This window comes from Camelus ferus, chromosome 8, assembly GCF_009834535.1.
Source record: "Camelus ferus isolate YT-003-E chromosome 8, BCGSAC_Cfer_1.0, whole genome shotgun sequence".
Classification (NCBI taxonomy): Eukaryota; Metazoa; Chordata; class Mammalia; order Artiodactyla; family Camelidae; genus Camelus; species Camelus ferus.
The window spans coordinates 56,740,286-57,011,075 of record NC_045703.1 but is presented as its reverse complement, the minus strand read 5'-3'; the positions used below and the strand labels follow the sequence as shown (position 1 = coordinate 57,011,075).

At 36.9% G+C, this 270,790-nt stretch overlaps 3 protein-coding genes across 13 annotated transcripts; all 3 read left to right on the top strand.

Moving 5' to 3' along the window:
* Positions 1-28,072: 28,072 nt before the first annotated feature.
* SHPRH (SNF2 histone linker PHD RING helicase) lies at positions 28,073-114,916 on the top strand. 9 transcript variants are annotated; one of them, XR_004322045.1, is made up of 31 exons: positions 28,100-28,307; positions 35,305-35,970; positions 38,240-38,369; positions 40,256-40,474; positions 42,927-43,005; positions 43,674-43,824; positions 45,019-45,127; positions 45,748-46,004; positions 47,481-48,134; positions 49,422-49,673; positions 50,494-50,572; positions 53,597-53,760; positions 53,873-54,129; positions 55,166-55,287; positions 59,112-59,200; positions 61,210-61,302; positions 63,811-63,918; positions 65,156-65,298; positions 68,360-68,533; positions 68,834-68,896; positions 69,907-70,132; positions 71,863-72,006; positions 73,093-73,194; positions 75,707-75,778; positions 77,341-77,529; positions 87,611-87,703; positions 88,396-88,482; positions 89,250-89,428; positions 93,464-93,544; positions 99,233-99,354; positions 114,427-114,916. XR_004322045.1 is itself a non-coding variant. In XM_014555545.2 (30 exons), the coding sequence occupies exons 2-30, from the start codon at positions 35,332-35,334 to the stop codon at positions 94,920-94,922; spliced, it is 5,052 nt and encodes a 1,683-aa protein (XP_014411031.2). In that variant the 5' UTR covers positions 28,073-28,212; positions 35,305-35,331; the 3' UTR covers positions 94,923-96,834. The 9 variants fall into 9 exon arrangements, 8 of the variants coding, with proteins under 8 accessions (XP_014411031.2, XP_032340996.1, XP_014411030.2 ...); XM_014555545.2 differs by lacking the exons at positions 99,233-99,354; positions 114,427-114,916 and adding an exon at positions 94,826-96,834 and having other exon boundaries at positions 28,073-28,212; XM_032485105.1 differs by lacking the exon at positions 114,427-114,916 and having other exon boundaries at positions 99,233-102,102.
* A 25,455-nt stretch (positions 114,917-140,371) lies between these two features.
* Positions 140,372-159,406, top strand: FBXO30 (F-box protein 30). Of its 3 annotated transcripts, XM_032485098.1 has the most exons (4): positions 140,450-140,584; positions 146,474-146,678; positions 148,606-150,652; positions 154,446-159,406. In XM_032485098.1, exons 3-4 carry the CDS (start codon positions 148,622-148,624, stop codon positions 154,647-154,649), a joined length of 2,235 nt encoding a protein of 744 aa, XP_032340989.1. In that variant the 5' UTR covers positions 140,450-140,584; positions 146,474-146,678; positions 148,606-148,621; the 3' UTR covers positions 154,650-159,406. The 3 variants fall into 3 exon arrangements, with proteins under 3 accessions (XP_032340990.1, XP_032340989.1, XP_032340988.1); XM_032485099.1 differs by lacking the exon at positions 146,474-146,678 and having other exon boundaries at positions 140,372-140,462; XM_032485097.1 differs by lacking the exon at positions 146,474-146,678 and having other exon boundaries at positions 140,452-140,584.
* A 30,718-nt stretch (positions 159,407-190,124) lies between these two features.
* Positions 190,125-270,258, top strand: EPM2A (EPM2A glucan phosphatase, laforin). Its single transcript, XM_032485100.1, is given in 5 exon segments — positions 190,125-190,670; positions 222,755-222,929; positions 260,249-260,490; positions 267,883-268,052; positions 268,054-270,258. Coding segments are annotated over 5 exon segments (996 nt in total). The 5' UTR covers positions 190,125-190,369; the 3' UTR covers positions 268,162-270,258.
* The last annotated feature ends 532 nt before the right edge of the window (positions 270,259-270,790 follow it).

Below are 270,790 nucleotides of genomic sequence, written 5' to 3'. Positions count from 1 at the left end.
CAAAATCCTGATAATTGTGCAATTAAGATCTGTACATTTTACTATATGAAAGTTTTATCAATAAAATTACTTAATTAAAAAAGAAATTATTGCAAGTAATTAAAGTGAGAGAGAATGCTGAACCAAACTAAGGGACTGGCAGTGGTGATGGATAAAATGACAAAAATTAGAGGAATAGCTGGGGAGAGGATGCTGCGAAGATTGAGCAAGAAAAAGAAGTCAAAATGGATCCCCACCTTAGACTTCAGTGCAGTTTAGCAGATAATGGTGTCATTGACTGAAACAGAAAATGCAGGACAAAGAAAGACTGTGGAGTAGGGGCAGATGATGAGTTTCATTTGAGACTCATTAAAGTGTCTGGGACATTCCAGGGGAAATGCCCCCATAAGCAGTTACATATAGAAGTATAGGGGTAAAAACGAGATATGTAAAAAGAAATATCTGTGGAGACACCTGGCATAAATTAAATCACATAATTTGATAGAATGACCCACAGAATACCCAGAATAAGAAAACAATACCAGTTATGGCAAAAGTAGAGAAATTGGAGCCCACAAAAGTGATGAAGGAGAAATAGCAGAAACAGACAAAAAATAAGAAACATAAGGTCCAAGAACCAGGGAGAAAGAGTCCTTCAAGAAGAAGAGAGTAGCCAAGAGCACTAAGAACTGAGGAGAGAGGTGAAAAAGCAAAGGACCAAAAATAGTTCCTAGGATTTACCAAAAAGTAGCTCAGTAGTGATATTTCCAAAGCAGTTTTATGAGAAAGAATTACATCAGATTGTAGAAAATCTGTGAGTGAGGAAACAGAAAATGAGTCGTATAACTTTTTTCAAATGTCTGGATAACTTTACATTTATTTACCAATAGCTGCCAATAGGATAACAAGAATAACTGCACACACACACACACACACACACACACAGAATTCTGCACACAAATGATAATTACTGTTTGAGATTTAGAATTATAATTTTGTAAATGCCCAAAGATGAAGAATTTCATTCTAAGAAAAAAAAAAGTGCCAGTATTATTTGCATTTACCTACAAGATTACCAAGAAATGCAGAACCTTTCTAAATTCAAATTTAAGGTCAAATTACAGATATAAATTCAGAAGGAAAAAAAAAACAAGCAAATGGTTCCCTACTATAAACTTTAACTACAGAAGAAGACTACCTGGAGGAAATATATTACATAAACATATATATATATATATATTCATATTCATATTCTACTGTATGTAAAAGGAAGAAAAGCAGCATATTTGACAACTTAAAAGTATTTGCAGTCAGATTAGACTTATATTTGAATCCCAGATCCATACCTTATTCATTGTGGAACCATAAGAAAGTAACATCTTTAAATTCCAGTCTCCTCTTTAAGAAAATGGGATAATCATACTTATACTGGTAGAAATTGTTTTTAAAATTATATGAAAGTGCTTAGTGGACTGACTAACTGTTTTCAATGTAAATAATAGAGATTTATTACTATCATTATCATTATTATTATAAGGACAAATAGGATAAATTCTCTGTTTATAAGAAAATTCACTTTGAAGCTAGGGAAGATAACATCTGGTTCAAAGGTTCTATTATTTGAATATGAGTAATTCACTAAAGTTCAACATTTTCAACAATGGAAAGAATTATTTTGTAGGCTTAATAATAAAGCTATTTTCCATACTTAAATAAGATTCTTTAACCCTTTTAGATATATTGGATTTAAACTAATATATAAACCCTTTGCATGGCCAAACCAGCCAATCCAGTTCACCAGAGAAATACTTAACAATCCTGATAACCCTGTGCTGTACAATGCATATAGTTGGGAACAGTTCTAGTGATTCCAGTATTAGAGCCCAGTAAACCATATTGCCTAGTTTGGCCATTTATCAGGCCAGATTGGAACTTTGAAGCTTATTGCCAAGTTCTTAAAGATTGAAATATAAGAATTTCTTTTAAGTTTTCTGTATTTGTTGGAATTAATCATTTTCCTGCTTAAACCTTACTTTTCCTATCCTACAAGTAATGATATGCCTGTAGATTTGTCAATTGCTTGAACACTTAGGAAACTTATAGAGTCTCAATTTTTCAAGCTCTATGACATAGAAACCTGGTATTTTAAAAAGGGTTATAGAAGTTGCAAAAGCTAATTATGTGGTAGCAATAATGACAATAACAGTTGTTTGTGGTGACAGTGATGATAACAATAGTAGCATAAAAGAGCTCAAGTACAGGTTCTAAGAAACTCCAAGTGGGCTGAAAGAAGAGAACCCATCTCAGAGGAAGAGCACCCAGGGAAGTATAAGAAAACATGAAAGGATAATATGTTAAAGAAGTTAAGAAAGAAGAGTTCTTCAAGAAGGAGGAATGGATAAATTAAGTGGAATACTGTTAAAGCACACAAATTAAGATTAGACACAAAAGTGTCCCCTCTATTTAGCAATATGGAGGAAATTGGTGGCCCTAGTAAGAGCAATTTTGGTCAAGTGTTGGGAGCAGAAGACAGACTGAAGTGGTCTGAAGAGTTAATTAGATATAGACTATCCCAAGAGAATTTACAGATTAATTTTAGGATTAATAAGAGAGTTCTGCACAAGTGCTAGATATAAAACTAATGTACCAAAACTAACTTCATTCCTAGCTACTAACCAGTTACAGAAAAAAATTTAGTTAAAACTGCTATTTAGAAAAAAGGCAAACTGAACATATTACTTTTGATCCCTCAGTATATCTCATTAAAATGACAATTAAGAAAATTTTAAGTCACAAATCTGTAAGGCAATGAAAATAGAAAATTACAGAAAAAAAAAGTAAGCTAAAAAGGTGTATAGAAGAAAGGCAACTGATTGAGAAGATTCAAGCAAGCTGAATTCTAGGTTGGCAATGAGAAAACCCACAAGTAATTTTCACTTATACCACAAAACCCACATTCAAAAATTAGAGGCACCATCTACCTCTAAAAGTAGAGATGAGGGTGAGGCTAAAAATAAGAGAACTGGTTGTAAGTTTAAGAAGCAGATAAGTCTTCAGACTCCCTTTTTCTCTCCACTAACCAAGTAACTGCCCCTCCTTCCTCACCTTGCAGGGGATGAGCAGAGGAATAGAGGTATGAATGATGAGAATCACTCCCCTGCTCTCTTCCCCTACTCAACTCTGAAAATTGGCGTCCAGGTTTATGCCTTCTGTGCAGGAGACTGGAAAATGCTTCTTTGGGTAATTTTTAGTGATAGATCCAAAAGAACCCTATATTTAGGGTCCACAAGAAAGAAGACAAGTCAACATACCCTGCAATACACAGGTGAGTATCAAATGATCATCAAAGCTTCTGATCAGCTTTTTACTGGATGAAAAAAGCACTAACTAGCAGTAGGCTTATAGGCCATTTATCTATTATTTGAGTACCACTCTGCCTGGTTGAGTATTTTTCACCAACAATGCCCAACTATGGGAAGCAAACATACAGAAAGTGGTTGCACTGGTTTCACCAGGCTTGAGATCTGGCCAAGTGGGTGAGAGAATGCCAGGCACTATTCTAAAAATTCTAAGCATTTTATGTGTATTAACCCATTTACTATTCATAATAATCCTATGAAGCTAATATCATCATTCTTGTCCTCATTTTATAGATAAGGACACAGAGGCATAGAGAGATTAAATAATTTTCCCTGGTCATACAGTTAATAAGTGTCATAGCTAGTATTTAACTCAAGGCTCTCTGGCTCCTTAATTCATGCTTTTATCTGCTATATTTATGCTATTTTCAAGAAATTGAGGTTGGGGTGGGGAGGGTATAGCTCAGTGGTAGAGCATGTGCTTAGCATGCACAAGATCCCAGGTTAAATCCCCAGTACTTCCATCAAAAAAATAAATCAATAATCCAAATTACCCCCAAAAAAAATTTTTAAAAAGAAATTGAGGATGGAGGAACCTTGTTGATCACAGATTCAGAGTTCTAAAATGTGTATTAGAAAAGTTTGGGAGGGTCAGGGTCAAGTCTGGACCAATGTAAATCATATTCACATCAGTAAGAAGATAAGAATTTGGAAAGCTTGCACTCTTGGCAGAAGGTGACCATATGTCTGGTTTGCCCTGGACAGACCCAGTTTATGCCTCTTGTAGATTAATTAATGCCTTTAAATAATGCCAGTATTTTCTGTGGCCCCAGGACTACAAGGTAAAGCCCAACTTCCTTTCTCTCCTGGTAAATGGAGGCAGTCAAATGCAGTACGTACAGCTGTGACTGGAACAACGAACAAGCATAATTCATCTTTAGAAAGAATTAGTTAACATAAGGAAACAAGGCTCATGCCCTCTGACAAAACTTTACTTCTGCTAGTTCAACTCTAGCAGACCTCAAATGTCATAAAATATTCACATTTTAAATATTGATTAGGATTAGGTCAAATTCAAAAGTGATCTTTCATTTTTTGAGGGAAAATTGGTATAGAATATGTTTCAGGTGTACAACATCATGGTTTGACATCTGTTTTCATTACAAAGTGATCATCATCAAAAGCCTAGTTACCATCCATCACCATACATACACTTGACCCCCTTCACCCTTTTCACCTACCCTCAACCCCCTTCTCCTCTGGTAACTACTAACCTGTTCTCTATGTCTATGTTTGTTTTTGGTTTACTATGTTTGTTCATTTTTTTGTGTTTGGGTTTTTTTGTTTGTTTTTGAGTCACCATATAAGTGAAGTCATATGGTTCTTGTCTTTCATATTCTGATTTATTTCACTTAACATAATACTCCCAAGAACCACCCATGTTGTATCAAATGGCAAGATTTCATTTTCTGTTATGGCTGAATAGTGTTCCATGTGTGTATATCTACATCTTCTTTATCCATTCACCCATCTATGGACACTTAGGTTTCCGTATCTTGGCTATTATAAATAATGCTATGAACATTGGGGTGCGTATTTCTTTCCAAATTTGTGTTGTTTTTGTATTCTTCACGTAATACCCAGAAGTGAAATAACTGGATTTTAGTTTTATTCTTAGAGCAATTTCCAGACTGTTTTCCATAGTGGCTCTACTGATTTTCTTAAAGAAAATCTATAATAGTTACCCCTACATTCTTCCCTGACAATTACTCTGAATAAAATTAACTCTTCTCATGTTCCTGAAGCAATTCATAGTTTAGATGAAAATCGTTCTCTTCCAGCAGGGAACAATGCAAGCAAATGTAACAAGGACATTAAAGGGGATATAGAAATTTTCTAGGCCTTGATTCCCAAACCAGGTCCTGCAACAATTAAGAATGTCTTCAATTATCTTTTGAAGATTATGGTAGGTCAGTGTACAGGAAATTGATTTATTAATTAATCAATAGATTAATCTATCAATTGATATTTCCACAAAGAAATAAGAAAATATAGATGTCAGTATAGTTACATAGGTAAATATGGTAATTCATTAAGTAAATAAATAATTTAAACACCATAGGAGAGTGAGATTAAATGAAGTGAAATACACTGTAACTTCAAAAATGAAGTTACCAGTCACAATTCAATATGAGATATCTCAGTACCTGTGTAGGGAGAGCTGTGATGTATATAGCACACTTGTAAATCTTATTTATTTATTTATTTATTTAGGGTGGGGGGGTAATTATATTTACTTATTTATTTATTCTTAGAAGAGGTACTGGGGATTGAACCCAGGACCTCATGCATGCTAAGCACGCACTCTACCACTTGAGCTATCTACCTGCCCCCCTTGTGAATCTTATTTAGTCCTAACAATTTATTCCCAACATTTTATACATCTGGGAGCTGGATTTCATAAAGGTATTATCTTCTTCAAAGAATCATAAGGTTCTTTAAATTATAAAGAGTTCAATCTTCCATGAGACTTTAAAGGACACAACAACATATTTCTAGGAAGCAGTTATCTCCAGCCTGACTCACACCCCACAGTTAATATTCACTCATCAATGCATCTCTCCACTATCCTTATGAATGTTACTCTTACTATTATCCCTTTATCTCAGGTCTGTCTTTTCCCTGCCATGCCAATCTCATCCATCCCAGAAGACCCAGCTCTGGTCTCCTTTTTGGAGGCCTTCAGAAAACATTGATCTGTATTAATTGCTGCCTTTTCTGACCTCTTATGAACTGTCACTTATATTTACACCAAGAAATATCTTTATTGTACATGTCTTACATGATCAAGAGGAAAGACTACATGATTCTTGAATTTAAGAATCAGGTCAAATTCTTGTAACCTATGGTACACTTCCAGGCACGTAATAGAGTCTCAGTGAAAATGTGCTATATTGAAAAACAGTGGAAGAGGTAATTTTGAGAACACAGGAGAAAAGATCTAAATCTGGAATACAAGGGATTTCTAGGTTTCCTTCTGGCTTAAGCAGATGAAGTGCTTTTAAGTGCTTCCCAAATTAAGGAGCTTTCATAGGGATCCCTAATTCTTCTTCAAAACAATACTCAGCTTCACTGTGAAGCTGTGTTCTCAACTTCTGACTCCAGTTCAGCTAGTGACTTCACTTTTAGCCTTGACTCTGTAACTATAATGACGATTCTATTTCTTATCTCTCTGTGGGGATAATTACCTTGTAAGTGATTTGATGAGTCAAAGTTTTAATAGCACTTTGAAGAAGAGCCTATATAAAGGTGCATCTCCATTGATGCAAATAATGTGCAAACAACATGTTTTGTTGACTTTAAACTTGGCTTTCCTAACATGTGGATACACAGTGGATATATCATTAGTTGACTGATATATTAGCATTTCACCACAACAAAAATACTGAAGACAGACAATGTGGGGGAAAAGTACAGTTTGAGCTATTATACAAAAAGAAAACTAATTTTAGAGCTGGCTACAAACAATACGTTGGTTATGCATATTAGAGTTGAGTTCATCTTTTCTATAATAAAGTTCATGTATTTTATATTCATCTATTTTTAAAATGTCAATATGTACACCTTAAATGATCAGTAACTACTATTACAAAATATTTTCTGGAGAAAATTTAGTTCCTAAGATAGATTCATTATTAAAACATTAAAAATTCATCTCTTAAAGCTAAAAATGTGCATACCATGGAAGTATCAATGGAAATTATTTCACACATCCCTGTAAGATTATCTCCAGTTTTGATCCAGAAATAAAAGAAAGGATGTAAATCTTTAAAGTCCTTTTAAACATCATCAGTGTTAATGGTGTAGTAATTTTCTTTAAGAATCTAAAAGATATTATTCTCCAGATTTAATCACAAAAACAGAATGACATGAAAGAAATCACCAAAAGAAACAATACACCTTAAAATTTGAGAGCGGGGAAAAGCTTTAGTCCTACTTTCATATTACACTGATGAGCAAGCTGAGGACCAAAGTGGTAACTGACTGAGTTTTAAGTGACAGAACCAAATGTAGAATATTAACAACCTGACTCCAAGCAATGTTGGAAATGAGGTCTGATTGAGAATTACCATATAAGCCAAAGTTAGAAGATTTCAAACAAATTAAAACAATTTTGGATGAGATTTCTATAACAACAATTTGGAGACTGGAAGAGATAGAGAGAAGCCTGGATGGAAGCTGAGAGATTTTAAAACAGAGGTTAGTAAACTAGCTTTTCTGTAAAGGACCAGGTTGTAAATATTGCAGGCTGAATAATATGTTATCTCTACCACAACTACTCAACTGTGCCACTGTAGTGTGAAAGGAGATACTGACAATAGGCAAATGAATGAGTGTGGAGGTATTCTAATAAATATTTGTGCACACTGAAATTTAATTTCACATAAATTTCACAAGCTATTAAATAGTATTCTTTTGATTTTAAAAAACATTTTAAATAATAAAACCATTTGTAGACGTGATGCCAGCAAAAATGGTGGAATATTTAACTCCAAGTGATCATCCCTCCACAGAAACACCAAAAAGTATTGTAAAAACTGTCAAAATCAATCTTGTCTGAAGAACAATCAAAGATTTATAGCAATCAAATGAATACTGAAACAAGAGAAAAAAGGAAACTTTAAGTGGTAGGAAAGTCTTATGGTACTTACACTTGCCCTTGCCCCATCCGCCCCCACCCCACCCCCCAGCTTGGAATGATACTGAAGATAGAAGTTTACTTTCCCACTGTGGGACACTGGTTCCTGATTTGTGAAAGAGCAGAGAAGATCTTGTTCTCAAAGAACTGTGTTTGTCCATTTTGACCTTTCTGAGGGCTCCCTGAAGGGATAATTCAAGGTGCTCACCTTTGTTTCACCTAACTCAGAATTCTCTCAGGTAGAAAAGTTGCTATGCAGAAAGAATTCTTTGAAAACACTGTAAGGCAAATAAATAACCCACTGCCTGGGAAGAAAAGCAGGGGGAGTTCTTTGGAAAATTAGAGCATTGAAAAGCACCATTTAAACAGGAACATATACAAAGCCACATGCATGATCAGGGCAGGATGCAGGCTTAGAAAAAAAATCTGAGAAGACTATGCTTTCCCCTCTGAATGATCTCTATGCTTAGCACAAGCAGGAAGTGAAGGCTAAGGCAGAGTTGTAAACAGCCTGGCTGAGTGGAAGGAGTGCCACCAACAAAGACAGAGCAAATCTGTGAAAACCAGAAGGCTTTCTTTCCTTTCTTTTTCTTTTTCTTTTCTCTTGGTTCTGACATTAAAGGCAAACTCTATCAAAACATTACCTGAATGCTAGCTGAACATCTCAGAGACCACCCTAACAGAGTACAGAAGTTACAAAAATAATTTAGAAAAGTAATTAAACAAACAACTACATCCACAGCAAATTACAAATGCCAATCCTGAGGCAGGGAAGAATATTGAGTTCCAGAGGTACCACATTATAATACTTAAAATGTCCAGTTTGCAACAAAAATATCAAAGTATGCAAAAAATGAAGTATGGTTTAATCACAGAAAGAATTAACCAAACTATCCCTGAGAAGCACAGACGTTGGACTTACTATATTGTTGCATGTTCTTGTAAGTTTCTTACATTGTACATGAAGTGCTGCAATATTATTTGAAGGTAGATTGTGATAAGGTAAAGATGCAGATTATAAATCTTAGAACAACCATTTCAAATTTTTAAGAGTGGAGTAACTAACATGCCAAAGTAAAGTGGAATCATAAAAAAAAATTAGTATCAATCTAAAATAAGGCAGAAGAAAGCAGATTGTGAAATATTAAGAACAGTTAAACTCGAAATGGGCTGAAAACTTTCATTTTAAAATAGAGCCTCATGTCTTACAAATATTGACTCAGTAAGAGAAAAAGAAGCAAACTTAATGTGATAACATTGTCATAGTTTTGGTAGTAAACAGATACTGCCATAAGTAACTATGAACTTATTGGAGGATATAATTACTGGGGTAAAAGCTTATTTCAATAAGAATATCAAATATATACTTTTCCAATGTATTGTTTCAGTTTTTGCTTGGAAAAGAACAAAAGCAATTTGTAAACAGCACTGAGACCCAGGCTGTCATATACAGGGCCTAGGCATAATTAATCACTAATTAGAAAAAAGCATGAGGCTAAAATAATCTCTCATAAACAAAAGAACTCTAAATCCAGGAAAAGGCAGAGATAAAGAAACGTTTTTAAAAGGCAGAGAGGACAGAAACAGAATTTAAATCAAGGTCCTTGATAGAAAAGCAATATTTAATTAACTAGCCATGAGAAAAGCATAGACTTTAAAGCTAATAGGGGATTACACTACTGCCTGCATGTTATATTTCTTCTCAATCTTTTTTGTTTGTTTGTTTGTATCTCCATTCATTTTTCATGGAAAGGAAATGTAGAACAGATGAATGATTATGCATTCTGGATTTAGGCAGATCTGTTTTTGGATCCTGGATTTCCTGCTTATTTACTAGGTAACTAGGTGAACTTGAGAAAGTTACTTAATCTTTCTCAGCCTTCACTTCTTTAATATTAATATACAAATAATAACAGCATGGAATCATTTTGAAGATTAATGAGATGTGAATGAACAGTGCCTAAGACTGCCTCTCATGAAGAAGACACTCAATATGTGATTGCTACTACTACTAGAGAAAACAGTTTAAAATTATGTTGTTATTCCTATGGTTACATTTTATAGAAAGCAATGATTCGGTTGAAGTATCTTTTTAAATATAAACAATCATATACGGAATGTCTAAGCTGTAGACTATATGCGGCCTTTAACAAAGACCTGAAGAGGGTCTAACCAAATGGTAACCAATCCTTCTATACTCCCAAAATGGATGCAAAGAATTGAAATGTTTCATTTACAGCAATGCAAAATTATGCTGTTGAATTCATATAATTTAGGCAAAACCAGGTAAATCTAATGGTTTATTTAGCTTAAGTGGTCTTACCTTAGATAAACAAAACTTCCATTAGACTTTTTTTAAAAAATATTCCATTTTCTGGTAGACCATGTAGTGATCTCTAAGGAACGTCTGGTGCTGTCAGTACTCCAACTCAGGATCCACTGCTCTAAACAACCCTAAGGACCATACTTTGCAAAATTAAATCATTTTAGTGTTAATTGATTGATAATACTAGAAATCCAAATCACCTAAGTGATACATTTCCTTTTCATTACTTTGGGGATTTCTATTCAAAAATAAGTAAAGATTCCAAATTTTAAAATGCAAGAAAGGTAGACAAAGAATGTGATTATTTATCACCACAAATGACAAATACTATTTGATTAAATCCATAAGATGACATCCAGCAGTGGATCATGGTTAAAGAGTCAGAGACTATTTGATTAAGAAGGTAAATTTTGAGCCTGCTTTTAAAGGAGAAAATGAACATGACTAGTAAAAAGATAAAAGATACAAGTAAAAAATATATAAGACCCGTTTTTTCTGTTTATCCTGTTTTTTAGGATTTCCAAATCAGAAATTTTACTTAGTCCTGGTAGCCTGCTCCAGGGTATATAACAAAAAGAGGGTGAAAATCTCTAAGGTATAAAGGAGGTGCAGTTAGCTTACTATTTCCCCTTGTGCCTGTAATTTTGTTCTACTTTGTTTTTGCCAATTACAGATTTCAACATAGAAACAGCCTGCTAAAGAAAATAGCTTCTGGATATATGTTGTTCTTAATGACTGGTTACTAAGTATTTTCAGATCTTAATTTTGGGTCAGGTCTTTATTGTAATTATTGATTTCACTTTGAAGCTTAAAAATAAAAGAGTTGCTGTGCACTCAAATATCCATCCTGTATCCAAGTTATTAAAAGTCATGTCATTTTATAAGTCATGTTATAAAGCATTCTAATAATATTGCTCAGTGTCTCTATTTTAATGGGAAGTGCTTAAATTTTGTCTCAGATGTAATAAGGCATAATACCAGAAAGTTCAGGAGTCAGTCCATTGAATGAGTAAAAGCAATATACGCATCTTTCCTTTCATTCACTCAACAAATATTTATTAAAGGTCAAAACACACACACACACACACACACATACACACACACACCAAACTTTCTTGCAGTGATCAATGACTGTCAATGTGTTTTCATTTCTATGTTGAGCTTAAAGGACTAGAAATAACAAACAAGTGAGTATTTCACTCTGAATAAAAGCCAGTTGAGCTTCAGTCCTTTCCAAATCAGACTAAATATTATACTAACAGCACACATTATTCCCTTTCAAGAAAAGAAACTGCAATGGAAATGTCAATTTACTTGTTTGTCTTAAGTGATACACCTATTTTTTGTAATCAAAATGATTATTTTTATTCTATTTCATCCAAATTTTCATTTTTTATAGAACCATAGAAAACTCTTCATTGACTCTTCAGCAAGGCCGATATTGAGGACATTGTTGTCTTAGTTCACAGAGCTCTTTTGAGACAGTCATGTGACTTTTCTTTCTGGTCTTACTGTTAGTGATGACCATATTGTTAAGCATCTACTTAACTTCTATTCTATATTATTTTGCCTTGAATCACATATTAAAATATGTTTCTGCTTTGCATTGGCTTCTAGAAAACTCATAAGTTAAATCTGTGGTTGGCGGGGGAGAGTACAGCTCAAGTGGTAGAGCGCGTGCTTAGCATGCATGAGGTCCTGGGTTCAATCCCTAGTCCCCCTCTAAAAATAAATAAATAAATACTATATAAACCTAATTACCTCCTCCCACTAAAAAATAAATAAACTTCACTAATAAAAAAAAGAAGTAAATCTGTGGTTGACTGATAGCAAGTAAATAAGGAAAATATATGCTCTGTAAGAATAATACTCACTCCATGAGTAGAATTCTTGGAGTGTATTTGTATAAAACTGATATCCTATTAACTGTACCAATTCTCCACACAGTTATATTCCTTGACTCCTGGCTTTTAACATTGACCTTCATTTGGTTCAAATATTTGCTGTCCTTTATATTAACTTAAACTTATGTTAAAGTTTTCTATTTTCTGTTTTAAGCTCATAGTTAATAATAAATTAATTTGCACATAATTCTATGCTTATATAAACACACACAAACACATTACAGCACAGATATGACCATACCCATGTACTTGACATACAAACACAAGAACATATCTATGAGCTTAGTTTATTGGGGAGGTCACTGAGTTTTAAAGATGAAATAGTTGTTTTTGCTTTTGTTTTCCAAAAACCTATACCAACTCTCTCCCATTGTACTTCCTTTTCTCCTGAGGAACTATTATCTCACTATCATATCTAGATATTATAATTTATTAGCCATTTTAGTTATAAGAACAGTCTGAATCCAGTTTTTTTAGATTTAGTCTTGTTCATTTAAAATGTTTAATTCCATATCTGATTCAAAGACCTTCTTATACCCTCATTCTAACCCAAGCTACAATTATCACTCTAGAGGTTGAGATTTGGGACTGGGATATTTGCTTTTCCCACATCTCTCATTTCTCTTGGCCTCTTCACTGTGCGGATTCCTCCATTATTGAGCATACCTAAATAAGTTGGGAAGTCGGACCAGATAAAATAGGGTCACTGCTTAGGACATGAGTCTAAAATGCATTTCTCAATTCTACTTTACCACGGGCTTGTTGGAAGCATGCATGATCACTGATGATATGGTTCTTGGATGACTATTCTGCTATTATGCCTTACATATGTAGCTTGCACAGAAACCCAAGGGGAGAGGGGAGAAGAGATAATCTGGATATTATTGGGTCTGCAGCTGAAATATTAACTAGCACCAAAATATATCACTATTAACGTCTAACAACTATGCCTCACATAACTATTCAGAATCTTCAGGCACAGGGGTCAACAGAACCATGCTACATGATAAGCATCTATGTTAAGAGAGCAGAGAAAAAGTAGATAATGTGACAAGTAGTTTTAATTAGTTCACTTGGTCACTTATGTCTATACAACCAAATGATTTGGGAATTCAGAGGCAGGTGTGCCTGGATATGAGGAAACTAAATGTCAGTTCCCTTCCTGCAGTCCTCACAATCTTCTTGAGGAGAGGGAGAGGAGGGAACAGCCTTTCTTCACAAACACTACATTCTTCCAAATCCCACTTAAAATGACTTCCCTTTTTAATGCCTACAAGTGACAGGACAGGTGGGTGCATCAGGGCTTCTTCTTGGAACTGGTACATCTCAGCAAGTCCTAAAGGATGATGGTCAGCCCCAAATGCTGGTAGGTATAGACTGTAATAGGTGTAATACTTTTTGTTTTTATTGACAGCTTTGAAAACAGCATGAAACATCTGATTCTGCATCTTGTCAAGTCTTCCCTAACAGAATCTTAGGTGTATTCAGGTAAAGGGCTAAGATTCCTTTATCTCAGAGAAGGTAAGTCTTTGCTAGCCCTAGAAAATTACTCATAATTAATAAAAACTAGTCACTGAAATCCCATTTTCTTCATTAGATATTTCCCCCATATTCCTTGGAGCTGGAGGTGGCCAAGTGAGAAAAATTGTCCTCAATGAGACATAAGAGAAAGTCTGCTAGGAAGCTTTGGGGAAATTTTTTGTTCCCATATAAAAATACAGACCTTGCAAGAACAAATCTTTATGTCCCTTCCCCTCTACCAAGGATACTGGTCGTGTGGGTTTGGTGCCTGCAGCTACTGCAGCCAACTTGAGACTATGACTGGAAGGCCACTGAAAGCACAGAGATGCTAACAAAGTGAAATGTTATCTGTGAGCTGCTATATCCAATCTGTAATCACCTTCTTCCAGATTTCTTTATTATTTAAGCTGCAATCCATCAGGAATTCTTTTAATTACATATAAAATCCTTCCTACCTGATAAAATTAATGCTTTAAAAATGCACAGCTAAATTATTAATGGCTATGCATTTTTCATTAAAAAGTTCTATTTACCTCCAGATAACCTCCCAGATATTAGGACATGCAAATACACTCTATCTTGATGACAATCTCTCTACCAGTATGAGAGGCTAAATATTGCTTTCTGGAATAATTACTCATTGGTCTTATTATCTTCAATAGCTGTGATTTCAAGGGATTAGGAATAAAGAACAATTTTTCTTAAAAAAAAACCTGAACAATTCACATCAAATTAATGAGCATCTAGTTCCAGAGTTGGAGCTATAGAGTCAATAAAAAATGAAATAAAGTTCTAAGGAGTGTCACAAATAGAAAAATCAGACTAACCTTCAGACTTAAAGAAACATATCACACTGAAAGAATCTCATAATTTGAACATCTGTCTTGGCAGAGATATAGATGCTTAAACTTGGGAGAAATTGCTACGTGGCTTTAATTTCTATTATTTGCTGAACAGGTAATTTCAATAAAGTCTTTTAAAATAGCTTACAAGAACAGTTTTATATCATGCATATTTTTGCAAGAAAAAGCTTTCTAAAAATTAAATGTGAAGAGAACAATAGAGTTGTAATTTCATTACATTAATGATATATTTTCCCTTTGTAATGTAATGTTCATGTTATTTCCCATATTCTATTTATCTAAATATTAACTAACATCTTTCTAGAAAACTACGCATCTTTTAATTCCAGATTTAGAGACAGAGTAGCATATTCTTATATCCTGAAATCTAACTATTTTATATTTAATCTTCTTTTCACAACACGTTTCAGTTACAAAATCATGTTTATTTAATTTTATTAAACTGATTAAATGTGATAGATAACCATAGGTAGAATGTACAAATACAGAGAATTTACTCCTTCTCTTTCTGCCCAAGGGAGCTATCCTGGTCCTTTAGTTGCTTCATAGTCTAGTCTAGTTACTACAGCTAAAAGTAAATGGTTATTCTCTGGTAGGAGATTTGATTTTTCAGGAAGAAATAAAATGTTTGTTTATGCAGGTTCAAGCAGCTTTGTTTCTCACAAGTTATGTAAGACAGATATTCCTGATGCTACTATTCTCAGGCTAAATTTGCTAATATTTCAAAATCAAACTTAGTTTGGGATTTTCTTCTGTTACCACTATGGAGTCAGTGAGCTGTGGATCACAGACTTATAGTGCACATTCCAAAAGAAGGGCCCTAGTCTTTCAGTATATCTGTTCTCATTGCTTACATGGTATTTTCCCTGTTGTATTCTCAATACATAAACTACACAAATCTGGGCATAACTTGAAAAGTAAACTGACTTTTCTGTTTCTTAACTGGCGTCTTAACCAAACAAACACAATATTCTCTGATTAAAATGTTTGAAAAGAAACAGATACAGATGAAATTGCTACTTAAGCAATGCTCATTTTTAAATGGCTTCTCTACTTCATCTCTGGAACAATTCTTTCTATTTTACATAGCCCCAGCCCATAAATCATTAACTCAACTGGCCACTCTTACAGAAGCACCTGAATGTAATGGATTTTGCACGGTCACTACTTATCATAAGCATATACCTTCTTTCCCTGTCCTTTAAGACTCTACTTTCCCTGGCGAATCTCATACTACTCTAGCTGACAATAATTTCATCGGGAGGGCTCCTGAGCCATTTCCATATGTATTACAGCCTCCTAAAAATAAAGTAAATATATTTTTTAAACTCTAAACTGCTATATAAATATAAGCGCCATTGTCTTAACCTGTTCGGGCTGCTTTAGTGAAATACTAGAGACTGGGTATTTTATAAAGAACAGAAATTTATTTCTCAGAGTTCTGGGGGCTGGAAGTCTGAAATCAGGGTGGCAGCACATTCAGGTGAGGGCCCTCTTCTAGGTTACAAACTTATTTTTGCATCCTCACACAGTAGGAGCAGTGAGAGACTTAAGTGGAGCCTCTTTCATAAGGGCAGTAACTCCATTCAGGTGGTCTGTACCCCTGTGACCCAATCCCATCCCAAAGGCCTCATCTCGTAATACCATCACCTTGGCTGTTAGGTTTCAACATATGAATTGAGAGGGGCACATAGACATTCAGACCATCACAGCCATTGTTGGAGTTATTGTTAAATCAAAAACAATAGGTATTTACTGAGTGCCTATTACATGCCAGGCACTTTTCTAAGTGACTATAATCAATTAGTGAACTACACACACACACACAAAAATCTCTGATTTCTTTCTACCATGAAGAAATAAAATAAATATTAAACATGATAAACAAAGTAAATTACATGTCACAAGTGCTCTGGTAAAAATAAGAACTGCAGAGTAAGGTACAGACTTGTAAATTGGAGACCAGAAAGTAGGATTTAATTTTAAATGGGATAGTAAGGTCTATTGAGAACATTTAAACAAATATTTGAAGGAGGTGAGGGAATGAGCCTTGAAGATATATACGAATGTTCCAAGCAGAAGTAGCATCAAATGCCTTGAGGTTTGAGGGTTCTTGGTGTGACTGAAGACACAAAAGGATATCTTTCTGGCTGAAACAATGTGAATGAGGAGAAAGCAGTAGGGAATGAGGTCAGAAAACAAATGGGGAACAGTCTATACAGAACCTTGCAGCTATTGTAAGGAATTTGGTTTTTATTCTGCATGAAATGGGGAGCCATTAAACAGTTTTGAGCAGAGAAGTGATATGATCTTACCGTATTTAGTAAGATTACTCTGACTACTTTGAGAAGAATATTCTGTAGGCAGGCAAGTATGGGGGCACTGAGAATAGTTAGGAGGCCGGTGCAATAACACAGACAAAAGATGATGGCGGCTGGATTAGCCCAGGCTGGCGGCAACAGAGACAGCGAGAAGGAGCCGGCCTCTGGGCAGAGTCGACAGACTTACTGAGTAGAGTCAATAAAATTTCCTGAAGGAATGGATATGGGGTGGAATTTTTTTAAAAAATGAATCATAGATGACTCTGAGTTTGGACTTGACAAGGAGTTCTTGAAAGGACAGTTTTGTCACTAACTGTTACTATCAGTAGCATTTAAAAGTTGCCTCATTACGATAGTCTTGAACAAATTTTGTCTACTGTTTCTTAGCTAGCTTCTCATCTTAAACAACATAACCAGTAAGGGTGAATCCTATACATGGAAAAGGTGTCTATGTGGCATGATTTCCAAGTACAAGGAAAAATCCAAAATCCCCCACCTTTGGTTTATGTCTGGAATCTAAATTGTTTTAACTTTTCTTGAAGATTTTAAATACTATTACAACACAAATGACCCCAAAAACAGATGTGATTTAAGTTATCAATTAACAAGTATGTTTACATGTTTGTATGCAAGAGTGGTCAAAGATATATAGAAGGATGGAGCTGGAAAGGGCCTTCTCAGCTGTTACAACTTAAAAAGAAGTAACCTGGAAGTCACAGAAATTGACTTGTCTAGGATCCCAAAACTCATTGGGGCAAGATGAGTCTAAAATCAAGGTCTCCTGGTTCCTAGTTCAGTGCTTATATTGGATAGATACCTATTTGGGAAGACAGTGGTGCTAAAGGGGGAATGGACATCAAACACAAGGCCAAGAATTATTATAAGGCGTACATCTTGAACACATACAATGTTTATATGTCAACTACACCTCAGTAAAGTCATTTAAAATAAGCAAAATAAGCAAATAACAAATAAATAAATAAAAATTTCTCCATTGGCCCCAGATTCTTCTTCACCTCCTCCTGCATCTCTCTCCACTCACAACCATCTCCTAGAAAGAAAATCTATACTGGATGACCACTTCTCTTCACCTCTTATTCACTCTTCATCCTACTGCAAGCAAGTGCTCCCTCACCGCTACTTCATCTCCTCAAGCAAAAGTCACTAATGACCTCCTGAAAGACCCATGGGATTTTTTTAGTTTTATACATACTTGATTTCTCTCTAGTATTTAAGTGCTGACTGTTCCCCACCGATATTAAAACTCTTTGTAACTTGGTTTGTATGGCTTTTTGCTTTCTGGGTGTCCCATTTTACCACTCAGCCCACGTAGTCGCAGTCTCCTTTTCAGCTCTGTCTCCTATCCATGCTCTTTAAGTGGTAGTGCTCCCCAGCGGCCTATTCTTGGTCTTCATCTCTTCCTGCTTTACAGGCTGTCTCTGAGTGAGTTTGTCCTTTCCCCTGACTTCATGTACCACCTATATGCTCACTTCCATCTCCAGGTCAGACTTTTTCTCTAGCCCCATTCTCATTCAGTCATTCATTTAACTATTCAACTTGTCTAAATCAAGTGCCCTTTTTGTGCATACTTATCCACAGGCATCTGAAATTTAGCAAGACCCAAACTGAAATCACATTTTTCTCCAAACTCCACCTGCTGCTGTCCTCCTTAGCTCTATAGAAGGCACTGCCAGACTCACAGACTGCGCCCTCCTCTCCCCTCCTCCTGACACAGCCATAGTCCAAGTCTTTGCCGTATCTGAGCTCACCAGCTGCAACAATGTTCTAATGGTCTCTCTGTCTCCAGAGTCTTCCCATCCATTCCATCCCCCATAGTGTATTGAGACTTATCTATGACATAAATCTGGCCATATAATTTCCCTGACTAATTTCATCCTATGCCCCCCCACATAGATAATGTGCTAAATTCCAAATGCCTTATCAAGGTATGCAATGTTCCCATAATCAAACTCTCGTCTACTCCCCCACTTTATTCCACTTCTTGCTCTTCCCCCACTGCTTCTTCACGTTCCCCCTTCATTGTGCCTAAGTCCAACAGTCTGCAGTTTCTTCAGATAATCCAGTCTGCTTCACCTCTCCAGGACTTCATACTCAAGAGGCTCTTTTAACTAAGGATACCTTATGTTCTTGTCTACCTGGAACATAGCCATTAATCCTTCAACACTCAATTATCTAACACTCAATTATCCTCAGCAGTTTCTAATCATCGCAATAGTTTTTCATTTGCTCATTTGTGCCCTAACATTAATCAGCACTCTATCATAGCACATACAAAAGTTCACTACACTATTTTTAACACATCTGCCTTTTACTAGACAGTGAGAAAAACTGACAAGGACTCTACCTCATTCAATTTTATATTCCCACAATTTGTAAAGTGTTTGACATAATTATGTACAATATTTACTGAACAGAATTATCAAATGTAAAGTAAAAAAAATCCTGCATATGTGATATCTTTATCCAAAGAAATAAATATCTACTTACATACTTTCAAGTACCAAAGCAGTTATGTGGGGATATTTTAGATATGGAGGAGTGGGGATCTGGTTTCTATTTCCTTTAAGTTATTCTCATATAGCCAGTGCTTCTGCTATGGTTCCCTAGGGTACATCTGCCTCATGGACTGCATACATTTTCCTTTGCATCATATAGCAATAAGGTAGTAGAGAAGTCAACTCTGTACAGAATTTAGCCTATATTTTTACCTCTTCTGTGCACTATTTAAAACTCATTCAAACTAGCAAAGCTTCCTATAACTTTTAGGCAGTGTCTCTACCAAGCCATAGCCTTTTCTTTCAAAATACAGGTGATGATCATTTTCCTATGAGACTTGATCCTACAATAGGAAGGCACTCATATTTCTCCAAGAAATGGAAGGATGTTAAATTATAAGGAGAAGTTCAGACTATGTTAGGAAGTCTGTCTAAGTTGATACCTGCCACAAATGATTTTAATATACCAGTTTAAAAACAAAACCACTCTGAAATACCAGAGACCCATGTGACATAAGAGCACTGAAAAATTTTTTTGTGAATTCCATGTAGTTATATTTATCTCTAATTAGAAAATAAACAGTATGGTACATAAAATCTAAAAACAAGGGTTATTTACATTTACAAACATATTTTTCCATCATTCATTTCAGTATTTTGAATTTTGTAATGACTATATAGCCAGCAGTCACTACAAAAATATTGCATTACATCTCCTTTAAGTTTGCATCATAAAACAAATGAGGATGATGAAAAAATTAACTAAAACTGGCTCCTTAGGGCAGAGGAACTTCAATAAATATGAAGACTTTTCCAAATACCCATCTGTATTCAAAATGACTGAAAACACACATTCATAAATATTCTATTTTACATAAGAACATGCCGCTTTTGTAATCAGGGTAATAATCACTGATGATTTGAATTTATTTTAAATGCTTGATTAAATATTTCATTTCTGCCAATATATCCATTATTTATTACCCTCCTTAATGATACAAATTTATGCTTTTGAGGCTGATGTTCACATCACATTTAACTGGAAAAAACTGAACAAATATTCTGCACAGGAGAAAACATTAAAGCAACAGGATTCCTTCACTGGTTTCTGGTAGAACAGGTAAAATTCCTCCCACCCCTCGTCAAACAAAATACAGAAAATCCACATTTGTTAAAAATAGTTGAGGCAGGTAAAGCATCTTAGCTATTGTCACATTGTTTGACTAAGAACTTCTTCTACATGGATAATTACCTTTAAAAGGATCAAAGTACAATGAGATATATAATACCTATATGATTACAAGTGAATCATTTTTGATAAAAGCAGTTCAAATTATTGAAATTTCTCAATTACTATTTTTTTCGACTTCATTAAGGTAATGACAAATATAACTTGTATATATTTAAGGCATGCAACTTGATGGTTTAATGTACCCATAAATTGTGACATGAATACTACAATCAAGTTAATTAACAAATCCATCACCTCAGATGGTTACTATATTTTTTGTAGTGAGAACACTTACGATCAACTCTCCTAGCAAACTGGAGGTATGTAACACAATATTACTAACTATGGTCACATGCTGTACATTAACTCTCCAGAACTTATTCACCTGCATAACTGAATGTGTGTACCCTTTGAACAACATCCCCCCATTTCTCCCGTCCTCCAGCCCCTGGAAAATACCTTTCTACTTTCTGCTTTTATGAGTTCAAATGTTTTAGATTCCATATATAAATTAGATCATGCAGTAATTTGTCTTTCCATGTCTGACTTATTTCAGTTAGTACAATGTCCTTCAGGTTCAACTGTTGTTGCAAATGGCAGGATTTTCTTCTCTTTTAAAGTTGATATTAACCCCCTACCAGTTATAAGGTTTGCAGACTTTTTCCCATTATGTAGGTTGCTTTTACACTCTATTGATTGGTTCCTTTGCTGTGCAGAAACTCTTTAGTTTGATGCAATCTCGTCCAAAAAGACAAATCTCATTGTCTGTTTTTGCTTTTGTTCCTATGCTTTTGGTGACATATCCAAAAAAATCATTGCCCAGACTAATGTCAAGAAGTTTTTCCCCCTATGTTTTAATATAGTAGTTTTGAAGTTTCAGGTATTATGTTTACTCCTATAATCCGTTTTGAGTTGATTTTTATATATGGTGTGAGAGAAGAATCCAATTTCATTCTTCTCCATGTGGATAACTAGTTTTCCCAAAAACATTCATTGAAAAGACTATCCTTTTCATTACGTGTAATTAGCACCCCTGTCAAAGATCAGCTGACTGTAGATGTGTGGATTTATTTCTGGGCTCTCTATTCTACAACGCTGGACTATACATCTTTTTTTATGTCAGTACCATTCTGTTTTGATAGAGCTTTGTAATATAGTTTGAAATCAGGACTTGTGATGCCTCTAGCTTTGTTTTTTCTTCTCAAGGTTCTTTTGGCTATTCTGGGTCTTTTTAGTTTCCACAGGAATTTTAGGATTGTTTTTACTATTTCTGTAGAGAATTTCATTAGGATTTTGATACAGGTTGCTTTGAATCTACAGACGTTTTTGGTGGTATGGACATTTTAACTATGTGAATTCTTCCAATCCATGAACACAAGGTGTCTTTCCATTTATCAGCGTTTTTAATTTCCTTCATCAATGTTTCATAATTTTCAGTGTATAATTATTTTGCCTTTTGTTAAATTTATTCCTAAGTATTTTATTATTATGTTGCTATTGTGAATGGAATTGTTTCCTTAATTTCCTTGTGAATGGAATTGTTTCCTTAATTTCCTTTTTGAATAGTTTGTTGTTTGTGTATAGAAACATGATTGATTTTTCTAAGTTGATTTTGTACCCTTCAACTTTACTGAATTCATTTATTAGTTCTAACTGATTTTGTTGATTGAGTCTTTAGAGTTTTCTACATATGTAATTATATCATCTGCAAATAGAATTTTACTTCTTCCTTTCCAATCTGAATGCCTTTATTTCTCTTTTCCTATTTCTCTAGTTAGGACTTCTAGTACTATGTTAAATAGAAATGGTGAGAGTGGGCATTATTGCCTTGTACCAAAACTTCTAGGGAAAGTTTTCAGTTTATCCTTATTGAATATGATGTTAGCTGTGGGCTTTTCATATGTGGACTTTGTTGTCTTGTGGTAAGTTCCTTCTATACCTATTTTCTTGAGAGCTTTCATCATTAATAGATGTCGAACTTTGTTAAATGATTTTTCTGAATCTATTGAGATTATTATTATATAATTATATATTTACATTTTATAGTATTATTATATATTATTGTTAGGTTGTTTATTTGAGATTTTTCTTTTTGATGTAGGTATGTATTGCTATGAACTTCCCTCTAAGAACTTCTCTGGCTTCACCCCATAAATATTAGTATGTTGTATTTCCATTTTCATTTGTCTCAAGGTATTTTTTGTTATTTCTCTTTTCTCTTCTTCATTGACTCAGTGGCTGTTAAGTAGCATGTTGCTTAACCTTCACATAATCATACATTTTCCAGTTTTGTTCTTGTAATTGATTTTAGTTTTATACCTTTGTGGTGGTAAAATATGCTTGATTTGATTTCAATCTTCTTAAATTTATTAAGACTTGCTTTGTGACCTAACATAGTCATGGATAATGTTTCATGTGCATTTTAGAACAATGTGTATTCTGTTGCTTTTCAATGGAGTGTTCTCTGTATATATGTTAAGTTCATCAGAAGTAATGTGTCATTTAAGGCTGATATTTCCTTAATGATATTCTGACTGGATGACCTATCCTTTGATGTAAATTATTGTATTGCTGTCAATTTCTACTATTATTACATTGCTATCTATTTCTCCCTTTACATCTGTTAATATATGCTTTATATATTCAGGTGTTCCTATGTTGAGTGCATAAATATTGTCAAATGTTAAATCCCCTTTTAGATCGATCCCTTTATTATTATGTAGTGCCCTTGTCTTTTTTTATACTCTTGGTTTAAAGTCTGTTTTGTCTAATAAAAATATAGGTACCCCAGCTTTCTTTTGGTTTCCACTTGTATAGAATACTGTTTTCTATTCCTTCATTTTCAGTCTGTTTCCTTATATCTGAAGTGAGTCTCCAGTAGGCAGCAAACAGATGGGTCTTGTTTTTTACCCATTAAGCCACTCTGTGTCTTTTGACTGAGGAATGTAGCCCATTTATATTTAATTACTTATAGGTATTTATTTATTGCCACTTTCTGAATTGTTTTCTGACTGTTTTGTAGTTCCCCTCTGTTGCTTTCTTCTTTTCTTGCTCTCTTCCTTTGTAATTTGATGACTTTCTTTAGTGGTATGTTTAGATTCTTTCCTCTTTATCTTTTATGTATCTACTATAGGTTTTTGCTTTGTGGTTATCATGAGGTTTACATATAACAACTTACATCTATAACAGTCTATATTAAGTTGATAAGAACTTAAAGTAGATCACATTCTAAACCTCTACATTTTTGCTCTCTCCCTCATCAGGTTTTATGTTTTTGATGTCACACCGTACATATTTTTATCTTGTGTATCTTTTAACTAATTATTGTAGTCTTTTTCAGCTGTGTCTCTTGCAAATATTTTCTCCCAGACTGTGTCTTGTCTTCTAATTCTCTTAATACTGTCTTTTGCAGAGAAGATTATTTTAATTTTAATGAAGTCCAGCTTATCAATTATTTCTTTCATGGATCATGCCTTTGGAATAGTATCTAAAAGTACATCATCATCATACCCAAGGCCATTAGGTTTTCTCCTATGTTACCTTCTAGGTGTTATACAGTTTTGCATTTTACATTTAGATCTGTGATCCATTTTAAGTTAATTCTTGTGAACGTAATATTGGTATTTTTAAAGTACAAAATGGTTTTCCAGGATTGGTGTCCCAGTTTTTAACATTATGGCTATAGGAAATAAGGATTTGATTTACATGAGCTCACTTTTTAACCATCCAGAAATCAATTAGTTCATAAGCTGGAGATCGTTTGCTCAATTAAATTCCAAATATCTGTCTTCAAATTGGTTTCACTAGAGTTATCTGGGATGGTTGGATGGATTTGGTTCATTTTTTAAAAATTAGTTCTCAAGCACAAATGTTAGCACCTATATAGATATAGATATAGTTTTTTTAAGTTTCTTCTGTATAGCACAGGGAACTATGTTCAATATCTTGCAACAACCTTTAATGAAAAAGAATATGAAAATAAATATATGTATGTATATGCATGACTGGGACATTGTGCTGTACACCAGAAACTGACACATTATAATTGATGATACTTCAATTAAAAAAAATAATTAACTCTGCAAAGCTAATAGTCCAGGGTGTGGGTTATGGACATAACTGATCATTATATATACTATTGTGTGGTACTTAAGATGTTTAAGTTTATTTAAGGGCCAAAGAAGAATTCAGGAATTTAACAGGGTTTAAAGGGAGTGAAACTCATATCTAGTTTTGCCATTGTCCCCAAAATTGACCTAAACAATACAGCAATGCTACAGTCTGAGCACAGTGTTGTCCTTCTAGGGGACTGAAGCTTTGAAAAGGTTCTTTTATCCTCTGGCAAACATCGTTTCATGCTAACACTACTATGACTAAGCTTCCTTGAGATTTTAGATTCATTCTGAAAGTGCTACATCACTATTTTTCACTTTAAAATGACACATGATAGTGACCTTTGAAATACTCAAAAAATATTTCACTTGTATTTTTCTCAAAATTGCACAATAAATATTACTTAAATCATAAGCATCAAGAGATTCATCTACAATATTCTTATTCCTTAGTGCTCAGAGGCCATATTGACAAAATTGCTTGGAAAAAAAAATATGCCACTAGAAAAAGTAACAACTGGGAATGGAGGTGAGGAGGGACTGAGAAGGGTACCAAGGATACAGATTATGTTATCTTCATTGATAAATGCTGAATATAATCTTACATCTTTCCTTACTCAACAGACTCAGCTTCAACTTTCTCCTTGCATTTACCTAATTTACAAGCATTGCTTTATTAACACCCAAAACAAGTACTTACAAAGTAATGATGAATTCCCTTCTCCTTATGTCATAAATTCATGTCTGATGCAGCATTTTGTGTACAGATTACAAATTTTGCTTTACAAATTATGGCAGGCAGAGTTCTCTCAGTTTGCAGATTAGCTGGCAGCAGGGGAGACAGAACAAGCTCTGGACTTTGAAATAAATTCAACCTGCAAATCACCAAGGAAAAGTTAAACTGAAAGTTAACAGTTAAGCCTATCCATGGCTAGCCTGAGTAAAAACTGTGATGTTGTAAAAATGAAGATTTGTGTTCAAGTCACACACCTCCTGCCCCCACCACCATATGATGGTCATGCTACATCAAAGCATGCCCAGTCCCTCTGAAGCTGTTTCTTGTTTGTTTGAGCTAGTACACACTCACTTCAGCACAGCTGATCACCCCTGCCAGCACCTTCATTTTTCCCTGGCCAACCTAGGAAGTTTGTTGAAAATATGTTATTTTTACTTTATAGACAACATGGCTTAGTAGTAAGAGGCAAAAGCCTAGACAGAGGAGTCAAGAGGAGTTCTAGATCCTCTTGTTCTCTTAGGTAAACTGTGGCAAATCACCAAATTTCTCTGAGTCTCAGATTCCTCTTCTATAAAATGAAAAATTTAAGCATCTCACATTATCACTCTAAGAATCAAGTGGAGAAATGAACATGAAAGGGCTTTGCAAAATATGAAGTTCTACTCATAATTTATTTGTTTGCTGTTTCTGCCCCAAAAGGGAGCTAAATTTGCATCTACTCATTTACTCCCTCTCAACCAGTTCTCCTTGAGAACAACTTATAACATTCATTTCTAAAATAGATGATCTAAGTTGGGGTATGCCTAGAATAAAGCTACTGTCCGCAAAAGGAACTGGGTCTACAGCTTCTGCCTAGTGAGACTACACAAGGAAGCAAGTGGTCTGACTGTGGTCACATTTATACTTTCAAGCAGTTGAACTTTATTAACACTGAGTGGTTCCCCGACTGGTTTATGTCCAATCAATTGATTCCCACTTGTGGAATGGTATTAGATCACTGGCATCTAATGGGTAGATGCACAGTGTTGCCAGGGGTGAACAGCTGTTCACAACTGGAAGCTTCCAGAAAGATAAGAAGCAAAAATGAGACTTACTGTCTGAAATTAGCTCTAGTGACTCTAATACTGAAAAATATTACTCCATAGAACTTTTCAAAGACTATATGGGGCACTTTGCAAATACAGGATTGAATTTACCATTGGACAATTCAAGGCAAAAAATCTTGTTTAATTGTAAGCACATGATAACTGTATAGAATTCCACCTCTGTAGTTGAAATTACATCTCCAGACACACAACTGGAGCTGTAGTTTAATATTTTGTACAGATAATAATTATGTCTATAGAGATTAATTACACTAATCAAAATGAACAAAGATGAAATAATGATGTGCTTATTTTAAAATATTTCTGCCTGGCACCAGCTGGAGTCAGTCAAATTATAAGCTTAATTTTCTGCTCCAACGGTGAGAAATGACACAACTATCAAAGATCACGTTTTACAGCACAATTTACGTTTAAACACGGAGTTTCAAGTAACATTTCCAAAAGACAGGTTCCATTACGTCTTGTACTTAGTAAAATGACTGGTTCGCCAATGGAGAGGAAGTCTGCATGCCCACTGCTCCAGCGTTAGCACTACTTTTTCCAACTTGCCTCATGAAGCCTTAGATAAGGTAACTGATTTCCACTGAATTCCAGGTGTTTTAGATTACGCGCAGAGCTTCTTTTAGGCTACTTTAGTGGTATGTCACGAAGTTCTGTACTAAGAATATGGCCCACGTTGGACTCTCAAACAACGGACGTTCCCTTAGGTAAGAACTTACTTTGGTGCTTCTGTGGTCACACAGGCCAAGACGCCCCTCCACAGCAAAATGCTGAGTTGATACTAGGAACTCAATCACTGAGTGCCGGATGTTTTCCGAAGGCTATTTTTCAGGCTTTTGTCCCTGAAGCCTCAGTATTCCAGTTATTTAGGTGTAAGCCTACCTCCAAGAGAAAGAGGCTACCACTCAGTGAAGATTGGGGAAAAAAATTAATTAGGATATTGGAAAGCCAGCTTCAGCACAAATACATGTACTTGTCCCCTCATGTTTTAATATTCACTCACAGTTCCCTGGCAAGTCTTGTAAAATAACTTTTTTTGAGGGAGACAAGCTTCTTCCGTAACTAATTAGAGGCTGCTTTCAGCAAGCAATTAAAAAGGTATGTTGGCAGAATTCTCTTCTGGCTTTTTAACTAAAGCCACAAATTTTAAAACTATCACTCGCTTCAAGCGAAGCTCATTCTCTTCAGCCGAGACCCTCACGCGCTTCAATCCAGAAACCCCGCTCTCTTCTAAATCCGCTTAGAGTCCCGCCTCCCCTTTAGAGGTTCCAGCCAATCCCGTGTTCTCTAGTGGCTTGACGTAGCGCTCTCGCGATACTCCAACTGTAGCCATCCTCGGTCTCTAACCTTGTGGACTTGCGCAGAAGCTACTCCTGAAGCCATTGCGGGAGAAAGGGGGCGGGCTCCCCGACGTGCGCGTTCACCTTGACCCCACGTTCCAGCGCGCGCCCGGCACCCCGGAGCTGTGGTTTCTGGGCCCCCGGGAACCTCAGCACAAACCAGCACAGACCGCGCGTGCCCACCTCAGGCGGATGTTCGGTGGGTGGCGAGTGCGTGCCCGGGACCTGCGGGGACATTAGAGGACCCCGGGCCTTGGTGCAAAGAGGCTCTAGGGGTTTGGAGAACGAGTCTAGGTAGGCGCTTGGGGGATGGAGGGTCAGGGGTCAGAGGTCAGGGACGGAAGACGTCTCTGGACGGAGACGGAGATCCCAGGGAGGGAGGGCTCGGTTGTTCTGGAGCCCGGGAAACTACAGGGCTGAGAGGGAGCAGCAGCGCGAGTTTCCTCGACCCTTCCCCATCCCAGACCTGCGGGCCTCTGGACCGCCGCGGCTCCCCTGGGACGAAGTGGGGCCGTGGAAAAGGTGCCTGTGCTTCTCGCGGGGGGCTCGGGCCTGCGGTGTTTTTTTCGAGTCCGAGGGGCTACCTCGGTAGTCGCGCTCCTCCGCCTCGCGGTGGCTTGTTCGCCCGGCCTGCGTCGAGCGATCGGTGCTGACAGCCCTGTTCTGACTCCTCGAACCGCTTTTGAGTCTTTCGGCAGAAAACCGAGTGGGTATCACCATTCGCCGCCGATATACCCCTCGAGGCTGAAACTGGGCAGCTACCTAGCTTTTTGGTGTGTGGGGTTGTGATATAGTGAAAGGGGAGACCGAGGCTTCTAAGTTAGTCTGAAAGTTCTCAGTTACCTTTGGAGTCAGACTAATTACATTCGCTTTCAAAACCACCCTTGCACGTTGTGCATGTTGGCTCGGTGGTAGTTGCTAGTTTTCTGAACCAAGATATGTTTTCTGATGATTCACGGTCGCTGTCAGATAAACAGTATTATTAAATAATGACCATTAAGCTTGTGCCGTTTTCCTAAATGACTTGATAGTGGCCATGAGGTAGAAATCCTAGATGTTTGATATTTTCCTACTTTAAAAAAATTGAGGCTGTAACTGAACAAAAAATAATTTTAAAGTTGTTACAGCTATTTTAAATTATTCAGTTGTATAATAGCAAGAATGATGAAACTCCCGTGAATCGAAGTGATCCATAACATCTGTACTGGCACCAAAAAGACTAGTTGCTTTATGATCAGTAATCATACTGGAAGCAGGTTAGTAGTGAGCAGCAGTTCCTATAATTGCATAACCTGGCACTTCCTAGAGTTTACAAGATCCACTTAGCCAATAAGGTGGCAGTTGAGAATAAAATAGTACAGAAGATGCCATTTATATATATTCTCTTCTTGCCCAGGCTAAAGAACTGTTCTTGCAGAGTTACTAAAACAAATTTTTTACTCAGAGTTCAGGCTAGAAAGATTTGGGGAAAAGAGAATCTGCTGCTGAAAAATCTTAAGAGGCGTTTTCTAAGAATATGCAACTAACATATATTTTAAAGTTCAACAGGTGAAAATACTCTCAGCCTGCTGGAGTTACCACTTTGGCAGAAGATTGTGGTAATGCTAGGTCACAGAACTTTTCAGTCATCAGTAATTATTGGGCTTCACTTGCTTAAGACTTGCCTTGGACAGCAATATCTCAAATGTATACTTCTTGTTGCCCTGGATAGCCTAGACCCAGGGCTTCCGTGGATTTGTTGTAATTGAAGATTTTTCTGTATCTTTTAAATGAAGAGATAATAATTTGGAGGGGAAAAAAATCTGAACTAATTTTAGTGAATTTGTTGTACTGTCATAGTAACTTAACATTTTATATTTATTTTTCTAGCAGTCTATCTCTGTCTTCTGTTAAAGATACCGGTCGGTCAGTTTTCTCAGTCTCATTCAGGGCCAGAAATATTAAGTAGTAGTTTTACACTGCCTATAGTCTTTTAGAATGTGGTTAAGAGAGACTTGTCCAAAAGGAAATTTGAGCAAAGTACTGTACGGTCCTTTAAAAGAGAAAGGATATTCAGGGAGTTAGAGATCTTTGTTTCACGTTATTTTGCGTATCATTTACATCCTGGCACTGACGTGGCCTTAGGATTTCAATGCTGAATAAGATACTGTTCCTGCCCAATGTTCAAGTAGCTCAGAGTTAAACAGTTCAGAACATTTTATCAGTTGGGATCAAGGAGGAGAGGCCCTTAACTCAGCATACCTGTTCATAAAAGGTTTTGAGGGAAGATTAGGACAGTGATAGGCAGAAAAATGTGAAAGGGCTTTTCAGGCAACAGGCTATTTACATTTAAATGTGGGACAGTAAAAGTGTGGTCCACAGAGAAAACTGCATATAATCATGTTATACCTAAACACTGATATTTAAAGGGGGAGGAAAAAGAAGCTGGACCATAATAGGTGGGATTCATGTGGTATGAGGAAAACAAGGAGAAGGATTTAGAATTGGAATATGATTAGAGATATATGGAATTTTACCAGTACTTGACTCATTAGCTGCCAGCTAACATTATGGTTTTAAGTAGCTTTGATCAATTAATATCTTCTTTGGTTCAAGAGTTATCCCTAGATAGAGATCTCTTAGACAAAGAGTCACCCGAAACAGGATGATGGGGCCTGGGTAACTGAGGTGGGGCGAGAGGTAGATCGTAAATGTTTGCTCGGTAGAGAACTGGACAAAAGGAGAGCCTTGCTAGAAATCCTGGTATTTATTTTTCTTCAACTTATCGTAACTGGTAAATACTTTGAGGCTATAATATTAGAAGAATCAAGTTGGAAGCAAACATCTGAAAGAATGTGCAAATTGTAGTGGTATATATAATTTAAAAGATATTGAATGAGTCTTATCAGAGAAAATAAAGCATTGAAGGAACGTATTCTGGTTCAATAATATCTCTTTTACAAATTGTAAGGGAAAGGGCATATATTAACCTCTGTTCACAATTGATTGGCTAGAACTGGTTATGGGACTATTACAGATGCAGCACCAGCTGAGGAGACATTTCCCATCTATTCTATACTTTGGAAGGAAAGAACTGGATTTTATTAGGCAGCTGACTATCCGCAAGGTTTCTCAGACTTGACCACACACTGAAATCAGCTAGGGAGCCTAAAAAATAACAGAGGTAGTGGCCTGGGCCCTGCCCCAGAGATTATCGTTTAATTGGCTGGGGTAGCTACCAGGGCATCATGATTTTTAAAAAGTTCCGCCAGGTGATTCTAAAGCACAGTCAAGTTTGAAACACATTGCTCTCTAGTCCCCCATCCTGCCACTTTAACGTTTGGTTATTATTCATAGTGTTCTCAGGGTGATGATAATAGCAACTACCACTTACTGAATATATGCTAAATTTCTGTTGCTGTGCTCCTGTACTTACACAGAGAAGCTAGGTAATTAGCCCGGCACCACACAGTAAATGCCAAAGCTAGAATTAGAATCTAGAAGTTCAAAGCCCACATTCTCTCCTGTAAGCCACATTGCTTTGCACATGCGAGACTCTATAGTCAGTCGCTTTTTGGGCTTTTAGAGTTAATGATTCCATAACTTCCATTTTATTAATATTACTGTGGTTGGCGTGACAGATTGTGTAACTGACCCAATGCCCTACCTCATATCCACACTCTTTGCCATGAGCAGTTTCACCCCTAAAGAAGTGTAGTATATGTACCCATTTCTTGGCTTTGAGTTCATCCATGTGACTTGCTTTGGCCCACAGAACCCTTGTGGTTTTCCTATGACCAGACACTTCAAAAAGTAGTTATATGATTGGATTTACACTCTTCCACCTCAGTCACTGGTGAACATTCCTGGGTTATTTTGCTGGTTCCAGGAGAAGGATGAGAACCACGTTAAGCAGAACCAAACTGCTTCTCCAGAAACCTAGCCTAGATCAGCCAACCCTCAGCTAACCTGTATCTCAAGGCATTGAGTTCGGGTACTTTATTATACAGCATGTTTATGGCAATAGCTAACTGATAAACTGGTGTAGCCTAATTTCAGTAGAGTGACCCAATTCCAATATTCCAGGCTGTGCTTGGAGAAGAGCTCGACAGAGATAAACACTTAGGTTATTAGGGACTTCCTATATTATTCTGATCTCTTATCCAAAATAATAGAGGAGATAAGATGCTTGGAAAGTAGTTAACTATAGTCAGAGGTTGATTATAGACCACCACCTGGATATTCATAAACCAAGAACTGGTTAAGGGAATGGAATTCTCATGATTGACTTAAACCAGCACTGTTTGATAGACGTTTTGGAATTATGAGCATGTTCTATATTTATACTGTCCAGTACAGTAGCCACTACTCATATATGGCTTTTGAGTGCTTGAGTGTCACAGTTAGAGAGAATGAAGAGCTAAGTTTAAAAATTTTTTTAACTTAAATAGCCACATGCAGCTTGTGGCAACCTTACTGTACTGCACAACTCCCTTGGGGCTACAGAGGAAACCATTCTCCTTTTAAGTAACAAGTCCACCAAGTTCCTAAGTAAGAAATGTTCTGTCAACAAGGAAATGAGGTAGATTTTAGGTAGATAAGTAATGTTACTTCAGTTTCTTTTATGGTTATTGTTCTATTCAGATTTTCTATTTATTGGGCCAATTTTATTCACCTACATTTTGTTAGTAAATTACATATTATATCTAGATTTTCAAGTTTATTAGAATAAAGCTATTCATAATATTCTCTTGCAATTTTTAAATCCCTGCATCAGCTTTTTGTTTTTGCTTCTTAAATTAGTTTTATTAAGGTATAATTTTGTATAATAAAATTCAACAATTTTACATATACAGTTTGATGGATTTTGTCAAATATGTACAATTGTATGATCACCAGTAGAACACTTCTTTCACCCCAAAACTTTCCTTCCTGCTTCTTTGCTGTCAGTTACCTCTTACCACTTCCTGGCCCCTGGTAACCACTAATCTGCTTTCTATCACTAGAATTTTACCTTTTCTAGAATTTCACACAAATGGAATCATGCAGTGTGTAGTCTTTCACATCTGGCTTCCTTTACTTAGTATAATGTGTTAAAAATTCATCCATGTTGTTGTGTGTATCAGTAGTTTGTCATGGAGTTCCATTTGTTTATCCATTCATCAGGTGATGGACATTTGGGTTGTTTCCAGTTTTAGGCTTCTATTAATAAAACTACTATTAACAAATTCAAGTTTAAGTCTTTTTTACCATTCTTGTTTTTTTTTTTAATTTATCTTAAATACCTATGGTAAATACCTATGAGTGGAATTACTAGGCTGTGCAGAAAGTGTATATTTAATTTTTTAAGAAATTGACAGACATTTCCTGTTGGAATGTTTAAGAGTTCAGATTCAGTTGTTCTGCATCCTCAGTCTTTTAAATTTTCACCATTCTAGTGGATATATAGTTTCTCATTGTGATTTATGGATTGAATTTGCAGTGTGTTAATGACGTGATGGTGAAGATATTTTTGTGTGCTTGTTTGCCAGTTACAGATCATCTTTGGTGAAATGACTTCAGAATTTTTGTCCATTTTTTAATAAGATTGTCTTACCATTGGTTTGCAAGAGTTATTTATATATTCCACATAGAAGTCTTTGATCAGATATTTGTTTTACTAATATTGTCTCCCATCTGCAGCTTCCCCTTTCATTTCCATAACAATGTTTTGAAGAGCCAAAGTATTTAATTTCACTAAAGCCTAATTTATCATTTTCTTATAGCCTCTGTTTTTTGTGTCCTATTTAAATTTTTTTTTTTTTGCCTAGTCCAGTGTCACTTAGATTTTCTCCTCTTTCCTTTCTGAAGTTTTTATAGTTTTAGCTTTTATATTTCAGTTCATGATCCATATCGAGTTAATTTTTATATGTGATAGGAGGTAAAAATTAAGGTTCATTTTTTTTGCATATAGATATCTATTTTTTTTAAAAGGATAGTCTTTCTTCATTGATTACGTTTGAATTCCTTCAAAAATCAGTTAACCGTGCATATATGGGGCTATTACAGGGCACTTTATTTTCTTCCATTGGACCATATGTCTTTATGTATATCATTGCCACAGTTTTTGATTACTGTTCATCTAAGTCCTGGGGTCAGTGTTAATTCTCCCAACTTTATTCTTCTTTTTCAAAATTGTTTTGACTCTTCTAGATCTTGGGAATCAACTTGTCAGTTTCTACAAAAACAGCCTGTTGGGATTTTGAATGGGATTACTTTGACTCTGTAGATCAATATCAAGGAATTGACATTTTGGCATCTTGAGTCTTCCAGCCCACAAACACAGTACACAGTGTGTATATCTCTATGATTATACTACTCTGCTCTTTTCTCTCTTTTTATGTAGACTTGCCAATTTTCAGAATAAAAAGAGTAAAATTTTTTAAAAAGCAGTTATCTTTTTTAAAAATGTAAAAATGAGAATAAGTCTATTATATTACCATACTTTTTTCATTCATAATGTTTTCTATTCCTTTCTGTAGCTTCAAATTTCCATCTAATATTATTTTCCTTCTGTGTGAGGACTTCTTTAACATTTCTTGTACTGTGGGTCTACAAGTGAATTCTCTTGGCTTTTGTTTGTCATTTTTTTATCTTCATTTTTTAAAACTACAGTCAGCCCTCCACAGCTGCAGATTCTGCAACCACAGATTCAACCAACCACAGGTCAAAAATACTCAGTAATACAGTTTGCTTTTCTAAAATTGCTAATCAGTTTTTTTAATAGCCATCTTTTTTGTATTATGACTTCCTGCTTCTATTTCATGAAAACGATATATCTCCCTGAGGATGTGATGGTGTTGATTGTTTTGTAAAGTTCTTAAACCTTTAGGATTATAAAGCAATTGAAATTATGTAGTGGTGATATGAGTTTAAATGTTTTTTTTTTTGTGGGGTTTTTTTTGATATGAATTTAAATGTTACTGAAACTTTTCAAATAAGCATTTCCAGGCTGTTTGAGAGATTTACCTTACTGTCTTACTGTTCATTAAGAATATTTTTAGGATTTATTTTAAACAACAAATTATCTATATTAAATTTATCTATAAAAGACCAAGAAGACCGTTGGAATTTATATGATACATGAGATTATAGTCAATGTGTTCCATAGCTGTATTTGACTTACTAAAAAAAATTATATGTTGCTTTATGTATCTCTCTGTACCTTTTATGTTATCCGTAGGATTATTACCATATGCTGAACTTCTCATCTGAGAATACTTTAATACTAAAATCATCTCTTGGAATGCCTACTGTTGTGTTTGTCTTCTAGAGTTCACATTAACAAGAAAACTTGAAAATGAGCAGCCGACGGAAACGTGCTCCTCCAGTGAAGATAGACGAGGAAAAGCAACAGCAGCTTTGCTGGAATATGCATGAGGACAGAAGGAATGAACCTCTCACCTTGACTGATGATGAGCACCCCTGCCCAGGTTTGGACTCCTCCTCTGCTCATTGCATCATCCTAGATGACGGTATAAAGGAAGAAGAGGCTCACAGAGATAAGAAGAGGTGTTCAGAGGCAGTGAGCATCTCAAAATCAATTGATAAACAAGAGACTGGTGGCATTTCTTCCCCTTTGTCTATAAAGCTGAATATTGTCATTTCTCCCTATCACGTTGATGATTCTTGGAAAGCGTTTCTAGGAGAATTTACTCTTCAACTTCTTGCTGGTCAGAGTTTAACTGAAAATTTTTCTGAAAAGAGTTTTACACTGATGAGTTCAGAGTCAAGCAATCAGTTCCTGATGTGTATTCATTCAGAAAGTGAAGATACAGAGAAACAAAAAAGAGGACTCACTGAGCCAATCCGCATTTGTGACAAGGGTGCTCAAGTGGAATCATCCTTTAGTGGTGAAATGTTAGAAGATTTGGGGTGGCTGCAGAAGAAGAAAAGAATAAAACTTTACCAAAAGCCCGAAGGAAATCACATCGTCAAGGTACTCAATTTCTGTGGTGGTGTTTAAGGTTCTTCTGGCATTAGACAGCCCATTTTGAAATTAACTTAGAAGGAAGGCTTGAAAAGCCAGCAATAAGCTTCTGATTATTAAATGTCAACATATACTTTATTTAGGTCATTCAGTAACTATTAAAAAATATATATTATAGCTAATTATTTCCAGGCTGTACTTTTTCAAGATCTTCCTGATTTGTCCATTCCAGCCCTACTCTCAGTGACTTGTTTTGGTTCTTGTTATCTCTTTCTCTTCCTGTAGCAATTTTTTAAGTCCTGCCTACCATTTCAACTCTGTCATGTCCTTTGTCTCTGGGGTGGTATTATATGAATGCAAATGGAATTCTGTTCTTTACCTCCTACAGAATTAACTATAATATGGCATGGAAGTCTCTCCTTTGATAGACCTTTGTCTCCTTCAGCCTCACCTCTTCCTTTATCATTCTGTTTTTTATATTCAGAAACTACACATTGATTTGTTTCCTGCAGATACCCTGCTGTCTTTCTGTATCTTTCCTTTTGCTCTCTCACTTCCCTCCACCTGGGTTGTTCCCTTCCCCTTCAGTCCTAACTCCTGGTCATTAAGAGTTTACTTCATCTAGGGAGATCATCCCTTAAACTCCATGGATGATGTTACATGCCCTTCCCCTATAATATCTGACATTTATGCTTATTTTTGCCTTGGTCACTTGTATACTTAGATTTTAGATCTTTCCTCCCCACTAGACTATGAAATTTTTTATCTTTATAGCCCAGTAAAGTACCAGGTACTAAACAGATTTTCAGTAAATGAATGAATAAATGTGTAATTCATTTCAGGCTCTGCTATTAGCTAGCTGAATAATTTTATGTGAATCATTTAAATGCTTTAATTTCAGCTTCTTTCTGTTTGAAATGTAAATAATACTCATTCTTTTTACTTCATACAATTGTGTTGAGAATCAGGTAAAATAACAAATAAATGTACTTGGTAAACTGTGAAGCAGGTTAATAGGCCTTCATGCTAAAACTGGAAAAGAAATTCTAAAATGTTAAATGCAACTTTGTTCAGTTGAGACCTGTGTGTTACACATTTCTCACATTAAAAAGCAATTATGATGATAGCCTTATTTATAATTTCAGCATTGACAGAAAGAAAGGAAAAAATTTAGAAACATTAGATTGTAATTAATTCCTTCCTGTACATTCTAACTGTGCAACCAAGCATCCCCTCTGTTTGCTAACTGTGAGTGCCAAAAATCGTGGCTCAGTGATAACAAGTATGTAGAAATTCATGGCTCGTATGCCTGTGTTCTATCCATTTCTTCCACACACCAAGTCCTGATCTATTTTGTCTTTCCTGATCCCGATTTTTATGAATATTTAAACACTTATTGCTGCTATAGCATGCCATCTCTAGGTAAACACAAGGCAGAATACAAATAATAATGAAAACGAACCTTTGCCACTTATTCCTGTATAACACTAGTTGATTCTTGTTCTTAAGGGAAGGAATATGAGAATCTCAGTAATTAGGGAATCAGGGCCAGGATAATATAGAGAAATGAAAAAAAACTGTGTTTATTGATTATCTATCTTTAGGAAGTCTTAAAATTGTACTCAGTAGGCTATCTCATACAGGCTTATCTTCATTTTGCAAATGAGAACATTTGGGTCAAAATCAGTCAATCATTTTGTTTGTTCATTTAGCTCTTAAAATATCAATGCCAGTATTAAAATTCAAGTATTTCGACTGCAAAAGTTCATACTACACTGTTTCACCAGAATTAAGCTATATAACCTTAATAAAGTTCTGTTTTCCTGTACATTTTAGTGTTTGATCTAGTAATAGGGATTCCCAAACTAACTGCGCTTAAGAGTCCTGTCATGTGCATCAGAATCTTCTGGGGGAATCTGCATTTGTAACCAACTTCACTGATAATTCTGATGATCATCCAGTTGGGAAATCATTGATTTGGGAGGCAGAATTGGTGTTCTCATCACATTCTCCCAGGTTCGTTTCCAGTTAGGGAAATATTTTTTTCTAGCTACTTCAGTGGTGCTTCACATATATTAGGCACTGCATTTATAGAAAGAATTTTTTATTGAAAGCAAAAATATCTAAGGACAATTTGGTAGATGTATATTTAGTGTTTGTGAGGTAAATACTGTGAATACATTTAAAAATGATGATGATAAAAAATGTTTTCCTTATATCCTCATAAAAATGATGTAGTACAATCAAAGCAATTTTTATGTTGATCAATTCTTTGTAGGTTGGAATTTATCTTTTGGAAGGTGGCCTAGCGAAACTAGATTTTCTGAGTGATGCAAATTCAAGAATGAAAAAGTTCAATCAGCTCATGAAGAGAGTGATGGAAAAGTTATACAATTTTGTCATTCCAGGTAATTTTTAAAATAAACTTTAAAATTTCTATTACTAAGGAGTTGTGGGTTTTCCCCCAATTCCCATACATAACAACCAGAAAAACAGCTAATAAAACCATAATAAAATTAAATAACCTCCATAAAATTACTTATGACAAAATAATACATATCTGAAATGACCCCAGTACTATAATTTTCCTCTTTATTTTATTGACTTAATAATGTACTTAGCTTATAGTAAGTACTCAAGAAATGTTTGTGAAGTCAGTAGGCAGAATTTAAAGGGATCTGAGCTGATTGGAATTTTTGCATTATTCCTGTGCTTTTATTTTGTCATGGCCAGATAATCTTGGCTGGCCTTTATTCCACCTCTCCTTTGCAGTCTGGCAAATAATCTCAAGAGCCTGCTCCCCATAAAGACCAGTTAGCTTTACTACTATTTCTTGGCAAGACGCTGCATCCTTGGTCAGGACTGCAGTTTCAGAGTTGTCTGCCATTGGTTCTCAAGGGAGAGGTGTGGATGGCTTGATGCAGCCCATCAACAAACGCTATTGGAAAAACGGCTCAAATTCTCCAAGTCCTGCTCATGGTGGGTGAGCCTTACTTCAGGTGCAAATTATAGAACATTTTTATACTGGAATATTTGGGAAATCAGTTTCTAAGTTTGTTTATTGAGTTATTTCTGCAGTACATTCTTTGCAAAGCTTCATAATAATAATAGTAAATGCATGTTAAAGACTTAAGGAAAATCACTGGTTTCAGAATTGGAAGGAATGCTTTTAAGTACATCTCGAGTTTTATAAGAATTCCATTATTCTGCCTATTAAAAGTAATACAATTTGAACTTTTCAAAGGAAAACTTCAAAGGGTTTCAAAAGAAAACTTCAAATTTAGTTATTAATACTAGATTATACACCTATAGTAACAGTCTGAAATAACCAGGCATGTATAACTATACATTAATTGTAAAGTTTTGAAAATCTTACATGGCATAATCTTATATGGCATATTTTTAATTGAAAAAAGTAAATTATGTATTTTGTGGTAGTCTTCATTTTAGAGCATATGAAGTATGTCCTATAAATATGTATAGACCTATTTGAAACCATTCAGAAATAAACCATTGGCTAAAGGGGGTTTGTAAATGGGTTCAAGAGTTTGAAAACGTTTTTCTTTTTATAATAGGTGTGATTCTTCTTCCACAGGGCAATTGTACCCAACAAATGAATCTGAAATTCTTACAAATTTTTATTGATGGCTTAAGCCCTTAATATTCTGATTGGCTGCTGCTACTACCAGATACCTATGCTTTTTAGTGTAAGAAATAAAATGAGAAGCCTTGTGTTATTAGATACAGAAAATTTTGTCTGCATATGGATTTTATGTTAACATGTAAAAGTGAAATAAATTATCCTTTTATAAACTGCAAAAGATAATCACATTCAGTTCCTCAGATGATTGGTAAATATCTACAATGGATAAAATAAATGCCAGCTGCTCTGAGGAGCTGTAAAAACAAAAGACAGCCTTTGCTGTCAAAGAGCATTTCAGTTCAGTGGAGAAGGGATGAATACGCACAAATGATTGTGCTACCAGACAGACTGCAATGTATTGCTATATCCAAAGTATGATACTATTTCGTGAACACAGGAGAATACTAATTCTGACCAGGGAAAACAGAAGAAAATGCCATAGAAAAAGAATCAGTTGAATTATCATAAAGAAAGGATGGATGGGTAGATTTTTGATCAGTGAAGAATTAATGATAGGGCCTTCCAGTCAGAAAGCACACTAAGCAAGGCCCCAGAGTTGGGAGAGTACATGGTGTATTCTTGGAGTAAGAATTGCTTGTAGTCATAATGTGGATCACGTTGTTTTGAGTACATTTGTTATTGGATGTACAGATGTGTTGGAAGAGGATGAGGAAGATTCAGAGAGTGAGCCAGAGGGACAGGACATTGATGAGCTCTATCACTTTGTGAAACGAACGCATCAGCAAGAAACACAGTCCATCCACGTGGATGTCCAGCATCCTGCACTGACTCCTGTGTTGAGACCATACCAAAGAGAGGCTGTCAATTGGATGCTACAACAAGAGCGTTTTAGAAGTACTCCTGCTAATGGCAAGTATAAGATGCTTAAAGAAAGGCAAATTGATCAGAGGGTTTATATGAGAGTGGGAAGTTGATCAGCAAATAAATCATATTGATAAGATAGGATAGAATGGGTATTACTATGAGCAAAATTATTTTCTAAGAAATCTTTCAAATTTGAAATGTACAGAAGTTCATTGGTGAGTTTCCTCATCCATAAAAGTTTAAACTGGTTTTTCCTGCCAAAGTAAAGACTACCTTGATTGGAATTTTTAAAAGCCAAGAAATTTTTTACATACCTTTCCAATTAAGAATTGCTTTTTGGAACCTGACCAAATGGGAATGTTGCTAATATCTGTAAGAGGCTTCACAATTTAATGATGAATTTTAGGGGCAGAAAGCAAATTTACAAAAGTAAGGGACATTTATGCCACAAAATAAATAATGAAATGAAATGTCATCTAGTAAGTGTTTTCATAAGATACTAGATTTATGGGTCACTTCTTTTTCACTGTCTTTAAAGAGTTGGGCACAAGGTGAGATTTTTTCACGATTCTAGGAAATGAAGTGTTGGCTATTTCTCATTCTTCCTATATAGGTTTATTTTAATTAATGATGAGTAGCTCTTATTTCTCCCACTTTTTTATCCAACAAACTTCATTTTTTAAAACTTTTTATTTTGGAAAATAAATACCAGTTCATAGCCAATATTATTTCTTCTTTCTCCTCCTCCCATGTTCTGAATTATTTTGAAGTAATAATATTGTATTATTTTATCTCAATATTTCAGTTTATTTTGTTGAAAGATAAAGGTTCTTTTAAATAAATATAGGTACATATAATAGGTTTTAAAAACCCAATAATTCCTTAATATCACCAAATCTCTCTCTCTTCCTCCCTTCTCCCCTTTCTCTGTTTCTCTCTCTCTTATAGTTTGTCCAGATCTGAAACCAAATAACATCCATATATTGGAATTAGTTGCTATCTCTTACTGTTATTTTAGTCCACAGTTTTTAAATCCTCTCCTGTTTTTTTCTTTATATTTGTTTAAGAAATTGCTAGTGCTACAGAGTTTCCCATAGACTGGGTTATTTTTTCTCCAAAATGAAAAAAATTTTTTAACCATGTAAGTTGACTGATATATAACTTATATAAAGTAAAATGCATAGATCTTAAGGGCACTGTTTGATAAGTTTTGATAAATCTGTTCATCTTTGTAACTAGCAACTCAATTAACACATAGAATCAGACATTCCCAAAAGTAGCCACTAGTCACACATGCTTTTGGAGACTTGAAATGTGGCTGTCCAAATTGTGTGCTATAAGTTTAAAATACATACCAGATTTCAAGTAGTACCCAAAAACAAAGAAAGTGAACTATCTCACTAATAACTTTTATATTGATTACATATTGCTAACATTTTAATTATATTGTGCTAAATAAAAACAACTATTAAAATTAGTTTTTCCTGTTTCTTTTAATATTTCTATCATACAGTGCTGACAAAATATTTCCATCACCCCCTCAAGTTTCATCATTCCCCAGTCAATTCTGCTTCAACCCCTTTGGGAAGCAACCACAGTCACCATAAATTAGTTTTGCCTGTTTTTGAAAAACAAAATACGTATTTGAAAATACATATGCTTGGAGTGGGTAGAGGGAGCTGGCTTCTTTCAACATAATGTCTTTGAGATTCATCCATGCTGCATGTATCAGTAATTCATTCTTTTTTGTCCAGACTGGATTTGTTGATTAAATCTAATGTGTAATTTCATAATTTTTCTGTTCCCTATGGTTTGCATAAATTGAATCTCTTTATCTTTTAATTTTTTTCATTTTCTAAAACATATATGTCTGTATTCCTACTTCATTTTTAATCCCTAAAGAAGGTAAGAAAAAATGACTTGTTGTTTCATGGTGGGTAGAGAACATACTTCCAACTTAGCAGTTGATTTAAACAACTTAAAATATTAAGGGAAAGGATAGTGAAAGATTCTGGTTGAAATACACTCAGTACTTCAGTGTTACAGTTCTAGATATTCTTTCCTCAGTTGAACCTTTCCTCCCACTTAGGCCCATATAAAAGGTTAGGTCTGATTTAAGTTAATGCATTAGCCCAGTATCAGGTATCTGTTGCAGTATTTAAAGAATTCAGGTAACTTTTTGAAGGATTTACAAAAGATAAGCATCTTCCCTTTATTTGGTAAGACTTGGTTATATGTATTAGTTTTCTTTTCCTCTTAATCGTCTGTCATTTTCTATACTTTTTCCATCTTATCACTTGTTTATATTTGTGCCCAAAGCAAAGGAAGCCAAAGAATAATACCTGAAGAAAAAGATGAAAGGGAGCTTAGCCTCTTCCCCATGTGTATGTGGTTTCCCAGGGTATCCTAACTGCCAACTTATTTTTATTTTAATGTGGTTATCTGGCAGAAAGGAAAACAAACCAAAACTTGTTCTTACGGGTATATTTTTCTTTAGAAAATGCCCTGCACTTTCTATGGCGAGAAGTTGTTACATCGGAGGGTTTGAAACTCTACTACAATCCATATACAGGCTGGTAAGGCAAAACTTTATTTATGGGCTTGATATTAAAAATAAATGTTACAAAAACATCTGTATGAGATTAGTAGCATATGTCTTCAGCCTTGGAAATGCCTCAAGAAGGAATAATGAGTTAAAGTCTTTCAAGATACTTTTATAAATAGGATAGACATGGAATTGATAGCACTTGTCATTTTTCAATGAATAAATGCAGTAAAATAGACTTAAGATGCTGATGTTTAAAGAGGTTATAATTTTAAGTAAAAATGTCATTTTATTATGAGCCAGTTTTTATATTTTTTATTTAATTTGTTAATTTCTATTATAAAATAGTTTTAGGAATCATTAAATATAGTTAATGAATCAGTAGTTCTTGCCATTCTTATTTTTTTATTCACAGGCTCATAAAGGTCACAGAAAGAAGGCAGACATGCTTCCTTTTGTTTATAGAAGAGAAAAAATGATGACAGTACCAATTCTGTTTCTGCAGGCTTTTGTTGTCAGCTCAGGCAGTTTTTTGGTTATCACAGTTCTTGTATTCATGATCTAGGGATTATAATTATTGCACCCTAAAATACAGTTTTAAAAAACTTAGACTTTTATGCACTTCTTCCAGTTCTCTTTAGGAACAGTATAATTTTTATTTGCATTCCTACAATGTATTTTTCTTGTTTTTCCCTTTAGCATCATCCGGGAGTACCCAAATGCTGGGCCACAGTTGCTTGGTGGAATCTTAGCAGATGAAATGGGTCTTGGGAAGACGGTGGAGGTTTTGGCTCTGATTCTGACGCATACTCGACAAGATGTCAAACAAGATGCTCTCACTCTTCCTGAGGTAGGAGGAGTACTGTAGGGCTTGGGAGAGCGGGGACATATGTTCTCAAAGAGCGTCATATGTCGAGCATTTGCTTGGCACTAATGTCAACTTTCAGTTTACTCTGCAGCTAATGATTTATATTAGTTGTTAGTTAACTTCAAGTAGGGACAGAAAACGGGATGTTCATAGCCTGGCAGGGTTTTTTAAAGTGATATTGGCCAACTAGGAAGGAAATACACTCTCTCCTTTTATTTGGCAGAAAATTCCCTTAGGAAAATTCTGTTACTTCCTCAAATGTTTTGTCACTACTACAGATCTCCCTATTACTACTAAATATTTTTGAGAGCTATTTTTCAAAAATTATATGAGTCTCAGATGTGTAAATCTTAGAGTCAAATAATTAGAATTTTGTTAAAGGACAAATAGCTTAGTAATTAGATTGCCAGATGAAACAAACTCCTAAGTCCTTGTTCCAAAGTACATAATTGTGTTTAAAAATACAAATTTTAGAGTTTATAAGGGGAAAAAAAAGCTCCACCGAGACAAATATAGCTTGTAGCTCATATTTTCCAATAATGGAATCTGATATCAACACATTAAATCCTCTCAAAATGAGGCCACTAGTTAAAGGCATAACTATAATTACCTGTAGGGCCCACCATGCTCACAGCTTCAGTGGTTGTGTGATCTTTTGATAGGGTAAAGCTTGCAAAATTAGCCTTTCAGATTTGACTAGGGGATAAGGTAGGGAATGTCTCTTTCCTTTGTAGAAAAATAAGTTGGAGTAGAGGGTTGTTTTTTTGTTTGTTTGTTTGTTTGTTTTAACTGGAGTAGAGTTTTAACTATCAGTAACTTCCTTTTGGGATTTTCTACTCATTAGATAGGTTAGTTTTAAGTTATTTTGATTGTTATTGCAAATTCATTGGGTTAATACCATTTTAAACAAGGCTCAAAAAGTTAATTTCAGAAATTCCACATTTAAAATTTAGGTAATTTAAGATAATGTGCACAGTTTTTAAAAGTGATGGCTAGCTGTAAACCCTGAAATAAAAAATAAAGTTTGTATGTATGACTAGCATATTTAGCCCTTTCTTTCATAATTTTTTACAACTCTTTTTACATCTCCTTAATAGAAGGAGGGTCAATTTTAATAAGCAGCTCAGAATACTGAAAGCAAAACACTGTGTGACTACTGAATGTTGTTTATATCAGGGAAAAGTGGTGAATTATTTCATTCCATCACATTATTCTGGAGAAAATGTAAAAAACACAGAAACCCAGAATATGGAATTTGAACCAAAAGAAAAAGTTCAGTGCCCCCGTAAGTATGAAATCTCTTGAAGATAAACCTTTTACAGTGATCTTTGTTCTAGTTCTTGTAGTCCTTATCTAGAGATACCTTGTAATTGTTACGAATAATTGTGTTTACAGTTGTTTATACTTTGCATAAATGAGTTCAATTATGAGGCATGTATCTTAACAGCAGTAAAGATTTATTCTTTGATTTGACTTGATCCAGGTAGTTTTTTTGCTTAATTTGTTATATTAAATTTCTTTAGCTTACAGTTTAAACCAGGCTTTGTTTATTCTTAAGTGTACCTACTTCAAATTCTGCTAGCAAATGAAGGTTTCCCTTACTAATGGTAGCATATATGTAGATAGTTGCGAGTTTTTTTAATATATGATTTTAAATGGTAGTTGATTTGTAAGATTAGCATATCAGTGTAATTCTTCATTAAATTATTTCCACTACAGTAATTTATTCTTAATGTGTTGAGATAAATTTTCATTATAAGTTCTTCAAAATGATGATACACAGACAGCATATCTTTAATAAATCTTTGATTTATTTTTTTCTTAGTTCTCAGTGCACATTAAGATAACTGATTTTTGTTTTCTTTTTATTGTATTGACTGAGTTAGCATGTCCTTTTACATTTAGCTACACGTGTGATGATCCTGACAGCTGTGAAAGAAATGAATGGGAAAAAAGGAGTTTCCATTCTTTCCATCTATAAGTATGTCAGTTCTATATATAGATATGATGTACAGCGGAACAGGAGTCTTCTGAAACGGATGCTGAAATGTTTGATTTTTGAAGGTCTTGTGAAACAGATCAAAGGCCACGGTTTTTCTGGTACTTTTACATTGGGGAAGAATTACAAGGAAGAGAATATGTATGATAAAACAAAAAAGCAGGTAACAGCATTTATTAAGTAGCCTTATGTGATGACTTACAGAATAAGTTGACAGATAATAGAATAAGTTGACCTTGACACTGAAGCTCTTACAGTCTGACTTAAAAAAAAAAAAATTTAGGAAAAGCACTTACAGCTGTGACTTACGTTTTCTACTTCCTGAATGTAAGTTCCATCAGAGTAGAAACTTAATTTGGTTACCATTAAGCCTGTAGAAGAGTACTTGGCACATATCAAGTACTCAGTAAATATTTATTGAATGAATTGTAAAATTAGTTCATTAAGCATATTATAGTTTAAAACAACTTCTCTTATTCTTATGCTGTTGTCAGCAGTTAAAAAGCATATTCCATACTTTAGAAATACTGATACCTTACATTTGCATAGCTCTTTATATACAGTTTGAATCTTTTATATAGATTCTCATTTTTCCCATGTCATCATCTTATAAAATCTTTATATTTTGTTATAAAACTGCTTCTTTTGGGACAATAACTTCAATTTGCTTTTTTAAAAAAATAGTTACAAATTTGCAGACATAAATCAAGAAAAGACTAATGACAACAAGTCAGAGTGTGGCATTACCAGCTTAGCTAATGTGAAAGAAATGGCAGGTGAAAAAGCTCACTTTCTGGAGTAGGGAGTCTCCAACATTTTCTCCCCAGCTAGGGTAGAAGACTGCAATGAACTTCTGTGCTTTTAGTAATTCTTCTGCTACCAAAAAAAAGAAAATCTCCTTCAGTTAATGCCAGTCACTCCTCTGTTCAACTTAGGCTGTGACATCACTTCTAAGAAGCTATTCCTGGCACCTACCTCCCATCACAGCCTCTTTCTGTTATACACCCCTCTTATGCATTCCTATAGCATCATTTTACTTTTTACTGTTCTCTCTTTTCCAACAGACCCCTCTGAGACCAGGAGCTAAATATTCCTCATATTTGTATCCCCAGCATCTAATGTGATGCCTGGCGTAGAATTGGCATTCAGTAGATAATTGCACGAGGGGACACAGGTAGAAAGAAGAAAGAAAGAAGGAATTTATTTGCTAATTGCAGTAACTAGTAGATTAATTTTTAATTTATTTAAATGCTTTATTTTGATACATGGTATTTTTATAATTGCCCTAGTTTGTATACTTATGTATTATAAACTATCAATCTTTTATTGATCTAGGTAGACTGTAAATTATAAGAGGTTGATACCAAGATTAGTAGCTCCCTCTGTCTTTCTAATTTATCTTTCTAATCTAGTCACTCCAAATCTTAATTATACAGCAGTAGAACTTTCTTTTGCTTTTGGGCCTGCAGACCATACGGAGGGGAGCTCTGAAAGAGGGCAGTTTGAAAGCCACTGATCAGGAGTGGTTCTCCTCAGAGGAAGGGTAACAAAGATTAGCTGTTAGATTTTTATGTAGAGCATATGAAGTTGGGCATTTAATTTCAGATATATCACTCTGTTGAAATAATATTTTTCATAGGCAGTGGGGAGTCCAAGGAAAATTCAGAAAGAATCCAGAAAATCAGGGAGCAAGGACACGGATTCTGAATACTTGCCCTCAAACACCTCTGATGATGATGATGATCCTTACTATTATTACTATAAGACCAGGAGAAGTCGTAATAAATTGAGGAAAAAGCCTGTTCCATCCACAAAGAAGGAAAAAAATCAGCTTAACATCAATCTCAACTCACAAGATCACTGTCTAGCTACTGGTGACTCTGGAATTACTGATGTTACCACACCTGAATGTATCTTTGAAGTCAAACAAGAACATACAGCAAAGGACCAAGTTGAATCTCTAAATCCTGCTGGTGGTGACATGCCACATTCTAATACCATGAGTCCCTATGACTTATCCGATTACCGCTTTGAGTGCATATGTGGTGAGCTTGACCAGGTAGACCGTAAGCCTCGCGTTCAGTGCCTGAAATGCCACTTGTGGCAACATGCAAAATGTGTGAATTATGAAGAGGAGAATCTGAAGGTTAAACCTTTCTACTGCCCCCACTGCCTTGTTGCGATGGAGCCAGTATCAACAAGAGCAACTCTGATCATCTCCCCCAGTTCCATTTGTCATCAGTGGGTGGATGAAATCAACAGGCATGTGAGATCTTCCTCTCTGCGAGTCTTGGTAAGGCAGTTTGGGCTCCTTAAAAGGATGGGAAAATGTACATTTTTGCTTCATGATAATTTTGATAATTGTTATGATCTTTGTCGCTTTGTTTTTTTATCCCCAAAATTAACTGAATGAGGTAATAACATTAAAGTAGAACTTGAAGAGGAAATTGAGAATAAAAAAAGAACAGTAGATTGTTTATTCTTTTCTGACATAAGGAGTTAAAGCACTTTGAGTGGAAAGATGTGAAAGCTTTTGAAAAAAATTCCTGATCATGTAAATGAAAAAGTCTCTGTATAAGCATTTATAATCTGAGAGAGAAATGCAGTTCAATGGCGGCATTGTACAATAGTAGCTACTTGTATGCTCTTACAGCTCTTAGCTCTGGAATCTTCCTCTGAAGCCTCAGCTACCCCATCTGTAAATTAAGGATTTACTCATTCAGGGAGCATTCCCTCAGTGATCTGAGAGACTGTCATCCCGGGCTTAGTCCTCAGAATTGAGAACTGTCCACCAAATAAAACATAACTCAAAAAAAAAAAAAAAGAATTTACTTATTCAACAGACATTTACTGGGCTCCTATTATGTGCCAGGAACTGTGCTAAGTTCTGAAAATGTTACCCTCTCTTAGACTTTGTGAAGATTAAATGATGTGATAAAGTGCTGACACATAGTAAGTGGTCATTTAATGTTATTGTTCACTAATGTTAGTATTCTTTATACTTTGTTCTTCTTTCCACACAAATGTTACTGGGGGGTTTCTATATTCCAGCCACTGTCACAGGCATGGAGATTACAGTAATGCATAAAACACCGTCTTTGTTGTAGAGGAGCTCTGTTCTGTAGGGTAGGCAAACCCTACAGAATAATAATAAATAATCAGTAAATAGTTCTTACTGTTCTACTTCCTCACACCATTGTGCTTTTTATACAAGCTATTAATTCCATCTACCTACCTACCTTCAAGTCCTTTTTCCCTTTTTCCCACCTGTGATAACTCCTAAATGTACTTCCAGATCTACTCAAGTTTGAATTCCTCTGAATTTACTTTCTTAGCCATAGAACTGGTTTTTCTTCTGCGATGCCGTCACATTCACTTCTGTTACAGTTCCTTTCACACTGGGTATGTTATTAGTCTTCCACACTAAAATGCGTCTCCCTCTAGATGGGTATGGAATGTATCTTATAGCATGTTTTTTTGTAAACAAATAGAGCTCAGTAAGGGTATAAATGAATGAATATTTTGATTATTGTTAAAGTGCCTTGCTGTAACAACTGTGTCTGTGCTGATTATTTCCTAGGTATATCAAGGAGTGAAGAAAGATGGCTTTCTACAGCCTCATTTTTTGGCAGAACAGGATATAGTTATCATTACTTATGATGTCCTTCGTTCAGAGCTAAACTATGTAGATATCCCACATAGCAATAGTGAGGATGGGCGTCGCTTAAGGAACCAGAAGCGCTACATGGCCATTCCCAGCCCTCTAGTAGCTGTGGAGTGGTGGAGGATCTGCCTTGATGAAGCCCAGATGGTTGAATGTCCTGCTGTAAAAGTGAGAATTTCTGCAGAATCTTTTGAGGGCTGGGGAAGAGACAAGGGAAAGGGACTGGGGGAAGTTTTTCTGTAGAAAACGTAATAGTTTAAGTGTAGTTAACCCACAACATTGACACTGGCTAGAAGTTTGTCTTTAAACACTATTTTTGCATTTCTCCTGTTTATGAACTACATAACCCTTAGGAATTATTTTGGTACTCTGTGAATCACTACTCTGTATGCAGTGCTCATGTATATTTGAATTAGATGGCAGTTTATATGTGATGCAGATCAAAGTAAACTCTACTTGGGGACTTTTATAAGCATTTCTGCTGTTTAGAATGCTCATTGTATAGGCTCTGATGACTTTGGCCTTTTATCAGAGAGACCAAATAGTGATAGAAAAATGCTACTTTAGAGGATAGAATTTTTATTCAGACTGTTTGTCTGGTGTCTTTATTCTGTCTTCTTTGGCCTGTCTGTAACCTAAACTGAATTTTAAAATTGTATTTTATTAGCACAATGGTCCATCTGGAGGATGGGTGGTCTTGGGGATGTATCAGTCAATCAAGGAGCCTTTTCATTCTATACATGCTGGAACTACTTTGCCTCTTTGGAGGGACACATGGCAGCCTCCTGATAATGAGAACCACTGTACTAGAAGATAACCCATTGAATATGATGTTCAATATTGGGTGTGATAACTGTTCAGTGAGAGCAAATGCATCTGACCTGAAGCATAGCTTTTTGTGGGCTGTTTTCAGAAAACATATTGCTGACTTCTGCATTTTTCTTCCTTTTTTTCTTTTCTGTTTTATTTCGTATCTTTCTCCCATCAGGCTGCAGAAATGGCTCAGCGCTTGAGTGGGATTAACCGCTGGTGCATCAGTGGCACTCCAGTACAAAGAGGATTGGAGGGTATTGCATGGTTTCCTCACATATTGCATATATTTGAAAAGCTTGATTTTTTTTGAACAAAAAGTATCATTATGTTTAGCTTTTGCTGAAATCCATTTTTAAGTGATTATACATGTATTTGTATTCAACTCCTAATGCTTTCAAACATTTAACCTTTTTACATGGAATCAGGTGATTTTTGTTTGTATACATGAGGACAGATATAAGCAAATAGTCCCACTGTCTTAATTTGAACAGTAACTGTGCCTGCCTAAAGAAGTAGGCATAGGCCTGAATTGAACTCAGAGTTCCGAAATGGGGGGCAGAAAACATGAAGAACCCAACAAGAAAAAGAGAGAGAGAGGAAAAGGGAATTAATTTCACTTGGCTATGTCTATGAAAATAGGACCATGATTTTCAATGACTGGATCTATAAATAGTAGGACTATAATTTTACTAATTGTAAAAGTTATAAAATATTAATAGCTTTATAATACCACATCATGTGCTTAAACCATTATTCCTTTAACCATTTCTCTTTTTGAACACTATGATTATGTCTAGTCATCTCCTCCCTCCCAACCACACATTTATAGTTCAAGCTTCCATGTTAATCTCATTCATAAACTTACTAACAAAGAACATACGCTGCATTTTAAAAAATTCCATTTTAAGTTGTGAATAGAAAACTGAAAGTTTAAGTAAATGTTGTTTTACATAATAAATTTCCTGAGAAGTTGTCATTAAAATGTAGTTAAATTATAAAATATAAATATTCTTGGAGTCCTGTGGCAAATACCCATTCTCAAAACTTACCCTTCTGAAAATTCAAGTTTTCATATATTTTTTGTTTTAGCAGAGTAAAAATAAGCAATTTTGCTAAAACAAAAATATCAATATCCATTACTCTGACCTGAAAAATATATTTTTAATAATTATTTTTAGAGGAAAAAGGGATTTTTAGGGAGCTGTTAAGTATATGTTTAACTACTTGTATAATTTTAGTAAGTTACATTAAGATACATATTTATAGAGTAATAGGCTAATTAAAAGACCAAATTTAGTGGTGTGATGTCACACTTGGAACCTGCCCAGTTTGTTGATATTTAGGTGTTAATGAGATCTCATTCAGCTCAAAAGTTAGCTGAAAAGGTATAGAAAAGGGAAAAGGACTATCAAATTTACTTTTTTCTAATTTTAATGATGGAAGAATATGAGCATTAATTCCTCAGTTCCCTGGGTAGTTTAATTTGGATAAATAAGAGGTTGACAGGTGTTTTGAGCACTTACCATTCAACAAATTTTTTATTAATTTTTTAAACACCTTTATTGAGGTATAAATGACCTATAGTGAAGCTATAAACGTTTAAAATGTAAAATTCCTAAACTTTTGATATATGTGTACACTTGCGAGTTTATTTCCACAATCAAGATAATCACCCCAGAAGTTTTCTCATGCCCAAATTACCTTTGAAAAAAAAAGCAAGCCTTTCTAGACTGTCTGGAAATTTAGTTTATCTTCCGTCTTTGTTTCCATAATCCTCTGATGCCTTTAACACTAGTAACTCTTATAATGTATCTGTTCCTTTTGTGGTTGTTGGAGTGAGAATTTTAGCCTAATGTGACTTACTATGCTGTATTTGGAGTTAGCCCCATTGACATGTAGGGCCATTTTTGTTGGGAGCTGTCCTGTGCATTTTGGATACTTGGCTTTTTCCCACTAGATGACAGTAACATTCCTGCAGTTGTGACACCCACAGATGTCTTCAGACATTGCCAAATGTCCCCTGTGGGCAAAATCTCACCCCTCCACCTCAGTTGAGAACTGCTATGCTAAACTGATAGAGATAAGTCAGATTTGACGATTTATTAATTAGCTACAACCAAGAGATTGTTGAATCCTAAATTGGCCACATATTAAACAAAGAGATGAGGCTAGGATGTTTTCATTACATGATTTGCCAGGCCTTTAGTATGTTTCTAGAGACAAGCTGAAATAATGCCAGTCTACTTGGAGAGTCAAATAGGCAAAAGGGCACTGCCCTCTCCTCTCACCCTCCAACCCCATGTCTATAATATACTTATTTATGTAGTACACAGAGCATTGGCTTTGGGGGGTATATGAACCTGGGTTTACATCCTGACTTATTAGTTGTATGTCCATAAACAACTTACTTAATCATTCAAATCTTATTGTTTGTATTTGTAAAATAAGGTGTTTTAAAGTTAGTTGTAATAAAGTTTGCAAAGCATTTAGCATAGTACCTGGCAGATATTAAATATTCAATAAATGGTAGCTGCTGCCACTGATGCTTTTGTTTTTATATTCTATTTATGCATTCATCTATTTATTTCAGTTCCTTTAAAAGTGTTGACTTTAAATAACTGAAGCAATTTTTGGTGCATTTACTGTCTCATTTTTCCTTTGTGAGGTATAGTAGCAAAAGATAGATAAGGTCCCTGGCATTATTAAGCTTATAGCTTAGAGGGGGAGATATGTGTATTGAATACTTAAACATAAGATTGCGATCAAGATAACTTTCACATATGAAATAAATATAAAATTTTAACTAAAATAGACTTGAAAAAAAAGATGTCTGGTTCTGTGACATCACATAATAGGAATGCAGAGGGAAGTGACAGCTAAACCAAGATCTAAAACATCACCTGAACCAAGTAAAGAAGAAAGGAGGAATTCTCTATTATGAGGAAACAGAAAAGATAAAGAAAAAAAGCCTATTTATAATGCAGTGTTGAATATCTTATGTAACTTATTGAATACTGTACTGAAAGTGATAAACAGAATGGTTGTCTGGGTGCAGGATGGTTGTTTATGTATCGGTTGTTTACCCTTGTGATTGCATGGCTGACTGGAAGCTGTGACTCACTGCCCAGCATCTCAGGAGAGTTTGTACCGTTTATCACTAGCCTGGGAAAAGATCAAAATTCAAAATTTGGAGTATGGTTTCCAATGAATGCCATTTTTACATCATCATAAGTCAGGGACCATCTGTATTCTCATTGTGCTTTTTTCTTTTGTTTCAGATCTTTTTGGGTTAGTGGTCTTTCTTGGTATTGAACCTTACTGTGTCAAACACTGGTGGGTTCGGCTTCTCTATCGTCCTTACTGCAAGAAGAATCCTCAGCTCCTGTACAGCTTTATTGCCAAGATTCTGTGGAGGTCTGCAAAGAAAGATGTGATTGACCAAGTCAGTAGCTTAAGTTTTTGCTGATTAAGGGTATTAGAGGGGAAAAAAAAAAAAAGTTGGAATGAAAAGTTAAATTTCCAGGTGAAGTAATTTTTTTTCCTCCTCCGTACAGATCCAGATACCTCCTCAAACAGAAGAAATCCACTGGCTCCACTTTTCTCCAGTGGAAAGACATTTCTATCACCGTCAGCACGAAGTGTGCTGCCAGGATGCGGTGGTAAAACTCAGGAAGATTTCTGACTGGGCTCTGAAGCTCAGCAGCCTGGACAGAAGGACTGTCACCTCCATCCTGTATCCATTGCTAAGGCTCAGGCAGGCCTGCTGCCACCCACAGGCTGTTCGTGGGGAATTCTTGCCACTCCAGAAAAGGTTTTATTATTACTTTCCTTATACTGCAATTGATAATATAGAAATAATAGACAATATTTAAGCAGTTAGCTTCCTAGCTCACAATTTCATTTAGCATCTCTGAGTTATCAGCTATTTTTAGTGTGGTGGTTTTTCTTTGGCGTGGAACCCCATTTGTGAAAGAGAATCACATCATCAAAATTATTTTCATGGTTTTGAACATTTCTTTTAAAATTAGGACTATTGTTGGGTTTTGTTTTGTTTTCTGCTATACTCCAGATATGAAAGGCTTTTGTTCTTTTCTTACTATATTTTTTGGTTCCCACATTACAGAATTAAATGAATGAGAGTACCATTAAATATTTTCTTTATAATTGTGCTAACTATATTCTTTGATTGTTCCTTTCTAATACATTAAGATATTTATGCCCACAATAATCTATTGTCCCAAAAGTTTTTTTTGTTCATCAGACTGACTCAAGAACTGGCAGTTTTTTCCAACACCTGATATTAAAAAGAGAACCCTTTCAGGTGCTATAAGAAATATAAAGAGGAATTTGACTTTTTTCCTTGCCTTTAAAATGTTCATAGACAAATAAAAAGCATGACAAAGACTATGGATCTGTATAATAAATAGCAAACATGATGTATTTCACAAGAAGTGTATATGAATTGCTGTGCACAGTTTCCGTATGGCAGAAATTTCAATATAAAGTGGTTAATGTTAGACTGCCTTCTGGTAGAAAAGGCATTTCTTCTAATCCTTGGAGAATCTTCATTTTTTTTTACATATTAAAAGAAGAATCAGGCTCATACACGTTAATTAAGCCTAATGCTGGGATTCAGTCTCAGTCTTAGATCCTCGTACCCATACTGTTTTCAGAATAGTAAGAGGTAATTAAGCTGAAAGTGGTGGTGGCAAAAATAGAGGTAAACAGAAGGATGCTGAAGCTGTCACAAAGGCTCTCTAAGAGTCTGGTACTCTTGATCTTATGTATTGTAATGCTCTCACTTAGGATTTTCTTTCTAGTTCTGAACAATCTGCATTTTCTTTAAGCACCATGACAATGGAAGAGCTGCTGACATCTCTGCAGAAGAAATGTGGAACTGAATGTGAAGAAGCACATCGGCAACTAGTTTGTGCTCTCAATGGCTTAGCAGGCATCCACATCATTAAAGGTAGAAGGTGATTGCTTTGTTATCTCTGATTCTTCTAAGTACTCGAAGAGGAAGATTAGTTAGAGTAGAAATCAAAATCTCCCAAGAAAGACACTTTCACACAGTACTGATCATAATTTAAATAGGTTCAACTTAATGGAGAGCACTTATACAAAACATTTCAAAAACCTTCAAAGTTTACATGTACTTTCACCAAACATTTCCACTTTTCGAAGTTTTTTTTAGGGAAATTAGAATGTGAACACAGATTTGGCTATAAATTATTGATCATGGTCTATAATAACAACTGAAACAACCAAATTGCCTAGAAATGGAAGAACAGTTAAATTTTGACACATTCAGATAAATATTGGTCATTGATTTAGAAACTGATGTTTGTAAGTTCATTCTTTCAACAAATATTAGAATGTCTCCTGTGTGCTGGGTATGATCTAGGTACTAAAAATGATACAATAAAATAAAGTAGTCAAAATAGTCTCTGATCTTATGGACCTTAAATTCTTAACAGAGAGAGACAGACATACACACATATGATGGATGTGGATATAGTTAACGTGTTATATATTATGCGCAAAATTTAAGCAGATTAGGAAGGGAATCTTACATTTCATGGAAAGATACTTACTTGGAGTTGCCTGTCTCTTCAAGATCACTGCTTTTTTGATTGTTTTTTGATGTCCAGTGTCTTACAAACTATTATTTTATTTATTTTGTCTTTCATTTTAGTTGTTTCAGGAAGGAGGGTAAATCCATTCTGTTATTCTATCTTGGCTCAAAGCACAAGGTGCATAACTGACTCTTAATGAGCACCATTTAGTAAACACATTTCCATATAAATGTGAGAATCATTAGAGCTGTAGTTCATAGGTTCGGGAGTAAAGATCAGACATGTTAAATAGACACACTGAAATGTAAATTGAGGCTTATAATAATGTGAATTTCATTGTCTGTTATGGAAAAGATACTTAATAAATAGCAGTTAAGACTCTGCAGAAAAAAAAGTCAGTAAAGTTGAAAAGTAGAATAGCAATAGAAACTATCCAACATGGAAAACAAAGAGAATAAAGACTGAAAAATTTGAAAGAGCAGCAGTGCGAGCCTTTTTCTAGTCTCCTTTTCAGATTTGGTGTCTCTTTTTCCCAGCTGTGAAGTTATGCATAATATGGGAATTGGAAAAACGGGTTATTCATACGATCATTTGCAGACATTATAGCACTCCAGCAGGATCAGCACACAGTTGGCTCCTGTGTGGCAAAATAGCACATTTCTGTGTGACAGGAGGTGCATCACTGCTCTTTTCAGATAGTTTCCACTGCATTCCCACAGTGGTTATTTGTCTGTGGATGGAAACTGTTGCTAATTGTTAAAAGAAATTTCTATTTGAAAGTCTGTTAATAAACAGTGCTTCATTTAATTGTAATTATAAACTTAATTGTAACGGATTAAGTACTTTAAGTTTCCATGGCTTAACTCATAGTAGTGTATTAAACAGTACACCTTTTTAAAAGTAACATTACATACTTAACTTACATAATTTAAATTCTTTTAATATAGAGATCAGATAGTGAGGATCTGACTTCTAAAATAAATCTAAAATGAATATCAAACTAAAAGAATTTGTTTATATTGTACGTAACAATATATATGCATATTCTAATACAATGCATATTCTGAGGTCCTCACTGATTGTGGTATTAAAAGCATGGTATTATTTCAATTTTATATGTGTACATGAAATATATATCTATGGATGTTCTGGATTCAGTTTGCTGTGAAAGAAAGCTTCTTCCTGATCATCACAAACACTTTTTGTTTCTGAACATGTATTTTTGGAGAAAATTAGCTTGGAGATACCAAACCAGTACGATTTATTTTCCTGAAAATGTTAGTGCCACCAAGTGGCAAAGAATGGGTATTTCCAAACTTGGCTTAAACTTGTGTAGCGTATTGAATATACACATTTTTGTGTCTTCCCCATAAAACATGTCTTTTTTTAACCAAACATTAAAAAAAAATGGTATTATAATGAATAGTTCAGTTTCAACTGCTTTTATTGTAAGTCATTGTACCTTCTTTTAAAAATATAGTAATGATGAGGGGAGAATTGTTAAATGAATTATCCTGTATAAATGATAGTATAAATATTAATAGAATCTATATGTCTTTTGAAAAGCTTTACAAGACTCTTCAAAACTAAAAAGAGAGTTCGTTGTGTGAAGATAATTAAATGTTACTCCTACATTATAATGCAACCTTGTTATCATGAAAATCATCTTCTCCTTTATTAGAGTGCACAGAAATTGGATGACTGTAAAGTACTGTGAAAATGTGTGATTTAGAAAGTTTAATATTAAGTAACTGATAGAACTGGATATAAAGCAGTGGTATAAAAGCAAGCGTTTTGCATAATATGAATATACTTAATACCACCAAACTGCACACTTTTAAAAATGGTTGAAATGGTAAATTTTAATTTATGTATATTTTACCACAATGAAATATACATATATAAAAGCAGCTTTAACAGAGAGAGAGAGAGAGAACCAACAACAAAATTTACAAAGGTGTATTTATGGAAAGCTCAAGATGGCTGTGAATAAAGTTCTAAATCCATGATATTAATGAAACTAGTTTAATGTTTAAAAAAGTGAAAGTGTATGTGGTGATCAGGAAAACAGCTTTTTTCCGTAGCAAACTGAAACTAGAACATCTTTACCTTTTTTTTTTTGTATTTCATGATTTTGCCACTGTTGTTAGATTTTTAATTGTATGTATAAATTACCAGTTTTGTGTTTTTCCTCAGGCAGCAAATAAGATAGGTTCCATTATTCAAGCCATTAAAAAAAAGTTTCATTTCTTCTTCATTGAAGTCTCATCAAACTTTTTCTGAAAAAACTAGATAATAAATATTTTAGGCTTTGTGAGCCATAAAATCTGTGGCAGCTACTCAGCTCTACTATTGTAATGCAGAAGTAGTCACAGACAGTACATAAATAAGTCAGCATGGCTGAGTTTCAATAAAACTTTATTCGTGGGCCCTGAAATTTAATATCATGTAATTTTCACATGTCACAAAACATTATTATTCTTTTAAATTTTTTTCAACGGTTAAAAATGTGAAAAAGCCATTTCTAACTTGTGGACCCTATGAAAATGCAGTCATAACACCCACAGGCCATAGTTTGCCAACAAGTGCTTTAATTGATACTTTTTGAATTACTTTATTTGAATGAGCTGCTCATTTTGTATAATAAAACACAGCATATATCTCAGACTAATTTTGGTTTGTGTCACCAGAAATAGAAAGAATTCTTAAGTTTTTGAAATGTAGTTTTTAACTATAAATCATTCTGGCCTACTACCAACAAGAATAATGCCTATCAATAAGAGTGCATTATTTTCTGAGAATTATGCATAGGTTGGTCATAGTGTTTTGAATATTTGTTTATAAATACATGTAAGTACCAAAAATTTGTCCTTAATTTCAAATATCCTAATGACTACTGATTGGTAGTCATTTAACTACAACAAAAAGAAAACCATTTATTTTTAATTAAAAGTTAATTCAGAGTTTGTTTGTCAGTGTAATTTTAAAACATTGTGTTTGATTGGAGTTCACCTAAAAAGAAGGTGCTATCATCAGCTTCTTTACTGGGGCAATTATATTAACACCAAGTTAAACTATTTTTCTTAAAAAATAAATTGGTGAGTGTAATCATTGCTGTATCCCTACAGTAGATATTTTTAGATGATAGATAACTAGATAACACTGGGAGCTAAATACATGATTTTCTTCTGCTTTTAAATATATTTTGATTATTCAGGTGAGTATGCCTTGGCAGCAGAATTGTACAGAGAAGTGTTGCGTTCGTCTGAGGAACACAAGGAAAAACTCAAAACCGATTCACTGCAAGTAAGTAAAAATTAAACAGTTTGAAAATACTTGCTTTTTACAAAATAATTTTTCTGAATATTTAAAAGGACAAAGGGTAACAAATGGATTGAGTCCTAATCACTGGTGATGGAGCTTAGAATGCACGTTCTTTTCAAAATTAAGCACCCAAGGTGATTTGTATATTTATACATGAAAGTTTGAGAATCATTGCTATCCTGTCTGCTCAGGCCAATATTGGCCTCAAGGCTGGCTAGATAACCCTAATCTACATTAGAAAAGCAGGTTAAAATATTTGTATTTCAAAGAATGAGGTCAATTTTAATCACTTTTGTATGTTAACATCAACATGCTTATTCACATTGTATTCATCACAAAGAACAGAAATTGAGTTAAACTCAGCAATGCAACTAAGTAATAAAAAACCTATCCAGTGATCTAATTTAATTTTTGGAGGTCTTTTAAGGAGATTTTGGTATTTGAGTTATAACACTTATTTAATTATGAAATCTCTTTGTCTTCTTGGTTCTGTCCAGTGGACCATATAGACAAGGCTCTCTAGCTCAATGGTAAATAAGGACCACTTTTATGAATCTTTGTGTAAACTTAACAAATGAGTCCCAGGTGAGGCCTTTTTTGCCATTCAGAATCTAGACCTTGGGACCTACATGTTCACCTGTGCCTCAGCAGGAATATATGGGGGAGAAGGAAAAGGAGAGAAAAGTAAATACAAGTCTACTTGCATTGCATGGATAAGGATTACAGAAGGTCCTGAACCATAAGCAAATGTGTTTACCCCATGGGAGAAGGAGGAGGTGCAAAGATACTGTGCTCCCAAATAAAGGAAGCAAAGTAAGACAAATAAGTCTGGTATGCCTGAGTTCAAGAATGAAGAGTAAGCTAATTAGCCTGGTTCTTGCTTTTGAGTCACAATAACCCCACCTCGTGGTAAGGCCTGGCCCACCAAATGTCTTGCTGTGTCCAGTCAGATTCACCACTGCTCTGCTGGGATAAATTGTGTAAGAGGGTGGAGAGAGACAAGTATTGCCTTCAGTCCATTCCACCACTTGTGCAGAAAGCAACAGAAGTCCTCTTCCACAACCGCACAAAGAGAAGCTGGTGGTGTTTATACTTTTGTTTTTGCTATTAAATCTGATAGTGCTACTAATTATATTATCTATGAAGGCATGATGGAAGACCTAAGACATTTGAGGTAACTCTTCAAAGATTAACTCTACAAAGATATGTACTGTGGCCCATAATTTGTGGCCAGAGTAAACCTTTATAGTCTCAAATCACTGCAACGAATCAGATCTTACCTGGACTCTTTCCCAATCATCCTTTAGCCCTTAGCTACCTTCCCAAATAAAGCCTCAAGTTAGAAACTACTTCGCTTTATTCTTTTCTCATAGTCCTTGACTCCAGAGGAGGCCTCAAACCAGCACAGGCTCAATATCACTGTGAGATGCCTGACTTATATTTAATACAGAGATTTTAAATGGAGTTTTCTCCTTTTCTCCACCGTCTCCACCTCCAGCTCCTCCCTTTTCAGCTCTTGAGTTCCACAGGTCCAGGCCACAGCCCTGTTTTCCTGTGTATTCCATTATTCTTATTTTTATTGTAATATTTCTACATTCTTCCAGACGTATTTCCTAGGAGAAGAGGAATCACTATGTGCAGTCAGCCTTTCTACTTTACCGGACTTACTTGGCATACTCTTACTTCCCTGTATAGACAAGTACATGTATAAGAGAAGACGTGTACCTATATTACATACTCTGTTAAATACAAAAACATGTTTCATAAGACTGTATTTTTAATTGAAAATTATAAATTAAGGTCTTTACCATAAACCTTACTGGTTTTCTCTGAGAAAGTTGGTATTCAATTGTTTTAGAGAAAAAGTATTCAGTGATTCGATCTTAAATGTGGTGTTAGTTCTCTGTATACTTTACTAATGGTAGGTTCTCTCTCTTCTTAAGAGTTCGCTGCACTGGCTGTCGTAATCATTGCCTTTTATGTGTTTGTAGAGACTTCATGCCACCCATAACTTGATGGAATTATTGATAGCGAAGCACCCAGGGATTCCTCCTACCCTGAGAGATGGCAGACTTGAGGAAGAGGTAATTATTATTTTTTCATTCTATCTATAAAAGAATTTTTTTTTCAGACTTCATGTTCCGTCTAATTGATATTTCCTAGGGCTTATAAAGGTAACCATGTTTTCTTGCTGCTCTGATGTTCCAAACTTACTGTGGTGATTTTGGGTGGCATAGGATAGCAGTACTCCGTATTATTTTGTTTATCTGATGACCTGCTTGCAGCTCTCTGGCAACTGCCTATTGTAGATATGGCTATGGGTAGCCAACAGCACAAGATGTAAATAAACAACAGGTTAAAAAGGAGATCTTGTTCATCTGATGACAGATCTGCAAAAGATGTAGTCCAGTAAAAATTAAAATTTTGTACTTTCTCCATCTTTCTGTGTATTTAAGGCAGTAAATAGACTTAAATTTTCAGTGGTTTTATTTACATCCTCTCAAAGAAGTTCCCTCTGCAATCAGTATTGCCTCTCATTAGAAAGAGTAATGTTATAAATTATTGTTAAATGCTTATTATGTTCATTCCCCCTTGGATTTTTCCCTTGTTAAAGATGAAAAAGAGATGGCAAATCTAAAAACAAAAGAGTAATAGATATGTTTGAAATGTATTGAACCTGTAAATGGAGTTTTTATTTGAATCAGCAGGATAAAAAATGAGATTGTGTAAGTATGTACAGCTCTCTCTTGATGCTAGATGGCAATCGAAGTGTTGGAAATTTTTGAGTGAAATTTTATTCCCAGTGTAGGCATCTAATCCTTACATGTAATCAGTCACTCTGTTTAAATGCCTTCAGTGACAAGAAATTCTCTGGGAATCCCATCTGTTAGTAGACAGCTCTAATGACCAAATAATTTTAGCTAAGGAATTTTTATAGAAATTAATTGGAAGGTTGTAACAGAAAAAGGATAAATGCAGCATGAGGAGTTCATACTTTACAGATGTATTTCCGAGGAAGGAGACTGCTTTATCACTTTTGCCTAACTCTCACGGAATATGAACCTACAGTATTTCAAAGCTGGACAAGATCCAAGAAATAATCTACTGCAGCCACCTCCTTTTGCAAGTGAAGTGACTGAAGCCAAGGGGAGTGAAATGGCTAGTTCAAAGAGATGTATCTGTTCAGTTGACCTCATGAAATTGCCAATTTTGTAAGTCGAAAATGGTCTAGTATTGGCAGTTTCATATGGCTTAACCCTCTACTAAGTGGAAGCATTGGGATTTCCAGTTCAGTAGTCTTTCCAGTTTTCCTTCCACTGTCCCATATAGCCTTTGGTTCTCTCTCTTCATTCATAAAATAGTTTCAAGAGTCAGTGAAGTATTACAGTTAAATGAACAAAACTGAAGAATTTTCCTAAGTTTTCTAATGGAAAATTATAAGAATAAAATTTTTCAGCACTTGTATTGCTTGCAAATAAAGTGATCCTTCTTGTCTTGAAAAGTAGAAAGGGAGCAATTTTTAAATCCTTATTGTATTAATCTGCTTGAGCTGCCATAATTGAATACCACAGCCAGGGCGGTTTAAACAACAGAAATTTTATTTCTCACACTTACTAACTGGAATAATTAATATTGTTAAAATGTCCGTGTTACCCAAAGCAATATACAGATTTAGCACAATCCCTATCAAAATTTCAGTGGTATTTTTCACAGAAATAGGACAAACAATCCAAACATTTGATGGAAGCAGGAAAAACCCTGAATAGCCAAAGCAATCATGAGAAAGAACAAAGCTTCAGGCATCGTGCTCCCTGATTTCAAACCGTATTATAAAGCTATAGTAATTAAAACAGTATAGTGTTGACATAAAAGCAGACACACAGATCAAGCCTCTTTGGCTTGTAAATGGCTGCCTTCTCACTGTGTCTTCCTATGGCCCTTTCTCTGTGCACTTGTATCCCTGATGTCTCGCTCTTTTCTTTTAAGAACACCAGTCATATTGGATTACGGCTCCACCTTTATTATCTCATTTAACTATATTGACTCATTTAATTGCTTTCTTAAAGGCCTTATCTCCAAATACAGTCACATTTAGGGGTTAGGGATTCATTTTATAGATTTGGGGAAAACACAGTTCAGTCCATAAAATCTGTGTTAGTATATATTCTCAAGTATTATTTCTAAACTGAAGTAATTCCAAGAAATTGTAATAAATGAATCAAACAAGAAATTCTAAAAGGAATCCTTGCTTTGCCTCACAGTTTGAAACATTACTGCTCTTCCCCCTCCCTTTTTTTAAATTAAAAAACTAGTGGGAAATTCAGGGGGCAAATCCTTAGAATTTCTTTAGTTATGAAACCTACAGTTAAATATAAGTAAAGGTGACTTACAGATAAATTCTCTTCAGTATACATCTGAGGAATTTCAATGTGGCTTTTATGTTCTCTACAGTATACTTGTAGAGTTTTATGCTTTAGTCGAGTTAAGTAGCTTTAAATAAATAAAATAAGCACCCTGTTCTTAAAACATCATACTAAATTATTTTCAAGACCTGGAGTGGAAGTTTTTATTTGTTTCCCTTTCCAACACAGGCCAAGCAGCTGCGAGAGCATTACATGAGCAAGTGCAATTCAGAGGTCGCCGAGGCACAGCACGCCCTGCTGCCGGTGCAGCAGACCATCCGTGACCTCCACAGAAAGGTGCAGCCACATGTGCGGCTTTTCTCACTCACCTGTGTCTCCACGTAGCATTTTGTGTTGTGTTTCGGTTTGGGGAGAAGCTTGAACTTTCTTGCTCACCTTGGAATTCTTAGCGCCTCGTGTAGTTCCTGGAGCACAATGAAAGTTTGCTGTTAGCTGTGTTTATTGATTCAACAGATGCATGATCACCTATTCTGAGGTTATTCTTCTTCATTTCCTTTAGGCTGTGATGGGGTCTCCTCTGACCTTGGGTATATAACAAGTTGTCTTTTGAAGAAAGTAGAGATTTCTGTAACCTATTTTTTTTTTAATTGAAGTACTATCAGTTACAGTGTGTCCAGTTCTGGTGTACAGCACAGTGTCCCAGGCATGCATATATATACATATATTCATTTTCATATTCTTTTTCATTAAAGGTTATTATAAGATATTCCCTGTGCTATACATAAGAAATTTTTTAATCTATTTTTATATACAGTGGCTAACATTTGTAAATCTCAAACTGCCAACTTTATCCCTTCCCATCCCCTTTCCCCAGTCACCATAAGATTGTTTACTATGTCTGCGAGTCTGTTTCTGTCTATAACCTACTTTTGATCTTAGATGTGTATGTTTCTAAAATCTTTTCTTTAAGATGTTGAAACGTTAGAACCACAGATATTTTTCTTAGGGAATACGTGCCATTTGTCATTTCCGAAGTTTCTCTTTCGTGAAGTCAGTAGCAAAGTCTAAAGAGGAGGCTACACAAAACACGCTGTCTTTTACTTTTCAATTATTCTCCCTAATACATTAATTATTTAGTATTTGGGCATATAATTTAATTAGTTATCATAGGTTATTCTTTTAATAGAATCTAGTTCAGTTAGCTGAGGACAACCATGATGTCTTTTTACTATGCTGAGAAAGAAACATGTTACCTTTTCAGATATATAGAGTGAATACTGAATTTTCATTTTGCTTAAGTGTTTAGCATAGCTTTGTTACACAGGTACATACAACAAATTCTCACTCATCCCGAGTAGTCAGGAAACAGGTGTTCTCTTTAATGATGGGTGCAGAAGTTGTACTCATTCATTGTATGCAGAGTAGGTATACTGTTCTCCCCGCTAACGTAGTCCCCTTGGGATTTGCGTTTATTGCTTCCTTTGAATTTTTCACAGGACCCTTTCCAGTGATAGAAACATAGTGAGTACTAAAAAAAAAAAAATTCATTGATCAGCTGTTGTCTTATTTACAGATTTATTCTAATTCTCCTTGGTGGCTGAATGTGATCCACAGAGCAATAGAATTTGGGATTGAAGAGGAGCTTATTCAAAGAGTGCGAAATGAAATAACCAGCAACTATAAGCAACAAACTGGCAAGCTTTCTATGTCAGAGAAGTAAGAAAATAGCGTGAAGTAAAGTATATGAGTAGTCACCCCAAATATTCAGATCATTTAATATTGAATTACAACTAAATACCCAAATATATCGTGGCTGTGAACATCTGGATTTTGCATGTTGTTAAGAGTATACTTCAGACCAAAATTAGGTGTAGGTATAAAAGAGAAACCTTTTTTGCTATATATTAGTCATTTTAAAATGTTCTCTTTTCAGTGTTTTTTTAACTCCTGTTCTTTAATCTGCTTAAAGTATTTTCTTTGTATCTTTGTTTGACAAAGTTACTTAAAGCCAACTTTAAGCAAAGTTTCGAAATAGACTTTGTTTTGGAGAATTTTGCCCTGGGGTAAGGCGTTCTTATTTCCCTGAGAGCTAAACTTGTAGTGCCACAGTGGCCCAGGTGTTATGTTTTAGAGTTACCTGCTTTGTCTTCCCCGTCTTTCTTTGTCAACACTCACCATTCTTCAAGATAGGTAAGTTGGACTATTGCTCTTGAAGTATAAGTGGTGAATAATTCTTCCCAGAGAACAAATTTACTCTTTATCAAAAACACCTTCAGTAGTTTAACCAGAAGGAATGTCTGTGTGATGTGGGGACTTTAGGTGTTGTATCAGAACTGTCAATTCTGGGTAGGGGACCAGAGAGAGGATCTTTATTGCTGCTCAGATCACATCCCAGTATAAGGTCCGCCTTGGTACTAAAGTTGGTTTTCATTGAAAAGTTCAGTATAAGAATATCTTTGAAATGTTTTAAGGTGTTTTCATTTACTCTTCTAAAAACTTTTCCAAATGTCTGCTTACACCCTAAAGAGATAGGCTACATTTTCCGCATGTCACTGTTAACTTGAGTGTACCTTAATGCAATCGTCTTTTTTTACCGTATAGACCTGATGGGCTTCTTGTTTCTGAAATACATGCAGTACTTTATGCTTTTAAGTGTACTTTCTTTTTCCCTGTTAAGACCAAGAATCACTATTTCAGGATAAATTGTCGTTTAAGTCATAATTTGTTTTATCCAGTTTAAAAGTTACATCCTATTATGTTCTGCCATCATTGTGGCATTAGCTGATAAGAAAAACATTTAAAATATCTTGAACTTGTTTTTCTTAAGTCATACAGGAACTACATCTAAAAGTTGTAAATCCCCATATTAGAATGTATCCCCAATTAAATATTTTGAGGTCCCAGTGCTGTATAAGGACCAATAGAAAACATGAAACGTACCATTCATTACACAAACATGCTTTTAAAAAACATTAGACATAAATAGAAAGTAAGAAAGCACACTTTAAATATTTTTATATTACATATATTTAGAAATTTTTTTAATTTTTTGAAAATTTTTTATTGAATTATAGCCAGTTACAGTGTATCAGTTTCATTTTAACATTGCTGCTGTGTTTTTTAATAAGACATATTTCAAAAACCAAACTACTCATGTTCACTTGTTAATGATTCTGGAGAAAGGCTATGTAGCTTAGAGATGAAGAGCGCACACAGGTAGGTTCTTGAGTCTGGCTGACTACCTGTGTTCATATCTGAACTCCACGACTTACTAGCTCTGTGACCTTGGGAAAGTTATATAATCTCTCCGTGCCTTAGTTGCCTTAGTCTCTTCATCTATAAAAGCACACAGCATTGTTGTGAGGATTAGTAAATTAATATTTGTAAGTAGTATCTACCATATAGTATGGTGTTTATGCATTACATTGTATTATGTTTTCTTCTCTTTCATTTAAAGGACCTGCAAGAGAGAACATTGCTAAGACTTGTTAAATGCTGACCTGTGATAATATTTTTCAGCCCCTACTCACATGCTCAGACATGAGTTTAGTGGAGACAATTTTTCAAAAGCTGTTTCTTCCCATTGGTTCAGAAGTTAATTTTTGAAGAACAACTTGAGTTTCTAATAAGTTACAAATAGAAGACTTTGTTTTCTTTTTGTAAATAGTTTTGATACCTAACCTCATAAGTATCTCTATGCAAATTTTTTAGAAATTACTTAGTAGCTATTCTATGTCTATTATGTGTGTTTTATAAAAAGTATAAGTCTAATTCTTACCTTCTAAAAGCCTACTAAAAGACAAGAGCCATAAATAATTTGAGAAATATGAGTATGTGTAAAAACTGAACAAAGTACTAAAGTGAATGATGTTTAGTAAGTTCCATGGACAGAAAGAAACATAGATTAGTGTTGTGAAATACTCTCCAGAAAGGAGAGCGGGCTCTTTCGAACAATTTGGAGAGAATGTTGTGAGGCATTTTGCAAAGAAGGATGTATTCTTAAAAGGCAAACAAATCCTGTTTATATTTTCCATTTTTAAATTTCTAATTATTCTAGGTTTTCTTTTTCCTTTCATAAACCCATACACACATTCATACTTTTTTTTCTTAGCGCATTTCATTTACAATTTATCAAAATGGTTAAGAGTATTGTCTTTGGGTTTAACTCCCAACTCTGCTACATGATAACTTTGTAACTTTCATTGAATTACTTTAGTTCATTTAAGCTTCATCTATGAACTGGGCACAATGGTATTGAGATGTGAAAGAAGTACTTGGCAAAGGGCCTGGAATATAGTAAATGCATAATAAAAATATATGTACATTTATATAATTTCCTTGTAATAGGGAATATAGCTCCTGGCTACTTTCTTATTTCTTAATTTTCTGTCTTTGCTTTTCATCCTGCAGTCACCTCGCCACATAAAGCATGGATGTCAGGAGGGACATCTGTAGTCAATCAGCATTAAAAGGAAAGAATGTGGCAATCCTGATCTTTCAGAGACATCAGAGACATAGGTTTTGTGCAGTTTTTCAGTTTCAAGGACAGGAACTATCAGGCATTTTTGTTATCTTTTGTAATAGACCACCCAATGTTATCTTTCCTTGTTTACTAGTAGATACCAATTGAATGCACTCCTAAAGTAAACTCACTCAAGCGTGACTAGGTAAAATGTTATACAGTTCTTCAACACTTTGCCAACCACTTTTTGAATTTTTAGGAAATTGACCAACTGTTCTTTTCTTTCTTGTGTGTGGTGCTGGTGATGGGAATCAGGTTCCATGACTGCAGAGGTCTTCAGTTCTTACTAACAACACAAATGGAAGAGCTAAGTAAGTTCCAGAAGCAAGTAAGAGAGGCTGTAAAAAATCTAGAGGGACCTCCATCTCGTCATGTTATCGAGTCTGCAACAATCTGCCATCTCCGACCAACCAGACTTCCTCTCAACTGGTAGGTGATAGAAATCATACAATGAAACAGCGTCATTCGGTTGAGCTACATTTCTTCTGAGAGAAGAAATGATGGCTCATGTATAACATTTCTCATTTGAATTTAGAGTAGAGATATTATTAATCTAACTTAAAAAAAAAAAATTCTCCAGGACCACATACCTGAGGACCATATAATTTTTTTTTCTAAAATGGCGTATTTCTTGTAAAGAAAATGTGAAGCATAAAATACTAACCCTCTTTTAAAAATTAGCTGTTTGCTGGGTGTGTCTGAATATTTCTCTGATAATTTCTTTTCCAGCTGTGTCTTTTGTAAGGCTGATGAATTGTTCACAGAGTATGAATCGAAGCTGTTTTCTCACACGTAAGTTCTCTGACTGATTATTTCCCATCAGGAAAATGAAACATTTTACAAGACTTGATGTTTTAATTTATAGGACTATAGTTTCCTCACAATAACATTTCTCTTATTTTTTCTCTTATTAAATCAATTTAGTAAGCTTTAGCATTTGATCATTTAACATGCTCAGTTTCACCTGTGTAGAACGTTTACTCCCAAATGCTCATGTCATGTAATAATGTGTACTTGAGGGACAGCTTGTGGAGTACACGGACTCACAAGTTCAACAGGTTTGAGCTCAAATCCCTGCCCACTATTGTGGGAGATTGCTTCTCTGAACCTCAGTATCCTTATGTGTGAAATGAAGATAATAACAACACTTACCTCACAGTTTTTTATGAATATTAAATGAGAAAATGTACATAATTGCTTAGCATTGTGTTTAATACATGGTAAGTGTTCTATAAAATGTTAGGTCTCATTAATACAGTTTCTCCAACACAGATTTGAAGTCTTCATCCTTGTGTCAGGGATTAAACTACTTAGTGAAGACATAGCCTTGGCGTTAGCAAAATTATCTCTATTTTACAAATATGAAAATTGAGAAAAGGCTAAATTCTGATTGCCAAAAAAAAAAAGAAGAAGAAGAAGGAAATCAGCAGTGTACTCTTAGATTATTTTGTGGGGTTATTTTGTTGTGTTCTTGCGTGGCTGATAGTGGTGGTGATAAGTGTTTTGTGTTATTTTAATTCTCAAAGCAAGATTTTTAGCCTGGAACTTATAGCCATTTTTTATGTCAGATTGCTCTCAAGAAAAACAGTGGTCAAATTTATAATACTTTAAGCATTTCAGAGTTGCTATGTATGGTTTTTCCAAAGATTTGCAAGCATGATCTTATAGACATGACATTGAAAGTTGTTTATAAAATTTTTTTTTTTTGATCTTGTTTCGTATTTGCTCTGCCGATACGATTTGTATAGTACTTGTTACCCTCGGACAGTATTTACTGTTATTTTGTTCTCTTACGTCTTCAGAGTCAAAGGCCAGACTGCAATATTTGAGGAGATGATAGAAGATGAGGAAGGACTGGTGGATGATCGGATACCTACCACCAGCCGGGGTCTGTGGGCAATAAGTGAGACAGAGCGATCTATGAAAGCTCTGCTATCATTTGCAAAGTCACATAGATTTGATGTTGAATTCATTGATGAAGGAAGTACTTCAATGGATCTCTTTGAAGCCTGGAAGAAAGAATATAAGGTAACAGTATTTTAAAAGTTCCTTCCAATGTTAAAAATTCTCTTCCTTTACATTAATTTTAATTGCTACTTTCCTTTTTCTCTCTTTAGTTTTTAAAAAATCTGCTTTAGAAACTTCAGGAACATAATTTATCTTTCCCTAAAATGTAATGGTGAATAATAAATACAAAATACTGAACAAATGAGGAAGTCCTATTTATTAAATTACTAAAAGAAAATCATTACTAAAATGAAATTTATATGAAACCTTTTATTTAGCCTTGAAAGTGTATCATTCTATTCTTAGCTTGATCTTACACTGCTATTCTGTAAGAGTATGGTTTTGTTTCATTTTTTTTTTTTATTTTGTTTTGCTTTTCCTCTGTGACTAACAACCAAACATCAACAACCTTAAAGAGTGGAGAACATAGTAAATATTTCTCAACATACAAGAGTGGAAACTCTTGCAATTAATAATGCACAAAGTGACCATTTATATTTATATGTTAATAATTTAATCATACTATAACTCTGTACCTGAGATAAGATTCCAGAATTCATTAATTTTGAATGATTCTTTATATGTGGATATGTTAACCCCTTACCCTACTTTGTAAGTGAGATGGGTAAAGAAATGAAAGAAGTGTCCTTTTTTTTAATTTATAAAGTGATAATTCCATTTTATATCTTTTAAGTTCCTGCCTTTTAAAACAGGATAAAAATTTATATCAAGAAAGAGAAGATATGCTATCTGTAATATCAATTTATGCATTTGATAAATTGGGGAATGTTACTTTTATAGAGTCAAAATCATTGGTTCATAATCATTTTTTTCTTTTCACATTACATTTTAAATGCAAAAGCAGATCAACACAGTTAATTATAGCAAGTCATGGAAGATGACAGTACTGTATACAGTGTTCACTTGCACCTATATTTTTTCTTTGAGCCCCATTTGGCCACATGCTTTTTGTCAGAAGAATGCTTACTATGTAGTTCTCCCAGATCCTTGTGCGTTTTTTTCTCCATAACATTGCAGATTAAACCCTCTTACAGCAGTGTAAGTGAATGAGCTACTGCTACACACGTCAATCAGAATCTAACTCAAAGCATAATGTTAATGAAGAAAGCATATCAAAAATTTTATACTGGTTGATACCATTTTTATAAATTTCAGGAACATATATAACCAGATTCTTAAGGATATGTAGATTAGTATAACTCCAATGAAAAGTACAGAATGGTAAGTCCAACTCAGAATAGTAATTACCCCCTTGTTGGGGGTTGAAGGAATATGTGTGAGGAAAGAGAGTAATACAGTTGAGAAGGAATATAGAGACTTTCTAAGGAACTGGTATTATCCTTCTTTCTTAAATTGGAGGACATGGACTCAGTTGTTTATGTTAGGATTCTCATTGTCATATATACACACTATTTCAAATATGTGAAATATTCTAATAATGGAAAGTGTTTCTTTAAGAAATAGAGGAGAGAATCTACCAGTCTAGTATTGATCTGTAAAGATCTTTGGCCCTATCAAGAAATCTTGGGATATGAAGAGGCAATACACGGTAGTGTCCTGTGGAGATTATTCAGTCACACTTGCTCATCCTAAAAATGGCCCAAGAACCACGTGTACCTTAGACACTTAATGAAAAAAACTGTATATGTCTTAAGACCTCACATCTTGGGGGTTTTAACGAGTTTTAACTACATGCATTACCACTGTCTTTGTCTTTTCTGTTCCTCCAGTTGCTTCACGAATATTGGATGGCTCTGAGGAATCGTGTGTCTGCTGTTGATGAGCTTGCAATGGCTACAGAACGACTAAGAGTTCGTGACCCTAGGGAGCCAAAGCCCAATCCACCAGTTCTTCACATCATTGAGCCACATGAGGTAACGTGCAAGTACATCACAAAAGACACGGCAAATAGATGACACAGAAATCCAAGATCCACAGAGCAGGGTCAGGGCAGTGATGTCTTCAGTAAATAAGTATTTCACATCTACTCCTAGTTTGAACCATATGAAGCTGTTTGTTTTTGTAGGTCAAAGATGAGCCATTTCATGTCTGATACATGCTTAGCACTCACTATTTTGGTGTATTGTGTCTTTGTTTCTCTCTATGTTGCATATTCATCTATTCTTGAGCTCCTTTTGGATGCCAAAACCTACAGATATTCTTGGTCAGTTTTTAGATATATGTCATTACCTTAGCTTTTTCAGAACTAAAAAATCTTTTCCAAGAATGACCAAGAATTTATTTTGCAGTGTTTTTCTTTGCTAATGATGAACAGATATTGACAATTTATCATCTGATAAATCCCTCTTTGTATCTCAGGATTAAAAAATAACTCCACCAGCCTTTTTCTTCATATTGGAAATATTATTTCCTTTATAATTTGTTTTTATTCCTTTAATCTTTTAAATCTTTTCTATAAAGCTTGGAGACCATGACTTAGAAAAACTTAGAAATATTCATTATATACTGTTTCACTTAATTTTTCAGACTTATCAATAAATTTTTCCTGTGAAAATAAATTTCTCTTATTTTTACACTTTTTTTCTGTTTACCATATTCTACTGAGAGGGCCACAGAGAGGAGGGGCTCAGGGAGATTCTCCCTGGATTTCTTAAAATCACTCTGGCCGAAGTAGTGTATCATTTTATTTTTCTTTATCCCATGAATGTACTACTGAAAAACCATACATAAATATTCTTTGGTTGATTTTTATCCTACTTCAGGAATATAGGGAACCTTCCTATTTAACAGAATTCTACATTGAATTTTGTTTTCTGTAATCTATATATCTATATTTTTTTTTTGAAATACATTATCTAGTATCCATTTTACAAATCTGTGTTTTCATATGTAAATGAGTTTTCTTAAAATAGGACACATGAATATTAAGGAAGAATTGTGCGTGTTTAATTTAATTTTACCATCTTAGAATAAAGAAGTTGTTTTGTTTTGTTTTTTAGGTAGAACAAAACCGTATAAAACTACTGAATGATAAAGCTGTTGCTACATCACAGCTTCAGAAAAAACTTGGGCAGCTTCTTTACCTAACTAACTTGGAGAAGGTATTGCTTTTAAAATATGCAACTTTTTTTCACACTATATTGTCAATATACCACTTTGGTGACTCCTTTTGTTTAATCTGTTATTCCCCTGATTAATGGTAGTGGTGATTTTTTTAATCTTTCTGTCTTTCTTTGTGTTTGTTATATGGGTCAGAACATTAGCTGTGTCTGCAATAGCTATGCAGATCACAAAAGGAGATGATAACTATAGAAAATATGTTATGTAGACAATATAAAAGGTGTGCAACATAGAGTATAGCACAATTTAAACAGACTATAGTTTGAAGCCTTGAATATTGGAAGTATTAGGACATACCTCTGGGCAAAGATTTCATTATATAATATAGACACATGCATCCATTAATGCATACATAGATTTTTTTAATTTGTTATTTGAAGCTGTGAAGTGTGTTTGGAAAGTTACTAAATAAGAAAACATGGTAATGAATTATTAATATAATTTCACAACACATTTTCTAAGTTGTGAGCAAAGTATTATTTTAGACATTGATGAGTATGATTCCATTTTCTTCGAGAGTAAATGACAGTTGGCAGAGTAATTTATCAGAACAACATACGATAGTAGATTTTTTGATAGGACAAATGAAGGAAAGCAGTAGACTACAATTGATCTTGAAAATTGACACAAAATACATTTAGGTGAATCATTAAATCCCAGTGATGACAAAATGGAAAAAATTGGACATTCATTATAGGAAAACAACATGGGAGTTTAAAGGTAGACTGTGCACGTTTGAATCATGATGTGATTATTTTCTAGCTATAGGACTTTATTCAAGTCCTATATCTTTGTCTCATCTGTGAAATGACAGAATAGTAACACTATCTTTTAGGGCTTTCTTGAGGATTAAGTGAATTAATATATGTAAAGTACCAAAGTATTTCCTGGTTTATTAAGCACTTTCTAGGTATTTGCTATTAATATTATTATATTATTACTACAATGACTACTACTATTTTGGCAGGAAAAGAGAGATGTTACAATGAAGCTTACAAAAACAGGTGGTGGGCTGGATTTGTCCTATGCTTAGTAGTTTGCAGATTTCCTTACTTTCCTTCATTTATAGATTAAATATTTTTTCTTATATTTTTAGCCAAATAAGTTTTCCTACATAGATCATATCCTTAGAATTTTAATTTTTTTAAATAATTCAACATATGGAAGATATCAACTTATGTCCCATAACTATACCATACTTACTCATTAAGTATTGTCTGCAGCTGCTTTTGTGACCAAGCTGCTTTAGTGTGCATGCTCTTGGTTAGTCCCCTCCCACACTGACTCTGGGCTTGGTCATATGACTTGCTTTTGGCCTTGTGACACAAGCAGAGGCTTGAAAAGTCCATGCACATTGGAGTTCTCCCAGTCGTGTTGTATTTTGGAACTATGAGACTATGTGAGGAAGCCCAGATTGCCTTTCTTGGGAGCAAAGACCTCACCTTAGCCCTCTCCCAGACCCGTCAGCCTCCCAGCTACTAGACATGAGTGCGGGGCCATCCTGGACCATCAGGCTCGAGCCATATCAGCCCATCACAAAATTATCCAGGGCACCTGTAGAATCAAAAGAAATGAAAGTTTATTTAGCCTCTAAGATTTTAGGTGGTTTGTTATATGTTACCTGAAAGAAATCAGTAATTAACAGAGGAAAAGAGTAATTCAGGTCAGCTGTTTAAAATGCTTGCATACTTACAAAGGTAATGGAATTGTTTTAACCATTAGAGTTGCGGAATCTGTGCACAATTTCAGCCTTTTTTTTTTTTAACTGCTTATAGAAGTCAAAGGATAATGAAGAACAATATTTTTTCATGTTTAATTATTTGGTTAGTGAAAGTGCAGACTTAAAAACTTTAGTAGTCTGTAAGTCTGATTTACTTTGTTTTCCTCAGTTTTAATTTGATGACCTGTTTGAAGATCTTTCAGTTTTTGATATAATTTTAAGGAGATTTTGAAAAGCTATTATACTTTGACATAATTTCTAGGCATAGATCGGTCTCAAATCAGTAATATTTCTCCTTTCTAGTTATTTGCTTTGCCTTAGTGAGATTAGAAAAAGGATACTGAGTAGAAACCAGTATTAATAGGGAGTTACGTAAATAAATGCTGCCTCTTCCCATGTCTGTGATCCCGTGCCAAACGGACATACAGAATATATATTTCTTTATAAAAAATATAGCATGAAAATAAAATTTTAATAACTTATCTAAATTATATTTTTATTTTTCCTTCTATAATTATCACAAATACAGTAATGTGATAACTTTAACAAACTGTATGAAAAATTGTGTCAGTTTTTCAGTTCACTCCTTGAATGAATGTTATCTGTAAATCCTAGGAATAATAGTATTAGGTAATGTAGAAATTATTAGGTCATCTCAATTATTATATTTTTTAATTGCAACTGCCAGCATTTACTTTATAAATTAGTTGTAAAACATATACCAGGTTTTAAAATATAACTAACGTATTTTTTAATTCCTCTTTTTCGGATAGTCTCAGGACAAAACATCAGGAGGTGTCAATCCAGAACCTTGTCCAATCTGTGCTCGGCAGCTGGGAAAACAGGTGAAATTATAATAAATATCACATGCGTTTATAAAACATTTGACAGTTTTCAAAGATTTCTTACATACACTATGGCTGTTTCTGTCTCTCTCTCTCTGCCTCTCTCTCTCTTGCACACAACAGCTTTGCATGCAACACAAATATTACCTCCATCTTAAAAGCAGGGCCAGAGGTTAACTGATCTGCTTTGTGCTGTGTATGTTTGAGCAGTGTTTTTCCTTAAGTGACAGATGAAAATATATTTCTAGAATAACCCCATCTTTTTCATTAAAGTACATAATCTAAGTATTATGTCCAATTATAGGATTGAGTCTAAGTAATTTGACTCTGTCAGTTTAACATGGTTATCTGGTAATTGTACAGAAATACAATACAGCATACACAGATTTACTTAAGGTATCACGAAGGTATAGTAACATAGTTCTTACTTAATATTATTAATATCTAATAATGCCAGGCTTTAAAGTAAAAATAAATGCAATCCTAAAGGAATTTATATGTAATTTTTAGAAGACCTGTATCAATTAAGTATGTTTCTTTGTGATTATTAATTTACAGATGTCTATAAACTTGATGCACTGTATTAGTTCTCCTCAAAGAGATTCTTATTTTTATTTTACCAACTGTGATTTATGATACTATAAATTCCTACTTTGTGTGATCAGTCAATATATATAATATCAGAATATGCAGTGCTTTTCAAAATTTGAAAGTTAAACCTGTTACGATTAAATGAATAAAAGTGTCCTTGGCTGTTTTTTTCCATGGAACTAAGAGAAGGTTAAATATATGAGTTCCATATTACGACCAGCAATAATCAGAAAGAACATTCATTTTAGTTACCATGATTTATGGAGAAAAGAAGATTTTAAAGGATATTTTCTTGATAATAAATCTTAAAAGGACCTGAGCAGAAGAATAGTAATGTACAAATACTGGTGATTTCTGGTAAAAATCAGTGATAAAAATATTTTGATAAAAATTACTATAAAAATGGAAAGGATCATGGTGTTATAAGTAGTTTCTTCTTTCCTTGTAGTTTCGATGAGATTCATGCACCTAAACTGTCTCAGACATTTTATTGTCTTTAATATTTCCATCTCATTTTCTAAACAATAAATGCTTTAACATGTGAAAATGTAAATCTGCTTAATAAGTTGTGTAGAAATATGTTGAATATATTTTCTTCCAATTAATGTTGTTCTCAGTCCCTCTGTTACATCTGCTGTTAGAGTGCTGAAGGGTAACTTGCATTTTTCCTAAATACTGAAATGAGAACAACATCTTACAAAATAATGATGACTAACTGACTGTTAATGTTCATGTTAGGGTGAGCAGAACTAAAGATTATGAAAGCCTACTCTGGTTGGACTGAAAAATAGTTTAACTATTAAACATAAAATGCCTTAGTTTTTGTAGACTGACTTAGAGGATATTAATATCATGAAATATTTAGTAATTGAAATTATGACTCCCTTCTCCTCCTTGTAATGTATTTATAGATTGGAAGTCATCTTTGGTAACATCTCACTGAGGCATGTTCTGTGTGTTTTCTTTTTTAGTGGGCAGTACTGACCTGTGGGCACTGTTTCTGTAATGAGTGCATTTCAATTATTATCGAACAATACAGCGTGGGGTCTCATAGGAGCTCCATTAAGTGTGCCATTTGCCGCCAGACCACATCTCACAAAGAAATCTCATATGTCTTCACTTCAGAGAAAGCCAGCCAGGAAGAGGACATCCCTGTGAAGGTAAAGTTGGTTAAGAGCATGTAGAAGCATAGTCAGACCAATGGAATAGGAATTAGTACCTGACAGAGACAGCATCAAAATCTGAACAAGGCTGGCACAGTGAACAAGGAGCCACCACTGTTGTCTGTCTTTAGATACACTGCCTGAAAGCCTCAGCTTTGCCATCTACTCATTCCTTGTGGGAGAAACACAAGAATGCTTTTTCAAACATAGTTAGCAGTAGTCATGCCCACTATAGCAAAAAAAGGAACAGCTTAGAATTCCAGTCCCTTATTATTTTTATGGTATTTCTGTCCACTACAAATCGATAGAACTCTGGTTAAATTAGAGCTTTCTTTTTCTTCATTCTTCTATTCAGTCCTGGGTATTTGGGGAAAAGGATGTGCTCCACCAAATTAAAGGACAAAATTAACTGGTTACTGAAGTCAGTGAAGACTGTCACTGGAAGGAGGTAGCACACTTCTAAACGGCATGGATTGATATTTCAGGGTATAGCCAAAACTTGGCTTTATTGTCCTAATTTTTTCCCCTGCTTCATTGAGAACTTTAATAAGACTAGAATTAAGACTATAATTTGAAATCCAAATAGGATCTGTAATTGGATTTTCTGCCTAAGGGGTATTTATTTAATGAAAAGCCTTTACTAGACTTTTTGTTCTTTGTTTTATTTAAACTTTTCTTTTCTAACTAACCTTAGACAAGGACAACTCAATGTATGAATGTAGTGGGGAATATAGGCTGGAAGGAGTAGTTGGCAGAGTAATGGAGCTAGCTCAGCAAAGGTAGTAGAATATTTTTCATTAATTCCTTCTCCTTCTGGGTCCCTCACGCTCTCTTCTCACTTATTTTTGGGTTGTATTTTGTGAGTAGAATTCAGCACAAGTTGAAACTGCCAGGAGTGAGCCTTCCTGAGAACACTGTAGTTCAATTAAGAATATCTAACTGCTGTTTATTCCCACTGTTACTTGAGTGAAACCTGAAAATATCAATCAGTGCTCTCAAGTATGTTGAGATAAACAGAATCTCAAAGCTGGAGTGAGCTCTCATTCACTCATTCTTTCTGTATATGTTATGGGACATATACTGTATACTCTGCAGTGTTCTGGGCCTAACAGATGCATCATACACTTATAAAATAAGTATGATTGCTACCCTCATGGGTTTTACAGTTTGGCAGTGAGGGGACAGAGTTTGAATTGAGGCAGAAAGCACAGGTATTAAACAAATAATTAATGTATTATAATTGTGATAAGCACCACAAAAGGAAATCAAACCTGGCTTCTCTGAGGGAAGGGCAGTTAAGCAGGTGTGTAAAGAATGCCTGGATCAGCCAACCTGGAGAGACAGTAGAAGGGATCTTGTCAGGAGGAGGCTGCAAGACAGAAAAAAAAAAAAAAAAACAAGCAAAAAACCCAGTACATGGAAAGGTACTGAAACAAGAAGGAACTCAAATGGAACTGAGAAGCAGCAGTGTAGAAAGCACAAAGGAGAATGGAATGAAGTGAGTCTGGAAACTGAAGAGGGGCCAGATGTTGAAGGGCCAGCTGAAGATTTGAGAATTTTCTTTTCATATAAAGAAAGATCTTACAAGTTTGGTATTAATAAATCAACTGTACTTCAGTTATAAAATACAGATATGAAGTCTTCCAATCCATGAAAACGTGAGATGTTTTTCCTTTTATTAAAAGAAAGAAAGAAAGAAGGCAGGAAGGAAGAAAGAGAAAGAAAGAAAAAGCTGTTAACATGTTACAAGCAGAGAAGTATCATGATCAATCTTGGATTTTTGAGATTCCTCTTGCTACAGTATGGAAATGAGATTAGCAGAATAGAAAAGACTAGAGTAGAAAAAATTCTGGAGAGACCAGTTTAGGAGGCTACCACAGTAGTGATGATGACTTTTATTAGATTGGTGGTAGTGGAGTTGGAAAGAAGTGAATATGTTCAAGAGATGTTTATAAAGTTGATGAGTAGGAGGAAGAGGGTCGAATGTTGGAGGGGTTGATGAAGAAGGAGGTTTTGTAGGTGACCCCTGGTTTCTGATGTGAAAAATCAGGTGGATAAAGGTACAGTTACTGATATAAGGTTATTTGGAAGAAGGATACATTTAGACTTGAAGTGCTTTAGACATCCAAGTAGAACTGTCCAGCAAAGTGTTAATATGTGGAGCTAAAGATACAAAATTCAGAGTCATTGCCATAGTGATCTTTGAAGCCATGAGAGTACATGAGATTACATAAGGAAAGAAACACAGAATTTAGCTTCAGATCGGGTCCTACAGCACTCCATAGCTTTTTAAACGGAATAAAGGGGGAGAAGCTGAAAAGAGAGACCAAGAACGAGCAACGAGAGGCATAGGCAGTCCCAGAGAGTATCCTGTCAACAGAGGCCACAGGCCGACTCGGCGTCAATCAGGAGGCAGTGATGCTGAAGGTGGCTCAGCTACCAGATGGACTGATTTGGCTAACGAAGGCCATTGATGATTTCAGAAGGAGCCCTTTCAACAGAAATGTAAAGGGAAAAGGCAGATTGGGAGGGAATTAGGAGGGAACAGGAAGTGAGTAAGTGGAGAGAGAAATGCCCAACTACTCTGTAAATTTAGCTTTGAAGTAGAAAAGTGAGAGTTGTAACCAGAGGGAGAGATGAAGTGCAGAAAGGCTTCTGTGTTTTTTGGTTTTATTCTATTCAAGATAAAAGATTCTTGAGCATGTTTAATCTCCAGTAAAGAAGAATGGTTTGAAGAAATAGGAGAGAGAAGGGATAATCAGTAATACAGTTTCTTAAAAAGACAGAGAGTGTTGATATACAGAGAGAAAGTAGAGATCTCACTGAAATCAAATAACTAACAGGTTATATTGAGCTTTGGAGCAACCAAGCTGTAAGGGTAGATGTCCTTATCAGAGAACAGATCTTCATTAGTCATTTTCAGAGAGGACAGGTATTAGGTACTCCCCATGTCACTGTAGAAGTGGGTGACCCCAGTGAGGTGGAGGAGAAGAGATGCTAGAAGTTGAAGCAGCGAGGCCTGCACGTTGAATAGGTGGTCCAGGTGGATGGTGTATAATATCCAGAGTTGGTTATCCTTTAACCTACTCACCACACAAAGAACTGCTTTCCTTCTCAGTCCCCTTCTTCCCCTTTCTTCCTACTCCTGTAGTTCTTTCTCCCTTTCCTTCCCATAAAAATAGTCTTTCTTATCAGCCCTTTCTTTTTTCCCTTCCATCTTTTCTTCTGGCCTCGGGCATCCCAAGGGCCACAGATGGCATTCTTGGCCTAAGAAGGGCTGCTGACCCTCAGCCAGAAGCGTTTGTCACAGTACAAGGAATGAGCATAAGAAAGAACTGCTGTGTCAGGCTGCATGCAGTAAGGTTTAGGAAGTGATTGCTGTAGCTCCCAGTAAACAGCACAGCCTCTATGAAACTGAGTCACTGAGCCCATCAAACCCAAACACCTGTTCATTTTATGGCAGCTTTCCTAGACACCCAGGGGAGAGATCGGGACAGTTATGTTTGCTGTCCTGTTAGGACAGGGATATCAGTGTACAGATACTGTTTATTATGCTCTGACTCTTCCTGTCTTTCATAAGTATTGATGAACACATGAATTAATTGAAGGATCATGTAAAAAAAATGTAAGAATACAGAATTTAGTAAAGTTAATTTCTCTTTTGTCATGGATGCATATATACTTATATTTCCCTTTCATTAAATACATAAGTGAATATTGTACTTACTATGCAAGCAAGTTTTATCACTTTTCCACGTTCTCACATTGCTTCTTGCTTGCATTTACTTTTGTTTCTTTCACCATTTCTCTTTGCCACTCTGCCTTCTGCTACCTGTCCCCCTTTCTAACTGTCACATTTCTGCCACCTTCTCCTTGAAACATCTGCTTATTATTTTCTCAGACTTTCACTGCACTTTCTGACCATCTGAAACTATCCCACTAAATGGTCACATCACCTGTCTTAGAGTTGAGGAATAAAAAGATGGCTCCATATGAAAAATGAAGACATTATTTTGAAATTTTATAAATATTAGTTCATACTATTCCAAAATTTCAGGGTTCTTTTTTTATTGTTGATTATCAAATCCCTGATCGTTACTAAACACTCCTGTGAATTAATTTTTTATTTCATTAATGTTTTTATCTAAAGTGTGTGTTTTACACTTTTTTTTTCTGCTGTTATTTCACAATGTCAGGAATCCTACATTGTGACTGACCACAGAAGTAAAATGAATAAAATTTGTTCATTAGTGGATGCATTTAGGTTAAAAACTGTATCTATCTTGACTGCAGTGTGACAGTATTCCTAAATGACCCTTGGAACCTACTGGGCATTTCACAGAGTAAACAAAATTCCCCCTGCAAGTTCTGACAACTGCCAGGCATTTTAGCTGGTGAAGCAGGCCTCCTGGCAGAACATACGCCTCACGTGGCATGTTCCCTGTGTCCTAAGTTTGGCTAGATTTCATACAAAGCAGTTTTGTCATTAGAAACCCTGCCCCTGTAATGGACAAAGTGTTTATGTCACAAGAAGTTTCTATCCAAGAGAAAACTCACTACATGGATATAGTAGCCACAGCAGAACAGCACCCTCCCTCCTTATCCCACACACATGCACACAGTGCTTCATCTTCTCAAACTTTTGAGTGTCTGATAATCAACTGGTCTTCTTGTTGAAATAAAGAATTTTTTCAGTCTCCATTCCTATAAATTTGACTCATTAGATCTTGGATTTGGCCCACGAATCTGGATTTATAACAAGCAAACCTGTTGGTAATACTGATGTTTTATACAACTTTTTTGTAGAGAAAAAAAAGAAAAATACAGTATTTCTACATTCAGACTCCCAGAGAAGCCTGGTAATACCACGTGTCAAATTCTGTGTGTAGAATCCTGTTGTTTCCTTTCTTTTCTTTTCTTTGCTTTTTTTTTTTTTTTTTTGAGTTTTTCTTCAGTTGATTCAAAGGTGACATGTGAAGTCTCTCTTGTAATTTCTAAATATAATTAAAAATAAACATCTGAGTGTAATAAAACTGCAAAATTCTGAGTTTCAAGTTGGCATAAAATAGGTAAATTTTTATGTATGTAGTTGTATTTAAATATGCTTATCTAAATATTTTTATATAAGATAATACTTGTACATGACTATTAACTGGTAAATTTAGAATGCAGTTAAGTATTTTTGTTAGAAAATGTCATGAGCAAGTACAATTGCAAAAAACGATTTCTATTCACTAGCCAAATTAGCTCTCGAACTGTTAGTGAGCCTCATGTTGAAGTTAGCAATAGCTTGCAGTAAATTGAACATACAATAAAGACTTCCAAGATATAAACTATAAATTATTTTAATGAAAAATTTTATTTGTGGAGTGTAAACTCCAGTAATTGTGGAAAAGACATTGTTCATGAGTTGGGGACCGTTTCATTCACTGCTGTATCCCTGGTATCTAGAACGATGCCTGGCATGTAACAGGTATCAGTAGATGGATGGATGGACAGATCAACAGCTGATTAGTATTTATATATAACATCCCTAATAAAATGTTTGGATCCAAATAAAACGTTTAACTTCTTTGCAGTTACTAACTTATCTCTTTGAAATAATTATTCAGAGTATTTAAAGAACAGGGTAATATTTCTGTGGCCTGGTACACTTGTGAAATTTCCCACATAGGTTGCCTGGGTGGAGTTTCCATTAAACTTTATTCAAGTAACATGTGAAGAATCCAACTATTGCCCCAGGCATATGCTTCAAAAGTATTCCTACTTTGTGAGATCAATCGTACAAGCTGTGTTAGCTGCACTAAATTGTATCTGTCACTACCAACATGGGTTTTTAGCATGGTGAACAGTGCAGACAGAAATAAAACAATGTTAAGTGATCTTAGTTAGCTAAAACTACTATGGACAGCACATGCACACTGAAAGACTTAGCTTCCTTCAAAAAGAAAAGTCCAGAATAAAAGTAATGAAAGTCAGAAAATACTGGCAGGAAATGACTTCCTCTATACTAAACAATAGGAAACATTCAAGTTATTTGTTAAGTTACAAACCAGCAAGGAAATCTAAAGAAAAATCTGACCTGTCACCAAATTATAATCCCAGTTGCTCGTATAACTGGTTACAGACCATAGTTCTCTCTCTTTTTTTTTTTTTTTTTTTTTCAGAGGGGGAGAGGAGAAGGGAGCTGAAGTTGTATAAATTCTTCTTTTTTTAAAGTGATGTTCTTCAGTTAGATGAATCTTCAAAAATCTCTGATCTCTTTGATTCTTGTAGTATGTTTAAAAGATTGTAAAAAAAAATCAATCCAGGTAATAACTGAAAGATTAAAATATTACCTGTGCTCTGCCTCAGATGTGATTGTCCCATTTCTGACAAAGCTGAAACTCATTACCTACGGCAGGTAGCGCACAGTAGGCATCCATTTGCGCCTAGAGCAGTAAGAGGTCTTGCAGGTACAGCAGCATGCAGCACTAGGGTAATGACATGGTTCAGAAGATCAGCTCACTTGTGACAGACACAGTCCCAGTCGTATCACAGATGTAATAAGTTTAAAAGGTCCCAGAATTACAAGCCTCCCACCCTTTCCCCAAAAACCCTTGTCTATCTGTAAGAAATAAGGGTTAACAAAAAATACAATTTTTTTAGTGGAAGTAATTCTCACAAAAAAAAATAAATAAATTCAGGATATAACAAATGGCACACAGTGGGAAGTAATGTTCTCCTTCATTCTTCCTCGTTTACTTTGCCACTGTGAACAATTTCTATTTTTAGTTATAGAGATCACCTCCGTGACTTTCAGTAATACACATAAATTTTGCTCCTTGAAATACTAGCTTCAGACAGTATCTGCTGACTCCTTACTTTAAAATATGAGGAAATTAGTGCCTCTGTTCCTCCTTCATTCTTTCTTTACCCTTCTACATTCTAATTTTTGTTATAGTATCATCTTTATATTATAATGTTTATACATTCACATTTTGTTATATGATTATAGATGTGACTTCCCTATCTAGAAAAAATCAGTAAATGGTGTGTACAATATTATAATAAAAATACTTTTTATTATAGAACCAAAAAAGAGTGATTGAAATGCAGAAAGGAATGTAATCCTAATCCTCCATCATTTAAACTTTGCTTTTCTAGGAAGAATCTTCACGCATCCCAATATAATAGAAGTTCTCATTTTTTTATCTGGCTTCCTTCATTTCTGTGTCATCCTTATCTGGCCCCATTATCCATGTGATCCTCATTCTACAATTCTTTTTTCACTGTGCTATACTGTTTCAAAAGATTTTAACATGATGTATGTGAATGGCGAATTTCAAAGTTTTTACACTTCTGAAAATGACTTCATTGTGCCTTCAGTTTAGAAGTCATAAGCGACTGGCAACCCCATTAATGTAAGACATCATTTGACATGTTCCGTATATATTGGTGTGTGTGTATTTCATATGTATAGAATATATATTGTATAGATATGTACTAATACATATAATACATTAGAACATTATAAAAATATTAAAGATAATATGTAAGTATATAGTATCTATAACATCACTAAAGATACAGTCTGCCTGTTAACATAAAATAGTCTATTGAATATTGAATATTGAACATGAATATTCTTTCTAATGTTTGATGAAAAACAAGACTGAGTACATTCATCACCTCCATTGTGTTGACTTTTTACTGATGTTCTTCAGGACACAGCAGCCACTCTAGCCCTTAATCTACCCTTGGAGCTGAGCATGACCGTGAGAATCCGTAGATACTGTAAAGACAAAGGAATTGGAGAGGAATGTGGACAGATTAGGGAAACAGAGAAAATAAAGGGCCAAAGGAAGAAGAACTAGATTGGTGAAGAAGGGATATAAGTGGCAACAAGCTCTTGGTTCAGAGTCATGGATTGCCATGCCCCGCTTCAGAGTTCCCAGTTTTCACTTTTATTGTAGAGATCATCAAAGAAAAATACAAAGCAGCAATAACTTTCTAGTCATAGGCATTATTTTTCTTTTATTTGTATAAATCAAGTACAGGTACTCCTTTCTGTGTTACTTTTTAGATCAGTAATCCTTCATTGTCTAGGACTTTTTCTTTTCATTTAACAACAAATAATGAATTATTATTAAAATAGACTCAGGTAGTGAATTTTCAACTTTGTATCTTGTAACTTGAAACAACGTTTCTAGTGATAATTTATAATCATTTAAATCTCTTCAAGTAGTCCAAAATAAGAAATTGCCTTAACACATTGGTCTGACATAAAAAATTATGGATTTATTGCCTTTGTTTTCAAAAATTGTGCATAGCCTGCATGCTCAAACCAAGAGCCACAGATATATATGGGCCACCCTCTTCTTTCTTCATTGTTCTCATTCTCAGTAGCACTTCGTGTCCATCTGGAAGAAAAGAGTATTAAGATCGTCTCACTCCCCGTGTAGCTTTCTGCCAAGCAGAGCTTAGGATTTCTAGATTTCCTTATCATTTTTCTTTCATAGTAAGAAGTAACTGGCCTGGGACTAAATGGTTCAGAATTGTAGCATTTGGAAGAGATCATTGAGGGCTACCACTGAACTGGCCAAACTGTGGTAAAAGGGGATGTTCTGGTCTTTTCCCTCAGAGTTAGCACTCCAGCTTGGGATGTTGCTTATAAAAGATTATTCTGTTTTCTTTCGGATTTTTGTGAGAAGCAGCTTAATTGATGGAAGGGTTCATAGTTTTCCTGGCATTTTACTTGAAAATATCTTTGAAAATGAGTCCTTACAAGGAGCATGGGTTTCCGTCTAAACTCCTAAATGACCATTTTATGCTAATTTCCTGTTTTCTCTTATTTAAGATCATTTTTAGACTGAAATAGGTCCCTTATATTTTCTAACGTTTCAAATATAATTGGAAGTCTGAATGTCCAGAGAAATAAGTGTAGACTCAGGATTTTAGTATGAGAATTTTCAAACTTCTCCCATAATTCTATGTTGTTAACTTAAAATTAGTGTAGCTTTCTTGTTTGTTTATATTTTTACCTTTGAGTATCTTTTCGTGTAAAAATATAGTGAGGGGAGGTGGTGATTTGAGGGGGACGTGGTGATTTGAGGAGAAGAGTAATGTGGGAATATTGTCACTTCTTTTTAGTTAGATCTGCCCCCCCTTGTGGGATAACCTGTGTCATTGTAGTGCTCGTATTTAATGTCTCGGAAAGACAGTAAGTTTCTGAGTAGCTACTATTTGCCAGATATTGTTTTGTATGCATTTTCTCATTTAACCATCACAACAACCTTTGGAAGTAGATATAATTATCACCCCTACTTGACAGATGAGGAAACTAAGGCTTAGAAAAGTTAGACTGTATAACTAAGGAGACGCAGAACTGGCAGAATTTAGATTAATCTCACTCAAAATCCCATCCCCTTAATTTCTATGTCATACCATCTCTCAGAGCTTTCCAGGAGGGAAATGTTCTCAGTGAAGGCTACAAAAACACTTGCTTTATTTCTTCATTTTTTTCTCATTTTCATGTTCTTATGATGGAAATGATTATGGAAAATGCAAAAAGCATTCTTTAAGTGTTTACCTCAGTTTGTATAAATCTGCTTCAGTCTAAGTGGACGTCATTTGTACCCCCATCGTTGGTCCTTTATAATGCCACTGTAAGAAAGGATTCTTTGTGGGTTAGACCCTTTACTGTTTGCTTACATTGGACTTTTGATTCACTGTGTTCTGAATATTTTCAGTGCCATAATATCTGAAGTGAGTGCTTTTTAATATAAATTCTGCTTTTCTAAAGTAACAAAATTTTATAAGTACAAAACCTAGCCACTTAATTAAAAAATCTTACCCTCAGGTCATATCACTATAGTACTTTCTGGTGAGCTTTTAAATTTGATTCTCTCAGAGTGTAAATCTATAACTTCTACAATTTGAGGCAAAAGAAAATTTTTGGCAAATACAATATGAAAAAGGATAAATACATATGCACCTATCATATAGTTTTGATAAAAGTGTTTTATGTTGTTTTCCAGTCCATTGTTAACTAGATTTTGTTTGATAATAATGTGTTATCTTCTTTGTGTTCACACAGGGTAGCCATTCTACAAAAGTAGAAGCTGTGGTCAGAACTCTGATGAGAATCCAGCTTAGAGATCCCGGGGCTAAAGCGCTTGTTTTCTCAACGGTACAGTCAACATTTTCATCCTCAGTGTTAACTCAGGCTGACTTTCTGTTTCTAATCAGTTTACATTTGAGAACTAATTGTTAGTGTTTGCCATAATATTGTTGAGAATTAGAATTACTGACAGAAAAAAAATCTAACACAGAAAAATATATGTCCATAGGGCAGAAATATTTTTAGAGAAATTTGATGATGCTTCACAAGGTAATTCCTATAGCTACATTTCATGGTTTTTTATTAATTTTATTTAGGGATTTTCTTATTAATATTTTTAAATTGAAATCTGTAGTCTTAAAAGTCATTTCACAGATGAACTTGGTAAAGAAAAAGAAAATTAAAATAATCTATTGAATAAAAGATAATTGAGTAAAACTTCTAGTTTTCACTTTTCAAAGATAAGTAATACCACATCTTTTAAGCACTCCATAATTTATTTTCTATTATTTATGTTTATCTTAATTCAGTTCTTAAAGATGCTTATTTTTCTTTTTTACCGTGTCTTTAACCAGTGCTTGATTTAAAAAAATCTTTCAGGCTAGAACAAGGTAATATTAATGGTATTTCACTTAAAGATTTTGTTTTTGTTTACTTAATTCTGAGGTATAAAGGTTATTTTGGTTTAGTCCCTTTTCTGATCTGTTTTATATGAAAGCTGTGTGTAAATGTTTGTTTTCTAATTTTTTGTATGTTCTTAGTGGCAAGATGTATTAGATATTATTTCAAAAGCTCTCACTGACAACAACATGGAATTTGCACAGATCAGTCGTGTTAAGACATTTCAGGTATGTCAAGAAGATTTCATTCATGTTTTTTTGAGTGGATTCAGTTGCAAATTGAAATTGCTCTTAATTAGCCTTATTGCATTTATTGTCATGTCATATAAACCACGTAAACAGGGTTTGAGTTCTTGATTAATTATAAAATTAACATTTAAAGGCAAAATAAAGAAACTGCATTTATTTTTCATCTACTCAGTTGTACTCATAGCAAACCATATTTAAAGATCTTCTGACTTAAGGTCCTTTTCTTTAGTATAGGAAAAGATGGCCTAAGATATACCTTTTGAATGGACAGGAGCCTCATGCACCTGGGATTAAATTCTAAAGACACTGCTTTAGGCAAAACTGCATATGGTCAAATTGTGCTTACCTCACATTTGGCACAGTGACAGGTCACAGCTTAGAGACAAACACCAAAAAAAGACCAAGGGAAAACTTAGCAGCTTCATGTCTCTTATCTCATACTCACTCTAACACATTCTTTCTCCTCTACCTCTAAGCTCATATAGTTTAATTTGCATACATCACATACATGTATCTTGTGATTCCACTATATATTATAAAGAACAAGAGAGATTGTGTGACACTTTTTTCATTAAGTCAAGCAACAAATTTACACTTTCTAAAATTGGTAATTTTACATTTCATTATCTTAATTACTACGTTTCATAATGACCTGGATACCATTAGGTATTTTAACATGAGCTAAAATATACTGCTCTTATTTTTAACTATCTAAGCTAAAATTTAAATGTACCTTTCTTTTTTAGGAGAACCTTTCAGCATTTAAATATGATCCCCAAATCAATATTTTGCTGCTGCCCCTGCACACAGGTTCTAATGGATTAACTATCATCGAAGCAACTCATGTTCTCTTGGTGGAGCCCATATTGAACCCTGCCCATGAGCTTCAGGCCATAGGAAGGGTACACCGGATTGGACAGACAAAGTAAGAATGAAAATTATCATCTGTAACGTTTGGTCAAGTTTCTAGGATACATTTAAACTCGTCATTTATGTTCATCATAACCTATTTGTTTTAGTTGCACCCTTATTAAATTTTCAACTGTTACTATATGACCAGAAGACATTTTGAGATTTCCAACCCTCCCTCCTCCAAGCAGCAAACCCCCAAATTCTCCCAGATTTTTATCTTTCCTCCTTCAAAAACTACCCTGATCACTTCATCAAAACAGTTTTTTAAAATATGTAGTACAACTAATAAGTTGAAGGGATCTGTCATAACTTTGAGAAGAATTCACTTTTGACTGGCTGAACCTTTATTGAAAGAAGGCATATCTCATGCATGGCTGAAAGCAAATAACTCCTTTTTAAATTCTTTCCCTTTGGAAAAAACAGCCTTCCAGATCCACTCTGAGAGATAATTAGTTTAATTTAAGGCCCAAAATAACCTAATAGTAAATATTATGTAATATGTACTACTTTTACTCAAATATCAGAATGGACAGTTATCCTTTATAAGCCCTCTTAGATATATTACTTACTGGATGTTATATGCGATGAATGGGTTTTTTTTCAATGCATCCATATTAAGCACTCATTAAATAAATATTGATTGAATGCCTACCATATGTCAGGCATTATGCTAGATACTGAAGATTCAAATTGAATATGACAGTCCGTTTCCCCAGGGAGATGACTGTGGTACAGAAAACTGATGATTTAATATATTATAGTAGACTGTGCAAAAATATAATACAAGTACAGAGATAACAAAAGAAGGGAGTGATCTCTTGTGCCCTAGAGAGTCGGGAAAGGCTTTATTAGGTTGAATCTTGAAGGAATAATTATTTCAAAGTTGGGCTAGAAAGGGTGCTCATGCAGCCAAAGAGGAGTTGCCTGTGCACAAACACAGGAGATAAACATAATAAGTAAGATACGTGCTGTGATAGGAGCTGGAAACGTGGAGTAGGATAAGAAGGATCAAGAGTGCAAGTGGCTGGGCAGGAAGGCGTGGAAGTTCTTATGGAGAAGGTAACAGCTGAACAGAGAAATGAGATAGAGGAAAAAGTGCAGATATCTTAGGGGAAAATGCTCAAGTAGACATCTAGGACCCTCCCTAGATCAGGAGTACGCCTGGCATGTGTGATGAAGAGCAAGGAGCCAGAGTTGCTGCAGAAGAGAGAGCAAGGAAGACATCAGTAGGAGGTGGAGTCAGAGAGCTGGGGGGTGGGCGGGAGCAGGGGGTGTTGTATAGGACCCAGGAGCCACCATGGAGACCTGGCTTTCACTACATACAAGAGAGGGGGCCACTGGAAATCTTTGAGCAAAGGAGTGACACGATCTAACTTGTAAGTGTTGAAAGACTCATCCTGAGTGCTGTGTCCCAGCCTTGAGGGGAAGATGAGCAAGTGAGGGTGGAAGCAGGAGGACTGGTTAGGAGGCTGTTGCAGTAATCCTGGTGAGAGCTGAAGGTGACAGACGTGTTAGCAGCAGTGGAAATGGTGAGAAGTGACCGGGCTCTGGCATATTTTGAAGGTAGAACCAATAGTATTTGTGACAGATTGGATATGGGATGTGAGAGTCAAGGTTGACACCATGCTTTTTGGCCTGGACAACTAGAAGGGTGAAAAGCTTCCAGCTGAACTGGGGAAGACTACCAGGTAGGACAGAAGGATAGAAGTTTACTTTAGATACAAGTTTGAGATGTGATTAGACATCCAGAGATTTCAGTTCACTAAATGGTTATGTAAGTCCAGAGTTCAAGAGAGAAATGCATTTGGAAGTCACCAGCATATAATGGTATTTTTAAGTCATAAAACTGAATGAGATTCCTATGGAGTGAGTGGAGGTAGAGGGGAGGACCAGAGATTGAACTCCAGAGCACACCAAAGTTAAAGGCTGCGGGAAAAGAGGAGAAACTAGCAAAGGCAACCGATAATGATCGATCGAACAGGGAGTCAGGAAGAAAACTAGAAGAGAGAGTTGTCCTGGGAGCCAAGTAAAGAACGTAACTTAAGGAGGAAGATATGCTCACCTGAGTCATGTACTGTCAAAATGTCCAGTAAGGTAAGGTTTGAGAGTCAATCATTAGACTTAGCAGCATGCAGATCAAAGCCAGTTTTGGTGGAATGGTGGAGGCAGTGGCCTGATTTGAGTGTAAGAGAGAATAGGATTTTATTTATTTGTGGTTACCGAACACTTACATGTTTGTTAAGTAACTTGTCCAAGGTCACATAGCGAGTGAAAGTGGTGGCAGGTTTCTACAGCCGTTCCTCCTCCACAGCCCTTCTAACCACAGTGCGCTGCTGCCTCTCTGGCTGGTAGGACTAGTGTTTCTAGGAGTTTTGCTGCAAAAAGCAGAGAAAAGGAAACAAGAAAGAACAAGAGAGGTTTTGTTTTTCCCCCTTCCATATGAGAGAACTCCCAAGAGTATGATTCATTAGAGACAAAAACTAGTAGAGCAAGAGATGGGGGAGAGTGCTGGGTGCTGGGACAGGGCCCTCCAGTAGGTGACGGTCAGATAGTCATGCGTACAGATTGGTTTTAGGGAGGAGAAGGGATATTTCATCTGTAGTAACAGGCGGGAAGCCACAGTATATCCCTTCCATCACAGGGGAAGAAGTCTCCTTTTCCGTTCAAAAACTAGCCATTCTACTTGCCCTGGGTCCTGTCCCTTCCCATATGCTCAAGTACGTTCCTTTGGCAGTACATTACCACATAAATGTTATCACATGTCTTCATGTTATCTATCTTTTTAAAAAAATCACTCCCCTACATTCTGCCTCCACTTCTACTTCCTTACCTCCCGTTCTCTCTCTGCCTTTCCCTTTGGGTTTTGTCCTCACCAAGCCACTGAAATGAGCCTCATAATGTTATTAATGACCTACTTCTTGCCCATGGTCCCTCAGCGTTCTTTTTCCTCTCTCTGCACTCCCTAGGTGAGCGCATCCAGTCCCAGAGCTTTAAGTAGCATTTATATGTGGATGACTCAAATGTGCAGCCCCAGGCCAGACGTGCCCTTTAGCCCCTGTCACAGATTCTCCCACCCACTTCTGTCTCTACACGTGTGTCAGCAGACTCCACACCTTCCCTTGGATGCCTATCTAATAGCAAACTCAAGATTAACATGGATGAAAAAAAACTATTCCTACTGCACTCCCACCTACCCCAAGCCTTCCCCATCTTATAATGTGGCACTATTATCCATTTCTCAGACCAGAAACCTAGGACTCTTCCATTTTTCCCTCTTCATACCTCACTTCCAAACCATCATTTAAGTCTTGCCAGCTCTACCTCCAAAAATATTCCAAATCTGCTGACTACTGACTGTCACCACTGACATAATCAAAGTACAATCAACCCTCTTACCTGGACTACTACAGAACTTTCCCTGGCTTCTCTGCCTCTACTTTCTGCCTAACAGTCCATCCCCCACACAGCAGCCAAAAGGACTTCTGAAGTATAATCGAGTATAGTTCACATCATGCATAAAATACACTGATGGCAAGAATCCAAATTCTCACCATGTCCGACAAGGCCCTGCATGATCTGGCCTCTTTCCCCCTCATTTACAGGATGTTTCTGCCTCGCTAGTCTTCCTTCTGCCCCTCAAACATTTTAAGCTTCTGCCAAGCACGTTCTCTTCCCCAGGACCTGGTATTTATTTACTGCTTCTTCTGTTCAGATGCTCCTCTCCCTCCTCTCTTGCTTAATGGCTTCATTCCCATCAGTCAGTCATGTTTCATCTCATATGTCAGTCTTTTCATTGTATTGTCTATACCTGAAAATATCTTATTTTCTGTGTGTTTATTGTGTATCTCCCCTCAATAGTATTAGTTCATTGAGATTATAAATAGTTGGTTTTATTGACTGTTGGCCAACCCTCCCACCACCAGCAACTGGGTTAGTACCTGCCACAAAAGATACCAACTGACTGACAAATACAGCACATAATATATGGTTTGTCTGTTCTAATTTGTTTTAAGAGGTTTTTAAACTTACAATTTTACGTACCTTCTAGACCCACTATTGTACACAGATTCTTAATTAAAGCGACAATAGAAGAAAGAATGCAAGCAATGCTGAAGACTGCTGAGAGGAGGTAGGTAGCAATTCCCTTCAAGTCGATGAGGGAACCTTTCCTGTTACATAAATGTTGTGTCAGCATGTGGGACTTCTTCACTTAGATGACCACTTAGTCAACCAAAAGATGTAAGTGCAAGTACTTTTTAAAAGCAAGGTACGACGTTCTACCTATTCAAAATGTCCCAGTTAATGCTCAGGACATTCTATTTTTGACCTAATTTATTAATAGGGATTGTAATGTATAAAAATAAAGTATCCTATTATTAAAGAAACTTCATTTCAGAGCTATTATACTTTAAATCACCCATGTGTATTTTGGGGGAGAAAACGCTATCTTACATTCCTTTGCCACACGGGCTTACTTTTTAAATGAAATCTGTCTTCATGCCCAACCTGAAAGCTTTAGTCTGGTATCTGTAAGACGAAACTTACGGTGCTGCTAAATTTATTCATGACACTTGTTAGTCACACGAAGGTAGGAAGGCCTGGATTAAAACCAGGCTGGTAATTGTGATATTAATTTCAGAAGTGGAACAGCCCTAATTTTAAGAATTTAAGTTTGGAATCATAAACCTTCCTAATATTTATCCTATAATTTATTTTCTTTAAAGTCATTTTGAAACAAACGAATGCCTTACTGAATCCTTGTGAGATAGGTATGAATGGAAGATATACTCAGAAGAGATGATTTTCTTAGATGGGATTGTTTCTACAAAGGTACTTTGCATAACAAAGAAGCCGTTTGAAATCAGAAATTCTCTTTTACTGGTGGAAAGAAAGAGGCTACCACTAGAGTCTTGCCTCAAACATAAAGTCTTTTTATTGGTGGTGTTTCCATACGTAACAGAATTTAGTGATTGTATTTAAGCTGCCTCAATAAAATGGTAGTTAAAAGAGTTAAATTTTTCTTGAAACAAATTAATTTTGGATGGTAAGAAGGTAAATTGTAAGGTGAAGGCCTTAATAGTAGTTGGCAGGGGTTTTGTTTCTTTGTTTTATTCTTTGTGCATAAAGAAACATTTTATAGCAAAGCTTGAAAACAATGTGCAGAAGTCTTCACTGATTTTAACACGTTGTAATAGTGATCCCATTGCCTACTTTCTTCTGGGAGGTTCTTACAGCTCAATTACAAAAACTTAGGAACAAGTATGTTCTTGTATTACTATAAGAACATAATGTTCTTATTATATTATTATGTCTTATATTATTATAAGACAAGAACAGTATATAAAGACAAATATAATAATTCATTCCTTGGGGTTTCTTTCTGATTCTGCTCACTTGGAAAATCCCGCAGTCACACGAACTCATCAGTGAAGCATTCAGAGGCCTCTGTCTTGACCGTGGCGGATCTGGCTGACCTATTTACCAAAGAAACTGAAGACCTTGAATGAAGTACACTTGATTCAATCCACAGACTTTATTGTATTTTAAAACTTTCATAGTTCATAGAATAAAGTTTAAGTAAAACAATCCAGTAGATGTCAGTAAACACTGTTTTCATTTGAATGAATTTATTTCCTTTTTAGTTGCACAGTGTCCTAGTAAGTACTGAGTCCTTTTCAGTATTCTGTTTCCAGAAGATCTATAAAGATTTTTAATTTTACACTTCTAATAAAATATTTATTTTTGTTCCAAAGAGTAGCTCTAGCTGAGGGAATTGAGAGGAAATGTGTACTTTTCTTTTGATAAGATTAGTCTTTGAAAGAGTTGGAATAAGAGAGTAAGTAAACTAGTCTAGTTTTCTATGACCCAGGATATTCAACCAACTTAGATCTCATTTTTGGAAGAGCTTTCAGTGTGTTTAGCACGTGATTCACCAATATCTTGTTAGTAATATTTTTAAAAGATAGTGAATTACATTAACATCTAGTTCTTTGAGTAGGTATAGACTGTAACTCCATAAATCATAACTTTACAGTAATGCAACTCCTAACAGTAGTTAATATTAGGCAATTATTTCCTTTCTCTGTATCTTGCTACTAAAAATTAAAACATTGAGCACTTTAAGTATTTCTATTATGCGTTAAGTATTGTCAGTCTAAGCCGTTAACTTTAGCTTTTTTAAAAGTGTATTAATGTTTACTTACCTTAAAATTATCTAAATTGCTTTCTCTATTTTTATGTTTTCTTGTGGTTAAGTTTTTACGTGTTTTGAGATCGATGTATCTGCAAATATTGCAATTTTATAATTTTAGTTCTCATTATAACATGGAAATATGGCAGGGTTTTTTTTTTTATCATTATTATACTGATGTCTTTGGTTCTTTTCCTTTCCCGTGTTCTTGTGTAACTAGACTTTTAACCACTAATATCTGATTTATGATAGTGCTTGTTACTTCATTCCACTAATACTTCCCTCAAGGACTAGTGTTTGATCTTTGGAACAAGAGAATGTCATATTCACATAAGCAAATAACTGCAAGTCATAATAACCTAGTGTTTCTTCTTCTGTGAAGAATTAATGAACTTTGAAATTGCTAAATAAGGAGTAGTTTGTTGTATCCTAGCCATTCGATGTAATACAAATGTTTTTGATTTGTTTTGTTTTCTTTGAGCCTTCAGAGTTTTAAATGACCCTCAGGATTCATTAGCTCCTACTTAGTTACGCAGAAAACCGTAATAGAAATATCCCCTGGATCACATTTATCCAAGAGGCTTTGGTGCTTAGTTAAGGTGCATTTTCTTATTCTGGTTTATAGGGTGACATAATTCAGCTGAAGAAAACACACACACATTTTTGGTGCTTATTCTTCAGTTGAAAGAAGATATGCATTGATTATTTTATATGAAATGAAACAGAACTATTATTTTTGTAGCTCTTTACATATTATAAAGAGCTTTCCTATACATTTACATGCTTAATTTTCCCAACAGTCCTGTGAAGTTGATATAATTAACATCATTCCTGTATTAAAGGTAGAGAACTGAGATTCAGAAATACTGAAAAATGTGCCTATGGCACATCCAAGTAAACAGTGGAGCCCAGGTCCCCTGGCTCCAAATCTCATGTTCTTTCTCTAAATTGTATACCTTGCTGAGATTCAGAAGGCCCATGGTTGCAGTTTAATAATGAACATATTTCAGTATTTCTTTTTGTTTGTTTCCTAATATTCCTTTTTGAGGTAAAGTTTTAGGGAAACACTTTGATATGCTTCAATTTTGTAAACAAAAAAAAAGAAGAAGAGAAAAGAAAAGAAATCCAAATATATCTATAAATATATCTATCTGTATTAGAGAAAAACTGCTGTTATTTATTTCTGTAAAATATTATCAATTAAATAAATATTTTAGTGGAAATTAAAATTTGGGGATTTATGTAATTTCTGATCCATAGAACATACTGTGTGGGTTTTGTTTTTTGTTTGTTTTAGTCTCTCAACAAAAGATGTCAAAATTGTTTATACTACAGAATCCCACATTATATAGATATTTATTATTTCTTCAAAACAGTTGTGATAGTTCTCTCAAATAATTGTTCAAAACAAATTCAAATCTAGTCCCTACATCTTGGCTGCAAATGAAGGACTTTTTTGTGTCCTTCTTCCATCACTTTATATTCTCTGAAATATCATTGTACTTATTAATAGTTGTTCTTAAATGGATTCTTTACTAATGCACCAGTGATAAAAACTTGAGGTAATTCAAGAGCTGAATGTGTTTGGATCAGGGGGTACATCTCTGTTAAATGAATCCACTGAGCGTGCTAGGACTGAAGACATATATATACAATGTGAACTACATACTCATAATTCCTTAGTGTTTTGCTTCAAACTCAGGTAGCTTTACTGTGTTTATTGCAGCCCAAACTTTTCTCTTTGTATGAGATCTCACAGAATGGCCTGTGGTTTAGGGATCCAATTTTAGGGATTGGTCCCTTCATAACATATTAATAACAACAAGCTAAAAACTCTTTACATGATAAGTCAACATTTCACCACAAAAACTTTACAAATAATTACCAAACTTAACTTGAATTTACCAATGCAAGACTAATCATCAACACAGGCTACCCTGTTAAGTGGACGAAAGAATGGTATCTTTTAAAACTTCGGCTCTCAATTACCAGTTCTCCCAAGACTTAGTGTGCTTCAGTTCTTTATGTTTATTAACCTACAGGATAATCTTTGAGAAATGCAAAAATCACCTATGCTAAAAGACCTCAGGTTAGTTGAAACAAATAAAAGGTATCTTTCAGTTTTTCTGGAATTTAAAAAAAATCTCACAATAATATGCCATTTCATAATTTCTAACTGGCATACCAATATAAAGAATTGTCATTAAAACGGAACAGTACAAACAATGCGTTTTAAACCTGTCTACTCTGATAAAGGAAATCTAATCTTCAGTAACGTTTCTTCAAAGTGGGATCAATCAACCATGTATTTTATAAAATTTACAAGAATTTCCATGCACCTCTTTTACACTGTGAACCTCACATGAATGCTATTACATATAAGGGTTGAATATGAACCATTCGCAAGCTTTCCTTTAGAGGAAGGCCATGTGAGTAATTGATAACCTCAAAGGAAGTTCAGGTCTCACAGTAGATATGTGGTGTTGCCTTTGAGTTATAAAACAGACAGTATCACATACAGAAGATAGCAGGAGTACTTGGCTGGGGCCAATGTTGGCATCTCCAGCTTTCCCTTACCTTCAGTCAACCCTTCAGAGATGTGAATACCTTGTCTTTTAAGGTCCCATACTGTCCCTTTGACCCTATTCCATTATTTAATGTCAGTTACTCAAGACTGATTTTATTCATTAAAACTGACTTTGTTATACTGAAACCAAAGCTTATGCTTTTTCATTGCAAAATAGAAATAAAATTTAACCTCCATTATCTGTGTAATGATCCTTTGTACAGGTGACTGTTGTTATTAAATTACTCAGTAACTTTTTTTTTCTGCCTTTCAAATATTCCATCCCTTCGGAGCTTCCTCTCCAAACCCCTTTTGGTATCTTTGTCTTCTAGTAAACCTGCTGTTATGTTCTACCCCCTTGATAGGGCCTATTCAAAGAACAATTTTGAGCAAGGACATGTTTTCAATACGCGGGACATTTTCAGATCTGTGACTTGTATTCTTCACAGTTCTGATTACTGACCAACCCCTCCAGTGCCTTATGGAGCAAACTGTTATGCCCAGATTTCCTTAGAAACCACTTCCTCCTCACTTTACTAATAATTTATTTGGGGTATAGTTACTGGGATTACCTGTGCTTATTTTCTTTCAGAACCATTCAATGTATATTTGCCACGTCCCTAATTCTGTGCTCAGAACTATAAAGGCACCTTACGCCCCTTTGTTTCCCAGCTTCCCACTCATTGAGTGCTCCATCCAGTTATTTTTTCCAGACTCTTTGTAAAAATTTCCATTGACTAAGATGAAAGCATTGCTGCTTGTTGGCTATACTGAATATATTTTCCTTTGGCTGTCACAGAATGTTGTCTTCTTGGACAAGTGCAAACCTGTGTCCTAAAAGAGAATGTACTATAGTTCCTGATCTTGCTTTATTGTATGAGAATGTTTATAAATGATTAGCTATTAAACCGTTTAAAGCATCATGGTGGAATATTGCTTAATTAAAACTTCCTCAGTGCTTTTTGCTTTTTAAATCCCTGGTGATAATCAGACTGCCCCTAATATTCGGCAGGTGACCATTTCTACCCTGCACTCACATTCAGTTTCCCATGTATGTCTAGGTACTGGAAAAGTTTACCCACCATCACATAAAGGGGTACTTACCAGACCCCCACCCAAGCGTTCCTAACCTGGAGTCAGTGGGCTCCTGAGAGGAAGAGGTTCCTCAGATGAGCGTCAGCGGGTAAGCCCCCCAAACTGTGGACAGTCTGCAGCCCCTGGAGAGAGTTCTGTAGCAGCACAAACTGGCAAAAACATGACCCATATAAACAGCAGCTCTTTATAGAGTCCTCTGTAATTTTGATGCACATGAAGGTCCTGAGACCAAAAAGTTTGAGAACAACTACAAGTAGCCTATTTTTAAATTATCTTCAGTGTCCTCATCAAGAACAAAGCAGAAAATGAATGGACAAAAGTTTTCCAGCCGAGCTGGTAGTGGTCATGGGCAAAGGCTTATGGTAGAAAAGTCCACCCACACAGTGGCAGCAGTGTAAGCTGCTGTAAGTTTGGTAGACTGTAGAGCAAAGAGTTCCATTATAATTTTGCATCTTACACTTTGTTTAAAAAAAAAAAAAAGGTTGAGGTGGCATATAGCAGCTGACTTTAAACCAAAAGCTGTCTCCTTAAGAATGGAAAGTAAACTGATACTCTGACTGGTCTGTGACCACAGAGATAATTGTCACCTGTGATGGTCAGTTTTCTGAGTCATTTTGGCTAGGCTGTAGTCCCAGTTATTCAATCAAGCACTATGTGTTGCTGTGAAAGTGTTTTGTAGATATGATTAAAGTATATAATCAGCCAACTTTAAGGGAGATTATTCTAGGTGACCTGAGTGGGTTTGATTCAATCAGTTAAAAAGCCTTTGAAGTGGAAGCAAAACTTCCCAGAAGAATGTCCATCTGTGGGCAGCAGCTTCCACTCCTACCTGTGTTCCAGCCTGTCCTTCCTAATGGCCTGCCTGCCGTACGGATCTGGGACTTCCCTAACCAGCCTCCACGATCATGTAAGCCAATGAATGCCTTGCAGTAAATCCTAAGTATCTCCTACTAGTTTTGTTTCTCTGGTCAAACCCTGACTCATAAACCACCCTTGGAAGAGCAAATGGGTGATTTAATTTATGCTACCACTTTTAAATAGCACTGTAATGTTTCTAAGAAAACATACCCAAAATTGTTTAGCCATGACCTAAACAAGTTAAAAATAAAGGTTGCGCCAAAAAAAAAAAAAAAAAAGATAATTTATGAGTATCACTGGCCTGTTAGTGGTGTCCAGTGTGGCATGTACACATTCCAGGAATAGGCAAGGATATCCATTAAGATGTGGAAAGAAGACACTGGAATGTAAACTAAGTGGGGGATTATTTATAAAAGAGAAAGTAAGCTTCCTCTTAATCTAATATGCAGATCAACACTCACACCCTTATATTCCCATCCATTGTGTGACAGTCACATGTCACCTAGGTAAGTGAATATGGGAGCTACTCATACTATCATGCAAGGAAGGTGTGGTGAAGAATTTCACCCTGTATCAAGATGTCAGTGGGGAGAAGCTAGTTTACTGAATGCAGACAAGGAGGGGCCTATAGCAGCCAGTACAATTTTTGATAATCCACGAGGAAGGAATTTTTGAACACAAAGTTCTCAAAGGAGAGAGTGAAATCATTTCAACAGATTTTAAGAAAAGGCTAGGAGTCTTTTTTAAGTACACATGAACTTTAAGATTCTTAAATCCTGTAATTAAGTCACTGTAGTATTTCCCATTTTAGATTTGTTTTTCTTTCTCCCAAAACGTATAGTGTTAAATTCCAAAATCTCTTGAGCCAAGTGAATAAAAAAACACAAAAAAAGGCTGCTATTTCCTTCTCTAAAATGTTAGTAAACATAGAAAATGCAACTATTTCTTTGTTAAAAAATTATCAAGGAATTCAATGAATTCAGTAGGAAAGTCATTGCCTTTGTTCTTATCAGCATCATTTACAATAGACAGAAGTGGAAGCAGCACAGATGTCTAAATGGATAGACAAAATGTAGTATATACTTACAATGGAATATTCTTTGGACATAATAAGAAGTAAAGCATTGATACATGCTACAAAATGATGGATTCTGAAAACACACTAAGTGAAAGAAACCAGTAGTAAAATACTATGTGCTTCTATTTATATGAAATGTCTAGAATCGTCAAATCTATGGAGTCAAAAAGTACATTAGCGGTTGCCCAGGTCTAGAGGGGCCCCGGGGTATGTGGAGTGACAGCCAATGGTGTGAGATTTCTTTATGGGATGATGAAAATGTTTTAAACTTAGATTGCAGTGATAGTTGCACAGTTCTGTGAGTATACTGAGAAACTGAATTGTACACTTTAAATGGCTGGGTTTTGTAAGGTACGTGAATTATTTCTCGATAGAAATATTATAAAACATTTTTTAACACAGCCCAAAGGTTTGGTTTCGGGCTTTTTCTTTTAAGTCGTTTGACATGCAAAAGCCTTGGCAAAGTCTATTGTAGATTAAAATGAAACAGATGGTCTTCAAAATATCAGGCACACATTGTCTAGAATATTGTACTGTGAATCTCACTGATGTCTGGCAGCCACAGTTAAAATGTGTGTGTGTAGCATGTGGAATTGCCAGCTGTAATTGACACTCAGCCAAACAGATAGGCACGGGACTGGAATGACCAAACAATGCGAAGATAAAGCTCTTTGACGTGAAACAAAGGTGACTCTAACCTTTCAAAGACTCCTTAACCCTCATGATAATTCTTATGTAAAGCCATACTCCAGCACGCTTGCTGGTTTCTAATAAAGAATCAAACATTCTTCCAACTCAGCTAATGATGTAAATCATGTAACCTCAAAGTGGTGTGTTCTTCCCATCCTAGAAACACAATATAGTGCCAATCTTCCTTTGACACTCAAATATTGAGTTGAACAATTGAACTGTAAGGCTCAGTGAAAGGAAGGCTGTTGTAATGTGAGCTGTGGAATGAGCTGTGATCAACAGTGAAGTCAGGGATTCTCAACCTCAGCATTATTGACATTTTGGGGCGAGATGCCTTTTGTGGGGACTGTCCTATGCATCCTAAGATGTTTAGCTGTATCCCTGGCCTCACCCCACTAGTTTTTGGTGTTATAGTGAAATACTGCCCTTGGACACTTATAAATGGAAACATTTCAAAGGAACAGAAGTGTAACTTTATCAATTTTGCCATGTAGTAAAAGATTCGCTATCTGCTGACAGAGGGTTTGAAAATAACACCTGATGTCTTTACCGTTATGAACACCAACTCAGCATGTAGAACTCACTTTCATTGTCCTTCTAGCCTGTCCATTAAATCTCCTAAGAAAGAAGGATGTAATCATTTAAGTTATCATACATTGTACTTCAAGGATTTTAAGTGTGAATTTATTGCATTCTGAAACTACGATATGGATGTCATCTGCCCACACTTTTGAATATGTCATAACATTAATATAATATCACTCACTCTGTGATATTAGTTTTCCCCCTAAAAAGGACCATAGATAGACCTGATGCCTCTGCCTTTAAGAAGTTGGGGTTAAATGGTTCCTAATTTTCTTTCTTCTTTCCTTCCTTCCTTCCTTCCTTCCACCCACCCTCCCTCTCTCCCTCTTTCCCTCCCTCTCTCCCTCCCTTCATCCCTCCTTAAATAAGCATCACTGAGACACTAAAGGTAACATCCCCATCCACCCTTTGTAATCATTCTACAGGGAAGCATGGATATGCTAGCCTCTCCTATGAGCAAAATAGGAGGCTTTACCAAGAACCCTCCCCAGAGTTCAAGTCTATGGTATTGGCTACAGACGTTCACTAAAGGAATATAAGCTCATTGAAGGAAAGTCTTCTCCTAAAACTTTCCATAAAAGGAAAAAAAATCGTTGATTGGAAGTTTTGTTAACTAATGGTGTAAGAATAAACATACTGGCTGTTTTCTGTATCTTAGTAAATGACACTCCATCTTCCCCTTGCTCAAGCCGAAAACCTTGGGGTCATCCTAATGCCTTTTTCTTCTCTCACCCCTCACATCTGGTCCATCAGTCTACCCTCAAAATACATCTGGACTACAACCACTTTATATCACCTCTCCAACTGCCACCTAGCCTCTGCCATAATCACTCCCACTGGGTTATTTGACAGCCTCCTCACATCTTTTCCTACACAGCCATCAGTATGATTCTTTTAAGACAGGGCACACAGTGTCCTACCTCTGTGCAAATTCTCTCATGAGTATTCAGCTCACTCAGGGAGAAACCTAGTCCTCATAAGGGCTGGAAGGCCCAAGCCGATGTGGGCCCCTGTGACCTCTCTGTCCTCATCACCCATACTCCCCATCTATCCCTCCCTTCCATCCTCAGGATGCTTTTTGTACCTGGAACTTGCCAAGCAGGCTTTCTTGGAGCCTTTGAAATGACTCTTCCCTCTGTGTGCAATGCTTTTGCCCCAGGTACTCGCATAGCCCACTGCCTCATGTCCTTTGTGCCTCTGCTCCAGTTTCAACGTTATCAGTGAGGCCCACTGGAGAATCCGACACAAAATTGCACCCTTCCCTTCTACCACTGTCATTCTAGCGCCTTTATTGCCTTCTTTTCTCCAAACTCTCATCCCCATCTGATATATATTCATTTTGTACATTTTCTCTGTCTTCCTCAATGGAAAATCAACTCCCTAAGAGCTGAAATTTTATTTTGTTTACTGCTATAGCCCAGCACCTGATAAAGATCTCAATAGAAACTTGTTGAAATTGTGAATGAATAAAATCTCATCTTACCCAGTTGTAGGTGGAGTAGGACTAGTGCTGTTCTAAAGATTCTCTGTAGAAACTGTATTTTACCTGAAACTTTTATAATACTGTAATGTACATCAACTATACCTCAATAAAAGAAAAGCTGGTTTTTTTTAACAAAATAATATTAAAAGCTTGTAATTTACCTCATTTTTCCATAAAGTAGAATGTGGGATACATTTTTGGTATCTATGGATTCCAGTTTTTTGGGCTAATTGCTACTAATCAAGGCTTTGCCTCATAATCACAGCTTCAGCTTCAGCTCTGATGTTTATAAGTGACCCCCTAATTTTTATTTCTACTCCTTACATCTCTTTCCACCCATAAACCTTTATTTCTAAACTGGCCTTATAATACATCCAGCAGCACCTACGTTTGGAGTAAGGCCATCTGACCCCTTGACTTGATCTGACTTTGTCATTAGCAAGCTGGGTCTCCTTGAAGGGAATGTTTATTCTCTCAGCTTCCTTATGTGTGAAACAGAGAGTTGGGGTAGCTCAGTAGCTCTCAGCGACATATTGATGGATTTTGACCACTTGAGAGAGAGTTGGGATGAGATGAGACTTATGCTTAACCAAAGTCTTTATTTTCTCTATTCCGGCTGGACAGTCTAAAGCTGCCTGTGGGTGAAAATATTAGTCATACGTGGAGAAAAGTCACTGGAGTCGATCGTCCCTGGCTATTCTAGCTCTCAAATTCCGTGTCTCCATTACAAGCAAGAGCTTCATCTTCATCACCCTGCTTGCTTTCCAAGTTCTCCTCCTCTCTCACCATTCAGCAAGGCTGCAGGCACTCTAAATACTTTTTCTTTATTCCTCTCTCCGTATATCCATTCTGTTAATTTTATGTGCAAAAGGTACCTCTCAAATACTCATCGTTATTCAAATTCACATCTTTATTCCTTCTCATCTCAACTTCCTCCATTCTTCCCATGACCATATTGGTGCTGAATTATAGCTCCAAACATGATCAGTGGATCCTCTTTTCCTGTTAAAGTTCCTCCACTTAGGGTTCAAAGCCCTTGGTGATAGAGTCCCAGGCTACCCTTCCACCCAGCTATACCCCGTCTTCCTCTCCAGCTCTGTCCGTATCAGTGGGCTCAGCGGTCTTCTCGCTTCTCATTGGTCTGTGGGGAGCCTGAACAGATTAGCAGGAGGAAGGAGAGTGAAGTCAGGACGTCTCTTCTTTCAGCTCCCTCCTTGCGGGATTCACAAGGACTGGCTTCTTTCCCTCACCAAAAATTACGTCTCCTATCCAATGGTTTTTTCCAGTTTCCTGAACTGTCCTTCTTCTCTCTTTTTCAGGCCTAAGTGTAGTAAACTTGCCCCAGCCCTGACTAGCCTCAGACAGCCCATCCTTTGTGATTTCTCTCCACTGTGCCTGATCATTTTTCAGTAGCTCCTTTGTTAAACCTTCTCCAGATTACCCAGCCTGAGTGTGTCTGCAGGTACCCTGGGATACGTCCACTTAGCCATTCTCTTCTGATGTCTAGTATTTTAACTACATTGATTATTCTAGGTGCTTAACGGACTGCTCTTCTGGAGTGAGCTCTAAGTGACATTCTTTGCCTTTGCACTTTTACCCTTCTTTTAATTCCCTAAGATGAAATAAAAATATCCTTACCCTCAGGACCAAGTGAAGTTTGTCCTAGGTATACAAGGCTGGTTCAACACTCAAGAATCAATGAATGTAATCCAACACATCGACAGGCTAAAGAAAAGTCACATGATCATATCAAGAGATGCTGAAAAAGCATTTGATAAATTCTAACACCCATTTATGATTTAAAAAAAAAAAAACTCTGCAAACTAGGAATAGAGGGAAACTTCATCAACTTGATAAAGAATATCTACAAAGAACCTGCAGTTAACATCATACTTAATGGTGAGAAACTCAAAGCTTTACCACTAAAATCGGGAACAAGGCAAGAGTATGCCCTGTCACCACTGCTTATCAACATAATCATACTGGAAGTTCTAACTAATGCAGTATGACAAGAAAAGGAAATAAAATGTATACAGATTTAGGTAAAATCTAACAAAACATATACAAAATCTATATGTGGAAAATGATAAAACTCTGACAGATGAAGTCAAAGAGCTACTCAGTAGATAAAGAGATATTTCATGTTCATGGAGAGGAAGACAAAATATTGTCAAGATGCCAGTTCTTTCCAACTGGATCACATAGATTCAGTGCAATCCCAATCGAAGTTCCAGAAAGTCATTTTATGGATAGTGACAAACTGATTCCCTTACCTGGCATTTCCTCAGAAAGGCAGATATGATTGTCCCTTTCATTCTCTCCCAGTGATAAAATTTAGAGATTTTACAGAGACTTTCTGTAGTATATCTTTCCCAGATTCCCATTAAGGAAGTTTTTCTGAAGACACTCCCCTACCAGACAATCTCATTTCAAGTCCTTCAGTTAAATTTGCTTCAACTACAGAGCAACTTAATTTTATGATCCTTAGATTTCTGACTTTAAAGAGAAATCAAGAAGCCAACAAAAGAGAAAGTGCAAATGCCAGTCATGTTTTTTTTCTTTTTAAGTGACGTTTGCATCACACCTAACAGGGGCTCACTATCCTGATTTATCTTATACTTTGGGTAGGAATATCCTATATCACTGATTCTCAAACTATAGCATTATTGCCTGTATCAGAATCCCCTGAAGGGCTTGTTAAAACACAGAATGCTCAGCCCTGCCCCTAGAGTTTCTGATGCAGTAGGTTTGGGTGGGTCCTGAAAATTTCTAGTAAGTTCCCAAATGATGCTGATCCTGCTGGTAAAGAGACCACACTTTGAGAACTGCGGCTCTGTGTGTGCAGTGCCTGCAGAAACTCCCCAACGGTGCGTCTCCTTTTTCATTATGAAGACCTGAGGTTGGTCAGAGATATAATGTGTCAACTTTCCAGTGCTCTATGATGTTATATGATATTGAAATGATAAGCTGCACTTGTCTGCCATCCACTTAAAAGTCCACTTAAAGGGATCAGTGCATTGACCTTCCATCTGAATGAAATAACTACCACTTCAAATTGTCTGAGGAACCAACTTTAAACGAGGTTTAAAAAGTAGAGTAAGACAACTGTCCTATGCCTTGGGGCAAATACACTGGCCAGTTAAGTACAGGCTTCCCTGGAGAAACACTGAGTGAATGCTAGTCTGCTTATGTCAGAAAGCCCTACTACAAATTCCTTCACAGTCCAGTAAGAAGAAAAAGGATGACATGGAATCTGTAAACACGGTTGAAAATTAGCTGTGCTGTAATAATTTTGTGTAAAGATTTCTCTTAAGATTAGCAGCTAAATCACGAACACTACCACTAGATTATGTTTTGACCTGCAACATTGTCTTTGCAGAAATAAATGAAATCATCACGTGTTCCAAAGATTTGAGTCAGGTGGAAATTCCAAGAAGTTTTTTATTGCTGTTGTTTTAGGATTGTTGTTTTTACAAAGAACTCCCGGCCTTATAAATATGGATTTATTTGAAATACAGACATATGGGGGATTTTCCTCCTTGTAGAGGTATTCTGGACTGAAAGGACAATATGCACCAATCTCTCCTCAGGTGGTGGAGGCTCCCACCTTAACAGGTGGGACCATGGCCATCTGTAAAAGTCCACCAACTGGTTATACACACTATGCGTTTTAAACTTCTTTCAGGTCAATTAATGGCTTGGAAAACAGATAACAGATAGATTTGTTATCTATATATAAATCTATTAAAATAAACATTTGTCTTATTGGTTGAAAGTTAGAATAACTTATGAAAAATAAAGAAAGTGAGGGGAACAGACTTACCCACTTTTTGAATATCTGTGTGACAAGCACCTCTCAGGAGTTATAATTACGTGCAAGCCCTCTTTTCTATAAGCAGCATGGAAAATTCAATAATGTGGATAGGAATTCACAGTCCTTTGAAAGAGCCTAATCATTTAGTGATCTCTGTAGCTCCGCAGAATATCAGGCTCTGCTAAGAATGACACTATATATTAACAACTGCTTTCAAAGCACTGCCTGGAGGGAAATTGTTTTTTTTATCTTGATCATAACATTTAACATAAAATAATCAGGCAACCAATTGAAAAACACAAGGTTATTACAAATTAACTACTGAGAAGATACTTGAATTACTGTTACAGGCAACTTATTAGTTATCTAATGCTGAATAACAAATTCAAGATTTAATAACTCTTAAAAATGGCGATAATCTATTCATATCTGTCGTTATTTCTATGAATCAGGAGTTTGGTAACCATTCTCATTAAGTTGTATTCTGTCAACTGTAGGTGCACTTTAAGGCATGACTGATATATACTCTGTTTTTAATTTTGGCATGTAATCATTTACTATCTGCTTTATCCCACTAAAATGTAAGCTGTATTCAGGAATTTTCTGTGGAGTATTATTTGTACCTTATTCCCAGTAGTTAGAACAATATTTGGCAGGTCATCTTCAATAAATATTTGTTCAACAAGTGATGTTATGTTTGAAAATTCTCCCCCATTAAAAACATTTTAGAACTTGATCAAACTTTTTATTAAGAAAGAGAGTGATATCTCATGAAATAGATATGAGAGGCATTATTTAAGAATAAAAACAAACTATTATGATTCAAGATTTCTAACTTTCTCCTAAAAATATCTCTGATAATTCACTGTGGATGTTTATGTTTGTCCCCAAAATGATATTTCAAGAAGTCAATTGTAAGAGTGATTATTTCATTAGCAGATTTTTTTTAATTGTTGTAATCATCCTGACTGCCTAGACTGTACCTCCTTCTTCAGCTTTGAATAGAATTTAATGAACAAGAAACTAGAGGGGTGAGGTGCAAAAAACAAGACTCTCCTAAGACATTATATCCCTTTGAGTCTTTACTTTTGTTTGTTTTGTTTTTTGTTTTTGTTTTTGTTTTTAAGAGCTCAGTAATGGAGTCAGGGCAACTTTATTTCAAACCCAAGCTCCTGGACCTCTCAGCTGTGCGATGTTAAATTTTTGCCCTTTAGTCTTTCCTCATGAGTAGAAATGAAGATAATAATGTTACTTAGTGATATGGATAGAACTGTATCTCCCTCAAAATTCACATTTGAAGTTCTAGCCCCCAGACCTTAGAGTGTGACTGTATATGGAGACAGGGTCCTTAAGGAGGTAATTAATATATAATGAGGTTTTATGTGTTGGCCCTAACTTGATATGCCTGGTGTCCTTAAAAGAAGAAGAGCTTAGGACACAGGAGTGTGCACAGAAGGACGATCATGTGAAGGCAAAGGGAAGTCCAAGAAGAAATAAACCTACGGACACCTTTATCTTGAACTTCTAGGCTCCAAAGCAGTGAGAAAATAAAATTGTGTTGTTTAAGTTACCCAATCTGACCACAAACATGGTGGCTTAATACAACAGAGATGTATTCTCTCCCATTCTGGTAGCCAGAAGTTTGATAGCAGTTCCACTGGGGTGGAATGGATGTGCTGGCAGGGCTGCCCTCCTCGGGACGCTCTGGGGGAAAATCCCTTCCTTGTCTCTCGCAGCTCCTGACGCCGCTGGCCTCCCTTGGCTTATGGCTGCTTGACTCCAAGCTCCGCCTCAGTGACCATATGCCTTCACCTCTTCTGTCTGGGTCACATCTCCCTCTGCTTCTCTCTTATGATGACACCCGTGATTGCATTCAAGGCCTACCGGGTTAATCCAGATAATCTCCCCTTGTCAAGATCCTTCACTTAATCACTTTTATAAAGCCCTTTTTCCCATATAAGGTACCAGTTACAGATTCCAGGGATAAGGACCTGACATCTTTGAGAGACAATATTCAGTCTAGTAGGGGAATGTGTTCAGAAATGCAAGTTGCCTTCCTGTGACCCTCGCATTAGTACTGCTTAATGAACGCGATGTTCAGTGTACCTGCTCATGCTGAGATCAGGGGGAGCGGAAGAGTGGAAAAGAGAATGTTGAGCCTTAAAAACCATCACGGAATATTTTTATATAGTGACTTGAGTTTTGAGCTTTAGCTTCCTATTTTAAAAATTTTAGAATTTATATTTTGGAATGGAAATAAGTAAATTTGAATGTAAAAATAGGATACAGATCCAGCCAATAAATGTTGGCAGTGTTTAGGTGTTGTGCCAAATCTTGCTGTTCACGGTAACATTTTGCACACCAGAAATCCTCCTGTCTCCCCTTTCTCTGCCTGTCCTCCCACCTCGGGCGGCACAGAATGACAAGTAACTGTTAGACCAGCTGATGTTTGTGTCGGGAAAGCACTTGTGACCTCTAAATCCCTGGTGGCAAAAGGCCCAGAAAGGAAGAAGCAACTCTTAGAGTCTCACTTAACCCTTTTCTGCCACCCGTGGCCTCTTCCCTGGAATTGGAAACCACGAGGTGTATCCGTGTCCCCATTTGCCCAGCACATGAACGCACCTTTGGCTCTTCGAATGCTACCTAATGTGAACTCTCTGCCACTTTCAAAATGAGGTCAGAAGCTGCTGGTTCCTGTGCTGCCAATAATATCTGATAATAATAATGTCTCCCACTTGCTCTGGTATTTTATAGTAAGGAGCGCTCTGGTGCAGATTCTCCCTCCGAGACACTGGGAATACAGAAGTAGATGAGATAAGTTTTCACCCCGTAAGCATGAGTTGTAACACATGCAATCCCCGAAACTCAGGAAGGAAGGTGAGGGAGATATTATTATGCTTGTTCTCCCAATGAAAAAGCTGAGTGTTAAAAGCTTATTTTCCCAGAAAAGGATAAATTTGTGACTTTTCTACAGACATAAAAAATGAACATGCATGAAAGATTTTGTTTAACTCATTCAATGAGGGAACCCGGCAGATATTGTAGCCACTTCAAAAGAGAAGTCAAGAAGCACAAATTTATATAGAATAAAGGAAGGTTGGAGTTAATTACAAACAGAAGCAAAACTGTCGTCATCCCCTCCTCCTCCCCAATTAGGGGCAGAGGGAGATGGAGGAAAGTCATTAAAACTCATACGAGGCAGGACAGAATTTGTATGCCTGTTACTTACAACATACAGAGTTGTCAAATAACTAAAGGATGTACGGACAGTACACAGGGTTTCCCAAATAGGGCCTGCGTGTGAATCCTAGACTCTCTGGCACCAAATTTAGAGACCTCCTGTCTACACAATCAGTCCTGCTTTGTCTTGAAATGCTCACTGAAGCAGCCAATAAAGCAGGATGTAGCTGAACCCAACTCTCAGGGAGACTTCCCAGACCTCCCCTCCTCCCAGGACACAACTCCCCAGTGAAGCCAGCTTTGGAATTTGCTCAAACGCATACTGCTGCTCACTGTGGTTGGAATGGCAGCTTGAATTGGAATGAAAAGCAACTATTTGTTTCCTTCCAGATTCAGATGGCAAGAGCATAAGAGAGGTCAAAGTTGCCAAAATGTAAGCTCAAACAGGGGCTTAAGTTAGGGACCTGGGCTACTCATAACTATGGGGAAGAAAACAGTCAGCCCAGAATAATAAAACCATAGCAGTTAATGAAAATGTAACAGCTACTGTTCTGGATGTTCCTTACTAGAAATAATAGAAAGGCACCACAGTCTCAGATTATGTGCTTGTGTTTTAAATTGTATTCATTTGATGCTTTAGATTTACTAGACTATAAAAAGGGGAGGACCTTAACAAAAAAGATAGTGACAGTAACAACTTTGCCCTCCACTAATGACCTAGAAATTTGGCAACTTAAAAAGAAACAAATAATCATTTCAGTGTAGACTCTCTCAGAAATCTAGGACATCTTCATGCCTTGGTCCCTTTGGGCTTTTCCCTTGGAAAGAATGCTATGCCTCTTTTTTTAAGTTGTCTTTATGCTCTAAGCCATTTAAAATCTTATTCATAAGCTAAATGACTTTAAAAAACTACACCTATCTTTGCACCAGATCACAAAATGTTGCCTTTTTTATAAGGGCCTTATTGTTTTTTCTGGGTTTTTTTTGGTTGTTGTTGTAATTGTTGTTATTTGTCTTTTAAAAAATCTTCCATTTCTTTTCCAAGGATCAGTTTCAGCTTAAAGATGTTTATCTTAAGTAAAAATAGTGAAGGTTATTGAATAATAAATGTTCTTAAGGAATAAATGTGAAGACCCCCAAATTAAGGTCCAAAGCAAGGAAAGGAGGTAAAATGAAGAGAGTAATGAAACAAAGAGGTGGAGCTACAGGCGATAGCCCTGAGAGATTTGTTTTAAATTATAGTCACACAACAGTGAGCGGAGAAGAGATGAACTAATTTGTCAACAAGATGAAAGAAGAAAACCACTCATACAAAGAAATGCTTTGTAGCATCATGGAACCATTGCCAGAAACTCATGGTTCAGATTACTCCTGTGGATAAGTAGTAAGTAAAAAAGATTATCACAAAAGATTTTAATACAATCTGTTTAGCAACAATTTTCCAATAATACGTCATGAGTAATTCTTCAATACGCGGTATCCTACTGAGTGCAGGTCCTGCTTCCTGACAACTAGCCACTTAACAAGTCGCTGAAGGCAGCAGGAAGCAGCAGCCAAAGATGCTAGTCGTCAACGTTACCTTTCTAAAAATACTTTGATCACATCATTTCCCTACTTAAAAACCTTTGCTAGCTCCTTGTTGACAATGGAAATGTCCCAAACTCCTGAACAGGGCACAATTGTTCTTTATTAGCTGCCCCAGCTCGATGTGCCTAACCTACCTCAGTCATTGCTGTGAACAGTATTGCGCCTCCCCAACCAAATTCATGTGTTGGAGCCCTAATGAAGCCCCCAGTATGATGGTATTTGAAGACAGGACCTGTGGGTGGTAATTAGGGTTAGATGAGGTCATGAGATTGGGGCCCTCATGCTGGGATTATTATCCTTATGAGAAGAGGCACCAGAGAGCACCCTCCACCCTTCCTCTGCTTTTGGCATGCACCAGGGAAAGGCCACATGAGGACACAGAAGGCTGCCATCTGCAAACCAGCAGGAGAGCCCTCACCAGAAACTGAGTCAGCTGGCATCTTGATCTTGGACTTCCCAGCCTTCAGAACCATGAGAAATTAATATTTGTTGTTTAAGCCACCAGTCTGACTATGGTATTTTGTTGTGACAACCCAAGCAGACTAAGACAGCCACTTTCTCTTAACAAAACTCTAGTTAACACTGAACTTGTTATCCTGTAACACCTAGAATGCTCTCCTTCCCCTTCTCTGTCTTTTCTGTCTTTTTAATAACAAGGGCTATTGCAAAATGATAGCTCACCACTGTCATTTTCATCCAGATGGCTAAAAATATGTGTTGCTTACTGAAGGAGCTATACCATTAAACTCGAGGGATATATTATAACATATTAGCATTTATCCATGCATTTCTTTGGCAACCTAGTCTTATATGTGTCTACTTTTTTATGGCTAATCTTGGTCATGTTAAACATGTTATTCTGAAGATTTCTTCTTTGGTTAACTTTTAACCAAAACTTCTGCATCCATTTTTCTTATTTTCAAGCCCCAACCTAAGTAGTACTTCATCTAAAAAAAATTTCCCCTTTACCTGTACTTACATGGCTCTTCTTTTACGTTGTGTTCATAGTACATGCATTACGCTATTTGACCTGTTTGCATAGCTGCGTCCTTTAGGCTGGGTGGGTCTGCCGTGCATCCCTTTATATCCGTGGCGGTAGTACAGAGTCAGACACATAGCTGTTGTTCCACACCTGATATTCTTAGGGCCGAACGCCAGTCTAATGAGATTTAACACCGCACAGAGTTTGGTCTTACTCACTCATTCTTTCAGTCAACCAACTTAATTGAGCATTTACCATGTGCCAGGTACCTATTATGTGCCAGATTCTGAGAAAACAGAGACTAATAAAACGTAGTCCCTGCATATAATCCAGAAAAATGAAATCATCTCAGCTTAGTTGCACATGAGAGAGGGTTTTCTAAGACACTCATGGATATAGTTTGATGGAAAAAATAGGAAAATAGAGGCAAAATGTTCTGCACTTCTTAAGTGCTCTTACACGGACATAAAAATACTGTTTCAGAGAGAAATGCAGGACCTCATATATTCTGAACATAGAGTTTGCACCCTGAAACACAAAAGTAATTTTTCAACACCTTCTGTGTGACGAGCAGTCTCTGTGCTAGATGCTATGAATACAAAAATCAGACACAATATCTACCCTTAAGTATACTTCTAATTCGTCAATGATAAATGTCTGTTTCAGAAATAATTTTAGCAGTGTAGGAGGTTATATTAACATACAATTTAAATTTAGGTTATAAAAAGGCTAAATGTTGTTTGAAGATTAACGATAGTTAAACAAAGATCTACTTTAGACACCATTAATGTGCCTGCAAAATACATTTATTTTTACCACTCAGAACACAAATAGAATTCCTCCTAACATTCAAAAGCAGTTTCATTATTTCATGTCACTCAAACTCATGCTGCTTTTTTCTAGTTACAGTGTTCACAACCTGCAGAGCTGACGGACCATGCCCACCAAAACCTGCACAACTTTTTATATTGAGTTTGGAATCAGAACATCAATTAGAAGCAAATTCTGTAAATGTCTATTATCACGTCCTCATTCTAACTGGCATCCTGCTACTAGTCGTGATCTTCACTATGGTTGAGCTTTTATTTTTTTGTTTTTTGTTTTTGTTTCTGTATTTGTATTACAAATGTCTTTCATTATTTGAAAATGAAGGAACTCCCACATTTCCTTTTCAAACACAGACAATTTTATTTCTAAATTGATATTATTATCCCCAGTCATTAATTTGACTACATGGGTAAATGATTCTGAATGTAGTCATGATGTATACTTTATAGTACAAGTTAGACCCTATGTTCACAGCAGAGAACATGCCTGAAAAAAGCACATTAAGTTGCAGTGTTGAAAATTTATTTTGATTTTCCCATAGAAACAATGTTATAATTGAGTTTCCAAACAGAGGCCCCATACCCAAATTCTATAAATGATGCTGAATGTCATATTAAATAACAATAAATAGTATATTATTTGAACAGTGTAATTTTTCCAAAGCACATATAGATCAATGAGAAAAATGCAAAAAGTAACCATCAAGAGAAAATTGTACTTAATATGACAGGCTAATTAGGTGCGATCAAAGTGTTAGTCTTTTGCTCTTAAGATTTTCTCTTTATCACTGGTTTTGAAAAAAACGTATTTATTTTGACTTGATGTTGTTTCTTCATGTTTCTTGCACTTGTGGATTTTAGTTTTCAAATTGGAAGAAATTTGGCCATTATTTCTTAATTATTTTTGCATTCATCCCACTCACCCTCTTGTGCTTGAGTGCCCCAGCCACACCTACATTAGGCCGCTTGCAGTTGTATCACAGCGCTCGAGTTTTTTTTTTAATTTTTTAAATGTGTTTCTGTCTCTATGTTTCATTTTGGATCGTTTCTGTTGCTACCTCTTCAAATTCACTAATCTTTTCTTCTGCAATGTCTAATCTGCTGTTACTCTTATCCAGTGTATTTCTTATTTCACTGATTGTAGTTTCCATCTCTATAATTTCCATTTGGACCTTTTGATCTCTTCCATGTCTCTACTTGACATTTATAAGCATGGAATACATTTATAGTCACTTTAGATGTCTTTGTCTGCCATTTCTGACACACGTCAGTTCTGTATCAGCTTTAATTAATTGATTATCCACTTAATTATGGGTCACGTTTTCACGCTTCTTTCCATGCCTGGTAATCTTTAATTGGATAAGGGGCATTTTGAACTTTACCTTCTTGAGTATTCTAATTTTTACTTACAAACTTTTTTTATTCTTACAAATATTCTTGAGCTTTCTTCTGAGATGCAATTAAATTACTTGGCAACAGTGTTATCTTTTAGAGCCTTGCCTTTATGGTTTCTTATGCAGGTCTGAAGCAGTCCTAGGTACTACTGAGGCAAACTTTCCCAAGTACTCTGTCCAGTGTCCCATGAACTGTGAGAATTTCCTGTCTGACTGGTGGGAATGGACACTGTTCTCAGCCCTTGGGCGTATCAGGCACTGTTCTTTCTAATCCTTTTATATTTCCTCGAGGCCTAAGGTAGTTTCCTCACATGTGAACACTGATCTGTACTCAGCTTAATACTTAAGAGTTACTCTCTGACAGTCTCTGGGGTATTTTGTTGATGCAACTTTCTTCTCTTTGATACTCTGTTCTGTGAACACTGGCCACTTTGGCTCCCCCAGACCCTTAGTTCACTTCATCAACTCACAGAGTCTTCTTGGCTCCACCAAAAATCTCCATCCTTGTGCCATGACCTGAAAATGCTCTCAAGGTAGTAAACTGAAACAATCACAGGGCTCACCTTATTCATTTCTTGTCTCCGAAGGATCACTCTCCTGCATTGTCTTATGCCTTCTGTCTAGAAAACCATTGCTTTATAAATTATTTTACTTTTTGTTTGTTTCTTACAAGAGCTTAAATCCAGCTCTTGTTTTTCCATCTTGCCAGAAAACAGGTATCTCTGTCATAGAGTTTTACAGAAAAAAAAGATTGTTGTTGAGGCTTATTTATCCTTTCGAGATTTTTAAAACATTTCTCCCTTATTATTATTCTTATACATAACATGTGTTCTATTGTGACCAAAAAATTGGACGACATCAGGAAGCATCAATCCAATCTGGATACCAGAACATAACAATGGGCATCAAATAAGTTTAACTCATTTGACTAAACACAACTGTTATCTTCTGAAACATTGTTACAAATGGATAAATAGAAAAGTTTTTCAGATTTCAATTCCCTTTCTAATCAGGAAGAAACATTACTAATATGGTGGAATGACATCTACTCAGCTACATTCCTTATTTTCAAGTTAAATTCTTCATCTGGGTTCAGATCATTACACAAGAAAACGTTGAGGATCTGGAATATTACATATGAAAAATTCAACATTAAATTTATTGTGTCATACTTATTTATTTCTTTTAGTCAAATTTTAGGCCTATTTGAAAACTGCTGTGGTGTCCTTCACATAATGCCAGGTTTGAAGTCATATGCAAAACCCTACTAGTGAAGAGAACAAAGAAGAGAACAGACAAGAACCTCATCATAGATGAAGTTCTATAGTAGAAGAAATACCTAAATCCAATTTGGGGAGATTAAGAAAGTAGAATAAGAACTGGAATCTAAACAATGAGCCAGAATTAGCCAGATTTTGGCAGAGTTTGGGGAAAGAGGGAAATGGTGGGTCAGAAAGAAGAGTATTTGCAAAGCTCACGGCAGATAGTATTCAGGGTTAAGTATCGAGTTTGGAGGGCTGAGGGCAGGTAATGGTGAAAGGTAAGACTGGAGAGGCAAATGGGACCAAATCACAGAGGAACGGCCCACTTACTGAGCCTTAATTTCTAAACTTAATTTCTAAATTTCCATATATGTATAGACTCTTCATTTATTCTCCATCACAAACATGCTTAGAAAGTGTATTGTCATTTTTATAAAAGAGAAATTAAGGCTCAAAGTAAAGTGATTTTGCTAGCATTTACTTCATAAACGTATTCTATATTCTGTTCATAAGACTGTCCCCTTGATGCTAAAATGCTAGGGAGTTGAGGAAGGAATGTTGACAGCAGGTGTTCTCTTGCTTTTCATTCTGCAACTCACAAGTCATTCCTAAGCCACAGATTTCCACACGCTTCTGCATAACCCATTAGGAAATTCATCTTTGACTCTTGTAGGATTTAGACCTTAGACTGGTTCCCAAGGGGGTCGTTGGCAGAAATAAAAAGTGACTCATTCGACAGAATTAGGATCCTGAGATTCTTGCTTCTATTTTTAAAGGTATTAGACCCAGAGAATTCAAGTTATAATGACAACTTCATGGGTAAGTTAACTGAGTAAGAATGACAAGCCAGAATTTCCCTGGAGTGTAAATTGCATAGTCACAAAACTTGGCAAAGTGAAGAGCAAAGCTAGTACAATGGTTGAGTAATGTGGTGACCTGTCTGTCCTCTCCATAAGAGTCACCAGGTTACCAGCTATGACATATGCTAAGTTAAGTCCAGATAAAAGGGGCTTTTAAGTAACATAAAATTAACATGGACTCTGTCTGGGCCTTTGTATTTATTGTCATTTTTTCAAGGGTCCTTTCTTCAGCCTTATGAAACAATACCAAAGACACTGTAAATTAATATGTATCACAAGAGGATTCCTGTTTGGTTTGTTTTTTTGTTTTTTTTTTTTTTTTGGATGTCAAGTAGAATTTTTATTTCAGACAAAAATTTATGCCAAGTATTTATACTTGACTATGTGCTTTTTTAAACATTAAAAAAGTTTTTTTTCTAATGGAGATATTGGGAATTGAGCCCAGGACCTTATGCTTGCTAAACAGGTACTTTACCCCCATCCCCAGGATTCCTGATTTTTGATCAACTATAACCCATGCCTTTATGACTTCTCAGTTCTTTCTAGGTGCCTTCAAATTCAGAAGGATAAAACACTACTGAAAATAATGAATGAAAAAACATCCAGAAAATAAATCCATATGTTTAGGTTTGTTGAGTTTTCTTATGTGATCTATACTCCATTTCACATTTCAAATATTATCACAGTTCTGCTGTTAGCAAACTGGTAAGCTTCCCACTGGGGTTGGGGGTGGGAAAAGAAATTAAAATTATATTCTGCCTTAAAACAAATGTGACTACGTGACACTGCATTTCAGTTAAAAATTAATGGGTGGGTGGGAAGGGTACAGCTCAAGTGGTAGAGCACATGCTTAGCAGGCACGAGGTCCTGGGTTCAATCCTCAGTACCTCCTTTAAAAATAAATAAACCTAATTATCTCCCCCTCCCCACCAAAGTAAAATAATTAAATAATACAATAATGAATAAAAAATATATTTTTAAAATAATGGGCATAATAGAACTTCCTCAAAATTGGGCTGGAAATCTATCTTAAACCACTTAAATTGGGAAAAAAATCATTTATTTTCTTTAGTAACTGGACAGTCCATCATAGGTCAGCTGTGAACAGATTCAGGAGACCATGCAATGTCATCATCTTTCTGTGTCCATCTCTTTCCTTTGTGTTGTCCTCATTCTTAGTCAGGCTCTTTCTAAGTGCTGGCAAAGATGGTGTCTTGTCGCTCTAGGCTCCATTATCCTTATGGCTGCAGATCCTAGTAAAAGGGAGCACCTCTCCTCTTGACAGAATCACCCACCCATCCTTGAACTGTGTGCAAGGGCATGAAGGACTCTTGACTAATCTGGCTTAGGTACATACTACCTTGAATTTGAATAAATGAGGAGTGGGTAATGGGCTGGTTCTTGAGAAGGAAAATGTACAGAGTGAGTAAAAAAAAAAATTAAATACATAAATAAATTGCTGATAATCCTATAAAAAATCAAATCAAATAAAGGAAAACTTTCTTTATTAATAGCTAAAAATATATAAGCATCTTCAGAAAATGATCGTCTGCAATACTGTCCATACACTTGAAGAACGTGTTATAATGTTGTTAGAAGGAAAAAGATTGTTTCTCCCTTCTACCAACAGATTGTTTAAAATTACAAAACAAAACAAAAAATATCCCAGTACACTGTATTAAAACATATTTATAAATGACATAGTTCATTTAGATTCAAATGACTATTAACATGTTATTTGCAGTGAAAACAAAAACAAAAACACTTTGCTCAGAATATATCTTAATAGAAGTTAATTGGCTGGCAGCAGGCAAAGAAGAAAAATCAAGTAAAAATCATAATGACATTTTGGGAACTGACTAAATTAAGAGACTAGTCTCTGTTTCTGAAACCTATATATCATGCTATATGACCAAAACCTGGTTCAGAATTTTTGCTGAAAATTCTTAGGATCATTCAAAACTTTCCTTACATTAGATACTTTTAATAAAATATTGACAAATATATCTTTATTCATAGCTTAGGGGGAAAGCATTTATTCCATTATTGTTACATAAATAAATGTTTACTCTTAATTATTGTTCTTTTAGCCAACTTTGAGAGTGGAGACAGGAGAGGCAGGAGTGGGGTGAGGGGAGGGAGGGAGGGCTACAAAGACAGAAAACAGCAAGTATTTCATGTTAGATGAAAGAGAGAGAGAAGAAAAGAAAAAGAAAAGAGAGGAAGAAAGATTGCTTTGTGAAAAAGCTGGCACAGTATCAGACCATAAACAAAATGCCTTCCAGAACAGATTGTATAAAAGGCATTTCACAAGTTAAACAATCCCCTAACCGTCAAGGTTGTGAAAGAGACCAGAGACTAAAACAGGAAGCAGCCTCTCTTCTTTCTGTGTTGGTTAAGGCAGAAATTCACAGTATCTCTGGGGCAGAATCTCAATCTCATCATGAGTTTGATTCCGTGATATCCTTTCTAACATCCCGTTCCTTTTAGGAGTGTGATGTACTATCTATTTCTTATGAAATTAAAGGTAATTTTATTTTAAACACATTTTATTCCATCTTCTAATTTAATTGGGCTATACCCTCCCCAAACAGAAAGTGAGGTTCATAGAGTTAGAAGATGATTGCTGTCTAGAAAGGAACTGATCTGTAAAGGTGGGCTTTCCCATCCACTTCCAACTTCTCCGCTGGGTAGACCTAAACTAGTTCAAGTGTAATTTCCCTCTCCTGAGCTTTTCTAGACAAAGACTGGTTTCTGGATCAGGGCCATGACCTATGAATACTACTGCATCCTCTGGAATGTTTTACACATGTAGGCTTTGATCATTACATATTGTCTTTTATTTGAACAGTTCTGAGCAAATGACAGTTGGTGTTTAGATATTTAAAAAGCCACAATACCTCTTCACAGAGCAGCTTATGGTATTATTAAGAGAAATTTGACTGACAGTGGAGAAAGCAAGAAAAGTAAGTGCCTAGTAATTAGATGTCTGCACATGCTAGTTTGTCTTGAATAATTATTAACAGTGCCCCCCTTTTACTCTCAAGAGTTCTGGCATGAAAGATAAAATATATAGTCACTCTACAAACAACCCTACAGATTTAATATATCATAACACGTTATGAAAGCAGATCAACAAACCAAAGAAGTCTACCTGGCATTACTCCTTGAGGCTATTTAGATTTCACTGACCAAACACAATAAAGTCACTTGTATTAATCAGGATTCTCCAGAGAAATAGAACCAACAGGCACCATATAAATTTTTTATTATAAAAATGTATTCTAATTTTATCTAGTATATAACATTATATATATATAATTTATTATAAATTATATCTATATAAAATACATATAATCAATTATATATAAACTTCTGATTATACACACACACACACACACACACACACACATACACACATATATAACAGACAGAGAGATTTATTTTAAGGAATTGCCTCATGCAATTTTGGAGGCTGGCAAGTCTAAAATCTGCAAAGCAGGCCAGCAAGCTAGAAGCCTATTTGCCGGCAGAATTGCCTTTCTCCCTAAGAGGTCAGTCTTTTTCTACTGAGGCCTTCAACTGATTGGATGAGGCCCACCCACATTAAGGAAAGTAATCTGCTTTACTTAAAGTCTACTGATTTAAATGTTAATCTCCTCTTAAAAATGCCTGCACAGAAATGTCTAGAATAATGTTTGACCAAATATGAAGGTAGTGTATCTTAGCCAAGTTGCCACATGAAATTAACCATCACAGTCATGTCCCTAATGTAATGCTGCTTTGGTCCTGTCCACACCTTCAAAGCCCAATTAACAATAGTCAAAGGCCAGGAAGTATTTATAGCTGAGGGAGTCTATTTGTATGTAATAAAAACAAAATACTTATGGAGAATTATTTGAAATTAGTAACACAAAGCAGAATTCTTTCCTAAAATAGAAAAATAAAATAAAATTCAATTAATTAATTCCCTTGAGATTTTGTCCAGGTTTCCTGTCCTATATTGTGGAGGTCACCACTTCTAGGAAAATAGTCATGCCAATTCATTCTTTGCAACTGAAGTATACAATAATAAGATGTACGTAAATAAGATAGTCAAAGGTTACATTGACTCATTCAGACTTGTGGCTTCCAACCTAAATAAGAGAATGTGTGGTTGATTTATTTCAGAAAAATGTCAGGAAACAGTTTCTTTAACTTGGAAATGCAAAATGTTTTTTGTAAACCTTACTTCAAAAGATATGGAAGTGAGTTTCACCACTGGAACATACTTTCTATTTTTTTAACTTTTAATTTTTGTTTTTTCTTTTAGGGGGTGGTAATTATTTTGTTTTTTTCTTTTAGGGGGTGGTTTATTTATATTTAATGGAGGTACTGGGGACTGAACCCAGGATGTTGTGCATGCTAGACATGCACCCTACCACTGAGCTATACTCTACCACCTACTTTCTATTTTAAATCAAGGATAGTTTCTCAGTGCTCAGTAGCTGTTATTCTGACCAGTTAGAAGGGCAATCCTGGAGTAGAATGGTGACCAGATGGTCACTGTCCCAATAGGCTCTCCAGTGGCCAGAATATCTGAACCCCAAACCCCATATGGGCTGACATACAGGCTGACAACAGCACAGGTACTTTAAGTAGAAACTTGAGACCTGCTGACACAGAAAACCCTCCGGTGTTTATTTTTCTTTCAGAAAAATAGAAATATATATATATATATATTTTTAAAGACATCAAGACATTTACAAAGTGAACTTAATATAAATTATCTCTCTTTAAATGTAAGACGTCACCCTGAGAAACTAAGTGTTCTTTACAAATGAAGTAAAGATGATTTCTGGAAATGAGAACAAAGTATCATTTGTGGTGAATAATTTATATTTGCATTTTATTCCTGGAAGTAAATAATTATTTTAATACTTTTATCTCTTGAATTTTAGATCCGTGAAAAATGTGAAATTTTTATTCAGTGATCTTTTCTTCCTGCTATGCTGAGAATATTCTAAATAAAGATTATTGTTCATTCATTTGTTCCTTCAATATATTTTTAAAACTCTATACTAGCATTGTGAGATATGCTGCAGGTCGGTGAGGAATGAGACACCACTTCTCACCTCAAGGAGCTCCTGTGTCAGCTGGGGAGGCAGGCAGGTAGACACCAAGTGTAGGTGTCATGGACCTAGAAGGACAACACACAAGGGAGGGACAAGCCTTCTTCAGAGAGAAGAGATAACTGACAGTATCAGCCAATAAGAAAGAGGTAAATTCTCTAAATTCCTGCTCTGTGTCCAGCACAAGACACCACCATCCTTTGTCGAGTGTTGCCCTCAGTAGTGGAAACCCTGAACCAAGTTGAAGAAATGTTGACCTCATGGTTCTTTGCAGATGGCAGGCAATGGGCTGCATGGAACATGGAATGGAGAAGACAGGGCACCTCTCACCAAGCCTGACTGGCAGTGAGAACGGAAGCTCCAAAGTGGGGCTCCTGCCTGGAGAGTGAGCTTCAGGGAACCCGGAGCACATCTTCCAACAGCTGTCAAACTCAAGGGCTACTGCCCCCATTCTCCTGGCTCAACCATTCTCCATTTGAGGGCTGCTAAACAGCCTGGGCTCATTTACCTACTTATTTACATTTATTGGTCGTACGCTGTTGCCTACTTCCAGAGAGAATTTGGGAATTTGCAAATTAGGTAATTAAGGAGGTAGTGAACAGTTTAACCTAGTTTTATGCAATTGAGCGTTAAATTTAGCTCTGTTCTCACTGACAGTCAAGCAGCATGGTGGAGGGTCGGAGGAGAAAGAAAGAAGACGGGAGAGGGTCAACAAAATGAGTTCACATAGGTTTACCAGTAGATAAAAAGGAAAATCAGCAATTCAGAAATGTCTTCTCTAGGACAAAATCCTAAGAGGGATTTTGAATATTTCTACAAAGGGGATTATATAAGTAAAAGTTGTGCAAAGGATGCAGCTACATACATGCAGCTTTCACGTGTATGTGTGTTGTGTGTATGTGTGGGGGGGTTATGAAAGCTGAAGGCAAATTGCTGAAGCAATTAAAGACCTTAAAAGGTCTTTCTATATGGAGCCCCCATAGTGATAATGGTTCCCATTTATTATACGTTGACACTGTTCTAGAGCTTTATCCGTGTTTTCTCCAATAACATTGTGAGATAAATGCTACTGTTCTTCCACAAGTTACTTAGAAGGGAACTGAGAGAGACCAAGGAACTTGGGCAAGTTGTAAAGCTAAGATGTGGGTCCGGGGATCCCTGATCTAAATTCTGTTCTTTCCGCTCTCCCCACCCAGGCATGTAGAATTCTGTTGATCCGACATATAGAAGTAGAACACTCTGGAAAATGCTAATTATCATGTCCCTACCTCTCCAATAACTATCGTCTGAGTCCAGCTTTTGACACAATCAGAAGAACAAGAAATTTAGGGTCGACGTTGTCGACAAAAATCTGCAACACTGATATTTTGCAAAAGAAAATTCAAGTGTTCTCTACACCAGGTCTGTAAAAAGCCTAGCTGAATTTCTTTAAAAAATGAAAAATTAGAGACAGATATACACTTTCCAAGATAAGGAGTAAATCATCCCTTCCCACAGATGTGTGCCGTGGGGCTGGTCAGGATCAGGGCCAGAGCTTTTCTTCCGAAGCAGGTTGATGCTCCAGATTGCGCACAATAAAGCTTGAAAGCGACACGCGTCAGAACAGACTCAATTTGAATCAACAAGGAGAAAAGGAAAAGAACTAGTTGTCCTACAAAATCTAAAGAAGGGGTGAACGTCCAAACCACCTACAAGGCAAAGACTCAATTGTGTCCCATGAACGAGTGGAACCAGGAACTTGAATGTCCCCAGGTCTCTTCCTCTCACTCTGACTTTCTCTCTCTCACCTGCTGTCTCTTTGCTCTGTGCCCACGTTTTCTCACACTGAGCTGGGCTTTCTCCACGTAGCAGGAAATAGGATCACTCACAGTTCCCAAGTTTTCCATCTCAATTTCATCACAGGACAGGGCTGCCTCACACAGACTACACCCTCCTCCCCAAGAAACAAATAAACAACCCAAGAAATGCCGGAGTAGAGCAGCGTGATTTGGTTGCCCAACACTTTCTAGGAAGCAGAGTTGATCGGAGAACTGTATGATGCAGTGGGAAGAGAAGCAGGTTCCAGAAGAAAGAATTGCTTTTCCCAGAAGTCAGGAGGTGGTTGGTATAGAACAAACAGTAAATCTACTTCATAAGATTGTCTTGTCTCGGTGGCTTTCAGAAGCAGAGATTACCAACTGTCAAATTCTTCTATACAATAAACTTAATATTTTATTTAATTGATGGATTAAAATTTTTGTTTGTTAATACTCCACCTTATCACAAAGACACTTAAGATCATCTAAAGGGGCACATAAAATATACCAAAAATCTATCAATAACATATGCCAATAAGTCATAAACTACAAATTATATGAGAATCGAAAAGGGAAAAACAAACATGGAGGCAAAAATAGAAGTAGCAAATTAGTTTAAAAGTGCAATCATACTATTATTTTGAGCTACAAATTTTGCTCAATAATAGGGAATAGGAAAAGGAAACTCTGAATGATAAAAAAAAATACATATGGTACCCAGAAAATAAAAACAAATCAGTTTCTCAAAATGAGCAAGATTATTCCTTGCTCAAGAAAAGAAATGTTATTGAGGTGCTTCATAAAGTAGAGTGTGTATTCCAACAACATGAGTTCCATAGGAGGATTAATAGAGAAATTCTCAATACAAATCTATATTATTATATTTTATATTTGGTTTCATATATATTATATTTGGTTTCATACCAAATATAATTCAGGGATAACAGTTCTGCAGGGAATAAAGCAATCTACTCTGGAAATACATATCTTAGCTCTTAAGAGACTTAATCCAGTAAAAGATTTCTTACATTTATTCAATGAACAATATTGTGGTGTACCTACTACTTGGCAAACATAGATATTGGAAATACAATGGAAACAAAACATGAAGGAAATATGTATCTTTTCTAAATCATTCATGGACATGGCTCCTCTTAGCTGAGCTTTTAATAAAAAGTGACAAAGAATTCAAGAATGTACCCTCCGGCAAGTGGCTAGCAACATTCTATGTTGCCAATTGAGGACATGATCAAATGGCTCCTGCAGGGAAGAAAGAGCTAGCACTACAATAGATAACTTGTGAAAAGTAAAGAACTTAACAAGGATAGTCCAAATGTCATGAAATGTGGTAGTGAGATGAAGAATTAGGCTAAATAACCATTTAAGAGTATTTTTTAAACTTGTAAAACAGAAACGTGAAACCATTTCTCATCGGAGGTAATAATTATGTATTTATTTACATTATTATTTCCTTAATGTCCTTCTCTCCCACTAGACTGTGAACTCTAAGAGGGCAGAGACATTGTCATTTTACTAGTCACTTTAGCGTTTTAAAAGAGCTTAACACATAATAGGTGCTCAGTGAAAATTTTCAGATAACTCAATCCATGACATTTAAATGGTAAGGAGGCAGTATTTTCTGATATAAAGGACATGGGATCCAGATGGAGAAGAGTCCCTCGCTTCCTGGCTGCATATGACTTCCAAATCATTTAAAGTCTCAGAAAGTCAAATCATCAATGTCTCAGAATGCCAGTTACCTCATGCGAAACATGAAAATAAGAAGGCCTACCAAATAAGTTGTCAGGAGAGCCAATCAAAATGCTGCACTGAAAGTGCTTCTTAAACAATAGGGCATTGTGGTAATATTTTTTATGGTCAAATTATAGTAACAGATGAATAGAATTCTAAAGATCAAACTTGATATTTGATTACAGCTTCTGTTGCTTGCTAAAAGATACTAATAGCCATAATTCTCAATGGCTGTTAATAGTCTCAAAAGTCAGATTATCAGACCTTGTGTGACTTCTGGCTGCCTGTGTAGCACACTTGTGAAGTATTCTTGCTAAAATACGGGCCTTGATTTGCATTTAGCATCTGGGTGTAATTACCGATGTACAGGAAATACAAAGCTAGACTACAATCAGTAAATCCCCGACTAAGGCAAACCCTCCTGGACAAAGGACCTGGTTTCTTTAATAAATAAACTTCAGGGAATTAAATAAAGAGAGAGATAAAGATGGAGGGGGAACGTGGAGGTTTAATGTGATTTAAGAGACACAGCGACCAATTGCAATGCGTGGCACATTACCTGGTTTATTAAAAAATAATTTTTAGGAATTAAAAAAGAGAAAGGAAGAGCCCAGAGATTAAAATGGACTTCATCAAAAAAAATTTTTTAATTGCTGTTCAAAGGACATTTTAAGGGATTGAAAAGACAAGCTATGGAGTAGGAGTAAAAAAATCAGCAAAACACATCTAATGAAGGACTTTTCTCCAGAATATAGAAAGAATTTGCAACACTCAGTACTAAGAAAACAAACTAATTTTAAAGTGCCAGTTTAAAAAAATGGGCAAATGAGCAGATACTTCATCAAAGAAGAGAGATGGATGGCAAATAAGGAAAGACAAAATGCTCAACATCATTACTCACTAGGGAAATGTGAATTAAAACCATGATGAGATACTTCTGCATAGCTACTAGAATAGCTGAAATTAAACAAAAAAAAAAAAAGCAACCATACCAAATACTGGGGAGGATGCAGAGCAACTGGAACTCTCCTACACGGCTGCTGGGGATGCAAATGGTATCCTGGAAAATAGTTTGACAGTTTCTTACAAAGTTAAACATACACTTAACATGTGACTCAGCAATCACACTCTAAGGTATTTACCTAAATGAATTAAAAATGTGTGTTCACAGGGAAGTCTGCATGTGAATGTTTTTAAAGGCTTTAACCATAATTGCCCAAAACTGGAAAGAAAAAAAAAAAAAAAAACAGGTGGATGATTAAACAGACTGGTGTAGCCACACAATGGAATACTTACTACTTAGCAAAAAAAGGGAAAATTATGAATACCTACAGCAACATGGATGAATCTCATGAGGGTTTAGCACTGTCATCTCTCTACTTCAAATGCTTGAAATTTTCCCTAATGAAACTTTTTTTAATCTTTTTTATCATGAACTTTGTTTTAGTTATACCAATTAACCTAGTAGTTCAGTAATTCCTACAAATGTAGCATATAAGTACTCTTATTTAAACAAACTCAAATTGCATTACTTTTCATAATTAAAGATTTTTAGTAAATATTCAGTAACAATTTAGTCCACCATTTTTGTAGTTCTCAGCTATGCTCTTTCTGCCCAGGCTCTGACTACTGCTCCCCAGAGTGAGAAGATACAGAAACTGTGGACTAACTCCTTTGCAAAGATGAAAGTTAAAGTTTATTTTGTATTGTGATAAGAACATTTAACATGGGACCTATGTTTTAAGAAACTTTTAAATGCACAGTATAATACTGTTAACTATAGGCACAATGTTTATTCAGCAGAATTCCAGAATTTATTCATGTAGTGTAACTGAAATTTTATACTGGTTGAATAGCAGCCCCATTTTCCCTCCCCCAGCCCTTGGAAACCACTTCTAGGTATGCATATACCCAAAAGAGTCAAAATCAGGATATTAAAGAAATATCTACACTCTGGTGTTCATTAGAGCATTATTCATAATGACCAAGTGATGGAAACTTAAAATGTCCATTGACAGAGGATTGGATAGAGAAAATGTGGTAGATTCAAACAATGAAGTATTATTCAGCCTCAAAAAGAAGGAATTCCTGCCATTTGCAGCAACAAGGAATAACCTGGAGGACATCATGCTAAATCAAGCAAGCCAGTTGCAGGACAAATGCTGCATGATTCCACTTATGAGGTATCTAAAATAGTAAAACTTAAAAAAAAAGTACAATCATTTGTTTTGAAAATAGAACTTCATTCTATAAACATTTTTTAAATATGCAGAAAAATAATTATTTGTCAGAGGCTAAGGCAAATATGGAAACTCACAGTATAAGTTGCTTTTTAAATTCCCAGATGGTTTCGAGCATACCCTCTGACATCTTAATTGGAAATCCATTATGTCTGGCATCAGTTTGCCATTCCAGACACTTGCTCCACCTCTAGGCTAGTTCCAGCTTGATCTGAAGATATGAAGTCCTGAGCTTCTGAGCCATTATTATCACAAATTCACCATATAGTCTTACATTAACCTAAAATATTTAACATGCTTGGTACACAGACCTCTGTAAATTTCTGTCATTGCTGCTGTCTGTTCTTCGAAATGGTCACTGCCTTCTGGTTTCAGAGCTCTTCGTCTTTAGTCTCACTCTGACTACTGCATGAATTTTGTTTCGTGTAATCTTGCTTCAAACTCTTGAAAATGCAAATGTATTCATAGGGGAAAATAGTAGTAGACACATATATAGGATCACAGTACTTAATAGTTTTATGCTACAAGTCCTGTTATCATGGAGTCATTTTTCTTTAAAAAGAAACATCCTCTCGGTGTGTAGAGTCTGCAGGCTTTTAGTGTGCCTCTGGTCTTCATTCCCAAGAAAGTCAGGGAGGACAGGATGCTAGGCAAGAGAGTCAGGGCCACAGGCAGCAGGTCACCACCAAACCAGGGGACCGGGGCCAGGCTGGCTTGGGCCAGAGCAGGAGGCAGCCAGAAAGAGCCAGGCCAGAAGGAGCTGGCTGGGAGCCCGGGTCACGCAGCCAGAGGCAGGCAGGTTGGGGGAGGTCAAAGCAGCACACAGCCTCTCAGAGCTCACGGGACAGAAGGCCTGGCACTGGCCCTGGCCCTGCCTTTCCCTGTGACCGGGCAGCCGGAAAGTGTTTGTGTTTCAGGCACTGACTCCAACCGTCTTGCTTTTCTCTCCTTGCCTCCAGCACTTCTGAATGACAGTCAATTCCTTAATTTTTGCCCCGTTAGCAGCTCAGCTCATTCTGAGTCTAAAGTTGATGTTAATATTAATCAAATATTTAACTAATGTTAATCAGGACAAATTGCAGAAACTATCAATAAACAATTTGGACGGACTGACTTCTGTGAGAGAAGTGGGAATTTTTTTTTCTTAAGCTTAAATGTCTCATTTCCAAATGTGATCTCAAAGATTTTTTTCCTGTATTAAAAAAATAGTCGTTTCTAAGTTCTGTATGAAATGCCAAGTCGGTTAAATTTTAGTGTCTTTTTAAATGTTTACTTTTACATTTGTGTGTATTAACTAACAATAATTTTTTCTAATTTTACTAAGAGTATAGAACTATAATATCACTTAGAAAACCTTGTTAAATATTGTTGCTGAATTTTATTTGTGTACACCCAAGGGAAATTATTTTTGTTTAGTGTATTGAATGTGTTAAGTTAACTTTTTCACTTCAAGTGATACTTCCCTAAATTTAAAAAAAAATTATTTCTTTCCTGTGTGGTTTACAGTAGAACCCTTTTATGGTATGCTTTATCATTTAAATGGATTTATAAATGAAATGGGACACTTAAAGCCTTGTTCTCTAAATCACAAATGCAGAATATTACAATAGAAATGACTTTTTTGAGGTGCCTTTCAATCTAACATTAGAAACTCAAGTATCTTTCTAAACCACTTCAATTTGAGTACCACTATAAAAATATGAAGAAAGTGGTCTTTTGGTCCTCTTCCAGGATCTACTTACCCCACAATCACCATGGGTATCTTTCCCATTCCACTGAACCCCCTTGCCCTATAGGGTGGATTCAGGACCTAGCTCCTGATCTTTTCGTCACCAAAATCTCCAAAATGGGTAATTCCTTTTTCCTCTTCTTTCTTTGTACACAGAGACCGAAAGTTTTAAACGATGATTTCATTGCCACCCTGAGAAGTTATAATTTCACTTACATGTAAAGAGATTCCATCTTTTATCAGCCTGTATAGTATATAATGTGCAGCGACTATGCAGAAGTGGGGTATCCTGGGCCCTTGTGTGGAACTGCTGGTTGTGAGCTGCACAACTGCAGAAAGAAAACCTTCCAAACACTCTGAAAAATTCCACACAGTATGTTGCTCTTTTTAATGCAAAGTGCTGCATCCAGGTGGTAAGGGTGTCAGACAGTAGGTTGGCCGAGTTCCAGCTGCTCTGATTTTGCAATGATTAACACCATGACCTTCGATGAGCATTCAGTGTCTGCATTTGGTGTCTTCATTTATAAAATGACACGTTAATCATCTCTAAGGTCCCACTTACTTGCTCGTCTTGTTCCTGACAGAGGGCAAATACAGAATCAGGGGGTCCCAGCTCTACTTTCTGTGTTGTGAGACCTGGAGATAGAGCTTGGTTGAATGCTGTGTCCCAATTTCCCCAAGTGCTAAGTAGGGATAACTTGAGTAACTCACAAGACTGATAGTGAAGTTACAATAATTGGTTATAAAAACAGCGTGACATAATTTAAATGTATTGTACAAACAAACGTAAGGGGCTCTTCACCTAAAATTAGCTTAGTTCAATTGAATTTATCAAGATGGATTCACCTGACTGTTTTGAGGAGAAGGACTTGTCTCTGCTGGTGAAAATAGCAAAGAAAAACACTGGTGTCCACGTCCGGGCTTCAATGGAGGAAGCAAGAACAGGGGGTTGAAAGTAAGGATATTTTTCCTGACCTGGTGTGACCAGACCCGTCCCTTCGGGCTCAGCGCACCTGCCGTTACTGAAGTGAAGTCTGGCTAAGGCTGGAAGTTACTGTGGATATTCCCAGGTTTGCTTGTGCCTCAGGGGCCCATAGGGAATAAAGAAGACTTTCTTGACCAGGTCCCCACTCAGCCAGTTCTTTTATCATCCACCCCCCATCTCTGATCCTGAGATCCACATCTTCTCAAACATCTAGGTCAGACTCAAAGATGCCTTAATGTTACTGTTTATATTATGACAAAACAGGGCCCTCTTAACCATGAGTTTGTACAATATTTAGATAAGATGCATTTACTTTGATGTACTTTGCATTAAGGCCAGCCCTGAAAAGTGCTACAGTTGCCCCTTGGTATCCATGGGGGATTGGCTCCACGACCCTCTGTGGATACCAAAATCTGAAGATGCTCAAATCCCAGAGTTGCCCTGCTGAATCCACGGTTCTGCATCCACATTGAATTAAACCAACCTCAGATCATGTAGTATTGTATTTATTGAAAAAAAAAATCACGTACAGGTAGACCCACACAATTCAAATCCATGTTGTTCAGGGGTCAACTGGATTTGCCTTTTGTCTTTTTCTGAAGTCTGCTTTCCTCTATTTCACAAATATTTATGTTCTTTAACAAGCGTTCAAAGCATTTCACAAAATGTGGGAAGCAACTGAGAGGTATTCTAGTGCTCAGATATCAGGTCAGTTCTTTTCCTCCAAAGAACATTATTGTGTGACCTCACCAGGAAGGGGAGAATCAGAAGCATATGGTGTTTGTAATGTTTCTCTGCATAAGACGTGCTGAGCCTCGGGTGAGCAGCATCAGGGTGTAGCCTGACTCACTCAACTCTGGAGTGTCTCAGACTTGGACGCAGAGTAGACATCTGGTGACGATGATGAGCTATCTGAGTTGTAGTGACATAGGCTTTATTGAATGACCTGTGTGGGCTTGCTCTAGATCTTTCCATTTCAGGTTGGAAATGAAATTAAGCATCTGATAAGTAAGCTGCATGTCAATTTAGGGTTAATTTAGTTTCTTAACAAGTGTGTTTGTTTTCAGTGTCTTGTTAATCCAATCACAGTGTCTGGGAGTCAGGTCCTAGACCCGGGTCCTGGCTCACAAATTGATTTTACTATCCTTCCTACTTACACAACATGGGTGAAATGAAAAAGCATAATGCCTTGGGGAAACATAAAATGCCAGTGAAGCTAGCTCCAGGATTTCCTTGAAAAGGATATCAAGGGTAATTAACTTTGGTTCTTCCTTTGTGTCCATAAACTCAATAAAATTTCTACATGGAATGAACTTTGCCTAGCAACATCAAGGAAAATTGAGGCTGATGATGTCAGAATTATGCCCTATGCAGGTCTGATTACACCACATCTAATGTGCAATTCGTATGAAAAAAAGAAACAGATGCCGACCTCGACTTAGGATCACTGGGTGAAAGATTTAGACGCTCACCAGAGCCTACAGGTAAAACAAATAGGATGTAACTTTCAGAGCTACATTTGAAGGCCTCCACCTCCCCTTTTCATCCTTTCACCATCCTGAGGCCCTGAGACTCTCCCACTCCCATGCTTCCCGTCTTCTTCTGCTACCAACTGTCCATCATCCTTCTAAATAAAGTACCGCCCAGTCCAGGGCTATTTGTCTTTTGATAGGTGATTCTAGGAGCCCTCACAGTCATCAGAGAAGCACACTAATAATTTGGTGTCCCATCCAGAGGACTTGTCCTTCAGACAGCTGTGTGGACCTCCAACTTCCCAACCTTGAAGAAGACAAGAAGACACGTTCTCTGCTAGAGTTAGTTTTCCTCAAGGGAGAGTCGGTCCAGAGAGGAACCAGGAGGCCATTTGCCAGACACTAGCTTCAGCTTTGTGTCTGATAGGAATGGAGAACATGTTCACCCTTTAATCCTTTGAATCCTGGAGGAGAGAATTAGAAAGGCCCACTCTTGCTTTCTAGGTCTTACTGTTCTCTCATCTACACTCTGAAAGACATTTAATTCTTCTTTTCATGGGAAAACATCCCCATGTCTGCATTTTCACCTTCCATATTTATATGATAGAGCCTGTCCTACGGCAGGCCTTTCCCACATTCCTGCCGACCTTCGTAGGTGATCATCCATATCAGCTCACACTTACTAGGTCTATTTATTTATTTATGTATTTTTTAAGTGGAGGTACTGGGGATTGAACCCAGGACCTTGTGCATGCTAAATGCAAACTCTACCACTGAGCTATACCCTCCCCACCACAACTCAAACTTATTTTGATTTGCTGACGCACATCTTTCCTCCAGCCCCATCTTCTATAATTCTGAACACACTCTGAATCATTTGTACAATTGAAGAGAAATGGAAGTAATGCTGGTTAATTTACTTACTCAGGAAATAAATTCTGTCTTGGCAAGACAAAGTAACTCGACTTGCCACCTCAGACATTTCACTGGAAACTAATCCACTGGTCCTGAGGACCAGCTCACCCCTGTTCCCAGAAATGAGCCAAGATAGCTGTGGGCAGGTGAGGTTCTAGCCCAATATCTTTATGCATCCTCTTTCCTTGATTCTCAAAATGTAAGGTCAGGCAAGAGAAAAATCGGTAAAAACTGTGCTGCCATCTCGAAGTATGAAATAATAACAATGTACTGTTATTGGGGTAACACTGTCTTTTAGCAAACATAACATCAACTATATCATAGTCCCCCAGGTTCTGGGGGATAAGGAAATGAACAAGGTAGACAACAGACCCACCTCTGGGCCATTTGGTGGTTACCAGACTGGCACTACAAGGCTTAATGGAAGGATTCAGAGACACATCTTCATGGTAGGACTCACTGCCCCGCACAGGCTCGTCTCTCAGGCTAGCTCAGTTGTTTCTGGGTTTTCACAGGGAGTTTGTCACACATGCTCAGGAATAAATCCACTGGTGATCTTCTGCCTTGGTTCTTCCACAACACCCAGCGCCCTCTGTGAGGACAAGGCTCCCCTGGCTCCCACAGGTGCCCCTGCCGCTCTGTCAGGCTCTTCAGCAGGGTTTCCCCGTGGTCGTACACAAGTGGAAACACGTTTTCCTCTGTCCAACGTGATGTCATAATTTGTCACTTGGACTTGAAGCAGTACTGAAACAGCTTTTTCAGCTCCTGCTACTACATCTTCCTGGCCAAGATGCCCGACTTCACTTCTAGGATCTGCCTGAGGAAAAACTGCCCGATATGACAGAGTGCTCATATGTGCCGAGCATTGTTCTAAGCACTTTACGTGGATGAACTCATGTAAGTTTAACAACAGCCTATGTTGGAGGTATGGGTGGGCAGTGATATTATCTTTCCCATCTTAAAGATGAGAAAGGTAAGGTGTGGTATATTAGTTATCCATTGCTACATAACAATTGACCACAAACTTCGTGTCTTATGAACACCTACAATGTCACATTTTCTATGGGTCAGTCCATGGCTTAATGGTGCCTCTGCTTCAGGGTCTCTCATATATCTGCAATCAAGGTGTTGCCTAGGGCTCAGGTCTCATCTGAAGGCCTGGCTGGGAAAGGATCTGCTTCCAATCTCATGCACATGGTTGTTGGCAAGATTCTGTTCCTTTGAGACACTGAATTGAGGTCCTCAGTTCTTAGCTGGCTGTTGCCCAGTGGATCCCCTCAGTTCCATGCCACATGGGCCTCCCCAACGTGATGAACTGTTTCATTAAAGCCAGCAAGGGGGACAGTCTGCCAATAAGACAGAAGTCACAGTCTTTTCCAACCTAATTGGGGAAGTGATAGACCAATTCCTTTGACATATTCTATTGGTTAGAAGAAAGTCACAGCTCCTGCTCACACTCATGGGACGGTCACACAAAAGTGTGCATACCAGGAGACATGGGTCACTGGGGGTCATCTTAGAGTCTATGCGCCACCTACAGAGAGGCTAAATATCTTACTTGCTTAGCCTTTCGGGGCTGCTATAATGAAATACCACAGACTGAGTGACTTATAAGTAGCAGGCATTTATTTCTCACAGTCCTAGAGGCTGGGAAGTACAAGATCATGGCTCTGGCAGATTCCATGTCTGGCAGATCCCACTTCCCTGTACCCTCACTTGGTGGAAGGAGTAAGGAGACCTCTGTAGGGACTCTTTTACAAGAACACTAATCCCACTTATGAGAGTTCTGTCCTCATGATTTAATCACCTCATAAATTCCCCCAACATCTAATACCATCACCTTGGGGGTTATGTTTCAATATATGAATGCTGGAGGGACACAGACATTTACTCTGTAGCACTCACCCAAGGATTAACAAGTAACAGACAGTTAAGCCAGCATTTGAGTACAGGACACATAGTTTCAAAGGAAAGTGAGACTCAAATGGTTTGGAAATTAGGCTACCATAGAACAAGTATGCACGTCTCTTTTATCATCTTTTGGATGAGTCACTAAAACAAGCGTTGCTGAAGACAGAGGCTTTTGTGATTGTTGTTTTCTTCCCCACACAGGTCTTCAAAAATCATGAAAACGACACTATGTGACTTTAACCCAATTATCTAGATTTTCAGAAGCTTTAAAAAAAAAAGTGGTAACCCAATTTCTTTCATTTTCAAGTTATAACAGCTATTGGCTAGAGCTAAATAACAACTTAGGAACAATGTGCTTGTCTGTATTAGACTTTGCTATCATTGAAATTGAATAGAGAGCACAGTGAGTCTGAGGACTGAATAATGAGTCCATATAGTGGCGTAAATTAAAACTGGTCTGATCTATATCAAATTTCTTTGAATAATATGAGATTTATACATAAAAATTAAATATCACCCCCAAGATGTGCTGTTAGATTAATAGTTACATATACATTTGTAAACAGTTGATTAAGACATCATTGTTACCCTCACCTGAGAGAAAGCCACCTGGTTATCTGCTCATGCACAAACTAGTTCCACCTAGTGGTAGCTACCTAAAATATAAATATTAACATACTGGAGGTACTCAATAGTCTTTTGGGAAGTAGAATTATTCATTTGTTCCTTTATCTGGTCAATAGACATATATTCTGTATGCTAGGGACTATATTAATGGATCTGATTATAACTCAAATTGTGAAACATTGAAATGCACATGATAGATAATATTAACAATGTTCTATAACAAGTCCATGGTCATAGGAACAAAATCTGGGTCTTCTCCTTTCCCCAACATTCCAAGCTGCCTTGGTTCATATTCCCTTGATTATTTATATAAAACTGCAAGGTTGACTTGGGGTTACAAACATTATTCTTGGCAGGCTGTTTCTAAATTACCATTTAAAATGTAAAAATAAATTTAAAAAAGAAAATGACATACAAAAGACTCAGAAAAATATGCTGGTGGGAGAGCTATCAATATATTTATGGAAGAGTTCACAGGTTGTTTACAGATTAACAGATACAAACTACTATACATAAAATAGATGAGCAATAAGGATTTACTGTACAGCACAGAGAACTATGTTCAATAACATAATAATCTATAATGGAAATAATCTGAAAAAAAACTGAATCACTTTGCTAGACACCTGAAATTAGCACAATATTGTAAATTATACTTCAATAAAAATGTAAAATAAAAACATTTAAAAAATAAATTACCTTATAATTGTATATTATTTGTCATATTCTTTTACATAGGAAATATAATTACAGCTATTAGATTCTAACCTCTGGCAATTAGGTGATTCAAGCCGGCTCTTTCTCTCTTACAATTCCTTAGGAGCATATCCTAAAAGAGGAATGGTATTCCCCACCCCAGTCCAGCTGGTAATTCTGATTGTCCCATGATTTCACAGCTGCAAATCAGCCCCAACCCTCTCACACTTGTCTCAGGCCAATGACGCTTTCCTTAATTAGCACATGACTTAAACTTTAGTCCTGACTTGCCTGTTGCTTTGGTCCCTGGGCTACCTGAGTGCAGGCTGGTCTAACTGGGAAAGAAAACCTACTTTAACAGTGATGCTACTTGCCTGACATTGAACAAAGGGAAGAGCAATTTGTCTGGTTGGTGAATTTGCATTCTTTAGCAGCTGAATTTGCATTTTCTGACACTTCTCTCTCTTACAGTCTAGTCTGGGTCCAGGCTTTGTACTTATACTTCCGGTGTTATTTTTAATCTTTTGGTTCCTACACCTTCCCCACCTTGAGAATGGCCTCTAGAAAAAGCCACTAGGAGCTATGCCTTGTCTAAGCCTCTGTAAGACGGCCTGCAGCGTGTGACCTGAGGGGCTGCAAGGCCCTCCTTTTTTAGGGCAGTCGGTAGATCGAACTTAGTACTGCCTTTTCTTTCTTTTTTATTTTAAATTCCCAGGGTTGTTGTCATGCCTCTGGGTGGTTAAGCCACACAGATAATAGCTTTGCTCTGCAAGTCCATGTTAAATACACGTATGGTAGAGAAAAGAGCATATCTGAGGAAACCTGTGATTCCTGGCATTCTCTCTGCTTGTCACTAAAGTTTAAGATACATCTTCTTAAAAGAAAAGGTCCCTTGAGGAATTGGACCATGGGACAGAAAATGTAAATGGGAATAGGATGAAATGAGAAAAGCAGACATTTTGTTTCAGGAATGACAAATGATCATTAAGCATCTACAACGTACATGGCGGTACGCTAGATACTGAAGGGAGATACAACAGGAAAACACGCTTCCTTGGGTTTGGAGATGATCTGTAAGCGGACATACAGCTGTGAAACAGGCAACAGTGGTGTGAAGCACACATCAAAGTGCTGCAAGTAGGCAGTACTACAGAAGCCCTCACGGAGGACGCGGGATCCGAGCTGCACAGCTAAGAGGGAGGACGTTCAGGCGTGAGCACGAGCACAGGTGACTCAGAATTGAACTGTGTATAGGGTTTGATGGAGAAAAGAAGGAAACTAATCAGGTGAAAATGAAAGATTTTCTTCAAGCAACTGAAGACAGGAGTTGAGACTTTACCCCATGAGCATTAGATAACCATCATAGATATATGAATAGAGAAATGATAAGATGAAATGGATGTCTTAGGAAAAACATCCTGGTGGTATGTTTGAGGTAGGAAGCACTGGAGGAGGAAAGACTGGTAAGGCAACAGCAGAAGTTCAAATTTGCCTAGGATGGTAACAGGAAAATTGTGAAAAATGGGAAGAAGGGGTTTTTATTTCATTTCATTTTTTATTGCTTGGATATGGAAAATTATTGAGATGGAGGGGGCAAAGAAGACTGCGAGGTTTATAGCCTGAATAACTCAGCTTAAGGGGGTGAGGGATGACCCAGTGTCAGCTAGGTGACTTAGAAAGCCCCAGGTATCAATAAGTATAAACATGGAATCATGAGATTTTTTAAAGCTGGAAAGGGCTTTAGAGATCATCTATTCTAGCCCCTTCATTTTATAGGAGGGCAGCTGAGGCACGGGAAAGACTTGTGACTCAGCCTGGGACAGTGATCAGAGTAGGGCAAGTGTAGTAGTACCTGAACCTTCTCCAACAGGGTCACCTGCCTGCTTCATTATCTATTCTGTCTAGTTCTCTGGACAGTGACTCTCAAACTCTGGACGAAGGAACGTGGCCCATCTGCAGCCAAATTAGACAAAATAAGAAAAACAGACTGAATTTTTCAAAAAGCTGAATTTATTTATTCAAAGAACTAACCTTTAGTAGGTGATTATGTCCTTGCTAATAATTGGTGTTAAAATCTCCTTTCATTTAGGAAATGAGGCACTCATATGAGTAGTACAATTTTTTTACCATCTTTTTTTAGCAAAATAAAAAGATAGTAATTTAAGTTTCTTTCTCAGTTTTTTTTTTTAATCTTTCTTTAAAATCTTAAAACCTAAGAGCCATTTCTCAGCATGACAAACTATGTGTGATCTATCTTTCCCAAGACTCATCAGTTGTGGGTAAACACCTAGTCACAAAAAGGATTACAAAACCGTGTTTTCCTGTCTGCTCCCACGGGCAAGGCCAGGATTACAGCCATCTTCTCTTTACCCTTCTCTTGTGTTAGGACCGGGCAGGAGTCCACAGGACGGACATTGGAGTAGAGGGGAGGGGGTGAGGGACACCTACTACCCAGCACTCGGAATCACTGTCCCTTCTGTTCCTTGGCGTAGACCCAGGTGTGGTGGCAGTAGCGGGGGTATGGGCGCCAATTCTTTGATCATGGCCGTATGATACTCTTTCAGTCCTCAGTCCTTCAAGCCACCTTTCCAACCATATCGGGTCGCCTTTCCCTACGGTGACAACCTCGCTGCTATGGTCTGTGTGGAGGACCGCAGTCGCTCACACAAGCAGACCCTGGCGGGCTGCTGCGCCAGAGCTCCGGAAAAGATTCGCGACGCCCGAATCCTGCAGGGCTGAGCTCAGTCCCGGCGGAGGTAGAACCCTACAAGAATCTAGGCACCAAGTCACAGGACACGGGCACAATGAGTTAGCCAGCAGGAAGACCTGATCATCAAAGGTTCAACGAAAGCTGCCCCGTTTCCTCCTACATATGACCTAATAGGAAGCCCGCTGCACCCAGTTAAGAGATTTGCTTGTCCTACAATTTAGGGAGGTAAACAAGTCACTCTACTTGGGCCTGTTTCCTCAATTCCAAAACTACATGTCTAGGATGCCTTGCAGGAAAACAAAACTCTAAAATCGAACAGGATTTGATAGACTTGTTGGGCAGGAGCCACTTGGGGTACAATGGGAACCTGGCACCGGACGGGCTGAGCCGACAATTCTCCAGACCTGACTCTCCGCCACGTCGCTTCCGGGGAGGAGGGGCGGGGGAGTCGATGCGCGGCGTGCGCGTCCCCGCCTAGCTCGGCGTGCGCGCCCCCCGCCAGGCTTGCCAACGCCCCGAGGCCGCCGGGTGGGCGGGGCAGAGCTGGGCGGGGCGGGGCGGGGCGCGCGGAGAGCACGGCCGGCTGGAGTGGAGGCCGAGGAGCCGGAGCAGGAGGTGGAGAAGAAAGGCGGCGGCCCGCCGGGGCAGAGAGGCAAGGAGGAGGCGGGCTGCACGGGGGTGTGGGGCGCGGAGCGGCGCCGGGACAGCGCGGAGCAGCCGGGTACGGCGGCCACGGCAGCCAGGGCCTGGGCCGCGGTTCGGCCGGGCCGGCCGGTGAGTGTCGAGGAGGCTCGCGGGGGAGGCCGGCCCGGCCCTGGCCGTGCCGTGCCGGGGCCGGAGGCGGCGGCCGGGCGGTGGGAGGCCCGCGGCCGGGGAGGAGGCGGCCGGGGGGTCTGCGGGCCGGGCCTGGGGCGGAGTAAACACGGCCTCGCGCCGGCCCCGCAGGTTCTCAGCCGGCCGGCCGTCCCGGCACAGAGGGCGTCCGCGCCCAGCCTCCTGCCGGCCAGCGGAGGAGGCGGTCAGCAAATGGCGACCCAAACGCCGAGGACCGGCCCCTGTGTCAACGGGGCTCGCGTCTGTGGGTTGCGGAGGGGTGAAGCAGGAGTTGGACTTAGGAAACCTTAAGAACCTCGAAAACCCGGCTTCTCTTTCCTTTTGCCGTTTAGAAACTTGGCGTTCTTTGGGGACAGATGGGTTAAAGGAAGATTGGGAGGCATCATCGGCTGTCTCCACGGGATGAGTGAAGTTGGTAACTCTTCCATTCATGGAAGTGAGAGGATCTTAGTCTTAGCCTCAGTCCTTATTAAAGAAAAACTTCCTGAGTTTATCGATCTGAGGGGTATGACCATTTACAAGTATCTCGTGGAAGTGCATTGCTTGGAAGGGGGCCACAGAGTGCACGCTGGATTCACAGCAAATCCCCTTGAGTACGTTTTTAACGTGGGTGTTCAGAGAATAGAGACGGAGCAGCTTGTTGTTTACCATGGTACTAGTACTCCATTCCCTTCTCCCTGTCACTTGTTTTTCTTTCTGAGCCTTGTCGTAAGGCTCAGATAAAAGATGCTTGGGAAGGAATTGACCTTTTATTCCATAATTACTTTGTTGGCTCTGATCCAAGATGAAGTTATTTATGGGCATTCTGATAGTTTAGATTAACTTAAAACTCCTTAAATACCAAAAGCCCGAGGTTTCTAAACTTTAATTTGCTACATTTCAATCTGTGTTGTATCCTTTAGAGACTTAGTAAATAAATTAACAGATTTTTGCGTTTGCTTATACTTATTAAGCTTTTCCAAAGCAGTCCCATTGTTGACTCGGCAAAAGGGTAAGAGTAGCATAAAATGTACGCTTAAGATTTTTCTAAGGGTTCAGTTTTTTCAGTGTGCAGTTTTCGCTGAATCACTTTTCTTTACGCTTAGTCACTGTTTCTTACTACAGAAGTTTAATTGGGGATAACATGGTGTTTTGCTAACTTTTTAAATCGCCAGTTTGTTTTTATTTGGTACTTTAATGCGGTGACATAGCATTTTTTGTGATTTTGGAAATGTTAGTGGGTGGAGTTTTGTGAGTATTATCAGAGAACTGTAGTTTCCGATACAGGCAAACTTACGCATTACAAATGTACTAGGTATTTAATTTCAATCCGTATTTCTGCATGTTTGGCCTTGGAGACTTTTAAAGAAAATATACAGTCTCCTAAAAATATGCTATTAAAGAAAAATAATACATATTTTGAGATAATGTATATAATTAGAACAGTACTGTAAGGTCACCAAAATAGGCATTGTTTAATGTGTTTCCTATTTAATACAATATGTTACTAAAATGTGGCTTTTAATGGCATAAGCTTAATGTTATTCTGTATGGTTTTTGGGTAAATCATCTGAATTACCATGACTGCTTATTTCATTAAAAGGAGTTAGTGCATGCTGTGGAATGACATTGTATATGTAGAATTTGTTGATGTCAAAGTCTTCAGTCAGAAGGCTCTATAAAATATTATTTGATTTGAAATTGATTTTAATGAAATACGTGAGATTGGCCTTGGACTAGTGGTTTTTACACTGTAGGTGTCTAGGTAAATGCACCTAAGCATGCCTCAAAACCAGTCTGTGAAAAGCTTTTACAGAAAGGGTATTTTTTTTTAATGAGTTGGTAATGAGTTAGCATTAGATAGTTCCTCATATGATTACTTTAAGTGTAAATGACCTGGTATAAAAATGATTATATATAAAGGTATGTGCATGTACATGTGGCCATAGTGTGAAATAAAGTACATCCGTTTTCTGAGGAATACGTTTGTATGCTACTGGACACACTCGTAATTATAACCCACCTGTGTAAGAGTTCTAGGTTGTTTTCACAGTACAGTAATTGCCTCAAGATGACAGAGCTGAGATTCCTTGAAAGCCCATTCCCCTATGCCATGCAGCCCATTTTAATAAGCTGAGTTCCACCATTTGGGTGGATTATTTTTATCTGGGTATCAGCTCAAATAGGTTCTGCTATGAGTATTACATATTTATTAATATTTATTACTTAATTTCGGTTGTAAGTCTATAGTAATTGCATTTGCTTATTTAGTGGAGAACAATGTCAGATAGTTAGAACTTTCAGTTTGGAATAAGCTACCCATGACCATGTTTAGAAACAGAAGATGTATGTTTTGATTATATCTTAACTGGAAGGGTAAAAACAAAATTCCATATAATTAGGTCATCATTCTATAAATAAAAAGTCAGAACCAAAATTTAACAAAAGAATGTATACTGATGTAACCCATTTAGACATTTTGGACTCACCAGTAGGGTATGTGCTTTGAGTTGGGAGTTTAATGATCTTGCATTTTCCATTTTGCCTAATCACCCCACCCCCCTTTTTGAAACCAGTAAAATAGTGGTTATAGATTTAGTATGGTCTTTATATATATGTATTTTTTTAATTTTAATTTCATTTTAATGGAGATCCTGGAGATTGAACCCAGGACCTTGTGCATGCTAAGCATGTGCTCTACCACTGAGCTATATCCCAACCCCCCTATTATGGTCTTTAAAACTGAGTGCACCTGATCAGTAAATCATTCAGCACGTGTTTGTATTTACTACGCAGTAGTGCCTCCGATTATACAAGAAGGGTGAGCCTTGCTCTGGAGGAGTTAGAACTGATTGCTGAATATGAAATTTCATTCGTAGACTTACTTGTAATAATGGTTAACTGATTGAACAAGTTTGTCTATAGTTCCATTTTGGCAACATTTTATTAAGTAGAATTCTTTTTTATCTAATGTATTGTAATATTAAGGAAGCAGGCTGATGCCACTTCCTTTTTTGAGCTTCCTTTCCTCACTCTGCACCTACGCAGACACCTGCACACGTGCAGACGCCTCCACCTCTGCTTTTTTTCTTTAGTCTGATGCCTCTATGGTCAGTAACCTGTAACCAGACTGCAGGGTTGATTTAGGACTTAAAATAGTGGAACAATATACAGGTAAATGTTTCCTTCTGTGCCTTTTATTATTATTTTTTAAGATTTTGAAACAATGGAAGATTGAAATTAATTTAAAAATTTTTCCCTTTGATTGGACTTTTTGATGGACAGTTTAGCTTACTCTATATATAATGCCTGGAACACCTTAATAATAAATGTTTGAATACGTCTGACTTTTTATAGCTGGTATAGTGAGGTAATTTTGACTCAATTTGGTTGACTAATAATAGATCTATAAGGTTCTATCTATTCATGAAGTATGTAGTTTTCCATGAAATCAAGAATTGTTTTGGAATCCACTTGGTTATTTCTTGTTTTATAAAAATTTCATTTGTGTTTTTTTTAAACAGGTGAGGCTCTGATTGAGGCATAGTTTTGAACACAGGGAACATAAGAATAAATGAGACAGAGATGGTCCTGCCTCCTTTGTGGAGCTTATAGTTTTCCTGGGAAGATAAATATTAAACAGCGTAATGGTTTCACTCTGAATTGTGACTAGTGTTACCAAGGAAAAATGCAGTGTGTAATGAGCACAGAAGGGATCCACACCTTACCTTTGAGTGTGTGGAAAAGTAACATTTAAGCTAATAAAGATTTGAGGCAATTGCTGGGGAGGAAAAGGAGTATGCGTGTCTTGGAGGCAGACGTTAAGAACAGCCTGAGGCAGCAAGCTGTGTTGAGTATTTGGGTGACTTGACGTAGTGTGTTTTAAAATCGTGCGAATTTGCAATGCTGTATTTATCTCCTTATGTATTTTAATGAATTTGGAAAAATAAAAGATTGCTTTTTGAGGGCATGTCTTTATGTGTAGAAATAGCCTTAAATGACAAGGCATTATTTCATTGTATGGGAAAATGCCATGTCTTAAAACTACTTTTATGGATTGCTTGTGAGCCACAGAGTATGAGTTGGCCAAGAATTTCTGTTAGACAAAATGGAAACTATTGTAAAGCATTTAATCATTTACAGATATTCTCTGGGCTAATGAAACTTTTTCCAGTCATTCAACTTTAAGTGTAGATAGAGATGTTACTTGGAATGTTAAGATTCTTTTTCAAGAGTTTTTTTTTTTTTTTTAACTTAATACTGAATTTTAAATTAAGCTCATTTTGAACTTGAAGCCTCAGCATAGCAACATGTTTTCTACTGGGCCTGCTGTGTTATTGGTCAACTGATAAATCAGGGATTGACATTTTAAACCCGTTTCATAGGATTTATGAGTGATTGTGAAATACTTTATGTAGGCATATTTAATTTGATAATAGCAATCTTGAAAGAGGATGGATCTGGAAATTTTGAATTCTGAAACTGAGGGCTCTATCCCCAGAATACTCTGGGTATTGTTTAGTGCATTTTCTTAACTTATTTCTTAATATATTTAATTGTAAAATGGAATTAAACTTTATTTTTTCTTTGTATAGCTGTTTTGGGAATGGTTAAGTTTGTAGTGTTGTTCCATACATTTGTACTGAGCACTATAAATGTAAGTTATTTTTAAAATAATTTAAAACACTTATGTTCAAAGCAACGTGCTATTATAATTAGAAAGGACCAAAAAGACTTTCTTGACCACAAGGGTGATTAAGTTTTGGAATAAACTACAAGCAAAGTTGTGTAACCTTCATTCCTTAAATAACATCTTAAAATTGGATCACCAGTTACTGAAGTACTGCCTTATTTTCTTAAACTTTTTAAAGTAAAGATATCTGTTATTGTCCATGTACATTGATCAGATACAGATTTCAGTCCTAGACTACGTAGATGACCTTGGGTAAGTCACTAAGCCTTTCTGTACCTCAGTTTCCTCTGGATTGTTATGAGGATTAAGTGACATGTTATATGTGAAGGATAAAATAGGTACATAGTGTTCCCTTTTCCTTCTCTTAAGTCTACTTCAATATGTAATAAATACTGTGGACTTGTTGCTGTGGATGTTTTTGTTTTTATTTTTTAAAACATTTCTTTTACTCAGATGGGGAATGGTGTGGAAGAGGTTATTTATTTTGAACCTTGAAAGCCTTCTACTTCTACCTTTCAGAGTTGTTATTTTGCATTTAACTCAGTTGTTTGTAACAGTTGCTATTTTAAACACTTTTGAATTAAGTGATGTTTTGAGATGTGTTGTGCCTGGTTTGATCATGTGATGTGCATGTAACATAAAGTGTTCCTACAGAGTTCTGAGAGCATTGGTCACTTCTGTTGGAACCGCTTGTATTTTTAGGTTTCTCTCTTAGTAACAGTCAAGTTTATAACCTTCAGCCTGTGAGATGAACTCAGTCTAGTTGCAAAATAGGAAAGCTTACAGCTGGTTTTCACAATCTAATCACTCAGTAAAATTTGTCTTAATTCTTATTAAAATTTCTCTTCCCTTAATTTACAAATATCATTGTTAGTCTGTCATTTCTTTTATTTTGACCATTTTAGCATGTCTGTCTTTAATTTTACAGGTTCTGTCCTTAGTTAGAAAATTTGTGGGGATAAACATTCAGAGGTATTTAACTCATAATTTGTAATTTTTAAGCACAATTCAAAAATATTAGTTTTGTTGTTAAATGTGTACCGTGTTTTTTTTCCACTCCCTAGCATCATCAGTAAGCACCATAATATCAACTCAGGTTTTTTCTACTTAACAAAAGTTCTATCAATAATAGGTACATTTTGTTATTTGAATTTGAGGAAAATCAAGCCTGGACTGGAGAAAAAGATACAGCAATTTGAGGAGTAATGAGTTTACCTTAGCCACCTGGCACCAAGATAGAATTTATGGAAGAGAATATGTGAGAGAGCTAGCAATCAGTCTTCTCTGCACTTAAAGAAAATAGGATAAGAATCGGCTTCTTATCCAGAAAATTATTATTCATTTAATTTGGGAACTGTCGAGGTGAGTTGCCTGTGCCATATTCGAGTAGAGATCTGAAACTTGGGCAAGGGTTCTGGGCAGGAGGTATTGTTGAGTTTTCAGCATGCAGTGGTAATTGAGGCTTTTGAGAAATTGAGACCACCCTGGGAGAATGTATGGAATGAGCCAGAAATGATATGGAGCCCCAAGGAAGAGTAATATTTTAGAAGAAAAGAGTAAGGAATAACCAAAGAGGTAGGGGGGAAACCAGGGGAAATGTGAGATCATAAAAACCGAAGAAAGATAATAGTTCAAAAAGGAAGGATTAGTCAACAAAATGATATAATGGCCAAGGAAGATGAGGTCTGGAAGAAGTGCCCTTTGGATTTAGCACTGAGGATCTCAGTAGAGTGTTTTTAATGAGTGGTGGTAAAAAAAAAAAAGCCAAATTAATGGGCTGATGAGTATATGGGAACTTAAAAGAGCTTTTTGGTTTTTTGTTTTTCTTTTGAAAGCTTGACTGAATAGGAAAAAAAAATGTAGCAAAGGGGGGATATTGTTTTATTTAGGTTTTTTAGGAAAAATAGTCTTTTAAGTTTTTGATGCTAGTAGGAACAAGCCAATAAAGAAGTTGATGATTATAGAAAAAAAGACATTGAATAGGCTTGGCTATGATGATTAAATCAATGCATTGTACCAATGCTTTCTCTTCTTTTTGTGTAAAACTTTACTTGGTAAAAACAGGAAAGACCATTAGTTACCTGTGATCCCTGCTATTTCTCTGATTAAAATCTTCAGTGACTTCTAACTACTCAAAGTCTGAACTCCTTAGAGTAACATATAGCTCATTTTTCATGACTTCCTTATTCCTGTCCAGCCTCATCTCGCATAGCTACCTGAATTACACCTTGTGATCCAGGGATGCTAGGAAACTTGAGGTTCCCGGAACATGTTTTGCCTTCTTGCTTTTCTGTATTTGCAGATGCTGTTATTTCAGCAACAAATGCCTCTTTTCCTTTCTAACCCTGCCCTCCAATGCTGAAGACTTCTCATCTTTCAGGACAACTGCGAATTCTTTTCTATCCCATAACCATACTGACTTTTTTCTCTGTCATATTGATCATACAAAAATGTGACATGATTGTATTGTCATCTGTGACCTCCTGCTATAGCTCCTTAAGAAGAGTCACTGTGTCTTCTAATCTTTATATTGCCACACCAAACACAGTGCCTGGTACATGGTAGTTAAACAGTAAGTGGGTGTGTAATGAACCAGTGGGAACCGTGGCCCTCAGAAGTAAGTGATCTGCCCTCTGCTATAGAACTGGAGCTAGAAGTTGCCTTTTCTGGATAAATTCCCTGTATGTTTTAGTTAAGGCTTACTCTGTTGATTTGTTGTAGAGTTTATTAAGGCATATGTAGAGGGAGAGATCAATAGGTGAAATCTTAAATGAATTTATTTAGAGGGAATACAAAGAAAACTTTAATAAAGTTTTAGTTAAGTATATTCATGAAGTTCAGATTATTCTCTTTGAGGAATATGATGAGGTCTCTGGAATGTGGGTACATCATAATCAGTGTAGTTAAAATTAAAACAGGAAAAGCTAAATAAAGCATTCTCTGAGATCTATAAGTTAAATATGTATTAACTTGTTTTTGGCACTTATATATTACACAATATACTAGAATTTAGTATATTTAGTATATTATATTTTGAAATGTTAGGGCTTTTGGGCATATTGTTATATGGTATATTAAAATGTACTTTTGAATTGCTCCTTGAAGTGCTTTAGTTGTTTCAAGATGAATTGATTATATATAAAATAAATATGTTGAATATGTTTATTTTATATATTTCATCCTAATATAAGCCAATATACCTTCATGATTTGATTTTTATTCTTAAACGGTTTTTAAAAATCGGCCACTTTTTGCCTAACTTCTTATTTCTTTTCATCTCAATAACCAGAGCTGGACTGGCCATTATGGAGGAGGAGCTGCAGCATTCTCACTGCGTGAATTGTGTCAGTAGACGGTGTATGACCAGACCAGAGCCTGGCATTTCCTGTGACTTGATTGGTTGTCCATTGGTTTGTGGAGCAGTTTTCCATTCTTGTAAAGCTGATGAGCATCGACTTCTGTGTCCATTTGAACGAGTGCCTTGCTTGAATAGTGACTTTGGATGTCCGTTTACAATGGCTCGAAATAAAGTTGCTGAACATCTAGAAACGTGTCCTGCAAGTGTGGTGTGCTGTACTATGGAGTGGAACCGATGGCCAGTTAGTTATGCAGACCGAAAATCGTATGAAAATCTAAGCAGAGATGTGGATGAAGTGGCACAACTAGATATGGCTTTGGCCCTTCAAGACCAAAGGATGCTCTTAGAATCTCTCAAAGTAGCCACCATGATGTCAAAAGCAACTGATAAAGTATCAGAACCTAGAGAACAAATCTCAATTAAATCAAGTGTCCCAGAAATACCACATCCTAATGGTTTGGTGCCTGTTGCTGAAGAATCCTATGGTGCACTTTATCAAGCTACTGTTGAAACAACCAGAAGTTTGGCTGCTGCTTTAGATATCCTGAATACCGCCACAAGAGACATTGGCATGTTAAGTACAAGTCTTTGTGCTTCTCCAAATGAAGTGAATGAAGAACAAAATGCCAGCGAAAACTTACAGAATAGAAACTTGAAAGATCAGGACCGTCTTTTTGAGGATGAGATAGGAGCAGTAGGTGGAATTGACCATAACGGCACCGGTCAGAATGCCCAATTTGAACAAAATGGTTCAAGTGATTTTTTATGTGACTTGGATGCCAGTTCTTATGGCACTCCTGCTCTCTGTAATGGCTTTCCCTTGGAAAATATATGTGCAGGGGTCATAGACCAGAATTTACATGATGACTCCAAACAAAATAACTTAACAAACGGAGAATGTGTAGTATCCGATGGTACTTTAGAACCTTCTAGTTCACTTGCAGTAGCAGCACAACTTAGGGAAGTAATACCATCTAATGCTTTGCCTAATGGCACAGTTCAGCATATCCTCATGGCAGATGATGATGAAGGAGATTTGTGTCGGAGAAAAGTAGACTTAGGGGACCTGAGGAATGTGGATGTCTTGTCTTTCAGTCATCCTCCTTCATTCAAATTTCTTTCTAATTCATGTTGGTCTAAACCAAAGGAAGATAAAGCAGTAGATACATCAGATTTGGAAGTTGCAGAAGATCCAATGGGCCTCCAAGGAATAGATCTAATCACAGCAGCACTACTGTTTTGTCTGGGAGATTCTCCGGGTGGGAGGGGTATATCTGATAGTCGCATGGTTGATGTTTATCACATTGACTTTGGGACTCAGACTTTTTCACTTCCATCGGCAATATTAGCAACAAATACAATGGTTGGGGAAATAGCTTCAGCTTCAGCTTGTGATCATGCCAACCCACAGCTTTCAAATCCAAGTCCTTTTCAGACACTTGGGCTGGATTTAGTATTGGAATGTGTCGCTAGGTACCAACCCAAGCAACGTTCAATGTTTACATTTGTTTGTGGACAGTTATTTAGAAGAAAAGAATTTTCTTCACATTTTAAGAATGTGCATGGTGACATTCATGCTGGACTCAATGGCTGGATGGAACAGAGGTGTCCCTTAGCATATTATGGTTGTACCTATTCTCAGCGTAGATTTTGTCCATCAACACAAGGAGCAAAGATTATACATGACCGCCATTTGAGGTCATTTGGAGTTCAGCCATCTGTATCTACAGTATTAGTAGAGCCTGCTAGAAACTGTGTGTTGGGATTACATAGTGACCATCTAAGTGGTCTTCCTTTTGAGGTCCTGCAACATATTGCAGGCTTTCTTGATGGTTTCAGTTTATGCCAGCTCTCTTGTGTGTCCAAGTTAATGAGGGATGTGTGTGGCAGCCTTCTTCAGTCTCGTGGAATGGTCATACTGCAGTGGGGGAAAAAGAAGTATCCAGAAGGAAATTCGTCATGGCAGATAAAAGAAAAGGTTGGTTTAATTCAATTGCATCAACCCCTTATTTGACATGTAATAGGCACTAAGTAATGTTGCTGAATTAATAAAATTAATCTTGTTGAGAAATTGTCCATTCTTAAAGCTTACTAACTCAGTGTATAATGACAAACTTTTTTTATAATGATAATTAATAAAAAGCAAGGATAGTTAGAATTGTTTGTCATAATCACATGTTTACTACAGATATCCTAGAACTAGATTCTAATATCACATGGCAGAGGCCACCTCCGTTTCTTCAGTTGAGGGGTCCTGCACCCATTCACTTCTGTAACAACTCCCTTTGCTTGAGTTTGTGTTAACCAGCCTCTAATTTGGGCTCCATCTGAAACATTGGACAGTGGAGGAAGCAAGGAGGTTTTTTTTTATTGCTTGTAATTGGCAGTTTCTGTCCATTAGCAGTTTCCTTCTTAGAACTTGGTGGTTTCAGGTACAACTTAAAAAGGGAGACATGAGAAAAGTTTATAACTACTACTGCTAGTAAGGAACCAGTGGAGTGTTTGGGGTTAGAGAACATAAATGGATGGATATGGAAATGTATTAGGCTGAAGTGAGATGAGGGCTGCAGGGTTTGATATTGGTGAGGACTCGAGTTTAGTACAGTACAAGGGAGTGCTGCAGATGGGAAGCTGGAGCTGGAGATTGAAGCAGATCTCAGAACAAATCCTGGCTCCACCACTCTCCTCCTGTGATATCTTTTGCCCAGCTTCTGTTTGAGGTACTGTCCAATAGAAATCTTTGATCGAAGGTGTTTTTTCATTTTAGAACATTTACTTTATGAAACTGATTTTATAAGGTGGAAAAAAATTTGATGAACTTCACATTGGCCACACAGGGTTCGAATTTCTGGCTCCTTCCTTCCTTTCTTTTTTTTTTTTTAACCACCCTTAGGTTTTCTCTAATTTTTACTCTTTGCTCCAGGTTTTCAGAATTCTGCATCTACTTCTGTGTTCTCCTGGAGCTTTGACCAGTAAATGAACACACTCATTATTTCATGATCTTTTTTTTCCAAAAGAGAATTCTGGTGGCAGAAAGTTTCATACTTGCTGTATATATGTGGCTATGTGTGTATTTTCATTTTCTACATGATTTGATGTCTTTGCCATTTGGGATGGGACACTCAGAGCATGGCCCCTTTTTGTCCTTGCCCACGAGTATTATTGACCTTTGAGGTGATATATTTTCTGGGGATTCTTTTCCTGCAGAAAGTCTAATCTACTTTTGGAGTTTAAATTGCCATCATTTATACAGATTACTCACATGTGTTTATCTGGCCATTTTCTCCTCTGAACCCTAGACCATTACCTACATGCACCTACTGGACATCTCCACTTGACTATCTCACAGCTTCATCAAGCTCAACATGTCTAACCTGTTCCACTTCTGTACCCCTTTTCATCTCAGAAGGTGACATTATCGTCTCTCACATTGTCTAAACTAGGAATTTGGGAGTTAGGGTGGATCCCCCCCTTTTCGTCTTTCTTTTCATATCCAGGTAATCGCAAAGTCCTGCTGTCTCCCTTCTTCATACCTCTCAGGTTTGCTTTACTGTTTCTACACTGTTTCCTTAGTTGGTCCCACCTGGAGTTCTCTCTCTCTTCCTAACTGGGTTTCTATTTCCGACCGAGTCCCTTTCCAACATATTCTCTATAGAAGAGGTAGAGTGATAAATAATTTCTTATATATAGTTCTTATGCTGTAGTGCTTAAAAACTTTTTAAATGTCTGTCCATTGCCCTCAGGTAGAGGTTGACTCCTTAGTGGAACATGTAGGACTTTGCATAATCTTGTCCTTACTTACTTCAGTTTCCTTTTGTCACTTTATATCCCAGCCATAGAGTTTACTTACAGTTGTCTGATACTTTCTTCCTTGCCTTAAGGTCTTTGAGTATGCTGTCCCTAGTACCTACATTGGAACATTTGCAATGTGCTGGACATTGTGCACTTTACTTTTGTTTATTTAATCTACTGCCCCTATTTTATGGTTGAAGAAACTGAGGTTTAGAGAGGTTAAGTAACTTGTCCAGTTGATGGATTGAAACCCAGGGAAACTGTTTCTGGAGTTTGTGATCGTCATCTCCTTGCTATATCCTGCGTACTCTTCAGATCTTACTTTGAAAGCCTTCTCTGGCCCTATTGAAGCCTTTAGGGAGGCGCACTGCTCTGTGTTCGTGTGGCGCTCTGTTGTGTACCCCTACTCCGTATGCCCCTACTAGAGCACTCACCGTCCTGTTTTGAAATTCACCTATGAATTGCCAGTTCCTTTCAGCAGACTGTAAGTTCCTTGAGAAGTGAGGCTGAGAACCAGGTATCTGCTGCTTAGCATAGCACCTGCCGTATAGCGGCACCAAGTGAATACTTGACGGATACTTGGATGCAAAGTTGGCCCATTACTATCTTGTCATCAGGAGATGGGAGCGATCCATTTTTTCTTGACTTTTTGGTTCACCAGACTAACTGTGTGGAAGTAGGGAGGCTGTCTTCCCCCATTGAATATTTCAGCTAATTTGTTCCGTGAAGCTTAACAAAAACTCCTAATTCTTAGCATAGTTGCGTGAGTGTGGGGAATTGTAATCTATAATGTGTATTGATAGCTACTCTGCAGGCCTTCACTGACTCCAGGGAGATGACTCCACGCGGGGTAATTAATAGAACCTAAGAAGTGTAGCGATAAAGTGCCCTACGTGCTGAACCATGGTAACTTCTGCCAGCTGAAAAGTAATTTTGTTCCCACAGAATTTGAAGGCTTCTGGCCACCCAGAATTCGTACCGTTCTGTTCTGAGCTCTAGTGTGTGCTGAGGGCTTCCCCTCAAATCCTCGGCTGCTGCTGTGGGCCGTGGATTCGATGTTCTCTCGGTAATTGCCCGTTGATTAGCTGAGCTAGGATGCCTAGGCCTGTCCTGCTCTGTTCATGTTTATTACCTACATTCAGATAACTGTGTATTTTTGAGTTGTGAAGGTGAGAGGGGGCCGCAGTAGTCACTGCTGGACTAATGAGATGACGGTGCTTCAGGGCTTGGAGCTGCTAAGTGAGCAGAAGGGAAAGTAGTTCTTAATTTTATCGGCAGACACATGATCAAGGATGGTAGATGAATATTTTCCCCAGAAATGCGTTTTACGACTTAAACTAAGATTTAAACTAAGATTCATTTTACAAAAAGCTCTTTCTATATAAGTTTCCAGAAACATTTTGAAAAAATTGAAGCCCTTACATTCTTCAGTATTACTAAGTGCCTTTACTACTTATAAATAGGAGGAAGAACAACCTTGGCACAGTATTTTAGAGTATTTTAACTATACTTTAAATGGTATAATAGAAATGAGAGAAAAACTTGGAGGAAAGAATAACACTCATTGTCAATATCTCCAGACTAAATAGGTCTGTATATATAGACATTTGGATAGGATGAAAGACTAGTGTACAATATATATTATTTTAGGAAGTAGCTCTGAATTCATGAGGTTATTATTTCTTAAAAATTCTTAATAAGCCAGGTTGGATGTGATTTTTAATGTTGAGTTTTGTCTTTTCTTTTTGGTTATTACCTTTATTGAAATCATAATGTTAAGTAAGTGATTTATTTTATGATTATTTGATAAACAGATTTGTATCCAAATGGATTACTACTTTTCAGCTTTGTAGCTAACTACTTGAAGCTTTATATTGGGTGTTTCTCTGACAGTTAGAAATGTATGCAGTTAGAGCAAGAAGTATGTTTGGATTCTCGTAAATTGGCTTGTTTAAATCTGAAGTAGAATTTTCTTTTAGGTATGGCGATTCAGTACTGCATTTTGTTCTGTCAATGAATGGAAATTTGCTGACATCTTAAGCATGGCTGACCACTTGAAGAAATGCAGTTACAATATTGTAGAGAAACGTGAGGAAGCAATCCCATTGCCGTGTATGTGTGTGACACGAGAACTCACTAAAGAAGGACGGTCACTTCGCTCAGTTTTAAAACCTGTACTTTAGAAACTGTAACTCCACTTGCACATCCATGCAAGCACCTAGTATGATTTCTTTGTAGTATGTGACACTTTATTAATGTATTAAAGAGTACAACTAGCTAAATTTATTGTCACTGTGTATATAACGTTTTGAAGTGACATATATTTTTATAAAGTACTGTTTAGTTGGAAAAAAATTGCCTTAATGTTTGAAATGTGTGATTTTTTTGGAACTTGCTGGACAGGGTGATTTAATTTTTAGCTAATAATTTTCAGAATTAGTATTTTTAATGGTGTGCATATTTTGGTTCTTAAATTTTTTGCTTCTTAAACTAACAAGATCCTGACCAAACAGTTTTCCTCATTTTTTCTGTGGGTTACAACCCATGCATTCAAAAAGCAAAACTTTGATTCTGATTTTTACATCATAGGCTTTTGAAATAAAAACTTTGAATTGCTTAAACACTGCATAAGACCATTATAAAAGTTTATTTTCTAGTGCTCCCTTATATAATTGTTGATATGTAGGTGATCTCTCATATATACATAATGTTTAAAATCATGAGTAATATTTGATAATGCCATTTATCATGTTTTAAAAATAGTCCACAAACGTGTTTTCACCTTACATATTTATAGCTCTCTTACAGAGAGTGACCATATGCAGCTTTTTTTTGTTAGATGTCACATCCAAAGACTCAAGGCAGCGTGCTATATGACAGGTTAAAGCAAAATCAAACAAAAAGCCTGTGAATTTATTTAATTTGAAGCTGTATATGGTATTTTTTATATATGCTACGTATTTGATATTTAGAGAGAAGAAAAGAAAGTCGGGCCTTCATATCTGCAAATTCAGTATCCATGGATTCAACCATGATGGAAAATAATTTGAAAAAAATTTTCCATAAAATTCAAAAAGCAAAACTTGACTTTGCCCCTCACCTAAACTATTTACATAGCACTTACATTATATTTACAACTATTTACATAAAACTGACATTGTATTAGGTATTCTAACTAATCTAGAGATGATTTAAAGTATATGGGAGGGTGTGCATCGGTTATGTGCAAAGACTACACCATTTTATATAAGGGACTTGAACATCTGTGAATTCTGGTACCACACGGGGGTCCTGGAACCACTTTCCCGTGGATATTGAGGGACGACTGAATACCTCATTTTAAGTTTGAATTGGGCATGTTGTGTGAATAAATTTCAAATAATCAAAATGTAAAGGGCTTAACTTTTTTTCATAAGCATTTAAAATTACTGCCTTTTGATGTTTCTAAAAACCACAATTATGTTGTTTTAAGACATTTAAAAGTGTGACACTTGATATCTTTGTAAGATGACAATCGTCAAATGCAGAAACCTGTCTTGGCTGACAATCTCTAAAACATTTCCAGGTTAATATTCCATAGACTTTGCTACCAAAAAGTAAGAATTGCATCTTTGTGTAAAAATCAAAGTATAACAAAAATATTCAAAGACCTACTCTTGAACTATTTTATTATAGTTTTCAAATTGATTTATACTATTATTAACCTGATATGATCAGTTTGAAAAAATGAATGTCAGTATTAAGAAATAAATTGCAAGGATGGGAACATGTACTTAAATAATTTAGGTAACTTCTGGCATTTGGTAGCCTGAAATGGTGACAAATTAACCTTGTTATAAAATTTCAAACCTCTACTTTGTCTTCTCTTCCTACATGTGTCCCTGAGAGTGCTCTGTTGTTAACTAGGTTCTTGATTCCCATATATGGCAGTCGGGCTGGGCAGAGGCGTTCCTTGGGCATTAGGAAAGAATTCTGAACTACTTAAGACTTGTTTTGGTTGGATCAAATCCTTGTTACAGTTGAAAACTATAGCATTAAACACTAATCAATTGTTTTGCTTCACTTGTCATTTTAATTAGTAGAATACTTACTTCTCAGTGCTTAAACTATCTTTTTCAACTGAGAGATTGAATTACATAAACAGCCTCTGAGAAGAAGTCAGAAATGAGGTATCAAATACTGTAAACTGTAACTGCCTTTTAAAGTTTTGCTGAAGAATGTGTCTGGTTAGGATAGCACAAACATTAACTTGTTTTATGGTTGTGCTTTTTAAAATCCTTGTTCTTTAAGTTTTGACTTTTTGTTCTCCACACTGGATCATGAGGTATTTAACATGTTCCACCTTTTATTTCTTTTACACATCTCTGGCAGTTTGTTGTTGTTGTTGCTGTTATGCCACCATACTATTTTGTTAAAATGTGTTCTTTGTGCAACATTTGTTCAGATTCTAATAAAATTAATATTTTCCTGTATATGGCTCAGTAACTTAAAAATGAAAAACTTAACATTTAAATAAAATTCTAATCCTTGTTTGACAAATTCCAGACACAGTCATATTGTTTCTATAGTGGGGATTTTCTGCATGTTGTAGGACTTGCTTGTTGATTATCATTGCTCACCCAGGTTTTACTGGTGAACATGAATTTTTTTTTTTAATATGGAAATCTCATTAGCTAGCTTTCTCTGCCCCTTCAGTGTTTTCTTGAAAGTAGTCCCACCTAGGGATATTTCTGAAAGGCTGAAGTTTCTGGCAATATTATTTTTCTTAACTTTGTAATGGGAACAATCTATCTAGACTTTTAAGCATGAAAAGTTTTGTGTGTTGGCCAAGTAAATTGTCATTTGAGAAGTCTTTGTTGATTCCTTAGTCTTTGCTAACCAGCAAGGTAAGAACAAGTGTCAGGAAGGAGGCAAATACCTGAATTCTCTTTTATTTGCTGCCTTCTTCCTCAGGATTGCCTGTAAGCTTAATCTCAACCCCCCCCCCCCCCGCCCTCTCCCCTACCCCTCCTCTCTCTCTCCTGAGAACCACAGATCACTAATAGTAATGGTTCCCCAAGTGTGGTCCCTGGACAGTAGCATCAGCATCACCTGGGAATTTGGTAGAAATGCAAATTCTTGAGCCTCTCCACAGACTTACAGAGTCAGAAACTCTAGGGTGGGAACCAGCAGTCTTTTAACAGAGGCCTCCCAGGTGATTCTGATGCACAATAAAGTATGAGAATTTAGAGGAAAGCCTGGGACACGCCAGCTATTCTGTGAATGATGTGTTACTGGAGCAGGTGCATATGTGTAGGTACATATGTGTATAATCCAAAATTAAGAGGAATAGTAATTTATTAGTATTAATGATTAAATTTAATTTTATATGTTGTCTCAATCTTACAACCATATGACAAAATATATTGGGTACCATGGTTGTTGGACTTTTTTTTAAAAAGCTAATATTTACTAGTATTTTTAGTTTACTGTTATTTCTAGTATTTCACTAGTGTTTCTTCTGGTCAAGGTAAATTGCAGTGAAACTTACTGTTCATTAGCACTAACATTTAGCCTAGTCATCGTTCATTCCTGTGTTTAGTGGTTGCAGAGTCATGTGAACATACTAGATTTCTAGGATAAACAGAGTAGATGTAAAAAGATACTGGATTAAATTTTACAAGAATTTTGTAGGAATTCTTTGAACCCTATCAGCAAGAGATGGTAAAGACTGTGTTTCTGGTTTACCAGTAGTATAGAATCGTTTTTTGGTCTTTGACCCTGTGCTACATATCCCAGCAATGTTGTTGCTGTTACCCAATGTTAAGGGATAGTTAATACTGGGATCTTTGAAGATATGGTAGTTTATACTGCTGTACTGGTAACAGATTTTTAATCTCTGGCAATTTGAATGTAGTTTTTGGTGTTTAGAAGCAAAACAGATTTCTTCATGTTTTGCATCCCAACCTAAAAAGGCATAAAGCCTATTAGGTTTAAAAATTTTCTAAGGAATAGTTATGCAAACATTAAAAACTACGTTCCATGTAAAACACACCGCATTGGAAGGTGACACAATTGGAATCTGCAGAGGTGGATGTTTAGAATTGCAGTAGAAAGAAAGCAATTGGCCCTCATTCTTTCAAAAGTCTGGATAGAGCCTTTTGATGAAAATAATTTCCCTGATGTATGTTTGGCTGGTTAACTAAATACAGCTCTTAGTATTAATTAACATTCTTGTGAGGCCTAGGAAGCAAGAGAATATTAGTTACCTTTTAAAGAGAATCAGCTCATCAGTGACTCATCCATTGTATTTAAAATAATTCAGTAATAGGTTTTTTTAGGATATGATCTAAATCTGATTTCCAAACAAAAAAGTTTAAGATGTACAAGTAAAGGCCAATGCCAGTAAATTCCTTTCTAAATAAGGGAATGGGAAGAATGGTTTCTTTGAAAGTTACCTTTTACACAAATATTTTCTTTGATTTATAAGATCAAAGTAAGTTCAAAAGATAAGACCTTTATTTTACGCTTCCATTGTATGGATTTAAAAATGTACTCAAAGTTTAGGTACTGATGAATGTTTTGGGGTCTTTGAGAGGCAGGTGTTCTGACACAGTTCACTTTTCTTCTTTACAAATGCAGACTGAGAAGGGACGTATGATGTAGGGAAATACTGTTACCTAGAATATTTGATTCCTAGTAAGTGTTTTGGAAAGAATTATTGGTTAATACCAAAAGGAAAGAAAGTGGAAATTAACTACAGTATGCTACTCTGAAAATCCTTTGCAAAAATAGGGTCTTTAGCTGAACTTTTGTAAGTATTTTATTGCATCTGTGATTAGTAGATTCTATAAATGCATTATTTATACATGCATTTATTTGCACTTAGAATCTCCATAAATTGGCCAAGTAGATTTTAATACATCTTGAAATGTACTAATGGAGATACATCTCAAAGTGCTTTTTTACCTTAGAACATTTCAAAACTGACATTTTGGGTTCAGGATATTTTTGACTTCCAATGTATTTTGTGGGGAGTGACTTTTCATTAATAAACTACAAAGAAATGAGTTACAGGGATGATTCATGAAAATGCTCTAGAGAAATACAGTAAAAGTTCATTGATATGAATCTCCTATTTTATATTTTTTTTTATTTTTGACATGCTATATTGAAGCATCTATTATTTACTATGAAGAAATGCATTTCTGAAGTAAACTGACAACAGAAACAAGGGAAATCTATTTCTTTTTCACTAACACCAATAAAATTTTAAGCATCCCCCAGATCATTTTATTAACCCATTTGCATGCAAATATTATGATACAAAATGATTCTTCAATATATGAGTAGTTCTAGTGGTGGTAATGGTGTGTGTGTTTGAAAGTAAACTGTATTTCTGTTGAAATACTAAGAGTTACGAACTCGTCAGGTCAAACTGTTCTTTTCCAGTAAAAGCAAATTCATCAGATTTGAATTTTACCTTTTTCTAATATAAATTGTTAGAATTTTTTTTTTCTCAGACAATATTTTTAAACAGGTAAATAGGATGATATATGTGTTGGTTCATTCTGCAACGGAACTGACTAGAGTTAGCTTTCCATACCCCTTACAGTCAAAGAGTAACATTAATTGTTAAATTATTCAGTGGTCTAATAAGATAAGAACAGTAGCAATGATTTGTTACTGTTCAGAAGATTGAAGTTGGAAAAAGGAGATCCTGCCTTTTGCTTTCCTCCTAGAAATTGTTTTTTCATTAAGTCCCCCTTTTCATTTTAATTGTCAGTATTGCTTGTTTATCCCATAACTTCAATTTTCTGATCTGGTGATCAAAAAAAACCTAGATTAAGGACATAGAGTTTTTAAAACCTTATTTTGCTAATCAGCCTATGTTTAGTAGTTTTGGTCAATAAAGTTTAGATTTGATTAAGTAACTTACTCAGCTTCTTTTAAAGTCTCTCAGCTCACAATTTGTAGTGTTGAAAAATTGAAGTTTCAGCATTCAGGTTTAATTACATTATTTGATTAAAAGAAATCAAGCCACAGAAATAGAAACAATAATAGGGTATTACATCTGTTCAAGAGTAAAATTACCCATTGAATATTTAATTATGTCAAGTGGATGTCTTTCTTATCAACTGGTAACTTTTAAAATTGTTACCTTCAAATTAGAGATTTGAAATAAAAATGGAGAATAGTATTGGTTCCCTACAACATTCCAATAGCTTTATGATTAAAAACTGACATATGAAATAAATTGGTTTAAATGGTTAATAATTTGGTGGACATGAATTCTAAAGACATCTATGCTGCATTTAAAATGTTAAAAGTTGTTCACTTGATCAGTGTTTAAGCACCAATCAGTCCTGAAAACTTGAATTACATTCTGAAAGGTAATTGCATTGACTCATTAACTTACTTCAGATGTCAGTTTAGTTTCCAAAGTATCTTCTGCTTATGATTTGCATAAAGGTTTTTTTTTTAACTCTTAAATGCAAAAGGATACAGTATTTCTTGAAAAACATGCTAAGTGAAAGAATCTAGATCCAAAAAGCCACATATTGCATGACTTCATTTATATGAAATAATCCAGAATAGGCAAATCTGTTGAGAGCAATCAGATTCATGGTTACTAGGGCCTGTGGGGAGGGAACAGGGGAACTGACTGCTTAATGGGTACTGGTTTCCTTTTGGTGGTGAAAATGTTCTAGAACAATACAGTGTTGATTGCACAACGTTGTGAATGTACTAAGTACCACTGAATCGTACACTTTAAAATGGTTTAAATGGTAAATTTTATGTAATGTGTATTTTACAACAATTTTTTTTAAAAAGAGAAGTATTTGCAGTCGTTATCAAAGCCAAAAAGTACAGTGCTTTCAAGGTCTGTGAAATGCTTAAGGTATGATTTAGAATTAATTTAGAGCATTAGTATGTAACACATTTATTCAAAGTCCTAATGAAATTCATGAATTCCATCACCGAAGTACTGCTGACAGCAGCAGAAATAAAGTTATAATTCATCACAATCTCCTTACACTTTTCTTCTACAATTGTAACTGAGCAATTGGCTTCCACATTAATGTTCATTTCTCACCTTTTACATTTTCTTATGATTCCTTGTGGCATATCTCAATCACACTTTTTAAGATCCGTATTTAAAATCATGCTTTGAAAAGAATTTGTATAATTTTAATGATCATTTTTTATAGTTTTATACTTTGTGTTCCTTTTAAAGAGCAAATACATTGATGTATTAGATAAGACTAAATAAATTGAACTGATGTATACATTTTGCATTCTTTTGAATTGTCTTGTGGGAAAATGCTTGAATCTTGGGATTGGTAGGTACTTTAACAATCGTTTAGTTTCTCATTTTATACTTGGAGAAATCGAAGCTGAGTCTGCCTGTGTAAGTTCATTCAACAAGCGTTTATTGAGCACTGATGCCAGGCCCTGTGTAGGCCTGATTCTGGAAGGTTGTGACATGCCTCATATCACACAGGAATTACTACTACTTTCTCCTCCTTCTCTGCCCACTGTATATCTGGTAATATGCCAAGTACATGGACAGTGGACACGTTCCAGAGAAGGAAAGGCTTCAGGCAGAGATTCACTTTGAATGGTTCCGCACATGTATGCTTCTCAAATGCTAGAGAGATGTTCTTTAGTAAAATACCCATGACTATAGTGTTACTTGAGGAATGCATTAATTAACAAGTAAGTTTGCTTTCGCACTTTAAACCAATTACTTTCCACTAAGTTCCAAGGAGCTGACTTTAGAAAATTGTTGATTAAAATCAATATTAAAACAGTTAAATTGTTTTTCAAATACTGCGCTTCTCATATGATTGAGGGTATATATGCTAATTAAGGTGTTCGTGTGATTAAACGGGCTTAACAGAATGAGGCTGGTAGCATGAACTAAACTAACAGGATAAGCAGAGTAGACAAGAGGAGACTTGCATCACAATAGGTCTACTTAGACACTGCACAGGGGTCAGAGTCAAAGAATGGGAGGAAGGGAAATAATTCATATTCCAATTAGTTTGTTAGGAGGAAGGAAAATAATTGTCATAATTCACTCATGATTTTTTACTTAGTGGTTTCTTATTAATTTTGTAATATTTCTGTAATAGTTAGGACTGCTTATCAAATGGTTTTTGACTCAGATTTACTTAATCATAACTTCTGTTCCTTCCTCTTACAGGCTACATTGCTACACCATTTCTCAAACACTTTCTATCCTTTCATGTCTCTGAGCCTTTATATACACTTTTTCCTTTGCCTAGAATACCCTCCCCCAAATTCTTTGTCTGGTAAACTTCAGATCGTTTGTGAGGACCCAATTTTGATGTTTTTTTCCTAGACCATCTCAAGTCAATGAGTTACCCATGCTCACTGTGTATCCCCCCCTTTTTTAATCCATCACACTACACTGCCATTATCTATTTGCTGATACCCGCTCACTGCTATAGATTGTAGCCCCCTCTAGGCAGAAACCATGTCTTACTTGGCTTCAGATCCCTGAACCTAGCAGAAGGCCTTACACACAGAAGGTATTCAGTTGGTGTCTGTTGAATGAATCATGAAAAATGATAGAATAATTTTGTAATGCTTTCAGTTAGCTTTTGCTGCATAACTTGCTCCCCAAAACTTCATGGTTTGAAACAAGTTTAATTAGCTCATGATTAGTTAGCTGGACTAGTTTGGTCTGGCTTGACTTGGCTGATCTCTGCCTGGTTGGCTCATGCATCCATGGTCAGCTGCTGGGTCAGCTGGAGGTTAGATGATCTAAGACAGCCTTACTGGCATATCTGGCAGTTGGCAGGCTGTTGGCTGGGGTGATGGGGATGATTAAGCCACATGTCTCTCATCATACAGCAGGCTAGCCCTGGCTGATTTACATGGCAGTAGCAAGAACAGCAAGAGAGTTAAGTCCCAATGTGCAAGCCACTGCTTGTCACATTTGTTAATGTCCCATTTTCCAAAGCAGTGACATGGCTAAGCCCAGATGCAAGGGATGGAGAAATAGAGTCTACCTCTCCGTGGGAGGAGCAGCCAAGTTATGTTGCAAACAAGTGTGTGCACAGGAACAGAGAGAGTCATACCCATTCAAATCTACCATGAATGCCTCGTAATTTCCAGTTTGATAGTCCCTCCATTCCTCTTTAGATTTTTCTAACAAAACCCCCTAAGTATTAAAAATGAGGGTCAATTAAAAAATGAAGGAGAGCGTCAAGCTTTGTAAGGATAGTAGGGAGGAAATGCACAGGGTGGAGGAGCAGCAGCAGGTAGGAGCATTGTGACCGAAAAGTGACTCATGCTACTGCTACTGTTTACAGGATCTGGAGTCATCCCTTTGGCTTTCTTAATTTTCTTCCTTGGTTGTTATATATCATTGATTTTTGCCTCTTTTCTTTATTATTTCCTTTGTTTCTACCCTGTGTTCAGTTTGCTTTTTGTTTACCACCGTCTTACTGTGGAAATTTAGATCATTGATTTTAAATCTTTTTTTCTTTTATATTACAGACATGTACAAATGTAAATTTCCCTCTAATCACTGCTTCAGCTGCATCCCACAATGTTGATATGTTGTATTTTGTTATTATGCAATTCAAAATATTTTATGACTTCTCCTATGATTCCTTCTTTTATATATTTAGAAGTATTATTAATTTTCTTGATGAATTGACTTTTTGTCTTTATGAAATGTTCTTTATCTCTGCTAAAAGATATGCTATGGAAAAGAAAGAAAAACTAGAAGAAAGGGGAATTTGGGAAGGAGGGAATGAGAGGCAGCTTTCAATTTTTAAGTGATCAGAGTAAGCCTCCTCAAGAAGATAACCTTTGAGGAAAGACTTGAAGAAGTTAGCAATGTGGCAAGGGGAAGAGGCAGGGGGTAGCAGCAAGTACAAATATCTGAAACTAGAGAGTGGCAAGTAATACAAGGAATAACAAGAAAGAGTGATGGGAGAGGAGTGAGTGATGCGGAGAACAGTGGGAGAGCCCATGAGAGAGGTAATGGGCGAGACCAGATCATATGGAGCCTTGAGGGTTTTTGTGAGACTGACTTCTAGTGAAATGGGAGCCGTGAAAGGCTTTGAGTATGACTTCCTCCACGTTCTGACATTTATGTTAAAGGGATTGCCTAGTGACTGATTTGAGTCTAGCTTGTAGTGAAACAAGGGATGGAAGCAAGGAAGCCTGTCTGCAACCTATTGCTGTAATATAGGCAAAAGAACAGGAAGATTTGGGCCAGGGTGTTAGCAGTGGAAACAGTGAAGTATATGAGAAAAGGGGGAGTCATGGATGACTTCAAGTATTTTGTACTGAAAAAGTGGAACTGTTATCCTCATTTTACGTGTAGGAACCTGAGATCTAGCTCAGTTCATTAGTGACTTTTCAGGAAATGGGTAACAGGGAAGTTAACAGTGAGTCCTCTGTTAAGAACAGCTGTCACGGGGGGAGGGTATAGCTCAAGTAGTAGAGTGCATGCTTAGTATGCATGAGGTCCTGGGGATTGAACCTCCTCTAAAAATAAATAAACAAATAAACCTAATTACTTCCCCCTCCAAATAAAAAATAAAATAAAATGGTGATCATAATTTAAAAAAAAAGAAATTTTGTCGCTATAGCTGTGTCTGTGGCTCTCAACCATTAAAGGACACTGTGTGAGTCTTTGTCTACCAGGATAGACGTATTGAGAAACATGCTTTAAATGAAACATTTCATGAAGCGGGTTAAGAAGGCCAAAATTTGCTTACAAATGAAGTGAATTCTTTAGTTAGTAACAAAGATGCCTGATATGATTTGTAATATTGCCTTAAAATCCATACGGATTATACTAGCAGAAAGGATAATGGCTTTTATAGAGAGTCAATCTCACTGGTAAGCCACAGAGAAGATATCACACATTGTCTAGGTATATCCAGGGGAAATTCTGAACACACCCACGTCATTTAAAAATGTGTTCTTAATAGGGGAACATGAGATTAAAATGCTATTCTAAGAAGTAAGTGTTTTAAAATATTAAAAAGATGGTATGTGTTAAATATAGGGAAATAATACAGATAAAAAAGAATATTCACATCAAATTTCTGTCACCCAATGTTAATCACACTTAATACTTTAGTTTTTATGTTTCTAGATTTTTCTAAATATATTTGAACCCAAATAATACCAAACAGTAAATATCATTTTGTGAATTACTTTTTCCTATCAATTATTTATTTTTCCCATTTCAGTAAATTTTTATCCCGCCTGTGTCAAAGTCATATTCAATTTTTCCCAATTATTCGGCAGAATGTTCTTTATAGTGTTTTGTCCAATGCAGTATCTAATCTAAGCCCACATATTACATCTGGTTGTTATGTATTATGTATCTTAAACTAGCACGATCCTTTTTTATGACTAACTAATATTGGAGTATCTACACCAGATTTTTACGAGGACCAGCTCCTGCATTTGTCTGATTGCTTCCCCATTTCACTTTTTCTTGTACCTGAAAACTGAAAGTTAAATAGAGGTAACTATTTTTGACTAGACAACATCTTAGAAGATATTGTACTTATGATACCTTTAATACTTTTTTTAAAACATATGATGACAAAGGATAAAAACTAACATGAAAAATTATACATCCCAATAATTCAAATCTCACATTTAGTCATTAGACTCAATTCAATCTTCATGAATTTTTTTTACCACAGCAACTCTGGAAAAGTGAAAGGTCATTTGAGTTTATATCCTTTTCTTTTTCCTCTCTTTAGTGGAGGTCATATGAGCAACGAGATGATAAAATTAAAGGGCTATCAGGAAGGAGAGAAGAAAAGCAAGATACCCTGACCTCACAAATTAGATATAACCCCTAAGTAATATATGCTATTAGAGTACTAAGCACAAGTAAATTTATTTCACTATTTAAAATTTCAAAATATGAGTGACATTATTGAGAATGCCAAAGTAAGGACCTCAAATATTCCCTTCTTAAAAGCAATGAGAATACTGGCAAATATAGTCAAAATTAACTTTTTTCACAACTCAGGAAGTTAACCGAAGATTTGCAACAATCCAGGGAACATTATTCAAAGAAAATGGCTGAACCTCAGTAAGAATAGCAAGCTTTGTGGTATTTTAAACTCACTCCAATCTCATCTCCCTCTCCCAAGCTCCATGGAAACCTTAAAGACCAAGAACTTGTAAAAGTGGTGAAAACCTGCAGCCTAGCAGCAACCAGAGGGATCAGAATAGGTTTGGAGGTATTTCAAAGTCTCATTCTCAGAGAAATGTAATTATTTAACCTATCTGGAAGTTTCCTGGCAAACTCCATTTGCAATGCATGTTTTTATTTGACCTGATTTAGAGCTTAGCCCATGTAAACAGCCTTTATCCAGCGGCATTTGTTGAAAATAATCTGTGGTAATTGTTCAATTTTGCAGCTATGTGAGGTAGTAATAATGGCTGGTGCAAATAACAGTCTAATGAAAAAATTTAAAAGAAAAAAGTGAGGAATGCTATGTCCATAGGGGACTTTGTAAAGTTCTGATATATAATGGGGAAATATGTAATTCTACGTGTATACCTATGGCTGTCTGCATGCTCAGGAAAGACCTGAGAAGGCTATAAGCCCTAACCTCTGGCTGACTTTGAGGCTTTATGCAAGAAGGCTGCAGTGGAAGTCATGTCCCAGCACACACAGGGCCCTTTGAGAAAGAGTGGACCTTTGAGAAAAATTAAAAACTGAAAATGAAAAATCCAAATCTGCAAGTAAGAAGTAAACTGTATTTGCAGATTGATAATCTAGTATGTAGAAAATTCTAAAGAATGTACTATAGAACTATTAGCATTAATGAATGAATTCACCAAGTTCACAGGATACAAGAACAAGTATAAATAAGTTGAATAAAAAGTTTAAAAAATCAATTGTATTTCTACACAATAGCAATGAACAACGTAAAAATAAAATTAAATCAATTTCATATTCAGTGGCATCAAAATAGTAAAAAAAAAAACTTAGGGATAAATTTAACCAAAGAAGTTCAAGACTTGAATGTTAAAAGCTACAAAATATTGTATTCAATTAAAAGAAATTGAAGAAGATCTAAATAAACAGAAAGTATCCTGTGATGACTTAGAATCACTAAGATGACAGTACTCCCCAAATTGATCTAAAGATTCAATGTAATCCCTGTCAAATCTCCAAAATGCTCCCCTGCCTTTTTTTTTTTTTATGGAAATCCAAGGGGCCCAGAATAGCCAAAAATATCTTGAAAAAGAACAAAGTTGGAGGATTTACTGTTTCCAATTTTGAAACTTACTACAAAGCCCCAGGTCAATACAGTGTGGTACTGGCCTAAGGAGAGACATGTAGACCAACAGAATAAAATTGAAAGTCCAGAAGTCAACTCTTACATTTATGGATTTTCAACAAGGAAATCAAGACAACTCAATGGGGGTAAGAACAGTTTTTCAATAAACAGTGTTGGGACAATTGATACTCACATAGAAGAAGGAAGTTAGAGCCTTTCCTCACATTATATCCCAAAATTCACTCAAAATGGGCCAACATTCTAAATGTAAAAGCTAAACTATATAAAACTTGCAGAAGAAAAAATAACATAGGCATAAATATTTGTGATCTTGAATTAAGCAATGTTTTTTTATATATGACACCAAAAACACAAGCAGCAAAATTAAAAACAGATAAATTGGACTTCATCAAAATTTAAAACTTTTTGCATCAAAGTACACTAGAGAGAGAAAAGACAATCTACAGAATGGAAATCCTGTGTCTGATATAAGCAATATCAAGAATTTATAAAGAACTCAAAACTCAACAATAAAAAGACAAATAACCCAAATAAAAAATGGATAAAGCATTTGAATAGACAATTCTCCAAAGATGATATACAAATGGTCAACTAACACATGAAAAGATGCTCAACATAATTAGTCATTGGAGAAATGCAAACAGAAACCACAATGAGAGCACTTCACACCCACCAGGACTACTATAATTAAAAAGTAGGAAAATAACAAGCACTGGCAAGGATGTGGAGAAATTGGAACCCTCATACATTGCTGATGAGCATGTAAAATGCTGCAGCCACTTTGGAAACAGTTTGGAAATTCTGTTTTAATTTAGTTTCATTTGCTTTTTTTTTGTATTTTTGAAAATTAAATTTGTAATTGAGATAGCATTGATTTATAACATTATATGTTTTCTTGTGTATAACATTATATTTCTACTTCTGTATACCCTACGGTGTGCTCACCACCAAAAATTTAGTTTCCATTTGTCACCATACAGTCGATCCCCTTCACCCATTTCACCCTCCCCCACATCTCACCCCCTCTGATAGCCACTACTCTGTTGTCTGTATCTACGTGTTTGTTACTGTTTGGTTTGGTTTGTTGTTTTATTTTGTTTTGTTCATTTGTTTATTAGTTTTTAGATTCCACATATGGGTGAAATCGTATGGTATTTGTCTTTCTGCATTTGACTTATTTCACTTAGCATAATACCTTCAAGATCCATCCACGTTGTTGCAAATGGCAACAACATGTGTATGTGTGTGTATACATATGTATACACACACACACACACACACATCCCACATCTTTATCCTTTGAGGGGCACTTAGGTTGTTTCCATATCTTGGCTATTGTAAATAGTGCCATAATGTGCATAGGAGTACATGTATCTTTTCATATTAGTGTTTTTATATTCTTTGGATAAATACCCAAAAGTGGGATTGCTGGATCATATAATAGTTCTATTCTTAATTTTTTGAGGAATCTTAATACTGTCTTCCATAGTGACTGCACCAATTTATATTCCCACCAACAGTGTATGAAGGTTCCCTTTTCTTCACCAACACTTGTTATTTCTTGTTTTTTTTTCATAATAGCCATTCTGAGGGATTTGAGGTGATAACTCACTGTGGTTTTGATTTGATGTTGAACATCTTTTCATCTGCCTGTATGGAAAGATGCTGGCCATTTGTATGTCTTTAGAAAACTGTCTGTTCAGCTTCTCTGCCCATTTTTAATTGGGTTGTTACGTTTTTTGGTTTTGAGTTGTATCAGTTCTTTATATATTTTGGATATCAACATCTTATTGGGTATATCGTTTACAATATCTTCTCCCATTTGCTAAGTCATCTTTTTGTTTTATTGATGGTTTCCTTTGCTGTTTTAGTTTGATGTTATCACTTTTTTTTTTTTGCTTTTGTTCTCCTTTCCTGTATAGACATATCAAGATAGATATTGTGAAGACTGATGTTAAAGAATGTACTGTCTATGTTTTCTTCTAGGAGTTTTATGGTATCTGGTCTTACATTCAAGTCTTTAATCCATTTTGAGTTAATTTTTGTGTGTGCAATGTGAGATAGCAGTCTGGTTTCATTCTTTCTTTCTCTTTTGTTTTTTGTGCATATGGCTGTCCAGTTTTCCCAACACCATTAATTAAAGAGACTATCCTTTATTTTAATTTTAATTTTTATAAGTTTTCAATTAAAAAAATAAAAAATTGAATTACTGTATGACCCAAAATTCCACTCCTAAGACTACAGTTGAGAGAATTGCAAACATATAGTTACACAAAAACTTGTACATGAATGTTCATAAGAGCATTATTACTATTTGTCAAAAAGTGGAAACAATACAAATTTCTGTTGATGGTGAGTGGATTGAAAAATGTGGTATATCCATACAACAAAATGTTATTGGCAATAGAAAGGAATGAAGTACTGATACATGTGACTTGGTTGAACCTTGAAACATTGTACTATGTGAAAGAAGCCAGACACAAAAAGTCACATATTATATTATTTGATTTATATGAAATATCCAGAATAAGCCAACTCAGAGAGAAGGAAAGTTGATTAGTGGTTTCCAAGGGCTGAGGCAAAAGGGGCAGGGGAATTACTATTTATGCGTATGGGGTTTCTTCATGAGGTTGTGAAAATATTTCATAAATATACTGAAGGGCAGTGAATTTTACACTTAAAAAGTGACTTTTGTGGTATAAGCTATATCTCAATTTAAAATATCCATTCACAGAGTTTATTATCATTAACCTACAGAGGGTTTTGAAATTTTTGCCTGTGCTTTGTTTTGTCTGCTCTTAATTTGATCATCAAAATTGTGTGTTTTAACAAACAGAATTGTTCAGAGCATTAATCTCATTTATGTGCTGCAGAGTGGATCTAACACTCAAGTTCCTCATTTATCTTTGCCTTCTTCTGCATTAAAAATTTAGCCATGTGTAAAATTAAAAATAAAAAACCTGATTACAACATCACAACTCATAAGCACTTTCAATAATTGATAATCCTGCAACAGTAAACGGCTCCGCAGTGATAGTCACCCTTTAGTGAGTGTGGCACAGAAACAGACTTGGGTCGTTCACCATTCTCTTCGTGTTGACTCTAACATCCTCTCCTGTCTTTCCTATTCAACCAAACATTTCTGGAAAGGCAGTGAGTGGAAATAATGTTTACACAGAAATGAGCTCTAAACACTGCGTTACTGTCAAACTTTGGATCTTTGATACGAATAGCAAGTTAGTTATAAGGGCCACTGGAGCTGAGAACTTGAAGACAGTTAAGTCTTAGGTTAATGGGATATTTACTTCTTAAAATAACCTCCTAAAATAGTATCTCTTTATTGTATTGCTGCATTCACATTGCCACTCTGCTCCATTAATCAGATGTGCTTTCACCTTTAATCAATACTTCCACGGAGTTGCAGGAGCCACCTTACAGAGATATACGGTGCAAGCTAGGAACTCCTGGTATCAAAGGGTGTGCGGAAACTTTCAGCTTACTGTTCCCACTGAGGGTCAAGGCCAAAAAGCTATTTTCTAGACAAAACACCAAAGGACAAGCAGAGCTACTCAGCCACTCTGTATTCCCTAACTGTCCAGAACATCTCTATTCTTTCACTGTCAGCGGGAAAACTTGCTTCAAACATCACAGGAAACGAGACACGGTACGACAATCCAGCATTTTCCTCCCAGATTTATTCTAACTTTTTCTGAATGTGTACTTATCTTTGTTCCTCTTGTTTTCCCTTCAAATACGATTGCTAGTTGATTGCAAAGTTAATCTCTTGTACATGCTCAGGATCCCAACTTTCTCTCCTACCCCTTAGGGGAAATACGCTCCTCCAACCAGCATTTATTGCTTTCTACATTCAAATCCTGTCTCCATGCTAAACGTTCTCTCAGCCTGTAAACACAGTTGTCTTCTTCATCTTAAAATAAACAGAAACCTCTATTCATGCTTCACTGCCCTCCTCCCTTCCTCCATCCCATCATATCTCTTGGCTCTTCATAAAACCAAGAAACCATGAAATCAAGGCCCTTGAAAGAATGATTTACCCTCACTCTGTGTTAATTCGTTCATGTGTCATTCACTAGCCACCTTGAGGAATTTAACTTCCCTGCAGCAATGGGAAAGAAACCATTCTCAGCAAAGACCTTTTATTTTTATTGACAATTGATGATTGATTAAAGTAGAGTTGATTTACAATATTGTGTTAGTTTCAGGTCTACAGCAAAATGATTCAGTTATGGATACATATATGTGTGTATTCTTTTTCAGATTCTTTTCCCAACATATTGAATACAGTTCCCTTGTGCTATATAGTAGATCCTTGCTGTAAAATAGCAAAAATCTGATTGCCAATTCTATTAGGAAATTTTTCTGTCCTTACTGTACTTAAACTCTGACTCTTGAAAGTCTAGCTGCCCGAACCTTCCCTTTAGTACTTCCTCCTACTTTTCCTTTAATTTATTTTGGCTGCTGTTAACTGGACTTCTCAAGGGCATGGGCTTTGTCTTATCTGTCTTCCCGTTACCAAGCTCCTGCATCACATAGAGCAGGCACACAAACATGTATCAGTGAATGAGTAAGTGCTCCTTCTCAGTGCCAGGGCTCTTCTCTAATCCCAGGGCGCACCAGAGCTTCATCCTTGGCCCTCTTTCTGCTCATTCTGACCATTAACTGGATAATTACATTCACTTTTCACCTTTAGGCACACCTGATTTGGTGACTTCCAAACTTAAACCTCCTTTAAATGCTGTAGTGATTGACCCAACTGTCTTTCAGTTAACGTCTCCTGGATGGCCTGCAAGTACCACAATTCAACATGGACAAAGCTTTCCCCATCTTTCCTTCCAGAGTCACTCCTTTACATCTATATGAGTTATCTATCAGTTGTTAGCAGCATACATGCTGTGGCCAGACTACCTGTTTCCATTTAGTTATTTCCTAAGTAGACAGAGCTTTGATTCCTTTAGTTTTCAAAGAGAAACATTTGTGAGGCTGACAGATGTTTTTCTACCTAATAGACCATTTCTTATAGCATAATCTGTATGGGTCTCTGAATCTTTTCTATGCTTTGCAAGACTAAAATTTCATTTATACTACTCTGTTTTAGGATGGACCAGATCCTGAAGGGATCAGTGGGAAAAGTGTGTGTGCATGTGTGTGTGCACACCCATTAAGTGAAAAATTTTGAGAAGAAAGGAGAGAAAAAATTCCACTTTTGCCACATAAATAATAAAACATAAAATAGGTACGTTTTAAATTATCTTTCTACTTACCTAAAGATACAGATATTTAATAAACATCAAAAATTTTTGAATCTTATCAAGCACAAATGTAATACATTTATGTTACAATCACATTGCTAGCTCTTGACAAGTGACTTTGCTAAATAATTTCATTTTCTAAAACATATTCAGCTACATGTCACAGCCTATCTGCTTGTCTGGAATTGCCTCAGATATTGATTATAAATAACCACTGATTTAATACTAATAAATCTAAAGTTTTTACCACATATGGTTAGGTAAAAAGCCAATTTGTTCACAATTTATAAATTTGTATAATAAACGGTTCAAGTATAATATTGGTCCCAGAATATTTTATTACTCATGACATTTTTGTGTATTCAATTGCTTTTTCCTTTAATACTAACACATTTATTTAATGACCACATTTATTTAATGACAAATATATTTATAATAATGCGAAAAGGGGTCATGTGGTTAGGAAGTCCAGGTTGACCAAGAAAAAATTAGCCTTATGACTAAAGTGCTAGGAATTAGTACCTATTCACTGTGCTGTAAGATAAACAATGGCAAGGCTACTGTCATTGTCCCTGTTTTAAAGATGATGCAAATGAATCAGCACCACAGAAGGTGAGAATTCTTCAGTAGGAGGCCTGTGGGTAGGCAGGACTCCCCAGATTACTTCAAAGTCCATCAGCCATTTCCTGGCTCCCATCTTTGCTATGAGAAATCAGCTGTCGGTAATTACCTTTCTTTCATAGATTATCTTTTCTCTCTCTCTCTCTGTTTGCTTTTAAGATAAACTCTTTGTCATTGGTACTCTTTGTTTCCATTATGATAGATCTAGGTATGGATTCTTTATTTATCCTGTTGGGATTCATTATAATTTTTGAATCTGAAGATTCATATCTCACAAGAAGTTGTGCCACAAATGGTATTAAAGAAATGTGAACAATAAATAGAAGGAGATGTGAGAAAGAGAGAGGTTTAGTTAGTTTGTTTTAAGGTGAGAGAAATATTAGCATAAATGTTAGTGACGTATCTGATCCAGTAAAGAAAGAAAAATTGGTGACACAGTGAGGAGAGGTGGGACTTGCTGAAGTGGTGCCTTTGAGTATATAAGAGGGGACGAGATCATGCAGAGATGGAGGACTTAGCCTTAGACATTAGGACTGACATACTGTGAGAGAGGGATGGCAGAGCGTGTGAGTCCAGGTATGTTTTGTTGGGTAGAAATGGAAGCAAGGGCTTGTAGAAGTTCTTTTTTGATTATTTCCGTATTTTCAGTAACAATTCCTTCATGTTGGCTTCTTCATATGTTGCTATGTAGGTCAACATGGAAAAGCTGTTTGTGTCAGAAGTTTGTATGGAGTTTAGAAAATGGTACTTGGCTAGGGCAGTAGTTCTCAGTCACGGTGATACTATCCCTGGGGGACATTTGGAGACATCTGGAGACATTCTGGTTGGCACAACTGCAGAAGTGCTACTGGCGTCTAGTGGGTAGAGACCATAGATGCTGGCAAACACCCTACAATGCACAGGAAAAGTTCACAAAATAAAGAATTATGTGGCTCAAAGTGTCAATAGTGCTGGGGTTAAGAAACCCTGGTCTTAGAGCTGTGGTGCGCAAACATTTTCTTAAAGGGTAAGATGAAAAATATTTCAGGCTTGGAAGCCATTTGGTCTCTGTTGCGATGAGTCAACTCTGCCCTTGTAGTGTGGAAATAGCCATAGACAATACACAGGTGAGTGGACCTGTCTGAGTTCCAATAAGCTTCATTTACAAAAACGGTGAATGGCCCAGTCTGCTGACCCTGAATCTAGAGGAGTTTTTTTTTTTGCTTTTTCTGCAAACACCTAAGAAATAGAAGCAGGGTTTGGACTAATCTTAGATGATAACCATGGACAAAACCTCTGCATTCCACAAGACTATTAGTGCTTTGACATGTTAGCTATGCACCAAGTTGACACTTAGTGAATACTTTAAAATTCAGGCTTAAATAATTGTAAGTCAGTAGGCCACTTATCTTTTTATTTCAAACATTAAATGTCCTCCTGTCATTTTGACCCCTGAGGCGACCTCCTAGTAGCCACTGTTCTCATCCGCATCCTTGTGATCTGGAGCTGCTTGTGTCTGCCCTTTCCCACAACCAGAGCGCTCTCTCATCTCCATCCTCAGGCGTATAGGGCTCTTCAGTCCACGCGCTCACACACACGGGGCCAAACTTCACTGAAAGGTCATTATTTATTGTCTACCTCATCACTCTTCTAATGGTTTACTTTTCTTCTACTGTTATTAATCAGCACACACACATCCTAAACAGGAAAAGAGTTTGCCATTTTATTGAAAACGATGCACAAATTCTCTTTAGGATTTGTAAAAACCAAATCTTTAAGTCAGTCAAAATCAAATTTTCACTGGTTAGGGACTGAAATAATATTACTTTTGCAGAACCAGACAATTAAATTAATTTTATTCCTTTACAATTTTCAGAAATTGAGAAAAATGCTACCTAACATCTCTTTTTAAAATTATGTTAAGTTTCTCAGAAATCTATCATTCTTGATGTTGAGACACTAAGTTAGTAATACTGCCCTGAGCTCCCTTCATTTGTTATCTTTAGCTTAGCTAGCAATAGAAGAATCATATCCAGACAGTGAATGGAAAAGTTATCTTGACATTTTTAATATTTTCCACTGAAGATGTGGCATGTATTACCTTTGGGAATTTATATGTAATTTGACTATTGAAAACTTTTTTTCTTATACCATAGTAATTAATTTTGTATTTATCCTCAATAAGGCTAAAGTTCAAAATAAATATAGTTTTTTAAAGCATGACCTTTATTTTCTAGTAAAAGATCGCTTTACTGTGAAGAAAGAAAGATAGCTAATGTGGTTCTGGCATTTCAAAAGAATTTGCTAAAAGTTAAAAAGTATGATAAATAAAAGAAGGTAGGCCAGAGGGTAAGAAGATTAGAGAAAAGGCCACTGGGGCTTGGCTTTGGGACCCTCACAGGACTTGGGTAAACGGAGACTCCATTCACTTGAGAAGCATACACAGAAACTCACGCACCAGGTCCAAGGGCAGTGGCAGTGATTTCATGGGAACCTGGGCCAGACCTGCCTGCTGGATTTGGAGGGTCTCCTGGGGACGTGGGGGACTGTTGCGGCTCACTCAGGGGACATAAAAGCTGGTGGCAGACATTCCAGGAGTGTTATCTACATGATCTTCCCTGGAGGCTGACATCTTGATTGGATCATTAGCACCAAGACCTAGCCCCCCAACAGTCTGTAGGGAAGCCTCAGGCCAAACAACATACAGGGTGGGAACACAGTCCCACCCATCAAAATTCCTAAGCTACAAAGGCCTCTAGACACAGCCCCACCCACCAGAGGTCCAGGACCAACCTTCACCCAGCAGTGGGCAGGCACTGGCTCCTCCTGCCAGGAAACCTGCATAAGCCTCTAGACCAGCCTCACCCACCAGGGTAGACACCAGAAATTAGAAAACAACAATCCTAAAGCCTGTGGAAGGAATCCACAAACACAGAAAGATAGACAATATGAGGCAGCAAAGGAATATCTCCCAGGCCAAGGCACACGATAAAATCTCAGAAGAAGAAATAAGTGATAAGGAGATAGGTCGTTTATCTGAGAAAGAGTTTAAAGTAATGATGGCCAAGATGTTCAGAGAACTCAAGAGGAGTATAGATGCACAGAGTGAAGTTTTTAGCACAGAGTGAAGTTTTTAGCAAAGAGTTGGAAAATATAAAGAATACCCAAACAGAGTTGAAGAATAAAATTAGTGAAATGAACAACACACTAGAAGGAACCAAGAATAGACTAAATGAGGCAGAAGAATGGATCAGTGAGCTAGAAGACCTATTAGTGGAAATCACTATTTCAGAACAGAAAAAAAGAAAAAAAAGAATGAGGATAGTTTAAGAGAACTCTAGGACTACATGAAGCACTCTTATATTCAAATTATAGGGGTCTTAGAAAGAGAAGAGGGATAGAAAAGACCTGAGAAAATTTTTGGAGATATAATAACCAAAAACTTCCCCAACTTGGGAAAGGAAACAGTCACTCCAGTCCTGGAAGCGCAGAGAGTACCATATAGAATCAACCCAAAGAGGAACACATCAAGGCACACAGTCATCAAATTGACAACAATTAAGGATAAGGAGAAAATATTAAAACTACCAAGAGAAAAGCAACGAATAACATACAAGGAAACTCCTATAAGGTTATCAGCTGATTTTTCAGCACAAACTCTACAGGCCAGAAGGGAGTGGCATGCTATATTTAAAGTGATGCAAGGGGGAGACTTACAACCAAGAAAATTCTATCCAGCAAAGCTCTCATTCAGACTTGATGGGGAAATCAAAAGCTTCACAGATAAACAAAAGCTAAAGATTTAAGCACCATCAAACCAGCTTTACAACAAATGTTAAAGGACCTTTTCTAGTCATCAAACCATAAGAAAAGAGAACAAAAAGAAAGAGGGAAAAAAAAAAAGAGAGACTTACAAAAGATGGCTTTGGCTGTTTGGTGTCTTTTGTGGTTCCTTATAAAATGTGGAATTGTTTGTTCTAGTTCTCTGAGGAATGTCATGAGTATTTTGATGAGGATTGAATGGGATCTGTGAATTGCTTTGGGTGGTGTGGTCATTTTGATAGTGTTGATTCTTCCAATCCAAGAGCACAAGAAATCTTTCCATTTCTTTGTGTCATTTCGGTTTTCAGAGTATAGGTAACCTCCTTGGTTAAGTTTATTTCTAGGTATTTTGTTGTTTTTGATGTAATGAAAATGTCTCTGCCAGTTATAAAATTCTGGTTTTTGAAATGAAAAAAAAAAGTGAATGAAGGGCCGCAAATGGCAAAAATATCTTTCTTTTTTATGGGTGAGTTGTATTCCATCATATCTATATCTATATCTATCTATATATATATGCTGCATCTTCATTAGCTATTCAGCTATTGATGTGCACTAAGGATGCTTCCATATCTTGGCAATTATAAATAACATTGCTGTTAATGGCAGGGTTTGTGTATCTCTTTGAGTTAATTCTTATTGTGTGGTTTGCTTTATTCCTTTGTAACTATGTAAGCTAAAAAGCTAAAGCTCTAAATGTTCTTAGAAACAATGAACAGTACATATATGTAAGTTAAAAAAATATGTTCAGTAAAAAAAAAAAAGAAAGAAATATCAAGCCATGAAAGACATAGAAGAAATGAAAAAGACATATTACTAAATGAAAGAAGCCAGTCTGAAAAGGCTACAAACTGTACGATTCCAACCAAAAGACATTCTGGAAAAGGCAAAGCTACAGAAACAATAAAAAGATCATGGTTTCCAGGGGTTTTGGGAGAGGGAGGGAGGAATGAAAAGATGGAGCACAAGGGATTTTTAGAGCAATGAAACTAATCTGTATGATACTATAGTGGTGGCTGCATGTCATTATGCATTTGTCAAAACCCATAGAATATACAACATCAAGATTGATCTCTAATGCAAACTATGGACTTTGGTTGATAATAATGTGTCCATGTTGGTTCATCGATTGTGCCAAATATGCCTCACTGATGAGGGATGTTGAGGGTAGGGGAGTGTATATGTGTTGGTGGGGAGGGCTCTGTGCGAACTCTGTATTTTCTGCTCAATTCTGTTGTGGAATTGAAACTGCTCTAAAAGAGTAAATTCTATTTTTAAAAAAGATTAGAGAAAAATGGTGATTAACTTATGGAAATTATGCGGAAATTAGATGGAAGGATAAAATGGAAGAGAAAAAACTTATGCATGATGAACAATTAGCAGAAGAACAATAAAAAAGAATAATTTTTAAAGATTCTACTTTCAATGTATCTTGAAAAGGTTTGGTTATACAGGAACATTATTCCAATGATTTAAAGTTTTCTGCTTCAGGATAATATCAAACTTTGATGCTATTGCCCATCATGCATAAGAAGTTTTCTCTCTTCCCTTTTATCCTTTCCACCTAATTTCCATAGATTAATCACCATGTTTTTTTCCTAATCTTACCGTCTGGCCTACTTTCTTTTGTTTACCTTACTTTTAAACTAAATTAAAATACAAAAATACAAGATGAGCTAAAAGTTTATTCACCAAAGTGAACTGTTGTCATAACAAAAATTGGATGGACTTGAAAGGCAACCAGAAAAATATCTTACCTCTGTGGATCTGGGCATTCAATTCCTCCTACTTGATTATCTACATTATTCTACTAATTAATACATATTTTTCCTAAATTGACATTGTTTAAATTGACTTCCCAAGAATATGAAATCCAATTTTTTTAAATAGTATTTTTTCTTCTTTTTAGATTGTCACCCTCTTTAGTGCTTAAATATTAATTTAAAATTTTTTTAGTTTAGAAATATATTTTCAAGGAAGGTGTAGATTGTTTTCTAAAGTAAGCCCCCAAATCTCTGCTTATGTTATTTTGAATTGTTTTGATAACCTAATATCCTCAAGTCTTAGTAATATGTTTGTTGTCTCTATTAACTTAATGTTTGAACTTTTATAGCATCTTTTATGTGGTAGCAAACAAAATCAAAGTCTTCCAAATATCTTATTAAAAAAACAAAAAGCTTTTGGAGTCAAAAAGCTTTGGATTTACACACTGGCTCAGCCAGTTTTTCACTTGTAACAGAGAAAGAGTTTACTTAACCATTTGAGCGTCAGTATCTTAACCAGAAAAATGGGATCATAATTTCTAGTTAAGAAAATTAAAGAAGTTTTATTAGATAATGTAGCCAAAGTTTGAACCTCAGTACCCACCACTGAGCTTCTCATTAAATGACTAATTCTATTATTATTATCTAATTATTTGAGAAAATCCAAGTATTTCTGAGGCAGTTAAATTTTTTTCCCAAACATTTTACTTTTTTATTCAGATATTTTACTTTGCTAAACAATGAGATGCATTATAGACTGTTCTACACAAACAAATACTAACCCTGTGAAATGTCTTTGTGCCTAAAATAGTTTTGTTTTGCGTATTTCTCCTGGTAGAAAAATGTCACAGTTTCAACTTTCCAAGTACAAATTGTCAAACAGGTCCTATGTAAAAGAGAACTGTTTTCTGAAGCCAGTAAATACAAGGGAAGTTAGCAAAACTTTCCCATCGTTACTTAGCAACCAGCTGATACTTTTGAAAAATCTCCTTTGAAAACTAAATTACCATGCGATGTGTGTCTATTGCTAAATTGAAGATCAAATATGCAGTCACAATTTCCCTAAAGGATACAGTTGAAACCTGGTTAGCATCAGCTCATTACTGCTAAGAGACCAACGTTTTGCTCTTGCTGTTTAGGAATGTGATTATGTGCTGTTACTTAGACATAATAAATTCATAATAATGGCTCTCAGACTGAGATTGTAAATGGGAATTTGTCAGGTAGCCAACTGCTTCTCTTTAATACTTAATATGAGCCAGTCCTCCAGAAGCATTCCTTATTTGGTGTGAGAACACACATATAAAGTGTGATATGAATAAGGTCACAGTACCTTCTGGTTTGCCTAAGATGGATCTTGCTTACATCTGTTGTAGATCAGTGGATGCTGTTAATTATTTTAACATCTCTTTTCATTCTCAAAATTGACCTGCTTTGGACAATACATTACAAGCTCACCCTAGGTGTGAAACGTTGGCGGACAGTCCAGAAGAGAGTAGTGGAAATAGTTAGAGGCATGGGAAATAGCCTCTATGAAGAAATAACTAAAGGAATTGGGTTCATTTGTTTGTTGAAGAAGAGAAAACTTACAGAGATTACATACTTGAAGGAGAAAATACAGGAGATATTCTAAGAGGAATCAAAAACCTCTGCCTTCCTTCCCACCCAGAACTAAAATTCTCACATTGGAAATAGGCCATGTAGAGGTTGTAGAGGTGGAGAAAGTAGAGGCTGGGAAGATGCTGTCCACACTGGTTTGTGCCCTAGTAAGGGTTATTTTTTTCCCCTATTTTGAATATCCTTTAAAGAACAAGTAGACTATGAACATACTCTCTTGTCCAGCAATTCTAGTTATATCCTGCAGAGAAACGCATGAAAATGCCCAGCAGGATGTCCATATCGGGCTGTGAATAGCTCCACTGTCTGTAATGGGACCATTTGAAAATAATTCATCTGTCCATTAACAACAAAATTTATAAAATATGAGATAGTCAAACAGTGAAATAAACTGTACAAAAACAAAAGCAGTTGAACTTACGTGCCCCAACGTGACTGTAATTCAAAAACATCATGTTGAGCCAAAGACCTAAGTTAACAAGAGAATGCAGGTTACAAAGGCATTGTCACTTGCACCAGAGGCTGAAACTGCTGCAGGGGTCCAACTACAGCTGGTAATCTTCCAAGTTACCCAGTGAATGGGTTGAGGCAATATTCTTGAGTGGTAGATGTTCTTTAGAATCCAAAGAGGCTTGTTAATGTCTGTGCCTCTTTCTTAGTTGTGGGAATTACATGGTATTCCTAACGGGATATGCTGGCATACCTCAGACCACGGATCTCTAAGCACTACTGGTGTTGCAGGCCTCTGACTTTTTGAAGGAGTTATTTCCAACTCTCTAGTGTGCATTTTGCCTTACTGACACATCCAGAGTATTGCAACTTCTTGATCCTCAGTTTCAATTATAATGCTATCAAATATAGTGGCTTGCTGTGAAGTTCTGAGAAATGTCCAGATGACTGAGGTACCCTTGAACTGAATTGTGTTCGAGATCAGGAGTGTTATCATAGCCCTGGGAAGGCTGTGATGGAGTCTGCTGTCATCCATCATGATCCATCTGATTTTTGTAAAGGCCAGATTGGTGAATTAAATGGAGACATGATGAGGACATGACCCTGCATCCTTTAAACTTTTAAGCCCTTAAAATTTTAAACAGACTTTGCTCCTTATTCTTATGACAGAACTGGACATTTATTGAAAATTAACGACTCTGGAAAATCAATGCTTTCCTCAAAGTGATAATAAATGACACTTTCTAGAAGGAATGTTACTGCCTTCCAAAGATATTTACTTTCAAAAGCAATCTCATGTATCTAACCTAATGCCTCAAAAATTTGATAACTAAATGAGATTATTAAATGTATATTAATTCATTGCCATGACTAATACTGTTTGCCTGATAAACTTGTGGGTGGTACACTCACACACTCACTGCTAAAGGTAATGAGCAAATAGATTATAACAATTTACAAGGTACTGATTTCTGCTGTTATGAAAGAGCATAAATGAACTTGTGCCTTCATATTGACCTAAGGTGCATGAAATGGTTTACCTCTTGATTTTAGTAAGTTTGATAGTCTCTCTGGACATTAAATACCCAAGACATTTTCTTTTCTCTACTTTCAATCTCTTTGTTAGAGAACTACCATAACACACTTGTCTCTTTATCCATTATTTTTATTACATATGGTGGTATGTGAAACATATAAACTGAAGGGCACAATTATTCTAAATTGCACCTGAATAAGGCAAAATACATGTTTGTCCTAGAAGTAGACTCATGGACGTAGAAAACAAACGTGTGGTTACCAAAGGGGAAAGGGTGGAGAGGGATAAATTAGGAGTTTGAGATTAACAGATACACATCACTATATATAAAACAGATAAACAACAAGGACCTACTGTATGGCACAGGGAACTATATTCAGTTTCTTGTAGTAAGCTCTAATGGAAAAGAATCTGAAAAAATAAAAACAAAAAAATACATGTTTGTCAATTACCTTAGAAAAATGATTTCTGCGATCCTTATCTTCTGCTTCTCTAAAATTGTAAAGGTCAGAATTGGATGGAAGCACCAAGGACCTGGACAGGTTGAGTTTGACATCAGGTCATGAAGGACTTGCAACCAACACACGTTCCTCCTCCCACCTTTATGATTCCTGTTTCTAGTTGGCAGTCATTGCCCCGTAACAAGTACTTCAGCAGTCTTATATTTAAAAAATTAATATTTGTGTTATAATTCAACTTTTCATGTGTATATATCTCCAACAAATACACCACAACTCATTGAGGATCACATCTTAAGTTTGTCAGGTCCAAGTCGCCTGATCCAACGCTGTCTACTTCAATAGTATTTGTATATTGATTGTCTGATGTGAATTAGCTGCTTTTCGGGGAAGGATTTGAAAACAACAAAAAGGTTATTCTTCCCATCCACCACTTCAAAGTGCAAATCAGTACCTTAGTGTATGTTGAAGGGAGAAAACTCTTCTCTTCTACATTTTAGGAACCAGGGTTATGTGAAAAACTGGGGCTTAATGCTCAAATCACTTATTAAAGAGGCAACACAAGCTGGTAAAATAGTTCACTTACTTTTTTTTTTTTTTTGCTACATTCCACAAGCTCTCTTTTGTGTGGTGCTTAGAGAGAATACCCCCTCACTCCATCTGATCACATTAAAAATTGAAGTGAAAGGTGCTCAGGCTGGTTCAGAAAACTATTACCCTCATCAGAGCCTTCTCTGGTCTCCTTTTAAGGAAGGAAGCATTAGAATTTTTGTTTCCTGTTTCACTCATCTCTCTGAGTTCCCTGAGCTACAGAACAACTATGAACTTTCTGGTGAAGTTCTTGCACAACTAAGTCTTAGCAGAGCATAGAATCCCCCACATGGCAGGCCCCCAAAGGCAGACCATCTCACCACAGTGGATGTATATGAATTGTAGGCTAGTGTTCTACACCTAGTTAGATACATCTGTATTTGTCCAGGCTGATGGATAAAATCTGCTTATAGCTGTAATTTTGCTAAGGATCTGTTCTAATGAGTAAAAATATTGAGATTTACCAAACCGTGTCTAAATAGTTGTCATTAAATTTTTTACACTTTTTCTTTTGAGAATTTTTTTTCTTGTTCTTCTCCCTTCCCTCCTTCTCACACAAGCTTTGCACTGTGGTACAGTGTCTATGACAATATTATGTGGCAGACCGTCTGGTCTGTCTTTGTTTGGGTTCTTTTTTTTTTTGGTCTACTTTTTAAAATTGAAGTATAGTTGATGTACAGTATTATATGCTACTGGTGTACAATATAGTGATTCAGAATTTTTATAGGTTGTACTCCATTTATAGTTATTATAAAATATTGGCTGTATTCCCTGTGTTGTACAATATATCCTTGTAGCTTGTTTTATATCTAATAGTTTGTACCTCTTAAAATCCTATATTGCCCCTCCCCCTCCCGTCTCTCCTCTGGCAACCATTAATTTGTTCTCTATATCTGTGAGTCTGTTTCTTTTTTTTTTCTGTTACATTCACTAGTATGTTGTGTATTTTAGATTCCACATATAAGTTATACAATATTTGTATTTCTCTGTTTGACACTTCACTTGGTATAATGCCCTCTAAATACATCCATGTTGCTGCAAATGGCATTATTTCATTCTTTTTTATGGCTGAGTAGTATTCCATTGTATGTAACCATCACATCTTCTTTATCCATTCATCTGTTGATGGACACTTAGGTGGCTTGCATATCTTGGCAGTTGTAAATAATGCTGCTATGAACACTGGGGTGCATGTATCTTTTCAAATTAGAGTTTGGGGTTTTTTTGGTTTTTTGGGGGTTTTTTTGGTTATATAACCAGGAGTGGAATTGCTGGTCATATGATAGTTTTATTTTTGTTTTTTGAGAAATCTCCATACTGTTTTCCACAGTGGCTGCACCAATTTACATTTCCACCAACGATATAGGAGGCTTTCCTTTTCTCCACATCCTCGCCAGCCTTTATTATTTGTGTTCTTTTTTGATGATGGCCATTCTGACAGGTACGAGGTAAGATCTCACTATGGTTTTGATTTGCATCCTTGATGGTTAGCGATGTTAAGCATCTTTTCACAAGCCTGTTGGCCATCTGCATTTCCTCTTTGGAAAGATGTCTATTCAGTTCTTCTGTCCATCTTTTAATCAGGTTTGTTTTTTTTTTAACTTTTGTAATCAGGGCTTTGGCTTATATATTCCTTGGTGGGAATTGGGAATGTTCCCCTCTGGGAGAGGGAAATAGTGACATGTGTCACCCCTGGGCACTCACAGGCCCCATGGCTTTACGTACATGCAGCACCAGGTTTACCAAGGAGCAGGTATTTCATGGGAAGAACAGAACACCAGAGCAAAAGGCTTTGCAAGTGGAGCATGGGCGGCATTCCACCCCACTGACCCCTTCAGCCCAGTGCTTCTGTGCAGTATCTGAGCTGCAAAACCCAAGGCTGAGTCCCTGGCTGGAGAGATATTCTTGGGTACAATTCCTAGCTCTGTCGTTCATTAGTTGTATGGCCTTAGGCAAATCAGTTGATGTTTTAAAACTTCTGTCTTCCTTCTGTAGAATGGAGATCATAACAACGCCATGGAAATGTGGAGAGGGTTAAAATAAGATAAGGTGCGTTAGATACCCAGCACAGTGCCAACCTCACAGTAGACAGGAGATCCATAAATGAGAAATTAGTATTATTATTATACATTGTTAAGAAAAATTATTCAAAATTTAGAAGTAAGGTGCAAGGTCGACTGCATGTCAGGCAGGCTGGAGCAGCACCCACCAGATCCATTCGAGAGTTATTTCATTTTTTATGAGATTATTCATGCCTTGATTTATGCTACTGTTTATCAATGATTAGAACCCTACTCCCAAAGTCATATGTTAAATTTTACAAATCTGTTAAAGATGCAAGTGATTTCTGTGTGGTAGAATAAACCCAAAGATCACAGTTTTATTGCTTAGTAGGAAATTAATCAATTGTGTATCTAACCTAGTAATCTTCAGTCTTTCAGCATCGATATACATTGCATCTTGAATTCTTTTTGAACCATCTTTACCATCCTATTGGTTCTCTCATTAATTTACATTAGATTCACTATGGAAAATTATACTTTGACAATGTCTATGGTGGTGCATGCTTGAATGAGTACATATCTTTAAATAAGTGGCTGGTTCCACTAATTAAAATGTGAAGATACCCCCTCCTTCTAACCTATCTTTGCATTTCCAAGGAATCTCTGAGGTCATAGTAAGAACTAGAGACTGGGGGGAGCCCAGACTTTATCCTCTGTTTCCTGCTGAAGGCCAGTGGGCTTTCAGCCCAGCTTACAGTCGCACCAGTGCTTACCTTCCCTGGGATCCTGTTCTTTGTCCTGCTGATGGTGAAGTAAAGGAAGGTCTTCAAACCAACCTTCTGCCTGCTGTCTGCTCCCCATCTCAGAAACAGGCACCCTGAACAGTTTCATGTTTAAAATACTTCTATTCTTAATATAAGCACATGGAATGCTTAGGAAAAATAAGCAAAGGATGAATTAGAGTGTTCAAATTCTTAAAAAGTACTGTCAGGTCCCCTGACCCCCCCACTACCCTTCTTCCCCACCTAAGTCTCCATCTTTCATTTAAGTATAAATGAGCCTGCTCTCCTTTCAGCTAACCTCTTTTCTTTTTTTCTCAAACTCTTTGAAAGTTCCCTTGGGAGTTTCAAATCATCCCTTCCAGCCACTACTCTTTTATTCCCAAGGGTTGAGTGATTGGGCCCTCTGCCCTCTCTGAGAAAGGTGTTAACTAGCCTGCCATTCAAGTTACCCCAGACCCAGGAGGCTCTTTTTACAGTGGAAAGAAGCTCTAAGCTGGTGTCTCTAACCTCAAGGTCCAGCCACCTGGCGTGACATTCTACTTTCCCGAGGAAAAGTCAGTTGAGGTCATTGCCTAACAGAACCTGGGCCTGACTGACCTGTTGAGTATTGAGAGGTGTGGGGAGGAGGTGTGGGTTTTACAGGGCTGAGAGCGGGATGGGATGTGTGAGGGAGGGGGCAGAGTCAATGTCTTTGAAAAGGCATAGGTTTCATTGTAATTTTATCCTTGGAGCATGTTTAACAATTAACATTTTTATTGTATAAATTACAGAGAAATAAGTATGACAAATAAGCATGTCTGTTGGTGATGCACTGGAAAAGCAGTACCTCACTATGACTGTGGGGTGGGAAGTGGAATTACTGGAATCTCCTGGAGATAGAAGATTTTTTATATACATCAAAAAGGGACATGGATTTTTTAAATAGTTGAGAAATGTTGTGGGATTTTTGAACAAAGCCTTAGTTAGCATAGCTCGAATCCTTCTATCACTCCAGATCCTCAAAGGGACTTCAAGTAGCCTAACCTACAATTTTCCAACCCCGAAAAAAAAGTCAGCTGCAATATGCAAACATTTAGAAGTTATTCAGGTACTCTCTGGAAGGTTTTGTTTCTTTGTTTTTGCTTTTATTTTTTGGCTACAAAATTGCAAATAATATAGGTACATTTAACTCAGTGTGTTCTGACAAGTAATAAACTAATACTTATAATGGTTCCTAAACTACTTGGATGAAATACGGGTTATATCAGTGAGTGTGCATATACATACACAATATTATAAGGAAAGATTTATGACAACTCACTCACCAGTGGAAGATTATTTCAGAAAACATAAATTACCAGAGATCCAAGTAATGGCTTTCCCTGAGGGGGATTTGAATTGGATCCTGAAACTCTAAATTTAAATCTATCACCCAGTCTTCAAGAAATATTGTAGTTATATATAAGATAGCACTATAGAAATGGAATCCAATGACAACAAATTAGTTAAGCCTTTTAAAAATTATCAGAATTATGTTACTCTACTGAGCTAATTCTTGCTCTAAATTCAGCTTGTCTTCATAGCATCAAGAATCTGATCCCAAATGGATTTCATAAATAATCCCTTTTATATAAGTATCATGTTTCATTGAAATGTAAAAAGAAATCTCATATGGAGAACTCTAACAAAAAAGAGCTGGGAATAAGACAGCTTAATAATTGGTAAATTTTTTTCACCTTGCCTTCTTAAATCTGTGTTTCTACTGCCAACAAGATAGGCATATTGACATAAAAATGACCATTTTGTAGGACCTAAGGTCAAACCCACTTTAAATACCAAGTTATTTATGTCTTTACAGACTCATTGATCAGTGTAGATGGCCACTTGTGATTCATCTGTTCCATCATTCCTAAGCATGAAGTTAGTTACAGGAAATAATTACAAAGTTCGTTCTTGTTTTTTTATTAAGAACTAATGGAGAATAACATTTAAACATGCTGAGATTAAAATGCATTCTGTAAATGATTTCCTTATCAGAAATCAAATACTGTATTATGTCTTTAACTATATAAGCTGAATAGATGTCTTTTAGCACCTGACTCTGCCCTTTCCTGGCTGTAGGCTGTTTACTGGACCTTTTTTCCCCTGTTTTCTCACATATAAAATTGGGGATAACAATTGCAGTTATCTCACAGAATTGGTGAGAGAATTAAATGAGCTAATATGAATATGAAACCATGTGTCTGGCATATAAAAAGGGCTCAATAGCTGTTATAATTATCACCGTTAATAAATTCAAATGATTGACAAAGTATGATTGAGACTTTGAAATATGTCTTTTAATCCATATTTTGGTATTTCTCTCTTTCCAAGTGCATTTTATTTGGGCACAATGTAGCCATCACATTTGCACTGTATGTAAATCCATGCCATAAAATAAGCTGTTATATATTTGGTTTAGGGGCTTAAAAGGGTGCTTCCAACTGTTAAAATTACTCAACTTCTTTATGAGGAGACAGGAGAAAAAGAAATAATGTCTGTTGAACAAGTACACTGTTTTCTTTTTTTTGTTACTGTTTTATCTACCGAATGGGCAGTACTCCCTTTGGAAGAGCTGGTGGGAAAGGGAAATGCCATTTGGAAAGCACACAACACAGGCAGCATGGCAAAACACAAGAAAGTTCTGAACTGTCAGCTTCCAGGGTCCTTGCATGGCCAAATGACTCTTATTTTCCTATAAATATTCTAAGAATATTTTGTAACAGCAATTTGAATAAACTGAGTCACTCACCACTGTGATTTAACGTCTACTGTATCAGCCATGTTTGGCCAGCCCTGCTGTCTTCACATTTTTCTGTGTTTATTCTTAAGCTTAGCAACTAACCAAACATTGAGTGGAATATCAATATTTAAAAGTAAAGTGTATTAATAGTTTACTAACTGTTCCACAGAGTGAATGAGTTTGTACAGTTTACATTTTTATACTTCTGTTTTATCTGTGATGTTGTGAATGCATGAAATTTTGCCCCCCCCCTTATGTTTCACAAGCTTTCAAATACTGGCAAAAATGTGTCTTTGTGTGTCTTTCGTTCACATAAGAGATTATTATGTTAAGTGCTGGTGAATATAGAAATGTTAAGAACAGGAGAACAATTTTAATAAAGAATCAAAAACTAACAACTATGTTAGCAAGACAGTTGGTTTTCTTAAGGCAGTGAACAAAATTAAAACTCGCCGCCTCCCTCATGTAAATAGTTTTCTTTTGACGAAATAGCTATAAGCCCGTGTTTCTGGACACAAAACTGTTTTAAAACATTGCTGACTTTCACCTAAAGCAAATTTTAAGCAAAGTGTTTTTATTTTATGCCATTTAAAAATTCTAAAAGTCATCTATTTGCGGTCATAGAATTACTGTTTTTGTTTTGTTTTACCCTGGAAAGGCTTGAAAATATTTACTCTAAACCCATTTTACCCATACGAAAAATATTACCATATTTTGGAAGAGAAAGTGACCATTTGTCATTTCGGGCATCAGATTGGTCTAGGCAAGGGAAAAGTATTTAGTGTTTTTGCATCAGCTCTTGGTTCTGAATGGCGCCTCTTCCACCAATCAGAGAACCTTTAGAGCTGGCAGCGTCTTTAAGATCATTATTTTTTTACCCTCAGTTTACCGATAAGAACCTGAGCTCCAGAGAGTAAGGGACCTGTTTAAGGTGCAGAGCGCTCCAAATAAAGTGCAGGATCCTTCCTCAACTTCCTTCTTGTGGAGGCTGCTTTCTACGTGCCATTCTCTTTTTATGATCCTCACAAAGATCATTTCGAGTCTTTTGCAAAAATGACTGGAAAATTGGGGCTTATGAGACGTTTTCCTTCCTTTCCTAACCCGGTTTTCCTCGCTTTCTCCACGTCCCCAGCCGAAGGCGGAACCGCGGTGCTGGAAGAGGCAGCCGAGCAGGGGCCAGCCTCCTTCTCCGGGAGAGCGGGTGTTGGCTCCCGCTGACCACATCCCTCAGCCAAAGGCCCGGGCCTACATCTGGCCCGGGCTCCAGGCCGCGTGATGCGGCCCAAAAAAGGTGCAGCAACGCACGTGGCCCCCCGCCGGCGCCCGGGCCTCGGCGTCCAGGCCTCGCGCGCCACCGCCCAATCGCCGCGGCCGCCTGGCGCTCGGACCGCGCCCGTGGGTCGTAGGGAGACTGGGGGCCGGGAGCCGCGCCGCCCGCCGCCATGCGGTTCCGGTTCGGGGTGGTGGTGTCGCCCGCAGTGGCCGGGGCCGGGCCAGAGCTGCTGGTCGTGGGGTCTCGGCCGGAGCTGGGGCGCTGGGAGCCGCGTGGAGCCGTGCGCCTGAGGCCGGCGGGCACGGCGGCGGGCCCGGGGGCGCTGGCGCTGCAGGAGCCGGGCCTGTGGCTCGGGGAGGTGGAGCTGGCGCCGGAGGCGGCGGCGCAGGACGGGGCGGAGCCGGGCCGCGTGGACACGTTCTGGTACAAGTTCCTGAAGCGCGAGCCGGGAGGAGAGCTCTCCTGGGAAGGTACTGGGAGCTGCGCCGGCCCCGAGCGCCGAGCGGGGCCCCGGCCCGCACCCAGGCCTCGGCCTCGGCCTCGGCCTGGGGCGGGCCCCACAGTCCCCGCTGCGGCGTCCCGGGCGCACTGTCCGGCTGGGCAGCCCGAACGCCCCGGGCGCCCCGGGCTGACGCTGCGCAGCTGTTGCCGCCAACAGCGCCTCCTGCTCCCGACTGGTTCCCTAGATTCAGGCTGTGTTCCCGACCTCCCGCCCCTCCGACCTCTTCGCCACACAGCCAGGACGCGCCCAGCGTCTCTCCCCCGCGCCCGCGGCGCGCTCGCGTTCCCCCGCCCTCCGCTCCCGCTGCGCGTCCCGGGCGGCCTGGCCCCGCCGCTCAAGGGTTCGCGCCTCAGCTCTGCCTTAGTTGTGTCTGTGCCCGTTTTCTTGTCCTGATTCACTAAAAAATGGCCCAACCGGTGAAGCTAAACTTTTCGCTAGTCCAAAAACTACATCGTGCTACTTAGTGTATTTCCCCCCCCCCCCATCTTCGTAGAGAGTGAGTTAATGCAAAGACGTTGAGCATTTCTTTTTCTTTTTTTTTTAATTTTGGATTAAAAAAAAAAATCCCAAATAAATGGCAGTTGAGATATGCTCCGATTTCTGGTCTGGGGACGTTTATTGTCCTTTTGTGTTGCCATATCAGAATAGAAAGGTACTCTCATCATCTATGCTCTTCTTTACAGGGTATTACTATTATTAGTAGTCTTATATCATTTTTTTCATAAAAAAGTAATGTCTGATAATCTTAATAAAAATTAAGATGGTTAACAACAAAGCTCTCCCCCTTTCCCAGTGCTCCTTTTCTATTTTTAGTGTTTCTGATATTCCTCCCAAAGTTCTGCATAATTTGCTTATATTATTTCTTTAAGGTATCAACTCGAACTTTTCTGTTTTTAGATTTCCTGAGTTATATATAACATTTTAAATTCAAATATTGATAGCTGCTGATACCTATAAAATTAACCATCACATTTGCTATGAAATATGAGGAATTTAGCTCAAGTTTATTATCTCTCCTCCCTGCTGATTTTTATTTTAAATTATATATGGAGTTGACTGTTGACTTTCTATTATATAGAAAGTTCTGTATTGTACTTACGTTATATAGAAAGTTACTCCTATATAAAAGGATAAGAATAGCTCACCTGCACATTCCTTTCCTCCCTACTTGGGTTAATCATTATTTCTCCATTAAGTTCTATAAAATTCATACTCTGTTTTATAATTGTTACTACGCCTTCTTGTTTTAGACTGATAGGTTGGTTCTAAGAGTTATAAGTTAACAAAGAGCATTATGAGAAGCAGCAAAGCCAATGTTTAAGAGCAGTGATTATGGAGCCAGAATTCCTGGCTTCACCAGCCAGTGTGTGACCTTGGACAAGTCACTTAACCTTCCTGTGCTGTTGTTGAAAAGACTAATCTGGCTAATAAATCTGAAGAGCTTTGAGTAGGACATAATTAGTGTTAGTTATTACTATTTTTGCTATTATGGTTAGGAAATAATTACTTAGTACAGAGCCAAGTAGTGCAATTAGACTCATAAAAAAAAAGAAATATAATTCTGATATGAAACCTGTGTACCAGGAGGAAAAACTCTCTTCTCTTACATAATAAGTCATGTTCAAATTTATTTAAAATGACATTTTACTTTATATTTGGGTGGTGATGCTCTTCTACACCTTGTTTTAATATTTCTAGTTCCTTTTTTTGGTACAAGTTCATACTGTCTAGTTACTTTAAAAAAAAAACAAAACAGAAACAGCCCATTTATCCTCAGAATTACCTAGCTTAATTGCCCTATTTGATAAATCCAAATTCCTTACTTTTTGAAGGCATTCTTTTCCTTGAAGAACTGGGATATTCTAATTTGCACTGATATATAACTTTCTGAGCACAGCTATCTGGGGCTTCTATTATTGTTGTTTTTCATTGAACTCCTATGTTAGTTGTATTGTTTTGGATTCCACATTTTTCGCTTTCTTAAATATCTTAATCATTTCATTGGATTGTATCCTCAAATAATTTTGAGGAAATAGTAAGAGAGAGTCCTTATAAGCCTTTCTTTTGCTTTCGCACTTGATTAATCATTTGGTAGACTATTTTAGTCTCAAAATAATTTTCCTTTTGAAGTCACTGCCTCAGGAGCTTCTAGCATCCACCATAGTTAATAATTCTGATGTCAAACCAATGGCATTTCTTTGTAGGCACTCAGTCTATTTTGTTTTTTGTTTTTTTGTTTTTTTCCTCTTTTGAAGCTTTTAAACTTTCCCTTACACTACTTTATCAGGATATATCTGTCTTTTTTGTTATTGTTCATATCACTGACAATTGGTTGACTTTTTCAATTTCAGGAACTGTTTTTTTCAACTTATGGAAATTTTCTATTTCTTTATTTCCTCCTCTCTGTTTTTTCTGCTCTTTCCTCTGAGATGTCCTTAGCCATATGTTGTACCTTCTGCTTTTATGTGAGTATCTCTTAACTTTTCTCATGTATTTTCCATCTTTTGTTTGGACAGATTTCCCTAACTGGTGTTTCCAGATTACTGTTTGGTTTTTATTTTATTTTTTAATTTATTATAATTTTTTAAATTCTTTGGTAGGATTTTTTTCTTTTTTCTTTTTTCTTGAATTATAGTCAGTTTACAATGTTGTGTCAATTTCTGGTGTACCGCATGACATTTCTGTCATACAGATTCATACATATATTCCTTTTCACATTCTTTTTCATTATACATTACTACAAGATATTGAGTATAGTTCCCTGTGCTATACAGTATAAACTCATTGTTTATTTTATATATAGCAGTAAGTGTTTGCAACTATTTGATTTTTAATACTAGCCATTCTATCATTTATTTCTTACTAGATTTTTGTTTTTATTTTTGGCAATCATATTTTTAATCTCCCACATTTTTCTGTTATTCTCTGATTTCTTTTTCAGAGCTTATTTTTCTTCCTCTGTGGATTCTATTTATACCTGAATCTTTCTGAGGGCATTGAATAGAATTGATTAAAAGTTGTTTTTGCCTTGCATTAACTTTTTTTTCCCTTCTGTAGTCAAAATTTTTTTAAGCTAAAGGTGTTCCTCAAATATCTGGTAATCCCGCGGTGACCATTTGTTTTTATGAATAAAGAATCTGTTGATTTATATAGGCAGCTGTGCTGGTTTCCTGTTGAAGTTGCTTATGTTTATCCAAAATCTCCTCTAAATGGGTGGACACTCATGGCATATTGTGTAATTTGGCAGATTTTGTGGAGGGGAAAGTTTCCCTCCTTACAGTTTGTGGCCGGGGCTCCAGCAGGCTCCAGGTCTGTATCATTAGCGAAGTAAAACCAGACCAAACCAACAAGCACTTTACTGTGGGGAGAGGTTTTCAGTCTGTTTTATTCCTGAGTGGAGTTAGCTTTTTCTCTTACCCCCAGGTCTGTTGGTGGGTCCAAGGACATCTCAGGATCTGTTGCACTAGATCACGAGCCCCTACACCCATGCTAGGGCCCTTTCCAGGACATCCACTCCCTCCTGTGTTTAGAGCACGCTTATTTCATGTTGGGGACAGGGTGGGGTGGGAGGAGGCAGTGGGAAGCCTTTCCTTCTGCTCTTCTCCAGGTTGGTGTCTCTTCATTTGTTAAGTCTCTTCTTACATATTGCTTTTTCAAAAGTTTTTCCTAACTACCTTCTTATCTTTTCTCCCAGCTCCTGGTCCTCTCCTTATATCTCTTATTACAGTTTAAACTCAACATTAATTTATATTGGCTTGGACTCTGGTTGCAAGCGATTAAAAACAGTATGATCAGGCCTAAAAAAAGAACTATTATTAACTCGTGGAATCAAACTGAAGATGGGTGGGGTCCAGCCTCCTTCCTCACTTGCCCTCCAGCCTCTCCCCTCTCCTCACACTGTTGCTTTACTCAGGTACCAGCATCATTCTCTGAAGCTAATAGACTCTACCAAGCTAGATTCCCCAGGGGGCTGCAGGCTTACATACTTAGAATAAGAGAAGAAAAAGATAGCCTTCCCTGCCAGCTTGAGTTAGAAAAATCTGGGGGAAGGACTAGAATTCACCTTGCTGGAACCACTCTTGCCAAGGAAGTGGGAGTGCGATGAGCATTTCCAACAACAAACACTTCTTGAAGTAGAGAGGAAGAACGCTCTCCCCGCCCCAAGAAGTGTGTGCTGTTTCAGAAGCAGTTTGGAATGTAAGTTAACAGAAAATACAACAAACAGTTCCTTAAACAAAGAAGGGCTTTCTGCTGTGAAAAATTCACAGGTACGTGATAGTGGTGCTAGTCCACAGCGCACGGATGTTAGGTGAGGGGCCATTGCATTTTCTTGGCTTTTCCCTCAAGGCAACCGCTGCCGCTCTAATCATCACACCTGCATTCAGTGGAATAAGGGAGGAGAGGGAAACGTGGAAGCGTGAGCCACGGGTATCCCTTTGTATCTAGAAAGCAATAGCTTTGCCAGAACACTTCCCACCTCTCAACACACGTACGGGTACACCTTGTTGTACTGCACTTCACTTAGTTAAGCTTTTGCAGATATTAAATACAATATTTATTTGTTTATTTGTGTAGTATATACCTTCTTTCCAGACTGTGACCTCTATGAAGATAGGGACTATGTCTACTTTCTTCACCCTTTTATATTCTGTGATTGTAATTGGCACATGGTACCTGCTCAGTAAATATTGGTTGACTGACTGAAGCACAAAGAGAAAGATGGAAGTTTTTCTTAAGTATCTGTCATGTGCTAATTACTTCTTAGGTGCTTTCAAGTAGCCTATCCTTTGTCCTCAACAACAACACTGTGAGAAGGAAGATATTCATTTGCCTGCTGTGCAAATGAGGACATTGAGGCTTTCTGCAGATTGTAATCTGCAATCTGCTATTAATCTCATCCAGTGAAATTTTCTTTTCAGATATTGTATTTTTATCCTCTGAAAGTTCCATTCAGTACTCTTTTGCATATTTTCCGTTTGTTCTTATTTAGTTTATGTTTTTCTTTAAATTCTTGATCACATTGAACATGCAGCTAGAGTCTTTATCTTCTAGTTCCCTTATACCTGTTTTATATTTGGGTCTGATTTCTACTGACTAATTTTCCTATTGGTTATTAATAATACTTTTCTGCTTCTTTTCATGTCTCCCCAACCCCAACATAATCGAGCTTTATTTGTGGATTTTATTTTTACACATTTTGGACCATATTGCATGTATATTTAAAAATTTAACTGTGTTTGGAATGGTTTTGGATTTACAGGAAAGTTGCAAATATTGTACAAAGTTCCCATATACTCCATACCCAGCCTTTTCTATTGTTTACACTTTATATTAGCATGATATACTTGTCAAAATTAATTAACCAATGCTGATACGTTATTATTAACTAGGGCCCATACTTCGTTCAGATTTAGTTTTGTTTTTTTTTTAACAACATACCTTTTCTCTGTCCACAACACCACGTTACATTTAGTCATCATGGCTGTGTTGGTTTCTCAGACGTTAGTTGTTTCTGAGATGACTGGTAGTTTTGAGGAACGCATCAAGTATTTTGTAGAATATTCCTCAACTGGGATTTTAATGGTGTTTTTCTCATGATTAACCTGGGATTATGGGCTTTGGAGAAGAACATCATAAAGGTCAATTGCCTTTCTTACCACATCATATCAAGGGTACATGCTATCAACATGATTTACCTCTGTTGATACTGACCTTGATCACCTGGCCGAGGTAGTGTTTCTCAGTCTTATCCCCTCTGAAGTTACTCTTTTCCCCTCCCTTTCAATACTGTATGCTTTGGAAAGAATTCATTGTGTACAGCCCACAGTTTAGAAGTGGTGAGCTATGCTCCCACCTCCTTAAGGGTGGGGTAAGTACATCAATTTTTTAAAATTCATCTGCATGGGAGATATCTTTTCTCCATTTTTTATTTATTCAATCACTTTTTTTATTTTGGTATGGATTCTTAGGCATTTATTTTATACTTTGTGTTATAATCCCAGTATTTATTTTTTTTATTGAAGTATAATTGACATTTAACATTATATTAGTTTCAGGTATATAACATAATGGCTCAATATTTGCATATATTGCAAAATGATCTCCATAATAAGTCCAGTTAACGTTTGTCACCATATGTAGTTAGAAACTTTATCTTGTAATGAGAACTTTTAAGATCTACTCTCAGTATAACTTTAAAATATACAATACAGTATTATTAACTATAGTCACTATGCTGTACATTACACCCCTATGACTTATCTGTTTTAAAACTGGAAGTTTGTACTTTTTGACTTCCTTCACCCATTTTGCCCACATTCCCATCCACCCTCCACCCCCACCTCTAGTATTTTATTTTTTTGCTCAATTTGGTCCAGCTTTGGCTACTGAGAACTCTCTCAGTGGTTCCAGCATCTCTTTGAGATGCCCCATCGTTATGTGTGTGGTTGGTTGGTTGGGTTTTTTTCTTTGTTTGTGGCACTTTTTTACTTTTTGGTACTGCAAGGTGCTCCAGTCTCTTTTTTTTCTTTTTGTATTTCCTGCCCTCACACCAAAATCAGCAATTTATCCAAAGAGCTCTGGTTTGTTTTAGTGTAGAATCATGTTAGAAACCAAGATCTGGGCACTGAGTATGCTCCTTGTTTCTGGGATATTGCCACCTGTAGGCCCTCTTGGCCGACAGAACAAAGATGTATATATGTGTATGTACACAGGGAACAGATACACTGCTTGTAATATAAAGTTCTGTGAATTATGGCAAATGCAGTCATACCCACTATTATAATATCATACAGAATAGTTTCAGGTCCCTAAAAATTCCCTTGTCTTTTGTCTATTCAATCCTTCCCCAGCTTCAAACTTCTGGTAGCCACTAATCTGTTTACCATCTCTATAGTTTTGCTTTTGCCAGAATGTTATATAATTTAAATTAAACATTGCTGAGGCTTTTCAGACGGACTCTTTTCACTTAGTAATATGTGTTTAGGATCTACCCATGTCTTTTTGTGACTTGTCAGATAATTTCTTTTTATTGCTTCATAGTATTCCATTATATGGATGCCTCATAGTTTATCCATTCTATTGAAGGACATCTTGGTTGCTTCCAGATTTGGTGATTATGAATGAATTTTCTATAAACACTGAATTTTCTATAAAAACTTTTATAAACTTATAAAAGTTATAAAACTTTTATAAGTTTCTATAAAAACTTTAGTTTTTATATAAACCTAAAGTCTTCAAATCAGTTGGGTAAATACCTAGGAGTGGGTTTGCTGGATCATATAATAAGACTATATTTAGCTTTATAATAAACTGCCAACCATCTTTCAAAGCGGCCATAGCATTTTTCATTCCCACCAGCAAGGAATGAGAGTTCTTATTGCTCCACATTCTCATCAAGTGCTTTCGTTCATTTTAAAAAAAAAATTTTAGCCATTCTAATAGGTATGTAGTGGTATCTCATTATTTTAATTAACAATGCTCTAATAGTAAATGTGGTTAAGCATCTTTTCACAAGCTTATTTACTACCTGTATAATTGGATGTTGGCTCAGATCTGGTCTCTCTTTTTTAGTTGGGTTGTTTGTTTTCTTATTGCTGGTTTTTAAGAGCTCTTTGTATATTTTGGATACATGTTCTTAAGAGATATGTGATTTGTAAAAATTTCCTCCCAGTCTGACTTGTCTTTTCATTCTTCTAACATTGTCTTTTATAATGTAAAACTTCTAATTTTAATAGAGTTCAGTTTACCATTTCTTTCTTTCATTGATTGTGCTTGTGGTTTTCAGTCAAAAAATTCATCTTCAAATCTAAGGTCATCTAAATTTTCTCATGTGGAATCTTCTAAAAGTTTTATAGTTTTGCATTTACATGTAGGTCTGTAATCCATTTTGTGTTAAATTTTATGGATGGTGTAAAGTCTGTGTCTAGGTTTTTTTGTTGTTGTTTTTTATTTGTTTATTTTCTTTTTGCATATGGACATCCAATTTTTCCAGCACCATTTGTTAATGGTTTGAGTTACCTTAATTAAAAATAGGTCAACTAAAAAAATATTTGCATGAGTCTATTTCTGGGTTCCCTCTTTGGTTCCACTGATCTATGTGTCTGTTCTTTCACCATTATCACACTGTGCTAATTACTGTAGCTTTATACTAATTTTGAAATAGTGTTATGTGAGTCCTCCAAATTTGTTCTTCAGTATTATGTTGGCTCTTTTTGGTCTTTTGCCTTTCATATACATTTTGGAATCAATTTTTTGATACCTACAAAATAGCTTGTTGTGATTTTTGTTTGGGATTGCATTGAATCTAGAGATCAAGTTCAGAAGAACTGACATCTTAATATTGAGTCTCTTAACATATAAGCATGGAAGGTACCTCTATTTAATTAGGTCTTTTTGACTTCTTTTATCAGTGTTTCGTTATTTCTCCATTTACAGATTGGGTGTTTTGTTAGATTTATACATAAATTTTTGGGGGGGAGTGTTGCTATTTTAAATGATGTGTATTAAAAACTTTTAAATTTTCAATTTCAATTGTTTATTGCTGGTGTATGGGAAAGAAATGGACTTTTATATCTATCGATTTTTGTTTGGATTCTGGACATTGTAGTTTTACATTGTTTTGAAGAAAGTTTGGCTTTTTGCTGACAGTTAAGTTACTTATGGATTAGTTGGTTTCTTTTGAGGTTTATCTTGAAGGTTTATAAGGACACATCTGCTATAGCTTTTACTGTAGGCTAGTTTAGTCCCACTACTAAGCAATGATCCTCAGATGCTCTCTGCTGAATGCTCCATTACTCTGTCTGCTGCAAACTCAAATGTTTCCCAGTTCTGTGTGAGCACTGCCAATTCTTTGGCTTACAGTTTTCAGAAATCGTTCTTTTCTTGCCATTTGTTCTTTGTATGGCTCTGTCAAATTCCAGTTTATGCATCTACAGATTGGCATGAAGCCAAAGAATATGAGACCTTTATGCAGATTTATGGACCTCTTTCTCTGCATGGCTTTCTCACCTCTGGAATTTGGCCCTACAAATTCTAGTTGCTTTGTTCTAAACCAAATCCAAACCCTAATTTGGAATTCTGTTTCCTCAGTCAGTGAGACAATTGGGTTCTACTTGGGATTCTATCCCTGGGTAATGGTTCAGAAATTCTGTATAGGCAAAAATTCATGGCATTCATATTGTTCATCTTGTTTGTTTTCCTTCTCTCAGAGATTACAGTCCTGCACTGCCTTTTGTTCAACATCTAAAACAGCTGTTTCATATACTTTTCCATTTTTCCCTAGTTCTTGCTTTTACAGGCAGAAGTCTCTGACTGATTTTTAAGTTTGCAGGTAGACATTTTTACAGCACATTTTAAAAAATTTTGTGAAACAGCAATTCCTTATCTTGTCGTTTAATTTATGTCTAATTTTTTTATGTATATGTGTATATACTTAAATATATATGTGTGTATATATAGAGACACACACACACACACAGTCTAACCTGTATCTTTCTTGTTAAAATTAGGATATTTTCTTTGGTACTATCTTCTTTCATGCTGAAGATCCCTAGCTCTCTAATTATAAAGTGGCATTAAATTTTGTTTCCACTCAATTACACTCTGAATTAGGCTTCATAGTCTTAGATTTTAGTGGCCATAAATTCAGCACTCTAATTATCACTATTTCTTACTCTGCTTTTATTCCTCTCTGCAAACTGTAATTTATCTTTATTTCATATTACCTTCTGTGTCACAACAGTGATTGTGTTAGAGTAGATTGACATATTAACATTTCTAATCCTTAAATAATCTATTATTATAATTTAAGAACATTAAACAAATCAACTTGCAACTTTATGTGTTTAAGATAAGGCATTAGTTTGCTAGGGCTGCTGTAACAGAGTACCATGGATTGGATGATTTAAACAACAGAAATTTATGGTCTCCTAATTCTGGAGGCTAAAAGTCCAAAATCAGTGTCAGCAGGATGTGTTTTTTCTGAGGTCTGTGAGGGAAGGATAGTTCTAGGCCTCTTTCCTTGTCTTGTAGACGGTTATCTTCTCCCTGTGTCTTCACATCTCCTTCTCTCTATGTGTCTCTCTGTCCAAACGTCCTCTTTTTATGAAGATACCAATCATACAGGAATGGAGTACACCCCAATGCCCTTATTGTAACTTTATTGCTACTGTAGAGATACTCTCTTCAAATAAGTTCACTCTGAAGAACTAAGGATTAATTAGGGCTTCAACATATGACTCTTAGGGGACACAACCAATAGTAAATCTTTTCTAATATTCACTTCATTTATCAAATTGTTCTTTACATTCTGAATGATTAAAGACGGCTATCATTTGTCACTAGGCGAGAGAGATGGCTCTTTGTCTTGGTACCAGAGTTGGTGCCACTGCTTCCATACCAGTAAGCTCATTAAAATGTTTTATTATTCCAAGATGATCATCAATTTGAGTTTCGTTATGCAGCAAATTTTCTCAGTTTTCTGCTCTAATGGTGGGATCACAGGCCAGATCCAGCTAGCTGAAGTCTGTAGAACAGTCCGTATACAACAGAGTGAGAACTTAACATTTTCAATTCTATGACCTTCGTGTTTTTAAATGTTAAATCATAATGTCACATTAACATAGAGCTTTATCCTGAATTTTAGCTAATAAACCATAGAGCATCAGAGGAATGGTAACTTTGAAATCATTTCCTTTCTCAGTTTAGTTGTAAAAGGCTCTATTTCTGTGAAAAATAACAGATCATCATTTGACCTGTTATTGCCAAAATTTCTGTATGTTTGTAAATTTTATTAACTATTTGTACCTTTGGGAAAAGTTAGTGTAACATTCACATTCATGTCTTTTGCCATAAATTACTAGTTTATTACCATCTTTATTGAGTACAGTCACTAAAAATTTGTTTGATGAGTGACAGTTGTTATCCAGAGCTGGAGTAATTTGGACTCCTGTACACAGGAAACTGTATATTTGGGAGTTATACTGTTATTTCCATGATCTTAGATTCAGAACTATTCTATATATCACCTATTGAATTCTGAGGTTGTGCAATTCTGAATGTTGTGTAAAAGACCTTGGTTTAAAGTATTTAACACTTACTAGTTCAGAATAATTATGAGGAAGAATTGAGTTAATATATATGAATATTCTTTGTAAATGGAAGTGATAAATATTTTGTACTAAAAACATTGACAAGATTTTGTCATTGGCTTATTGATGTGGTTTTTTTTGTGTTTTTTTTTTTTTTTTTTTGGTGGCATTTCACATTTTATTTACAACAAAGGAATATCCTGTAAAAATGTTTATTAAAGAAGTTCTTTACCCCTGAGTTGTGTATACTTTTTTGCACAGACTTCTGTCTTTACTTAATCTGTTTAGAAATTTGAATCTGAAACTCTCACTTGGTAACATTATCTTCTGATTGTGGTTGAAGAGGTTTTTTTATTTCTCAGAGAGAGGTACTTAGAATTCGTTAGTGGATCAATCTGATTAGATGTGAGCAGTGTAGAGAGACATAATCCAAATCAAACTTAAAAAAAAAGTAACTCTTCTAAGTAGTATGCTATTACAAAGGGAATAAGTGCCATGGAAATAAAAATGTACTATTATCATTAAACCTCGAATTTTAATATTATTTAAAACCTTATTTTGGTATTAGCCTTTGAGAAAGGATCTCTATTACTTTCTCTCCCTCAATTAGGAAAGAAAAAGCCCTAACAAATCAGAATTGGTATTTTATTCATTTATTCAACTTGTTTAACAAACAAGTTTGAGGCTCAGTTATCCACCAGGAATTGTGTTAGGTGTTGGGAAACAAAGATGAAAAATTCACAGGTCTTGTGTTTAGGAGACACATTCTAGCTGAGGGGAAAAAAGGTTATAGTCAAGTGGGGACTGTAACAGCGATCTAAGACTCCACATGCAGTGTAGTGGAGGAAGCCCATCCTAGTGGGAATTCAGGAAGAGGGGAGGGGTTAGGAAAGTCTTTACAGAAGGGGTAGTAATTTGGACTAAGTATTTAAAGAAGAATCGGACCATCCCTCATTTATTTTTTCTGTAATTATGGAAATAAAAACAAAATTAAACATCTGCCTAATGTGCATCCAACTGGCTCTGACTTTATCCTCCATGAGTGAGAATCATGGTTTTACTAAAGTGAGAAGGAAAACACCCAAATCTGAGGGCTCAAAGGCATGTAAGCCTTTCAGCCTTTTGTGGAGAGGCTCCCCGGGAGTCCTGGAATAGGGAGGGGGTGAGCTGTAGGAGTGCCAGTTTTCTGGGTGAAGGAACCCCGAGGGAGGTGCTTGTAGGGACAGCAGGTGGGAGGGTGGACTGGGGTCTCAGGAGGCCACTGTGGGATGCTGAGTAGGGCTTTCTTCCTGGAACCTAGCGGACTTGGGCAGAGATAGCCTTTCTTCCTGCACTGCTCACTTTCAGCCATCTCTGTTGGCATCTTTTCTTTTTCTTCAAATGGAACCCAAGTAACGCTCTGGGAATAATACACATTCACCGGTGTTTCTCAACCTGATTAAGTATTAGGATCACCAGGGGAGCTTTTTCAACATACAGATTCTTGGGTCAGTCACAGACTTAACAGAATCTCCAAGGATGAAGCTTGGAAATCCGTATGTTTTTAACAGTTTTATTGAGCTATAATTCACATGTAAAATGCACCTCTTTGAAGTGTGCAATTCAGTGGTTTTTAGCATATTTACAAAGTTGTGTAACCATCAACACCAATTCTCCAATATTTTCACTGCTCCGAAAAGAAACCCTGTACCCATTACTAATCAGTTCCAATTCCTCCCACCCCCTTCCTCTGCCAAACACTCAGGTACTTTCTTTCTCCATGGATTTGCCTATTCTGGGTATTTCATATAAATGGAACCATATAATATGTGGCCCTGTGCAACCAACTTCTTTTACTTAGCATAATGTTTTCAAAGGTTTAGACATTGTAACATGTTTCAGAACTTCATTCAGTTTTATTGCTGAGTAATATTTCATTGTATGGATGTACCACATTTTGTTTATTCATTTATCATCCCATATGATAGATGGGTTATTTTCACTTTTTGAATAATGCTGCTGTGAATATTTGTGCACAAGTTTTTGTGTGGATATATGTTTTCACTTTTTTTTTTAACTCATTTTTAATTGAAGTATAGTCGATTGACAACATTACTTTCAGGTGTACAGCAAAGTATTTCAGTTTACATATACATATACATACATACATGTATATTTTCAGTTTCTTTAGCATTACATCTCCTTACAAGAAATTGAATATTGTTCCCTGTGCTATATGGTAGGTCCTGTTGTTTATTTTATATATAATAATGTGTATCTGCTAATCCCAAACTCCTAATCCATCCTTCCCCCCTCCTTTTCTCCCCTGGTAACCACAGTTTGTTCTCTATGTCCATGTTTCTGGCTTGTAAATAAATTTTTTTTTTTTTTTTTTTAGATTTCACTATAGGTAACATCATATGATATTTGTCTTCCTCTGTCTGACTAACTTAATATGATAATCCCTAGGTCCATCCATGTTGCTGTGAATGGCATTATTTCATTCTTTTTTATGGCTGAGTAATATTCCATTGTATATTTATACCACATTTTCTTTATCCAGTCATCTGTCAATGGACATTTAGGTTGCTTCCCTGTCTTGGCTATTGTAAATAGTGCTGCTATGAACACTTGGGTGCATGTGTCTTTTTGAATTACAGTTTTCTCCAGATATGTGCCCAGGAGTGGGATTGCTGGATCATATAGTAAGTCTATTTTTAGTTTTTTAAGGAGTCTCCATACTGTTCTCCACAGTGACTGCACCAAATTACATTACCACCAACAGTGTAGGAAGGTTCCTTTTTCTCCAAACCTCTCCAGCATTTATTTGTAGACTTTTTAATGATGGCCACTCTAGTGTGAAGTGATACCTCATTGTAATTTTGATTTGCATTTCTCTAATAATCAGCAAAATTGAGCATCTTTTCATGTGCCCATTGGCCATCTGATTGGATGTCATTTTGGAGAAATGTCTATGTAGGTCTTCTGCCCATTTTTTGACTGGGTTGCTTGGTTTTTTGTTTTTTGTTTTGTTTTGGTTTGTTTTTTGATATTAAGCTGTATGAGCTGTTTGTCTATTTTGGAAATTACTCATCCCTTGTTGGTCACATCATTTGCAAATAGTTTCTCCCATTCTGTAGATTGTCTTTTCATTTTGTTGATGGTATGCAAAGCTGTACAAAAACTTTTAAGTTTAATTAGGTCCCATTTGTTTATTTTTGCTTTTATTTCCATTACTTTTGGAGCTGGTTAAAAAAAATACTACTGCGATTAATGTCAAGGAGTGTTCTGCCTATGTTTCCGTCTAGGAGTTTTATAGTATCCAGTCTTACATTTAGGTCTTTAATCCATTTTGAGTTTATTTTTGTATGTGGTGTTAAAGAATGTTCTAATTTCATTCTTTTCCATGTAGCTGCCCAGTTTTCTCAGCACCGCTTATTGAAGAGACTGTCTTTTCTCCATTATATATTCTTGCTTCCTTTGTCATAGATTAACTAACCATATGTGTGTGGGCTTATTTCTGGGCTTTCTATCCTGTTCCATTGATCTATGTATCTGTTTTTGTGCCACTACCATACTATTTTGATTACTGTAGCTTTGTAGTATAGTCTGAAGTCAGGGAGCATGATTCCCTTAGCTCTGTTCTTCTCTTTCAAGATTGCTTTGGCGATTCAGGGTCTTTTTGTGTTTCCATATGAATTAAAAATTTTTTATTTCAGTTTTGTGAAAAATGTCATTGGTAATTTGATAAAGATGGCATTAAATCTGTGTATTGCCTTGGGTAGTATGATCATTTTAACAATGTTGATTCTTCCAATCCAAGAACATGGTATATCTTTCCATCTGTTTGTATCATCTTCAATTTCTTTCAATACTGTCTTATAGTTTTTGGAGTACAGGTCCTTTGCTTTCTTAGGTAGGTTTATTCCTAGGTATTTTATTCTTTTTGATGTGATGGTAAATGAGATTGTTTTCTTAATTTCTTTTTCTGGTATTTCATTGTTAGTGTATAGAAGTGCAACTGATTTCTGTATATTAATTTTGTATCCTGCAGCTTTACTGAATTCATTGATGAGCTCTAGTAGTTTTCTGGTAGCATCTTTAAGATTTTCTATGTATAGTATCATGTTATCTGCAAGCAGTGACAGTTTTACTTCTTCTTTTCCAATTTGGATTCTTTTTATTTCTTTTTCTTCTCTGATTGCTGTGGCTAGGACTTCCAAAACTATGTTGAACAAAAGTGACGAGAATGGGCATCCTTGTCTCATTCCTGATCTTAGAGGAAATGCTTTCAGCTTTTCACCATTGAGTATGAATTTAGCTGTGGCTTGATGTATATAGCCTTTATTAGGTTGAGATATGCTCCCTCTATGCCAATTTTCTAAAGAGTTTTGATCATAAATGGATGTTGAATTTTATCAAAAGCTTTTCCTGCATCTACTGAGGTGACCATATAGTTTTTATTCTTCAGTTTGTTAATGTGGTGTATCACATTGATTGATTTTAGATATTGAAAAATCCTTGCATCCCTGGGACAAATCACTTGATCATGGTGTATGATCCTTTAAATGCATTGTTAGAGTCTATTTGCTAGTAATTTGTTGAGGATTTTTGCATCTATATTCATAAGTGATATTGACCTGTAATTTTCTCTTTTTGTGATATCTTTGTCTGGTTTTAGTATCAGGGTGACAGTGGCCTCATAGAGAGTTCCAAAGTGTTCCTTCCTTTGCAATTTTTGAAATAGTTTCAGAGGGATAGGTGTTAACTCGTCTCTAAATGTTTGATAGAATTCACCTGTGAAGCCATTTGGTCCTGGACTTTTGTTTGTTGGAAGTTTTTAAATTACTGATCCAATCTCAGTACTGGAAATTGGTCTATTAATGTTGTCTATTTCTTCTTGGTTCAGTCTTGGCAAACTGTACCTTTCTAAGAAATTGTCCATTTCTTCTAGGCTGTCCTTTTTGTTGGCATATAGTTGCTCTTAGTAGCCTCTTATATTCTGTGGTGTGTTTTTTACTTTTTTTGAGTATCTACCCAGAAGTGGAATTGCTGAATCATATGGTAACTCTACTGTTTAACTTTTGAGGAACTGCCACACTGTTTTCCAAATGTTGCAGCATTTTAACATTCCCACCAATAGTGTATGAGAGTTTCCATTTCTCCACATCCTTGACAACACTTGTTATCGTCTGTATTTTTTATTTTAACTATCACAGGGGGTGTGAAGTGGCATTTCATTGTGGTTTTGATTTGCACTTCCTTAATGGCTGATGATGTTGAGCATCTTCTCATATGCTTATTGGCCATATGTCAATCAGAAGATATATGTAAGTGTGTGTATCTTCTTAGAGAAATGTCTCTTCACATCTTTCTATTCATTTTAATTGGGCTATTTGCTTTTAAGATGTTGAGTCATTGAGCCCATGTTTTTTAAAATTTCACCTCAGGTGACACTGATGCAGATCTTTGGATGAGTAATAAGTAACTGTAGGATAGGCTGCTGATAAACCTAACTTGGGCTGAACATTGAAGCTTTTACATTGAAATGCATGAATTGGTTTTGTATAGTGCTTTACTTTGTTGTAAACAAGTAGGGCAATATGGTTTAATGCTGATTTAATGGGATTATCTGTTAAGTACATTTATCCTTCCTTGGCCAACCCTAATATTACCATGTTCATCTTTCTGTGCACTGCTGCTAAGTATAAGTGCTCTTTGAGCTTCTTTACTCAGATCACGTCTCATATTAAGCTATGTTCTTTCTTTGGAGAACCTCCTCCAATCCCATAATCCCATGATGATATAGCTCTGGCTCTAATCCCTCTTCTGGGCTCCAGATTTATATATTCTTTTGTTTACAAGATTTTTTCATCTGGATACCCTGCAAGTACTTTAAATTCAATATATTCAAACTTCAACTCATGATCAACCTTTGCAAAGCTGCTTTTTCTGTATTCCTGATTTAAAGACACCATAGTTTAGTCATTCAAGTATATGGAAACATGAGAACTCCTTAGGCCTGGCTGCCTGCATCATGAGCCCCTGGGGTATTTTCCTAGGCCACATCCTTGAAGACTTTGATTTAATAATTTTGGGATTGTCCAAGGAATAGGAATTTTACAATTTCTCCAGGTACTTTTGATAAGCAACTGGCTTGGGAGACCACTGTGTGAGATTCTGCAGTTGAAATATTTTAATCCACACCCCCCTCCTTTTTTATGTTCATTTTACTGCCTCTGCTGTAGCTTGGTGCCTTGGCATTTCAGTGGCCTTCTACAGCTCTAACTCATTTGTGTCCCTTCTCTATTTGTTCCTTCTCTATGCTGCACTGCTATCTTCCTAAAGTACGGATTGGATAATGTCACATGTGTGATTAAAAATTCTCTGATGATTTCTTATTTCATATAAAATAAGTCTAAACTTCTTAGTATGACCTTTTATGTTCCTCATATTTTGGCAGTTACTTACTCTTTTTTTAAAAAAAAAAAATTAGTTTTGCCGGCACTTTTCCTGCCACTTCCTAAAAACAATCTGTTTCAGCTACCTAGACTCTTGTTTTTCCCCAGTATTTCATGCAACTCTTTGTTAGTGCTGTACCCTTTCCCTGGATATCTGTCAAAACTATGGCAGTCTTAGATCTGTGACCAACCATGCTGCATTATTCCATTGGCTTTGGTGGGGTAATATGAAAAGTCAGAGATAGCCTTTTCAAATAATTTATATTTATTATACAATTCTTACATACAGCAGATGATTATATAATATAAAATTATTGAATCTATCTAAACAAAACCTTCTGATTAATGCACAACACTCACAGATGCATGTAATATACATACTTTGGATTAGGGATACAGGAAATTAGTATCTTACTCTCTAAGGGGTGTCTGCCACAGTCCATTGGTGACATTGTAGGTAAGGTTGCTTCCTTTTTCTCTGGCAGCTGGCTAGGTCATCAGTGTTGATTAGATCAGTATGAAGGCTTTCATTTTAGAGCTTCTGGTCAGAGACCTAACCTTCTGACATTAGCAGAGGGAAGCACATATGCAGCCCTCCTGCTAGAGTAAGTGTTATTGAGCAAGGAAAATAGCGTGCAGTTTAGGGAACTCATGTATTTTGGTTATATATATAGTTAGTGCAAATACTGGCTCTGTTGCCCCTGTTCAACTGGTTGTGGGTTTTACATATATGTGAACTAGGCAACTGTTAAGTGTTGATGCTAGATACAATTTGCACACATCTGGCTCTGATACCCCCACCCACCTGGCTATAGTTTGGTGTATATGCACATTAAGAAACCCTGCCCTGTTGCTTCTGATGAGATGTGATATCCTTCACCGAACACAGGCAGCTTCTATGAGTCTGTACTGATAAAATGCTGAGTCTAGAACTGAGACATAATTCATACTCACAAACATTCTAAATACCTTTTCTCTTTCTACTTGTTTAATACATTCTCATCTATATCTCACATATCTGAAGCATAAATATTCCAAGTCTCTAGCTTTCTGTGAGAATCCTTCCTTTTGATATTTAAGTTAAATTGCTTGAGTTCCCATCCACACGTTGACAGATCTGATCTCTTTCCTCTGTGTTACCCAGAACCACCTTTTCTCAGCATAGTTGTAAAAGCTGGGGTGTGGCAGATGATTTTTTTTTTTTAACCAATATCTATGTCCTCTCCCCATGGGAGGATTATTCTTCTTTGTCCCGTTGAAGTGTCTCTTTGTCATGTGACTTGCTTTGGTCAATAAAACATAAGAGGAAATGATGTGGGGTCACTTCCTGTTACTTTGCCTCACTCTTTTCTCTCCAGCAAGAGGTTGTTACTGTTGATGTTCCAAAAAGTGATTGCTTTGTCTTATGGTCCCAGCATGAAGATGGATGACAAAGTGAAGAAGAACCCTTACTTAGCTGATCTACAATGAGCTCTAGCACGGGAGAGAAGTAAACCTTTGCTCTACTATGCCGCTGATAACTTGGAGTTGTTATCACTGTATGTCCCCAGGATCTGAAACAATGCCTGGCATTTGGCAGGTGTTCATTAAATACTTGATGATTGAATGAATTTGAACAAGGCACTTTCTAGGTGTCTCAAACTAGCATAGTCATACTTTCTGTCTTTCCATCTTTGCTGTGGTCCTGGGCTAATGAGTCTGTAGCCCAGGAAAGACATACACCATTGTCTCAAAGCAATAATTTTTCTAAAAAAACATTTGAGGAAAAAAAATTCTATTATTTTCTAATTAAAACAGACATGTATATGATATGGAATAGAACACAAATCTCACAGGAATTTTAAAAGGAGAAGTACAAGAATTTTCATGAAAGCAGGGTACTGCTTTAATCTTTTTCTGAGACCCCTTGGAAATGTTTGAGAAGCCCTGATGATCTCCGAGTCTCACTTTTTTTCCCTATAAAATACAGAGTTCGGACAAGGGTAGAGATGTCAGAGGCTCTAAAGGAGGGGCTGTGTGGTGTCGGCAGCACTAGCCAGGGAGCCGGCAGCCTTGGGCTCCAGTGCTTGCTTTGCTGATGGAGAAGCCGAGGACTCTGTCCAGTCATGTCATCCTCTAGATCCTCAGACGCAGGAAAAGTCGTGCCACATGTCTGCCTCTGTCCCACTGGATTTTTTTGTCTCGGTGGGGGGAATAATATATTTTAAAGTATTTTGAAAATTGTTAAGCTCTGTTATTCCAGTTGAAAAGTGGTATGAAAGTCTTGTAATCTTTTCAGATTTGAAGTCTTTCATTATACTTTAATTCCACTGGATGGCAGTATTTCACTTGCACGCCACTATAATTTTAGGGTTTGTATATAATCTCATAGAAAAGAATGTAATCACCATCTCATTTTCTTCCAACCTTATCTTTCCCCTTTCCCTTCCCAGGCACTCCCTATCTCCCAAAACAATTCTGAGAAACTGTTACCATTCGTTTAAAAATGATTTAATGACATAAATGTGAGGACAATCACTAAGACCTAGCAATTTATGCAGAACTTTAGATTCTTTCGGGAAGAAGTGTTAGATAGCTTAATTTTGCTGAGATGTAGGTAAATTACTTTGATGTAGGCAAGTAAAATCAGTTAAAAAGTCACCTACAAATATCTTGTCATTGGCTCTTTTTTATAAATGCTTTAACAACTATTTTTTCAAATAAACTCATGTAGTCATTTTTGACTGATAACGCCACTGGTGCTTATTTTATCCTATGTTTCATAAGATGATAAAGTTGTTATGCTGAATCCTTTGATGTCTGTGATGTGTTTGTGAAACACTTCGTTATGGTTCCATATCAGTTTACTTTGTGTCATACTCTTAGAAAATTAATTCTACAGGGTGAGTTGAACAAGAAAAGTATACTTGTAAAGCTTGATAAGTTTTTCCTCCCTGACTTCTGTTGATATTAAGGCTTCCATGTAAGTGGTGGTCCAGGTCTACTAGTGTTCCCTGCAGCAAGAAAAAAAAAATCAAGAGTCTTTAGCAACATAGTGGATTGCTAGTTTTCACTTGTAAGGAGACCATCATGCAGTTTCAAAACTGCAGTAATCACTGGATTCTATACAAGAGAAGGTAGCTGCTTGGAAAATTAGGTTATTGAAAAGTTGCTTATAAAATGATGTTGCTAGAGAAATTATTTTTTGATGGCTGACATTTGAAAGAAAATTTTAATTGTTTTGTGTCAAATAAGTTTTTGTTGTTTTCAAGGAGGAAAAAAAATGTTAAAAAAGATAGATGTCTAAATATAAGTTGATGTGTTAGTGACAATTTCATCTCTTTTTCTTATGGTCATAATTAGGAACCACATTTCCTCTCTTCTAATATACAGGATAATGATAAGCTGTTTGCACTGTGTGTATGAACATTTGCAAAATTTTTTGTGGAAGATAATCTGTAGCTTTTTAGTGATTCTCAAAAGGACTTACTACCCACAAAAGTGAAAAAAAATGGTATTTCATCATTACATATTTTAAATAGATTTAAAAATTGCTTTAGAAGTTTTACCTCATGAAATATCAATCCTCATTTGTGCAAGGGGTAAAAATGGAGGAACAGTGTATCTTAGTTCAGGATTTTAGAAAAATCTCACCATTTCTTTGTCCACAAATTAGAAAGTGACTGGCTGGCTAATAGATTAGTTTGGTGGATCCATTGTAAGTTGAACAACTGAACCTAAGGTGTTCTGATTAATAAACCAGTGGGAACATGAGGCATTTCACAAGTCACTTTATAATAGGTCCTTTCCTGCCAGATCTTTTTATGAGTAATTTAGGAAGCATGCTTGTCCAGTTTCCTGTTGAGAGAAAACCATGAGAAGTAGTTTCTGTTTCATTTGAGAGAAGCAGTATTCAAAATGTGAAGTCTCAAAGACAGAAATAAACCAACAACAAGAAATTAATAAAAGTCAAGTCTTGTATTTGCATTAATAAGTTATTTTATAAAAATAGAGAACTAGAGAAATTTCCCTTGAGAACAATTCAAAGTGAAAAGATTTGGGAGTTTCAATTAGTGTTGATTTTAGGGAGAAGTTTGCATGGTTTGGAAAGAGATTGGTCAGACTTTGTAAGCTAGGTAAATTGCTGGGAAAAAAAATCAGTGGTCTTATCTTTGGAACATGTAGGTCTGAACAAAGCTGTGGTTAAAACAATCTGAGCATATTTTAGGGGGTTACCTGTTTTGCAAATCCAGTGAACAGTTTTTCAAACAGACTTAAAGGACTGGAAGAGAAGAATAACAGTTAAGCATTGTCATTGAGCTGTTATTGAACACCAGCTGTGGTAGGTCCTGTGTTTAGTCCTTTAAACGGGTCATCTAATTGAATTCCTTCACAACAACCCTATGAGATAGATAGTACTGGGATCTCCTTATCACAAACGTGGAAACAGAGACATAGATTGCTGAAACGACTTTCTCGTTACTATTTACAAACAGTGAATAGCATAACTTGGGATGGAGTCCGAGTCTGGATCTTGAGTCCACGCCCTTAGCTGCTATAATATCGTGCCGTCCAGGGGAAAGAGTATTATGAAGCCAACAGAGGAGAGCGTCATCAGAGAGTGGTCACTATCGTTAAATGCTGCGGGCAGGTAAAGAAATGTGAAAAATGAGTCTGACAGGAGATGACTTCATTTAAGGGTTTTTCCAGGGGAGTGATGAGGGCAGATGCCGAATTGTAGATCGCTGAGGAATGAATAGGGAAGTGAGGGTATTTGGTGAGGACAGAGCTAGTTAGAAGAAAAATTAGACTAGAAGCAATGATGGTGGGACAGAGACGACAGGAAAACTGGAAGAGAAGGTTTAAGGCTAGGAGCAGAGTCTGTGTCATAGCAGAGAGGTCATACGAGGCAAACACAATCAAGAACTAGACAGCCTGTAGTCCCTCTCTTTCTTTTTGGCCGGGGTGGGGGTTGAGGAGGGGGTTGGGGTGGTGCTGGTTCAATTTTCAAGGTTTCATAGTACATTAAAATGCTTTTAGTTTTACTGTCGATTTATTTTAAAAGCAATTTACAATTAAAAATTTAATGCACTGAGTACGTTTGAATTAAATCAGATAGAGACATGGGGTACCTAATGAAATGTGGTTTATCTTCCAAAGTGATTTGCTGGAGAAAAGAGATGTGTTCAGACCCATGGAAGTCCTCATCAGTGGCCTAATTAGCATTCTTTTCCGCCATGTTCCCAGGATAACAGAAATCCCGACTTGTGTTAGTGGCAGTGGGATGAATCCTTACTGCTCTGATCAGTTACGGTACTCTTTGCTCACCTTGGCTAGCAGTTGGTCTAGGGAAGTCCCTGTCGCCTAGTTCTGGCTAATGAGATGTAAGAAGTCTTTTGGGTGAGGCTCCCAGGAAAGCTGTCAATTTTCTCACGAAAAGGAGCAGAGACTCATCACTCTTCTTTGTGGCCAGTGGAGTGTCCAGACATTAGGTCTAGAGGGCACCCTTTGAACATGGGTTGACAAGCATGACAACAAAGTCAATGTGTGAAGGACATTGTGCAAAGCAGACATTTAGGAGGCGCTTGGTATTTCACGAGTCCTGGGCTGCCTAGCTTCACACCTCCTGGTTCATGAGAGGCACGCATGTATTTACTGAAGTCACTGTCTATCAGATTTCCTGTTGCTTGCAATCAGATGTAGGACTCAGAGAAGCAAAATTCTTCACCAACTGTTTCTTACACACGTGTAGTTTATTTCTGGCAAATTTTAAGATAATCAACCTAATTGACCCTCTTCTATTTTTACAGCCTTTAATAATGTCTCATTAAAAAGATTTTAATCTGGTTTTTCAATTTCAGAAATAATCTAGTCTTTAAAAATTATATTTGACCACTCTATACTTTAACTCAGTTAGCTATTCATTTCTAGTTTCTTTCCAGAGACAGAGCAGTGCCTATATGATGTTGACATCTGCTCTATCTCTATAACATCAAAAAATATTTTTGCCGTGGAAGAAACCAAAGCATGAAGCCATCAGAGATCGTTTTCCCATCAGACCCAGATCAGCTCAAGGGAATGTCTCATTAAACCATTTAGTCCACATTCTAGAAAATCTCAATTGAAGAGAGATTTCATGCCAAAATGTTTATTTATAATGAAACTGCTAAAATACATGTCTGCTGGGCTAGTTGGGTTGGGATGGGGTTAAATGTAAAATAATTCTCAATGTTCTTCAGAGTTCCTCAGATGAATATGATTATTGCAGTGTTCTTTGCACCTAAATGTTGGACACTTGAGATATGACTGCTAGGGAAGGTGCTGCTTTCTGCCTCAGCATCATTGGACTTAAAAGTACACAAAGATAGGTGACATAGCCTTTGTCATGGCCTTCAAGGTGAGTTAAACGAAGCAGTGAAATTTGTTTAGAAGCCTTTTCTTCATAGAATGAGTCTAATATTAATATAGATGCTTTATTTTAATAGTGTGACTTGCATTTGTGTTCAGACAATGAAACACAATGAAATTTCTAGTCAATTCTGAAAGTGCTATGGAGAGAAAAATTGACCTGACAACTGAACAGCAGAAGTCTAGACACTGCTATAAAAATTGTTTAAATGACAGTAGGAAAGTCAACATTAAAATTATTGGAGTAATCAAGTATAAATTTATTAAACACATGAATAAACATCTCTGCATGTGACATAGAAAGTAAATGCAGAATGTAGCAAATATCCAGTTATGCAGAGATGGAGCATTTTAATATTCTGCTCTCCTTACTTAATCCCATGAGTCATGGCATAATTAGCTACCAAAAGATTTGATCCCTTCAAGTCAGGTGGTCAAATCTTTTAGCTTCTCTCTAGATGATCATCACATTGAGTGAATTGTTAATAATTCAGTCTTGGTGCTTTGAGTCAAGCTTATTAAGAACAATCTAAGTTTCAGATTTTCTCTAAAAATTATACAAAAGAAGAGCTCTGTTATTGTATTTAATTTTGAATGGAAGCATAATTGCCTATTAATGCTATTTTTAGGATGTTTTTAAAGGGAACATTCAAGCTTTGAGATGCTCCCCATTTTAAGATGTGTGTATCAGTATGAGTCACTAATTAACGTAAATCGTCTGCCATACAAAAAAGTCTGACTTCCTAAAATCATGGCTGGAGAAGTGGTAATTCTCTTCTCTGCTTTTCCAAGTCATGACATCTAGTTGTTTTACAACGATTGGTCTAGAATTTGGTAAGTCATACTGACCCCCATGGGTTCATATGTTGTCACTCTACCCACTGAAATAAACATGCATTCTCATTACCTATTTCCTGCTTTGAATCATACTCATTCATACACTGTTGTGTTCTTTGTTAAGTCTCTCAAGCATACCTTGTTGTCAGTCACAGCTTGAGACCCACCCCATCTGTCACAAACCTCTTCTCAGTGGACGGAGCTCACACTGATACAACCACCTCCCTTTCCCAGCCTTCTGCATCCATGCGCACACCACGTGTCTGTCATCGTTTCTTTTCCTAGTGAGCCAGCTGCTCTTTAAAATACATCTCGACGTAGCATTCTGGTCATCATACATTGAAAATGTCCTTGAAGAGGAAGCTTATTTGTAATCCTTGAACATTCTGTTCATGTATCAGCATCTTATGTAGTTTTTAAATTATCTCCATCATTTAGTTTAGTTTTGTTCCTTTCACTAATTGCTCTGTGCAACCTTTGTCTCATCAGCAATAGTCGATTCATCATGAGAATCATGTTTCAAGTTTCACTCGTCCACTTCAGTGTGCCACAGGACTGGACACATAACACGTTCTCAGTAATACTTGGATATTTTCTGGACTAGAAGTCTCAGGTCAGGGGGCCAGCTGGTCTGGCTTCCTGGCTTGCGGATGACTGCCTTCTTGCTGTGTCCTCACACAGCATTTTCTCTGTCCCTGCATGGAAAGAGCAATCTCTGGTTTCTCTACCCTTTCTTATAAGGACATTGTCCTATTGGTTCAGGGCCCCATCCTTATGATGTCATTTAATGTGAATTCCCTCCCTGTTGGGCCACATCCCACAGGCCAGCAAGTCTGAAGAAAGAGCCCAGAGTCAGCGACAGAGACATCAGTGGTTTAATGGATAGGGTGATCTTACTAGTCTGAAGCAAGGCCCTGGAAGGACACCCCAGCATGTGCAGTGGTCGGTGGACAGGACGCGGCGGCTGTCTTTGCTCTTGGAGAGGGGTGGGTTACCAGTTATAGAGGGAATTGACGTCAGGTTGGCTTATCAGTTACCAGGGAAACCAGCAGAGAGCCACGGCCCTCACTGCCCCTTGAATAAACATAGTGGAGAGTTCTCATCTAAAGCCTGAAGAATGTTAGCTGGGGCCTGGGGCAACTGTGTAGGAAGGTCAGTCATGTGAGTAGGGTGTAGGTGAAGTAGGCACAGTTTGAGCAGGGACATACAGAGAGCGGGAGAACAGCCAAGTTGACCAAGTCCTGAGTGACTTGACCATACACTCCCAAAGCCCCTCTCTCCGGGTAAAGGCCGGTTAGGCCTTCAACATATAAATTTGGGGGTACATAATTTAGTTCATAACAATGAGATATTAAAGTATTAGTAAATCTTTTAAGAAAGGAACCATTGAATTTTGCTTTACTTTTTTTTTTGTTGTTGTATTTCTTCAACCTAGCTTGATCTAAGCCTCCATTTCACCTATATCTCTAATCATGGGAGTTTTCCCCTTCTAATATTTTTTGCTCTGTATGATTTGGCAGGCATTAATCAAGTTTTTCTTTAAAATTCTTAGTGGGAACTGATCAAGGCTCTTTGGGGGGTTTTACCTAAAAGATCCCCTCTGGAGGCTTGGCAGAGAGTGAATCCAAGGCTAAGCTCTATTAACCACTCCTGCTGTTGCCCTTTTCTGCACACCTCAAGCTCACCCTTTGAGAGGACCAGCATATCACACCCACCTACTAAACTACTGTCTCAAGGACTTTTGTTGATTGTCTCACAGAATTTGAAGCACATGTGAGTGGTCTTAAGTCTGATTATTAATGAGAACAAGTGAGGCCAGGTCTATTATATACAAAGGTAGGAGCCCTCTGACTTGTGTTTCTATCAAGTAATTAATTGTCTTAGACTGAGTGGCTCGTTTTTGACTAAAAGGGTTAGACAGGTTTACATGTACAGGTTTACAGAAGGGACAATGCTTATGTATCTTTCATTTCAACTACAACTTGTCATAAAAACAGCAATCACCAATAATAATTAGTTTTCTACCTTGAAAGACAAACACACATACACATATCTGCATGCCTGCACATGTACGTACACACACACACACACACACACACACACACACCCCTGTATCAGATGTTTGATTCATTGCCAGAACCACCCTGTCACATTTGATGTTTTCCTTTCTGGTCCTCCAAACTCTAGCCTCCTTAACAAATAATATTTTTGTATCTATTGTAGAAAAATCTTGTTATCTCTAAATCTAATTCCCATTTTCATCATTGCTAAGTCATTATTTTTTTTATAATCAAAACTCTTGGAGCTCTTTCCTGAATTTGCTGGATTGTTTTGTATTAGATTTTTCCTAGGAGTTATTTATTTCAGATCTAACTCTTGGCATAGCACCCTTGACTATATAAATATTCTACTATTTTAATGTAAAATTGTTATACAAGAACTGGGCTTTGGTCTACATACCTACCTGAATTAATATAGAACTTTCTTCATACACTAGCTAGTCACTGATTTCCTAATTTTCATTAGCCAGATTTCATTATTTTTGCCATGTCTACTTAACACTTTGTATTTAAGATTTGTGCATTCCTGTAATCAAATGAGATAAAAATCTTGTAAATAAAAATATTCTTCCTAGGTCTTGTATTATTTATTATTTTCTTATTAACTTTCCTTGTTTTCTTTCTTAAAATTTTATTTTGTTGTGTGTGTGCAGATTCAGAAAGCTTGTAACGAGTCTATAATTGCATAGGTTAGAGTTTAACTGTGGTCTTCCTCCTTTCGGTATGCATGTATCAGTCCCGTTTCCTCTAGGCTGGGGAGGCTGGAACCCTCTCTTTGATGCCTGTGTAGCAGGGAAGGTTTAAATCCTCACCTTTGCTTTCCTGCTTCTGCTCTGCTTAGCAGATGCAGCTTCTTGTTGCCCCGCTTATGTTGCCCTGTTCTATATCAAGTCAACCTAGGCAACAAATTCAATTTTTAAATAAATTTTCGTTAGTGGCCTGTCTTCTCTCTCTCCATACAAGAAATCTGTGTGTGAATGTAGTAGGTTATATTGAAGGTTAGGGGTGGGGGGCGGGGAGAAGAGAGGAATATTATAGAAGGGCATGGAAACACTTGCTGCGATTTACCTGCTCCGGGCCGGCCGTCTCCTGACCCTGTGTTTTAATTAGCCACTTCATGTAGTCTGCCAGTGGGATCTTCTCTTCTTTGCCCCCTTTCTCCATCTCACCTTTCCTTCTCCTTCTCAGTCTTCACATCCTCTTCCCCATCCTCTTTTTCTGTGATTGCACCTGTGTCCTCTACTCTATGATGCAGTTCAGTCTCCCATCACTACTCCCAAACCCAGCTGTTTTCTACCTTGAAAAGCATATTGCAATGTATCAAAGTGCTCATTTGGAACAGGATCCACTCTCAAAGAGGCAATTGGTTGACCAAAAAGATTTTTTGCCTTTTGTTTTGTTTTGCCATTAGAACTGAATATCAAAGTGCCAGAGTTGGTAATGATTATACTGTATTTGTACGATTTAAGGCACCAATAGCATCTGAAGTAGTAAGTAACAGATGGGGCGTGAGAGAGATCTGGTGTGGGTGAATTACTAGCTAAAATTAGAGATTAATGGGTTAGGTTCAGAATTTATGTTCATGTGCTGGAAATAAAAACGGCAAAGTAATTAAACGTCAAAGAGGATAGAGTCAAATAAAATAGCATGAATAATAATTAGAATTTTAATTTTAAGTAGACCACACTATCCAATAGATTTTGTTTATCCAAAATAATTTTAAAACGTCTGACTTTATGGAAAACAAAGTCATTTTAACCTGAACTTTAAAACGTATAAGCTATTTAAAATAATGTTTAGTTAGATTTTTAGATTTTGAGATTTCTTACTCCTCTGGCTTTAATGGGCATGCCCAAAAAGCAGACCTCTTACTCCTTCACATTTATTCACTTTATTTTAACTTACCTAACTTGTCTCAATAAACAAGTAACATGATGCCCAAATCTGCTCTAAGGAAATAGGTGTTTACTGTTAATTAAACCAGTCCTTTTCCACTTTTCTGCCAATAACACAGATGAGTTTATCCCCACCTTAGTAGCTGTCTGTATGTGTATTTATTTTATTTGATTTTATTTTCATTGACATATAGTCAGTTTACAATGTTGTGTAAATTTCTGCTGTACTATATAGTGATTCAGTTATACATATATATTACTTTTCATATTCTTTTTCATTATAGGCTATTATAAGATATTAAATATAGTTAATGCTAATGAATAACTGGCAATGGCTGACTTCAATCTGGACAGATAATTCACTCCTACTTGCTCCCTCCCCACTACCCCATCCTCTGACACAAAGTTACTCCTTCAACCTTGTTAGAACATAGCCAGCTGACTCTTTAATGAGGTATATGAGACCTGGAAAAGTTAACTAAGCTTCTAGGCTCAAGTGATCACCATGGTAGTAAACAATGCATTACACACTGTACTTTTAGGCCAGCCCTATGGAACAGAAAGTAAATCAAAACTGAAAAATTCTCCAGTCTATTTGGAAAAAACAAACCAGGATTTATTTTTTAATTACACTTTTTTATTTTGAAGTAATTGTATATTCACACGCAGTTGTAAAAAATAGTAAGGAAAGATCCTGTGTAAACTGACCATTTCCCTCAATGGTAACATTCTCATCACTGCAAGGATCTCCCTTGTTGCTCTGTTATTCTTACCCACTTTCCTCCTAGCCCCCAACCTCCAGCCCCCTGGCAACCACTAATCTCTTCTTATGTTTTCTTTCATTTCAAGAATGTTGTATAAATGGAATCATGCAGTATGTGAGATTGACATTTTTTCACTCAGCATAATTCTCTGGAGATTCACCAAAGTTGTTGCATGTATCTTTAGGTCATTCCCTTCTATGGGTAAATCATGGTGTGGCTGTACCATGATTTGTTAAATTATTCACCCATTGAAAGACATCTGGGTTGTTTCTAGGTTTTGACTATCATGAATAAAGCTGCTGTAAAATTCTTCTACAGGTTTTGCATGAGTAAAAGCTTAGTTTCTCTGGGATAAATACTGGGATTATAGTTGGGTTGTATGATACTTGCAAATTTAATATTTTTTGAAAAATTGCCAGATATTTTCATCTCTGTCCACACTTTCAGTCATGCCTCAATTACTCCTAGTTATCCTCTCCAGCTTCTCTTTCTCTACCTCCTTTATAAGCTCATCCTTCTCTATTCAGCTATTAAATGTGGAAATGCTTTTCAGACTCGGTTCTAGAAGCCTTTTCTTCTCAGTCAGCATTTTTGTGTGTGTGACTCATCTATATCCTTGTCTCAATAACCATTTATACTTAGATGACTCATAAACTTATTTTTCTAATTCACATCTCTGGTCTGAATGTCAAACCAATAACTCCAACTCTCTACTTGACATCTCCTTTTGTATCTAAATAGCACTCTAAGCCTCAAATGCCAAAACCATGCTGATGATCTTCCCTTCCAACTCTTCCAGATTTCACGTCTCAGGGAATGGCACCACTGTATACTGAGTTATATTTGCCAGAAGCCTAGGAGTATTTATTGCTTCCCTTTTTCCTTCACCTCTCATATCCAATTAACCACCAAATCCTGTGGCTTTTCCCTCTTGAATCTTCCCCCTTCTTTCCATTTCTACCTCCAGGCTTTTATCATCTCTTACCTGGGCTAATACAGTAGTTTCCTAACAGACTTTCTTCTTCTAATCTTTTTGTGCTTGAATTAACTTTTGACTCTGTAACCAGAGAGATATTTTCAAAATACAAATTTGGTCATGTCACCTGCCTGCTTAAATTTTTTTTTATTGCTCTTGTGGGAAGTACCTAAATCCTTAACATGACTTAGTACATACAGTTGACATTCAATAAATATTTATGGAAGAATAAATAGATAACTTATATAGTGTATAATATTAGCTATTAAAACAGCATTGCTACACCATGTATGTATCTGCGTATCTTTCTTTACTCTTGTTATACTTCTGCTGGATGTATTTCTAGAAGTGGGATCACTAGTATAGTTTGGCTTTCATCTACTGAGTATCAGGGTTAGTGGGGCAGTTGGTGTAGTGCCTCATAGCCACCAAGAGAAAACCGAGCTAGGAAGATCTGTGATGATTTATTAAAGGAGCCACCCTGTACCTCCTGTCTGATGGAGGAGGGTTATAGTCTAAAGAACTGCCCAATGATTTAAGGATTTTTAAAAAACAGATTGTATGCCATATAACCTTAGATTAAATATTTTGTAAGGCAGAGCAAGGAACACATGAGTTGAATTTTCATATTCATAATAAATGTGACTTATCCCTATTTTATTTTGCTTATAAGTTTTTCTTATTAAGGACAATAAATGGAAATTAGGTAGTTTAAGGAAAAGAATGATTTGAAATCAGGTGGTCACATAAGAAGGGCTAATAAAAATAATTTATGACTTACAATTTTTATAGAAATAAAGGATCTGTTTACTAATGTAGCTGATAACTGGGCAGAACTGTGATGTCTGCAAATAGTATTTTCAGAAACATGCTCTTCTGTCTCTGCCTCTTTTGCTCCCCTCCCTGGAAGGAAGATGGTGCGTCTCAGTGCATGTGGAGTAGGCAGAAAACAGCATGAAGGTATCCAGTGCCTGAAAGGTGGGGGGTAGGGGTATCAGGTTACTGATAGCTTTGTACTTGTTGGTTCTGTGACCCTGGACAAGCTAGTTAACCTCTGTGATACTTAGTTTTTCCATCTGAAGAAAATACTAACCACTGGTTTACATGCAAACTGGATTTGATGTTATCATTTGTTTTATTATTTATTAATGTATTTATTTTTTGAAATTTCTTTATTTTTTTGAGCTGATATGAAACACTTTATTACTGATTTTAATCATAAATTTGCATACCAAGAAGTGAAAAGCATGCAGTGCAGGGACACTGATGGCTTTAAAAATCCTAACAGCAACTTATCAGGCTGCAAAATGACTCACAATGGGCTCCTAAGGCACTGAGAGGTACCATGAAATTCTGAGAGTTACTATGCTTTTGGAAATATACATGTTTTCAAAAGGAGCATAGAACTCTATGAAATTCATAAGCAACACTAGAGTTTTTTTGTACTGTGTTCCTTCTTACTCTAGACTGTTTTTGTTTATACTGAAATGTATTAATTATGCAGCTTTATATTTATTTTCATCTTACTATCAATGTTGCATCATCTACTTTGTGGCTGCTTAATTGATGTAATTGCTCTGTCTGTCACTCCTTCTTGTTCTAGGCAATGGACCTCACCACGACCGTTGCTGTACTTATAATGAAAACAACTTGGTGGATGGTGTTTATTGTCTCCCCATAGGACACTGGATCGAGGCCACTGGGCACACCAATGAGATGAAGCACACAACAGATTTCTATTTTAATATTGCCGGCCACCAAGCCATGCATTATTCAAGGTAAAAATAGTGCCATGTTTATAAGCACAGAAGTAGGACAAGGGTAGCATTAGGACGATGGAAGTATTTACTGCCTTCAAAACTGCAGTTTTTCTCTTCGGGGGGTTGTATAGGCCTGCAGTACTTTGAGGAGGTAAATTGCAGTGAATTACTGTGTGAGCTTCTCTGCTTCCAGATGTGAAGGATCCTTTTTATAGAATTCTTTTATTAAATACATAGCCTGGCATCAACATACTTAGACCAGACGAGAGTTAACCAATCTTTGTACTTATATAGTGGAATAAAAATAAAAACTAGACTAAACGATCCTAAATCAGTATTTTAATCTTTTATGCTACTAAGCAATAGTGAAACAAGAATTGGTGTCTCTTTATAAAATTTTATTCTAATAAACATGAGTGAAAATGTAGACATAAAACTAGATTGGATATGATCACTTGCTCTATTATTTATTAATATATTTATTTTTATTTGTCTGCTTAATTATTATGCCAATAATATGTGCCATACTGTAACTTCAAACACAGAAGAGAATGTTAAATGAAAAGTAAGGTTCAATACATTTTCCTTCATTCCCACTCATCAGAAATAATTATTTTTAACCATTTTATGGTTAGTTCTTCTGGAAGTTAAATCCAAGTCTTAAATAATATGCATATATTTTAATTGTAAATATATCAACTTAAAAATCACTATTGATCTTCCTCTATGACGTGAGAGAAATTTAGCTCACTTATACTCATTTTCTCTCCTGATTCCCAATCCCTACCAGGCTCATTAAAACAATTCTTTTGTTATTTAACTTAATAAAAATTCTATTTCTTGACCCATAATTTTCTTTTTACAGTGTCTCTTGATTTCCTACCCTGTAAGATCAGAGATTTATTGCCTCTATATGTTCCTCCACATCTGCTTCTACCCATTAACTCCTGTTTTCCATTACTTATACATGTTCAAGTTTTATAGAACTTAAATTTATTCAGCAAATAGAAATGTCTTTCATACTTTGCTGATTTAAAATTTAAAACCAATGCCCAACATTTAAAATATTATGTATGTATTATTTGCTGTAGAACATGCAGTACTTGTACCATAGACCAAGAGATCCATTCTCATGTACTTAAAAATTGTATTGCTTTGAATGAGAGATACAATGAATACAAACAGCGTTGTAAGGGGTAGGAGAGAGGAAGAATGTAACTTCATCACAGTGTTAGGGAATTAACATTCTTCTTGGACATACCTTTCTTATAAATTCACGTTAGAAGTTGGCCTTGGATGCAGAGCCTGAGGAAAAGAGGAATTAAGTATGACTTGTGGTTTTATGGTCTGAGCAATTGGATTAATGGTGTTACCATTTTCTGAGATGGCAGAGACTTAGGAGAAGAGCAGTTTGGAGTTGGGATTGAGATAAAAATTCTACTTTAGACATATTGCATTTGAAATGTAGGTTAGATTGCAGAAACAAAATCAACTTGATGTCTGGAGTTTTGGGGAGAGGTTGGAAGTAGAGAGATAAAGTTGGGATTATCAATGTATAGATAACGTTCAAAATGGTAAGTCTAGATGAGATCACTTAGCAAATGAGTAAGATAAAGAAACGATAAAGAAAAGAAGAGCCCTTGGGTCCACACAAATCAAGGATCAAGAAGAGGATCCAGACAGAAGAATGAGAAGGAGCACCTGCTGAGATGTTCTGATATTTAGCGAGGATGTTTTTATGGGTTGGTTTGCATTTTTGCTGAGCCACATCTTCTCTCTGTAGGGTCACGTCTTAGGCTCTAGGGATTTTCCTCTGCTGCTTGATTGTTTCTCCGCCTTCACTGTCTTTGTTCTGCCAGTAAAGATACCCCTTAAGGTGGATGCTGGACCTCTTGGATTTATACTCTATTCTTGACTCTTAAAAAATATTTTTCAGCTTCTGCTTTGATGGCTTTATATTTTAGGAGACTTCTTTTTTTCCCCCCAACTCACCACATATATTTCCTCTTAATTTTGATTCCTAGTTTTGTGTTCTTTATTTTCATGAGCTCTTCCTTATTCTTTTATTCCCATTTTGCATATTTTTTGTTCTAGCTTATGAATAGATATATTCTTGAATCTTTCTTAGAATACTTAGGAGAATTATTTTAAAGTTATCTTCTCTTACTAAACAGTTTGTTTCTTCCTAAATCAGTTCTCTACTCATTTTGATCTTTCTCTCTTTTAATGTTCATTTTAAAAATAACTACTAATTCTTAGTTGTTTATATTCATTATTTGAAATACAGTAGGTTGGTTATTAATTTTGGTGGGCATGAGTTTCCTCTGCCACTGCTAGCTTCTATACCTGTGAGAGTATTGGCGCAAGCTGTGGGCATGTGGGCAAATCACCTCTGTCTGAGTGGAGCAGAAGCAGACAGTCAGCCTGGGCCCTCCTGCCACCCCTCCCTGAATGAAAAGATGGGAAGATCTGTGTGGGGCACATGTCTCACTCTGAGAGCCTTTGCACCCCAAGTAGATGTTTCAATTTTTAAAGAAGGTATTTCTTCAGCTTCACGTATAGTATCATAGCTGTGTATGGAGTGAGTACAAATCATAGTTCAGATACTCTTCATTCATGCAAGAAAGGTTACATTTTAAATTTCTCTTTAAAGCAACTTTGTTTTACATCTAAGTTTCTATCCTACTAGTATCTCAGGTAATTCAGCCTGTTATTATCCTTCTCAGGTGTAAAAAGAAAAAAATATGTAATATATAAAAATTATATAACATAATAATATATGTATATAAAGTATATAATACATGCATAGTATGTATAATGCATAATAAACATACTTACACCTGGGGTATTATATATGTAGTATAGAATACACACAGATACACATACCTGTATACATATATAAATGCGATAAAATCTCATCCTCTTCATTGTTTTGGACCTGACAATAGTATTCTTTCTTTTTCCCCTCTACTAACTAAGAACTTGGAAATAAGTAACAATTGTTTATAGTGGACCTGATGCCATATCTCTGCTTTAAGTCCCATTAACTCCAGTGTTTCTCACAGTTCAGTCTCAAAATTACCTCTTGAAAATCAATTAGGTGGTATGATTTTTAAAAGTGAAGACCAATTGGGTGTTTTCATTTTTTACAATACAGATTCGTGAGTCCCATCAAGTCCTGGAATCTTTTTTTCCCAATCTCTCCAGATGATTCCTATGGGCAGAAAAATGTGAGAACTTCTGTGATTAGTTGAATAAAGAGAGTCATTTAGAATTTAAAAAGGGAAGATTTTTATGTACCATCAGTCATTTTAGTCTAACTCCTCTTATAAATTCCAGACACAATTCATCCTGTCTTGAAACTGGACAAGATAAAAATCTGCATTCATTTTATAAGAAAAGAATTGAAAAGCCATTCATATATTTCATTATTTAATTGAAGATGTCTAATTGCTACTGCTTGCTATATTCATCTGTCTGTACAGTGCTACAGTAATTTGTGAATTTATTTTAGCTGCTGAAAGAGATGCCCACATGATAGGTTATATATTGAGCATGTGTAATAATAGAGGTAGTCAAACTCACCTACTAGTTTGTAATCACAAAATACCAGCCTTTAGTTTGAATATGGGAATAGAATCACACCTAGATTTTTTTTTATAATTGAGATAAAAAATTGAGTTGCCATTATCAGTAAGGATAAGACTTACAAGATTTTGAGATTTTAAAAATATCTAATAATTAAATTTTACGTAGTGTGGCAAATTCTTTCATCCAGTAAAAATTGTGTGGGCTCTTTTGTGTAGCCCCTGCATTCAGTGCTGGACAATCAAAGATGGAGAGACAATGACCCTTGCTCTCAGGAACTCATGTTCTTGTACAAGCACATAAACATCTGTAATGGAGTGAGATAATTTTTATAATGAGGTTGTATATGCAGAAGAATGAGGGGCAGAAGGAGAAACCTTTCATGTAAGGAAATCTTTTCGAGTAGAACTTGAACAGAAATGGGAAGGATTTTTCTTCTCCAGGAAGGTATTTGTGGGAAGGAAGCCAAGTTAAGGAGAATAACAAGTGCAAGGTGTACATGCACATGTTTAATGAATCTAGTAGGTCTGCAGGCTTGATTGTGAAGACAAGTCTGCTGCTCCCCTACCTCCACATCTCCTCTACTTTGGTCTTTCCACAGGCAACCACTTTCACATCTTTAAGCTGATTATTCTAATTACTTTCAGGTAAATGATAAATACCATGATTACATTACTACTTCTTGATTTTAGTTTTTGATATTATCTATTGACTTCACACCATGAATAATGAAGATTTAGCTCTTTTTTTTTTTCCTCTCCCCCTCAAACCTCAGTGACATCTTCCTGTTGTTCAACCCTCCCGGTAGTTATACCGTCTTTCTGATGAGATCAGTATGGCACACGATTATTCGTATGCCTGTGTAAATGCTGCTTAACACCCCTAATGCTTCACAAATGTCCATATCTCCTTTGGTGAGTGTGTAGCTTTCAGGTGTGCTATTGAGGAGTTGAAGCCTTTACGGTTCCTAATCCTTTATGTTTGAACTGAGTCACCCCCAGAGCTGTTAGAATCTTTTTATTTTCAATATTATGAAATTTCATGATGGAATATCTTGATGTGGGTCTCTATTTTATCCATTTTTGCCAAGCTCTCAGTGAGTAGAATTTTTAATTCTGTAAATTCTGCAATTTCAAATTCTTTGGGGCTAAATTTCTTGATTTATTTCTTCAGTGATTTATTTCTCTTTACAGAACTCCTATTATTCAGATACTGGAATCATGGCTTGAGTCTTTTATATTTTGCATATCTTTGTATTTTTTTTCTCCAGATTTTCTCAACTTAATCATCCATCACTGCTATTTAGTTTTTTATTTCTGCTATCACTTTTTATTTTCTAGGTGCTCCTCATTTAATTATCTGAGTGTCCCCCAGTCCAAAGACTTGTTTAACCTTCCAGAAAATAAACCTCCAGTCTTTGTCAGGATGGGAGAGGGACAGTGTCCCAGCTGAGGAGAGTGGAAATAAATCTGAGGGCTGGCTGCTTCCTAAACAGACTTGCAACCAGTTCTCTGCGTTCCGTCCCCCCACATCCAGAAGTCCCTGGCAACCCCAGTTTGTGAGCCTACTGGGGACTCTGTAGTCTAAGTCTAGTTGTTTCTCAGCTTTCTTTATTGTTGGCCTTAGCACTTAATATTTTTTCAGTCTGCTAACTTATTCAGTAATCAACCAATTGCTTTTTAGTTTCCACAGTTTTGTTGTCGTCTTTCCTCCAGTGCTCTCTCTCTTGGAGTTTTGGGTGTTTAATTTTTTTTCACAAAATCTTTTCATACTTGTTTTAAAGGGATTTGATGAAAGAGTCAAATTAGATGTGGAATCAATTTTTCTGCAATAGAATTGAAGTGAAATAAAATACTCAAAGTGTCTAATATAAAACTTCGTAAAGAGTAGCTTTATAAATATTGTCAATTCTTTCTTTCTAACATTTAGTTTGTATTCTGTTCCTCTGACCCGGCTAAGATTCTACTATGCTAGAAAGAGATTTTTAAAATCAATGCATACTTCCATATTCAGACTGTACTTGGTACCAAACTGCATCTCCCTCTTCAGTAGATTTTTTTATGCAAAAGAATGAATGTTTGCATTAAAGACACAGATAACTAATTTAATGAGACTTTAGTGGAAAGGGACTGTATTTTCTGTATCTTGAAAAGGCTTATTGCCAATTAAACACATTTTGAGAGCCGTAAATTAGACTTTATGAAAGTCACACTTTACACTCTTACAAAAATGTTACAGTTTAGAAAATGTGTCGTAAAAGCATGATTATACTTTGCAGCCTCTCTGGCTTATAAAGAAAAGGTATACAGTAATTTTCAAAACTCAAAATTTACTTCATGCACTGTAGAACAATAATTTCACACATTTAAAAATAATGTTTTATCTAGCACATTTTCCAAATGAATGGAATTAATTACTTTGGAGAAAGAGTGAGGAACTGGGTGCCAGCCCAGCTCTCTCATTTGCTGCTGGGTAACCTTGGGACAGTCCAACAGTTCTGGATTTCAGTTTCCTGATTTACAAAGCGAGCTGGTTGAAGCAGATGAATACTAACAGCAGTTCAGGAAATAATCAAGGATTAAAGTTAATTTAAAAAACTAAGCCTTATGCAACATTTTGCCAATATATTATATTGGCCTAACAATGAGTATACCCCATATCAGCTTCTCTGATTTCAGATTCAGCCATCAAATACCTGCAGTCTGGGGCTACTTTCTTTCACTTTTGTAGCTCAGGACATACTCAACAGGAGCATTTGGAAATATTATTTGTGCACTGAGTTTATAGTCAGTGAATAAATAATCCTTGATAAGTACGTATATACTTATTTTATAGTGATATTTTTACATGGCTCAGATTTTAATCAAATTTTGACAAGAAATCTCTTTTGGAGTAAATAGAGAACAGCCACAAAATTTTGTGCAACAACAGGACCTAATTACATTGTCCTGCTTCTGTAGTTAACAATCAAGACATTATTGACCAAAGGAAGAATCTAATTTCAATTTGTATTTGCATATGATTGAATGATTTGAGATTTTTCTAAACACTGAAACCAAGATTATAATTGTTCATTCTACTAGGAAAGGAAACAGCATAATCTTTCTTCTTACTGAGTTCTGCTGATCGGGCAATGCTTTTTGTTGAGTATTAACTGAGTGTAGGAGATTTCCTTGAAGAGTTCCTTTTCCATGTATAAATAATGCTGTTCATATTTACAAGGCCAGATTAGTTGATGGCTGTCCTCTTTTTCTTATGATTAAAATATATATTCTTATATGAAAGATTTAAGTATATTAAAGTGGGTTGTATATTTAATATTACATGTATAATTATATTGAGATGATTTATCTTTAATATTGTATCAAAAACTTAGTGATAGATATTAGCATCTTAATGGTAACATGAGCTACTGTGAACATACCCCTTAATTCTTATTTCTTAGGAGTCATTTAAAATATATCTGCTAAAGGTCATGGAGAAGCCAGTTTTTGCTGATAGCGCTGATATGGATTCAGTACAGTTAGAAAGGAAGCAGCTGGATTCTGTGCTGCCTTGTATGTTATCAACGACATTGTTATTTAAATTATGATTGAAATTCTTGATCGGGCAAATGAGAGACAAGCCTGACTGAAGGAGAGAACTCGATTGTCAGATCTCAGATTGTGTCTGAGGAATGGTAGTAAGAAAGAGGGAATATTCTATCATGTAAGTTAAGCAATTTGGATCCCTAACTCACTATGTGGGGAAAGTATGGCAGTTTTGCTATGAAAATATGGATTTTTTACTACAAAAGAGAGCAGAGAAACAGGGACGTATAGGGTAGGGGAGGGTAATTTATGACGGCTACTATTACAGAATGTTTGGATGCTGATGAAAATGATCCCACGGAGTGGAATACAGTTAATGATTAAGAGAGAGGCGAGAGTCTTGGGAGCAAAGTCTTTTCGTAAGCAAGAATGATCTGAGTCCAGGATAACAAAGAGTACATCCATGGTCCTGGAGGAAGCAGAGAATTTGGGCACAGACGCAGGCAGTTCAGTGAAGTGGTGAGGGCATGTGGAAGTTCAATTTTTGTTACTTCTCTTTTCTCCGTGAGATAGGAAGCAAGGTCATCAGACAAGAGTGAGAAAAGAGGGGAGTTTTAGGCTAGAATGAGATATATAGATGGGGTAACTAATGGAATGTAAATGTACTGACTCATGAATTTTAATTTTTACAAGACTCTCCCATTCCAATATTATAGTGGCCAATGCAGGCAAAGAAGTTATTCTCTTATTTTAAGTGAATACGGAAGACAGAGTATTTTTGACAATTTTCTGTGTGACTCTAGACAGATCAGAAAGAAGTCTAAGTAACACACAAAAATGGAGTCTTGATGGGTTGGAAATTATATACCATATGTTTCAGAGCTAGAGTTAAATTTATTATGCTAACCATTTTGGAAGGTCTACTTCAGGAAGAACAGCAGATCTACTTAGACTGGAGTCAGTGAATACATTGGGGAATGCTGCTTTCTCGTTTTCAGAGTTGATATATTCATGTCACTTTGTCAATCATTGATTGTGATCATTTAAATTGGCTTAAAATGACTAGTTTCTTAGGTTATAGGCTCTTCTTTGGCCAAAGAGAATGCAAAGATGATCAAACCCATGGTGGAGGGGTCAGCTAAGAAGCAGTAGTCAAAACGCACATGTTACGTACTATATAAGACCATCAGTTTTGCTGTTGGCTATATGTAAAGGTCCTATTGTGACTTGTACATTCACAGACTTCTTTGAAAAGCAAGGTCTTTATTTTTATGCTTTGATAAGTTGTGATTTGCCTTTCTCATCCTTTTTCTGAGTTCTTTAAATTTTTTTCTTTGAATGTCCTGTAGATGTCATTTCTGATAAATGAATCAATAGTGATGAAATATTAATATAATTGATTGGCATATGTAAATACTAGGTGTTTCAGCACATAGCTGATAGATACTCTGCAAAAATACTGTGTGTATCAACACACACACACACACACACAGATATGCGCTCCCCACACACATAGACCCCCCCCCCCCACACACACACACTGATAACATCTCCTTGTGCAGGCTCTCCATCTTACAGGGAAAAGATTGTTTTCTCCCCACAGGCCATGTGACGTGTTTGATGGAGTGCTGGGTCAGGACTCAAGGCTTCAGGGAATAGATTACAGGTGTTGTAGAGGGTTCCACTCAGCAAGTAAAACCACAATAATGCTTTGTAACCCTGAGCTCCTTCTGGCTGAGAGAGAAGGAATCTTACACAGCATCCCCTCCTGCTCCAGGGGATCAAAGTGGGAACCAGATCGACAAGGTCCTGCTCTGAGGCCACGGCAGCTGACCTCATTCCCAGACTCTCCTCCACGTGCCTCTGTTTTCTTGCACCAGAGTGTTCCACCATCGACTTCTGATCAAAATACACATCTGGACATAAACACATGACAAAATAATCCTGCTTATTTTCACTAATCAATGTTTAAAGTTTAGATAGTCAGTATAAGTCAGAATATGTGGAATTAATTCTAAGAGGGGCCTGAAAACTTTCTCCCTCTCCCAGCACCTCCATGCTGTGTTTTGAAATTGGTATTTATTCAGGCATTTGCCTTGTAGTTCAGCTCACCTCACTACCCTTCCCCACCTTATAATCCTGAACTATCGTATTAATTGCTTGCCTCATGTCCCCATTCCCTAGACTGCAGGTCCTGTCCCAACACCCCTTCCTTCCATAAGATTCATTTGTTTGGACTGTTTTGTTTTTCTGAGACAATTATTATTAATCTTCTAACTTAGGCACTGGCATTTCCATTGCCACGCCCTCTCCTCAGACATGTTTATTTCACTCCCCGGTGTGAACAGGCTTGCTGATGTGAGAGGAAGGCATCTGATGAGAGGAGCTTCTGGCATAAACTGCCTCACGCTTTTTCTGCTGCTACTCCAGCTTCGTTATTCTTGGTGTGACTCCTCATGCTAAGCTTTATGGAAACAAGATATAAAATCCTCAAGCTCAAAGAGACGTATTTGAACAGGAAGTCACCAGAGAATTTACTTAAATGGTGACCTCCCCAAGGATTTAAGAATTTGTTTCCATGCTTTTTTATTTGTTTGTTTGTTTTCTTGGTCGAGTTTTAGAAGGGAAGAGGAACCTAAAGCTAAAATTAATGATTAATCAAGAATGAAACTTGAGCATCTAAAAAATGATACATTGAAGAGAAGCATGATCAATTTGTAAAAAAATAATAGGTTTATACAAATTATCAGGAACCGTTTTGTTGCACAGAGTACAGCGTATGGATTTATAAAGCTGCTTGTATGTTTGTAGTTGGTTCATCATATCCTAGAAAAATTAGAAAGAAAGAAAGAGGAGGAAGGACAGAGAAGAAGGTGGGAAGAGGAAGGAAAAGAGCTTGGCCACTTGTTGTTCAGCTGTTGTGTGATGGCTGGGGAGCCATGGATTATTTTCTTAGTCCCATTTCCTTCTGAAGCATGCTCTGACCCTGGAAAGTTCACCCTGAATAATCTGTTGTTTTTGATGGTACCAGAGGTTTGGAAATAGGGCCTTTTGTGTATCTCATTGCTTGTAGCCAGGTGAATGAAAAATGTTGCCTGCCACGTCAGTAACCAAAGGATGTTGCAGCCATCAAGCCACTACATCCACCCCAATGGTGCACCCTGAGGGAACTCAGGATGGAGACAAACTGGCTGCCCACTGCTAAATCCTCAGCCATCGCTACACCCTGAGGGGACTCAGGATGAAAAAGAACAAGATACTGGCCCTGGAGAGCTCAGGTGCATATCAAAGGAATGATTTCAATGAGCCCAGACCTCTGCATCTTCCCATGCATAGAAAAGCACTAAATTCTCTAACAGGAGATATCTGGTTTTCTTTAATTAACAGCACTCTTTTGATGTTCCAATGACATGGTCTTTGTTGCAAAAATGTCTGTATATCCTGGCTCCTCCCTTACCTCTTCAGAGCAGTCCCTTAGAGAGACCTGAGAGGCTGTCTCCAGGGCTTGGCGTCCTCAGAAAACCCACCGAATAAAACATAATTCTCAATTTTAGGTTGTGAATTTTTTTTCAGTCGACAGCCACAACGGTGAGTTTTTATTACTTCAGAGCTTAAAGAAAAGAAAAGAAAAGAAAAGAAAAGAAAAGAAAAGAAAAGAAAAGAAAAGAAAAGAAAAGAAAAACGAACAAAGCACAGGGATGCAGTGAAAGTGAAAGAACCTTTCTGAGTGAGATCAGCAATGCTTCGATCAATGGTCCGTGGCTAGAATCATAGCTATTCACAGTGGCTGGGTTTGAGAGCTGCCCCTTAATTTAGGATATTCGTATCAGATATCATTAATTAAGTCAATATGGAGTAAAAAGGATGATAACAAAGGATATAGAAGTGGAAAGTACATGTAGTTAATTTGATTATAGAAATAGATGTGAACATTGGAACACTAATTTTTAAAATACCCTTTGCTTGAGACTGGCTAATGTTATTCCCTTCCCTACATAAGAAAAAAAAAAAAAACTGAAAAGGTGAATTCAGAAGTAGGATTTTGATTATATACCATGGTATACCGGGTGTTAGGCATTGTTAAATATTTCCAACTTAAATAGTAATGAAATTATATGGTATTTATTTGCATCACGAAAGTGCTCTTCCCTTTGTGGATGCACTCCCTTGCTTTTAGACGGGAGACCTTCTCAGGATGGAGCTGAAGCAGGAGCATCACTCCCTGGCCTGAGTTAAGAACACCTGAGGAATGTGATTGTCCTGGCCACCGCCACTGCAACTAGGAAAAATTAATTATAGGGGAAAAATCCCCCTAAACTGCGAACAGTGGTTAACCAGCTAGCTCACATGTCAAAGATGAGCAATGAGAAGTTCAGACACTGACATTCATGGCCGTGGTGAACTGCAGGTCACAGGAGGGCATTTATAAATTTTTTCATACAAATGCACCCTTGTCTAGCAGGTTTGCCCTTCCTCTTTGCCACCTTTTCTATTTCTCCACCGTTTTCTGTATATCCAGTCTACTTCTCCCCCTACCCCCACTTCCCTCTGTTTTCCACTGTCTCTTCCATTGTCCTCTGTTTCCCTGTCTCTTTCTCACCCTCCCTCTGGCTTTTCCTGTCCCTTTTTTCTTATCTTTATGTCCTTCCTCCTTTGTTCATTTTTATCTTGATACTTTATTAACTGGCCACAATATGGAATTGAAGTCCATACCTAAACAGATATTTAAAACATTTTGTACTTTCTGTTCTTAAATGGTAGTCAGATGAGTTTGGTCTGTCTCCATTCATTCATTCACTCATTCAACTACTTTTTGAGTGCCTACTTTTTGCAAGAAGCCTAGATACTGGGGGTTCAAGGTCAAACATGTCCTAGTGTCTCTCCTTCAGAAGCTAATAGACTCACAGTAGAGACAAATAAAATATGTATTACTGTGAAAATCTTAATCCAATTAATTTAGTTTTTCCTTTTCTGAGATCTTCCAACATATTTTCTTTAAGTGATTTTTAGTGAATTAAGGTCTTGAATTCCTGTTGAAATCTCTCTACATGTAAAACGTGACTTGGCTTACAAAAATTTAATTAATATTTAATTTTCAGGAACTTTTTTTTAATAAATGGAGAGACCATGGTACTTATAATTTTATGAAGGAAATTAATAAAAATTTAATTTACCTCATACTCTTATTTTCTCACCCTAATAAAATCTTGTCAATTATTATTCTGTTGAAGTACAGAAAAAGCCTTCTGGGTAAAGTATAGCACTGTCTTAAAATTGTGCTTTAGATTTTTATCCTTATTTGAAGTAAATTTTCATAGAGGGCTGGGGACAGGACCGTTGTCTGGCACAACTCCAGAACAAATAATTCACATAGTAGTTTACGTGAATCCCTGCTCCACCGATTCTGCTGCCACTCTGTGCAGTGCAAAGCCTGCCATGCTATGTGTGGTGGACCAGGTTGGGTAATAATTTTAAACACTATACACAAATCTATTTGGTGGGCATTATAATTTTTTGGATTGGCATATACTTAAAAACTTCATAGTAGATTTGTGACCTAAGATGTAATAACTTCTAAGAATTACCTGTATTAATCTTTTTAGTTTGTAAGTCAGCTGACTGATATTCCATCACATTTCCTAAGGGACTCAGAGTGAGTTAAGGTCTCTTGTTACTAAACCAAACTTGGGTCATCTCGCCCACGTGCAATAAAATCATTCTACTGACCCTGGGTTTTGGTGAAGGAAAGTGCAGCGTTTATTGCAGGGCACCAAGCAAGGAGCCTGGGACACTTGGTGCTCAAAAAACCCGAACTCCATAATGGGTTTCAGCAAACATTTTTACAGGCAGGACAAGGGCAGGGAATCCCAGGGTATGTGATCAGCTTGAGCACAGGTCTCTGATTGCTGGTGGTAAGGGAAAGTAAAAAGGCAGGTGATAAGTTGTTGCAAACATTACCTGGTTCCGGCCAGACTCCAGAGGGGATGTGTTAATTTCTTTCATTTCATGGGGGTTTTAGCATCTGTAAAACAACTCAGAAAATGTGTGTCAGATACTGTTGTCTAGATACTTCAGACAGGAGCTAAAGCAGAAGATACGGGGAAGGGGTCTGTCCCAGGAAGGCTGCATAGGGTCCTGCTCAGTTACATTCTCCTGTTATTTGATCTTCAAGTGCATCCAACATCATGGTGATGGGGTTTAGAACATGCTGCCCTAGATATGGCACCTTGGGATACTGAATAATTTAAGCCAAGGAATTTGAGAAGCAGCATATATAGGAAGGACTTTTTGACCTTCTCCTAAAGCAGGTATTAAGACCCTTCTGTGGGTGATGCCCTCTCTACATCCAGAGGAAAAGAGCATCTTTATCTCTGAAGACTGAGAGCAATCCAAATACACAGGCCTTGCCAGGTTTCCCCCAGTTTACCTCCCTTAGCTCACATCCTTTTGTCCTATCACATTTTCCCACGTCTTTTCACTCTTCATTACACCTAGTATAATAATGCTCAGGTTTAACTGCTTCATCAGGTCCTCATTTCCTTGTGAAGGCTCCTGTGTCCTGTAAAATTTATATTAAATAAGTGTATATTATTATAAATAAATGTGTGTGCTTTTCTCTTATTAATCTTTCTTTTGTCAGTCTAATTTGTAGAGACCCAGCCAGAGAACGTAGAAAGGTAGTAGGAAAAAGAATTTATCCCTTCCCTACAACAGCCTGAAAAAGCTTCCTGGAATTTGCACAGGGAAAAGTGTCTAAGCCTAGAAACAAATATTTCTAAACACTGTAGGAAAATGGAGATTAGAAAACTATATGGAAGTCTCTAATCCACTGGCAAGATTAATATTTGACATTAGGTTAGTTAAGAAATTAAGACTACTTTTGGATTTTGAATTTAGAAAACTGTTACGGCTTTTCACTATTTTACCTTATAAAAGGCAAGTAGATTTTTCTACACATTCAGGTATTTGAAGTAGTTTTATAAGGCATGTGTCATACCAAAGAAGGTGTTTTTTTCAGTATTTACTTTTATTAGGTAGAATTGTTACAGTCTGATTGCACATATACAATATATTGCATGTAAATACATATATACAAGATACTGCACGTATTTTTAAAATTTACATATGTGTACTGTTCATTGTTTTTAAGAACTTTTATAGCTTTAGCTTTTTAAGCTTACATAGTTATCAAAGGAATAAAGCCAACCACAAAATAAGAATTAATTCAAAAAAGATACATATACCCCACTATTAACTGCAACATTATTTATAATTGCCAAGATATGGAAGCATCCTAAATGCACATCAATACATGAATGGATAAAGAAGATACAGCATATATATGTAATGGAATACAACTCACCCATAAGAAAGAAAGATATTTTGCCATTTGTGGCCCTTCATTCACTTTTTTTTTACCAAAGTAGATTTTTTTATTGCTTAATTATAAAGTAAATTTTAATGAAGACAACATAACTTTCATCTGGAATTCAGTGAGCTATGTTATTACAGCATACATTCTATTTTAAATGAGAAGAATAGGAAAAGTATCTTCTAAGGATAGAAATAAAAGTGGGAAACAACTAACTCTCTGACTAAAACTATCTCAGAGTTCTAGTAATTGTAATGAGAAGGAGAAATAATGAGTTTAGGAGCAAAAGCCATCTATTGTGTTGGAAATGGTGAATCCAAACTACAGATCTTCATTAAAAATAAGAAGCCTGTAAATTAAAAAAATGCTGTAGAGTAGTGCAGAACAGGTCAGTCATTTAATGGAGCATATCTATAAATAAAATGCAAACAAGGAGAGGGTAGTGTATGACTGCCTGCTTGGACAGGTGCAGATGGTATTTACTGTCCAGTTTTGGCTTCAAATATTTTACCTTGTTGACTCAACTAACTTCTTCAACTTATTTAAAGATGTTTGTCTTAGGCTGCTGTCCTGCTAATGCAAATAGCTTTTTTGGGGAAAATCAAAATAGAAAACATAGTCTTATGATCTACTAAGCTGATGGGAATTTGGTGTTAACGGTTTAGGACAAAGTTGAAGGGCAGTCCCAGGAGATGCATCAGCTGAGTGACCGTGTGTCTGAGTTCTGCAGACTCTGGGAGCCAGAGATTGTAAATCTTCCGCTGTTTTAGAAGCGAAATGACAGTCTTTTGATTAGAACATGAAACTGGTCCTTAAAATGAACTTGAAAATCTTAACAAAAAGCTGCTTTGTGTCTCTGAGATTCTAATAAAGACCTGCCTTGTAGCAGCCTCAGACCCCAACTCATGAAACAGATTGTTTCCGTAATGCTGCTTACATTGAAATTTCCCTGATTATGGAGCAAGTGGTTAAGAGAAGCTGGCATGGAAGGAGAAGGAGCAAATGGAAGAAAAGGAATAAAGAATGTAAATGAAAAAAAGCAAAGGTCAGAAAGAAAAGCTAAATACAACTTATGAGAATAAATCCTATCAGTTAGATAGGAAGTGTAGCTTCCACATGAAAAAATTACAGTGCATATCTGGAAAAAGGAATCAGAATGATTAAATTTTTCAAATTAAAAAAATGATGGATGTAGCACTCTTCAAATTTTATTGTCTATTCTAAACCTACTACAAACATTCTCTAAAATGAACCCTGCCTTATTTTATTAGTGGACAGTGAAAAAATTTTCTAGTATTTCCTAAAAAATAAGCTAATAAACGTAAGATCTAGGAGATTATATTACCTGTAGATCTGCCAGTGTGGGCAAATGTCATGCTGCCAGGCTCTCAAAGAAGTGTTAAAAAGACTTGGAGAGCAGGGGTTTTTTAAGATTTCAAATAATTGTGCATGGCTTTCTGTGGATAGAACATAGCCAGTCATCCAGCTTCATATGGCTCCTTTGGCAGTAACACTGTATCTGTGTCAACTGTTTGTATGATGTTGACGTCACGTCATCACGTTGACACATCTGAATATTGATCAGGCCCTTTCTCTGATGCCACCTGCCCCTCCTCTGGCTGTGAGAGTAGAGACTTCGACTATTACATTCACTGTTGTAGTCCCAGCTCAGGTGCCTGCACTTTGTATTTGATCACTTCTTACTGTATATAAAAGTTATTTAATGATGCATGCTGTAAGAAGACTATACTCCTTCAGTGTAGGCTGTATATCTGAATTCAGCTGCATATCTGTTCACTGCTTTTAACACAATGCCTTACACACAACTGATGGTTATATGTGTAGATTGAATGATGAACTCCATGTACTTTAATGACTCATTATCTACTATTTGCCACCTGGAACTTATCCAAAACTTTCGCAACTCATGGGTAGATCTTGTGTGGTGCCAGGGGCTGGGGTGGAAGAAATGATAACTGAATTGCTATAAAGCCATAACTTGGCCACCATCAGGCCCAGTGTGTTCTCCCCTCTTTGAGTCTCTAGAATACCATGTATTGTTGGCAATTCACAGGGGATGTTTTTCAGAAATAACACAATGATGATGAGTACACATCTCAGCGGACAGGGTGACTAAGCAGATGGGAGTAGAGAAAAAGGTAAAGAAATCTGAATTATAAGAAATTTTTAAATGTAGAATTGTGGAATATTATTGAGTCAATTGATCACAAATCATGAAGGGAAACTCAGATCAAGGTAGCTGAGGGCTTCAAGTTCACTGTGCACAAAAAGAGTTAGTAGAGCAAGCTTGGAATCGCCTGTTCTTAGAATAGTCTGCTTGCCGGGTTGGCCCTCTTACCGGTCTCTGGGAACCTGGCTAGTAAACAGACCCCCATCCTGATATACACCTTTCCCTAGATAATAATGGTGGCTCACTGTGCCTAAACTGGGCAAAGAATGTGTTTATACTTAACACTTGCTTCCTTTTGGGAATCTAGAGTTTTGGTGCATACTAGGCAGAGGGTACCTACATACCAGCCCCCAGTAAAAACCGTTGGTGGTGTCTCTAATGAGCTACCCTGGTAGACAACACTTCCCACTTATTAGCAACTTGTTGCTGGAGGAATTAATCATGTCTTATGCAATTTCACTGTGTGTTCGGGGGACTCTTAGAAACTTGCACCTAGTTCCCTGCAGACTTTTCCCATGTACCTTTTCCTTTTGCTGATTTTGCTTTGTAGCCTTTTACTGTAATAAATCTCAGCTGTGAGTACAACTATATACTGAGTCCTATGAGATTGTCTAGCAAATCACCAAACCTGGAGTGGTCTTGAGGAACCTGAACATATTCACTTTGTGGGACGCAGCCCAGCTAATGTCTCGGGCCAGTCCTGGCCATGACTGCAGGCTGTCGGAAGGCCCACCACCAATCAGTAGAGGTGCAGGTTGTCTTTTAGTCTTAGACCGGTATCTGGTCAGCCTAGTATGAATCCCAGGCACAGTTATGCCTATTCTGTGTGAGTGAGTTTTTTTTCCCACCATATTTTCTAATTAATTTCTGCTTATATAATGTAGTCATTAAAAGCATGTACTCTGAGATGGGCTGCCAAGGATTGAATTTCAGCTTTACCACTTCCTAAGCAGTAGGACTTTCTGAGTATGTTACTTAACTGCTGTGCATAATCTATAAGATAATGGTAATAATAAAACTTAAACCTTAATAGGCTGTTGCCAAGATTAAAACATTAACACACTTAGTAAGTGCCTAATACGTGTTAAATTATTTTTACAATTGGCATTATAAACAAGTAGCAACTTTATTCTGCCTCCCAGAATTCAGTAGGGAAATTCTCCCCCTGTCCCTGGATAAAAATTGGGGCAGGTCAATAATTTCTTTGGTCACTTATAGGTAATAAAACCTCTATATTCATTTAACTCATAAAATACAATCTTAATTTTCTACTCAGAAGTTTGGCTTCTTTGAAATAGTCAAATCTTTCAATTTAATATAAAATGAAATCTTTCAACATTCTTGCCTTGAATTCAACCTTGCCTGCTATTAAAATCTTGTTCCTTGATTTATTTTTACAAATAATAATTTAATGATAAATTACTAATAAAAATAAAATTTTATCTATCCATTTATTTTATACATTTCCCAATTACATTGTTTTCACTTTGCCTTTTACATTTAACATGTAGTTAGATTTGTTTTTGGAGTCAGGGAGAGTGGTTTTCCTTTAATGGGTAAATGCAGCCCATTAATATTTAGTGTTATAAAATGCTCAGTCTTAACTATGCCGTCTAATTTTAAGATTCCTGTTTTCAATGCTTTTTAAACATTTCCTACTTTTCTCTCTTTTCTGTATGATCATCTTTCTGATAAGTTAGAAAATATATAGAATGTTTCTTGTTCTACTACAGATTATCTTCTGAATGTGAACATACTGTTACTTCAAATTCAATTTAATCAGTTGAAAGCACCCAGAAACACCTCCTTTTGAAAGACCATAGATACTTCTACATAGATAGGTATATGACCCCCTTGACTGCAACCTCGGTTTTCAGTATTAGTGAGATTTTTCCCTGTCCTTTATAATTATTTATTTTTATTTTTGATATTATATAGTTTTACAAGTGATAACACATTGTTTTGTCATTATCAATTCTTTAGATTTAATTACATATTTAAATAAATTGCTTGCTTATTATGTAATTCATATAATGGTATTATCTTTCTTGAATCTTTTGAAAGTCGTCACTGTGTTGGTTAGATTAAATCACAAGGTAGGGTTTTTCAAGAAAGACTCATGGGAGTTTATTTCTTAAATCTTTTATGTATTTAGTATGTCTTCATATTGTCTTTATACATGGATGGCAACTTGATTATATATAGAATTTTGAATTACTTTCAAATATATTTAGAGTTGTTTTTGGTCTCCTGACTTGATTATTGCTATGGAGAATTTTGAGGCCAGGCTTATGTTTGGGGGATCAATGCAGATTTGTAGGATTTAATGTGCCCACCTTTGACCCTACAGAACTGATATTTTTAGGGTCAGGAGAATTCAGATAGTGGTTATCTTTATAATTACTAGAAAAGAGTACAAGGAGAGTCTTCTAGGGCCTGTTAGAAGTTTTGTTTCTGGATTTGGGTGCTGGGTATATGGATATATTGTTTGTAAAAAAAAAATTGTTGAGCAATACATTTATGTGTGTTTTTAATGTATATTACGTTTCAATAGAAAGTTTTTACAAGTTCATGTAATCAGTCTTGCAGATACTTAAAAAAATTGATAGGGTGCAAAATCCTAATGTTTACAAAGATGAACAAGCAAATTAACTTGTTGCAGTATTTCCTTTCAATAGTTTCCATCAGAAAATTAGATTCCCTTTAAAGGCAAACAAAAAGGGGGGGGGTAAAATATAGGCAAAGAAAAACCAGTTTCTTAGAGGTCCATTAACTGATTTTCAGTAGATCTACCCAAATTGTGTTTCAGATCTTTGGTCCTGTGCTTATTTTACTTGTTGATGTTCATCTCAAGAATGCCACGAGGCCAAATTGCTGCATTTGTGAGAGTGCTTTTTGATGTTCGTTAAAACAGAATGGAAAAGCCAAAGTAATAGCAGTATAGCCTTTTTATAGACCATAAAAGGAACAAGTAAGCCTCTTAAAAGTATATTTGAAGCTTCACTGGTCCTAGTCAGAAAATGGAATTATTTAGTGTTTCAGTAAAGCAGTGGGACCATCCTCCTTTTATGAACCGTTAAGTGTCATGCCAGCCACCTCCTTTTAATATCAATGAAAAGAGAATGGATGGGACTTTCACACACACACAGTGTCTGCTGGAAACGATAAACATACCCCAACATTTTCTGCAGATCCCCTTTGATCTATTTAATAAAATAACAGAATCCCAAGTTATGAGTTTTTTTTAAAAACACCTGAATAGCTGAGAGATATCCTTATTGCAGGTGGGTTGGTCACTAGGGCGGACATTGGATAGCTCAGTACCCTCCATCACTGCCACCCTCTTCTCTTTTGGTTATTTTATATTCATGACCATTCTTCTTTCTGGCCTTATGTAAATGTAAAACATATACTGCTTAATTGCTGATTCTGTTTGCTGGATAGAGAAGTCAATTCATTAATACATCACTCAATATTTCTGGTTGCAGAAATTCTGTGCATTGCTAAGCAAAGGAGAGGGCTCTCAGGAAAGCTTCCTTTACATTGATAGAAACAGGTGTTCTCTTTTAGTTGTCAAGTCAGCTCCCTTCTGAGAATCTCAGATAAGTGGTCCAAATTACATGTAAGAGGAAAATTCGCGAAAGCATAATTACTTTTCATCAGGGTGCCACAAATAATGGAAAGCACAGAACACTGGAAGTACATTGTAGTCTACTTAATCACCATCATTTTAGAAAGCTGATGTAGAATTCCTTACTTCGAGACAAAATTGTATAGCTTTGGTGGTAAATTAGGCATATTTTCTAAACACTAAATTATATTTTTTTCGAATTCATATTTGGCTAAGGAAAGCTGACTGGTCTTTGTAGCAGTGGAATATAAGTGATAAGGTTTGCAGCTGCCATTTCGAACAGTGCATTTTTGTCTATTATCCAATAGCTTCCTGCGTTTCATTCACACTGAATGAATCCCTTTCTTTATCTTTCTTGATAAGATAAATTTCAGTAGGATTGCTATCTCTGCAGGATGCAGGCAGATTCCTTATATCACCTGGCCTGTCCATCCCTCTCTTCCCCCACCCCCACCCAGGAGCTAAACTTGTGGAGAACGGTCGATTATTTGTATGGGTAGAAATAGTAAAGCTTTGCCCAGTGATAAACATTTATTTAGCATAGTGCATGAGAAATTCTCATCATTAGAATCTTATGTAGCATTTGTCTGCATTTAAGAAAAGTTCTAAAAGTTCTAAAAGCATTTAGTCAAGACATACTGGAAAATCTGAGACCAGTAAAACTCGGTTTGACTGCAGGCTCAACCATTGACTAGCTATGGGAAAGCTGCTTAAACTTCACTCTTTATTCATCCGTCAAATTGAGACAATAACATTCATCCTGTAAGAAACAAATAGCATAGCAAAAACATTTTTCTAGGATGGTACTCGATGAATAGTAGTAATTATAAGGGAAAGCTAATATTTGGGGGGAGCTATGTAGACGTTTGGGGAGGAGATGGGGAAAAGTGCCTGTCCTACGTCAGCACTTTTAACTGGTTTCAAGGACTTCAGGTCACCTGTTTTCCCGACTGCTTTCTATTTTTCCCTAATCAGCAGCTCTTCCTCTGTGATCCTGACTGTTTATTCTTCCCAGAACCTATCACCCCCATGTCCACTGTCTCTTTGCATCCCACATGGATGACTGTTTCCTTTTTTCTTTAGCCAACTGGGTTGATGGAATAGAAACGCCTGTTCATAAAATAAAATCTGTCTCAAGTTACCATGGGGAAGAGCTGCAGGCTTCCCAGTACGGCAGGGACTGGCAAAGGGTGGACAGTATATATTTTAGGCTGTGTGCGCCATATGGTTTCTGTTGCAGCTATTCAACTCTTTTGTTGTGGTGTGAAAGTAGATACAGACAATATGTAAACAAGTGAGAATGGCGGTGTTCCATGAGAACTTTATTTACAAAAACAGATGGTCAGCTGGATTCAGCCCATGGACCATATTTTTCTGGGTCTCTAAGATGCAGAGATGAATCACACCATAGCAGAGTTTTAAGGGATATGGCAGTCATGTGGTCCGGCTTCCCCCAAAGTGCGATCCACAGAGAGCTGCCCCCCTGCAACTGAAGGTTAACTGCTGATATGTTTTTGAAATGCCACACAGTGTGCCCCCTTCTTAGTGGCTCACCAGTACATTAGCAATCCTCAAGGCCCTGATTCTTCTCAAGGGTGTAATACAGCGGTAGGGATGGTGACTAGTGCCTTAAGAGTGCTTACTTGGTGCCCAGAACTATTCTAAATGCATTTATGTACATTATGTCATTTAATCTCACAACCCTATGAGGTATAAAGTACTGTTAATGCTATTTTATAGTTGATGAAACTGAGGCACTGAAAGGTTAACTCATCTGCCAAGGGTAGCATGATGAGTGGAGCCACAATTCAAATTTAGGCAGCCTGGGTCCAAGGTCTGTGCCCTCAGCCACCCTTCCACCTCTGTGCAGCGTCTGAGAAACAGTGTGAGCTGAGAAAGTGCTTCTTTAATTCAGTCCTCTCAGTCAGTTTACAAGTTGGAAAAGTGAGATCCGGAGAGATTCAGGTCACTTTGCAAAGGTCACAAGAATAATTAATAACTGAGACCAGTCTAAAAGTCCACTCAGTCACTACCTGGTACTTGAAACAATGCTTAAATTAATCCTTTATAAAGACAGACAATACTATTGAAAATGAGTAATCATCTCTAATTTCCCCTTGTTAATTCAGGTTTTTATAACCAGCTTCATTTCCATGGGGTAAATAAAACAATTCGATTTTTTTAAAAGGTAGAATTATTTTTACCTTAAAAAAATCTGATAGGCTGTCTCCTCTCTAGAGAAAGATGGCAAATATTTATCTCCAACTCAGACCTCCTCCCAGGCGCTCAATCATTGATTCTCAGTGTATATTAGAATCACTTGGGGGGCTTAGAAAAAATGATGCTGATCCCCACCCTGCTGCTTCAGAAATTCTGTTTTAATTGAGGATCCGATGTAAGTATTTCTAAAGCTACCCCCAAGGAGATTCTATTATGGGGCTAGGTTGTGAATCACATTTGTTACTGCCTGCTGAATTTGTCCACCTGCGTTGACAGCTAACATTTAAAATACTACATGGCATGAAATGGAACTTAAGACTACGGTCCATGGGTTATCATTAATAAAAGTGTGACCACTTTCCAAGCATGAGTGGAACTTTATTCTTGCAGATAAATTGTACTGGTGGCTATAATAGTCAATCAGTTTTATGTGAGTGGGACTTTTGGATTGACATGCATAGTTACAGAGCCAGACTGACTGAACAACTTAGGGGTTCTGATGGATGGCTACAAGTCTGTGGGGCTCAAAGAAAGGCTGGTATTTACTTCTTAATTGAAGTTTAGTTGGTGTACAATATTGCATTAGTTTCAGATGTACAGCATAGCGCCTCAGTTATTCTTCTTCTTATATTTCATTATAGGTTATTACCAGACATTGAATGTAATTCCTTGTACTATGTAGTAAATACTGGTTGCTTATCTGCTTTATGTGTAGTCGTTTTTTCTGTATCTGTATCTGTTAATCCTATACTCCTACTTTGTCCCCACCTCCTCATCTTTACTTTGATGTGGCTCTTTAATGCCTGAGATGTAAAGGAGAAGAAACATTATTTTGAAGAATTAGATTTTGCCACCATCTCTTACCTACTTACAGATATTACAGTCACTTACAATGGAAGAATTTAGGAAATAAATCATGTATAGTAAAATAATTTAGGATAGAAATGGAGCATCTCTGACAGGAAATGGGGTAGAATTTACCAGGGACTTGAGATGGTCTAATTGCTACTATTGAGCACTAAATTTAACTTTAATTTTTTGGGGGCAGTTAAGGCAAAAAAGGAAACATGTTGGGTAACATGGCTTTATATTCTGGTCAAAAACAGCTTTAAATATTTGTCTGTAGAGAGAATTGTTATTTTTAAACTAATTTCAACTAGTAATTTCACACATATATCCTTGGGATAATGCAGTTAAAATAATTTCATCACAGTTTTGCTAAAGTCATAGAAGTGCTGTTCGGTTGGTGATGGTTGTATACAGTTGAATGAACCAAATATTTTGAGTAATTAAAGACATTTCTAAGTTGTTCATTCACTCATTTATTTATTCAATGTAAAGTTCTGGAAATACGGTGATCAATAAGACGTCATTCTTGTTCTCAAGGAGCTCACAGTACAGAGGGGAAAATGCTCAGAAAAAAGCAACATTCAGAATGAGAGAGGTCAGAGTCTGAAACAAAGGTGTGTATGTGTTACAGGAACACAGAGGAGGAGGACCTAAGTGAGACTGTTGGGGATCAGGAAAGATTGAATAGGTTTAATCAGGTAGATGAGCAGGGACAATGTATTCTAGGAGGAAGAACAGCAGGGTAAGTGGCAGGGAAGGGAGAGTGCACGGTGCTTCGGGAGAGTTACAAATACCTCCCCTAAACTGGAGGGTAGGGTTCACATGGGGATGAAGCATGAGAGGCATATGTAGGCATCAGATTCCAAAGAGTCAGGTTAAAGACTTGAGACTTTATGTGAAAGCAATGAGCAGTCACATTAGCATTTTAGGCACTGGAGTCACATGATCAGATTTGTGTTTTAGAAAGATCATTTTAGCTCCAGTGTGGAAGGGAGATGGACTGGGAGGTCCCATAGGAGGCTATTAGTGTAATTCACTTACAACTGAAGAATTTGAGAAATAAATCATGTATAGTAAAATAATTTAGGATAGAATCCTTAAGGGTTGAGGATCTGAAGGAAAGCAATGGTAATGGAGAGCAGGGGACAGGTTTCTGCAGCTGTTCAGGAGATTGACTTACGTGATTGGGTTAATGACTGTAGGGAGAGGAAGAGGAAAGAACCAAGAAAAGTTTCCTCGTTTAGGTGACTGGGCAGCTTATAGCACAGTTGATGGAGATCTAGAACAATCGGTAGAGAATCAGGTTTGTGGGTAGGGAGCAAAGATCAGAAGATGGTGAAGATGATTTCAGGTGATACTTATGGGACAATGCGTGGAGAGTTCCAATAGAGCATGGAGGTCTGAGCTGGAGGCAATAGATTTGGAATTCATCAGCCTGTAGATGGCAGTTATAGGTGGCAACGTATATTCGTGAGTTAACTTGAGTCTATAAATTGAAGAGAGACCAGAGTTTGGAACTCTTAGAAATACTCGCATCTACAGGGCTTGTAGAGGACATGAAGTTTATGAAGGGAACAGAAGCATAGTAAGAATAAACTAGGAGTATGCACAGCAATAGAAGTTGTCAGTAGGATATGTGCTACCACCTAGGGATGTAATTTGGGACAGAGATAGAACGTGCACATTAACTGGCCCAAATTACATCCCTAGGTGCTCATTCTTAGGAGGATGTACTGACTTGCATGACTTTCTTTTGGACATCTTGAAATATATTATATGTGCCCTGACTCCAGGCTGAATGAAAGAAGCAAAACTTCCCAGGGATTTTGTAGGTCCCAGTATTACAATATTTTTAGCTGTGAATCTCTCTTCTGTCCCTGCAGTCCTAACTAGTTCCATCTCATCGGGGGGAGGAGGTGTTTATTGTTTGTCTTTCTGGAACCATATCTAATTTCTGATACCCCTGACTGCAACACTGCTAACTGCATCAGAGTTTTCATTTACGTTCCTTGGTGTTCCAAACATTTCAAGTTTTGTGTGTACCTTCGCCAATTTTCAGCATCCACATGTAAAAAAACTCAAACCTTATTTTTTTAATACTACTTTTATTTTTGTTTATTTGTTGGTGGGAAGGTAATTAGGTTTATTAATTTACTTATATATTTTTTAGAGGAGGCACTGGGGATTGAACCCAGGACCTTGTCCATGCTAAGCATGCACTCTACCACTTGAGCTATATCCTTCCCACCTCAAACTTCAATTTTAAAATATAACACAAAAGGGAATTTTAGGTTCCTATCAAGAGGCCAATGAGCACTGTAAATAAGGAGAAAAGAGGAATGTTTTAGAACCAAAGAAGGTCATTATGCAAATATAACTTTGATTTCCTACAGATTCTTCACTGAGAAACCAAGAAAGAGGGCTAAAGAGATGTAAAATTTTTCTGTAATTAGTAGGATTTTTTTTTTAAAAAAGTGAGCCTCTATGCACCATTAACATTAGGCCTCTAGTGTTAGCATCAAAACTAGAGCGAAAATGCTTGTCTTTTTGTTTGCTCTCACAAAAAGACCTTATTTCATTTACTTCTCAGTGCATCTCAAAATTATGAATTGTATTGAACTATTGTGATGTATAATAATATAATAATAGTATTTAGATTAAATACCATTATTAGAGTAATCCTTGCTACTCAAAGTGTGTTCTAAGACTCAGCAGCATTGATATCACAGGAGAGCTTGTGCAAACGCAGAAACTCAGGCTCTAACCTAGATGTACTGAATCACTGTCTGCGTCTTAACATGATCCGCAGGTGAATCAGCTACATATTGGTATTTAGTAAACATTGGTCTAGATGAATCATAACCATACAAATATCCCAAATGATTAATTTTTGGTCAAGAAAATTACAATGAAAATAGCTATTGTGGCTCAAAGTACTTAATAGAATGCTTTTCACAACAGAACTTTTTTATATTTCAATAAATCGAATGATTAGTTAGCAATAAGGAAGAATTAACATAAGAAAAAAATCGTGATTTTTTTTTTCATTTTCCAGCTACCTTGCTTTCTAAATTCATTTTTGTTCTAGAGCTGAAATAAAGACCCACAGGTGCAAAGAATAAATTTTAAAATTATCTCTTTAGTGAATTATTAAATAAATCAATCAGTTTCATTGTGTGCCACCTTGTCTATAATGCATATTTCCTGGATATGAGTTAAATCTAATTGATGGGCAACATATCCTGTGTATAAAGGTTTTAGATCAATAAAAAAACTTACCTTTTCAACATTTGTACTATAGAAATAAAGATTTGAGTGGAAAACTGAAAGGAAGTTTGAATAGTTTGATAGTCTCAAGATTTAGGTGTATGGATGCCACTAGCATGGTGTCTAGTAAGTAAAGTGTTGGTTAATCTGAAACTTATAAAAATATACAGTAAAGAAACTTAGACAGATAAGCTTCATTGATCTGGTTAAGAAACTGTAGACTATATATCACATTAGTAAGCTTAGAGTCATTTTGGAATCTTCCCTTCCCCTCAATCCTTGCATCCAACTAATGTACAAGTTCTGTTGGTTCCACCACTAAAGTACATCTTGAGTTAATCTGCTTCTTTATCTGCACCACTAACTATATTCAGCCATCACTATTGAAAAGCTCCTTTGTCTTCTTCATAGTACCCAGAGTCACCTTTTAAAAACTGTAAAATTAGTCCATGTCACTCCTGTATTTAAAAATCCTTCACTCTTATTTCATTGCTTTTGTATTATTATACAAATGCCTTAGCACATCAATACACCTCCACATGGTCTGGTCAATCTATCTCAAGCCACACTTCTTATTCCCCTCACTCCATGTCTCTAGGTTTCTCTCAGTTCCTAAAGTACACCCTTCTCACCATAAAAAAGTCTTGCTCGTTTTTCTACATCATGTTTGTTTTAATGTCACCTTTTTGGGAAGGACCTTCCTGATTATCTTATCTGAATTCTAGCTCTTCGGTGGTTCTCTGTTTTAATTCCCTGTTTAAGTCCTCCATAGCACATTACAAATTAATTTTATAAAGTTTATACATTTTGTATATTTATTTGCTTATTGCCTATCTTCCTCAAAGAAAAAAGACTCAAATAAAGACATATTTTGACTGTCTTGCTCACTATTGATTGTTGAGTACTTGGCAAAAAGCAGACATCATTACATTTTTATTGAATAGACAGAATGACTTTAAAATAAATACAAAAAATTCACATGTTTAATTTTTTTATTACTTCCTTGATCTTCTGTGATTCCTAATTTATTATGCAAGTGATTAATTTTGAACAAATCCTTTCAAGTTCATTATGTGAAAAAACATAAAACGTGACATTTTACTCTTTGAAGGAACTCAGCATTGGAAACAAAATTAACATATCAGGAGGATACTTTAATGGAACATTTTGTTGAAATTTGTATCAAGGTAACTAGTTGAGGCTACTAGCCTAGTTATTTGTCCCAGTCTGTGGTACCTTGTGATTAACTTTAAGAAAGTGAAGTGTGCTAGTTGCCCTATTTACCACAATAATCTATCAGTATGGCTTATAAACCAAATTTCAGGACAACAAATGTGCAAAAATAAGAAGGCCAAATTGCCTGGGACAAAGAGTCTGAAGAAATTACGAATCTGAGAGACTGCTCCTATACAATTCAGGTGATTCTCCATTGAGGCCCATTCTCTCAAAGCCAAGCAAAGGGGCCCAAGACTCTATTTCTCAAAACCAGATACCTCAGGTCTTCAGAACTGAGTTATTAGATCAAGAAAAAAGACAAGTAGTCCATCCAGGGGCCTGAAGATCTCTTGCGCCATGTCGGAGGTGTGCAGGTGGATAGACTGCAGTATATGAGTAAAGGAAAGAGGGTGAGGAATTTTGTGTATCAGAGAACAGTCTGGCACCCCAATCAAGTGTTAGTTGTATTTACAGGAATTCTGAACATCAGGATGAAAGGTGAAAGATATCTATTAAAATGCTAAATTGTAAGTGCAACTGATATATGGATATTTGAAGAGTCTGAATAATTGTATATATTTTGATAATTGTATATATTTTAAGTCTGAATTTTAGACCTTGTATCTGTTTCCTGGGGTTGCCATAACAAAGTGCCACAAACTGGGTGGCTTAAAGAGCAGATGTTTATTTTCTCACAGCTCTGAAGTCTAAAGTATGAAGTCGATGTGTCTGTGGGACTGATTTGTTCTTAGAGCTGTGAGGGAAGGATCTGTTCTGGACCTCTTTCCTTGCCTTGGAGATCAACATCTTACTCCTTTTATCTGCACATCATTCTTCTCTCTGTACGTGTCTGTTCAAATTTCCAGTTCTTATAAGGACACCATTCGTATTTGATTAGAGCCCACCCCAATGGCTTCATTTTAACTTGATTACCTTTGTAGAGACCCTAACTCCAAATAAAGTCACACTCTAAGGTGCTGTGGGTTAGGACTTCAACATGGGAATTTTGGGGAAACACAGTTCAACCCATAACAGACCTTCATAATTAAATTATATGACATTTTATAGTATAGAAAATGAGAGAACATATGTCAAAAATATTTGCTTCATTTGGCGATAAACTACATAGCACATCCAAAAAAATCTAAGAAACTGACAGCACTTATAGAAAGTCACATGTGTTCTATATACACTAGTCTTTGACCCACAAGCAAACTATAATAAAACTATTTTTTATTAAAGCAGATAATTAGCATTGCTCTCTAAGTTGGAGTTTGTCTTTGAGCAGTTATTCAGCCTTAACTGGAGTCTGTTACAAGCACCCTTTTGGCATAGAAGTTTGGCATTAATAACTTAACACCTGACACCAGAGAACAAATTTTCAGCAGAAGGAACTATATGTGCTAATGAAGCTTGGAGCTTCCTGGAGGTTGATTTTAATGTTTCTCTTGCTTTCTCACTAATGAGATCTAAATTGCAGGACTGATAGACGTTTTTCTTCACCCATTATTTAAAAGCTAGATCACATTTTAATTTCACATTGAATTGCCCATAAAATATTAAATAAGGTAAATGCAGCACAATTACCCATCGTAGGAAATGTGCTAATCGTTCGTTTTTTTTTTTTTTTCTTTTTTCCTGCTAAATTCTTAGCTGGATTTTGCGAAGAACCTCCCCCAAATCCATTTTCTCTGTCTTTGAATGGTGCTGAGTTTGAATGGGGAGAAGAGGGCCCTACGGTTCAAGGGCTGTGGTCTCTTGGTGTGATGACAACTAATCGCCTATGTCCATACGTTGATCCCACCATCCCTGTGGTTTCCCTAATTTTTCCCCTCTGTGGACAAAAATTGATGCTAATTTTCACCTTCAGGAAAAGGTCACTCTGCCATTTCTCATGGTCGTTAGTGATGGAACCTGCAATGTGGAGTCCATGCTAACTGTCTCATTTCCTGAGATCTCTTGTCTTTTCCACACCAATACCCTGTGGTGTTTTCTGCAAAGAGCTTGCGTGCTCACTCTGCCTGATGTACTCATTATTGCCAGTGAGGCCTCCTTTGACTGACAGCTGAGGTGGAGCTAGTGGTTCCGATTCACATGCCTCGGTAGCTGTTGTACCACAGGCCCCGGCCTGACAGGTGAAGCGGACGGTGCAGTGTTGTGATGTGATTACCTGGAACTGCACATCCAGATTCATTCAAATGAATGAAATTGATTTTGATTTGCAGTCCAGGAAAGTAAGCTTTCAGAACGTCAGCCATCCATCTCTTCCCCCTGGTCTTTAACTGAGTTGTGATATTGTTAGGATAGATTTTATTTAAATTCAATCTTGTTGAATCATAGTGGCAACAGTCAAAACCCAAGTCCATAATTTTTTCTATGATAGTACATTCTTAATGGATATAACTATATTAAATGTGTGTCATGACTCAGAAGTAGAGTTCGTTTTGACATTTTAGAAGATAATATGCATTAAACACATGGACATGTGTTCTCATAAACACTCTCTCATAACAGTTCCCCAGGCCTCACTCTCTGTCTCGGAATCATCTGCAGTCTTGAAACTATTTTTGGAGACAGTCGAGGCTTAATTTTATATGTCTATGTGTAGAGCTGAGCAAGTTCATGCTCTCATCTCTATATGTCTCCCTGCTACTAAAAGGTGTTGAGACCCACATACTAAACTTCTCCTACATGTTTATTGGGTTCTGCTAGGCTAGTGGTTCTGGAATCTTGCTGCATAGTAATATATGAAATCCGGTTAATTTCTAAAAAATAAAATAAAAATCAATTCACAGAATCTTAGACCTCACTTAATTTTTTTCATTTTTTTGTTTATTGTGTGTGTGTATATATATATATACATATATGTATATATATATATTTTTTATCAAAGTATAGTCAGTTTACAATGCTGTGTCAACTTCTGGTGTACAGCATAATGCTTCAGTCATACCTGAACATACATATATTTGTTTTCATATTCTTTTTCACCATAAGATGTTGCTATACAGTAGGCCCTTATTGGTTATCTGTTTTATATATGTTAATCCCAAATCCCTAATTTATCCCTCCCCCACCCTTTCCCCTTTGGTAGCCATAAGTTTGTTTCCTATGTATGTGAGACTATTTTTTTTTTGTAAAACAAGTTCATTTGTATCATTTTTTTAAAGATTCCACACGTAAATGATATATCATATGATATTTGTCTTTCTCTGACTTAGTTCACTTAGTATGGTAATCTCTAGTAGATCTCACTTCAGAAACACTTTATGAGTATCTCTGGGGTAGGTCCTGGTGATAGAAGTTTTTATAAAAGCATCACATGTGGCTTGAATGCAAAGCCAGGTTTGGGAATTTCTGTTCTGGGTTGACTCTGTGAACGCCCATTTGGTACAGTAATTTCTCGTTGACCTTTCTAAATTGTCTGTAGTGGAGCCAGAAATCTCTGATGTAATTCATGATTGATAGTGAATTATTCATCAAGTAATTCTCTGGAAGTTTTACAATGCAATTTACAATGTAAGTGCAAGCTATACTCTTTATTCCAGTAATTGTATCTTTGAAGTTTGATATGTCTTGCATTAAAACTACCTTTACAGAAGATTTTTATGCCCTAGAAACGTATTTCAACAAACTTCTTTCCATCTTTGAAAAGTCCTGATTTTTAAAATAGTTTAAAGTATCATCAACACCAAAAGAAGATTAAAACTAAGATGAGATGAGTAAAAATTGATTTTTAATGGTGTCAAATCATTCTCTCTTGAATGGACAAGTAGAAGTTTAATTACTGTTTAGAAAGGACATCATGCATCTTACTACCTCTTGTATATCATGTAACTAGAAATGGATCACTTGCTATTGGAGGCAACAAACTGAAATAGGATGCATATAAAGGGCACTTTAGCTGTCCAATTACGCAGGATCTATTGATCTGTGTGTTTCCAACAAGCCTAGTATTTTGCCTACATGTCCCATAGAATGGTTCAGTACAATTTACAACTTTAATTCTCTATCCTTCATTACAGTGCTTGTTTTCAGAATTTATCTTTAGTTATTCATCTCCTAGTTCCAGAACATCTCACTTAAACAAGTCAGGAATTATTTTATACTAATTTTGTAAATATGGACTCTGACTTCCAGCATTTCCAGGGGAAGGGTTAGTTATGTTGCTGAAAAGTTGGAAAATATTTGATATAAATACTGGTGTTTATATGTGTGTGAAAATGTATGGGAAATGTTTAAAGGCTTATTCTCGTTAGAAATTTGATGTGGAAAATATATATGTTAAGGTACTAACTTTGGGGCTGTTTATCTTTGATTTGTTCTGAGGTTCCTGATTAGTTTAAATACATTTGCCGACCAAGGCTGAATGAGATAAAATAACACCTTTTAAAGCAACACAATGTGATCTGTATATTGAGTCTGGTTTGGGATTCTGATTTCTTATTTTGTAGGCTCCCACATCCTGATTTACCCTTTGTATATCTCTATGAACTATTATTTGGCATTTATGCACATCTTGCATGCTAGTCACTTTATTTTATTTTTTTACTTCAAAATTCATTTTATTTTATTGAGATATAATTGACATGCCCTATTATGTAAGTTTAGTGTACAATGTGTTGATTTGATATATTTCCATATTGCAATATGATTACAACACTGTCGCAGTAGCTAACACATCTATCACATCACATACTTATCATTTCTTTTTGTTAGCCACTTTATTTTGGCATTTATTTACTAGCTAAATACTAAGTTCTACCCACTCAAAGAGTACAATATTCAAGAAAATTCTGGGTAACATTTGAAATCTAGCTTGCTTGCCATGAATATTCATTTTAATCTGTTACCAGACCACTTCAAGATTTTGCCAGTAAAAGTACACTGTCGTTCAAAAGGTCGTATTTCTTAGTTATGTAACTGAGGTGTCCAGTCCCCCAAAGCACAGGTATGGCTGCCCAGCCCTGTAGTTATCCGCTGGGCGTCCAGCAGGTTCCTGCAGGAGGGGTCTTTCAGATAATGGAAGGAGGGATGGAACATCGGGATTGGTAAAGGCTCCTACTCTCACTAAACAGCCAGAGGGAAGGGACAACGGCCCAGGTGAGTGAAGATTCCACTCCTGCAGAGACTGGACACTCAGCGAACAATGTCCTCACGAAGCGTAGTTCTCCGGCACTCTAAACGCCCCTGCCGATGGTCTTCCTCTCAGTCCGCGGGCCCAGTGGGGTATCTGAGAATTCTTTGGGGTCAGAAATAAGGTAAAGAGAACTTTGGATCCTGTGTCCGTCTTCAGAGCATCGTTAAGTCTTTCCTGGGTTTCTAACTTTTCTCTGTAAACTTTATCCTTTTATTATTTCCATAATAATCCTCAGTAATCCACAAGGAAATTCCTAGTAACCCATTAGACTTAGAAACCAAGCAGCAATAAAAAATTGGTTTATCCTTTCCCTGAGGGTGAGTAGGATTCAAGCTTTAGAAAGATGATGCTTGATCTGGTAAGATATTTTTACTGAGGATGGATAATACCCACATTTGAGGATTCATCCATTGGCTTCTTATGTTAACACCCACAATGACAACAGCAACAGCTCGAAGGAAAAGACAAGCTGAATTTCATGTTTAAAAAATTGGGTGAATAGTCTATATTCTGCAGCATTCAAATGGAGGGCACAAAGGACAATGGAAAAGTATTTGAATGGTCATTTCAATATAAAATAAATTACTTTTATTATTAAAATAAATTATTTTAATAAGTAAAATATAAAAACTGGACATAAACTCCACTTGCATTTATTGTACATCTGCTAGTGTCAGTTTTATTCAAATACCTTATTTAATTGTATTTACTTCTCACAAAATTCCTGTGAGTTAGTAATTTTTAGGACCATTTTAAAAAAAATTGAAGTACAGCCAGTTACAATGTGTCAGTCTCTGGTGTACAGCACAATGTCCCAGTCATGCATGTATGTACGTATATTTGTTTTCATATTTTTTTCCATTAAAGACAGGACCGTTTTAAAGATGAACACACCAAAGGCTCAGGGATGATAAATACGTTGGCCTAAGGTCAGAAACTTATGATCAAGTTCTTTTAAAAATACTGTGCTGAAGTTGTATTTGAGCTCAGTTTTTCTAGCTTGTGTTCAGTGCCCTTTTCCCATGACACCACACTACACATGTTGCCCTGCTGTTCAGCTGTGCAGCATTAGGCTTTTGCTTCACTCCCTAGGTCTCTCTGTGTATGCATGTATACATACCTGTTCTACAGTGTAACCTGGAAGCATATTGTTATCAGACTGTTGCAGCTGATGAGCCACAAACTCCGTGTCAGTTATGTTGGTCTTACTCCAGCTCCATGTTCCTTTTCGTTCTACAAAAAGTAAAGAGTTCTCTTCCACATTTATTTCCCTAAATGAAAGCTTCCTAACTTAGACACTATTGACATTTTGGAGTAGAGAATTCTTTGCTGCGGGGAGCTGTTCTGTGCGTCTCTGATCTCAGTCTACCAGATGCCAGTAGCAGCACCCAGCTTGACAGTCACTTGACAATCAAAAATGTCTCTGTAATCATTGTCCAAAATCCTCTGGGAAGCAAAGCTGTTCCCAATTGAGAATGACTGCTCTAAACTCAAAATGAAAGTCACTAAATAAAAGTATAGTCCCTCTGCTCTGTTTCTTTCCTCCATATTAGAGACTTTAGAGCCATTGTTTTATTTAGGCTTTGTATTGGTCAGAATAAGTTAAGTTATGCTGTGGTGACAAACAATGCCAAAACTGGCTTTACACAACAAACCGTTAGCTCTCCAGGCAGCTGTCCTCCCTGAGGTAGCCTGACATTCCAGGCAGCTTCAGCTTCCAGCAGCCCAGCATCCTCATGTGCCTTCATGATCATTGCAGCCAGGAAAGAAAGAATGGACAATCATGCATAGGGTTTGAAGTATGTACCTCTGGAAGTGACATGTGTCACTTCAGCTCACATTTTATTGACACAGCCATATCTAACTTGGAGGTGGAGAGGGAGTTTAGTCCTCCATGCTTGAAAGGGGGTACCTGAGAACCCTGGGGAGCATCAGTGATGTCTGCCACAGTCATCTCATAACTATTGTCTGAATGCCCTGTAATGGACCTAGTAAGGTTCTAGGTGACATGATTCAACTGTAAAGTTTGAAACAGAGTATTTGCCCATTAGTTCTGGAGAGAATGTACACATGTGAAATAATCAGTGAACAAGACAATATAACCATCTGCAACAGATTATAATAACATGCATTTAATTTATATATTAATTTAGAAAATATTTACATTTTAAAGATATTTACATATTTTTGATTTTAAATCTTCCAACTAAAGAGCGTGGTTATGTCTTTTGGGTTCTGGGACCCAATTCCAATGTGTGTGTGGGAAGGCGTTTCCTCAGCTATCCAAGTGATTCTCTGTGGACCAGTTTGGTGTCCTATAGTTCAACTCAGTTCTGACCCCATCTACCTGCAGATGTATCAGATTCCACACATTAAGGGTTCAGTCCCACAAGACCCACCTCCCTAACCTGCCTTCAAACACCAGTCATGAGCCCAGGTTGTTCCCTGTTTCTGACTGGCTACAGATTGGGTGTTTCCCAGACTCCCTCCTTAGATTTGAGTTTGATTATTTTGCTACAGCAGCTCACAGAACTCAAGGAAACATTTACTTATGTTGACTGAAAAAAAAAAAAAAGCACAACGTGAGAACTATGGGTTAAGTTTTATTAGGTGCTTACTGAGGACTACAGCCCAGGAGACAGCCCATCAGGAACTGCTGAGGTGGTGGGGGAGGCTATTAATATATATATGATGTTGGTGAAGCAGGTATGTGCACCCAAGTGCATTTCTTGGTAGAAGGGTGCTGCTAGTTGCAAGGAGCAGATCTCTCCATTACTGATTTTAGTGCTTTTCTAGGAATGAGCAGATGTAAGAAACTGAGTTCATAAAATTTTCTCCTGAAAATATCTAACTATCTAAAATAGCCTGTTCTCTCAGTTTTCCCCAAAGCACAGAATGCCTGGTCCTGATCTCCACCCTGAACTCCTTTCAGTGTGTGTAGAGAAGGCCAGTGACTGCAGTGCTAGTGACTTCATTCTTGTAGAGCCAGATGGTGAATTACAACATTCTTTAATTTGCACTGAGTGGATCACCAGTTCAATATAAAAGGATATAACTCAGGAACAGTCGGATATAAGAGATGCCAAGGGAAGGCATGGGGGAAAGGGCAGAGCTTCCATGCCCTCTCCAGGCACCACCAAGTGTTCCCCAGCCTGGAGGCTTTCCAAACCCTGTCCTTTTGGTTTTTTATGGAGGCTTCATTACATAGGCACGATTGATGAAATCATTGTCTAAAGGTGACTGCTTCAACCTCCAGCTCCTCTCCCCTTCCAGGAGGTCAGGGGGTGGGAATGGAAGTTCCAAGCCTCTAATCACGAGGTTGGTACCCCTGGCAACCAGCCCCCATCCTTTGGTGCATTCCAATAGTCACCTCATGAACAAAAGACTCCTCTATGGCTCTCATCACTTAGGAAATTTCAATGGTTTTAGGAGCTCTGTGCCAGGAATGGAGATGAAGAACAGATATATGTTTCTTATTATAAATCACATATCACAGTATTTATTTGTTGTTGTTATTTTCTTAACATCCTCCAGTGAAATTTTATAGTTCTGTCTGGTTTAAGATATTCCGAGATGTTTTGTAATTTTGTTATTATTTTTGAATGAGATTTTCCTTCCTCCCCACACTCTGTTTTTCCCTGGCTCTTGGCAGTGTAGAGAAAAGCTGTTTGGTTTTTATGTATTTTCCTTTATCCAGATATCTTAATACTTTTCATGGCTTTTACAGTTGAATCTTTTTTGTACAGATAGTTATATTTCTTCTTCTTACCTTGTAGCATTAGATGAAACACACAGAATAATGTTAGGTGCTAATGGAAATAACCTTTACTTTGATTTTATTTGAAAGAAGATTGTTGTTTGTTAGTTTCTGGTAATCTCATACTATTTGAAATTTTTATACAGAGCTTTAAACAGGGATGATTGCTGAGTTCTAGCACATGTTTCCCAGAATTTATGACATAATCATAGGAGTTTTGCCTTTAATTTACTGGTATTTGAAACATGTTAATGGGTTTCCTAATGCTGAACCACATATACATTCATGGAGTAAGTGTAACTTGGTGGACTTACTTGAATATATTGCTAGATTTGGTTTGCTAATGTCTATTTCCTGGCATTCTAGTTAATTGAAATATTTGTTTTCCCCAAAACATTGCCACCAGTATTTTTGTCTTTTAATAATAATATTGGTACTCATATTCTTAATACAGCTTTTCCTGCACCAGATTTAAAGGTTAATTTTGCCTTTAAATACTCCGTGTTTTATGCAGTGCCTCAGGCTTTAACTCATGACACCAACAATAGTAATAGTTGACTCCATGTGTTCTTATTAGAATTCTACCAAATATCTGGCTGGGGAGCTGCCCTCGTCAAGTGGAACACGTAACCATCAAACTGAAGCATGAACTGGGGGTTACAGCTGTCATGAATTTCCAGACGGAATGGGATATTGTACAGAATTCCTCAGGCTGTAACCGCTACCCAGAACCCATGACTCCGGACACTATGATTAAGCTGTACAAGGAAGAAGGCTTGGTCTACATCTGGATGCCGACACCAGATATGAGCACTGAAGGTAAGTATCAGGAGGACCTCTCTGGCTCATGGTCAAACGTGTTTCAGAGAAGCCCTTGCTCTTTCTGCCAGCCTGTCTGCCTGTCTGCCTGTCTGCCTGTCTACCTACCTACCTACCTACCTTTCTACCTATCATTGAATGACCTAAAAATGAATGATAGATATGGAATAAATACGAGTTTTGTGGTTTAATATATTTTACATATATTTATCTTTTGACTCGTTGGCTAAGATTCTGTTTAACATGGGTTCTTCGTTTGTTTATTCATTAAACATATTTACTGTGTATCCACTATGTGTGTATGTGGCAGTAGGCTGGTGGCTGGGACTACAACAGTGAAGGAAAGCGGGCACACCTCCTGTCCTCATGGAGCTTACAGTCCTGTGGTGAAGACAAGCATGCATTAAATGACTACAGATAGAAATTTAAAACTGTGACGAGTTTCTTTATTAGAAAGATACATAGATATTGCTATGAGAACGTGCTCAGGCAAGTCAGACCCAGGAAGAAGGGCCAGGGAAGGTTTTCTTGGGTGCGTCTGAGCTGAGATCTGAAGTGCAGGCTGGGCGAGGCTGAGGAGGGAGAGGCTCCCAGGCAGAGGGAGCAGGTTGGGAAGAATCCTCGTTGCAGGAGAGCAGAGTGCTGCAGGGACTGAAAAACAGGCCAGTGTGGCTGCAGGTCTGGGAAGGGGGGAAGAGAGTCTTGCAGGATTTTGGACACAATAAAAACTTTAGACTCTAGATCCTAAAGTGGGGAGAAGCAGTTGAAAGGGCAGGAGGCTGACAGATGCCAAGATAACCATTTTTTCTTCCTCAAAAACCGCCCTTTGATTGCAGTGTAGACAATGTAGGGGTGAGCCCCAGTGGATCTGGGGACGCTGGGGAGGAGTCAAGGTGAGAGATAAGGAGGGAGAACGCAGCTCGGGGTAGGGTAGCTACAGGGATGCTGCATTTACTGCACAAACCTTGGCTGCACAAAACCTGTCATTGTGGAGAGAGTATCAGGGTGTGACGTGGGTGCTGCCGGGGAATCAGAGACAAGCAAGGCATAATTTTGATCTAATGGTAAGAGGCACTAAGATAGGTTCAAAACTAATTACAGTACAAAGAAGAATGTGAGGAGAGGAACGTGTTGTGTGCCGGGAGGGTGGGTTATGGTGTGGGAGGAGCACTTTCTGTGGGGGAGCACAGTGTGGCTACGGGAATGTCCCGGTATTTGAGGTGGACGTGACAGGTCAAGATAGAGGGAGGAGGGGCATGCCGGGTGGAAGAAAACATAGACCAAGGCACAGAGGCATGGTGCTTCAGAGGAATGGCCTGTAGAATTGGGTTCTTGTAGAAGAGATTAAGCCAAGAGAACAAGTTACACTAATAATATCAACCAGGGGGCAGCAGAGAGCTGTGGAATGGCACGGGCTGCGGGAGTTTGTGAACTGTTTTTCTGGGGAGGAGAAAGAAGGCCGTGATTCTTAGGGAGGAGGAAACGCCTGTATCATCAGCCCTCTTCCCCCCACAGTACATTATGTATCAAACACTCTTCTCAGCAATTCCATGCATTAACTCACTTAGTTCTCACAACAAGAGTCCTGGCAGATGAGGTAGTCTCCAATTCGCAGAGGAAGAGAAGGAGACACAGAAAAGTTAAGTCACCTGGCCGAGGTCCGAGAGCGGAGATGCAGGCTGGGTTTCCACGCAGGCAGTCCGGCTCAGAACCTGGCTCCAGGCACCAGGTGAGGAAGCTGCTCTCTACATGCTCTCTGCACGGACTCTTCAAGGATCTTCTGCAGACCACCAACCACACTTTCAGTCCTTCATGTTCTCCACTAGCTGGAGTTAGACAAAGTCCTGAGCTGCTCAGGAGGTAGCTTGTCTCCCCAGACAGAGTCAACAGTCCAAGATGTGAGTGGGGCAGGAGACTGAGAGTCACAGGCTGCCTCCGTCACTGGACCTTGGGACCTGGGCTCTCTGTGACTCTCAGGTGGTTCTCCTGGCAGGGCTGGACCCCTTCGTGGGTCTGTGTCTGTACTGAACTCTCACTGGGAATGAGGTATAGGTTTTGGCCTGAAGCAGGAAGTAGTTTGGTTACTCCCCTTGGTGGTTAATGCTCATCCAAAGGAGCTTGATTTAGCAGCAAGAGCTCTTTTTCCAAGGAAGGAAAAACCAAAAACCTTATTTGCACAGAAGAACACTGATTGAATCAAGGTCATATTTGTCCTGTCCAGCTTCTCTCGCTTAATAACAGGTAAGATTGTTAGGACAGTGTGCCTGTAGCTTTCAGGGAGTGTTTTGGTTTTTGCTTCTTCGACTCTGATTTTATAGCATCGTTATCCCACTGAAGAATTAATGTGAACCAAGGCTCAGAGAAGCTGAGATAACTATGGCGTGTTCCACCCAGTGCACTGATTGCCCCCAAACCCTGCTGACTAATAGGTAATTTGCTTGATGGTTTGGGAATATGCAGAACCCCGAGGGAAAATTCTAACCCCAAAGACCCACTGTAATTGTATCAAACCCTTTTGTGGGGTCACAGAGTCACCAGGTCCCATTCACACAATGGAGCACCTCGCACACTGAAGCAGTCTGGAAACATGGAATGGCAGCAAAATGAAAGCTCCTACTTGAAAAAGGCCAAACCCCAAGACTAAATAAAGGGTTTCTTTGGTTCAGCATAACCTGCGGGAGTAATCAAAGGGTTAACAACCATTCCTGAGTCACCCAGGAATTTCTGACCAGTAGATCAATCTATGTGGCTCACAATATTAGCACAATGAACACACCGATTAATCCAGCTGAATGTTTTTGGAACTCTAGGGAAAAATCCATCTGGAAGTGTTTTGAGCTGCAGCATTATGCTGTCAGATAAAGTCAGAGAAGGAAGACACTTTGTTAGGGCTGACTGTCACCACTGGTTGTCACAGACCTGTTGCAATCAATTGTGCCATTGATTCTTACTCTTGTACTTTGTGTCATATGCAGAGGGGTTGGGGTTAGTTAGGTTTCTTTTCCTTTTTCTTCTTTTTTTTTTTTAAATTTTGGTTTGTGTCTTTTACCTGAGAAACAAAAAGCTCCCAAACCTAGCATTCACCTGAAAACATTAAATCTGCTCACTGAAAGTCAGTTTTCAGACTGGGTTTTGACCTGTGTCAGCGCAGTGCGGTTGGTAACAGATGGTCTACCCTTGCCTCCCAAATGGGTTAATGTGCTGCCCGGAGTCCTTGGCCACCCCTCTGTTGTCACAGGCTGAGTCCTTTCTCTGACTCAGTGCACTGAATTCAGCATTGCCACGGGGCAGAGACACGGCCTTGGAGCCACAACACCTAGGCTGGAGCCACCTCATCCTCGAGCAGCTGTGCGATATGGGTAGGCTGGTCCCTAACTTGGAAAATAGGGAGTAGTAATTTGTGCCTTACAGGATTATAACAACAGAAAAAGATAATTGATAGGAAAGTGCTTGCAAAATTCCCAAGTTGGGTCCATATGATTAGTCACAAGTCTTTCAGTTTCTATCAAAGGATGTTACAGATAACATGGACCTTATCCACATCAAGGAAAAGAAGACATGCTCATATGCAATAGTAATATATTCAGCCATAAATCTGGTCTGGATTAAGGAAGCAAAGGGATGTGTGTGTATGTGTGTGTGTGTGTGTGTGTGTGTGTGTGTGTGTTGGAAAGGCTGGAAGTTGTGCCAGGAATGATTTCTTTCAGGGTCAGCCTTAGGTCGGCCTCAGACATCCTTAGGGCTCCCCACTCCCACTTATTCAGGACCCAGTGCCTCAGGCTGCCCCACCCTGCCTCTGTTCCCTTTTCACCACCTTTGCTTGCTTGCTCATTGCATGTCATCAGGTAGCTTTTCATCCTTCCAGAGCCGGATTCACCTGGAGGAAATGTGGACCAAATGTAGTATTAGAGTTGTCTCATGGTGTCTCAGATCAAATCGGTGTTAGTGGTTTTGTTTTACTTTGTTTTAATTCATGTACTTAACGAATGTTTATTGAGCATCTATAGAAAGTCAAGGCCTGTTTTAAATTCCAAAGTAAGAATCACAGATGGTGGAGTGTTTTGTTGGACCTGCACAGGGTTTAAAATTTTCAACTTAGTTGCCAACATTTAAAATTTGGAATATTTAAAAAAAAAATCAGCAGTTCTTTCTTGCCTTGAGGTATTCTTGTTCTTTAAAAGGGAAGCTTTCTAGAATCAAATTAAACTCTACATGGAGCCTTAATGTATGAAACATAAAAATTAGGGGCTCTGGTTGACACTGGCTTGATTGGGTGAGCCCTGCACCTGGGGACCCCGTTGTGATGCCTTGGAGGGTTGAGCATTAGCTCAGGCTCCCTAGAATGGGTAGGCAAGTGGAAGGGTATGAGCCTGTTGGGCACAGATGGTCCCTCTGTGGTGGGGACAGAGGTGCTGAGCCCCAGGGAGGGTGTCACACAGGGGTGGGGGCCACAGCAGGACCAGCCAAGTAAGAATTCGGATTGACAGCATGAGGACCTGCAGGTACCACTGACCTGGTAGGTTAGAGAAGGACAGTGGCACGGAAGTTGAGACCAGAGGCTTTAGAACCTGGATGGCTGGGTTTGAGTGGCCACTGGGGAATAACCCTGGGTAAATCTCCACGCCTCAGTTTCCTCAGATATAATGAGGATAAGAATAGTACCAACCTCATAGTTGTTGAAACCTCATAGTGCCTGTGAAGGAGCTTTTGCAAGCCCAGTGCTTAGAGCAGCGCCTGGCAGGTAGAAAGGGCTCAGTAATGTCAGCTGTCATCAGTCAGAGCAGGGTGATCTGCAGTCCCTGGAGGTCAAAATAAAGAAGGGCTCTGGCTGAGGCCAGGCTGAGACTGCTAGCATCCTAGATCAGCTGCTTCTCTGGTGCCCCTTTTTATTTATTGATTCATTTTTACATTATGTAAATAATGTTTGACAGTTCTTAAGTGGAATGGCTGAGTGGTTCTAGTAGAAGACCACCAGTGGGGGAAACTCATGTTTAAACTGGGAGCCTTCGGCGTTTCGACGTGGAAGTTGACATTTACCTTCCAGGATTACATGTCTGAGTGTATTGAACCTTAAACGAACACACGCCCCTTTTCAGCTTCTAAGCTGTATACATGCCTCTTGAAGAATCTTTTGCAGATAAAAAGGAAAGGGGGACATACTAGGTCATTTGGGCCACTAGGTGAAGACCTGGCTTGGGCGGGCTGGCCACAACGATGCTGAGCACCAGGGGCTGGGACTCTGATTCCAGCAGCTCCCCATGCAGATGGCCACCATGGCATATTCGGATATTGGAAACGTGATAAAAATCCACATTAAAGATATTTCTGTTTACTTCCTGGCAATGCACTGGTAGCTGGAGAGGCAGATGTAACAGGAACTGGAAAGGTGATCCCAGTTGTGGCAGGAGCAGGAAGAACCCAAGCTTCCTGGATCCATCACTGGGCGCTCCCTTCCCAGCCAGTGTTACTTAAAGTCAACCTCCAACACCCCCTGTGTGGAACAAGTGCTCGCACTTGAACAGGACTCACCCTTGTCAGCAGTGTCGCTCAAACAGACTGGGAGGTGTTGCCTCCTCTGATCCCCCAGCTCAAAGAGTGGGTGACATACACAATACTGTCTCCCTGGGAAATACAGGGAGACACTGCTCCAGAACATGCGATGTCCACACCTCGTTACATCTCCAGTGATGCTTTACTGCCCCTTGGAGATGCCATGAGTAACTGACTGTATGGCAGGCCCACCTAGCGCTAACCTCAGAGCACCCTGCAACCAAGGACAGAAGTACAGATCAGTCTGGACTCTGAGAAATCAAGCAAGGCATAGGAGCTGATGTGTCTCCAATTCAGATTCCCCCTAAGGAACAGGCAGGGAAGAGGAAAGTGTGGCAGCAGGCCCTGGGGAGAGATGGAGCTTTAGGAACTGCAAAGTGTGCTCTGCCTAAAGCATTCCTGTTAAAAACATTTCTAAATTGCGTATGGGGCCTTTAGATCCCTTAGTTAGAGGGATTAACAGAGCACCAGCAGAAACATAGAACATTATCTGGCTTCCACACAGATTTCCTGCTTTGATCGCGGAGTGGGGTGAGCCTGAAGCTAAGGTGGACACCCCCCCCTCACATAGTGGTCCCTGGGAGGGCCTTCCGGCTACAGAGGGGTTTTGGTAACGTCTCTCCTTCTAAGGTGTTGATGCCTGATTGCAATGTGTTGTGTTGGTCCCTTCAGGGTATTTGCATTTAAAAAAAGACATCTTAAGAGAAAAATCTAAACTTGAGTAGCTCTCCTGGGGGAGTTCTAGGCCTCAGGGAACATCTGGCTTGAAATTGTTTGAGGGAGGGGCTTTTCCTGCCTCTGTAGTAATCCTCTGGGTGGGCAATGTGGAGGCTGGACAGGGCACTTCTCTGTGGCCCTTGGAGGATCCCCTCAGGGCTGTGGTGTCTCTGTGTGGTTGAGGACAGAGAGCAGCTGGAGTCAGAGCACACAGTTTTCATCCAGGACTGCGGTTTCCCTCTTTCATCCCTTCTTGAAGTAATTTATACTGACCATCCTTCACCCTCCCCAAAATCCACTAAATTAATTTTGCTCTGAGAATCTGTGAGTAGAAGAAACTCCAGGCACCCAGGCGTTTGCTGATTTTAGGGGGCTCTCTGTCCCTGGGATGACAGAGAGAGCTGAGTCCAACAGGCCTCAGCAGAGCATTGCATATTCTGTCTTAGTGTGACAAGCGGAAGACATTTGGATCATCTAATCATCAAAATAGTAGCACGGAGCAGCAAGAACTGTAGTCATAATTGCCCAGTAAAGAAGAAGTTGAATCAGTTTTAATACACACTGTATCACTAGGGAGTGAATGAATGATTGACTACGCGACACATTTCAATGAATATGTTAGCCGGTCCGTGGACAAATGAAAATTAGCATATGTTGAATGCATAGGACTGACTCCTTTAACCAACATGGACGAATTCTGTTTTGCCTTTACCTGGAAGATCCTTCTGGATTAAAGGAGCTTCTCTTTGAAATCCTTTAAACCTCTGTGCGATCTGTACAAACCGTTCTGATAGATGTAAAAATCCATTCTTCTGATCATAGGCGGTGGTGAACTTACCTTTGACCGGAAATTTGCACGGATGCAGAAGTGAGAGGAGCAGCAAAACCAAGGGACGGTTCAGAGCTGACCTACTGCCTCTGGACGTTGGTTCCACTTCATTACTAGCAGGTGTTGACCCTGTCTCACCTTTTCCTTTAAAATAAAGGAGTGACGCACGCTCGGACCTCCCTGCGTCTCCCGCCCTAACGCTGCGATGTCAGCTGCGCTGGAGGAGTTACTGTGAGTCAGCGGCGGAGTGGGGGCTCCATTTCTCACTTGTCTGTGCTGTGCTCTCTCAATCCCAGGCCGCGTCCAGATGCTGCCCCAGGCGGTCTGTCTCCTCCACGCGCTGCTCGAGAACGGACACACCGTGTACGTGCACTGCAACGCCGGCGTGGGCCGCTCCACCGCCGCCGTGTGCGGCTGGCTGCAGTACGTGCTGGGCTGGAGGCCCAGGAAGGTGCAGTACTTCCTCTGTGGCCAAGCGGCCGGCTGTGTACATTGATGAAGAAGCCTTGGTCCGGGCAGAGGAAGATTTTTATCAGAAATTTGGGAAGGTTCGTCCTTCCATACACGGTGTGTAGGTGATGGGTCTGGCCCCCCTCCCTCCAGGTTTCCTTAGGATGCCTGGGGTGATGACAGTAAATGGCCCAGAGACCGAGATTCTTCCTCCTGACCCACCTTCTCTAGTCTGGGGCTGACTTTCTGTTACGCTTGGATTGAGCTGTATCTTCTCTGAAATATTTCACAAAGGAAGCTGTGACTGACACACAGAAAAATCCGCAAGCAGGTGGGCTGTGCAGTTTTTCTAGCATTAGACAGAAGGGAAGGGGTGCAGTTCCACTGTGAGCAGGCGGCCGGGCCCTTGCTGCGCGGTTGCTGCTGTGCTGTAAATTCACGGCCGCCCTTGCGTGTTGCATTGAGACGCGGTGCGGGGATGAGGTGTTAGGTAGATGTCAGCCCACGCGTGGGCACACGCACGCGCGCACACACACACACACACACACAGCCTTTCTGCTGTACTGAACTGAAATCATAAAATAAGAATCAGTTAGTTGGCCAAAGAAGGGAATCAGGTGGGTAAGAGCCCAATAAGGCCAAAGGCGATGACTTTCAAGACTTTTTCTTTTGCATCGTGCTTTAGCTGTTAAAGTGTGTTCCAAGTCTTCACCTTCCTTCTCTGCCCACAACCATGTAGATTTATTATCTGTTTGTTTTAGGCTCAGTGAGCATAGAGAGCTTGCCCAAGGCCTCGGGGCTGGTCAGGGATGAGCTGGAGTTTATAACCGAGGTTTATTTGACTCAGTGCGTTTTCAATACAGCTAGTGGCTTTGCCAGCATACTGAAGTGAGTTCAGTTTCTCTCAGAATAAGGTCGATTTTTCTGCAGTAGTTTCTGTGGTGAGAAATGGAACAGTGTTCCGATCAGTTGCCATAGAATTCAGGAAAGTAGTTATCCTAAATTAAACCAGAGTAGGCCGTCTCAAGGCCAGGGCGGCCTGAGCCATACATAGCTCACAAGAGGAGCTGTATTCCCCAAAGGGCCCAAAGGGCCCAAAGGGCCAAAATCCACAGATAATTGTTCCATGACTTAAGAGTTACTTTAAACATAAGAAGGAGCAGAAAAATAAAATACAGTTGTTGTGCTTCCAGACTATGTGATTTGCTATCCTAAGTTCTATAGGAAACGCAAAGTTTAGTAAGACTCTGCCTCCCAAAAGCTCAGAGCCTAGAAACAGCCCTGTGTTCAGTCAGGTGCACTGCAGTACTGAACTCGTAACAAAGGGCTAGAATGGGGAAGGGGAGTAACTTTTACTGGGTGCCTCTTACGTGCTGGGAGCTTTACAATCTTATTTAATTTAATCTTCATGGTACCCTGTGAAGGTAGGTTTTATTATCTCCACTATATAGAAGAGGAAACGAAGGAAGTCTCAGAGAGGTTAAATCAGCTGTCCAGTATTACATGGTGAGGAAATAGATGAAATGAGATACAGAGCTAGGTCTGTCTGACACGAAGCCCATACTTTTTCTATTAAACTACAGTGCTTGTTTATTTTTCTGCCCCTTCTTATCTTCCATAAATATTCACTGATAGCTGTGAGAGACTCTGATTCAGGAATTGTGGGGGTAAGAAGGGTGCAAGGTGAGTCCAGGGGAGTTCAGAGGAGGGGGAGGCATCGTGTAACTGTGGGACTCAGGGGAAATGGGTGTTTAATTTGGACTGAGAGGGTTGGACGGGGCACATGTATCCTACAATTTTACAAAGCTAAGTTTATAAGCCAGGATTAAATAATGTGAAGTCCAGCTCTCTTGCTAAAAATAACTAGAAATAACTGTTGTATCCAAGTAACCCATTAACAGTCATAATGTGTCATGTAAAATTTAATCATAAAAATGGAATATTTCTAATTATATAACTCTCTGTGTGTGTGTGTGTGTGTGTCTGTGTGTGTGAGACAGAGAGAGAGAGAGAGAAAATTTCTTTAATGTCTAAGAATACATAATTTCCATTATAGAAAGCCTTTTTTTGGGTGGATTTTTTCCTTTTTTGCTTTGATAGGCAAAATCAGTTTAGGGCTATTAAAGAATGTTTTGGAACAATCTCTTGTCCTCAGTGAATGGGATGTCCAATTTATTTCAAAATCCCCTGGAATTTTTGCTAAGTAAAAGTATTAAAAATGACCTCTGTGTACAGACTTTTTTTTTTTAATGTTATTTATTTAGTTTGAAACCCAGAAGAACAAACCGTATTTCCTTATTTGTAAAAGAGGCAGTCATCTGAGCTAAATTGTTTTTCCTTATCACTCTTACTTTCTCATTAGCTGATGGAAATTGGCAGTTACAGGACAAAGGGAAGTCAAAACTGAGGGGACCACAAAGAAGCTCAAGGGTGTGTCAGAGAAAATCGAAGCAAATATTGTGTCATTAGCTGCTTGTCACTGGTGTTAACAAAACTTTTGTCACAGATTTCTCAAAGAAAATCGTAAGATCTCACTCATGGAAAAGAAATGTCCAAACAAGATTACTTTCTTTTAGACTTGAAACATTGTTCTTCAAAATTTTTGTGTGCCAGTGTGAGGAAAAATCTAAAAAAAGAAATACGCTCTTTTGACCACTGTTAAGGTTTGAGTGAAAACTGCTTGGCTTGGCCTAAGAAATAATGATGAAAAAATGTAGTTAGGACTTTGAAAACTACAAGGAAGTAATGAATGGA

Coding starts and splice junctions, on each gene's coding strand:
- FBXO30 (XM_032485099.1), top strand. CDS start 148,622: ATGGAGGAGGAGCTGCAGCATTCTCACTGCGTGAATTGTGTCAGTAGA. Junction 150,653..154,445: donor CATGGCAGATAAAAGAAAAG/GTTGGTTTAATT, acceptor ATTTTCTTTTAG/GTATGGCGATTCAGTACTGC.
- SHPRH (XM_014555545.2), top strand. CDS start 35,332: ATGAGCAGCCGACGGAAACGTGCTCCTCCAGTGAAGATAGACGAGGAA. Junction 55,288..59,111: donor AGGCATCCACATCATTAAAG/GTAGAAGGTGAT, acceptor TTGATTATTCAG/GTGAGTATGCCTTGGCAGCA. Junction 75,779..77,340: donor CTCGGCAGCTGGGAAAACAG/GTGAAATTATAA, acceptor TTTCTTTTTTAG/TGGGCAGTACTGACCTGTGG.